General features: G+C 50.0%; 1 protein-coding gene and 1 long non-coding RNA gene across 2 annotated transcripts; both read right to left on the reverse strand.

The window, feature by feature from the left end:
• Window positions 1-33524: 33524 nt before the first annotated feature.
• On the reverse strand, window positions 33525-42270 carry LOC120758019 (uncharacterized). Its single transcript, XR_005702745.2, has 3 exons — window positions 42029-42270; window positions 39531-39596; window positions 33525-33836 (listed from the first exon to the last, which is right to left on the reverse strand). It is a non-coding gene; the product is annotated as an uncharacterized LOC120758019 (long non-coding RNA).
• Window positions 42271-58021: 15751 nt separating this feature from the next.
• Window positions 58022-195711, reverse strand: ZFHX3 (zinc finger homeobox 3). Its single transcript, XM_040075073.2, is given in 11 exon segments — window positions 58022-61299; window positions 63954-67250; window positions 67253-69394; window positions 69884-69986; window positions 77171-77371; window positions 77562-77695; window positions 86386-86493; window positions 111713-111944; window positions 134930-135426; window positions 137403-140146; window positions 195607-195711. Coding segments are annotated over 10 exon segments (10989 nt in total). The 5' UTR covers window positions 140101-140146; window positions 195607-195711; the 3' UTR covers window positions 58022-59722.
• Window positions 195712-288358: the final 92647 nt, after the last annotated feature.

Below are 288358 nucleotides of genomic sequence, written 5' to 3' on the forward strand. Positions count from 1 at the left end.
ATAAAATTTCAAAGTTGAGAAGGGAAGAACACTGGAACACTCCCTTTTAGCATGGTCAGTTATTTGGGTTTAAACAGTTCCAGAAACTCCACCCCTGATTTCTAAGGAAGGGGTCTGCAGCAAAGACCAGCAATATTTAAACATTTGCACTGTGCTGACAGAAAGACCTGAAAAACCTACAGCTGCTTCCCATACCACCTGGTCAGTCCTTGGACAGCATCATTGTGAAGGCACTTGTGCTATATGATGTCAGATAGTCATGTTTATTTTTTTTAATGAGAGAATTAGGAGGGACATTTGGACCTACTGCCTCATGACTGCCTGCAGAGGAATATTTCTGCATCTTGTTAAAAAGATCATGATTAAGTCAACATCTGATTTATCCCAGTCTCTTTTTTCCTGTATTCCCCTTCTCTCAGAGCGCTCGTACCTGCTGACGCCCCCGAACGCTCTGGGCTGGGGCTTAGAGAGCCGTGCCTGGCAGAGCCCCAGTGGTGCTGGGGACTGGAAAGGTGCATGTGCAAGGGGCTGCTTGGATGACAGAGCCTTGGATGCCCAGCATGACAGAAAAGGGTTTTGCAGGTCTTCCAACAGACAGTAATGCAATAAACACCCTCAAACTTGTCTGCTATAACAAAACAGTTTTATTACAGAAAAGCTTCCAAATTGAAAATGATCAATGTGCTTTTAGGAGCCTGTGGAGATAGATCACCTGTACTCACTGAAGGAAGAGAGGTGATTTTTAGAAGCTCCTGTTAGAATCTGCTCTCTCCTCCATTTTCAACCAAGGAAAAGCATAAGAAAGAGGGGCAGAAGGAAAACAATAGCTCAGGAATTCCACAGCTTCGTTCTCCTGACAGCATCTTACCAAAATTATGTTACTTTTTGCCATTCCATTGTTTATCCTTGTCACTGTGGGTTAGGGTTTTCCAGCTTTATTCATGAAATACTAAGCAAAAGAACAGGATTGTTTGTGTCTCACCATATAGGGATCTAAATAACGATCAAACATTGACAGAATTTGCATCCAATGCCACGGGCCACACAACCCCCATGCACTTGGGGTTAAACATACAGATCACAGACTCACAGCACTGTTTGGGCTGGAAGGGGCCTTCCAAGGTCCCACCCCTGCCATGAGCAGGAGCAAGGAAGGACCAAAGTTGGCCTTTTCCTGTAATTTTGCAGGAAGGTGTCTCTGAGCTCCCAGAAAACAGGTAATACAATATGAATAGTTACACTGAACACTTACAAGACAGATTGACCAGAGTGCTTTCAAAAGAACCCAGTGGTCCACAGAATTCAGGTTCCAGGCTGCTGATCTAACCTAGTGGCTATTTAAGACATTAAATCTTAAACACAGGAAATGAACTATTCCTTTTCCCTTGGCAGCAGCATCTTCACGTTCAAAGGCTGTTGTCATATCAACCTCCTCTACTGTTATCATAAAATTTGTACCTAGGAGCCAAAAGACAGGACAGACCAGAGCTGGAACGCTGCCTCTGTACTTTTGCTGACTCATCTGTTCAGAAGGGTGAGCAACTATTCTAGAAGCAATATCACATTAGCACCAAAAGCTTCCCAAAGTTGATTCCCAGCCTACGCTTACCTTCACAATAAAATGTAGAGAATCAAGCTGTTATCAAACACCACAAAAGACTGGGCCAAAATAGCACTTTCCCCTAGCACAGGATTCCCGGTGCTTCATTGTTCATTCATTCCTGTAGGAATAACCCATTCTGTTTGTATGAGTATGCTGGAATGGCTTGAGGGGTGAGATAGATTCCTAAAGTGTCCAACCCTGTGTGATTCATAGGCAGTGCTCTTGAGCAGGAACAGGTCTGGTGCTAATCCTTTCTGTTTTGTCTGCCACAAAAAGCAACATTTGACACGTCAGGAGTTTGCACTGAATTTCTGCAGCAGATGTGCAGCCACCTCCAGGTGGACATGAGCTGCACTCACCTGGAGAGCCCACTCACACCAGTGGGTGGTGAGGGGAACACGTCAGACATCAGCCTGCCTGTGACGTGAAACCCGCCCACCTCCACTGATCACTGTTTAATTCAAAGGCTGTTTTAAAGGATGTGATTTTAATGAGCACACAGCTCAGGCCAGGAATACTGTATTTCTTTCTCCTGAGTGATGAAGTGGCACTTGGACTCTTTGCATTGATTTCTAATCTGCTATTTCATACTCTGAGAGTGAGCCCTCAAACCACGTTCTCTCAGCTGCTCTTTGAGGGTAAGTAAGAGCAGCTGAGGCTGGTCAGGCCAAAAGGGAGGACCCAAATACCAGAGTTCCAAACGTTACTCAGCCCACAGCTCTTCAGCCTGGCCAACCAGAGTAATAATAATAAAAATATAACAAGAACAATAATAAGCATAGTAGTAGTGAGAGAATGTGGAGACTTTGATGCAAAAGAGCTCAAAGTGGAGCTCTGTTCCTTGGGGTGTTGGCAAGTTCCACCTTCCCAGGGTGGGCAAAATATTTGGAAGACAGAAGCACATGGATCTACCAATCAGAAAGGCAAAGGCACACACAGAGCCACCCTCAGATCCACTCCTGAGCACACCTGGATTTTGTCTCATTCCCTGCGTGCACCGGAGCCATGGCTGGGCAGGAGCCTGTTCTTGGTTCCTAAGAGCCTGACTCGCAGGAAAGCCCCCAGCACAGTCTCACTGCTTTCCCCAAACAGCACAGGGATTGCACTCCTTTCCCATTAAACCTGGGTTGTGTTTCTGACAAGAAACGTCTGTAATTAAAATGCCAAAAATCTTCTCTCCAGATGCAGAGGAGACCTTTATTATTTGTTACTATAACGCAAAGGCTTATATTTTTCATTGCAGTCACTTTTGTTTCAGAGGTCACGAAACACACCCTCCTCTCCTTCAACACCAGTGCTGGGGATTTAATTCCTGTGCATCCTGACAAACTGCATCCCACAGATGTCAGTGATACTGCCTGCAGGTCCCCTGACCAGGTCCCAGCCACCCTCATACCACCCACTGCTGTAATTTCTGTGGAGACAAAAATATTCTTTAGACTCATCGGCTGCTGTGAAGCCAGAGCTGTAAAAGTCAGATCTTTTCCTCCTTTAAATGTGACTGGCTATTTACTCCCTAACAATTCTGCTTCAGAGCTGATTTAGCATTTTTATTGGAATGTGAAAGCTCTTAAAAGAAGAAAAAAATCTAATCAGGCAGAAGAGATAGAAAACTTGCTGAATTTTTTCTCCCCCCTTTGCACCCCTTCAATCCTATCAAAAGCACATCTTCCATTCATTGCTTCCCCATGTCATTATGACAAGCGGCTACAAATCAATAGCAGCAGCAAAGGCAGCCCCGGCCCGCGCGCGCCCCGTGATAAAGATTCACTCTCAACCCCGATTTGCTAATAGCACATAATAGCAGCCATTGGCGCCCCGCATTAAATCATACATTTCACTCGGCGTTTATTATGGGATTTTTAAAACTCCTCACCAAATTGGATTTTCTCGACGGTCTCTAATTTCCACATTTATCATTTAACATTAAACTCCTCTGTGGGGAGGGGGTTGGGAGGTGGAGAAGGAAGAGAGGAGCCATGCAATTCTGTATTTCCTCTTTCTTTTTTATGAAAACCCATAAATAATCCCAGGTATAGGTACCATCAGCCCTGAAGTTTTATATATATAAAATCCCAGAATTTAGGATAGAATAGCTTCGGGACTTGGCTTATCCTTCATGCAGCCCTGATAAAGAAGAGCAAATTAAAGAGAATCAAAGAAGAGAAATTTAAGAAATTAAACAAATCCAATAAACAAAATTGTCAACAAAGTAAGTGGGTATGAAAAGCACTAGGGAAAATGACTGTGAATTTCCTCATTTGAAAGAGCTAGTAGCAAGGAAAGAGGGACCAGAAAAAAATTTTAAAACCCCAACAAAACATACACAAATAAAACCTTATTGTCTCTTTTCAGTTCATAGACAATTAATTTAGCAAATAAAGTGAAAACTTAACAACAGAGGAGCTTTGCAGAGGTAGAGAACAAGAATCCTGCGATCTGGGTGACCAGAGGACTGCATCAGAGGACAAGTGATCAGGGAACTCTCCCCAGTCCATCCCAGTATCAGACACTCGTTCAGAGAACACACTTGACTGTCCCTGCTCTTACACCAAGCAGAGCTGCTCAGCTCATGAGTATCAAGGCCCAGATCCTTCATCATCTTGAAAGAAGCATCCACATCCCAGGCTGTTGGAAGCACTCTCCATTCAGACATGAATTTGATTCTGGCATGAACAAAGCCCATGATTCCTGAAACAGGAGGTTTCATGTGATAAAGGCATGGTGAATTAAGCTTTCAGTGTTTGTGATTTCCAGCCATGAGACAGGAACTCAATCAGCCTCTGTTCAACATCCAATTCGTACAATCACCTCAATTCACAAACTACTACCAGGACTCTGCTTAAAAGTGCTGGGAGATTTCTGTTCTGGTATATTTTGGTTTCAGTAAAGAGCTCTTAGAGATAAAATTCCTCAGTTCAGCTGCTGCATCAACCACATCACAGGCCACACTCCAGCAGCTCTGGGGCTTTTGCAGCTGCATCAACATTGTTCTGAATCCAGCTGAATGCAGGGGCAGCAACTCTAATTATCCTCTCTTAAACTTACAGCAAAAATCGCAACATTCCAGATCCTCTTTTTCTGTTACCTGATCCCCCAAGCATTGGCAGCAGTAGCAAAGGCTGGCAGGTGTAAATATTCCTTGGAATCAGTCACCTCTCACAAAGCCAAAGACCATCCCAGCACGGTTTTTCCCTCCTTGCAATGGCTGGTAACTTCCAGGGAATACAATTGTTACAGTTATTGAACCTGAGTATTGGCCATGTCAATTTAATGAGTCACAGAATGAGCTCTGATGCCTTCACAGGAAGCAATGTGTGTCCCTCCTACCTACAGCCAGAACATGAACTTGGCCAATGCAAAACTGAGCCACCATTTACTTACTAGAGACATCTGTTCAAAATTAGAGCATCAGTAATCTAGGAACACAGCAGAGGGAAAGAATGTCATACTTTAGGGTAAGAGCCTTTTTTACTTTAATCATCCCACACAGTAGAGGACAAAGACTCCACAGACAAACATCTTGCTGCACAGCAAGTTTAAGGATGGGCTGGGGTCCCACTTCCTGTCTTTCCCTACTTTTTCTGTGGCATTGCCTGCTACCATTTCCTACTTCAGGCATGGAGGCAGTCCTAGGTGCTGGTGAATACACACTTTGCAATGCCTCCCACTGTTCCTGAATCCAAAACATCCTGTGGTTTATTGATCCACCTAACCACACGTTGCTACCAATCTTTGCATTCTTCCTTACTCATGCATCAGAGTGGAAAGTGTGTGACACACTTTCCAACTAACATGAAGGGTTTTCACACCATGTAGTCACAATTCCACGACAGCCACTCTTTCTCCTTCAGTTGCATCTGACAGAAAAATATCCAGTATTACCACAGTAATTCTGCAGTTCTTGAGCAGATCAAGTGTGGTGATGATAAATGTGGCCAGGTCCTGGCACAAGGTGCCCAGAGAATCTGTGGCTGCCCCATCCCTGGAATGTCCATGGCCAGGTTGGTCAGGACTTGGAGCAAGCTGGGATAGTGGAAGGTGTGCCTGCCCGAGGCAGAGGGGCTGACTAGGTCCTCTTTAAATGCCTCTTCCAACTTAACCCAGTCTGTGATTCTGTGACTTCAGAACATAGTTGCTTCTATTCTGCCCCAAAGAGATCTGCTTGTAGGGGGGTGAATGTCTGAGAAAGAAGAGTGACTTATCTGTGGATGCCATGTTTAAGCAGGGGTCAGCAAGGTCTGCAGGACACCCTGGAATGAAAATGAGTCAGAAAAGGCTTCTCAAGAGCAATGCCACCCGAACGTGGATTCCACCATGGTCAGGAAATCACATCCTGGGTTATCATGCTTGTGGTAAGAATATGGGATCTCATTTCTCTGTTATAATCACCCAGATTTGGATATCCACCTACAGGAGAAAATCAATCTCTGTATGTGAAAACAAAAGCGTGGATGTTCTCCCTTCTCGCTGAAAGGGGCTGCTGGTGCACCAGGTCTAAGATGATAATAATGAAAAAAAAGCCCAAGTGTTATGTCATTAATTAAACCCTTCAAAGCCCATACAGGCTGTTTCCCTCGGATACTGAACCAGCAGCTCAGTACCAGCAGTTTTTGTTCAGACTCCAGGCCTCAGAACTACAGGAAACATGTGCCTGTTGCATGAACACCTGGTTTTATTGGTTTACAACAGAAAAAAAAACCAAAACAAACCCAACAACAAACAAACAAACAAACAAACAAAACAAAAAAAACCCCAAACAAACAAAAAACAAACAAACCCACCACCACCACAACAAAAACTCAAACAAAAACAAAACAACAAAAACCACAAAACAAACAAACAAAGAAACAGCACCCCAGAACTCAAAGTATCAGAATTTGAATGGTCTGAAATCCAAAAGGCAAACGCCCAAAAGAGTGTATGGTCAGCAGAATTAGAGGATGACAAAAGCTCCATAAAATTTATTTTTGCCTGAGCAAATAAAAGGTTTCACTAAAACAAATCAAACAGGACTTGCACAACTGGCTTCTTGGCTAGCTTCTCCCAGCTTTCTGTCAGTGGGATGAGGCTCAGAGCCAGCTCGCCAGGACCGTCCCTTTCGGAACATATGGGCAAGATGACAGAACATGTCAGTTGTAATATGTTTCCATTTTTCTACCTTACTGAGTACACACTGAAAAATTTCTCCTTGCTTCTTACCAAGAGCCAAATTCTGACTCAAGCCCAGCACAGCCGGGCGCACACCTCCCAGCAGCACCGACGGGTTCCGCCCCAGGTTTGGCCCGGAGCTGGAGGCTGGAAGCTCACCAGCGCAGAGCTCCTTTTCACACGGGGAGCGCGGCACTGTGACACTTGGTGAATTCTGATCTCTTTCCATGAGTGGTCTCCAGCACTCAAGTTAAGTCTGTGAGCACTCAGCCACAGAGAGGATAAAGGGATGCTGAGGTCCTGCATGCTCTCCTGTGGGACCAGGGCAGGGTGGCACTCCAGCTGACACACCCGGGCTCCACCATGGCAGGATTTAGACACAGGGCACTCTCAGCGTCACGGCCTCAGTGTTATAATTTGTTTCTTTCATTCTGCCAGTGCTCAAACTTGTTGACCTTTCAATCATTGTTGTCCTCTCTATCCTCATCGTGGCTTTCAGGGAGGAAGGAAGGTTTATTACAGGGCAATTGGGAGCGTTCTTAGTAGAGTAATTTGTCCAAGGTAGTTCCTGCATCACTGTTCCCGATCAGAGAGCTAGGACTTGGTTTAAGTGGTTTTCCTACTCCTGGAATGCTGAAAGCCAAACAGAGGCACATTAGCAGAGCTATGAACAAACATCAGCAAACGGGCAGCAGCTGCACCTCTGTGTACAGCGGGCTGCAGCTGGGGCAAACCTCAGTGCTAAACAGTTATACTGAAATGTGAAAAGATAAAGCAGATTTTGTGTTTTCTGAGGACGGTAAGAAGGCAAATGAAGTAAGGAACAGTGCTAAGATGGGTGAGGGTCTGCCCAAGGGAGTTCTACAGCAGGGCAGGATTTTATATTGACCAACTTCCACCTTCCTAATATAAAGGATGACTTTTCAGCATTATCCAGTGCTGAAGTTCTGGCACTGGAAGGCAGAAGTTGCATCCTTCAAACCAAAGCTGCAGACAACCTCAACCAGCTTAAAACACGTTGCTTTAAATCCATCCAGACCTGCTTCTGGCCAGTGCAAAACACAGACTCTAGCTAGAGGAGTTTTGGGGTTTTTTTCTTTTTAATTGTGTGAAAATGTGCCAGGCACTAAAGCTGACCTGCATTTCCACATGATACATTGCAAACAAACAGGTATGAAAGGTCTCTTCCAAAAACGGTGTCAGTGTTAATGCTCTGCCCAGCAGGCAGCCACTCTCTCTGACACTGCAGGGAGCACTTCAGGCACCCCAAAGAACAGCAGGGCCTGTCCAACTCCTCCTGCAAGGTCCCAGGTATTGCCAGGGGTGCCCAGGACCTGCTCTCTCTGTAGTAACACAGAGAGAGAAATGGGGACTTGCACCTTTAAAGCTCTTCAGCATTAAATCAGTGATGCAGAGCAGCAATAATATCAAGTTGTTCTGCTGACATGAATCCTGGAGATACAGACCCAAACCAGCCAAGCTGATTAGAAGTGTGGGAGCTCCTTGCATGCTCCTCCAAAACAAAATTAAAAGTTTTATTCTGAGTAACAAGAGGGTTAGAGGGTCAGAAGAGTTTCCATTTCAAAAGGCAGCAGGATACAAGCTAGCAGGAAGAGGAAAGCAAATTGCTCAGATTTTGTGCTAGAAATATGGGGATATTTAAGCATCTGGGCTTCAATTTCTCACCAAAATTTTATCCCACCATTCCTAAGGAAAATAGAAAAAAATACAAAGACAAACCTTTTCAATATTGTGATGGCAATAACCCTGCTTAAACCTGCAGCAAGTACAGGTTCTTTCACCTTGCTTCAACTTTGGGCTTCTCCATCGAGTCTTGCAAAGAACCAGTAAAAATCCTTTTAACTTTCTCCATTTTAAAGTTTATTATTATTAAAACAAACAAACAAAAAAATTAAAAATTGTAGAGGGACCTCCAGCAAACAGCCTCTCATCCAGCATGGCTTTAAGGAGCTAAAAATGCAGTCTCCCATAAATATAGAAATACTGTCCAGTGTATGGCAGTCTGCAGTTCATCTTGCTCCACGGCTCTTTCTGTGGCCCAGTCTGGTTGCAGTCAGCTGCCTTCCTGCAGGCTCCATGGAAGATTACTTTTAGGAGATCTTCTATCTACATATTTTAAGTGAATCAATGTACAGTTTCTATGAAATGAATGCTGCAGGGATGACAAAAACTGTGTAGATTTTCTTGGCTAGAGCCTAGAGGAGCAGAGCTGTTGGATTTCACAGAAACTAGTCAATACCAAATAATAATAAAAAAAATCGTAAACATCAGTGAAAGCATCATGGAACATGACTTCATCTAAATCTGAGTGGTGGACAGATCATGCATTGTTGGCCTGATTTGGGATTTCCAGAAGTCACTTGGCTTTCCTCAGATCAGTGTGACCTTGTCTCCAGCTCTCTGAGGACACAGGAAATGGGAGATCTTTCCTCAAACGCTGCCAAAGCAACAGGCTGCTCCCCCATTCCTGGCTTTTCTGCTAACATAAAGGTAGCAGCAGAGAAGGGATTTACTCCATAGGTTCTCTGGATACACCCAGACAAATACAACAACTCTTTTCTGAATAAATCAAATTCCAGATATGTGTTTTATTATGGGAACAGAAAGAAATATTATTTTTATATTAAAAAATTCTAAGATGAAGCAGATTCCAAGCGGGGGAAAAGTCAAACTGAGTTGGAATCTTACATTCAAGCTTTTGTGTTCATTCCCTCTCCTGACCCCATATACCATGGAAAAGCCTTAGGAGCACAAGTTGAAGGATGCTCATGTGCTTTTTCAGTAAAAATAATTTTGTACATAATTAAGCCTTTTCTGCTTTATGAAGAAAAGCCTTTTTCTTCATAAGGAAAATATAGTCTTGATAATAGAAATTAGACCTGTCCATGAGAAAAAGGGGCAACTATTAAAATGGCTGTAGAAAATCCTGCATATCTTCAGATTAGGAACAATAGGACAATTCAACGTCAGACACTGCTGAATTTTCTAATCCGATAAAATCTTAAACAGTAGTTACATCATTCCAATTCATTCATTTAGGAGCAGGAAGGTGAAACCTGGGATATGTTTGCACAGAAAAAAGAGGTTTTATTTTTCTTTTTTATGACAACATTAAAGAATTGTCTTTGTTCCTAAAGTTCTCAATCTACATACACATTCAAAACTACAAATGAGTAATTCTATATACTTACATATATAATATTATATAGAAGGTGTCTTATTGCTTTCTATATTGTATATATTTAATGTACATTATTCTATTGCAGAGTCTTGTATTGAGTAATGTTTATATCACAGCATTATCTGATCCTGTGCTGTTTAGGATTAGCACTGCAAATATTCTAAAAGCCAGGCTGAAGTTGTCAGTGAGAGTTCAATGTCCTTACACTGAGTTTATAAACAAATGCTAATAAAACTGAACACATCAATGCAGCATTAATTGCTCATCTCACTCTGCACCGAATCACACACTCTTGTTCCTGCAGCCAGGAACAGTTCACTCCCTGGATTTGGATGTCTCAGGTTTAAATGCTCGTCTTTTTTTTGAGAAAACAATAGAATTTTAACTGGGCTTCAGAACTCCAGTTTTGGTCTGCACTATGATTAGACATTAGTGGTAGTGAGACCTTAAGCACTATATTAGTTAGTGCTTCCATGTGACTGGGAACATTCCGAACCTGGGGACACAGGGACATCGTGAGTTATGGGCCTCCTGCCCAAGCCTCCAAACAGACTTTTCCCCTCTCTTGCACGAAACCATCCCCATGTCTGGTCCAAGGGTTTGGGTGCTCTCTACAGAACCACCTCCTACTCCTGAGTCTAGCTCCTAGACATTTCTGCAATGTGGTTCAGAGCAGTTTTTACTGCTCTGTAAAACATCTCACATTCACAGTGACTGGGGGATGCTGACTCAGAGAAGACCAGTCGTGTTTGCCACAATGTAATCCCGTAGGGAGAATACTGCTTGGCCTAAATATTATTTTTATATATATTAAAAGTATTATTTTACATATGTTGCTAAATATCACTTCATGTAATTCTTTCTCAAAATGCAGAACACATAAATCTATGTGCTGTTCTTTAAAGAACTGGCCTCCTAAAGCAAAGTTCCATGTCAGTAACATCCATAAGCCTGTGACATTCTCCGTGTCCTTTTCCTGAGTCTCTCAGTCTACCAAACCCACATATTCTGCTGCTTCCTGGTGCCAGTGAGACCTGCCACACGCAGTGCCAGAGCACAGCTGAGCTCCGGTGTCAGCCTTTGTTCCTGATTTCTCGGAATTCCTCAGCCAAAGTGAGATGACCTAGGGTTTTTGTACATAATTTCACAGAGCCTTCCCCTATCTCCTGTTCTGTGGCCTGCAACGACTGCTTTTCACACACTTGCTTCCTCAGCCTGGCCCTTGGGAAAGAACAAGAGGTAAAATGTTTACAAGAGACAGACTGGTCATACAGTATCCTGCTGAGGGTTTGGTTGTGGCATTTCTGCTCCCAGTCTAACCAACATCAAAGATCTCTAGAAGTTTCCATTTTTAATAATCCCAAATCAGCTTGTTTTTCAGCCCAGCTAGTTGAGACCCCCCTCATCCAGAGGATGTCAGTAGGGCAACGTGCTGGTTTTCACCCAGAGAGCAGAGCCCGTGATAAATAACACCCAGAGCTCTGCGAGGATGAGTGTCCTCTACAGCTCACAGCCCACAGGCTTCATTATTGCATCGCCCATAATTCAATTCACCCTTCCTAAAAGGTCTCTTGCTGCACCCAGCCCCCACCTCTGAAAACACGTCCCACTAATAATTCCCGATTAATGCCGTCAATTACCAACTCTCCCCCAGCCCCTCTCCATCCCCTGATTGGGTTGGAATGAAAGGGAAGCAGCATCTAACCGGGGAAGAATAGAAGTAGGGTAAAATAGCAATAAAAAGTAATTACATAAAAATGCTAAACATATTACATCTGTTAGTTTGCTGAGCCCAGTGGGCTTGACAATTCCAGATTTTTGCCTTTGTCCGTGCTCAGACAGACAAGAATAAGAGAAACTGGGAAAGGATCTTTCAATAAGATTATTAAATCAGTGCATGAAAAATAAGTCGTCATTACATTGCAAAAGGGAGAGAGAAACTCGCTGAAATGTCTTTCTGCAGCTTTGCCTTTGTGATCTGCAAGGTGCTGTGCTCCTGCTTACACTCTGTTGCCCTGGCAACATACTCCTGTAAAATAAAGATTATTAAAGCGCATATGATTATTTGGCCGCACAGTGAATGAGGCAGCCGCTTCTGAAATTCCTTATCAGAGAAATTCAATTTTAGGCCAAATTGTGTTTTCACTGCCTCTCAGCTTCTCCCTCCCCCCCTGCAATACCAATAAAACCATCATCTCCCCAGCTGTACATGATATTTTGTCACTAACTCTTTCACGCCTTTCCTTTCCCATTCCAGGTTTTATTTTTACTCTGTCAAAGGAGAATGCTCTCCCCAATTTGTAGGCTTTTATACCTTACAGGGTTTTTTTTTTCTGGCATCTCCAGCCTTTTCTCCCCTGCAGCAGCCAGCAGCCTCCTTGCCCACTGTGGCAGCAGGAAGGGACTTTTCCCTCCAGCCCAGACCCGGGGCCGGGGCCACAACCCAGCTGGGAGCCCGGGAAGGTGAGGGATGAGCACGGAAGGGCCACAACACACAGCTACCCTTCACACCTTGTGGAACCTCATTTGCTGTAGAGCTTCCGTGGCCTCTGCTCGCAGCTCATCCCTGGGGAGCTGCTGCCCAGCCCACGGAGGTCCCGACCAGGTGTTTAAGGTGCCAGGTCTAAGGGTCACAGCTCCCCCCGGCCCCGCTGAGGTGCTCCCTGCCTGACAGACAGCCCCTGCCAGCGCTGCCAGCACGCCTGAGGCTCAGCGCTGCCTCCGCTGCTCCATGTCACCGCCACCGCCACAGCCCAGAGCGGCGGCCCCGGGCACGGACACCTGTCCCTGCCCCGGCGCCTCCGCAGCAGCGCTGCGCCCGCACAGGGGAGGCGCTCGGACACGGTCAGACAACGGCCCGGTGCTCGGACACGGTCGGACACGGTCGGACACGGCCGGACACCGGCCCGGCGCTTGGACACGGCCGGACACGGTCGGACACCGGCCCGGCGCTCGGACACGGCCGGACACGGTCGGACACCGGCCCGGCGCTCGGACACGGCCGGACACGGTCGGATACCGGCCCGGCGCTCGGACACGGCCGGACACGGCCGGACACGGTCGGACACCGGCCCGGCGCTCGGACACGGCCGGACACGGCCGGACACGGTCGGACACCGGCCGGACACGGCTGGACACGGTCGGACACCGCCCTCCCGGGCGCGTCCCGCCGGTCCCGGTGCGAGGGGACCCCGGGCGGGGCCGCCGCGGCGCACCAGGGGGCGCTGCCGCCCCGCCGCCGCGCGCCGCAGGGCGGTCCCGGAGCGCGCGGGGAGCTCGCGCCGGGCGGGGCGGCTGAGGGGCGGCGCGGGGGCGCCTCTGAGGGGACACCCGGTGTGCGGGGACAGCCCTGAGGGGACGCCTCCTGTGCGGGGAACACCTCCTGTGCGGGGAACACCTCCTGTGCGGGGCTCCCCCGCCGCGGGGCACCTACACGGGGGCACCTCCACGGCCAGAGCGGGGCCGGCTCCTCTCCCGGTCCGTCCCCGGCAGCGGCCCCCCTGCGCCGTCCGGCGGCCTTTAGTGGCTCTTCTTTCCCCACCTACGGTTTGATTAAAAAACAACGACCCAGTTTTGGCCGTCGGGCCCAGCTGGGAATTAAAAATAAAGCTGTGCATCGCCGGAGCACAGCCCGGGTCCGCCGCACGGCGTGCAGGGCGGTCCCAGGTACCCGCTTGCCCGACTCCTGCACGCTGGGGCTGAGGTCCGAGCTGAGATTAATGAGCCCCGTTCACCAGGCACAAGGGGTTGTGCTTCTCCAGGTAGCATTAAAATACTACAGAGTCCAGAAAGGAAACTAAATTGCGTCTTTTAATATTTAACTTGTAATTGTTCCTATTTTTCCTCAATATTTGATGACAGTGAACCAAAGCACTGACAGCCTTTGTGCAACTCTTCGAGGGCGACCGCAGTGCGGCGAGGAGGAGTGAAGATTTCTGAAGGCAGAATGGTGAAGATGAAAGCGAGCCTCAGAACTAACATGTGTGCTTTATTTTTTAAAGATGGAACAGAGAGGAGGCACAATTACCCCAGATTTAGAAGACCTTTGTTCAAGCCCTGACCTACTGAAGCTTCCCATACCTCAGCTTCTCCTCCCTATCTTAAAACCAGGTAATAGCTGTTGCCTACCTGGTGGATAATTGCAAGGATAAATATCTTGGAGGCTGGTTGGTGCAACAAAAAAAATGCCTAATATTGGCAACATGAGGTACCCCAGATCTGGCCTCCAGTTTGCTCATAGTCAGCAGAAGATAACTATGACTAATAACAGGAACAGAATTGGAAAGGGGACCAAAAGAGGATAAGGGATTGTAACAGAAATAAGTTCACCAAGGTAACATCTGGAAAATTTCCTTTTTATTGGGGTGGGGAGTGATCATCCACTATCCCCTTAATAAACACAGATACATTGCAGGAAAAACAAAATCAACAGAGCAACATTCAAATCTGAGAAGCAGCACCAGACACGTTTAGAAAATCCTCATAGCCAGCATCATTCTTGTACAAACCAGGGCAGCTTCCTGGGCTCATTAGAGAAGTCTAAGTGGTTCCTGAACTCTGTCCTCTGTGGTCAGTCCCCCTGTGTTATCTCTTATGACCATTGCCTGAACTGAAACATCATTTTGGTTACTGAGATCACTTTTGGAGAGTGGTAGAATCCTCGGTTTCCTCTACAAGAACAATCAGACTCAGTTACAATCAATGGTGATTTTGGACAGCCCCAAACGACTCAAGTTCTTGTCCTTTTAGAATGTAAAATACACAAAGGTCCCAGTTCCCAAGCATTAATGATTTAAAATAGCTCCTACAAATGGGCAAAAAAAAGCGCTTAAGAACAGTTACACTGATCAGAGCAAAGGTCCATGCATTTTTTTGGTGCTAGATTACATGTCTGAGAGCACTTCTGGCTCACCTGGAGCAAATCACATCAGCAGTCATAGTTTCTAGGAGCAAGAAAGTCTGCTACAGGTTGGGGAACCCATAGCATGGAAATAAGAGACTCTAAAGGATTTCGGGAAAAGGGACAAGTAGCTGATAATAAATACCCTGAGTGCCTTTGTTTCTGGTGGCTGTGTTTTTAAAAGGACACAGGAAAATTGGAGGCAGCGTAGAGTCATAAAAATTATTTGAGAACTGGAATAGCTGCCTGAGAATGAGACACTTAAGGAGCTCGATCTGTTTAGTTTATTAAAAAGATCAAGAGATGGTTTGATTACGATATATAAGTACCTTCAAAGGGAGAAAATACCAGGTCCTAGAGGGCTCTTTAATCCAGCCAAGAAAGGCATAACAAGAACCAATTGCTGGAAGCTGAAGCCAGACCAGCTTAAATTGGAAATCAGGCACAGTTTTATAGTGAGAATGATTAGACATTAAAAACCCTGCCCTATCAAAGGAAGGAGGATTTTTCATCTTTTAATATCTCCAAATCAAGACAGGATGCCTTTCAGTAAAGTAAGCTCGAGTTTAAAAAAAGGCTCAATGCAAGGGTAATTGAGCAATATTTAATGACTTATCATAGGCAAGGAAAGCTGTAACATCTTAATTTGGAATGACAGCTCAAAGTTTGGCAGCACATATCTTTGGCAAACAGGTATGCTGCCTGCACTGTGTGACGGAAACTGCTGAGACCTGACTGTGTTTTTTTGCCTCAGAGAAAGATCAGATGGCAGGTGCCAGTCAGAGATCCAGAAGTGTAAAAACTGACACCATTTTTCCATAGTCAGCACATTCCATGTCTTGCAAAGGCCTCCCCTGGGCAGAGCCATGGCTGTGGCACTGTGAATGAGTCTGCTGAAGCCCTGGGCCACGTATATGAAACCATAATAAAGACTATAAATTAATGTTCTGAATGATCAGACTGTAGCTGCAGCTACCAGCTACAGCTGAAGACGGGACACCAGCCCATGAGTGGAACCAGCTGCATTTATGCCCTTGTCTGGGGACAGATGTTTCGGGGCTTGGGGTTGCCTGACTGTCCAAATTAGGCCTGGATGCTCCATGGGAGCAGATGGTTACAGAGAACCAGGCTGGACCCAACAAAGAGGCACAGGAACCAGGCAGAGAAGGCAGGATAGATTATGTTATTTGACTACACAGCAGTTGTAGATTCACATAAGGCTAAAATACACCCCAGTGTACATGAGAAAGAGTTCAGCCACCTACTTGACAACACAAGGAAGCACACACTGACCCACCAGCATGGGAAATGAAAAAGCCCAGATTTTTATCATTACGTTTCATTACTTTGCACCATATTCCCTCTTCAAAGGTTATCATCAGTCTTTAGGATTCTCTTTGTGGAAGATCTTTGTGCCACATCCTCATCTTTCTCTGACCATCTAGATCAGTGGGCTCCAAACATTTTTTGACCGTGCATCTGATCAGTAAAAGAATTTTGAGTGTGCACGCCAGTGTATTTATCTATAAATTATCTCCACATACTGCTGTATTATATACTTTATAAAGCATACACAAAAAATTCTTCCTGTTCCCTAACAGGTAGTCTTGTACATCCCACCATGGAGACTACTGATCTAGATCCACAAGGCTTTGTCAAAGATGACCAACCTTCTAAATTCTTCTAAACAATTCTTTGCAAGTGCCTCAGATTCCCTGAAGGGAAAGTGACAAATTACTGAAGGCTAAGCCTTGGCAACATGGCACAAGGGAACCGCCAACTTTGGCATTCATAAGCCGACCAGCCATTACCATGCAGAAGGTTTCCAGGAGCTGAACAGTGCAGCCATGATCTCAAGTAAGAATCTAAATGAAACCTGCTGTCACAACAGGAGTGCTGACCCCAAAACCTGTGGTGACGCCAGCTGGGGAAAGAGGCTCCAGAAACTCTGAAGTTCTTTAGTGCTGAGCGTGATACAAGACATGGAGCAGTGCCAGAGAAACACTTGGTGCTGGATGCCAAACCAGCCATCTGCCGCAGCTCTGGCAGCGGCCAACTCCTGAGAGCAAGCTGCTGAAGGTGAAAACGAGTGGGACCTCTTCCAAGTCTATCACTTAGGCTTACCACCAGGTGAGAGCCAGAGTTCTCTGGCACAGTGTCAGGCAACCAGAATCAACACTCCCGAGTTTCTGAGGCAAGCCTTGGAGTCTGGGAGCCCTCTGGGCAGGTACCTGGGACACAGACAGTAGAGTGCCTCCAGTGGGCATGAGGGACACTCATGAGGTGAAGGAGCATGTTACTACGCTATAGTTTATGAAGACTCTTTGCCACAAGATTCCTATGGAACTTCAGCTGGGAGAAGCCAAGGCATGATGAAGGCACACTTGTTCAATGATTGCCCACCTGCATTCACGCACAAGAGCAGAACCTGCATCTCTGACATCAAGAGGGAACTTTGAAATACATCTGTGTTATCCCACAGTCTCACAAGTCTGCAATATTTGCTGGGCATGTGACAATTCCCGTTTCAGGACTGAAGTGTTCTACACCTTCTAATCCAATTTTGGTTGACTTAGTCAATGGACTTTTCATCATTTCCTTCATAGTCCCATCATGATGGTCTCATAAATCTTCCTAATACAGGATATTAGCTGATATCTGAGACACATTTTCCTTCTTGCATTATGATCACAATACATTTAATTTGCATTCTTTAGGCCCTGTCCAAGGCAATTCTTCTCCATAGTTTCTGTTTATGCTCTTCATATGCTTGCGGACAAGTACAACACTCTTCATTTATTTTGGCCAAGTTAAACACATCTAATTTTTTTCATATTTCTTCATAAACCATCACTTCCCACTCTTAAACACAGTTTTACAAAGAAAAGTCATTCTAGAAATGGTGCTGCCTGGGATCCATATTTACTAATCTACCAGCAATTGTTCCATCATTTTTTCAACTGCCTGTGCTTGGCACTAATTCAACCTTTTTTTTTTTTTTTTTTTTTTTTTTTAATCTGGGTCTTCTACTGAGCAGTATGGGGAAAATCTTAGGCTTGAAGTGTCAACCTTACATATTTTCACATCAGTCAGCTCCTTCTGAATCCATTTTTGCCATCTTGCATGCAGAAATTAATACAAAACTTATTGAGAAATTTACATCCAATTTGATGGAATCCTGCAACACTGTCATTGTCACTCTTCTCAAATACAATATAATCCTTGATCAAAAATTACTGATAAAAATCTACTTATTTTTGGCACCTACTCTATAGTAGATGTTTAAAAATACCTCTCCCTGTAAGTGCAAACCTCGTATTCTTTAACGTAATGCTGGTACCCTGATGCTTCCCAGGACATTCACACTCCTGTGGCTAAGTTGACATTAGGTCTGTCAAAGATTCACCAGCAGAATAAATCCAGTCTGCTTGATTCGAACTTACAGGAATAACACACCTTAAACAAAAAGTTATTTTACTTCTTTAGGTACCCAGAGTCATCTACACCTACTTAAAAGACCAGAACAAGCATCCAGGCAGCTCTGTCTTGGAGCAGGATGTGCCTCCTGACAGACATGCTTCCAAGCATAGGAACTTTTTAGTGAATATGCTTCACAGATCATGAACCAGAAAAATTCAGACAATATTTTACCATGTACTGAGCAATACTGACTCCTATCCCTTTTTTAAAAAGAGAAAAAGCAAAAGGTGTTCCTCACATGGACTTTGCAATCCCTCGCTATCTCAGCAGTGTATTATCTTCCAAATTAATTCTCTATATTTTGCAAAAAAATACTCATGAATTTCTTTTACATAAAGGACACATACATTCTATTTATAGTCCTCCTTTCCAAGTGTTCTATTAACATCCTGCATTGTGAAATGTTTCCATTGCTCACAGATAGCCTTGTGCTGCTGTGTTTTTCCCTTTGTCAAGGCCCATTTATGAAATCAGTTCAGGGCTCATCCTTTTTAGATTCCTGAGTAACTCTCCGTTTATAATGATTTCTTTATTCTCCCCGCCCCACATAAACCATAAGCCATTTCTTATTTCGTTTTAGAATTTACTCAGACTTTTTGATTACTCTCCCTCTCTTTACATCGTAAATAATCCTCAATATTCTGATTTTTGCCCTATTTCCTTTCATCATTTCAAGTAAAGCCACCTTTGTACCATGAAATCTTTGAGCTACATCAATCACCTCTTCTGTCTTGTATCTTCCTTTATCAGATGAATTAATTGTGATGTGCTTATGATATATTTAAATCCTTGCCTGTTTTTCTCTCTACTTGTATTTGTTTTCTTTTTAAATATTTCTTGCACCCATTTCTCTGACACTAGTTGCTTAGTTCCTTGAAATTTATCAGACTTTTTAACAGTCTGTTATTTCCTCTTATGTGCAACTTACACACTGTGAATTCAAGGATTTACCTCTTCAAAGCTGACACAGAGCTGCTCTTTCCATTCTCAGACCTCACTGAGCTCCAGACTGCAGCGCTGACAGGGAAATTCTTCCTTTTTTCATTCCCTTTCACACATTTCCCAGCCACGGAGATCAGTGATGTTCTACTTCCATGCTATTGTTCTGAGCAATTACTCCAAAGATCTTACTGGTACAGATTTGAAAGAGTGAGAAAAACAAGAAATACCCTTTAATTACCAAGGACAAAATGAGTGCCAGCACTTCGGCTGTGGATGAAAGGAATTGTTTATGTTCCACCTCAAGTTCCTAACCTAACATTGAAGTTTCTACTAAATTCTGAGGAACTCCAGGGGAGAAGAGTCTGCTCTGCTTTGGATCAACTTAAGCGTGGTTTGTCTGTCTCCACGAAGTGAAATGTGTGTCCTGTGCTTCCAGGGATTCCTCAGGAATGTGCTGTCATGCCTTATCAACACACAATACTTATCAAGTGTTGAGGCAAAAAGCCCAAAGGAACATGTGCAAACCGACTTCAGAAGAAATCATGAGGAAGACCCGAGGGAGTTTATAAAGACACGAGGAGTAAAATTTGGTTATTAGAAACATTCTTGTAATGCTGAACACATCCCAGTGACCAGCAAAACCCCCCATGCACTTGTAAATGGAAAAAGACCATAAAGGCAATATAGTGCAGGTTCTGAAGAGGTCTCTTCCAGAAGACTAAGCAAGTCAGCAAACACTGTTCACAGGTGAATTGGATACCTTCAGTTCAGTTTGTCAGAAATACAGTACCACAGCATGTCGGGATGGCAAGAGGGGGCAAGAGAAGGGTTTTGTAACATAAATGTGTTTGCAATACCACACTCCCTTGTACTTGTGTTCAGGGTCGTGTTTTTATTAACAAATGGCTCAGATATTTTGAGTCACAAACAGAAAAAATTGTTTATAAATAGATTAAAACAACAAAAAAAATTTGAAAATTTAAATAAATTACAAAACTAAAAATAAAAAGAAAGGTTGTAGTTATTTATTAGCCAAGTAACTGGCTCCCATCCTGCTTGCTGCCTGAATGTTGCTCAGGGAAGACGGCTGTAGGCTTTGGCAGGCTCCTAACCCATATAGGACCCTAAAAACCAATTAAGGACTCCTCACTCAAGAACGTTCTGACTGGTATTGTAAGAAGTTAAAAAAAATTAAACAGACAAACAAACAAACTCTACCAAACTGAAGCTGAGAAGATGATGCATGTAAACGAAGAGAAAAAGACACTCCAAGAAGTGGACTGTGCTATTTCTCACAGTAAAATCTGTGCATGGAGAGCAAAGCTATTATAAAAAAAGTTGCAGCTTATTGTTTATTGCCTCTGATATCCAGAGGAAATCTGCTTAGTCTGCAACCCAGAGGAGGATTTTCCCACCTTCCAGCTATGAAAATCTGAAACTAATTCTATGTTCTCTGGCCACTCATAATACAGCCTCTATAATCTAAACATTAACAACACTGCTGCTGCAGGTAATGAATAAGCTAGAAAAGAATCCACCCCACTCTTATCTAATGTTAATTTTCCAGGGAGAAAGGGAGAGAGACAGGCAAGGATGACAGAGTAATATTCTGAGGTCAAAGCAGGCAATTGCAATTCCATTTCATAAGGCCATTACTTTCTGAGCAGTGATTACCAAAGGAGCCTCACCAGGTTAAAAAAAAAAATGTCCATCTACCTTTCAGACCTTCCTAGTTCTGAACCTGACAAACAGATATTACCAACACCTTCACACTGGCTGGAGCCTTTTCCAGCTGCATCCATGAACAGATCATCACAGGCAGCCCAACACTTAAAAAGACCTTTGAAAATATTTCCTATTTGTGATCAGGCCTTTTTTTTTTTCCTAAATGTAATAGCAACCTCTGCTGTCCCACCAAAATCCAAAATTCAAATCACAAAAAAAACAAAAGCAAAATATATTGCCCTACTCTTCTCCCCAAGACCAGCACAAACTATTCTTAACATCAGGTCAATAGCAACACAAGGAGAACACGTTTCAATATTAATTTTTTAAGTTAGTCCAATTAAAGATAACACCTTCAGTCTCCCTTATGCTGCATTTTCCAAACATTTTGAAACATTCAGTACAAAATGCTGATCATGAAAGAAGCTGAAAGCTAGCTGCTGAGCTCTGCCAGGAGGAAAACCTTTGTCCCTAGGGAACTGGCCAGCAATCAGACACGTGATCCAGCAAGTTATACCAACCTCTGTCCTATTCCAAGGGCTTCCTTTAATCCAATTGTTTAGATACAGCTTGATATTATTATCCCAGATCTCATTACAACATTGCAGAGAGCAGTCTGTAAGTCCTGAATCGAGAATAAAGAACGGGCCGCAAAATTGTCAGTTCTAATCCTGGCTACATCAGAAAATCTCTGCTAAGAACAAGGCATCTTTGCTTGGAGTGAGGGGCAGACAAAGATGATGGGAAAAACAAGGCTGACGTACTATCACAAAACTACCAAAAAGTGAAAGTTCAAAGCTCATCTCCTCCCCTCCCCTCAACTTTTTAGTTATCATTTGGAAACACCTACACTTTCACAGGAAAGGCAGGGCAGGTGCCAAACCCTGGTCAGAGACCCACCTGTGCTAGGAAACAACTAACATGCCCTCCACCTCCAGTGGGATCTTAATTCTGTGTTGTCCCCAGATAATCAAATTACATTTCTCACTCTTGAAGCTCTGTCCAGAGCTATCTTCCATCTCTTCAGTTTGAGGAACCAGCTCAGTATTGTGTCTTCCTGAATAATTTGAGTTGGAGTCAAATTTGGCAGTGCAGCAGTGGATGACACCAAAATATGAGTGCAATAGTACCTGTACACACTGTTTCTTGAAACTAACATATCATAGGGTTATTTCTCACCATCTGACTCTCAGGGCACAGGAAGTGTGGCATAAAAATGTATTTATGATTTTTGCCTTTACAGCGGTTTAAATTCCACTAGATGTTATTAAAAAGTATTTAGTTTTCTTTTTGTAAAGCAACTGTCCTTTGTTGGTTCTTTCATTAGAATAAGCATAAACAACAGTTTCACATTCCTCATGTGCCACGACCTGCTCTCCCTGTGGCACTTAAACAGGCATGGGCACCTCTACTCATGCTCAGTGTTATTGGGTGGAGTATGTTGACAACTTCCAGTTCCACTCGGCAAAAACCTGATAGAAACTTGGAACTCTGAGGATGAGAAGAAAAGGGGATAAATATGCAAACACAAAATAAACAGCGGGTGTAATTGTTTGCAAGGCTGCTACTGCTTTGAACTGTCTTGATTTTGAGGGCTGCTGTTATGATAAGCCTTGGTTATAGTCTTCTGGAAAGTGAGAGCATGTTGTCATGACATCCAACACGGAAACTGATGTTGGCGCTTGGCATCCAAGCAGTTCCACCAACCTAGACTGGTGGCCAGTAATCCTCAATTGCTGAAACAGTGATCTAACTCCCAGCACCATAATCAATTATTTCCTCTTCCTCTTTAACATATCACTTTTTTTTGGTATTTGTTTAAATTCTAGGCAGCAAGAATGACAAATTTCGTAATCTTCTTCCTGAAGAGCCTAACATACTGAGCACTGCTAAATATTTGTCAAGATAAATGACAGAGCTGCTCTGAAGGAATCATGTATTCTAGAAATAAAAAAGATACATCTGTTGTCTCTTTTGTCAATGTGAAAGGTGAGTCACGTAAAACACGGGATAGCAAAATACTGAGGAATGACAGAAGACATGCCCATGTCAATTCAGGTGTAAGGTTATCCCATTTCCTTTCATTTCTGAGGATCTGACATGCCTCATTTTTCAGAAAGATGTGCAGGAGACCACAGTAAATGTTTTTAGATCTTGCTGGTCTGAAATCTAGGAAAAAAAAGATACCTCTTAACTTTGCACACAGGTATTGTTGGGTTTGACTCTGCCGGGGACTTAGACACAACCTGGAAGACTCGGAAGCCTGTCCGTGTCCATCAGAACATTCAAACTTTGCAGCCAAGTTCACAGAGGTGTTCCACAAGCACCCTTTGGCCAGTGAAAAGGCCACGACTTTCAGGTTGCACCCTCCTTGGGACTACACTCAAAAAGTGCTGCACAGGACCCCACAGGAGCTTAACAAAGTGATGGATCAGGAGAGCCAGAATGGGAAATTTTATGTCCCAGAAGCAGCATGAATATCTGGTTGGAGACTTTCATTAGCAGAGCTCAAGTAGGGACACCTCCCTCACCACTGAAATGGCGAGGATCCCATTAGCCGTCCCAGGTGGGAAGAAAGTACTTTTTTCTCCTCAATAAAAAAACAAAGACCATTGATTTTTCTGTTTGTAGAGGGCAGGTAAAACCAACTCAGATAGTCCTTCTCTAGTACTTGTTTGAGATACACTGTGTGGTTGGGTTTTTATAGCCGAAAAAATTGCATCTCAAGCTGTGAAGCAGAGAAGTCTCCAGGTCTCACCTGTGTCAGTGCAGTGGCTGCAGCAGGGGTGGATTCTGAGGGACAGAAACTTCTTTTCTGGAGGAGGAGGAGGGTGGGCACCTGACACAACTGGTGTTCAAGTCAAAGAAAGAGGCTGCAAGGCTTTAACACAATACCTGATTTACATTATTATTTACACTATTTTACATTTAAAGCACAAATAGGATTATTTCAGCTCTTTCTTGGATGCACATTGTAGCACACCAACTGACCACTTTATCCCTTTGCAAAGGGTGGCACAGACACTTCACAAATGTTTACTCCAGGATTAAATATTTTTGGTTCAGTTTGCATATGACTCACTAGTAGGCTCCCAGGTTTGCCTGCATTATTTGTTACATTTGTTGAAAAGTTCACATGTATATATACTAAATTCACTGAAAAAGCAAGGATCCTGGAAGGCTCCTGTTCAGTAAACAGGAGTGCCAATATCCTCCATGCTAACAGCCCTGACTGAAGTAGTTTACTTAAGAGGAGGAATTAACTCCAGGGCAGTTATTCTGTTGAATGTCAATAGACAGCAGCACTGAGAAAATGTTTTTTCCCCTTGTTTTTGCTGTTGGTTTGGGAAGAGGAATCTTTGAAAGCAGAAGACAGCAAAGAATAAAACCAAAGACACCAGTCATCAATGGATGAACTCTAATACTAATTATTAAAGATAATTCTAATAGTTGTCTCGCAAAATATAGACTTTTCACAGAAGAAACAGAACAGGAATATACACCTGAGACCCAGCATCCTCTCCCTTGCCTTGTGCAGGGCATACTCTTCATGCTGAGCAAATCTCCACTGATACGTTTTTCAGCCAGCATATTGTCCATCAGGAAAAGACATTGGTGGGGAGGTGGGAGAAGACCCTCAAGCATTTCTCCCCTCAAATTATCTCTGTCATTTCATTTTACAGACGTATCATGATGAAACTATTACCAGACATCTTACCAAAATGAAAGTGGTTAGTCTTGAGAGGGGCTGAGTTACACAGCCATGATTGTTACCATGGCCATCCCTGGTGATATTTGTCAGGTGCTCATTGTTAACACCCTCAGCACAGGGAAAAAAATCTGTAAAGGAGTGGAAAGTGCTCAGGGGTTCACTGGCAGCCATGAGGGAAGGCAGACAGGATCCCAGGGTGCATGGATACAAAAACAAATGTCCAAGTAGTAAAAATATTCTCAACTACTTCAGCTAAATATTTCAGTGTAACATTTACAGTGCTATCTACTAAGTTAGAGCCCCTGCGCAGAGTACTCTGTACTTTAATGTGTATTTCTATATTAACATTAATTTCCCATTGAGTTTTAAATTGAGCCAGAAAACACCAATTCTTTCCCATTACTACTTTGGTGAAGTGTTTTGAATCCCCTGCTGTACTATTTAGTTCCATCTGTTGATGTTTCTTTCCTTATCACTTCATCCCTCCAAGCTAGCCAGTATTCCTCCCTTGCCATCCCATGTTAATCAGTCAGTTATCACTGCTACCCAACATCTGTCCATGCTAGACAAGGGAAGAAATGAGCGGGGGAAGTACTGGGGCAGCTGGGGAACATGGAAAAAGCCTTCAAATAAAGAGAAGGTTGTTATAAAGAATGAAAAGCTTTCTTATTGTTCATAGAACACAAAAAAATGGAAGTAGGTATGAACTGTAGTAAGGGAGATTTACATTAAATTAAGGAAACCTCTTCTCTCAAATAGGAAATGTAATTAGGCACTGGAATATATTTCTGTAAGGATATCAATCGCCTCCAGAGATGGAGGAGCCATTTATGGTCCTTCCCAGATGTAAATCCAGAGATAAATCCTGGACATCCCTTTCCCTTACTTTTCATTCTTTAACATTATCTTGCAAGATAACCAGGTTTGATTTTTTTCATTTAACAAAAGTTGTAGTGTTACTAAACCTTTTGGTAAAAGAAATTGCTTGTCTGAGGGACGCTAGTGCTCCATAAAAGCTGACAGCGTGTCTGCAAGGGCTGCCAGCAACAGCGTGGGGAGAAGCAGCTTTGCCTGAGGGACTTGCAGAATAATCTCCTTGTGCCCTCCTAGTCTCCGGCCACTGGAGTCAGGAAGAATGACAAACTTCGTAAAACTGTTTTAAAGGAAACCATCAGAACCTAAGATTTACTTGTTAGTATAACTCTGAATCTTACCATATTCTTCAGCTGCATAAAATCCTAAAGGTTAATTTTAAATTGGGGGAGAAGAAGATTTCTTTTTATTAGCTTTGGTCTTGAGTTTTGAGTTGTGTCAAGTGCTTTTCTGCTTCTGGATATAACAAAGACCAAATAGGAATCTCTTATATTTGTATTTTTGTGCACTAACTATGTTTCAAGCAAGCTCCAGTTGCTTTGGCAGCTTACAGCACGATTTATCTATGCAGGGAATTCTCCTGTTCAATGGGACATAGAGAGGTTCTGCTGCAAATACTTTCAGAGGAATTGCAGGATAAGCAATGGAAATCAGTATCTGATCCGATCAGCACTGTGGTAGTTAAAACGGGGAGAGAAAAACAACATTGTTTTGCACTTTGAAACCTGTTTCTAATCAGCTGAGCTACTCCTATGGGGTCAAATAAAAATTATTAGCTTATTAAAAGCATCGTTTTGCTATTTAATAAGCAAAAATGATTGAAAATTCTGTTCCAGATCCTGATAATTTTAGTGTTTCTAGTTAAGCCTACAAAATTGCATTCATTATTAGTGTCTAGATTCATTAACAATTCAATTTATAGATATTAATGCTTATAATGCATGCTTCACTTGCCAAAACTTGAAGAGAAATTGTTTCAATTAGCTTTCATGGATCATGGGTCCTACCGGCTGGGTATTTTTAGACAAAAGATACAAACACATCCCCAAGCAATGCTAATGCACAGCTGGGATCTGTATGAAAGGTCAGCTAATGGTTTAAAAGGAAAACCAGTAAATTTTACATCGAAGTGGGGGACGGGAAGAAAATCAATCAAATATTTGCAGGTCACACCCCTCCCCTTAAAAACACCACAATTCCCTGGGCTGGATTTTTAGAAATAAGCCATAAGATATAAGCTAGTAACTGGGTTAAGGGATATTTGTCAGGCTGTGATGAAGCATGCCAGGTATGCATGGGCCCAAGGCAAACTGCTTCCTTCTCATTTTCATTCAAACTACATAATTAAAGTCAGCAACGATGCACCAGTGCAGCCATTTGAGAGAGTGGCCAAGGAGAGAACTGTGATCAACATTTTATCTTCTTTCTTTAGGTCTGTTACAGTCAGGGAGAAGAACCCAAAATCTACGCAAACAAATTAGTGCTACACCTGCCTGCTAAAACCGCACAAGGGGACAGAAGGGAACACGAGTGGCTGGCCAGGTGGCAGGGTCAGGGACAGCGTGCCCATGGCTGTGCCGGTGGGAGCAGGAGGGCTGGGGTAGCAAAGCCGTCCCCAGTGCCACCGTGCAGCAGGAGCGAGTCCTGCCAGGCTCTGGGCTGCTGGCACTGCACCGCCCTGTGACCCGAGGGGCCCCGAGCACAGCTGAGCGCGGAACGGACACACAGCCAGGATCGCTCGGGTCCACGGCCTGCCCCTCATCAAAGTATAAAAGGTGCTAGAAAATGCTGGCCTTTGATATTGCCAGTATTGGACTACCATTCCTGCTCCTCTGCTGAGCACTGGAAACACCAGTTGGAAAGTGCTGGGATTTAATGCAGCTCATACATGGACGGTACCCGGAGGTGTTTCTGAAGTCATTGCAAGTCCCCACAGACTGAGAGCCAGCTGGCTGTTTCTGCTTCCTGAGACCTGGCACAGGAATGTTAACGGAGTTGAGCCGAAGCCCACAGTCCATACCTGATCACAGCGCCCTGGCTTCTCTCCCATCTGCACATCTATCTCTGGGACTCAACGAAACTTGGTATTTCTGCAAGCACCTTCAGTTTGTGGCTCTACTTCCTGGGAACAAGACACGTGATATTCCAGGGACACTGAAGATGCTCACTATTTATCCAAGCAGCCTAACCAACCTTTCTTCTAAAAAGCTGGTCTTTGTTTCTGAAGTGTCTATACAAATCAGTCAAGTGATTTTTTTTGAGTTGGCTTATTTTCAGAGAGCAGAGGTCTGGAGGGTGCTGACCACAGAGGTGTCTCACAGGCATCTCACTGCTGGGCTTGAGCATATAATTTATTTGTAGGGCAGTAGTCAGGCTCCCCACTAAATTCTTTGCCAGTGATGTGAGAGCATGTGCTCAGCTGGAATTTCTCTGCAGAGAAAAGCAATTAAGAAAAAGATTTAGAGAAGTAACATCAGCCCTGATGTTGGCTGGTGCCCAGTCTGGAGAACAGCAGCATTAGCATGGACTCACTGCTACTTGAGGCAGCTTTGGGGCCAGCAAACTCAGAGGTACATCTTGCTAAATAAATACTTTTGGGGAGTTAGGCCTTAAGCCAGGGTAACCTTGTTAGAATTCAATGAAGGCAAAACCAAATGATCTATCTTCCAGTTTGACTTTTTTCCTAATTTGGTATCAGAGAAGAGATCAGTCCTCCATTCATGTTTATACTTTGGCAAAACAGACAGGATGACGAAGCCACATGGCCACTTACACCAAGCCTATTGCAGGCCTCAGAATTAATATAGAAAAGTCATCTAAATTAGTGTTTTTAATGACATGATGCATCCTCAACTGCACCAAGCAATAAGGAACATAAGCTCACAGACCTGCACTATCCATGATCCCAAATTCATTAATTTAAGACTACAGCTGGAACAGTACTTGAAAAGAGTAAAGTCAATTAATAAGAAGAACTGCCTCAGAAGCCTATCGGTAGTGCAGTGGCAGTTGGGAGCCTGACTGCCAGCAGCTGTGGTCAGCTGTTATGAGACCATAACACAGTACCACAATACTGGTCGAGACTGTCACTCACCTGGTTTCAAAATCTCAGAGCCCTGACTTCCTTTGCCATGGAGAACAGAAAAAACATATTCCAGTCACAAGAAAATGCTGTCCATTACCTCTCCCACTTCCCTCAAACATGCCTCCAGACCTTTCCTACCAGCCTCTGAACACCCTGGCTATTGCACTGACTGCACAGTCACAGAACAGCCCAGGATGGAAGGGATCTTGCTAGATCTTTCATGGGAAAAGGAGCCCAGATACATTAATTTCACACTGTTCAGAAGCATCTTGAAACCCTCCAGTAGTAGAAACTCCACCACATCCCTGGGGGTGTATTGGCTGTGCCTACTTCTAAGGACCCCCACATCTGAACCCTAATGATAGGCATATAATTGAAATCTGATACATTAGGACTAGCCCCCATATCTAGGGTGCTGAACATCAATGACACCACACTGAGTCCACCTGGAAATCAAGTAAATTGATAAATAGATTCAGAAAGGGAAAAGACTCTCTATTGAGGGGTTTTGTTTAAGTTCAGCATTTTTGCAGTTTTATAGGTTTTACAGTCATATAGCCAGATCAATGCTGAAAACACAGGGAAAAAAAGATTCCTCTAAGGTTGTTTTTTTTTTTTCCCCCCCTCCCACCACATGAGCAATTCAATAAAGTGAAGTTATTTTTGGCAAAGAGCACTTTTCACCACGAATTGCTTAAATGCTTTTCTTGAGCTGTTTCCTCTTGTCTTTTCTAAATTCAGTGATTGGTTTTACAACCATCAAACTTCTGCAGCTTTAACTCTAAAGTTACATATTCCTCCCCTCTTTAACAAACTCCACTTAGTTATCAATAACTAAGTTAATGTTTGCTTTTTATTTTTTGCAGAAGCTGCTTGCACTGGGCAGTGGTTAGAGGCAGGAGGTTGACATGGTGAGAGGATTATGGAAACAGAACAGTAGATATGGATTAGGCATAGAGTGAACTAAATAGTGACAGAAGGAAATGTTAATGGGCACAAGCCAACAAACACCTTCCTTAATTTTCTCTACCACCAATTAAGCTTGCCCTCTTCTTCCCAGAAGCCTTCAGCTTTCCAGCTGCCCATTGTGACATCCTTAAACTGATCCTTGGGTCACTGACCCATCTCAAGGGTCTGCAGCTCCCATGATGATGACAAGCTGGAGGAAGAATTGCAGTTGGGTGTGTTGCCACCACATGACAGCACCAAGGCAGGTTGCAATACATTGACTTGAGATGTCACGTGTTTGGCACAACACTCAGGCTGCTCCACCAGCTGGGAGCAGTCTCTGCAGGAGGCAGGTTCACTCCTCCTTGGGCTGATGGACAACAAGGCTCCAGACCATGAGAAAAAACAGGTGGTGAAAATGAACGGGAGAAGGATGATTCTGGAAAAGGTCCTGAGAGTGTCAGATACGCTGTTATGAGACATGAAAGTTACTGCGCTCAGAAGGTACCTGTAACTTTGTATCTGTCCCTCAAGAGAATTCCTGTGGTGAGCTCAGCAGGTCCCATGCCCATATTTTGTGCATTTTGGAAAACAGAGTGGGATGCTCCAAATATCCTCACAGAAAAGGTTGATTTTAGTTTGGGGGAAAGAAAAAAAAAAAAAAAAAGGATCGCAAGATTTCCATCTGGAAGTTTGCTGCTTGCTGGGGAAAAACAAACAAACAACCTCCAACAATAAAATACCCAAGTCCCTCCCACCCCCCTCAAATCCAAAACAAAAAAATCCAAGAAACAACCCCCCCCCCCCCCCAAAACTCAACCACCACCAACAACACCAAAAAACAAACAAAAAACCCACACAAAACAAAACAAAAAAAACCACACCAAAAAAACCCCACACCACCACAAAAAAAAGACAAAAAAGAGAGACAGTTATTTTGTGGCAGGGATCCTGCTTGGTTTAATGCCCCCTCTGCCCTCCTCTCACCAGCCCAGCGCTGGAGGCAGGCTCCGTGCTGGTATTTGAACTCAGCCAAAGGAAGCCACTTCCTCATTAAGACATACCCAAATATGGCAATAACATGGAGAGCCAAAAGTAGTAACAGATTTATTATTACCACTATGTGGAAATAAATTTTTTTCGCTGTTACTCAATCCAGTTAATTATCCATGCAAAGTAAAGTTATTCCTGGCAGTCACAGAGGCAGAGCTGACTTGGTAATGGCTGGGGATGGAATGGTTGTTATGCAGGAGGAGAAACTAAATAGTTCAGTAAATTAGTCCAAATAGATCCACACTGGGATTGGCCTTTAGAGATTCAAAATACTGAATTCAATGCTTTTAGGCATATTATACTTTTTATTTAATAGAGAAGTGTCTGATCTGGGACTGCATCATATCCCAAAGACTCTACAAAGAGGTAATTTTTCAGCATGCCCTGAGGGTAACAGGAAGAATTACAGAAAGCTTCAAACCATCCAGCTCCCACAAGCATCCTGGACTTTCACTAGAGCAACAATGCTCAGCCAGTAAGGAACACTTGTGGTTCCAGAATACTTGGAAGGGGGTTACAAAGTACATCACCAAGTGCTTCAGTGGTGCCTGATGTCGTTGAGCGGAGTAAAAATCTGAGAGTGCAGCACCATCTGTCAACAGCCTCTGCACAGCTCAGCCTGAAGCACCCTGTACCCTGGCTCCCAAGGCATTCTGGAGGCACTCTGCTTGCACTTGGAGCTTATTTGCCCTAAGAAGTGTCCCCATAGTCAAGTTTTACCTCATGGGGAAAAAAACAAACAATAAAAAACCAAACACAAAATGCCACATTTCCTTTGACAGTGGACAGAGGACAAAAACCATGAAACCATATAGTGGAAAAACCCCAAAACCTACAGAAAACAAGAGCTGAAAGTGAAGAAAACCACAGAATTTATTCAAAAAATTTATTTGAACTGTCCACAGGCACAATGATCATATAAACACTAAACAACAGAAACATAAATGAACACTATGGGAAAAGAGACTGCTGACATTTTTACTGCAGGAAGGACAGACCACCAAGAACAGCCTGACTCAAACACCCAGCGCTGGTTCCCACACCAGAGCTGTTTGTGTTGGCTCCAGCACCCAGTTCCAAGCAGAATAGTAAGAACATGCATTCTGCTGATGTTTGAATAACCTCTGCCAACAAATTGATCCCCCAGCAGCGAGGCTGTAGGAGATGGGTTGAGATAAATAAGTGAGAGAGCAAAAAAGTAAAACAAAAAGACACTTAGTACTCTTCTTCTAGCATCATTGTTCAGTGGGAGCTCTTTCTGTTTCCATTCTTTAAAATGGATTATTTTTCCCCCCTCCCTGTCCAGGAAAAGCACAACCCAAAAGGGCATTGCTGAACATATGTAATGTACACGCAAGGGAGACGTGACTGCCCCAGAAACAGAGATGCCACAGATGGTAACCCAGAGGACAGCCTAAATCAAGCAAATCTCTAAATAAGGTCTGGGAGGCCAATTCTGAAGAAGAGCCACATTAATCCCAAGTAGGCAATTCCAGCTGTTGTCTGGACCCCTGCCCAGCAGCCTCCTGCATTCACCTGGCCACCCTGCCAGCCCAGAAGCTGCTCACACAGGTGCCTGCACAGGGCACTTGCAACCAACAGCTCCAAAACAGTGCCATTGTCACTCCTCAAACTGCCCAGAGAAAACATGAATGGAATTGGTCACAAAAAATAATATTACATTTTTTCCTAGAAAATATAGCTCCCTTCTCCCAGAAGGAAGTCAATTCTGACCATTCTGTTCAGAGACCTTAATTCTTTTTCTTCTCACAGAGCGCTGGTTTGGTACATGAGCTCATCAGGATGTGTGCACACCATGCCAGAAACGCAAAGAAAACAGAGTGAATGATTAAAAATACAGTAAATTTATAATTGTTTTAAACTGCCATGCCCCAGAATAGCCTATTTCCTGAAGAGACTTCATTCTTTCACTATTTTCAGCTTTTTAAACACTCTTAATATTAAATGGAACTCTGTACCTTTATTTGTCATTTTCCATCTTGCACAAGTGAACCTTTCCCACAGCATCTTTTTAAGTTATAAATAAAACACCCAACTATTTTCTTTTTCCCACAGATGAGGATATTAAAACATTGACATTTTAATCTGTTTGATACAAGAATGAGTTGTGTCAGCACACTGCTTCCAGCTACAACAACAGAAAACCCAAGTTTAATTAAAGACAGAGTGGAAAAGCTGCATGGCGGTGTCTGAACCAGGGATGTACAGCAGATGCGTGCTTGCACCATTTTGGGCTCAGGTTCCTCTCTGGGCAAGTGCTGGTCACGCAAAATATGATTGAAAAGGAAGGAGAGGGAGGACAAAACCCAAACATTTTCTCAGATAGGAGATGCAAAAAGTGAGCCCACGTACCTGAGACTTACATGCATGACAGATTTTACCCAGAAAAGAGTAACAGCATGGCACAAACACAAGTGTGCAGCAGAGGCCACTCACAGCCACATCAGCCCTGCAGCTTTGGTGCTAGGACTGAAAAACCTGCACCTTCAAGAGTCACACCCACATGTCCTTAGCCTGTGCCTGTTCATAGTTCCCAAATAACCCCTTACAGCAGCACTGTGACTTCTCACAGGTGATAGCCCTCAGCAGCTCTTGGGCACTTCTGTTGCCAAATTAGGAAACTAATTTTTAGTGTTCAGTCTTAGAAGTGGTATAAAATGCATGCAGACTCGTTCTGCACATGATACCTGCCAGGAGCCATCAGCTAGGTGAGAATACTTCTTTCAAACTGAAAATGTGGTGACCTCACATTCTTCTTTCTCACTAGGAAGGCCCCAAACACTGAGCCAGTCTCTAGGGTTTCATTACATCACCAAACCAGAGGAGGGGTGTCTTATCATTTGTTTAATAATGAACATGTCAAAACCACTACAAACAGAAAGATCAAGGGAGTAAGATAAAGTATTTTCTACAGTAGAAGTGAGACTTAGAATTTCTAAGGAGTTCATTTTGTTAGCATTTCACATCCGATGTTCCTCTCCAAGTACCTAGAAGTCTCTTAGCAATGTGCTTCTTGATTCTCTTTAAATATGCCCATCCATAGCCTTGTCACTCGCTGGCTGGAGAACATTTCTGTGTTTGATCTTGCTCTCTCATCATTTCAGTTCCAAAGTAAAGGCTAGTTCAGGCTAGCTGATATCCCTAAGGCAGGAGACAAGGCAAAAGGAATAAAGCGAGTTGTGTAAATAGGAATAAAATGGAAAGTGGATATACAAAAAATAAATATAAGATAGAAGAAAAAGTACAGTAGCACTGTTACAAATTGCAGATCCCAAGTTTTGGAAGATACAGATGCATCAGACAGCACCACCTCTCTGATTCATACACATACCAAGCACCAACACAGGCTGTTGGAAACAAAAAATACCTCTTCATGGAGGACCTTTGAGAGCCTGGAGGTGATTTATACTCCTGCTTTCCTCAGCAGGTGGGCATACACCATGGTGTTTCCAAGTCCAGGCATGCCTGTAACAGTGTCACCTTCCCGGTTTTTCCTGTGCCATATTCTAAACTTGACACTTATGAGTGTAAATTATGAAGGAGTTTCCAAGAGTGCTTTCTCCATCTGCTTCCCAAAGGGGGAGGAAAAAAAAAAAAAAAAAATCAAGAAAGTCTACAAACCCAAGCAGAGCCTTCAAGAGTTCTTGCAGATGATCTGAGGCAGGATTTCACCAGGCAGCTGTAGCTCATTAGGATTGCTACAGAGCGTGAAAGCCACTTGCCAGTTGTGTCCTAGACTCTTCCCCATGTCAGTCTCCAGGAGGACAGCCCTGACAAAGCCTGTGGGGAGCACGCTGGGCTGGGCTCTGAGGGAATAGCCAGGCACACAGCTGGACATTCTGTGCTGAGTGCAAGGCCGAGATGCAGAGGCAGAGTGATCGCCCAGCTTTCACCCCCAGAGATCACGGCTTTCTCTGCATTACAAATGGAGACTCGGTCTTGGAAATAAAACCAAGCTGGCACATGCATGATAACCATTGCACCTCGCAGAAGCTATTTCCCCTTGAAGCTTGTTAATCTGCAGCTGCCAGCAAAATAAAATCATTCTAGGACCAGTCAAATAAAAAGGATCTCTCAGTATCCAGTAGTCAGGTTAATCAGAACTACTAGGATGCTGCTCCACAATAAATACAAGATTAAGGTAAGCAAAAAGGGAATTTGGAAAATACTAGTTTTGCTCCTTTCATTTGACTTCTGCACAAATAAACACAAAGATAAATTCTTTTAACCCCAGTACATAACTGGATGGGCTTGCCCCCCCAAGCACTGGGCTGGCAGATGGTGCAGCTGTGCATATAGAATCAGGGTTCAAATATGTCATCCCCTTCAGCTGGTTGCAACGTTCTAAGGCACTAATAGCTGTTCTTTTCTGCCTTCACTTTCCTCTTCCCTTTTGGTGCTTGTAGCAGCTCTGTGGCAGTTAGCACCAGTGCCAGTCCCAAGAGTGTCGTGCTCTGGTCACACATAGCACAGCATGGCACCTTCTCACGGAGCAGAAACACGCCAAGATCTGAGACCTTCACCACCACATACCACAACCTGTGAATGTCCAAATTCCGCCCCCAAGTACCCCAGCTCTGACATCCCATCTGCAGCAGTGCCTGGGAAAAGTTGCCAGAAATCCAGATTAACTAGAGATGATTTCTCCATTACTATCTGTTAATCAAAAAACATCCCCCCAAAAGCCTTCAGACCTTGGTACAGACTCTGAAGCAATGAAGAAGACTTCACAGAAAGCATTCTCTCTGCATCCCCAAGAATCAATAATCCACTTGTACAGTTCACTTGGATTCTATTTTTAAAACTGTTTTTACAGATTACTGAGGACAACAGTTTTCCTTCCTAACTTACAGCTTAGAGAAGAGCTTGCAAAAAGTAGTAAAAAACTATTATGAATATACAGCAAATAGCACAAACTAACCAAATTATATATTTATTAATTCCTTAGCATTCCAGAGAAGCAGCAGATAATATTTGACAGAGGACATGTACTGCAACAAGCGCAGTCTTGTGCTAAGAGCAGAGCTGGTCTTTCTGCAGTGTTTTGCTCTCATTGGGGTATGCTCTATGCCAAGGGCTGCCACCACAGCCACAGAGCCAGCTGTCACAGATGAGAAGCGTGAGTGTCCTCCTGGCATAGGAAAGTATTTTATGAAAACCTTCAAGAATCTGATGTCAAGATACTTTACATGACCCTGTAGACACTTCATTAAAAAGCCAAACTCTACAGCACAGAAACAAGTAGGATTGTTGCTCTTGTACAACTGCATTTCAAAGAGAATCCCTTTCAAGAGGGCAACAGGAAAAAAAAAGATATTTAATAGCAAATTTTATGAGAGAGGGATAAAAACCAGGTAGTTCAACAGTTCCTGAAATCCCAATGGTGGTCAATAAATCGACTTCTGCTTCACATTATATGAAGAGGCTGTACTTAGCAAATCACTGTGTAAGCTGCCTCAATAACAGCAATCCTGCTATCAAGTTTACTTGCAATGAGTCCAACAAAGAAATTAATTTCTTAGATGACAAGAAAAGGTTATCTAGAACTGAGAAAACACATGAGACAAAGATTTCCACTAATAAAACAAATATCAGACTCAGAGCTGAATTTGAAGCTATCTGTTTTTTCTTTGAAAGGTTTGAAATCCCTGTGGCCCAAACACCAGAGATACAAAGAAAACATCCTGCAACCTACCCTGCTAAAAACACGAGGAGTGCAGAACAAGCCACAGCTCTTTTCAGTACATGAGTTACTCACTCAGCTCCGTGCACACTCTTCCTCGAGCAAGGCCCAGAACAAGAAAATATACTGCAACTCAAGTTCCAGACTTAAAAACAAACCTCACTTCGAGCTACCCCAAAACTTCAATTCAATATAATTTCCAGAATTCAGAACATGCCTTTTTCACAAGTACTAAAGTGTTTCGCATGACTCCAGCAAGTAACAAAACACACCTTCCTGGCGTCATCTTACTGACTTTATTGATCTGCTTATACCCAAGACTTTCCACAGGTATCAATCACCTATCTTATTTTCCAGTTATCAAATTTTTTCATAAATATTTCCACAAAAGGGCACCATTTTTCTCTGTGCTACTCTTTATGCCTCTCATTGCAATACACACCCTTCTGTTATTGCTCTCATTTCATAATCCTCATACTTGTCTATGCACATCAAGTGAGCAAACTGATCTGATTTACCTTTGTCCACAGGAAGTCAGCCAAAAACATGAGACAACACAGAAGTTTGATTTTGAGGTGGATTCCCTGGCCCTGCTGCCCAAAGATCTGCTCCCACCAGTTTTTCAAGCAAGTCAATCCATCCAACATGCAGGAACTCTATGATCACATCACACAACTGGTATCTGTGCTAGATGGCTTGGTGACAGTACTGCGCTTGCAGAATCAATTTCTATAGATTTGGGGTTAGTTGTAAAAGTTTGTTGAATTTTTCTGTTTCACAGCTGCAAAGATTAACATCAAATTTTGATCAATTCGAAACCATAGCCATGTAACTCGCCTAAAATAATAACAGAAAGAGATTTAGACCATCAGCTTCTGTCCCACACCCATTTAACCCCAGCTGCCCAAATCAATGACAAGTCACAATCACCTCTAGCACTGCTGTTGTGGCTGGGGTTAAGCAGGGGAACTCTGGGAACCTCTAGAAAGGATTCCTGCAAGTCCCACAGGAAGACAGATGACTCTCCTAGGACAGTTATAACTAGAGTGAGTGGCTTGAAGTAGGTCAGATGAGAGAGTTAAGATCTAGCTTTCAACTTCCATGGTAATTAGAAGAAAGAGCTTTTCTGAGGAGCTGTTTGGACCATTAATGCTAATTTTTTGTATTCTTTGGAAAACAGTCTGTTTGAGAGGACAGAGAGAAACAGTAACAGGGGTGATGGGGTGGTGGTTTTGTTGAGGCGGTGTTGTGGGTTTTTTTTTTTTCAGATTTGGTGACATGAGTAGGTACAATCTTGTCTGTGTGACACTGATGGCAAAGCAACAGAATGGCCAATACAATACTCTGGCTAGAAAAAAAATGGAGAGAGTAACACTGCATTAGTGACATGAATTTTCAGAAAATATACTCTTGCACTAGCATGGGTTTTAATTAAATGCTTATTGCTAATTAATAGCACAGATATAGCAGGTTTTGTATGGCAGTTGACTTGATGCAAAATGACATTTGATTAAGAAAATCAAAATCAACATGACACATCAAGTGGGCTAGAGACTGATAGGCCTCAGAATGTAATTGCAGATAAGGCCAAATACTAAATAAATGTTTCCAGCTTATAGCAATTAAATATCAACACAAAAGAGAACAGTTTCCTTTATCCTACCCTCAAGAGCTTGACCCTATGTTATGCAGCAGTTTTGTCTATGCTCTGGAAAAAAAGCACAAGATGATTACCGAACAAATTTACAGATTAGAGCAATGAAAACAAGGATCAGTGGTAAAATGCAATTTAGTTTGCCAGACAAAGAAGAGTGGAGCAAAGATCACCATTTTTAATATAGCTAAATGTAAGAAAACATGCCTAAGCCCCACTTCCAGGCTGGCAGCCTCTCCTGAAAGCAGGTACTCTGAAAGGTCACTGTAGAAAAACATTTGTAGGGAGCTTCGAGGGAGATATTGTGGGTAAATAGGGCCATGGAGATAATTTTGCTTTCATATTTCCTCCAAAGCTAAATCTACATAAGTGAGGCTTCAGAAAACAGTTGATAGCAGCTGGTGACAAAAACTTACACAATTTAAAAAAAACAACAAACCAACCATTCCCCTAGAAAGCTGCCAAAAGTTTGATTGAAACAGAAGTAAGGAAGTATTTGGGCATCTCATGCCTTCATTGAAGGCCAAAATGGACAAAACTCAGGTGTCTGAGAGACTGTTAGGAAGGAAGTGAGACAGATGCCAGTTCTGCTCACAGTTCCCTGAACAACATCCTCATCTTACAAATATACAAGGATTCAAGCTCTCCTGCTTCTTCCTTTCATACCTTGTCTTTGCAGAATATGCAGAGCATTAATATTTATGAACTTGATGGGAGTTACTCACACACAGTGAAACTAAACATCTCGCTTTCTTTAGCAATTAAATCCCACTGCTACATGTCACAGCTTTTTTCACCTGAGGTATAGAAGTGCCAGGTGACGCTGTGACCTCACTCACCTGTTGCAAAACCTCTTAGCAGGCATTCTGCAACCCCCCCCCCCCCAGTGGGTGACAATCCCATGACAGGGCATGGCCCATACCAACTGCACCCAGAACATCTGCTGTTTTGGTCTGGCCATGAATATATAGAAAGGAGAGGAAGAAAAAGCCTAGAGAATAATTTATCCTGGATCTCTTGACATCAAAAGTCATCTCACCATTCTTGGCTGTTTCAGTTTATCACTCCGCCTTTATATAAAGTTGTATTTAGATGCAGCTAAACAGCTGAAAGCCTGAAACACAAAAGCTCAAGAAACATACATACGAAGCACACGAGGACACGTAAGGGCATGACAGCTGAGGAATTACAGCCCTACCTCCCAGTCCCCTGCCTGGGGTTCTCAGGTTCCCACCCGACAGCACCTGTCATCGATGTTGAACAGTGCAGCTGTGATTGTGGCCACGATCAAATCAGGTACAACACTTCTTCAGCAGCTGTGATTAATCAAGAGCTCTGACACAAGATCTTTTAACCACACTAAGGGGAGGTTTCTGCCACAAGAAGTGTTACACCACTAGACCACCTTAATCACCTCCAAGCCAAGTTTCTCCCAACAGAGCCCACCTGCCCATGAGCCAGGACCCAGCTGCAGTGGAGAGATTTGTAGTTTCCCTACCTGCCACCTGCCTCCTTCCAACATCAATGCACAGCTTCAAAGTCCAAAGGGACACTCAAAAGAAAGCTGGAGGGACAGAGAGGAATCAATGTCAAAACAAACAAATAGCTTTCAAGTGATTTGGGACTCTAAAAATGAGGGGTTGTATTTTTAGCCTGCATACAAGCAGCTCTAGGTGCTTTTCCTTTGTCCCCATGACAGTAGGTAAGTGAACACACCTGCCTCACCTCGCACCCTGCTGATGGTAAACATGAGGTCTTGCATTCGGGTTACAATGTGGAGTTACTTCAGAGCAGCCCTGTGCCAAAATAGCACATTTCTGAGGGATGCAAAGGTATTCAATAAAAAGCTTTTAAAGGCATATTTTTAAACTTGCAGCAGGAAAGCTTTTCTGTGTCAAGACAGTAATTCTTTTAACAGCATTGATCAAAATGTCATTCTTTTATGAGTGTACAATACCTTTTAATGGCATACAACAAACCATTAGGGTTCTACACCTCCGTGCAGCACAGAGCTTACTGGAAAATCAGCAACACTGGCCAAGAGATAGGCACTGCGTTTTATGCCTCTCATAAGGCAGAGCTTCTTCCATTCTCTGCTGCACCCAAATACCCGCAAATGAAGTGACCTCAAAAATTAAGTGAAACTTCTCACCAATTTCATCAGAGCTTTTTTCCCACATATTTTCCCCTAAGAATGCCTCTCATAAACACAACAAATATTCTGGCTTTCCAAAGTGGGATTTTATCACCAGGGTCTATTCTGGCTCTTTCTTTTCCTCACCAGTGATCACACTTACCCCAAGAAAGCACTGACTGAGGAATTGGAGGGGGTTGAATTGAACAAAATGGGGTTTATTTTTCAGAAATGGGATGAAGTGCCACCTGCCCTTTCCTAATACTGAAGTCTGGGGCAGAATCCATCTACAAGTCATCTGGTTCTTTTTAAGTGCTCCAACCCTTCAAAGGGTGAGAGCACTGGTGATTGCATTTGCTCCGCTTGAATGGAAGACCAGCACAGGCTTTCTGCATGCATTCAGCACTTTACAGCCTGATTTTAGTTACAAATACCAACAGGAAAGGGAATGATTTCCATCAACCCACCTTCAAGGCTTTTCCTGTCAAGGGCAAGAGAATATTTATGGGATTTAATCATCACTGTTAACTGAGCAATGGCAGCAGCAAGAGCTGCATTTCACTCCCTAAAATCTTTCTGGATAATAGCAAGATCTCAGCTGCTTCTGGAACTGTAAGGCCATCAAGTACAAACAAATGAAAAAAACCAATTCCTACAAAACACAAGGTAAAACTATAAATCAAAGTCAGGAAAACTGAGTAGAAAAAAAGGAGACAGAAAAAACTGAGGATCTAAAATCAAAATCTGGAGTGAAATGAACTTCAGTTAAGAAAAGTTTGAAATGCTGCTCATCTCTTACATGCTCAGAAGCAGCTTTGTGCATCTGACTCCTAGTTATGAGACGTTGCTATAAGTTTTCTCAGTCTCATCTAAAATTTAAAAATCAAAGTTATTTTTTTCTTTAAGACAAGTTTTATAAGCATACACAAATTCAACTCAAACAGGACAATTTATGCTCTAGAAGATGTCATTGTCTCAGTCAGAACACCACAAAGTCAATGATGTTTACATCTTCCCAGCATTCATTATTAAACATATGGTCAGACACAGAGAAGTCACCCTCCAAAAAGAAGGACACTGCCACATGATCCAGCTAATAACCCAGACCAAAACCTGATCAGAGTCAGAATTTCATAGTTATTAGGGAATGATTTCTCACTATCACATACCAGGAGAGTTCAGAGTTGCTTATTCATGGTTGTTGGAGTCAAGAGAGTGAATAAACATTCAAGCACGTGTTTAGGATTTTTTTTTTTTTTAATAAACAGGTGATTTTCTAGGTTACCCAAACTATATCAACTAAAACCCCTGCATTTTGCAATAGCAACCAATTTCTTGTTCACCTATGCTACATTCTGTGCAATTAACATTGCAGCAGCATAGAAGAGCTGTTCCTGTCTCCTCCCTCCTCCACCCCGTACAGCTTGATTCAATAAAAGCAACTCTCTATTCTTTTATCCCATTGGTGATGTGGAAATAAACTAAGGTCTTAAATTAAGGTCAAACAGGACCAACATAAGCAGGAACCCGACTCACTGAGAACTTCTGCACCTACCAGCTCAGTTGTTTCACTTTAAATCTCCACCCCTGGCGGCTTTTAATAACAGGTTTAGCACAGTTTAGCAGAAACTACAGAGATGCATTTGATCCCACTTTTCAACAAAGAATCAGACCAGATGCTGTTTCCTAATGACTCTGCAGCACAACCTGCCTGGAAAAAGTTTTGCACCCAGGGTTACAACGAGCGACCGCTGTGACCGTACCGAACGCGGCTTGCAGAGCTTTGTCTCTCAGCCCATCCCTCTTCCCTTTAGACAGTTCTGGGAACTGCTTGGCTGGATAGGATCCTCCCAGGTACTAACCTGGTCCGTAGTTTGGCAGGTGCCAGGTTTTTCCAGGACCCTGCAACGCAGAGTCTCGCCCATCATTTCTCCATCTTTCTGCAACGGAGGAGCCGGCGGGAGCAGCGCGGCCTGCCCCGGCTGGGAGAGGGCGGCCGGGAAAGGAGCCATGGCTGCCTCCCAGCCTCTCGGGAGAGAAGGGAGACCGGGCGGGAGCTCCGCCGCCAGCGACGGCCTGGGCTGGGCTGGGCTGCCCGGGGGCACGGCGGGGGCACAGCACCCGGAGGCCGCTCCGAGCCCCGCCAGCAACGGCAGCGCCGTTCGAACGGCCCGCCAGCCCCGCCCCGGCCCTGACTGACGGGACCCTCGTCCAACCGCGAGGCGGGCGAGGAAAAGCCCCGCCCCCACAGCGACCACTCTACGGTCGGCAAGCGCGGGGGCGGGGCCGCTGCGGACGCGGTAGGCCGCGGGGAGTCCACGGGACCCCGCAGGCGTTGATCAACGTAAGGGCTGCCCAATAGACACTTGGATTCCCGCCCCTGCGTGACGGCGATTGGGCACTGCGGGCGTTGCCATGGGGACGGGCGGGCGCCGCTGCGCGGGCCGGGCCCCGCAGGCCCCGCAGGCCCCGCTGCTCTGCACGGCGCCGGCCCGGCCAGCCTCCGGGACTGGACCCTGACTTATGTGTGGTATAAGCCCGTGAAGGGGTTGCTGCCTCTGAGCTACACACAGATCTGATTCGAGATAGCAGAAGTCTCAAAAACCAGGAGATGCTGGAGCTGGTTTGCTGTCCCCGGTAAGGGAAGCAGCCAGTTTGGGAAATGGATGGGTGGGTAAAAAAGGTGCTGTTAGCACAGGTGATGCATAAGTCAAGCTTTACATGACTCAGACATTTGTTTGTGAGACCGCATAGAAACCAAATTGCTATGGGCAAAAGAAGGGAAAAAAAAAAAAAGCACAGACAAACGATAAATCATACGAGCAAAGAACTGCCCAGCTGTTCCAATGCTTGGTGGAAAAGCAGGAAGGGAATCGCGCTCACTGAAACCCTAGAGATGTAAATAACAACCAGAGAGTTAAGGTTCCTCCCAGCCCTGGCTCCTTGCTGGCAGGGTGGCTGGAGCTCAGCTTGTCCCAGCCCTGCTCACAGTGACTGACCTGGGACACGGCGCGAGGCAAAGCTCCAGGCTGTGATCTCTGGAAGGAAAACATCGCTTGAAATTCACTTCCTCCCCCTGCGTGGAACTGGAGTGTGACCACAGAGCGAGAGAATGCTTGGAACTTTGGCTGCTGTTAGAAGAGGAATGAAGTAAACCAAATATTTTTGTAATAAAAATTTAATATCCTTTTTTTGGGCTTTGTAATCAAAGCAGCTTTCTAAGCTGTGTGCGCATGCACAGTAATCCTCCACTAATCCTGCTCGCCTCAGGCATATGAGATGCTACAGAAATAACAAGGCAGTGCATGCTACAGAAGAAACTTCTAATTTGTTTTTGTCTAGTTCAGCATAAGGCCAAGCCCCAGGTGCAATGGACCATCACATGAAAAATGTAACAGAGCTCAAATGTAAAATACTCCTGCAGCCATGTATATTGATCAAATACCAGATGGCATGAATGGGGTTACTCTGGGATGGTGTTGGGAATGGAAGTCAAGTTCCAGATTCTTTTTCCAAAACAAGATAGCATCTAAATTTGTGAAATCCAGGGAAACAGCAAGAAAGCCAGAGTTTCGTGGGGGTCAGAGCCCAGTGAACGTCACTGCTAGGCACATTACAACCATATTTCCTCAAAATTTTCACTACAACTCTTTCCCCAACACTCATAAATTTGTAACAATTTTTGAACCAGAAATGTTTGTATTTTAAAAAAGTACTTTTTTTTTTTTTCCTTAGTCTTTCTTCAGCTGAAATACACATAGGTCAAAAATTTGAAATTAGGAGCAGCAGCAATCCACACCAATTTGTGCTCTTATGTAATTTGGCTTTGATTTGCCACTCACGGGTTATGAAATTGGGACTTTTTACTGATCTTGCAGTTGGGGACATCTGCTGCTGGTAGGTGTAGCTGATGCCTCCATTGGAGTAGATCCTTTTCTTTCTGTCTCGAGGACAAAGGGATTCTTCTGGTCTGCAGGAATGCACATGGGTGTGCCCTGTTTCACTGTGCCGGTGTCAAACCCTGGTGTCCTAGCAGGGGTGTGAGGGATCTTCGAGAGGCCAACTCTGAGTTTATTTTATTGTGACTAATAGACTAAAAGACCCATCCTAGTTTGGAATCAAACCAGGGCCTGAAACTGAAGTTGCTTCCTAGTAAGTGACTTGCTCCAGTTAGTGAATTGAGGGAAGCATTCCCATCCCATCCTCCTAGACCCGCTGTCTTGGCAGTGTTCATAAAATATACCCCAACCAAGGAGAGGTGGCAGGATGCCAGAACAATGCATAAAACCTATCTTTCCTGGAGAGAGTCATCCAACAAGTTGTCAGCAGGAACCGCTCCTCCACCAGCCTGCCAGGGGAGGCCCCTGCAGTGGCACAGTGAGCTGCCAACAGTGTGAGACAGCAACACAAACCCGTGTGCCCCCAGCCACCAGTGACACCAGTGCTGGCCCTGCGCCAGGAGGTGCATGGCACATTGCCACTGTGTCCCCTCACTAGGCACAGCAATCCTGCACCTGCGGAGACCAGCTGCTCTGAGCTCAAGCAGGGCAGAGGCGGCACTGACAGGCCAGGAAAGGCACACCAACCCTACCCACCTCCACTCTGCCTGCCCAGGTGGGAGGCACAGACCCAGGGCTGTACCCCAAGCATGTGCTGGGAACCCTTCTTAAACTGATCCCTCCGACAGCAGCTCAAGCAGCAAAGCTACCCCTGCTCCTGAGCTGACAGAGCCTTTCCCACTGCAGCGTGGCTGAGCCCAGCAGCCAGGCACAGCAGGCACAGTGGCACCTGTAGCTGGGACACTGAGAATACTTGAGAGGTTGAACACTGGAGCTGGACTACTCCTTTGTGGACACTGCACAGACCTTCCCTGCCCCAGAGGTACTGGAGCTGGGCAGCCCCTTAAGAGGCTGCAGGTGGAGCCTGTTTGTAGCACCTGTGCTCAAAGCTGTGACAGCTTACAATCACACAATTGTTGGGGTTGGAAAAGTCCTGTAAGATCACAGTCCAGCCTTCAGCAAGCACAACTGCTGTGTTCACTGCTAAATAATTTCCCCTGGTGCCACATCCACATTTTTTGAAAACTCCCAGGGAAGGTGATTTTACAGCTTCCCTAGGCAGTGCCTGTGCCAGCCCTTTCCATGAAAAATTTTCCGTAATATCCAACCAAACCTCCTCTGGCTAAACTTGAGGCCATTTCCTCTCCTCCTGTCGCTTGTTACCTGGGAGAAGAGACTGACTTCACCAGGCTCCCCAACCGTCTGTCAGGTAGTTGTCGAGAGTGAGAAGGCCCCCCCCGTCCTGTGCTCCTGCATTTGGGGTGAGATTTAAAATATAATGTCAACTATTAAAATATTAATGTGATCCTTTCAATTTCCTTCTGCTTCGTGGGGAGCAACGGCATGTGGAAGAAGGTTTGCTGTGATTCCTCTGAGATGTGAGAGAGTAACTAATTACTGGAGAAGATGAGATACAGTCCTGTGATTCCCTGGAATATCTGTTAAGTCTCAGGACAGTTTGTATATAATGGAGCCACTCTTCTACAAAGAAAAGATAAACAGAGCAAAAGAAAGAGCTGAAGCAAACAGCAACCCTGGATAGTGACAGGTCGCAGAGTTAATCCAGAACCTGGTAAATAAGGCTGCAGACAACTAATTAGAGGAATAATGCCTGTAAATAATATTTTACAGTAGGATTAGTTCATCGGGAGGGTTCCCGGTGAACTCTAGGAAGTGTGGGGAGAAAGGTAAAGAAGACACTAGATTGTCTTCAGCTGTTTAAATTATTCCTGCAGATCCTATTACAGAAGAGAAAGGGAAATGGCTGCAGAGCAAATCATACCAGTTCTTATTTCCAGGGGTTCAACAGCCCTTATAAAAGAGAGAAAACGCCTGTGTGCTCTGGAAGCAATAAAAGGCACATTTGCCCCCCATTCATCACGGCGTTATCCTCGGGTGTGCGCAGACACTGCCGAGCCCGTGGGGGCGGGGGATTAGCACAGCCCCTGGCTCCGTAGCGTCTGCCCTGGTGCGCCCTGCGGCTGTTTTTGGGATCGCTCTGCCGCTGCACCAGCCTGGCGGGATGGATGGGGCCAGGCACGGACAGCGGCGTGCTCCGGCAGGGCGTCTCTGGTCCTGAACTCGGCACCGCAGAGACCCTGCCGGGGCACGAAGTTTGGCAAGTGCCAAAGTACAGCATCCCTCATCACCTCTGAAGGAGCAGCCGTGGCACGTCAGGTGGGTGGGTTCACTCGGGCATCAGAGCTGCCCTGTCTGAGCTGACACAGTAACGGAGAGGAGGAATCATGGAATATGCTGAGTTGAAAGGGACCAACTAGGGTCATCGCGTCAAACAGCTGTGTCCTGCACAGGACACGCCAAGAATCACACCGTTTGTCTGCGAGCATTGTCCGAACATTCCTTGAGCTCTGGCAGCCTTGGTGCTGTGACCGCTGCCCTAGGGAGCCTGTTCCAGCACCCAACCACCCTCTGGGGTGAAGAACCTTTATTTAATATTCAGCCTAAACCTCCCCTGACACAGCTCCAGCCATTTCTCGGGCCCTATCACTGGTGGCAAGAGAGCAGAGAACAGTGCCTGCACCTCTGTGTCACCTCACAAGGAAGTTGTAGCCTGCTGTGAGGTCTCCCCTCAGTCTCCCCTTCTCCAGGCTGAACAAACCAAGTGACCTCAGCTGTTCCTTGTGGGGCTTCCGCTCCAGACCTTTCATCATCCTGATGGCCCTGCCTTTGGACACTTACAGCTTTATCTTCTTATAGTCCTGTGCCCAAAAGTGCCCCCAGAAGGTGAGGCCACACCAGTGCAGAGCAGAGCGGGACAATTCCCTCCTTCACCTCGCCAGCAATGCTGGGCCTGACGGCGCCCAGGGTGTGAGTGGCCCTGCTGGTTGCCAGGGCGCTGCTGACTCGTATACAACCTGCCATCAGTCAGGACCCCAGGTTCTCCTCTGCAGCTGCTTTCCAGCCTCTCATTCCCCAGCCTGTCCATACATGCAGGGTCACCCTGTGCCATGTGCAAAAACTGGCATTTGTTTTTGTCAAACTTCGTGTGGTTGGTGATTGCCCATCTCTCCAATTCGTTGAGGTCTCTCTGCAGGGCCACTCAGACCTCAAGGGAGTCAACAGCTCCTCCCAATTTAGTGTCATCAGCAAGCTTATTTAGTGTACCTTCGAGTTCTGCATCCAGGCCGTTAATGCAGATGCTGAGGAGCACAGGGTGAAGGATGGAACCCTGCGGTACCCCACTAGTGACAGGTGCCAGCCTGATGTCACCCCATTCACTGTAACCCTTTGCGCCCAATCTGCCAGCCAGTTGCTCACCCATCATTTTAAATGGTTATCCAGCTGTGGGTGGGACAGCTGGTCCAGAAGAATCCTGGGAAGCGCAGCATAAAAAGCTTTGCTGAACTTCAGAAAGATTACAGCTTCCCTTGATCAACTAGGTGGCTTATCCTGTTATAGAGGGAAATCAGACTTGACAAGTAGGACCCTCCTGAAGCCATGCTGCCTGTAATCAGTGTCTGCACTGTCCTCTAGGTGTTTTTCAATATCTCCCAGAAAAATATTTTCCATGATTTTACTAGGCACTGAAGTGAGACTTAGAGGTCTGTAGATTCCAGGGTCCTTCTTTTTTGCCCTTCTTGAAAATCAGGACAATGTTCTCCATCTTCCAGTCAGCTGGGTCCTCTCCAGATTCCCAACACAGCTCAAAAATAATCGAGAGCTTTTGTGATGACATCAGTAGCTCTTTGAGGATTCTCAGATGAATCTCATCAGGCCCCATAGAATTGTAGGGATCCAACCTGAGCAGCAGATCCCTCACAATTTCAGGGTCAAGTGGGAGTTGATCAATCTCCCAGTCATGGTCCTCGAGCCCAGGGCACTGGGACCCCCTTGGTTTGTCATCCATATTGAAGACAGAAGCAAATAATGCGTTAAACACCTCTTCCTTGGCCGTGTCCCTGTTTGTCAGATGACCATCCTTATCCTAGAATGGGCGAATGTTATTTCTATGCTGCTTTTGTTGCCATTAATATAGCCAAAAAAGTAACTTTTAGTGTCCACCACATTTCTGACATCTTCAACTCTAGCTGAACTTTGGCTGCAAATTTTCTCCCTTAGTAGTGGGCAGCATCTGTCTTCTTCCTGTGTCATCTGACCTTGCTTCCATTGGGCATACACCTTCATTTTTCATCTTATTTCCAAGAGAAGATCCCTGTTCAGCCAAGTCAGCCAGATGCCTTGTCTGCGTGACTTATGACATTTAGGAAATGCCTGCTCCCGTGCCCTTAGGAGGCGATGTTTAAGAAGTAGGAGGAGGAAGTTAAGGTTTCACCCAAGTACTGATAGCTTCAGCAGTGTAGGTGAGTTTAGAGGCTATTCCCTGCTCCCTGTCACTGGTGTTTTTCCTGGCAGGGCTGAGCACTGCACTGCTCCTGGGCTGTGGTGGTGTGACGGCGCGGGCACTGTCAGGGACGTGGCATGCAGTTAATGGTGTGTTACTTGGGGCTGGAAACCTGCACGTGTTCTTAGGGGTTACCTGAGAGACCCCAGGCTGTGCCCTGGGAACAGGAACGAGCAGTGCCATCTCCTCAGCCTGTCTGGCTCCAGGGAGTGCTGAGACTGGCCTGTGACTACAGCCAGTGGTTGTCCCCATGTGGGACACGTGACAGTGCCCATGCCCTAGCTGTTGGCTAATACTGCTGCTGGGACACAGGAATGGGCAGTTACTGCATTTGAATCCTGAAATATCAGACACAATGTCAGTCATTGTGGATTCAGAGCTGCCTGCATTAGCCACAGTCCCTCTGCCCACCTGCAGGACATGGCAGTCTGGTGGAAAGCTGTGGCCATGGGCAGGGCTTTGGGCCATTGCTCTAAGTTCCATAAGTTCATATAAAAAGGCTCAGCTCTGTGGCCCCATTTCTTCAAGTCCCCACATTGCCAGCCGTGATCGTTGCATATTTCCAGGTGCTGCCAAGGCCTGTTAATTAGTTTATGGGGGTAATTTACAGCGCCTGGGAATTTTGTTATTTCTCAAGGTCGTGTCCTGTGTCTTGGGATGCTGATGCTCCCACCTCATTCCTGCTGTGATCTCCCCGGCCCTCAGCAGTTGAACTGTATGTCCAGTGCAATTGACAAAGTGATCCACCTTCACCTGCAGTGCTCACACACACCCACACCACTGCCTTTGGAAAATAATTACAGCACAGAGACCGATCCTGTTAGATTAAGACAAATTAAGAATCTAATATATAGGTTTGCTGTCAGGCTCCCAGGGTCAGGGGTCGATACAGTATATTGCGGGCAGGCTATAGGTTACCCCTGCCCCAATATTTTATCATAATAAGCCAAATGGGGACAAAACACCCAGCAGCAGCCCATAAATCTATTAGCAGTGAACTGTCAATGTCCCACATACCCGGGTAATTTGTTAATTCAGAGCTGGGGCTCTTTTTTCACTAGACCTTGTAAACTCCTTTTTGAAACATCAATAAACCATCTGCTTTGACTTGTTAATCAAACGACTTTATTCAGTCCAAAGCAATTTTTTCCTAATAAAAACAGAGTATTTATCTCCATGGCTATAAAAGAGGATTGTTTTCAACTGTTCACTTATAGTTAAGAAGCACATTTAGTTTGGATTGATTTCCAATGCTTCGGTCATATCTTGTCACTTCCCATTTCTTACACACAGCATCTCAGTTTAGCTCCCTAGCAGGGAAAACACAACCTGCCCCAGTCAGTGCTGGGAGTGGCACCAGGGGAGCGGTAACCAGCAGCAAAAAGGTCATGGAAATCAAACTTTAAAGAGCCAAACATATGCTTGTCAGCTCTTGGGCCGCTGCCACCTTTTCCAGTCTTTTCCTGCAGCTGCACCTGTCTGGTTCCCACCTCCTCCCGAGCCAGCCCAGGATTCCACCTGGGACGTCTTCCCCAGGTGCCCTGTTCCATTGCTGTAGGTTTTGCCAAGGCTCTTGAGCGAAATCTTGGTACAGTCCCCTCCATCTTCTTCACTGGTAGCAGCTGGTGGTGAGGGGTACCGTGGTGGGGGGGCCTGGGGCTGTGGTGGTCTCTCGATGCCTACTGCCGCCCCGAGCACAGGCTGCCTGGCGTGGCCATCGCCGTGGGCACGGTGGCCTATGCCGCGTTCCTTCCTGCTCTCCGAAGCACAGGGAAGGTGTGGGGGAGATCCATTAGGACACTATTCCTGAAGGATGCAATTCCACGGTGCAGCGCAGAGGGGGAGATGCTGGGCAGAGGACCTGGGGGATGCATTAGGGAAGGAGAGCGCGTGTTCAGCGTGGCTGGCTGTTTTTCTCCAGCCGTTTGTCATACCTGCAGCAAGAGAGGATGAGCTCAAGAAGCCGCGGCACTCCCCAGCACGGCGAGAGCCGCTCAGCAGCTGGGTGAGGGCCGGCGCCGGCCGAGCCCTGCAGGGGGACAGCGCTGTCCCGGAGCCCTCCCGGACCCCAGCACGACCGGCCGCAGAACTCCAGGAGCCTCGCTGTGTCCCCTCGCGTCCACCTTGGCCTGAGAGCGTGTTCCGCGGACCGCTGGCCGTGACAGGCGGGCTGGGGCTGGGATCCTTCCAGGGCACCCCAGGATCACCGAGGCGCGGCGGGCAGGAGCGGTCACACGCTCCCGTGGCACTGCAGCGGCGGGCAGCCGGGGCTGTGCCGGGACACGCTCATGGCTCAGGCACGTCGGGGAGGGCTCTTCCCGGCCCACCAAAGCACGTCAGACACACTCATGGCTCAGGCACGTCGGGGAGGGCTGTTCCCGGCCCACCAAAGCACGTCAGGCCAAGGCACAGTGTCCACCTGTGCAGAAACACTGTGGAGCACGGCCGGGCTCTCCCCTGCAGCAGCCAAGGGGAAAACCCTCTGCCGACCCAGTCTGATCCTAACCAGATTCTGCCCTTGTCAAACACCTGCTTTAGACTGAGGAATTGCAGATCTTCTGCCTGGAGCAGCCCTAGCAGACACCTTTCCCTACACACAAAGAGCGAGTCCTGCGGAGAGCGGAGCCACAGCTCGCCATGGGTGCAGACTCCTGGCACCCTGCACCCCGTCTCGGTGGTCCGTGGGTCCTGCTCCGCTCTGCAAGGACATCTCTGAGGCCACCGAGGCAGTCCGGACTGGCCTTTCCAAGGTGTTCTCACACGGTGCTGCCGCTGCCCCAGCTCCCGAGTGCCGCTTGCCACAGGGCCCTGCAGCCTGGGCTGCAAAAGGTGCCGATGAAAGGTGTCACGAAATGCCTGAGGGTCACTACTAGCACCCCGTGCTCTGATGCCAGCGGCAGGAGCCAGGGGGTCAGGCCGTACCCCAGCCCAGGTGTGGCTGGCTGCCTGTGCTCAGCTCACTGCATCCGTCCTGTGCTTCCACCAAGGCCCCACGCCCGCAGCCTGCTCTCACTGGGATGTGGAATCAGCAGCCCCCAGCCCCGTCCGAGCCCCCATGGGGGGGAAGGGGCAGAGAAACAAAGTCATTTATATAATGTATCTCCCCGCTGAGCTCCTAATGGCTGGCGCTTTTGTTCTGCAGTGGCTGCCTGGCTGTGATGGGCAGGAAGCCGCAGTCTCCCTTTGTTCCACGGCCTTATTCAGCAATTTAGATCCATCATAAAAATCAAATATGCATGTTGCAATCGCCTTGCGTAAAACAGCTTCAATTTTCGCCTTTCTTTAATTGAACTCCATGGGAGAAAGAGGCAGGGCTGGGGAGCAAGGGGCAGCAGGAGAAGCGCTTTGTGTTTTTGTTCAGCGGGCTGTGAAAATGGGTAGTAATGAAAATACAGAATTTTTATCTTTGCCTCATTATTAAAAAAAAAAAAAAAAAAGAAGAAAAAATAGGACAGAAATCCTTGATAAGGCCTCCCTGGTAGAGGACAGCCTGTGGGGGAGCAGCCTTCTTTTCCCTGTGTTGTGGGGATGACAGGCTCAGCAGGGCTGGGGGATAAGGGGTGGCCCTCAGCATCGTGGCAGGGACTGGTGATACAGCTGGCAGCTCCATGCTGCCATAACACACAAGGCTGAGCTGACACACCATGGCTCTGCTCCTTTTATCCTTCCAGAATGCCAAGGCGGTCTTCTGTTGCTGAGAGCAAATATGAATCCTTAAAGATTTTGCCAGCACCTCTCTGCAGTGCTCCTCCAGGGCCGATGGGCACAGGTCCCTGGCTGGGTGCTGAGCCCATCCTGGAGGATCGCTGCAGAGAAGTGCCGGAGTTGTTTTCTCTCCACTCACTGCACACCCTCCTCACAGCCCTACGGCATGAGAGGATGATTGTCAGGGACAGAGCCAGAACCTGGGCTTTGGAGCAAGCCAGCAGAAGAGTGTGGACACAGGTTTCCATCTTGCCTGCACCTCTCTGTGGGATGGGGAGTTCCTGGGATCAGCTTCCTGTGAGCAGAGCCCAGGGGGCTGCTTTGCCTTGTGCTGTTCCAGCAGGAAGGTCCTGAAGTGATACAGGGAACCTGCTGGTGTGTGCCAGGGATATTTCTGTGCTACAGTGAACCTGCCCTGGCACAGAAGACCTTTGCAGGTGTCCTCCCCGAAGCTGCTTGCCTGCCCAGAGCCAAGCCCCAGCCTCCACAAAGCCCGGCAAGAACGGAGCAAGACAATCCATGGTCCCAGTCCTGTGTTTGTCCCCCGGGCACTCCCTGACCATGGGCAGACAGGGGAACCCCTTGCAGCTCACTGGGATGTGGCAGGGCCGAGGGACACACGGCAGGGCTGGTCGTGTCCCCTGTCCCTCTCCCCGACTGTGCGCACTGATCATGGTGCTGCTGGAGCAGGATGGACACGATGTCACACAACGAACACTGAATTTCTGCTTAAAAAGGAACTGGCACTGCTCTGCCAAAACACTCAACATTTCCCACACACATCAACCTGACTGTGGGGGGGAAAAGAGGCTTTGCCTTCTCTCTGCGCACATGATAATTTCCTGACAATTCTGATTTGGCACTGACTTTCCTTGCCCTCCCAGTGTGTCCAGCTCTGTGCCTTGGCTGTGGTAGGGGCCGACCCCACTGGCCAGTGGCACGGGGAGGCTGGAAGTACTGGGACAGGAGGGCGTGGGCACTCTGCGCATGCACGTGTGTGCATGTGTGTGTGTTTGTTTGCATGTGCCTGCCTCTGTGTGTGCAGGTGTGTACCCAGCCCAGCCAGCAGCGGTTTGGCTGAGAACTCCCTCCCCCATGCTGAGAAAATACCCTTTTTTGCTGTGACAATTCAATATAATTGAAAGTTTGCTTAGGAAAGAGAGTCTTTTTAACAGAACATGCTCACAGCTGAATCGATATGAATTATACGGCACAGAAGATGCCTAGGGTATTAAAACATTAATTAAGTAACATCATGCTCCCATCTAACCAAGAGCACAATACCATTTATAGGTACCGCTGTCTGTTCTCTGGGGCACTGTGAAGTCTCTCCTCTATCACCGCAGAGGCTGTGGGAGACCTGGAGAGCCTTTGGCTGCGGCTCGTTCCCAGCTCAGGCAGGCGCCGTCCCTTGGGATGGGCCGGTGGGCACGGCCGGGTGTCCCCTGCCCTGTGTGGAAGGGGCCCCGTGACTGCACAGCGCTCTCTCCTTTCCGTGATGCCGCCGCTCCGCTGCCAGCTGTGCCCCGCTGGTGGGTTGGGCTAACAGCTGGGTCCTGCTGGGGACACGCCACCGCAGCCAGCCAAGCGGTGGTGACCTCGACTCGTGGAAGGTGCCAGCAGCTCAGTACCCACCTGCCCTGGGGAGCTGAGCAGCGGCTGTGCCCGTGCAGCAGAGGCTGGATTAGCTCACATCAGCCCAGGGACTAACGCACTGATTCCACAAAACACCAAAATAGAAAGTCATTGGAGTGAAATCAGTGTCTTCACCACATCCCCTCTGGCAGAGCGTTAATTAAAATGACTCTCTAGTGCTTTAGATCATCAGGTGTACCTTGTTAACGAGCTTGGAACAGAGAACCGGCTCCACACTGGAGTTTAAGTGCTCGTGGAGTTAACCCTTCACCACTGCTGGCAGTTCCCAGCACACCCGTCTGTGCTCGGGATGTCTGAGCAGCCTTCCAGTGTCATTCAGACAAGGTGTGAGCACGGGACCCTGCCTGGGCCAGCGGGGCCTGGTGACAGGAGCGGTGTCCCTGCAGCAGCCGCACTGTGCCGGGCACGAGTTCCCGGGGGTCTGCCGGGTCCCTCCAGCTGGAAATGTAGCTCCAAATCCTTCAGGTCCTGCTATGGTTGTATAAATATGATTTTTTTTTTTGCCTGTAAGAGTGCACTAGTGAGAGCTGAACCTCTTTGAGGTGAAGGCAATGAAAGGTCATTAAAAACCACTCCCAGCCTTCTCTTCCCAGAATCACAGCATGGAAAAACCTTTTTATTCCTGTCAGAGGTTTGCACAATTCCCTTGGATGGGCTGCTCTGTGCAGGATGCTGCGCAGAGGTTTTTAACTTGCAGCTTGTGCAGCTACTCGAGGCCATTTACACCTTCCTGAACGTAACGAGGCACTTCCTCAAGCGTGGCTGTTTTACAGTGGAATTCAACCCAAGAATAAATAGCAACATTATATAATAAACTTACAAAACGGCTGGTCTAGGAACAGGAGAGATGTTAATGCAGCACAGTGCAAACAGCAGCGGCAGGAGGGTCACACTGGCCACCCTGTCACTGCCTCAGTCCTGTCTGCCCGTTAAAAAGGCAGGACGGAGTTTTCCTATTAATAAAACCCCTGAGATAAATAAATAAAGCCAGCTGAGAAACAATCCAGATCCCTGTCTGTTTAGGCTCATGCCAGAAGAACAGCACCCAAAGCAGGGGCAGGACCGGGCAGCCTGGCCAGAAGCAAGTTCCAGAAGAGTCCTGAGGCGCAGCGTGTCCAGGTGCACTTGGCCTGGCCACGCTGGGCGCCCGTGGGGCAGGGCGTCACCTTCCCAAGGCTGCTCCTGCCGCAGGGGCTGGGGCAGATACACCTCAGCATCCCGAACCATGGGGACCTTGGTGATTCTGACACACCTCAGTTTGTAATTCAGGGCATGTGGAACCCAGGTCAGCCTGCAGAATGCTCCACACCCCTGGGAGCTGCCGGATTTCCTCCCTGCGCCCTCTGCTCCGCCGGAGACCACGGAGCTCGGTCCTTCTCCCGTGGAGGGAGAGGAAGCCCCTTGCTGTCCTGGCAACTGCACCAAGGACACTGCCCCACCTGCCGTGGTTCGTGTAAATTATTTATCACTGTAGTTATAAATTAGAGATGAGCTGTGGCCCCTGTGACTCCTTTTGGATGTGGTCCCCGTTAGTAAATTTCAAGCCTTTTCTCTGCAAGGAGCAATTTTTTGGCAAGAGAATTGTGTAGTGAACTCTCAGCAGTTCCTCTGGGTTCCCTCCCTGCTGCAGAGGGAGCGCAACGAGTGGCCACTTACCTACTTACTTGCATCTTCTTTCAATTTATCAGCAGAAACAGATGTGATTTCTTTAGTTCACAAGTTTCAGGATGGACCATCAAGGCATTGCACCTTCCCTTGAACCATTCACTACAGAACCATGCCCAGAATCCTTCTGCAGTCATTTCATAAAATTAAACGCACTTAATAATGTCCTTTTCACACACGAAGCATCCCGAAGCTGCAGTACGGACGGCGCCGCTCGGCTCACTGCCTGCACTGGAACGGGAGTTCACGGCCCCGGCGCGGCGCCGTGGCCGCGGTGGGACGGACGGGACGCGCGTGTGCCCTGCTGAGCCACGCCACGCCGTGCCACGAGGCACGCACCCACCCGACACGGACCCAGCACCGCACACGCGGGACATCGAGACTAGAGCTTTTGCTCATTTTTTTTTTTTAATGTATCACAATGAGCAGGAAACATACGTGATGAAATAGTTCCAAAGGAGTATATTCAATTACCATCTACAGTCAACTCAACTATGACAACAAAGTCTTTTGTGACAAGTTTTTTAAAGTTTTGAAAGTTCCACGTGGTTTGTTTCTGTCAGTCTCATGTGTTTTGGTACAGTTCGAGATCAGCATTGTTACAGTAACAAAAAAGCTAACAAGACTACAGTATAGAAAAACACCAAGAACATCATTTTTGGTTTCACTTGCTCTAGTTTTTGTACATTGCAAAGGCTGTTCATAACCCTCTTCACCTCATTTATGCTTTCTGTTCTACCCAAACTCGCCCCCCCCCAAATAAAAACAAAAAAATAGTCAAAGTTTTGTTTCACAGTGGGCAGTATCAGCGCCAACCAACCGACCAACCAACAACCAAGCGACGGACCGACGGACCGACCGACCAACCGACCCAACTTCTGCTTCTATTTAAAAGCTTTTATTTATTTTTTTTTATTTTTTTTTAAAGCAAAATATATTTTGGTGAGCGTGCTGGCTGTGTCCACCCACCTTGTCCCCTGCCAGCCCCAGGTGGCCCCGCACACCCCTGACGCTTCTCTTTATTCTCAATTGTAGGAAACTTTGGCCATCTTCACCACTTTAAAAAGCTTTTTATTAAAAATAAAACAGAAACCCGCTTAATGCTGAGTTTGAAGTGTTTTCCTCGTGCCCAGCCTGGCCCTGCTCTGCCACTTGCTGGGAAGGCTGGCGCTGCGGGCCCCGCACCCGGCCCCTGGCAGCCGGACTGCAACGGGAGGAGGAGGCAACCTCGCACTGAAATAGTCTCTAGAAACATTTAGAAAAAATACAAGGAAATGAATTTATAAAACCTTTTAGTGGGTAGGAAGGAGGAGGGGGAAGGAACAGAGAGAAATTGCACTATGACCAAGCAATATAATTAAAAAAAAAAACCAAAAAAAACCCAACAAAACAAGACATAAGAAAAGGATTTCCAAAAGAGACCTTACGAAATTGGACAGATAAAGCTTGTGTTAAACTGGGAACTGGCATCACAGAGAGAATCCAAAACAAAACAAAACAAAACAAATTTCTATATGATACAGACAGAGTAACATACAACAGTTAAATGGCAAAAAATATATATATATATATATTTCATAGAATTACAAACAAGATAAAATAATGGAAAAAAAAACCTGTACAACTTTAGAATTTAAAAAATGTTCATCTCAAACACAGGGAGAAATACAAGAACGTCTGTTAAAGAAAACAGTTTGTTAAAACAGCAAACGCTCCATGGGTATGTGGTTCTGTTTTTGACACCTTATGCTACAGCTGGGTCCCAGGAGGAACATCCGGTGGTTCGCGCTTTAGTATCAACTACTTAAAAAACAATTAAAAAAGGAATTTGCACTGTGCATTAGCCTAGTCAGAAATATGTACAACAGTTCAGGATCTAGTCTTTCATCAAACTAAAACCAAAACTCCATAAAAATATAAGTGTCCCGCTAGAAACCGAACCCGCGCTCGTCTCTCAGATGCTCCGGTCTCTCGCGGAGGCGGCGAGTGGCTTCGGCCCGGGGAGGAGCAGCCGGAGGCGGCGGGAGGAACCTGCGTTCACAGTCTTCGACGTTCCCTTTTGAAGCAGGAGGAGGAGGAGGACGGTGGGCAGAAGGCTCTCGTGCTTTTGGGCAGAGGAAACGTGGTTGAAAGAGGTTGTTTCTGTTGGCATTTGGTTATGGAAGGGAACAGCAAAGTATCTACGTCTCCAAAATCTACATTTTAGCAGCATCAAGTTTTCCTTTCAAAGTCTGGGCCAGTTGAGGTGCATGAGGGCTGGGGGGGCCGGGGGGCTCCGGGCCTCCCTGAGCCTGGCACCCGGTGCTGCCACGGAGAGATCTTGGAAAGAGAAACCTGCCTGGGGTGCACTGGGTGCTCGCTAAGAGTTGTCTCTCTGCTTGCAGAAGAAGCACAGATAACAACCTGGGTACGTTTTTTTATTCTTTATTTAAACTTAGACTTGTTTGTTTAAATCAGAAACAAATTCTCAAGTAAAAAGAATCCTTTTTGCTCATTCTGCACCAGTGGTGAAGGGTATGTCTTTGGATTTTATTTAAAGCATGAATTTTCTTTAGAGAAAAAAAATGTAACAAAACCTTTTTTTTTTTTTTTTTTTTTTTCCCCAAAAGAAGGAACAGAGTGCAGCCTAATTACACAAACAGAACCGATGCTCGGAGGTCAGGAACAGAGTCTTTGAAGCATTTACAAAATGGGTAAAGGAAGAGGGGAAGAAAAAGAGAAGAAAAAAAAGAGAAATGGAAAACAAGAATAAAATAAGTGCACAAGGGTAACAGACATAGGTAAATCGCATGTATATGCCTTAAAAAGTTTCAAACCCCCAACAAAAAATATTCTGCAAGGGATCCTACTGACCCCCAAAACCCTTTGAACTTCTTTCTTTAGTTTTTATAAAATAATTATGCAACCACCCTCTAAGAAATGAAGGTAGCGACCATAAGTGGAAGATTACAGGATGGGGACGGGGATAAAGGTACAAAGGGGAGAAAAGCTCAGGCGAGTCGATGGATCGCAATCTATCTGTCTAGGAATGAACAAGACAACATCAAATGAGAAGCCGTCAGCTGGACCATACAAAAGCTAAATGTACACAAAAGGGTTTTTTCTTTTAAATCTACCATACTGCTTCAGTTCATTTCCAATGCAACAATCTACTCAACACCAAAAATGGTCATATCTATCATAAATACAGAAAGTCAGTTGTTTTAAAACTTTTTTTTTTAAGCTCCAAGTCCTCAACACTCTTTGTGTGGGTTTTTTTTTTTTTTCTGAAAAGTGGGAGTGCTTAACTTTTCCCCTTGGAATTGGCTTCAGCAGAAAAGCTACCCTTAAAATCCCCGAAAAGCTAAAGCAGTTCACATTGTTTTTATCTTGAATACTTTCTGCCCATTTTAAATTAAAAAAAAAAAAAACCAAAACAAAACAACAACAAAAAAAAAACCAACCCAAAAAACCAAAAAACAACAACAACAAAAAATCCTTTTCTGGAACAAAACCAAACCAAAACAAAACCCCCAAAACAAACGAAAGAAATTATATATATATGTATATATATATATATATATAAAACAATGATTCTGAAAACAGAACAAAGTGTGAGCGATTGACCTGAGAATAAAAAGACATTACATTTCTTTTTTCTTTTAGCAAGCCATTGGTATCTGAATGCTAAGATAGCAAGAAATTTAAAACTGTCTCCAGGTGGGCTGCTTTCCCATACAGCGCTGCCGGGCTCTGCTGTGCTATCAACGGGGGATCAGACGGGGCAATGTACAGGGGTGCGAGCTCCGAGGCGCGAGGAGGCAGCACGGCCTTCGTCTCCCAGTCCAACAGTACCTTCCAGAGGACAAATGTAACAGATTTTTTTTTCTTTTCTTTTTTTTAAGTTTTATTTTATTAAAAGGAAAGGAAAAAAGAAATGTAAAACCCACCGGCATCGTTATATGGGAAAACAACCCACGCTTTTTCTTTTTTTCTTTTTTTTTTTTTCTTTTTTTCCGTTTTTTTTTGGTTAGAAGCTTTGGAATTGCAGTTAGTCTATTTTTGAAATTGGTTTGTTATTAACTTTTTTTTTATTATTTAAATTCATTTTCATTGTTCATCTTCAAAGCTTACAATCTGAAGGTGTCCATTCCTATGCTAGCTAGACCACTGTCCTTAGGGCAGCCGGGGTCCTGGGGCCCCTCCGCCGGGCTCGCCGGTCCATCTGACTTTTGGCTAAGATCCGTGTCAGACTCCTCCGAATAGTCGTCTGTTGGCATCGAGGGCTGAACCCCTGAGGTGCTGCATGAACTTGAGGTAACCGTTGAAGATGAGGAGAGAGGAGGGAAAGGCGGCGGCGGCGGCTGCCCAGGGGGGGCTCTCGGGGCTGCCGGGGGCCAGGGCTTTCTGGAGGCGTGGGGGGAAGCCGGGGGGGGCCGGGGGGGCGGGGGGCTGTCGTTTGAGTGAGCGGCCGACTGCGAGGTAGATGCGGTGCTGGGGTCGGGGGGGCAGGCAGAGTGAGGTAATAGACTGGGGTGCTCTTTGGCGTTTCTTGCTGCTCTTGTGATTGTTCGATGTTTGTGCGGGGCTGACTCGAGATGCTGACTGAGGGCTTCGTCCCCACACACCGTGCTCTCGCACGCCACGCACTGGTACGAGCCGCTGCCCTGGCCGCTGCCGGTGGGCACGTGAAGCACCATCTCATGCAGGTTCGCCACGGACTGGCCGAAGAAGCAGAGGGACTTCAGGTGGTCGCTGGCCGCCTCCTGGTCGCCGAAGCACGCCTGGCACTTGCGGCACACCAGCTTGTACTGCACCTTTGGGACAATGAAAGGGTCGCAGAGCGAGTCTGCGCCCTTGCCTTCCGCTTCGGGCTCTTCTTGGGGTTTGGGCAGGAGGGGGGACACCTCGCGGGGTGCGTTCTTCTGCTCTTCTTGCTTGGGGGGTTCTTTGGCAGGGTCTTTGTCCGGGGTGGCAGCCCCCGTGGGGACGGGGGTTTGGCTTCCTTTGGGCTGCTGCGGTTTCTGCTGCTGCTGCTGCTGCTGCTGTTGCTGCTGCTGCTGCTGCTGTCGCTGCTGCTGCTGCAATGCCTCCTGCAGACTCTGCTGGTATTGCTGGTACTGCTGCAGCAGTGAGCCAGGAGACAGCCCCAGCAGCGCCTGTGACAGTGCAGGGCTGTAGGGGAACAGCCCCTCCATGCCATACATGGGCTGCAGGTACCCGCTCTGCAGGGCGCCAGGGATCTGTGGGGCGTAGTAGGGGGAAAAGCCAGGGACGAAGTAAGGAAGGAACTGGCTGGTCAGCAAGGTGGTGGGGTCCGAATTCAGGGCGGCCTGCAGCGCCTGGAGCTGCGCAGGCTCCACTGCATACTCCATGGTGGGCAGCGGGGCCGCGAGGGTGCCTGCCGGTGCCTCCCCCTTTTCCTTCTTGGGCCCTGGCAGGGTGTCCCCCTTCCCCTTGGGTGCCTTCTCCTTCTCTTTTGCCTTCTCGTTCTCCTTCTCCTTGCGCTGTGCAGGGGGTGGCTGCTGCGGCTGCGGGGTGGTGGCTGGCGGCTGCTGCGGGGCCACGGCCGCCGTGGCTTGTGCTGGGGTGGGTGAGCTCAGTGCGGCCGGGGGCTGTTTATTTGGTAATCCAGAGGTGGGGAGGCCGGGTGAAGGGACGCTTGTGCTGGGCAGGCCCATCAGATTGGGTTTGGGAGAAGTTAAAGCTGCAAGAGGGAGAGAGAGGTGAAAAGTCACTTTGTGCTGGGCAGGCAAGAAAGCATGAGGAGGGTGACCCCCGTCCATCTCACAATCCGGAGCCTCCATCTCCTCTGTATGAGGGCAGCAACTGGCCTGAGCTGATGCGTTGCTGCAGCACAGGCCAGAGTGCCCATCCCTGCTGCCGCTCCCTCTGGAGAACGGCTCCTGTCCCACTCCACAGGCCCCGCAAGGTGCGGACGTGCCCCCGCAGCCCCCAGTGCCTGCAGCTGCCCTGGCCCAGTGCCACCGACCGTGTGGTGGGTGATGGGGGCACCCACCAGCACCCAGAGGAAGCCCAACACAGCTGATGTTTTCCTGACTCCTCTGAAATTCCCAAATGATTAACACTCATGTCAGCATCTGCTCTAATGGGTCCCTGGGCCAAAGGACTCCAGTAGCAGGATGGTGCTAGGCCAAAGGGTGAGAACGCTCAGCCCTGCTCATCTTGTAGAAATCTTCACAGATTGGGAAGCCAATGGCAACTGGAGACTGAACAGGCTAAACCTAATTTATTTTGCCCTTATTAGGCTGATGTTCATGAATCCACAAACCTTTGAAGCAACCCCTTCCTTCCTTCCCTCTAATGTTAGGGGCTCTGGATGCTCAGCTTCTTAGCAATTCCAGAGTTTATGTGGTGTTCAGACATCTCCCCTGGGCATAAGTATTGTGTTTTGGGTGGAATTAAAAGTGTAATGATGCTTCCTCATTAAGGAGATAAGTTAATGGTAGAATGTGAAGCTTTGTCCCTCTTCCCGAGTGCAGGAATGACAACACTGTCCCTGGTGCCAATTTCTGCTCTCACAGTGGCTGGGGGTGTGAGTGTGGCTCCTGGAGTCACCTCCATTAGTCAGAGCTGCTGCAGCTGGCAAATACACTCCTGAAGAGGAATGTTTTGCTTGGAAACTCCTGTGATGCCATCTGGGGGAAAAAACCCCAAAATAAAGCTCCAATGTCCTGCTGGCACAGCCCCTTACATCCCCCAGCTCCTGAGCAGGAATGCGGTGTAAAACCCAGGAGCAAAACCCGACCAGTGTGTGACAAACCTGAGTGCCAGCACTGCGGCAGGAACAGCCTGGGCAGGAGCAGTGGCGGAGCCTGGGACCAGCTGGGGATGCTTGGTGACTTTTGTCTCAGCTTGTACTGCCCAGGAGCCGCACGAGGGCCGCAAGGAGGGTGGCTGCAGCTGGGAGCGCTCAGCCAAGGCTGACCCAAACCCTTCTGAAACCTGTGTCTGCTCCTGATGGGGCGCTGGGACAAGAATGATTTGTGACGACGGGACAGGTACGGAATAAGGCTCCACACGGCGGCCCCAGAGATGTCAGATAAGGGTACGTTATAGGTGGACACCACTGAAATTGATGTTTCCCAGCTGAACATGCCCGAGAGGTTCAAGAGAAGGAGCAGGAGGTAATTCACAGCGTTCCTGGATGCACGGCCTTATCTGCACTGACAGGCCCGGAGCTGCCGTGGCCTGACCTTTGGAGCTTTATCTAAAGGCCACAAACAGACTGTTTGACTTTCTAAACAGTTCAGTCCTGTCTAGGCAGTCACTGACAGCATTTAAGATTCATCAGATGCAGTCCCATCTCCCCAGAACACATCCTGGGCTTTGGAGAAAAATAAAAGCAACAATATGGACTGAAATGCAAAGAAGTAATTTTAGTTTTTGTTATAAACTTGGGGCACTAAGCAAACCTGCGATAGGGTGATGACATGATTTGCCAAAGAGATGCTTCTGGCCGAGTGCTCTGAAACAAGATCTGTGGTGAGAAGGGCGACATGGAAAACCCTCGCATGTGCAGGGGCCCATCAGACACATAATGAAACAAAGCCTTTGGATCACGTTTTTTAGGTCACTGCTGGTCATTGAGCTGCATCTTCCACTGCCAGTGTCTGCTACATGGCTTAGACTTTCCACCTATCCATGAGGTACAAAAGAGAGGAGCATTCTCAAAAGATGAAGCCCAATATCTGAGATTAGGGCACCCACAGGATTAAGACAAATTTCATTTTTATGTAACATTGTTAAAAAAAAAATCTTACTAAAATACAAACTAGGTTTGTCCCACAACTACACTATTTTTTGTTGAGGAGGTGCTTTCAGGTCATATCCAGCCATTACTCAAAACTGATCCTCAGCTACATTAGGATTTGTCCCAGAGGTCACCTCAGGGACATGTAAAGATGCTCTGGGCATCCGTCACCAGTGCTGCCACGCGTACCACGCCTTTCCCTGGAAACAGTTTGGATTTTTGAACACTTGCGAGTGTACCACATAAAATGAATGTCAAAAGGAAAGGAATAATCAACAGTGTATTCAGCACATTAGTCCTTCTGTTCCACTGGATAAACCTTCTATGTTCCACTTCCTTGAAGGAGTTTCAGGATTTCTACACAGGGATACGCAGCATGTCTAGATGTTGCTCTAGTTCAGAATTTGCTATTAAACTTCCTGAGTTCAAGAATTAGATAAAATACCTACTGCTTTTTTTGCTGTGAAGTCAACACGCTGAACTAATGGGCCAGGAATCCTGTTACCAGCCAGTCCCGAGGAACAACTGCTTGTGCTAGCTATGCACCAAGTGAAGGTGTGCCTAAGCAGGGTAACACCCGTACCCACCTGTGTTGGATGGAGTGAAGCCAGGTAAGGATGGGCTGTTGAGGCCTGGGAGCAAGACTGGAGGGATGCCCTGTAGTGCTGGGTACGCAGCAGGAAGGTTCAGAGCTTGCAGGGACGTGTTGTCAAACATGCCCTGCTGCTGAGCTGCCAGACCAAGAACCTCGTTGGCTTTTTTGATTCGGTCCAGCTCCTGCTGAGCCATCAACTGACGTACAGTAGCTGGGTCAAAATACTCCTTTTCCTTATCCAACTGACTTCCAATGGTTTCTTTAACTTTGGAGATATGCTGTTGAGAGAAGATATGGTCACGTACAGACAGCCGAGCGCTGTACTTGATGCCACACAAAGTGCACTCTGTTTTGGGTCCCTCGTAACTTGTTTGGTTTATACCAAAATGCTTGGCCATGCTGAGTTTTGACTTCTTCTCTTTCGCCCTCGCATTCTGGAACCAGACCTGAACAACTCTCTTTGGCAGTCCAATGTCATTGCCCAGGACCTCACACTCCAGCATGGTTGGTGTCCTGTAGTCATTAAAGCATGACTTAAGGACCTTGAGCTGGAGATTAGTCATCTGAGTGCGAAAGCGTTTCTGCCCAGGCCGGTCGCCGCTTTCGCCAGACTTGCTGGCTGAACCACTCGCACCAGGGCTGGGCGAGCAGGGGTCTGCAAGGCTGGAGGTTTCACTATAGTCCACAGTACCTTCATTGTCGTACTCTTTGCTGTAGAAGCTGGGAGCTGGGCTGACCAGGCCAGAAGACAGACGATCTTCATATTCGGACATTGCTATCATGGCTGCTTTAGTCAGGCCTTCGCTGGGTCCCGACGTGGATTTGGTTTCGGTTGCAATCCCTGTTGCGCTATCGTTGTCTGCGTTCCCTTCGTCTCCTGTGGTAGTGTCTGTGATCGCGGTATTGACGGAAGAGCAGTCGTCGTTGTCCAGCTTTGTCTGGTCAAAGTTCAGATTGACTGAGGACATGGAGGGACTCTCAAAGTCTTCAACTCCTTCCACCTTAATGGAGGATGGGCTCAGCAGGGTTCTAGGTGACAGTTCCATACTCTTGTTCACTGGGGAGAGGGGAACGCTCTGTCCATCGCTGCTGGTTGGTGGCATGTGGGAAAAGCTGGCTCCATCAAAGATGTCTCCTTTCATCTGGAGTCCCCCGTCGCAGTCTAGAAGCATAGCGGACAGCGTCAGGTTGTACCCAGCTCGCTTGGCCTCGTGCCAGTGACGGGATCGGATATGAGCTTCCAGAGCCGTCTTTGCTTTAAAGAGAGCTCGGCAGAAGGGACACCGTCTGTGGGCTTGGGCAGGCCCCACGGCTCTGAACTGCCCCTTCCTCTCTCGTGCACGGGTGTTCTGGAACCAAACCTGTACCACACGCTTCTTCAAGCCCACTTCATGTGCAATGTGATCCAGCATCTTCCGTGTGGGGTTGGAGTCGAGCAAGTATTTCTGGTACAGGATTTCCAGCTGCTCAGGGGTAATGGTTGTCCTTAGACGCTTATCCCTTTGGGGTTCTTCTCCCCCAGTCCCACTGTCATTCTCTCCAGGGCTTGCACTGGCCTTTTCCTCCAGCTTTCTCTTCAGCGTGTTCATGGTGGATGTCGGAGTTGACGGCGAGGTGGCTGAGCTTGCTGGAATCTGTGGTAACGTTCCAGACAGCAGCTGGCTTGCCAGTAGCGGATTACTGGGATCAAAAAGCATGAATGGCATATCCAGTGTTCTGTCCAGGAATGGGGGGTGGATAAACTGGTTCTGTGCACTCAGGAAATGGAGCTGCTGATGCTCTTGCCAATGCTCGAAGGAAGGGAATGCCAGTTTGCACTGGTCACACTGGTATGGGATTAGCTGAGGAGGTAGGTTTGCCAGCTGCTGAGGGGTGGACGTGTGAATGGGTTTGAGGGAGAGGTGTGAGAGCTGAGATGGACTTGGACTTGACTGTGACAAGGAGCACTGAGGGGGCTGAGGAGGAGGTGGCTGTTGCAGCGAAGAGGGGGAGGATAACTGTGAAATCTTTTGGTGTGCTGAACTTGTCTTTTGTTCTCCTTGGTCCTGTTGCTGCTGAGGCTCTTGCTTTGGTTGCACTTGCTTCTCTTGAGTTTGGTTTTGCTGTGTACTTGGAGGTTCAGACTGCTTTGGTTTCTCATCTGTAGCTTCTACTTTAGAACTAAAGGTGGAGGAATCGTCTGCCTCTGCCGTGAGCTGCAGAAAAGCTGAGGAGGTCGCATTGGCTGAAGATGTAGGTGTGCTGTAAGCTTGTGAGGGCATCGGTGTGCTGCAGGAGGAACTGGTTGGAGTCAAGAGCTCTATTGCATCCATAGAGTCTTCGTTCTGGCTATCATCCTGGCCATCCTCATCCTCATCTTTGTAACAAAGCTTTTTCTGGTGTTTAATGAGATCAAAAATGCGCTGAAAGACCAGACTGCACTTTTTGCACTGGTAGTTCAAGTTGCTTGTTCTAATGTACCTGTCATTTGTGAGCTCCCGTCGCTCCCCATCTTTGCCTTCTCCCTGATTCTCATAGTTTTTCCTAGCTTTCTGACGGGCATTCTGAAACCACACCACTATAACACGCGTTGGGAGGTTCAGCAAGTTAGAAAGCTGCTCAAATTCATCATCCTTTGGGTAAGCATTGGCATCAAAGAAGTCTTGCAGGACTCTGAGCTGGTAGTCGGTGAAGCGCGTCCGAGAGGACCGCTTGCTTCCCCAGTACTCCTGCTTTTGAGGCTCTGGAGAAGGAGGCCTTGAGTCTATCTTCAGCTCTTCCAGACTGGTAATGGGAGGGTTGCTGAAGTTGTACGGGGAGTCCTTGTTGCGTTGGCGCTCCTTGAACAGGGTGTTTCTGAACCAGTGCTTGATCACCTTCTGGGGCAATCCAGATTTGTCTGCCATCTCCTTGATCTGTTCCTCACTTGGGGAATTGTTAATGTCAAAATACTGCCGAAGGACTCTGAGCTGGTCATCGGTGATCCGTGTGCGTGGCCTCTTGTTCTGCTGCTGCTGGAGAAGGCTGGGGTTGAGCTGATGCTGGTACAACTGGGCCAAGTCAGCGGGCAGGGGGTCTACAGGGCCCAGCTGAGGTGGCAGCTGTGCTGGTAACGTCTGCAGGGGCATGGTTTGCATCATGAGCGGTGAGAAGATGGGGAGCTCCATCGGCATGGAGAGCTGGGTGAGTGGCACGGATGGCTGGGCCGGTGCGATAGTGGGAGAGGTGATTGGTGGGGCAGAAGTAGGGATGGCAGGAGCAGCAGCCGGCTGAGGAGGAGCTGGAGGGAGCGGAGGGGGCGGCGGGGGGAGGCGGGGGGGGGCGGCTCTGGGGTCTGCGGCCGCAGCGGGTACAGTTTGTCGTAGTGCTCTCTGTATTGTTTGGCAAATCTCTCTAACTGCTTAAAGGGAAAGTAATGTTGGTGAACGTGCTCTTGGTGGCTCTTCAGGATGAGGATGTTTGAGAAGAGCTTGCCGCATGTATCGCACTCCAGCTTTTCCAAGTTCTCACCTTGCTCTGTCTTCCCACTTTTCTTCTGCCCCTTTTGCTTGTTCTCGTTGTACTGAATGACGAGCTCAAAGCCAAAGTTTTCCAGCAAGGCTTTGGTGGCGTTGCCCCTCGCGTCAGAAGCAATCCGTGGAGGCAGTATGGAGGGCTCTGAACTGCTGCCCGGCACAAAGTCCTTCTTCTCTTTGGGCTTTAAGTTATCAGGAGGAGACTCCTTCAGTGGTACGTTATTGTCTCCCCTCTCTGCACTCTCCCGTGGGGTTTCTTTATCTTTCTCCTTCACGACAGATTTATTCTTCTTCTCTGGGTGCTGGCTCTGCTGTAACAGGACGGAGTGGGGTTGTGACAGGGACAGCTGACCTTGCTGCTGCTGCAAGAGCTGTGAATGGCTCTGCTGAGGGAGCTGAACTTGTGCCTTCAGGTCCTCCAGCAAACTTGGACCCGTCCCAGTCAATGTCAGTGCACCACTGGTGACAGGCAAGGTGACTTCTGGATTGAGCTGGAACTCAGCACTGGGGATGTAGAATGGGAACAGAAGATGCTGCTGCTGCTGCAGCTGCAGAAGGGTCTCAGTGGTCATCGGAAAGTGCGGCAAAAGTGCTGGGTTGAAGAGCTGGGACTGCAGGAGAGCAGCCTGCTGCTGCAGCTCTTGCTGCAGGTGGGCCTGGACCTGTGCCTGTGCCAAGGTTTGAGCTTGTTGCTGCTGCTGCTGCTGCTGCTGCTGCTGCTGCTGCTGCCTGGATGCAATCATATCTGCCAGCTTCTTGCGGTTCACCTCTTTGGGCTCCGCAGGGGAGGAGATGTTAGTGCTTACAGCATTACCCAAGGGAGGAATTCCCACACTATCACTGGAGACCTGGTTGAGGAGGCTGGGAATGGGAGTGGTGCCTGAAGTGCTCGTGCTGGTGGTTGCAAAAGCATTGCTGTTGCTGGCACTCACAGGGCTCGGTGTGGACGAACCCAGGGAGAGGCTGCTGCTGCTGCTGCTGCTGTTGCTGGCTCCGTTGCTGCTGCCGCCAGCCGCCTCCAGCTTGGCCGCACGAGCCTTGGTCTGGTGCAGGACAGACCTCATGTGGATCTCCAGAGTCGAGCTCTGGCTGTAGGCCACGTTGCAGGTGTTACACTTGAAAGGTTTGTTGTCTGGGCTGCTGGTAGGCTCAGGTTGCCCAGTAGCAGACTCTTGGAGGGCTCGTTTCAGTTTATGCAGATGAGAAACGGAATTGTAATGTACCAGGAGAATGTTCTTCTGCGTGAAGGACTCCTTGCAGACTGTACACTTGTATGGGCGAGATGGATCTAGAAATTTCTCCATAGTGAAGTTAGGGCCCTTCCTGAAGGGTAAGGCCCTTTTTGGTTCTGAGCCAGAGTCCTCTTGCACTGACCCCGAATCGCTGCCTGTTGGGCTCTGCTTTTCTTCCAGATCACTCTCCTCTTCCTTATCTTCCTCGACTATTATTGTGTGGTCCTCGGCAAGTGAAGGGTCACCCATAGCAAGGAGGTCCCCGTTGACCAAAAGACCACCATACAGCTGCTGAATGTCAGCCTCACTCAGCTCCAGGTGGCTGGTTTCCAGGTGCTTCTTCAGGGCCTGGAAGGTTCGGAAGCTGCGCTGGCAGAGGCAGCACATGGTGGCTGCCCGGATGACATGGTACTGGGAATGGAGCTGCAGCTTCTCAATGGTTTTGAAGGCCAGGCTGCACTGGTTGCAGCGGTACTTGTAGACGTGGCGGTCGGAGACCGGCAGCTGAGGCCGCTTGGCATGGACATCGTTGAAGTGTGTCTGCAGGGCTGCTGAGCTCTTGAACACCTGGCTGCAGCCCTTCTTCCAGCACAGGAAGCCAGAGTCCTCCCGGGCAGCGCTCGGATCAGCTGGAGTGGGCTTGGGGTCCCCGCTGTGCTCTGCACTGTCCGATGGCAAAAGGGTCTTCCCCACATCCTCAGAGATCTCTGTGGAGACAGAGCAAACCCAAAAATTACACCAGCACACCACGGTAGATCAACACCCCTTTCAGTCCTGAGTAATCTGTGGTTTTTAATCTCCAACACAACAAGTATTTCTAACATTTCTCCTCTGTCTTCATTCATTTGTTCCAATACCAGCCCATTAACCTCATCATGGCCCATTGCATAAACCTACACAATTTACTTCCTTGCCCACTTTGAATATCTGGTAATTATTCACACACACATCCCTTAGTGCATTTATCACCTTCATTTCTCCCTTTCAAGCAAAAGCCATTCAGCCACCTCTGTCTTCACGGTTCCGTTTTGATGTCCTGCCTATTTTCAAAATAGAAGGCTCATCAGACTGAACACAGTATTTGAGTCTAGGTCCTATCAAAGAGAGGATTATCAGGAATGAAACTGGTGCCTGACCAGGAGATGGAGCTGGGGAAGCGGTGGGACCCAGAATCGATCTCTTTGACCTGCACTCACCGGACTGTTTCCCCAGCTCCTCTGCACCCGAGTTCCCATCCTTCTCTGGAGCAGCTGCTGGGAGGAACATGCTGCTGGGCATCATCACCTCAGGGGTTGTCACCTAGAGACAGGGGGAAAGGACACAGGGAGAGGAAAAAGACAGGAAAATATTTTAAACATCTCCAGTGGCAAAACCAGACATCAGTATTTTAAGTCAGAAGCGTCATTTTTCACAGCTCACTGAAGACTTCGTATTTATTAGACAAAGCTCAAATCAGTCAAAAGTGTTTCTACAGTTACATTCTGGACATAATTAGCAGTGCACACTTGAAGAATAATCTTATTATTAATATTTTTCCTTTATGTGGAATTCAGACTTTGATCACTGACAATGTTTTGTCATGGGCTGTGAAACTTCTTGTGCAACCAATTAGGTAGATAAGTTGAAAGGCCCACCTTAAGCTGCTGAAAACATAATAAGGCCCCTAATTAAATCATACCTAGTAAAGTACACTGTAATCTTGAACCAGGGAGCATTGCAGCACTGTTTTCAAAGTGTATCGATGCAGGGAAGGGAGGGGCATGAGAAAGAAAAGTACAAATAAGGAGAGAGGTGACAAAGGAAAGGATGAATAAGAAAGGACTAAAGAGAAAGCAAATTGTGAAATAAAAAGCTTTTGGTAACCCTTTCCTTGCTCTGACTGATGCATTCCCTTCGCTCCTCTTCAAGTATTTGGCTAGACCCTGCACCATCAAAACCAGCGCAGTGCTGGGACACCACTGCTTCTACAGAGCTGGAGAATCTGCATGGCTCAGCTGGAGAGACTCTTTGGAAGAGCCAAATGTGAAGAGCCCTTGGAAGAGCCAGAACTCATCCTGTTCTGGAAAACTGTTTCTTTGGATGTACCTGGTCACAAACCATCTCACCAGCAGCCTGCACATGGCTGGCATCAGATGCAGGACAATGAATGTCTGGAGACAATGCCTCACACTGCTGGAATGTTGCCTCAAAGCACTGGGACAGAGCCACGCCACTCTCAACATCCCTGTGTTTTCCAGCCCCGGGCTTCCAGTGCTGGTCAATGTCTGTGGCAAGTGAAGACTCCTCTACAGCCTTGAGTAGCTGCCCATGCCACCTTGCTGACAGCCAGGGAGCGTTCCCTCTTCACCAGGTGCTCCTGGCCATGCCTGTGCTGCTCCTGCTCCCAGCCTCCCACTGCTGGGAAGCTGAGGCACTACTAAACACTCCTATTCAGGTGTAAGGCAAAACAAGCCTCTCCGTCCTTCCGCTGGATATGGAGAGGGCATCTGAACCCCAGATTTCAGGAGAGAGAGAATGCGTGGCGGCTGCACACCATGTACCCGCCTTTCTGCACAGCCAAGGACCACAAGGCTCTGAGTGAACTGCAGGATACAGGAGCACACCTGAGGTGAAGCTGAACCTCATGGAAAATCTCAGGATGAAGTGGTGGCACAGAAGCAGCTGCAGAGCCATGACCTGAGCTGTGAGGGACACAGAGCTCCCTCCCCTTCCTGGGCCAGCCATTGCATGGCAGCGAGTGCCAGGCCCCATGGAGCGGTGGAGAAGGCAGCTGGCACATCCCAGGAGGGGAGCTGAGCGCACCAGACTCACTCCACCTTCTACGCAAAACAGAAGCGTCTGATGGCTGTGGGTGGTTGCTTGGTAGACGTGAAAGGTCACAGAGTAATTTCCAGTAGCTGGCTCAGAGGAGGGGGAAGAGCATGGATGCTGAGAAGGGGAGGCAAGAAGAAAACGTCCCTCTCAGCTCTAGCAGCAGGAAGAGCCTGCTTTCCTAGGATCTTCGGGAATTATGAAAAATAAATCATGAGAAATTAAAAAAAACCCCAACAGAGTAGAAAAAGAATAAAATTATCTAACACCTCAGCTGCACATCATTATAGAGCTGTGGCTTTTCATAGGCGTTACAGTACGGCAGCCGTCCCCACCACCACGCTCAGTACGACGGATCAGTAATTGTTTTCATACACTTTAATTAGAAAAACTCAGATGGCTATGAATAATAATGGAAAAGAGAGACTTTTGCACTTGAAAGGTTGAAGTCAATCAAGTGTGAATGACGGCAAAAAAGAAAAAAAAAAGACACCAATTCATCAGGCCTCTGTTGTCTCGCCGCGTCTTTAATCATAATTCCTGATTGGGATTCAAGAAGGCAGTAAGCAGCGGTTCTTTGTCTGCCTTCACCTTCCGTCAATTAACTCTCCCCGAAATATAATCATCAACCTCACATGCTCCTCTGCATCTTAATCTGGGGCTCCAAACCTGTAAGTCCTGCCCTATATGTGTTTAAGTAATTACCTTTATCTACCTGCATCTCCACAGCCACCATTCCTTCCCTTCCTTCCATCTTCCCTCCAGCACAGGGAAAAAAATAAGGAAAAAAAAAAAAGGCTGTGGTACGTTAAATTGCTACAGGCACAAAATTCCCAAAGGCAAACAGAAAAAAAGCTTGGAAAAAAAGTGCAGGGAACTAGAAATTCTGGGTATGGATGCAGGAGCTGTGGCAATGCAGCCATGGGCTGGCCTTAGGGAGCAAACCACTGGAAAGAAGGCACTGGTCAGCAACTGGACCCACTCTAGTCCTCTGGCTACATCCAGGCTGCTCCTGTCCCTTTCCTGCATCATGATCCAGGGCAGGACCCTCGGTCCTCTCATCCCCATGGACCAGCCCCGAGCAGGTGGCAAAGACACAATGAGTGCAAATGGGCTGCACCCAAATCACTTTGCACTGACACACAGTTCCAGGCTGCCTTTTTTGAAGGGTTTGTCCTTTTACACTGCAAAAACACCTGAGGACATCTCATTTCTCTGGACGTGCAGAATTCGCTTCGCACGCTGAGGCTGCTTTTCGTATAAACTGAGGGCGGGGGCACGATGGGGCAGGAGGGCGCAGTGACCACAGCTCCCAGGCAGGCGCGACAGGAGCGGTGCTCTGCCACACAGCATTTTGCACTGCAGGTGTATTTCATGGCAGTAACTGTTCCGGGGATCCAAAGGAGTGTGTTTATCTGGAGCACAGCCCGTGTTAGTGCGTGCGGCTGTCAAATGCCCTCCGCCTCCCTCTCACCTGCACAGGCGATACCTGCTGTGTCATCCGGGCATCCCTCCTCAGCTTGGCAACCCCTCCCCTTCCTCAGTTCCTGTCTCCCTGTTTCAACGGCTCCAAAACTGTTTTACAACAGCAACACATCAGTCAGCCTGAGCCATTACGAAAACAACCCTCCAGCTGTGAGTTCAACAAACGTGGTTTGTCACCCCCCTTCCCTTCTCTGTTCATACCTGTTCTTCTCTGTCCAACACCAAGCCCTGCCCCCTGTGTGGCTGCAGCGACCATCTCCTGTCCCACAGGTCACCAGCAAAGCTCACGGCAGCATGGCACCTCTGTCTCGGTGACCCCGGTGCACCCCTGTGCACCGTCTGAGCGCCATCCCTGCAGCTCCAACGGCTAAGATCCCTCTAAGTTCTCCTCCTGTTTCCACACAGAAGGGCCTTAGAGGATGGGAAGCTGAACAAGCCTCTCTGCCCCCAAGAACCCCACCTTTTGGGTGAAATTCAGACCCCTTCAGCAGAAAAAGATGTCTATATGATGATGAGATCCATGGAGAGGCAGTGCACCCCACTCCAGTGGCCACTTCTATGGACACAGTGGCCCAGTAAGGACTGTTACAGAGCACCTGAGGGCTGAAGGGCCAGGTCTCCTGCCTCCCTGCTCCACCAGTATCCACACACTCTGACACCGACAAACCTGTCACCCCTCTGCAGAGCAACCAGTGGGCCCACTCCTCACGGGTGACAACCTCCGGCAGCGACACGCACAGCTCCGGCCACCACTGGATCTACTGGATTTTTAGCAGCCAGCTGCAGAGCTGCTTGCGTGCAGGGCTGGAGGCTCAGAGCCCAACACCCATCAATGCAACACCTGCATATTGCTGACATATCCAAAAAATTACTCCTGGCTGCTGTGAGCAACCAGCTCCTCTCACGCTGCACCTGCCTGTGCTAACTGTCCATGGACCCCAAACGAGGAGAGGGTTCCCCTGAATATACCCCAAAATGCTGAAATCATGTAGCTCTGAAAAGAAAACCTCTAGAAGAGGTCTGAGGAGATACATCACTGTCCCCCTGTCTATGAAACCAGGGGAATTACAGACAGGAGAGAAGGTTCCCCACCAGACAAAGGAGGTAATTTCCATTACAAAGAGAGAGAGAGGGTGCTGGAGTGAAAAGCTTCATTAGACTCCGAGAGGCAAAGTGATGGCAGTATACCAAGGTCACTTCTAATTTAGACCATCTAATTGGCAAACATGGCTCCAAATGGCTATCATCTCACAGGGCTCAGAATTAATGAAGCCCGATTATTTTCATTACCTTCATCCGAGATGGAGAATGAGACACAGAGTGAGAGGGAAAGGGGGGAGAGGGAGGGGGCGAAAAGGAGGGAGAGAGAAAAATTGAGTGACAGCAGAAGGGAGAGAGCAATAAGAAAAGACAATGGGAAAGAGGGTAAAAATGTAAAGATAGCAGGAGGGGGAAGTGAGATGGTAGGGATGGGCAGGAATGACTCCTGGAGCAAGGCAGAAAAGAGAAAGATGGAAAGATGACTGGACCACTGGGAAGATGCCCTAAACTGAGTCAGAGAAAGCTGACAGCAGAGAGGATGAGACAGAAATGTACAGAAGGATAAGGCTGGCTGCGGGAGGAGGGAGAGCTCCCACTCCCGGGGGCTCCTGGGAAGCCGTCCTCTCTCCCCTCTCTCCCAGCTCCAGCCCATCAGTCCTGTCAATCGCCTGCACGGGCGAGCTGCTCTTCCCCTCAGTACGGGCCCGGCAGTCGGGCGGGCCCAGGCACAGGCCGTGACGGGAAGGAGGGCGCCTGGCCCCGCTCAGAGAGGCTGAGATGCAGAACCCGGCTACGTTCACCCACCAGCCCCACGTAAAGGGAGCCGCAGGAGACGGGGGACAGCGAGTGCCCCAGCCTGTGTCCCTGTGTGGCACCGGGGCAGGGCTCCTCAGGCAGCGCCGCCGCCCCCGTCCCTGCGCCGGGGCCAGGGGGAGGGCACGGGGGTCCCACGGGACAGCCAGCCCGGCTGCTCGCTGATGGGGAAAGGAGGGAGCACGACCAGGCAGCTCGGAGATGCTGAGCGCAAGCAGGAGCCGTTACCACGGCAACAGACATATGAGACACTGCAGGTTCCTGAACGGCGTCTGATAAGGTGTTATTAACTGGAGCCTCCTCCAACGCTGAGCGCAGAGACGCTGCGTCGAGAGGGACCTGGCTCTCAGTCACGGGGCTGCGATTCCCTCGCCGTGCCAGCGCCCGACGTGCGCCTCAAACCGAGATGGATCTTCACGAGAACGAGCAAAATTAGGAACCTCGATGCTGCCATGTTCTGCACAAGCCATACCGATGTCTCAAAATATTGCCACAGAATACACAAGAGACCCACCTTCTTCACCCCGTGCTGTGGGACCTGGAGCACGAGAGGCAACCCTCACCCCATACTGTCTCCAGGCGCCAGGGGGAAGAAAGGTGGGAAAACCAGGAACACAGGTGAGGATGAGCACCATGGCTGAGCCTGTCCCTGCTGATCCTTGCAGAATCTAGCACAGCAGGTGGGCTCGCCTTAGGGACTGTGCCTGACCTGCTCTGCAGAGTGTCCTGAGCTCCTCCCATTCCCTCATATCCTGGAGGACACAGATGTGCTTGAGGACAGACCAGCCCAGCACTCCTGCTCCAGACCACAGGTCCTGCCCAGGGACCCTGCCTGGCTCAGAACAAACCCCTCCACACCAGCACGACAGCTACCCCGAACAAACCGGTTACACCCACCAGCCTGGGGAAGGGGCTGGCTTCTGTTCCCTGCTCTTAGAAAGCCAAAACACCTGCCACCGATGTAGCTGAGAGGTGAACAAGGGCTGCTCAAACCCTCAGAAGGGATTTACACACTTGGGCAGCACCAGTGAAATGGTCACAGAGGCCGTGGTCTGTGGGACAGGACAGCTCCGTGACCCAGGTGCACAGGCAGGGCAGAGCTGCATCCTGAGAAGCCCTGAGGGGACAGGCAGCAAAGCAGGAAGCTAAGAACATAAAGGCACTTAGGGAGTGGGAACTGGAACAGGCTGCCCAGAGAGCCTCTGGAGTCTCCTTTCCTGGAGATACTCAAATGCTGTCTGGACACAGCCCTGAGCAACATGCTCGAGGGACCCTGCCTGAGCAGGGAGGTTGGACTGGAGCAGCTCCAGGGGTTCCTCCCAAGACCACTCGTGATTCCATGACTGTGACTCCTGTCTTTGAGAAGGAGTCACAAAAGGAATCACAGAATCACAGAATCATTAAAACTGGGAAAGACCCTTAGTCTTCCAAGTCCAGCCATCAATTCAACACCACCACCATATTAAACTGTGTCCTCAAATGTCGTATCCATATGATTTTTTAACAGCTCCAAGGATGGTGACTCCACAGCTTCCACAGGCAGCCTGTGCCAGGGCTTTTCAACCCTTTGAAAATGAAGAAATTTTCCCTAATATCCAACCTAAACTTCTCCCGGTGCAGTTTGCAGCTAGTCCTCTCATCCTGTCACTTGTTACATGGGAGAAGAGAACCACCCCACCCAGCTCCAACCTTCTTTCAGGGAGTTGTAGGGAGGAAGAGTGACAGAAAGAGAAGACAAAAAAACTGTAAGAGGACAGCTGGGCCATGCTGCGTGTGCTTGCTCAGAAGATGTCACAGGAGGGAGCTGGTGAAGAACGTAAGTGTTACAACAAACACCGTGTTATTCATCCCCAATGCCAAGAACTGCCAAAGAAGGGAGAAAACAAGCAGAAACAGGGTGCAAGGAAAAAAAACCACACACAGAGAAAGAACTGGCAGGAATCAAAATAAACACTTACTTTGTATACTTGATGAAAAGTTGTTAAATGATGCCACAACCTTGCGTCAAATATTATACAAAAGAAACATCAGGGGAAACATACCCCATCAGCTGCTGCATCTTCCAGAAGCTTTTGCACAAGCTGCCACCCCAAGCACTGACCTCATCAGGTCAAGGGCATTGTATTTATCCTGATTTCACGGGGAAATCACTCAACAGTTGAGCTTCACAGGGCTCAGGCAGGGGACACCACATACCAGGATGCAGCAAACCTTGACGGCAGGGCTCTGACAGGTGGAGGAGCTGACCACCACAGCAGCTCCTCACCTTTATGGGGATGGCAGTGGACGTGCCGGGATGGCAGCAGCCTCGCTTGCCTTACACAGCCACTTACCGTCATGATGAGTTTCTCGACACAGTCAGGTGACACGCTGTGCAGGTGGGTGAGGTGCAGCTGCAGGTGGATCTTGTTGTTCAGCATGTCCTGGCAGAGAGGGCAGCGGAGCATGGGCTGCACCGAGTGCTGGGTCATGGCGTGCACCCGCAGCCGGTTCACGTCCGTGTTGCTGTACTTGCAATATGGACACTGGTACATCTGCGGAGCAGACAAATCAATCACACAGCTCTTCCAGGGGCTATTTCCCTCTCTTACAGCCAGGCTTTAATAATTTGATGCCTTCTACCACCAGTTATCGCCTTTCATCCTCTTTCTCCCATTTTATTCTTTGCTTTTGGCACACTGGAAACACATTACCTGCACACAGAGACGGGATCTTCCGCCTTACCTGCTCTGATTTGGTCTCCTCTGAAGTTTTTGACCACTTAAAGGAGAGAGGCGACTCAGAGCTGCTGGGAAACGATATCCGCTTAGAGGATGCTGGAGGCTCTGTCAGCTCCTTCTCTGGCTGGCTGGCTGGTGCTGCAACAGAAAGCAATTAACATCAGGACACCCCAAAGATGCTGCCATTTACTGCTCGACAAACACCCTAAGGACTTGGAGGAGGATGAATCTGAGGACTGACCTATGTCCTGCAACGCAAATCTCACCGAAACCAGTTCCTTCTTGCTAATCTCCCACAGCAAGGGAACCGTGTCACTGGTGGCCAGAAGCAGAAAGACCCCAGCTGTTTCTAGGGGATGCTTACACCCTGCAAGTGCAGGAGACTCTGGGCCTGTCGCTGCACTGGACACACAAATGCCTGGCCAGATGGCGAAGGCCCATGTGTCACCTCCAGGAGCAGCTGGACTTCCTTGGTAAGGCAGAGGTCACACCCCTGGCTGAGCCGGGACGTTCTGCATACAGACACTCTGAAATGTGCTTGCCCTGGAGAGGGCCGGTGGCTGTGGCTGTCAGCCCAATCGATGGCACCCATGCTGGCAGCAGTGGTGCTGCTGGGGTGGCTCTGGACAGCTCAGCCCACGCCTCCAGAGGAATGCGCATACCTGGCGCTTCCTAGCGCATGGTCCCAGTTTTGGCAGGACCCAGCCAAGGGCACCCCAACACTCCCACAGTGATAAGGAGAGAAAAGGCCACTTTATTCCAGCCAACAGAGAAATGCAAATGAGCCCTAAAGTCAACAGCAAAACACTCCACGAGTTGTGGCACTGGGAGAAGCACATCCCTGACCTTTCTCCTCCCCCGAACCCTGGCTGCCTTCAGTACATAAATTTGTGGGACATCTATTATTTAAAAACTGTAAGGACAAGTATATTATACACAGCCCCCGTCTCCTCCTCCCCGAACACACATTCATAACGGTACTTTAATCTGTCTCGAATCGACTTCGAACCCATTTCGCCCTTAATGGGAGTTATTCATTTTCACTTGAAAGGTAATATCTGACAGCTGGATATTTAATATGATGGATCAGCTGCCGATTAACAAGGCGCTGTAGCATTCTCAGGCCAGTCCCCCATACTCTTCCCCCTTTCTTCAACTCAACTTGTGAACCCGCTGGTATCTGCTCCCTGTTTCAGGTAACACCATCAAGAGTCAGATCCCAGCAAACTGCTTCCTTTCCAAAGACCTTTCTGTACACTGGCATGAGCTGTATTTCCAAATGTACCATATATCACAGCGGAGAACACAATTCCCACTTCTAACTGCTTTCCCTGCCAGCCCCCATCTCTGCATTCAGCTGAATAGAGGCAATATAAATTCTGGAAGAGGGAAAACAAGTATTACAAACAGGTAACAGTACTGCCAAAGGGAGGCAGGGATTAGAGGATTTGATCTGGGACTTCTGAATTTCTCCTGGTAGGCTTGTCCATACTGAATGGGCTTGGAAGTGATCTTGTTCCCCACAGCACTGCTGGCTGCATGCCTGGTGCCTCATGCCTGGCTGGGCAGCAGCCTGCATGCGTGCATGTACAGTCCCAGCTGTACCTGAAACACAACCCCCAGGACTCTGCTGCGCTGCCAACTCTACAAAAACATCCAAACCAGGAGTGGGATGAGTTTGCAGTGTCAGTGCTGACTGACAGACACCATCACAGATCCTGCTCTGACCTTACAGAATGACGGGCTGCTCCGCTCAGCTCACGGCTTGAACCGAGACTCTCCCCAGGGTTCAGAACTGCAAACAGATTAAAGAAGTCTGCAGGGCCAGAGCTGACCTTCCTTGCTTCCTATGATAAATGTGCCTGGAGCATTAGGAACACGGCCCCACTCTGATGCTCCTCCACTGAGGAACGCAGTCCCTCCCAGAGGGTTTGGGGAGGAGAGAACACCACCAAGAGCCAGCAGTGTGGCAGGGGAAGGACCATACTGCCCTAAAATGCCCTGCCTGAGCCCTGTGTGACGTGAGCGGCCCTTGTCAGGAGCCTGATTGCTGCTGACACTGTCCAGCCCCTAGTGTGACCTCGGACACTGACCTGCCGGCCCCGATCAGGCTGCTGGGTGTTGGCATGAGCAGCTGCAGACCCCAGGTCTGCCAGGGTGGTCCAGCACAGCCATGCAAGTCCTGCTCTAGACCTGCACTGGGCGGGGACGACAGTGGCAGTCGTGACTTTGGGTCCCTTTAGACCTCTTTAGGTGGTGATTGTGGCTCCTGTGTGGTCCACACTGTACCCCTGAACCGGGCACTGACCACTGCCAGCTGCTCACCAGTGGAGTGTTTTTGGATGCAGTGACTGAATTCAGCCCAACCATCGGCTAGCCCAGACTGCTGAACATCAGCTCCAACCCTGGGAGTCACAACAGGGCATTTTCTCATCTCCTTTCTACTGTGAAGCAGCCTGCTTAGAATTAGTAACAGGTAATTAAAATGTACCATCTCCTAAGTGTCCAATTTCATTAAATCACTTGATCCAACCCCATAACCTTAATCCTTCAAAACTAGAATTATTGATGATTGTCCAGACCCAAGAATAACTGATTTGCTGCACACAGGATATTTATTTTAAGTAATAGTTTTTGAGTTGACAACTCAGCTGGGAATTTTAACACCAAGACTGAAGTTTATTGTTGATAAACAGTCAAATGCACAAAATGACACATTCAGTCCACATCACAGATGATCAGAGGAATTAAGAACTCTCTGCTACCAGGAGAAATGAGGACAGGGCTTGGTGCCTGCCTGCAGAGTTCCTGGCATAGCCTGGAACCTTCTGTCTGTGTACAGAGGACAGGACAGAATGTCCTGAGCTCAAAATGTCCACAAGGCCACGGCCTCTAAGGGCTGAGTGGCACTGGAACACACAGAGACAATACCTGTGCTGTGACCACAGCCAGCACCTTGCTTCCAGGTCCAGGCCTTGCAGGAGAGAAAACAGAATTTGGTTTAAAGTATGATGTATGCCTACATATCAGATAGTATTGTTATTACTTTGACTCTTTAAATGGATTTAGTTCAGATCCACTGACTTACAGGGACACCTGCGCTTCTCAACAACTGTCCCCTAAAAGCCAAGTGTGATGGGGAGGGCTGCCACAGCACTTCTGGAGATCTACTAATCTTCTCCATCTTCTCAGCAGCTGCTGCTTTTCAGAGGAGGAGGAGAGATCCTCCCTGGGCATATTCCAGCGGTGAGATGGGCACTTCCTTCCAACTGGGGGCTTTTCCATTGCTGGTTCCAGAGGCAAACCCAGCATGGATCCCCTAAACTGCTGCTCTCCATCCTGGTGGGAAGGAAGTCACCACCCACCTCCTACCCATCAGATTCTTTTAGCTAAAGTATCACTGACAGCCCCTTCATCTAAACTTCCATCTCCCAACCAAGCAACATAATGGAAAAGCCAATTAAATGATTATTAATTCATGCTGCTTTCCGTAAGCCAGAGGTTCTCATCTCCCTGCATTCCGTAAACCAGCTTGCCACTTGCCCTAGAAATTTACAGTGGGGTTTCTGCTATTGCCATTGATTTAAACACCACCAGCCTCCAAAAAACTCCCTGCCATGAAGTCCAGCCGCTGGCCTGGGAAAGTTCTCAGTAAGACCAGGGAACTGTGCTTTCACTGCCTGATGGAAAATGGCATTCTGTATTTGGTGGCGCCTCCTTCCTCAAATCACCTTGATGTGCTCTTGGAGCCATCACTCAGCACCACAAGTCCTCAGACCAGTGGGAGCTGCTACTGTGCTGCTGTGCCACACAGCCCTGTGCCATCAATGCCCAAGGCTTCTGCCCCCTGTGCTCCTACAGCACCTGCGTGTCTCCTGAAATCCAGGGCTACAACATCCGTTTCATGTTCTCCAGAAACTGCCGTGATGCAGGAATGGTCAGAGCCCACACTGCTGCCTCCTCAGTAACACAGCCAGCATTTCCTCCCCAAACACGGTCTGTTTAATTCCCCATTCCCTGAAGGAACTCCTGTCCCAACCACCTGCTGTAGCCACACTATCAGGCCTGTGCACTACCTGTTGCTCTGCAGCATTTCTCAGCTCTGTATTTGACAGTAACTCAACTGACAGGTAAATGCCCCACGCTCGGTGCACTCTGCATCCGTCCTGGCTGCTGCTTCACATCCCCAGAAATGGCCAAATAATTTGTTTTGCTAATGCTGTGTCATACCTTCCCACCTGCAGCGAGTACCCACAGCTGAATTACCATTAAATATTCATATCCAGAAGCTCCAGCTGCCACCAGACATCCCTGCCTTGCTCCATACGAACACGAAGACCCGGCAGATGCCTCCGCCAGGTGCCAAGCAGCACCGGGGGCTCCCGGAGGTGGCCCTTTGCTTGGCACCACAGACCTCTCCTGCAGCCCACTTCAGCTCCTGCAGCGCCTCCGATGCCGCCAGAGCCCAGCATGCCTGGAGCTCAGCCGGCTGCTGCATGGAGCCACCCGGCCCAGCCAGGTTTCCGGGCTGGAGCTGCCACCCAGCAGCCTTTTGTGCTTCATATATCCTTGGAAAAAGGCAGCTATAGGCAACCTCCCAGTCCTTCTCTCCCGTCCCCTCTCCCAGGCTGCCCTCGCTCAGGCGCCAGTGCTGAGTGGCTCCATCATGCCCCTCGTTCCCTTCTTCAGCCTCTCAGGCCCACAGAACATCCCAGCCATTAAGTGCTCCACAAACGCCAGATATTAAAAAAAAAGCAGCAAAAAGCAGCCGGGGGGAGGAGCAGGAATAGATTTCCGTCAGGATGTGCCTGACCTGTTTTTTTCAATTTCAGTAATTAGAAAGGCAGTCGGCCTGTAGGAATTATTCATAAACTGCAGGAGCTGTGCAGTATACATTTATGTTAAACATGTCAAATCCAATTGAAATCATGCCTGCCAGCACCATACTCCATAAACACACTTTTCTGCAACAATTTCCCAGCTCTCAGCAATCCAATCCATTAATACTTCCTTTAATAGCAATCTACCACGGATTCGAATCAGGGACGGTCCATTGCACTAATTGCTCTGTTAGGTGAGCATCATGGACTTAAAAAAAAAAAAAAAAAAAAAAAAAAAAAATCATTAACAAAAATAAAAGCCCTTCAGGCCAGTCCTCCAGAAAGACTTCATTTCAATCTATATTTTAAGCAGACTTTGTTTCTTGTTTTTGTGGAAAAACCCCTGATATTCTTTGTGTACCCAACCAACAATGCATTAAGGAAGCTTCTGGTTGCTGTGTTACTGCTGGTGATGGGCTTCTTCATCAGAGACGTGAACCAGCACCACCCCAAAACCGAGAGGCCTCGTACAGCAGTGAGCGGGGCTTCAGCTGACTATCCATCATCTACAACCTGCCTTAAAAATGGAGTTGGGATCAGCCATGATCCCTTCTCCCTGGCAGGTTTGCTTGTGGTAAATCTCACATTAGCCATGACGAGATAATGTCTAACACTGAGTCATTAGGCACACAGCATCTCCCAGCTCCGGTGTGGAGGCGCTGCCATCTTCCAGAAGGTTCCAGAAACCACAGAGATGTCTATAAAAATCAAGATCCAATGAGTCCTTCAATAGGATGGAGTTTTCCTCATGTACATTAAATTGAAAAGTATCACCTAAAAAAATGTTTCTGCTTCACGTTATTGCATTTTTAAATAAATACAATGAATGAATCAATACTTTTTTTTTTTTTGCAGTTGAGACATTTTGACAAGTTTACAATGAAAACAGGTTTTCCCCTTGGTGCTGACGCTAACCCCAGCACAGGTTGCACCGGGACTGTACCCACCGTGGTGCAGACCCTCACCCCTGGGCCAGGGCAGGGACATGGGCAAAGGAACTCAGTGCCTTGTTACAGATCTTGCAAACCTTTAAGAAAGTGGAAGAAATAAAAGCCCTGTGCGCAGTGAGGAAACCGACGCACAAAGGGGAGTAAATTGCTGAGGAACGTAACGATCAAATTGCAGGTGGCGAGCAGCAAAAAGGTCTGTCCCTGTCCCCTTTCACATGCCCCATCACCGGCATTCAGCCCGCATCTCTCCTGCCCCTATCTCCATCTTCACAGAGTCACCTGGCTCAGAGGCTTCTCTGAAGGTCAGCCAGTCCATCCAAAGCAGGATACACTGAGCCTGCCTCATTCCCGATGGCAGCTCCTCCAATCTTCTTGAAAGACCTCTGAGGACCCTTCCCAGAAAACCCACTCCAGCGTTTAAGCCACAGGCTGTACAGGAGGACTTAAAAAAATTTGTTACCTAACATCAATCTTTCTCCCTTCAGTTTAAGCCTTTTGTGTCTTGTCTGTATCCTCAACATGGAGAACAAATAATTTCATTCCTTTCAGAAGCATTTAATGAACAAGACTTATCTTGTCCTCCTCTTTGGTCTTCTTTTGGGTCAAATAAGCCTGTTCATTCCATTTTCTCCTCCTGACTGATGCTGCTCTGTTCTGGGTTGTTCCTGCTGTTTGGGCTTTCTGAAATTGCTGCCCAGCCTCCCCAACACCCCAGCTCAGGAATGGAGAGCTTTCCAGCACTAATGAAACCCGCCAATGGTACAATGCTGTCACCTACACCGCAGCGTCTGTGCTTCATTTCAGCCTGTCCTGAAAAGTGTCACCGAAAGCCTTCCCAAGGAGACACTGACTCCAAACAGGACCTACTTCACATGAAGGGAAATTGGGTCGTGTTGACATGATTTGTTCTTGACAAATCTGTGTCGACTGCTCCTCATCTCATTATCTTCCCATCAGCACTTACAAACAGTTGTTTGGTCAATTCCCGGGAAAATCTGGGGCAGAGATGGCAGGTGTACAGTTCCCCAGCCACTCCCTTGATCATGGACAAGCCCCCTGTCTGTCCCTCACTGCACCTCCCCTCTCTGCACAGCACACGACAGAGCAGCTGGCAGGTTTGACACACTCCAGGCACTGTCTCCCAGCACCCAGGTGCAGTACACCAGGTCAGGGACAACCTTCAGCATCACCAAGAGCTCTGCAGCCCATTCCTGGTAGCTGGGGAACGGGCTCTGCCCACGCTGCTGCTGACACGGGCCGTTGCTGCTCTGCTCAGTTAGGGAAAATGCAAAGAAGGCTTCATGTTCTTTAGCTTTATGACACTGGTCACGCCTTGCCCTCCTGCTCTGTGTCAGCAGCCTCCTCCTCCTCCAGGGAGAGCTTCCCAGTAATGCCCGCTCCCCTCCCTGCTCACGGCTCCACTTGTGTTGGGCTTTCGTGTCCCTGTACACCTCTCTCCTGGGACTGCCAGGTGTAACCTGACCAGTTCCTATTCCTCCCCATGCCTGATGTCCAGGAGGACCTGTCAACACCGTCATGTTCCTCGAGGGACAAGAGCAGAAACAAGACCAAGGTGTGGCGCCTGCTTTGCACACCAGCTGGACAGCAACCGCTGGGAACAATATCTTGCTTTAAAGTTCAGGGTGGTGGTGGTGATGTTACATGTTTGGAAGCAGCCTGAGCTCAGCACCAGCACATCACACACACCTTGGCTCGCACAAGGCTGGTCCCACGTTCCATGGGCTCACACACCTGCTCTGTGTCCTCCCCACATGGCTTCCCCATGGAGCTGTCCCATTTCTGATCTCTTCCTTGGTTCACAAACACTGGGTTAGGAATTCCCTACCAAGCTGATGAAATTAAGCCATCCAGATTCAGAGTTTCTGGACAGAAAAGGGGTCAAAAAGTAGGCTCCTCATTTTTCCTTATATATTTTGAAATATAATCTTTGCACACAGATTGGCCTTTTTAAGTACTTCAGGTTTGGGCAAAGAGCCCTGTTTACCCCTGAAGAGATTTAATCAATAAACAATACTTACATCTGTCTGTGATGCTTCACAAAATGGTTGTGCTCAAGATCACACAATCCCACACAGTGAACTGAGACTAAAAACCACCAACAGCCAAGCCAAATTGCGTTTCTGGGTTAAGAATCAGTTTGTGATGGGAAGGAACACACAGAGCAACCTCAGTGAGTGCAGCCCAGACTGAGAGCACAAACCTCACACAGCCCACAAGGCCCAGCTTGCTCCCTTCACCAGGCAGGACACATCTTCCATGGACTGAGATTGAGACGGGCTGAGATTGTAACTGTCGAGGTGAAATACCACACGCCATTTTGGGAAGATAACATAAGACAAAGTATCTTTGTCCAGGGCTTACCAAGTAGCAGCCATGAAGGCAGCAGGAGAAGCCTGCCTGGAAGAAGGGTCTCTGTGCAGACTGAGGCATTGCACCGACCAACGCTGAGCCTGCCAGCCAAACGGGACTTGGAGCCAGACCTACTGTGTCCTGGCCCAAGAAAAACGAATGCCACCTTCAGCAGCTCGGGTTCTGGACCCAGGCTGAAATGGCCAGCAAGGGCCAGATGAGGGTGGAAGAGGGATGGCCCTCTCCAGAGCGGGACAATCACAGCATCACCAAATGGAACGCTTAATCCAACCACGTGCTGGCTGCTGGCAGGAGGGCTCGTGCTCTGCTTCCTCCTCCTCTCCCAGCTGCTGATCCCCATCGCCCCTGGGTCCCAGAGCACCCCTGGCCCAGCGCCAGCCTGCGGCTTAGAGTGGGGACGCATGGCCCAGCACAACTCAACTATGGAGTACATCGAGAAGCTACACCCAAAGCCTTCACAGAGGATGACACTTACGTCACGCTGACACTGCCACATTGTGGTCGGCTAAAAAGGGTTTTGTGGACCACTGTTTTTTCCACCTCCCCTTCCTGGATGTAAAGAAAATGAGGGACCAAACACCACCCCTGCTAAATCACAGAATCATACCTGTCCATTTACTCTGGTCCTTGTCCCCTCCACTCTCTTGCTCCTTGGCAGGCTCCTCAACATCACCAGCTGTTTCATTGGGACCTTCCACATCTTCACTGGGTTCTTCTGAAACAAGAAAAGCAGAAAGTTGACACAGACATGGAAGGCAGAACAGAAGAACAGGCATCTGCCAACGACTAAGAACAACAGCTCAGGCTGTGCACAAGCGTTGGGTGGCAGGTATCGACATCACCCAGTGTTCTCCCAACACGCCTGCTTATTGGTCAAGACAGAAACTGTAAAGAACTGAGAGATGAAGATAAAATGAAGAATCTCACTTACTTCTACCACCTGGAACTACTGAGGTCCCCTAAGGCGTCACGTGCAGTGACATGGTTGTCTGCACAAGGCTCTACTCAGCCACATCAGGGAATTACAGAAGCAGCAGTGAGCAGAGCCTCCAGCACCTTCAGCCTCATCCTTCCTCCTCACTGCCATCTCAAGCTCTTTGGACCCAGTGTGCCGTACTGACCCCGGCCACCAAGATGCCAGAGTCCCCTGCACACTCAGGACATCCCTCCTGCCCAGGCCAAGGAGGAACGTGCCGGCAGTCTCGCCTTCACCCCAGTAAGGGGAAGGACCTGCAAACCCGGGCAGCACCGTGCAGGGGCAAAAGCATGGAGGAGACACTCGGTGAAGGGCTGAAAGCTTAGAACAAAACACAGAGCACCACGGTGCAGCCCCTAACAACAGCACGGGCACAGAGTGTGTCAGCCTGGTGTGGGGCAGCTCCAGTCCCAGGCACCTCGCCAGGCAGGACACTGGGAGTGAGAGCGCTGTGGCTGCCAGACCCCTTACACCAGGGTCTAACAGCCACATTATCATCCACTATTATGGGCTACCTGTAACTGACAGGGGTTACCCCACAACTGGGCTAAAAAGGGAACTTTTAGGCCATTACACCCATTTTTAGGCAGGATAGTTTAGAATTTTAACTCACATTATCTGGTCATGGTAAATCCCATGAACCCACGCTGTCCTGAGGTTTACCTGAACCACCTAAGGGGTTCAAGCACCAACCCCCACCCTCTCCCTAACAAAGACAGGGCTAGAAATTCAGATTAAAAATATATATTAGCAGCTTGCAGATACTCAGCAGTGCCCTTTGAGAGTATGACAGCCTAAATTGGGAGTGAGAGGGGAGACGGGTGGCAGCGCTGACAAAGGCATCCAACATGTAGAAAGACACATATCACTGGTGGAGGGGTGAGCTGGGCAGTCTGCCATGTGAGCCAAGTTTGCTGGGAGAAGGGCTGCGAAACCAGCAGCTGGGTTCACATTTCAGAAATTAAAATTCCAATCTTTTTTCCACTCTAGGGAAAAAACACAGCAAACCATCCCGACCCCAACCCCACCACCCCGGTGCCTTCAAGCCACTTCACACAGGGCAAGGGTGCCCCTTCAGCTGGGGCAGCTGCTGTGGAAGCAGATTTTAGCTGGTTTTATTAAAAATCTTTGGTAATGGGTTTCTGTATTTAATTTAAATCATCATTTTAACCGTTCTCCGCTGGCTCAGGTGCTCGGAGGCCCCCCTGAACAGCGTGAAGAGATGGCCCCCATTGCCCACAGCCCATCACCCACTGCCCCGGCCCCGAGCCCCCAGCCCAGAGCCCCCCAGCCTGGCTGAACAACAAAGGGCGCCCGGCGCAGCGGCACTCCCGGCTGCGACCCGGAGGTGTCAGCATCGGCATGGGAGGAAGAGGAAGGGCGAGCCAGGCTCAGCCGCTGTCTGGGCTCTAACCTGAGCATGTGGAAATAATACGTGTCTTCCAGTGTGCTGTCTGGTTCGAGGGGAATAAAATAGGACATTCATAAGCAGTTACACCATCTGTCTTTATACCATCATCATCATCAACAAGGGAAAAAATAGCTCTTTAAAATGGATGAAAGCCCAGGCTGACAGTAACCGGAAAAATGTGAGCTATGAATACCAATAATGGGAGAAAATGATTAAAAAACAAGGCTACAAACAGCAAGTCCCCAGCGCGGCTGGGGCTGCAGCTCCTTGCATCCATCCACCACCAGCTTGGACTGAGCCCCCACGTCTCTGCAATGAGCACTCCATAGTCCCGCACCAGGAACGCTCCCCTCCGAGGACACAAACTGCCCCTGGCTCAACACCCTCTGCTAGGCAGAGGGCAGGGAGCTGATCCAGCTGCAAATCCTCCTCCTGCTCCACCCTGAGCTGTCTTTTTTCTGAAAAGTGATTTTTCTAAAGCAGGATGGGAAGGGAGCAGTCAAAGACATCTACCCGAGGAGGCTCTGACCCAGCCTGGGTAGGTCCTCGTACCACCCCTGCTCCGCTCCTTGCTGCCAGGGCCTCTGGCACAGAGCTCCGGGAGGGGAAGCGCTAACTCCATCTGCCTTGTGATCCCCTTCCAGCAGCCTCCTCTGGAAGGCTGAGGCTGTTCTGCTCACCAGGCTCAGTCTGGCCCGTGGTGCAGCCGCCAGTGCTCCCCACCGTGCCCAGGGACGGTGGGCACAGCCACCCCACCCCTGAGCTGGCTCTGTGTGCCGCAACGCGCTCTGACCCGCTGAGAACCTGCCTCCAGTGCTCAACCCCACGTCTGACCCAGCTTCTACCGAGCAGACCTCAGCCCTGACAGTAAAAGCAGCAAAGCCCCGGCTCCTGAAAGGTCTGTGCCCACCACTCCCTCTGCGGTTGTTAAGCCACAGCTCCACGGTGCAGTGCAGGTCTGGAAAGCAAACACCTGTGTGAAGGCACCTGACCACCCGTCCCCTGGACTCCTTTGGGGCATCCCTCCCTGAGAACAAGGCCAGCAGCACATCTGGCAGGGAAGGGTCTGCTCCTCCCCTCAATCCGCTGTGCACCACAAGGAGCTTCCATTGCCACTGCAAGCTGGCGTCACGCTGCACACGACCGGAGCCCACCACTGTCCTCATGAAACAGCCCACAGGACCCACCTGCAGCAGTGTGCAGAACGCCCCAAGACCAGCTCCCGAGGCTGAACGAGCAGCGGTCACCAACACGCAGGGAACTTACTTCCAAACCACCCGACCCCTCCTCCCCAAAGCTGCACGTGCTGTTCAGAGGTGCAGGAGCGGCTGCTGTGGGATTTGTATGGGGGAATCTTGTCCCTGGGAAACCCAAACACCGCCCATTGTGCAATTGTTCCCATGCCAGAGCTCCATCCCTGAGTCCATGGTGCTTTATTAATAACTTTTAAAAGGAATTTTCCAACTGCCAGTGCTCAGGTCAAGACTGGCAGCAAGGAACTGCAGCCCCTGGAGCCAAAGGAGCTGCTCTTCTATCCCAATCCACCTGCCCCACACAAAATCCTAGGCACAATCTTTGCTTCCTTCATGAATAAATCATTTTAGAGAACAGTATTTCCTTTTAATTTAAAATTAAACCATTCACTAAGCGGGGGCGGGGGGGGGGCAGGGGGGGCTGGGGCGAGGCGGGGGAAGAGCAGGAGAAGAGTCTGGAAAATCACAAGTATCTGACTCCTGCAGAGGTCAGGGAACCTCTGACTCAGTCACACACCAAAATGTACCCGAACTGCAGCATGCAATTGCACAGGATCACACCACTGAGGTCTGTCCCTTCCCAGACCCAGGAAGTTTGAGAGCTGGAGAAGTCAGCAAACGATGGGATTCAGCTGAAGAGCCCAAGACCTCTCACCTCTTCCTCTCCCAGCCAGGCTTTCCTTAACAAACCCAGATCTCTTATCCGAAGGGATAAAGGGCATTTCTGGGGTGGCGGAAATGTAGGCATGGGAAAGAGCGTGCGCTGCCTCTCCACCCTCCGGCAGGCTTGAGAGCTGAGAAACATTAGCTGTCATGAACCACAATCAAATCAGGTTTGAAATATTTAGCAGTGGCTTGGAAAATGTGGCGGTGCAGCTCTGACAGGCGAGATGTGCAGACACCCATTTTCCATTATAATGGAAATATCAAGCCTGTTCTGAATATGTATAACCTAGAAAAATGTATTGATTTTTCATTCGGCATTAAAAAAATGAAATACCCTGCAGCTGTCAAAAGCCTTTTGTTAAAAGCTCATCTTTCCTGGAATGAGGTTTACCAGAAACAAGTTTTAATTGTACACAGGGTCTCTCCTTTGGAACAAAAAGAGTCTCCGAGGCTCCCCTTTTCAGGATAAGTAGCCAAAAAAGCCGACAGAGGGACGGGCCTGAGCGCTGGGTGCCGGCTGCAGGCTGTGCTGGCTGCTGCCCACCCCCTGAGCCACCCTGCAGCTGCTTTCAGCGGGTGCAAACCTGAGTCCCCCTGGGTGGAAAGGTTCGGGTTGGCACGGAGGAGGAGGGAGGTCCACAGTGGGTCGATGCCCTCCTGCATCCTGGAAGCCAAGGATGAGCTCAGCTGCCCCCGAGCTGTGCCAGGGTCACCGTGCAGGGCCGGGTGCAGCTGGCTCAGGGAGGGTCACCAAGAGGCACGGGGAGGGAAGCCCCAGCTCACACCATGCCCGTGGGCTCCGTGCACTCTGCTGTGGTAACAGAGCACAGAGAGAGCCCAGATGGGGGTCTGACCTCAGCTCCCACTCCGGGTGCACGTATGTGCTGCAATACCATCTGTGCCAGCTCCTAACAGGATTACTCTACATCAGCTTGTTCATTCCTACTGATTTCCTGAAAGGAAAAGCACAACTCCAAGCAGTGCAACGGCAGCACTAAGCAAGGTTACGAGAGGAATGCCATGGAACTCCAGCCTGGATGCAGAGCTGGTGGATGAGTCCCACCTGACAAAGGGCTGCAGGAAAACAAGATGATACTACGTGTACCTTGGTTTAATGACACTTATTTCCCAGACAGCTCCACTCCAGAGCATGGCCAGAGCATCTCTGCTGCTTTCACTGACAAACTGCTGGCTATAGTGTGCTCAGATGACACAGGCATCAGAGAGTCACAGAATTGTTTTGGCTTGGGAGGGACCTTCAAGACCTTCTTGTTCCAAACCCCTGACATAAGCAGGGAGACCTTCCATTATACCAGGCTGCTTCAAACCCCATCAAACCTGGCCTTGAACACACCCTGGGATGGAGCATGCACAACCAAGAACCCCTTCCCTGGGAGAGCCTCACCATTCTCCCACTCCCTGGGAACAAGGCTGTCCCATTTTTTTTTGCAAACTGGGCTATATTTTAAGCCAGTGAAACCCGACAGGGACTTACTCCCTTTAATTTCAGTAGGACTAGAAAGGTTGCCGTTATTTTCACACATGAAACATTAAAAAAAAAGGCAAATTCCTTGAGCATGTTTGTAGTGGAGCGTGATGTGATTGTGTTGTCATTTATGGGAAATAATCGCAAGCCCATCTCTCCCTTTCCCCCCATTTTCCAGTCCAAATAACCATGAAAAATTACACTTCAATGTCAGGAGGACAACAAAGGAGGGGCTTTCTCCTGCGGCTTGACGGCTTTTCAGCCTTCCCTTTCTTGGACAAAAACTACCTTCAATTCTGTTTCATTTTAAATGTGATCTAACAAATGCATCTTGACAAGTTCCTTTCTCTTTTTCTTTTAAACAGTATTTTGCACAGTTTAACCTAGCTCCAAACTGGAATCAGCTGGAAAGGAGATGCATGCAAAAACACAAACACAGATCAAACAGCAAAACAAAAGAGCCCATCTCCAGCTCCAGGTCTGCAGGGAGAGGACAGAGCAGTCTCCACACAGAGACCTGCAGGACAAGGGTCCAAAGACAAAGGGGACCCGTGGGAGGAAGAGGATGGAGGAGCTGGATGGCAGAGGTGACAAGGCAGGAGCACAGGAAAGGCACCTGGGGGATGGGCACCCAGCCTCACTTTGTGAGGGAAGGCAACCCTGGCCTTCTGCTAAAGATGCTTGGTGGAACTACTCCAGCAGACAGTGGCAGGTTTTGTAGAATCACAAAACCATTTGGGTTGAAATCATTGAGTTGCGCTGTTCCTCCAGCACCGTCAAGGCTTCCACTGACCCATGTTCCCATGTACCACATCCATATGGGTTTTAAATCCTGCCAGGGACAGGGACTCCAGCACTGCCCTGGGTATCCTGTGCCAAGGCTGGATAGCTCTTTCCAAGAAGGAATTTTCCCAAAATATGGCCTAAACCTCCCCTGGCACAACCTGAGGCCGTTTCCCCTTATCCCACCACTTGCTCCTTGGGAGAAGAGCACTGCAGGCCCTCAACAGACTGTGCCAGTAGAGCAAGAGGTGCTTTGTGCTCACTGGGAATACAGGCTCACTCCAGAAAAAAACATGGAGATCCACAAACAAAACCAGTGCTGATGCCAAGCTGAAGTTAATAGCCAACTTTAGCAACTTTGCAGCAAGGTACATCTTGAGAACACTGTAACTATAACAAAAATGAGCTATAATTAATTCATGCTTAGCCTTAGGGGCTGAATATGCACAGGAGAGCTCCCAACAACCTTAACCCATCATCCTCACAAACCACACTTAAATGAAACACAAAAATGTCTTCTTTCTGTTTAGGGTTTTTTTTTTTTTTTTTTTTTTGAATATACAACTCCTACTCAGTTCTCCCTCTCCATGGTATTGCTCCAAGGGAAAGTTAATTAACGTCTTGTTGACCCTCTTTCTCCCCCTCCCCAACTGTTTCGAGTTCTTTCAAGCTCAGCTAAAAAGTTGGGAAAGCCATAATTGCAGTGCCCTGGTTTACGGACAATTAAAATATCCCAGCAGCCCGCCACACCCAAGTTCCCAACACAGACATGGGGCAGGGGAGGGGAGCGGTGGGGCTGATCCAGGGCAGGGGAGCAGGGGACTTCAGAGCTAGGGGTTGAGCATGCCCAGGGGCCCTGAGAAGGACAGGGCAAATACACCCAGCAGGCTGGACTTGGGTACTACAGGGGCAATACCTGTGCAGGTTCACCAGGCAGAAAGAGCCAGGCCTGGCAGAGCTGCCGTACCAAAGTGTTTGGTGAGAACAGCCATGGTCTCACTTCACTGCAGAAGAACAGAAGCCGTGGCAGCGAGGCAGCCCCTCAAAGACAGAGCCCGACTTCCAAGTGCTGTCAGTCAAGAGCCTGCAGAGTCTTCATCCCCATGCCATCACCCCTCTGCCAGCACCCTCACCGCTCCCCGATACCAAACACCATCGGGGCCGGTGCAGAACAGGGAGCAGGTGACCCAAGTGAGCTCCTGCGTGCACAACAAACACCTGCTGAGGAGAACAGGGAGGGGAGACACCCCACGGCCCCGCAGCCATGGAGCTGTCCTTGAGGGCACGCTTGAGGGGTCCCACATCACCCTGCACGCCAGGGATGGCCACAGCCTGGCCTGGGTTGTTCCTCCCTGAGTTTGGGTTAGTGGCACTGGTAAAACGTCACTAATTGCTTTTCCCCTTGTACTAACGAGCTTTCAGCAGCAGTGACTTCAGCTTCCTGGAGCCAACAGCCCCTTTTTCTCCACTCTCTTGGCTTCGGGTAATTGAAAGCGACTGCAATTTCAGCACTGGCTCTCCAGCACTCAGCTGCACCGGGAGGTCAGGGAATGTCAAGTGAAGCCTTTCCACTCACCTCCCCACCACTGCACGCACTCATGGAGGCAGCCTGTCCACGGCCCAAGAACAGGCAAATTGCAGGGGCTGCGAGCAGCCAGGGGAAGCCAGCACAGCCCCTCTGCAGTGGGGACGGGGCTGCCCACTGCGGCCCTGCACCACAACGAGCTGCAGAGCCCTGCTCACCCTGGACTTGTTCGTTTTTTCTTTTTAATTTAAAACAGCAGATGGGGTTTTTTCAAGGAAATTATACCTTCATTCTTGTTTTTTTTTGCAGCATCACAAAACCCTTTCCCCTGTGATGCCCATGTCTCCTGACACACACCAGGGAAGGCTCTTCCACTTGTCATCAGATTTTAGGCAGCATGAGAACGGCTGCTCCAGCTCCCAAGTGAAACACAGAGGATCAAGACAAAGGGAAGAGCACAGAGCAGGTCCCAGTGAGGCACGGGAGGGTGCTGATGGTTCTCAAGCTGCCAGCCTGTGGCCAAGCAGGGAGGTAGCACCGGGCGGGCCGTGCCAGCAGACTGGGTGGACAGAACCTTTCAGCCCGGCTGCTTCCCACTAACAAGGGCACGTCAGGTGCTCTGGGGACTGGATCCACTCCTGGAACCTGGAGCAAGGCGCATGCACCGGTGGTGACTCCAGCAGAGGCCTGTGATAAGAATTTATTTCTCTCAATTACAGGCGCTTGTCCCCAGCCTCAGTTCATCAGCACAGCACAGCCGAGTCAATGAAAGCCCCGTAACACTCTAATCAGATGCACAGCGACTTCCTGGAGCTGCCGGCTGCTCCTAAAATAAGTGGCAACTTTGGGATGCGGGTTTCCAGTCCTGCCCTCTCTCTGCTCCCTGTGCTCTGTCTCTGGCCAGGTTCCCCTGCTGGGTTCGAGATGCTGCCTCGTGCTACACACGTGCGTGGAGGGGCAGGTAATGCAGTGCCTGTCCATATGCTCCATGCCCACAGGAATCCCTCTGTGCCAAAAGCTTCCAAGGATGAGCTACAGATTTTCAGATTAAGTTTCTGGGGTTTTATTTGAGTTTGATATAAAATATTTGTTCCCTTCAGCCCAAAACCATTCTGAAATAACCGGTGAATGTCCTGAGCAGACAGAGAAGGGTCTAAATACTGCCCTCACAGAGCAACTGTAAGATGAAAATGTCGGGGAAAAATCACTGCCAAGCTCCCTTCTGGTGTCCTCAGAAAAACAGCGCCTCTGCTTTTGGAAACCCTTACTGAAAGTGTCAGGCTGCACGTGGCAGGTGTGGAGGGAGGGCTGTGTGCCAGGACAGGGTGATGCCCCCTGCTCTCTGGCATGCCTCTGGGCCATGGCCACTAGATTTAAAATAAGCAAACAAACAGCCCATCCCCTCCTCCCCTGGCCAAAGGGAGCTACAGGAAAAGGCTGTGAGCTCCACGCTGTGCCCCCAGCCTGGCACAAACCATCCCTGTCCCAGCACCCCCACAGCCTCCCCCAAACTCCGGCAGCAGGAACCTCCGAGGCACGGGGACACTCTCCCTGCAGCCTGCTCCAGAGTATCGATTCAGCACACACTTGGTGCCTTCAAAGTTGTTTATGATCAATATGCAAATTGCCCATGGCATCGATCCCGTATTAATTTTCAATTAGGGAATCCACAAGGGGTCTCCCAGGGTCAATATCCAACAATCCAAGGTAACTCCACAGCGGAGCCTGTGGGACTGATGCTGCCCAGGGCCCGGGGCTGCTCCTGCACCTCCTGTCCTGGTCCCCATGGACAGTCCTGACGCCACGGTGCTTCTGGCACTTGGAGCAAGTGGATTTAGGCAGCAGCCTTCAACCTACACGCTGTGTCACCTGTGTTAACATCATTACTGCTACTGGTGGTGTGGGAAAGCCCAGTGCAGGGCTGTGCACAGCAGCATCTCGAGGGGTTCCAGCAGCTTCCCAGGGACAGAGCAAGAACCCAAATGCTGCCTTACACTGTCGAACACGAGTTACAGAAACTTGTGCATCTCCAAAAACATGTAAGAAGTGGGAAAGGTGCCCGTGTGTTACACAAAGGTTCCAAAAAGTGAAAGAAATAATTGAAAGTGCCTTGAAAAATCTAGAGAAGCACGCCCCTTCCCAGCAGTGTGACCTGTCCCACCAGCCACCCTCCCAGCTCCCTCGCTTTGGGAGGCCCAGAGTGAGCCAGCCCTTGTTCCAGGTCCCGTGGGCTCACTGGAGCGGGGATGTCCCCTCCAGAGCAGAGAGGTGACGATGTACACCGTACAGGGGAGGTGACGTCCCCGGGGCACCAGCCGGCCTGTGCCCACCCACAGCTCCACCACTCACTGTGCTAACCAGCACATTAGCTACCCAGGCTAATTGGTTTATGGATAACATTAATTACCATGTTGCTCATTAATGGATGAAATCTTTATTGGTTCCATTGATCAGCGGGACTTGTTAGCCGGCCTCCTAACCAATGGCGGATGTAACAAGCTCTCTTATTGGCATATCAATTAATGCAATCAATTTCTGGCCAGCGGCTGCCATTCGCTTCCCTGCTTGTTAGACTGGGGGAGACAGAGTCATGTCAAGTAAGCATTTATTTAAAGGGTTTCTAATTCCTCTTGAGCTGACTTCCCAGCAGGCTTTCTGCCACACAAGGGTTTTCTCCCTCTGGAGACCTTCCCCTTTCCTCCCCTGCAGAATCGGATCTATGACAGTCCCTGCAAACGGAATCATTTCTGTGAAAATATTTATCGAGTCTGGCGAGTAGGAGCAGCCACAGCCAGAGGTATGGGATTGACAAGTCAGACTGTGCAACTATCCTGATTTAACACGCTGGGGAGACTGGCAGGAGCACAAACCTGCTCCCCAAGGACAGGTGGGCTCACCAGCCACGCCACAGAGCCTTCCTGCGCATGGATTAATGCTAATCACAGGGTCAGTTCCCCAAATTAGCATAATTTTGTCAGGGAACAAGCAGCCCTGGATACTTCTGCCCTATCCCACCTCCCAGAGCAGAGCCAGACCCTGCTGTATGAGGCTGCACCCACATCCCAGGTGATGCTTGCAGCCAATTCCTCTGCCTCAGCCTGGAAAAGGAGAGCAGGATCACACTGCCCATGGGAGGAATTAGCAGGAAAACCCACGGAGAAATGCCACGGGCTTATGTGAGCCTGACAGCCTTGGCAGCCCAGGCCTGCTTTCCTGAGGAGGGTGGCACAGGGGATGGCCCGATGGAACAGCACAGAGCTGGTCATGGAATGATGAAGACTCAGAGATCTCAGCCATTTTCCCCGTGAGCAAGGAGGGGCTTGCAGGTAACTGGACAGGAGGCCAGTGATGTTCACAACAAGTAAGAGCCTCTGTTCTGATTACCTGATGTCTGCTCAGTTTTCTTCTGGGTATTGGCCAGAGAGTGCTCACAAAGAGCTCAAATCCCATCCTGCTGGGCCGAGGTTCCCCTGCTGGCAAGAGGCCCCATGAACCCACAGCAATTCTTCCTGGCCTGATCCCCACTCTGGATCTTCACCCAAGTGACTGTGTAGGAAGGATCTCCCCACCAAACACAATAATAAATCAAACTTTATCAGAGCAGAACTATAAATCTGTGAGGACTCCAATAATTTCTAGCCATGGGAATAACACCACAAAAGTACTTTTTAAACTAATTACTCAGATTCTGAAGTGCTGCCCTAATGAGCCTTCCTTCTGCCCAGAACTTGCTATGAGAAAAAAAAAAATCTACCTTCAGTACAGTAATTACTGCTTTCCCCTTCAAACTTCTAACTGGAGATCAATGCTGCATTTTAAGACTCATTGATTTACAATTAGCCTGGCTTTCCTGCTAAAGTGTTTTTAAAGCAGAGTTTACTTTTATTTTATTTTGAAATCTCAAGGATCTGGTTCTTAGATTTTACATCCTCATGAGAGGTGTGCTGGGAGCTCATAGGGAGGCAGGCACACATTGGAACAAGAAAAGAAACCAGGCTTTGTTAGGCTGAGATTAGAAATAAGAGACTGACATATTTAAGGGATAAACATGAAAAAGAAGAAAGAGGAAAAGAAACAAAGCTGGAGGAAAGGAAGAAAAAAATGGAACAATAAGAAATGTAATTGTAAAGAGACGTAAAAATAAACCGCCGGTTAAGGAAGGAGAGTCACTGCTGGGTGGCTTGGAGCTCTCTCTGCTCTGTTGTTCATCAGCATCCTCAGGAAACTCAGCAGCAGCTTTGTGCATCTCTGCAAAACAAAGCCCTGGTTAAAAGCAGTGCGTGGCGGGGCGGTGCTTGTGCAGCCCTGGCTGCTGTGCAACCTGTCCCGTGAGGAGAGCACGAGGAAGTGGAGCCATTAAGAATTCCATGCTGATTGCTTCAAACGTGTTTTCTCTATGCCATAAAGATAATAGCCTCACGGGTACATCTGCCGGCTCTCTCCTGCCTCCTCGCATCCCAGCATCATCTGTTTGGCATCCCCTGCCCTGGACTCCCAGCGCTGCAGCAGCTGCACACGGGGACCCAGAGAGCCTGGGGGGTCTCCACACCTTGGAGACATTTCAGACCCCAGGAGAGACAGCTCCGGCCTCCAGAGGCTCTGCCAAGCTCCGCTGCTCTAGAAGGCTAGGACCATTTCCAGAGCATCATAGCACTGTTTGGTTCTGACTCATTTTTGTGTCATTTCTGCAGGAAATGAGCTACATTGGACAACCAAGTTCAGCCTTTGCCTCCGTTGCCTCCCTTCAAACCCAACATTTGGAAGGTCTTCCAGGATTAGCATGAGTAGGGGCCCAACTGGAGACATCCACAGGAGCCGGGAGGCAAAGGGAACCACTGCCAAGGGTTTCCAGTTGTGGGGCCAACACAGCAGTGCAGCCTGTCCTCCACTTGTGCTCTCACATATTTTATTCTTTACTACTGTGGGGTCCCAGGTGCCAGTGGCAGATGATGATCCTGGAGTGATGAAAGCAAAGCAAGAAAATAGGGAAGCAACTCTCCTTTTTGTGTTGCATTTTAGAGAAAGCTGCTTAGCCCCATTTCAAAGACTAATATGAAAAAAGTGCAATTAAATCCTCGAAAAACTGACAGATCAGCAAAACAAAACCACCCGGAGGAGAGCACGATTGAGCCTCATTAAGGAAGAGTTCAGTCTGTTTTTAAAACCTTTCTTAACATTTAGCTGGTACCGCTCAGCAGCCGCCACTCCCAACGCGCCTGGTGCAATTAGTGTCAGAACTGAAAGGAAAAAATCAGCCTAGGAAACAGGAATTAAAGCACCAGATCCAGGCGAGAGAAAAAGGTTTGGCTGTAGTGAAAGCACCTGAATTTGGCCCCTCCTTGGGGTCTGTGGCAGCGCTCAGCCCCGCTCCGTGCGCGCACACACACACACACACACGTGCTGCTTACAGAGCACAGCGTGGGGACAAATCTGGGCTGTACAAGCCCTGTGCCCAGCCCCTCCCTGTCCCCAAACACTCTGCATGGCAGTCACATCCCTGGCGAGGGCAGGTTTATGACAGATGGACAGTAAATTACACTGACCTCAACAGCAATTACAGCCACTGCCTTGGACAATGAGGAAATGGAGACACGGGGACAAATCCTGCGCTGTCCTGGCCAGAGGCTGGGCAGGCGGGGCGTGCAGCACTGACTAACCCCACGCGCCGCCTCGCCGGCCCCACACAGGACCCGACACAGGCCAGAGCTATTCTTCTGCAGTGGGGGCGGGGATGAAACGCACGGGAGATAGAAAAGATGGCAGAGAGATGAAGCCATTTTATTAAATCAGGCAAATTCTAATTTATTCTGGGGAGATGGAGGAGAGAAAATGGATTCATTCTCAGCATGCACACTCCATATCATCTGATCCAATCCTCACTGCCTCGCCAGAGGGGGAGGGGGGCCTCGGCCGGCTGCAGTGCTCCCACAATCGGAGAAAAAGACTGAAATACAGGATGATTCTCCTTTCGGATTGTACACTAGTTGGGGGGAAAAGGCTTTTCCTGGGAGCACGAGGTGCCAAGCCCTGCTGTCAGCCATGCCTGGGTTTGGGTGTTTGCCCCTTGGGGATGTGGAACGGGCAGCACAAGGTCCAGGACCCACCACAGCACGTGCACCACGCAGGCAAAGGAGGCAGAGACACGTGGGAGGAACATCCCGCGGGATCCTGCACGCTGCCATTGCTGGTGTTCACCCCAGCACGCACCCTCACAGCTGGCAGGGTAACCACCATCATTCCTCATCAGTAAGAGGCGCTGGAACAGAAGTGCTGTGTCGGCAGCACTGAGGAGGTTGGTGGGAGCCCAGGTACCCGCGGGCTCAGGCACCAGTGCAGGGCACCACCAAAGCAGCACTGCTGAGCACCACCACAACACCACCAGTGCACGTGACCATGGGCACCTCAGGCTGCTCATGCTGCAGCCAGCACAGCGCTTCCACAGGTCTCAGCAGAACTCGGGAGCTGAGCTCCCCTGTGGCTCCAGCCAGTGCCTCAGGAGCCAAGGAGCCCACCAGATGCAGCCAGGCTGGGAGCCAGAGTGAGGGCATCCCTTGTGGTGGGACTGCTCAGGTTATCGGAAATGACACGCAGAACCCACGGGCTGCTGTGGGCTCTAGTGCAGCGGATGGTGGGTTGGGGCAGGTGGGGACACCCTGTGCAGAGAGGTTTCCAAGGGAAGTTGATTTCCAGGCTCTGTGTTTGCTGGGTAAGTGTGATGGGAACAGCTGCCTGACACGCAGAGCGAAGCCAAAGAAGTTCCTGCTCTAGAGAAGACGTGTCACTGAACAGCACTGCACAGTTTTGGAACAGGGACTGAGTGAAAACGCAGAGGTCTGGATAAAGAGCACTGAGGAAAGGCAACAGAGCTCCTGCTGCAGAGGAGGCCCTCTCTGGGCTCCATGGGCCAGCCATCCCACCAAAGGACAGACACCCGCGGCCCCTCGCTGCCCGCACAGGGACAAGGACACTTCGGGATGGACATGGACAATGCCAGCACACCCGGAGAGAGAGGAAGGTGACATGGAGCTGCACAAAGCCCCATGGGCACCAAGGTACCTCCCATTTCAGAATTAACTAGAGGAAAATGAGAACAACACATAATTAATTACCAGTGGCCAAATAAGTGCAGAAAAACAAACAAGACCTTGGGTGAATGAGAAGAATGCCAACCCTGGCCAGGGCAGAATGCCTTGGGCCTCATTATCCTGCGCAGAAATCATTCTAGTTATGCTTGCAATGATTAAATGAACTTTTTATACAACATCCTCCTGAAAATACTCCCCTGCAGGAGCCCCCCCTCCCTAAAACCATCAACACTTGTCCCAGCTCAGACTGAGGCCTTGGGGGAACAGCTTTGCAGGAGGGAAAAGGCCAAGAGCCTGGGGAGATGGGCCAAGGTGCAGCACCTGGAGCACAAATTCCTAACAGGAGAAATTCCTGTTTTGCATCCAACTCCAGCACGGGCAGTGAAGCTGATTTTATGACTTATTTATTTATTTTGTCTTTGATGAACAGAAGGTTAATATAAGAACAACTCCTTGGCAAACCTTTAAGGGTAATTCAAGCGACACTGATGTGAATCAATGTTCCCTTTGTGAACGCATTACTTGGCAGAAACTGGCTTTTTGTAACCCCCTTAAACCTAGCTGGCAAAACAAAAAGAGAAAAAAAAAAACGTCCTTCAAACAAAAGGATGAGGTGAAAATAAAGAGAGAGTCGACTGCACTTTATTCTCTTTCACAGAAGCAAATGGATTTGGTGCTTTTTATACATTAATCAATCAATATCACTGACTGTACATCAGCAGCGCAGCCAAGTTATGAATGACCTTTCTGGCAAAGAGGACACTTTTAATGCTCATAAGACTGCTCATAGCTTAGCAACTTTCCGAATTTATGCCTGCATGATTACCCCTCGGAGGCAGGCGCCCGTGAGCGCCGCACCAGATATGACAAGGTTAGTGCTCGCCGGTTTGTGCAGGGGGAAGGAGGAAGGGGCTGTGGCCCCGCACGGCACCGACAGACTCGCCTGGCACCGGGCCTGGCCTGGCCTGGGGAGCAGACCCCTGACCCTGCCACACCAACACAAAACCATCCGCGAGTGACCCTCCACACACACAGGACAACAGGAGGAGCCAGGGTGGAGGTGCTGTGGAAGGGAGAGGTGGCTGCGCAAGTGAAGTGGAACGGCTGGCGCTGAGCACGGCCGGCAAAGGCCAAATTAATCCCATTGTTTGGCCACAAAGGAGGCAGCAAAGGAGCAGTGGAGGCCAAGGAACGATCCCGAACACTCAGCCCTAATTCAACCTTCATCACCACGAAAGGGGGAGGAAAAGGCCAGAATGCTTCAGCTGAACTGGTAACCAAATGCAAGAGCCGTTCCCAGATAAGGTGCAGCAGTGTCTGCACACGGGGACACAGAGCTGGGAAATCACATTGGGCTGTGCCCCGAGTGCCCTAACCCTAACCCTGGGGCCATGCAGGGGCCATGCAGGGCCCCACAGACACCATCCCAGAGCAGCACTGAGATTTAGGGGTTTGGGGCCCCAGGCTGGGCTGGGGGGCACTGAGCGGGGATGTCTGGGGTGCACCGTGTGGAGAGGCCAGCACATCCCTGCAGGCCACTGGAAACCTACACCTGACAGGGGAGAAAACACATGTTAGAACAGAACCAAAAAACCCAAACCACTGCTTTTTATTTAATGAAGTGACCACACACGAATGAAAAGCCTGAAATGGGGTAGGAGGAAGTTCAGAGAAGGAGAGGGCTCAGGCTCTTTGAGCTGAAGGCGGCCTTCACAGGAGCATCCAAGTGAAGGTTCAGTAGAGTCAGACCAACACTGCTTCTCTCACTCACCACTCTTGGAAGGACTGACAAGGAAAAGGGGAAAAAATGCAAATTGGAAGCAAATACAGATAATAATTTCTCATACAGCTCCCAATTAACCTTTGGAACTTGTGGCCTCAAGAAATCAAAATATATGGCAAAGGCATCAAGATGTGCAACTTGGAAAAGCAAACGGAGTATTTGGAAGAAAGAGAAACTCTCTAGCTTAAGGGCATGAATTTTAGTAGGAACAAGGATGAGACCTCGATTTGGGTAGGTTATTATTTGTTTATGGGTCCCCAGATTTCTCTCTGAAGCAGTCAGAGCAGGCAGGACACTGGTGCTGACAGACACGTTATTAGCCAATCTCAGAGTTTTAGTGGAAAAATAAATGCACGTGGTAGCTTCTTCCCAGGCAGTTCTGAGGATGTTAATGTCATCACCAGAGGATCAATAGTCCTTGCAGAAGGGACAGCAGGCAAGTGCATTTCAGAAGTACAGGCAAACACAGGACCAGAGCAGGGACACAGCAGAGCGGTCCAACATGTACACCACAGCAGTGGGAACGCTGGAGCGGGCCAGGCCAGGGGTCACTGCCAGCCTGAGCCAGCTGCTGCAAAACCTTCCTTCACAAACCATCCCCCTGACAACGTATGGAATCTCATTTTGCCTATGGCTCACACAGAAAAAAAGAAATCCAATCCAGAACACAAGCCGTGTATCTCTTGCAATTAAATCCACAACCTAGAGATCAGAGGTGGAGGAGAGCACTTCCTATTCCCATAACGTCTCTGCTGGACAAAGGTCTCAAAGCACTTTTTCATTTTGAGCAGTGCATTGGGCTTGCAGTGCAAGGTTTGGGTAACAGAGGGGCTCCTCCTTCAGTCCTGCCAGGTAAAGACCATCAGACATGTGCTCCTGCAGCAGAATGAACTGTGAGAGAACCATGGCAGGGACAAGGCAGGAACAACCAGGAAAGGATATTCCCTGAAGAGGGGAAGGTGCAAGGACACTCTCCGACAGTGCTGAGCATGATCCTGCTGACTTGTATCAGCTTTTATAAACATTAATGGATCTTTCACATGGGACAATGAAGCCTGTAACTCCAAATGGGCATGTTCGGTGGCAGCAGGATTCAAATTCACCTTCCAAACAGGAAGGCACATCAGTGTGCTGCTCCAGGTCTCAGCCTGCTCCACTGCTTGCTTACAAACCAGTCAAATATCCCTGCTGCCTCTGAACACAAAGCCTGTGCCCAGCTGAACATGACTGACCTTTCCTTTCTGCCAGTATCCCCAGCAAGGGTGTCACTGGGCATGGCAGCAGGGAAAAGTACTCTGAGGTACCCTCAGAGCTCTGCTCAGAGCTTCAGACTCCGGGCTGAAGCTCCAGACCCTCTCAGTTCAGGTCAACAGTGGAACAAGAGAAGAGACTCCAAACTGATACACCAAGAACAGCACAGCAGCCAGGCAACTCTTCTGACACAGGAACCTGGGAATACAGGAGGAGGCATGTTCATCCCAAAGATATTTAATTTGAAGCCCAGTACCACAGCACGGGAGAAAACAGAAGAGCAGCGATGGCTGCAAGAGTCAGACCTGTGGGAAGGTGCTGGATATGAGCTGCTGCAACACTGTGAGAGAAACATCATCAATCAGGGCTAGAAGTGGAGGAACAGTTGCTGCAGCATGTGTCTACGGTTTTGGAGGGTTTTATTTTCCTGTCACCAGAAGATCAAAGGAGGGGTTTGGGTCAGACACAGCTGAGCAGGGGCGAGTCTGGGACAGAAGCAGCATGAGTACACTGATGTGACCTTCACCAAGAGACGAGTTTGCTGTCACTGTGAATCCCATGTCACTCACATGGACATCTAACCTGCTCCAGCACACCCTGGGACCATGCTGCAGTACCTGCAATGTCTTCAAAGCTTCACTGATTTACCCCTCACAGGGAGAGACCTTCAGTCTTTAACCTTCACCACTGCAACAACCACCTCCAAGTCCTCAGGAGAAGAGCTCCCTATTCTAAATCTGTGCAGGAGAAAGGGGAAAAGAGAAGCAGGGAAGAGAAGCAGAAGGTGCAGTGGGCACTATGCACTGGATATCGACAGCAGGGCTCCAGGGACAGAGTATCAAGAGACAGGGATGCCACTCATGAGTCCCAAGGGAAATGGAGCTCAGGGAGATGCCGAGCTCTGACAGCTGGGCTTCAGTCTGGCTCTGGAGTTTGCCTGAATACGGAGAAAAAAGCAGAGAAGAGGGACTGGGAGCCTCACAGTGTTGTACTGCAGCATATGGTGATACTTCCTCCTTTACTGTTCTTAAGTGGAAAGGGCTTTAAGATGCAGTCAAACAAGAAAATCTTTCTAGAACAAGTCAGCTGTCAGAGCTTCCTCTCTTTCTGCTTAATGAAAGCCACGAGCTCCCAGGACAAGTGGTGGCTGGAGTGGGATGGAGTTTCTGAGATTCCTGCCACGGCTGGGTGCTGCAGCCGCGTGCCTCCACAGCCTAGCCGCTTCCTTCCGCAGCGCCTCCGCTGCTGCTCCACTAACCAGATGTGAGGGTTTGGGGAGGCTTCTGTCACCGCCCCCCTCTCCAGGGGCACAGGAAAAAAGTCACAACCAACTTTAATAAAAACAAAATTAAAATGATTAAACCTTTCATATCCTTTCGAGATTATCTCTTCGCTGCCGGTTGGTCAAAGCAGAGCTAAGGCACAACTGCTTTTGACTTTAAACTCAAAATCAACTATCCCTCCAAAAAAAAAAACAAAAACAACCAACCACCAAAAAAATAACAGAGGAAATCTTTCTGTGCCAGATATTAAAGAGAACCAACTTTATCTCTGCATTCTGTGGAGAGCCAGACCTTAACAGCCTCATGGTGTCCCAAATGGAAAAGGACAGAGAGATGCTGCTGGGATGGGAATGGGGCTCTCCAAAATTTAGGTGGGAGAAAGGATGCAGGGAGGGAACAGATAGAAATTATGTTACAAGGCAATATGAGGAAAGAAAAGACCCCTTAAAGTTTCTCAAACTGGTGGATTCTCCTCAGACCTTCTGAAGGAGCCAGCTGAGTGCAGCCACCCTGATCCATGGCTGCCAGAAACATCTTTTCTGGATTTCAAGGACCATTAAAGTAGTGTGAAACAAAAGCAGAACCAAAAGCTGCCCCCTATCTCTCTGCTCGACCACAGAGGAGAGACACTGTCATCTGCCCCAGACTTGGGATGGCCCCCAGTGGAGAGACCTTGCCAGAAATACTGCAACTCTGTTAGGAACTTGCTGGAAAGGTCCTGAAGCCATTCAATCCGTTAAAAAATGAAAAAAATTCCAAGGTTCAGCAGAAAAACAAACGGGAAGACAACAAACTGTCCTCTAAATGAACACATGTGACACAAGATCTTGGAAAACAAGAGATAATCCTGCATGTGGGGGTAGTCGGTGGGGTTGGCAGGGAGATCAGAACTGCTGCAGCAAAGGGAACTGCAAGTTCAATCAGCCCAATATGCACATCGCCCAGGGCTGTTTGCCTCTGCTGCTAGGCCACATATGCTCTGCACCACGGGTGAATGTTTTCTCAAAACAGGACAATCCCTCGTCTCACTCCCTGTGTCTGAGGAGACGACAGGAAGGGATTTCCACCTGGGACAACAGGGCTGCCGCACACCCGCAGCTGCAGGACACGGCCCCAGGAGCGGGGTGCACCCCAGGGCCCCCGAGAACCCGCGGCTGCTCGCCCAGCTCTGACCGTGCACAAACTGACGCTCTGCCTGCATCTGCATGCAGCACTCTGGAAACAAAGCTGAGCAGGCTGCTGCCCTCGGGGGTTACAGATCACCTATTGGGAAAAGGCCGTATCAAGTTTTGGAGAGCGAGAGGTAAAAAGCCCAAAAGATGGATGAAGCTGGGCAGCACTTGGTGTTTGCACACAGGAGCTCAGGCTGTAACCTGGCTTGGCTGATTATTAAATGTGTCAATCAAGGAACAGCCTAGAAATTACTTCCCCGGCCCTCTGCAAGGGCCACACATTTCAGACATGTGACTGCAGCATCATCACCGGACCAGAGCTGCAGAGTGGTTTGATGCTGTAGCATGGACTCTGTGTGCTCTTTTCCTGCAGGCACCATACAGGTGATGTGCTTCGGTAAGTTTTTAATTGCTGTGTGAAGTCAAGTCCCATTGAAAACTGGAGAGAGATTACAAAACAAACTGGTGTTTTCTTTCCGAAACCCTCCATTACCTCCAGCAGAACCTGGTCCCCAGCATCATTAAGAACAACCTCACTCAGTCTTTAATGGAGACCAAGTAGAGAACATCAGATCCCACTGAATTTAAGTGGGGAGAAATGTAATTTGTGACTACTAACTTTCACTTCGAAAGTCTTAAAATTCTCCTGGAAGTAAAGTCTGCTGTCATGAAAAATCCACCCCAAAGGCACACCTCACACCCCTGCTGTAACAAACTCAATGAATAATTACTCCATGCTTCACGATGGTGAAGGAAAAATGCCTTGCATGGTTGCCCACTCTTCAAGGTGGGAAAATAACCCGATGGTTCCCTCCAGGAGGCTTTTGTGGAAGATTCCCACTCCTTTTCTCCACCCTTTGCTTCATTTTACAGATGGGCTGGTCACAATTCCCAATCCAGGAAACGGCCACCGAGGGAAGAGAAGAACTGCAGAGCCTGGACAGTAGAGGGGGAACCAGAGAGTAGTGCCTCAGTCTGGAGGAAGCAGGTGAGGTATCAGGGCATGCTGTGGGACTGCCAAATTTGGAACCGACTGGGCGGGCACCCAGCCTCCCTTCTGCTTGAGAGAAATTCTGCATTTGAGAGAAACCTCACACTGCAAAGCACACCCTGACCAAACAGGCTCCCGGGCACACAGGACCTGCTCCCGTCCCCCTGATGGTGATGCCTTCGACCCCGGGGCAGCCGCAGAACTGCCTGTGAGAGCGAGGAACACAGCGCTTGGCATCAGTCAGTGCACAGAGCTGCAGCGACCAAACCTGCAGGCAACAGGCAGAGTCAGGCTGAGGTGTGATGCTGTGTTTCTGAGGTTGGGAACTACTGTTTTTAAACCATGTGGGGTTTTCTCATCCAAATGCTGCTTTGGTTATGCTGTAGCTCTGTTTACACACTTGGTTTCATTAAAGATTCACGTCCCGATTTCAGTCTGCAGCTCCCAGCCCTTCAAAAGGTCAAACACTGAAACACAAGGGAGATGTAGACAAACAGTGCACCTCTGCCTGGGGCCGAGGGAGGGGGAAAAGCAGGGGCTCTGATGCACGCCCCCCTTCCAAGGAGCCAGCTTTCCAGGGGCTGTCAGAGCTTGGCAGTAACTCCCAAATAGCTGTAACCCAGCTGTCTGGAGCAGGGAGGCTGGCCAGTCCCTGCTGGGGGCTGGCAGAGGGGCAGAGGTGACCTCCCCGGCGCCCCGTCCTACCAGGACAAAGGGGCTGATCACAGCGTTTGGTGTCCAGCAAGGGCTGCCAGAGCATCGGCCCTGCTCCGCCTGCAATGGCCCCAACAAGAATCCTGTGCTGGGAGGAGATGATTGCCAAGGATTTGGCAGCAACGAGAAGGACTGCTGTGACAGCGTGGCCACCACAGGGACCGTCCTCTGCGGTGAAGTGGGGAGAGGCTGGCACAGGCAAGGAGCACCTGACAGACTCCTAAAGGATGTCTGTCCCACACAGGGGGAAGAGTGGGCAAAGGCCTTCTGCTCCTCCCACAGGAAGACACTACGGAAAGGGAGAGCAGAGATGGTGCTTGATGCCTTCTGGGATGAAAGAAACACTCCCAAAGTCAGAATGAAAATTCGATGCAGGTTGTTTCGCATTTGTTTCTGTCATTATCTAATGAGCTGTAAGTGCATTCACCCAACATCCTGAGAACATTTTGGTTTTTATTATGGTCACTCTTTCTTCACATTTTCTTCTCTAAACCTCCATCATTAAAAATCAATTAGCTTATAGGTAACATTACACAGATGCTGCTGCAGCATGGGGCTGCCATCTGCAGTGGCGGCAGCCCAGATACCACAGCAAGAGATGTCCAAAAATACCCTGAGAGGACAATACCCCCTTCCCTGAAGCTGTGTTTCTCTCTGATCAACAAACCAGCTGAACTTCCAGCCACCCCCCATCTCCTGCGTACTGAGCACACTTCTCAAAGCAAGCAGAAAAGTTCAATTGTCTTAATTATCCAGTTCAAGGAGGATTGGGTTTCCTGCCTGATGTCCATATAATTTCCCTGCCAACAACTTCATCATCCCTTTACTGGAAGTGGAGGGCAGATTCTAAAGCTGTTCCCCAAATGACAGCCAGTTTTGGGGAGAGCTGAGGGGCTGGCACAGGCAGGGACAAAGGTCCCCGTGTCTCTGGAGCAGCTGCTCAGGCTGCCTGTGCTTCTGCAGGGTGGGAGGGAGTGAGTTGCAACTAATGTGCAATCAAGAACCATCACAATTACAAATGTAAATGAACAGGCAATTGGCACTGACCTTTGCAGATTGTTAGAGGACTAATTAAGGTGTGATCAGAGCTCTCTTCCAACAGATTGAGATGCATCTACACAAGCAAATATCTACTCACCGTCTCCAGACAGCACTGCGTTCTCCTACATGCTTGCACACAGCAGCGAGTAGGTACACACAGAGTAGGTACACACAGAGTAGGTACACGCAGCATCCACCCCAGCACCTGTGCTCTGTGCACAGCCGTGGGATGGGGCAGGAGGGGAACAGGGCGACTCCACCGCGTCACACGAGGCCACAGGACAGAACAGACCACTGCACCTGGACTGCAGCAAAGCAGCAAAAAAGTCACTGCCCCTTTGTGCCCCGGCAGAGACGTGTCACAGACTGAGAGTGTCACGGACAAGCGTCTGTCAAGGTGTCTGAGCCTGATACCTAACACCACAGGGATGCCTTATCAAAAGGCAGCAGGGAAAAGTCCACCCAGTGGTCAGAAAACAACAATAAAAACCTTGATGGGGACTCAGGAAAACCCCGTTAGAGAGCAGGAGGAGACACAGGGCACAGACTCCCCCCGTCCCTGTGCCCCACAGCTGAGCGTCCCCACACTGGGGGGATGTAGCGGGATCAGAATGAGTGGGAGAGGGGAGCACCCCTTCTCCCCCTTGGGGTTACAGCACCTTCTCATCCAAACCTGACTCCCATCCCCGCAGGGGTGCCTGGCCCAGCACGCCAGTGAGGTGTCCCGCTTCCACCAGCCCAACAGTGGGCTCAAGGAGTGTTTGAAATTACTATCTCAGCTTAAAGTGACTTGCAAAACTGACCCAAGATACCTCCTTTGCCTTCTGCAGCCTTATTCTTGCTTGTATTCATAGGCTTTGAAATAAAATATGATCAAGAAATTGTGTCTTGTTTGCTGTCAGTTTTTGCTGGTGAACCAACAAGCTTGAAGGAAATTAAAATATTTGTAAATCTAGCTTTCCACTCAGTGACTTGTCGGGACTTTTGCTTCAAAAATATTACATTTTTTAAAATGGTCACCAAACCGTTTTCCCTCCCAGACATCAGCTCCTGCCCTCCCAGTACCTGCCATGTCCTAATCTGGGCAGCCGGATGGGAAAGATAAGGTTTGTACAGTAAAAGACAAGGCAAACAGAAAATTCTAGAGTAAACAATGTTTTCAAGGTTGTTCTGTCTGTCACAAAGGGCACGGATGGTTTCCCCTCTCTGCTCATTTTGCATTTAAGCAGCTCACGACCCACAGCCTTGCCCAATAAACCCTTTTGGGTTTGGAATGTTTTCCTACGGCCGAGCACGGCAGCGCGGCACAGGGGCTGCCGGAGCGGCTGTCCCCTGCGGTGGTGTGGCTGCCACCGCGCTCTCGCTGTCACCGTGACCTTTGGGAAGCCTGTTCCATGCTCTCGACTCCGCGGGGCCACCAAGGTCACAGATTGGGCACTTTTTTCCACAAGACTGAATTTAACTCTTAATGAAAAATCTCCTGTCTCACTCGTGGGTGTTTTGGGTTTATTGCAGAACCTCATTACTCACAGGCATAAAAGCAATGGGACCCAGATGTGAATTCAAGGGACATTTCTGAAAACCCCACATATTCTCTCTCAGCTGCTGCTGCTGCTGTCCCTTCTCAGCCCTTTCAGCCAAGATCACTTTCCTCCTCTCCATGTGTATTCACTGCAGAATGCCAGTTCCCCAGAATGGCTATTTGTAGGATTTACCCATTTTCACAGCAATCATAGAGAAAACTCCTGCTTGAAGCTATGAGGATTGTGAAGGCTTTTGCTGGCACACCCCATCTCCAGCACCATTGTGCCTTGACAGCACACAAACCAGGTGACCCAGGATGATTCCTCTCCTCCTCCCTCCAAAGGGGGCTTCAGGAGACCTGGGTTTTTCAGAACGTTCAAAGGTCTCAACCCTTTATGTGACTAAACAAAGCACCATCTCTGCTCCATCCAGCCTAACTGCTCCTTTTAGGCACACTAACTTCTGCTGGATTCACAACTCCAATCCCTTTCCTATGATCTGTGTGAGCAAATCTCTCATACAAGCCCCTCACTTTATTTACCTTATCAAGAGGAGACATGGAAAACAGACATGGAAAACTCGCATGTCCTGCCCACCCCTTCTGCCCAGCTCCTCCTCCCAATCCAGAGTGGCTGAAGTACCAGCAATCAGTGCCAAGCTGGCACAGCTTATGCTGGTGCTCAGGGCATCACTGGACGCACTGCAAAACATCTACTGGCGCATCGGTTTGTTGAGCTGATGTTGTGATAGTGTCTTTAGGTGCTCATACAATATTCCAGGGTTTAAGACACCAACCTGAACCAACAGGCACACTTCAACACCCCAAACCCCACCTCAGGCAGTTGGGATTCCCGTACTGCATTCCTGATACACCGTGTCAGCCCACAGCAGGGAAGAGAAACAGGAACGCCACCGAGGTTGTGACCCAACAGCACAGCGGCTCTGACGCTGCCCGCCCGCCCTTGCCCACGCCAAGGCAGCGGCACTCACCGGCCTCGGCAGCTGGACACTTGCGTATGGTGAAGATCTGTCCCAGGTCCTCCTCCTCCTCAGGAAGACCTTTCTGGAGGCGCTGTAGCTTCCGGAGGCTTTCACTGCGCTGGTGTTTCATGGAGCGCACGTGCTGGATGAGGTTCAGCTTGGCCTTGGTAGAGTAGTTACAGAGCACACAGTGGTAGTAGCAGCTTTCACCCTCGACTCCACTCTCATGGTGCTGCAGATGCTGTGGAGAACAAAGCAAAGGGATGTCAACGTCCTTTATCACTCCCAGTCTCCTGGGTTAATTGCCAAAAGCCACCTGGGAATTAGTTAAGAACCACATTTTGACACGGATCCAGTGAGGCAACGCCTGGTGTTCCCACCGTATCACACGCTCCCTGCTGAAGAGCATGAAAACCAAAACACATCGAAACGGGCACAAGGCACCCGTGGACACAGACAGCATCAGCGAGGGAAAGCACCAGACCCAGCAGTGACACCTGCTCACGATCCACTCAGGGCTCATTCCTACACACTCAAAGCTTGTCCTGGGAGGGGATCCAACTGCATAACGAAACTAAATTTGGTAAATTCTCATGGAAAACTAGGAAGAGTAAAACCAAAGCAACCCTAGGACACAACAAACCCATTAGATAGAGAGGTCCTGGACACAGAGCATGGAAGCAGAGTGCAGAGCCATCCTGTCCATCATCCAGCTCTCCCTTCCCTGGCATCCAGGTTTTACTCTCTTGGATTGGGAAGGAAGCAGCAGCCTGGCCTGTAAGATGGCTGTGACAGAGACCTCGGCTGAGCGTGCCACTGGCACCACCGTGAGAGGCCAGCACCTGCAAAAGCCCTGTCCCCTCCCGAGCTGTGTGGTCACAGCCAATACAGCTAATTCTGGATTATCAGACCACAATTATTTGGCAATATGTATCAACCCCCAGTACAGAGACACTTCCCCGTGCCTTTGGGGAGCAAGCAGCCATTTCCTGTCACGGATCCCACAGACACAGAAATTATTTCTTAGAAGCAGAGGGAAGAATTTACCCTGCACAGCCACGCTGGCTGCCACGGCACAGCTGCTGCCCCTGCCCCTTGGGCAGCAGGAGGCCAAGGGACCCTTCCCAATTCCACAGGACAGGTGTGCCACTGGCTGAGAAAAAATGAATACCAAGGTGAAACAACATAAGATCCCTCAGTGAAGGCCTCTGGTGTTTCCACCCCACACCAAGCAGTTCAGCTGTGCAGTACTCCCTGCCAGCTCCTCCCACCCAACCCCAAGACCTCCTTGAGTCTTTGTGTCATCTCATGCAACTCTCTCCTCACCACACACTTGGCCCAAGGCACAAGCACAGTGATTTGGACATGATCTTGAGGTTTGTCAATCAAAAATATTGCCTATGTGCAGCCAGGACCTTCTGGTAAAAAATTCTGATGCTTATTATCTCAGTTACAGCTGAGATAAGATTAAAGACACATATTACCCAGCGCTGTGTGCCTTGCTCACACGGAGGAAGGAGAGCCCTCTGAGTCTAGGAATGATTAAAAATAGGATATGAGCTGATGCTGAGGCTTCTGATTGGAAGAGCGAGGAAAGAGAATAAATGTATTCTAGATCTGGCTAATTAGACTAGCCTCTTTTGGGATCACGATGTATTTAATTAAATTCACTGTAATATTTGAAGAATCCACGGGGGCACTAATCCCACTGGTGCCCTCAAAAGATTTTTTGCTGTTTTCCCTTATAAGAACTTCTTCCTCATCTCATTTCTATTGTTTGCATGCGTTACCCTCTTCCTGAGCCAGAAAAAGACAAATGGCTTAAGGCATGAAAGGTCAGCGAGCCCGTCACGGGAGCGGCGTGCCCATCTCAGACGGGCCAGCCTGGCTCTGCCCTGACCCCTGCCACAACCCCCCCTGCTCCCGTCGTGCTGCAGGCCGGGCTCTGGCTCCAGGAGCCACAGCAGCCCCGTCCCCGCCAGGCGCGTGGCGGAGGCCCCGTCCCAAAACCCCGCGCTGAGCTGCCGAGCGCCCACGGGCTCAGCCGCAGCTTCTGCGCGCAGCCGGAGAAAACCCCCAGAGAGCAATTAGAGAAAAATCCGGTCACGGGGTCAAGGAAATATTAAGGACATGGCCTCTGTGGAACCAGAGGAACAGTCTGCGCTGCTCTCATTTAAAAGGGGGTTTTAGGAAAACATTTGTTTTAAACAGTTTAATAAATGTGTCTTATTTTGTACTCTTCTTTTGCTTCCTCTCACCTGCCTGTCGTGCTGGAGGAGTCACAGGCTGAGGGTGCCACCGTGCCCAGCCCGGGTATAGCATCATGTGCACCTGATTCACCCCATCCTCCAGCGGAGGAAACGAGCAGCCCAGAGAAAGAAGACACGAGGCCCGAGCCAGTCCAAGCTGTGAGCTGCTGGAGGCAATGAAATGTTGTCCAAGTACGTGTAGTTATTGCCCATCACACTGTTAAACTTCCCCCTTGTGAGAATTTATCTGTATCACAGGAAACAAATTCAAAATACTAAACCAGAACCTTGTTAGAAGACAAATCAACTTGAAAATCAAAAGAATATATTGTTCCAAGGAAAACCAACCAACTTCTGTCAGAAAACATCGATTTCTGTGAGTCTGAGGGGGTGTTTGCCCCCTCCCTCTCCACAATAGGAAACTTCCAACATCTGGTTCTTCACGCATGGCATGCAAAATATTGATCAGGGTGAGTCAAAGCTACACTTTAAATCAGAAACAGAGAGAGGAACGCTCTGATGGAAACCATACGGCTCACGAGCGCAGCTGCCCGGGGGACACGGGCGTTCCTGTACGTAACCCACTGCGGCTCCACACCGCAGGCTCCCAGCACCTCTTCCCACACGCAGCCTGTCGGCGGGCAGGGAGCTGTGTCCTCACAGCGCCCAGCACAGGAGGGTCCTGCCCAGGGGCCTCGTCCCCCTACTCTGCCCCAGCTCTGCCCCACCAGCGTCCCCCAGCCCTGCCCTGGCCCCGCGGTGTGGCCGGGGTCACCGGGCTGGTCCCACCACGCTGCCAGACCGACTGCCCAGCCGTCGCTGCCCCAGAACTACCTCCATCTGCCAAGCAGTAAATGCGCACAGGGTACGACTATGGAAATCTGATTTTTAAACAAAGTAAGGAATGACGCCACAGACAGTTCTTGTTTCCCTCCATCCTTCACATACCCCAAACTCTTGTTTATTTTACCAGCTCTCCTTTCCCTACGCTATGCTGCCTCGCCCACAGTACTCTACAATAATCATGGAATTGAACGTGACGCTGGATCACCCTGCCCAACTGCAGACAGCCCCTCTCAGCACATGCCACATACCACACAATGTCCCTTGGAGCTAAGACTCTAGCACCCAGGACTGAGACTTGGAGTTCCTGCTCTTACACAAGTAACGAACTCTCCTGAACACCTCTGTAGCTGTTCCTGCAGTTCAGGTTCACCATCTGATTTCTAAGCTTTTCCTCATCTTTTACATTTAAATAAATCTTTTAAATTTTAAAAGACATTAAACCACTATCTGCTCAAAATCTCTTCTGCACAGAGTTTATTCAGCCATGGTGCAATGAGCCTGATTCCGATGATGACAGGAGAGAACCCCCCCTGAAGCACTGCCAGGGGCACCAGGGGGCTCTCCAATGTTAAACAGCTGCTCTTCTGGGGGACATCTGACCTGTAACCTCAATCCACCGGGGAGATGCAACAACACTTTGAACTACCTCATGCTCTGGATTTTTATTATGCAACAGAAAAAGGCTCAGTTCCTACAGAGTCTTAACTGGCCCCAAGTTTACCCTTTGGAGGGCTCTGAATGCAGCTCAGGACAGGCCCACGCTCACAGCACTGGGAACCTCTCAAGTCCTTGGTTTGCACTGTGAGGGGGAACAGCCATCACCACCCCCAGGAGGTGTCCATGCTGCAAAAGCAGCACAACATGGGAGAAAACTCTCTCCGGACTCGAGGATGGCCCTTTCTTCTGCAGACTTTGACAGGACAACCAGCAGCAGAAACTCTGTCACTGCCCCAAGGACAGGCAAGGTGGTGGTCCCCAGCTGCCCCACGAGACCCCCCGCGCACGCCTGGGTCTCCCTGGGCAGCAGAAGCAGATGAGGTAACAGGATTGGGGGCCAGACCCCCAAGTGGGAGAATAAGCTCATAAAGGCTACACAGCAGCACACCGGCACGAACAAAAGCAACGATGTTCCTCCCTCTGGCTGTGAGCTGCGACAGGGCCGCCGGCTGCAGCCCTGCAGATCCTCAGCTGACAGCGCTCCAGGGCTGCGCAAAGCCTGTCGGGCACGGCCCCAGCGAGCTCCCCGCCCTCCTGCTTGCACAAACATCCTCTTCCTCACCGCTCTGACCATTCCATACGGCCAGGTGCTGCGTGGGTCACTGACAAACCGTCTGCAGAAACCTCCTGCACATCGCTTCTGAGCACTCTCACATCACAGGATACACTGCCAGGGAAACAAAGGCCACTCCACTACCCAGAGCTTCTTGAAAAAGAAGTTGTCAGACTTCAACATCTTTGGCAGAGATTTTCTCCACATGTAACACTTTTCCTACCACTGAACTCAGCACTCAGCTCCGTTAGGATGGGTAAAGCTGGCAGTGATTTCAAAGAATTCACAGATGCAGCTGGGGAAGAAGGAGCCAAAAATCTGCTGGAAGGTCACAAAAGCCACGGAAAGAAGCAGCATCACAGAGGAGGCACTGTGCTGGCTTTCCCCTACAAGCACTAATGTCTGAGCAGCCCCGGGGATCAGAACCAGCACACGGAATCAGGGGGTGCCTCAGCATTTACTGAGAGAGGCTGACCCAAGCTCAGGAGCTACTGGAACCAGCCCTGCCGGCAGATCTGCAGTGCAGGAGAATACCAGGGACTGACTCTTCCTCGGGGTGAGGTCAGACAGGGGTAATTAGTCACAGGCTTGGCAGGAAACACTTCAGGTGCCAGTGAGGACTGTACGCCCCAGGGGAGGGAGAGGAGGTGACCCTTACAGCGGAGCTGGAGGGGGGCTATGGGTCGCCACAGAAAGGGACCCGACCCCGCTGCAGACCTCAGAGGCCTTGTGAGCATCTCTTGGGCCCCGTGTGCCTCTGATGTGCTGCACGAGATAAATCACACAGCCCTGCAAGAGAAGAATCTGAATTTTTAATGAAAGTCATGTGGATGCAGCTGTCTGATCCCGGTCTGTTCCAAGTACTCCATAAAAGTCAGGGCTGGCCAATCCATCTTGCTCTCCTTTCACACCTGCAGCCCCAGCTGGAATTTCCTGGAGCCGGGGAGCGGCGGGCGGCCGCAGCGCGCAGTGGGACACGCCGGCTGCACACTGGGGAGAGCTGGAGTGCCAGCACTGCTCCCCCTTCCTCCTGGAAGTGGGGAAAATTGATTCTGCACTCGGCAGGTTCAAAAGCTGAACTTCTGCTCTTTCATATCCAACCAACATCCTGAATTGTTTACTGCTTCCAAAGGAGCAGTGTTACAAACCCTTCCCTCCTCCAGCCTCCTGCCTCCGTGCATCACCCCTCTGTGGTGCAGTGCCAGTGGTGGGGTTCAGGCTCAACTGCCCCTGAGTTTCTGCAGCTCAGCTTGTGGTAACTGCTCTCTGATCCTGATCTCTCTTATCCAGAGGCTGAAAATGCAGCACTCCCTCCTGCCACAGAGGCTAAGGTACCAATCCAAGTCCCCAAATCACATGGAAAGGCCTGAAGAACAGCCACAACTGCCCCCATTAACAGCCCATCCCTATACCCCACCCCATCAGTATTTTCTGAGCCCTCCAGCCCTGCCTGGCAATAAGCGAACCCAACAGATGCTCTCCTTGTTAGCCACGCGGCCGGTGCTAGCCATGCTGCAAGGTTTTGGGTTCCCCCACAAACCCCAAAGCAACCCAGCAAATGGGGTTTGCTCCACCAGCCCTCGAAGTCTCATTAAAAGCCAAATATTGCTCAGCCTAAGGATGGAGAGCTCAGCATGGATTTTACTGAACGTTAAATCAACCAGCAAGCATAGCCAGCAAACTCTGTGGCACTTTAACTTTAAATAATGCAATAATTATTGAATTTCCTTTTTATAACTGAAGTGCTGGAATGTAAACAATGGGGCTGTAATTGCAGGAAGGGGGGATCAATAGAGGCAATCGTTTTCAGCCATGTTAATTGTAAATACAATTGCTCCAAGATGTCAGCCTCGTTCTTCTCGCTCCCAGAATCATCCTAACGGATGACAGAGTCCAACTTTCCCATTACAGCTGTTCGTTCCTTTAAGAGGTTCTCAATCAGGTCTGATCAATCTGTCAAGATAATGCATAGAGTAAGTAAGACTCTTCCAAACACAAGCTCCCAATCAATAGCCCGGACCTGCTTAATGAGGAGGGGCTAAAGCCCAGGGGGAGGCACAGTCCCAGCTACTGCTTGGCTCCAGCAGCCAACTTCTTCACAGGGTCTCGGAGCAGCTCCTAACAAGGACATTGTTTATGCTGCCCGTGACGAGCAGCGTCCCTGCACGCCCACAGTCCCATGGGGTCCGTGGACACTGAACAACACAGGTTAACAGAAAGCAAGAGCCAAGAAAGGTTGAACTTGTAACCACATCCCTCACACCTTTTTAAGTGTGCAACAGACCTGCAGGTGTTAATTAATCCTTCCTTGGAAGAGAGTCCCAAAGATGCAAACCTGTATGGGGACGGCTGACAGCAAGAGCTTCACTAAGACTCCTCCCGTGGAAGGCTTCCTTCCCATGTCCTGAGGAAGGACAAAGTCCATGGGGGAGCCAGCACTGGCCCAGTAATGCTGGCCAACCCCTCCCAGCGCAGGGGAAACAGAGTGGGATGCTGGCTCCAGACATCTCGAGGGAGGGAGGAGATGCCAAGGGAGGTGAGGGGGCAGCCAGAGGTGCTGTTCTCAGCGGTAGGAGCTAACTCCAGTAGCACAGGTATGCCTTGCACACCTGTGTCACCGTACGCTTGCCGGGCAGCCCCGAGAGGGGCAAAGTGACAGGTCTGACCGTACTCGGGCACTCCTCTACAGCATGCAGCCTTCTCTTCTCCCACGCGGCGCTGCAAAGTCCTGCCAGCACAGGAAATCCACGCTTGGGCAACTGCAACTTCAACTGCAGAGAATCTTCCAGATCCCCAAAATCTCCCCCGGGAGACGCAGGCGCAAGCGCTGCTGTGCACGGAGATGCACACAGGAGCGTGAGTATCGATCCTGCTAATTATAGTGCTAAAACCAAAGCACCATGAGAGTACATTTCCTATCAGCTGGCCTGTAAAGTGCTGCCCTCAACCCTGCACGCTCCTGCCCGGCTGTGGCTCCACCACAGGACCCACGACAGCCCTGCAAGGGCACCTCTGCTGCCCACCCGTGCACCTCTGACCAACGGGAACCAACAAACCTCACACTAAGCGACCTCTCCTACGACCAGTCAGGACGTGAGGGATGCCACCCAGAGCCAGCCTCGCCCAGCAGCTCTTGTGGAGCAGCACAGAGCTTGGGAATGGCTGAACTCCCCTTGCAGCTAAACCAAAGCCTGCACTAGGGACAGTCTGATCCTCAGGAAAGCATACAGTTTTGTCACTTCATATTTCCACTGATGCTGTCATCCCTGGAGAAACACGGTGGAAAAGCTGCACTTTTGCCTGCAAAACACTGTATGGACAGCAACAGGATGGAGTGATTAAAAAAGAAAAAAAAGAGGTGCCAGAATGCAACAACAGCACCAAGGAAAAAGCTCGGGCTTCCAGCCCACTCCTTTCTCAGTGCTGGGATAGGCAGGAGCTGAGGAATTCATGGAGCCTCATCTTTTCCAGGGTTAGGAAAACAAATGGGGAAAAAACAACTGAAGACAGTAACCATAAGCAGGCCTCACAACGCCCCTGCCCAGACCTTTATAGCATATTTCGCACATTTACTTGAAAATAATCAGTTCAGTGTGAGTTGCTAAGCTGTAAACATTCAGGTGAACTAGAGCAGACTGGGAATATGGAAAAACACTGGATAAAAAGTAAATTATGTAATCAAAAGGTCTGGGGGGAACCTGGAAAGACAGCAGGATCGAAATCTGTTGTCCATATTGTAATTGTGTAGCTGCTGAGTGATTGAAGAGGGCTTTCTGTAACACAGAGCCAGGCTAGGACTCTCCACAGCGGTGATGTTTTGTTTCCTCTGGCAGCCGCGGGAATGATCCCTGTGTTACGCAGGGCTCTCCGAGGCAGCTCTGATGCCACACACTCCTGGGTCTCGTGTTGATAATGCAGCTCCCACTTAGCCACCCAAACCCCTCTCTATGTGTGCAGCCTGCTTTAAGGATTCAAATGAAAATGAATTTTCCCGCCCCCGGTTAAGTCTTTTGGAAAAGAACCAGCCGTGTCTGAAGGAAAGGCTTGAGGGCTGTCTGAGCCCTGTGCTCTGCCCCGCATGCCCAGGTCAAGGGGCACCCAGGTGTGCCAGTCCCTTTCCGCCCTGCCTCGGCTCCAGGTGCCCCAGGGACTGCCGTGCAGAACCCCAGCAGCGAGGTGAGGTCAGGACAGGGGGCACAGAGGGGACCCCCACGTGCAGCCAGGGACGGTCATAAAACCATGAAACCAGGTGGGACACTGAAGCAGCCACAGGAACCCAGCTCGAGCTCACGCAATTTAATAAAACACCACGGACCCAGATTAGCTCCCCTTGCCCGGGATTTATTGTTTCATCCATCTCCAGGGAAGTAGTGATGGACTGAAGCTTTCCTTGTTTTCATATTGCTTCTTTATAGCTTCTTACAGCACTGTACCACCTCAACTCCCAGCAGATAACCAAAACCAGTAACAACAATGCATAAGACAATTTTCCAATCCTCTCCTTAAATCGCAGAGTATCAGTATCAAAGACATGGAGGACACAATCTCCCCACACAGAAGCCAACAGACATCCACAGAAAAACAGAAGACCCAGCTCATCCTCTGCCCACAGTCCACAGTAAGGATTTTTCAAGATGAGGTGGTAAGGGAGAAAGGAAAACTAAAGGAGGGTGTGATGGACTAGTATGACAGAATGGAAGCAGAGAGAGGAAATACATAATACCCTTTGAGTCTTGAAGGTGAGCTGAAAACCAGCAGAGCCAGGGAAGCCCCCTGGCAGTGGAGCAGCCCTTCTCCAGAGTCTGGGCACTGGGCTGGGCACCAGAGCGTGACCTCTGAGGCACATCAGCCTGCCCTGAACACGGGGACATGAGCACCGGCTGAGCTCAGACCGCGCTGCCAAGGTACGTTCTTTAAGTGTCTGTGAAACGCAAACAGAACACAGAGCACCAAGGAAATGCCCATGAGAAAATAAATAATTCTTCATTCAGTGAAAGCTTTGGATTGTATTAGACAAAGCCTGGGGCAATGTAATGAAAGAGGAAGATAAAAAGAAATGGAATAATTACTCACAGAATGAGGCAAGGATCCTGCTGGAAAAATATGTATGGAACTACTTATAATTAAAAACCAAAATAATGTCTGCACACAAAGGGCTGAATTAAGGCAACCTGCTACTTTCAGTGTTCTAGAAGGTTGTGAGGGCTCCATGAACCCAGTGGACACTAATGTGTCCTAAGAACTGTGCGCAGAAATTCATGTGATTTCTCCTTGCCCCACGCTCCTGAGCAACTACTCTGTAAAGAAAGGCACCGAGCTCTTGGGGAGGAGAAGCCTTCCAAACATAGCCTCCTCCAAATTTAACTGGGAGACCTCTCTAGTCCTTGGGCATGTACTGGTTCTCAGCCCACCTGGTTTCCAGCAGGAAGGACACATCAGTGACCCACAGCAATCCACAGCAGCACAACTGTCTGCCTCGTGGATTCCGTACACAGCCTCCAAGCAGTTTGCAGCCTATGAACAGTTGGGATTGCTGCTCTGTATTTCCTGTGTGTATTTAAAATCTAATTCCACTGTAGTATAATTCTGCAGAGGGATCCGCAAGAGAATAGAATGGCTCTGAGCATTAGTTGCAGCTATTCCCTCCAAGACAGACTACAGCAACGGAGAACACGGAGAGTGCAGAAGCACACTGATGCAAACAGAGCAAACGTGAGATGATGAATGTCTCTGCTCTTTGGTGCTCTCTTTGTTCCTGTGTATCTGCATCCACTGGCATTTGCCTTCACAGGTACAGAGACCCCTGGGAAAATCCAGGCCCACTATTTACTGGTTTTAGCCATTCTGGCTCTGCAATCCCAGGAGGCAGTCTGCAGAGACACACACAGGGTAAATGACAAACTCTATGGAGGCAGCACTGATCAGCATTAGGAGGGTGTACTGACCACTGCAATTAAAAATAAAACAGAAGCAACAAAACCTTTTTTTGGGAGCAGCATCCACTCACAGCAGAAAAGTAAGAGGAAATAACATATTTCTAAACCTGTTTATGCAATTGCAAGTGTAACTCCAGTTACTCCAACTGCCCCAAAATTCTCATTTCTGTGACCACACGGGATTAATCTGTCTGCAAAAATTCCTGCTCGGGGTGGGGTTACCGTATGCTACCAGGAGGTCAGTCTGCAGGTTTCATGTCTGGATAATCCCCCTGTCCAGCCCAGAGTCAGACACTTTGATAGGCCTAGTTAGGCACCACAGTGCACACACTGGAAAATCCAAGTAAGTCAGAGCCAAGGAGGTGTGAAAATGATTAAAACAAAGTTCCTGCTTTGTGGGACCATGAGAAACACTCACAGGCAGCCAGAGGTGTCTGTAACACAGACCCCGTGACACGAAAACACCTGCAGGACTCTGAAGCCTTTAAACCTCTCCCACCTATGGTCACAGCATGCCTGAGAACCTGCACCGGGAGAGCAGGTCCCCTCTCTGTGGGACTTCCAGCATCTGGTCCCTTTCCAGCACTGCTGCCAGCGGTCAAAAGCCAAAGCCAGGCACTGTCCTTCTCCTGTGCCTGCTCCCATGGGTGTGTTCGGGCTCAGCAGCGGGTACCACAGCACGTGCACCCTGCAGGCACCCCAGGAGTACAGCTGTGGCCCCAACGTGGCACACCTGCACGTAACCCCAGAGGGACAGAACAGTTCCACAAATGTGGTACAGAAAGCTCCACAAACGTTGTGGGCAGAGTGAAGAAAATCAGAATTCTCAAACTGGGACACCCTCTGGCGTTGTGCTGGAGAGGAAGGAGGGGAGTCTCACCTGAAGGAAGGAGGGGTCACCTCAGGAGAGCTCCTTGCTCTTCTGCTCACCCTCCTTCTTCTAGCGCACCTGTGAAGACTGCAACACCTCTCGGGTCCAGTTTGCCAAGAACATAAAGGAAGGCTGATCCAAATGGCCAGGACCTGCTGAATCAGGAGTTTCTCTGCAGCACAGACCGGGGGCTGGATGGGGACAGGGATGTGAGCAGACCCAGCAGGAGCCAGACAAGGGGACAGACGCGGCTCCTGCAGCTGGCCAGAGAAGCTGAGCAGTGACGGGCAGCGGAGAAGCCCCACGCCGAGATGCGGGCAGCTCTCCCCCGCGGAGAGCAGGGAAGCAGGCACACCCGGAGGGAGCCAGGGAAGGCGGCGGGTCCCCGGGGCCGTGTGAGCCGCGGGCTCCATGGCAGCCGTGGCTGCGGGTGCCGTGCCAGGCACCAGAGCTGCCGCCAGACGAGCGCTGCTCTCCTTCCCCACCAAAACCCCCGAGGCCTCCCACGTGCGCGCTAACCACAGCCCTTTGAGAGGCTCGTGTATTTACAAACTAAGGCATGTTGAAATCAAAGGGGATACCATATGACATAATTCACATTAAAATGTCAACAGGCTGACAATTTATAGAGTCAATCCACCGGAGGTGGGGAGAACTAAGACGCGGTAATTGTTTAATTCCCGCTAAAACCAACAGCAGCTTCACCTTCAAAGCAGCACCGCACGCACGGCCTCTGGCTGCTGTCAGCCCTGGTGCCAGCCTGGCCCTCGGCCAGCACCGAGGCAGCGGCTTCAAGCCTTCGCTGGCACCCAGCAGGGGCTGGGGACACGGGATGCCACTCTGAGGAGCACAGCCCCAGCCCACACCATGGCAAATATTCACCGTCACCACAAGGACAACCAGATTTTCAGGAAGGCAGAGTCCCTCTGGTCAGGGCACCGGTGTCCATTTCCACACCTGGGCACAGCACACCTCCTCTGGAGGGGACGCAGCAGGTAAGCGCTCCGAGGGCACTGGCTCACCCAGTGCCTGGCACTGCATGGCCCTGACCCCGCAGGGACCCGAAAATACCACAGCAGTGGAACAACGAAAGCATGGAGTGTCCCAGCTGCAAACCCCCTCGGGGCACACTTGAACTTTCTACCCCGGGCAGACGGCAGCAGCTTTGCCCACATCAAATATGTTGTGTTGTTTTGTGATACTCCACACCGGCGCCCTCAGCCCGCTGACATCCCCTGCCCACGGACAGGCTGCTGCTCCTGTGTCTTGTAGCCTGCAATAAAGCATAAGGTAGGCAGCAGAGGGAAACCTGCACCACTGGGAGAAATTTTACCTGGATAAACCGCAGCCAATAAATTTTCTATAAATGCCAGCTAATGCTGTCCCTTGGAGAGCACTGGGCAGGGACTGCCGGGCTCCAGAGCCCTCAGCACAGCCTCACTGTCTGTACATAAACAGTAACACCTCATTCTCTCTTCTACCTCATTAACTGAAACGCATTAAAACAAGTGTGCACTGGGAGCAGCAAATGAGACTGTTAAACCAAGCTGATATAATCCTCATCAGCTGTGGGAAATGAGCACACATCCATTACACTGAATCAAGCCGCCAACTGCGACTCATCGAGGATGTTGAGACCCCAGGAAGATGCTCTTCCCCTGCAGCTGTACCAGGCAGCTCAACCACTGCCTCCAGCACTCTCTCATGGGGCATTTCCAGAGAGCTGGGGTTCCATTTCCATTCCAGCAGCTCCCCCTAAGCACACAGCTGGGGGCCCCAGACCCACGCCGCAGCCAAGGGCTGCATGAGTCCACTGTGTCCAGAAGGAATCTGCTCAGTGAGACGCAGGGAACCCTCTGACTCCTCTAGTCACACAAGGACATGGAACTGCTCCCTTCCTCTGCAGGGCCATCACGTCACGGCTGTGCCTTCACGAGCAAAGATTCACCTAAAATGTTGAAGAAATGTTCATTTTGCCTCCTCCCTGAGGAGGCAGAGCAGGGAGCCCTCCCGATGCTGAAGGAACCAGACAGACCACATTCACCTCAGACAGACAGACAGCACGTTGTGTCCTCCACCGCCTCGGGTCTGAACTGCTGACCTCACTAGAGCAGCTCAGGTTTCCAAACTCTCTTTTCCTGAAGCCAAACAGAGCCGATGAGGCAGGATGGGGTCCCCTCTGCCTCAACCCCAGCCCTGTGGTGGGAGGAGGTCCCCTGTGCCTCAGCCCTGTACTCGCAGCAAGAATGTAAACAACTCCTTCAATCCTCACAGCCGCTATTCCAGTTTTTAACTCAACAGAGCTATTACACGGCATTTCCCCCATACACAGCCCAGAGCAGGCTGCCTGGGACTTGCTCCTCCCTGTGGAACAGGACACCCTGGGGTCTCCCCGGCAGCTCCCAGCAGCCTGCGCAGGCATTTTGAACGGGGTCCATGAAGTCTGTTTAACCAGCATGATGTGTGCAACAGAATCACAAAGAAACAGGCATTTAAAGTGACATCTGTTGGATTAATTAGCTGTGTAATTAGCCTCCCCTCTGCGGAGACAGGCTTTGTTACTGCTGCCTGAAACTTCCCCAGGTGATTCTCTTTGTATCCATCCTTCCCTGAGCACACGGAGGAGCAGAGTGGGTGAGATGGGGCTGTACTGCCCGATGAGGGGCAGGAGACAGCCCCGAGGCCACGGGGCAGCTGAGGGGCAGTAACTCGGTCACAGAACCCCAAATGCTACACCTGTGTGGTGGAACCCAAACAGGAATGTCCATCAGCCTGAGCACATTCTGCAGGTCTGCTCAGAGATGAAAGCAGGGATACAAGCCAGGCATTTATATCCTTCCCAATTAAATCAGAACATCTCTGTCTCCTGCAACCAGCTCCCCACCTCCCTGGCCTGTGAGCCCAGAGCTGACACGGGGGGGGTCACAGCAGGCTCAAACAGCTGGGGGACACAGTGGCCACTGCGCTTCTACCCGAGCCAGGGCCAGCTCAGCAGAACAGAAAAATCCCGGGGTAATCTCTAGGACAAAGAGGAAACCCGGGAATAGCTGCACTGCTCTGATGGCCAGATGCAGGCAGCTCCCTGCTTTAAAGCAGAACAAGGGGGATGCTGTGGGGGGGACGGCGTGCTGGGCTCTGCCCCACAGCCCTGGGCTGCATGTAGGCGCACAGTACAGCCCTGCTCTCTGCCAAAGCTACCTGGAGCCAAGGATCTCCCAACAGCTGCAGCCAGCCTTACCAGAGCCCGTCCAACCGTACCCCAAGGCTCAACTTCCAGAAAACCTGTTGCACAAGTGCAACTTATTGCCTAATTTGACTTGCAGAACTTATTGCCCACGTCACTGCATAGGAGCAGGACTTTTACGACTGGCAAGAAGGGGAAAAAGCCCATTACGGTATTAAGTTATGTATCATGCATACATTATTTATTGAAATTTAATGAATTCCCTATGAGACAGCAAACACAGAACCTCCCATGCTGCTTCCATAGCAATTCTGGGGACTTTGTTACACCAGTTTCTTTAGGAATGGTTCAGTTAAAGCTGGAGAAGGACGACACAGCTTCCTGCAGCCCTGTGCACTGGCACAGCCAAACAGAAACCAGCAGTCCACGCCAGGTCACATAGAACAGGTTGGGGAAAGCACCTTGTGGGCCCATTCCTGGCCCTCAAACCTGCCCCTGCCAGAGATGGATGCTAATGAATGCCCATCCATTATTTAACGAGGTCGTCGCCAGTGAGCCTACAGCTGCAGAACTGGTGCTTGGCCAGGGCTGGTACCCAAGGCACTGAAAACCTGACCCTGCCCAACTAGGAAAGGAACTAAGAGCATTCTGAGGCCTTCGAGGCATATTCCTGTGTTGAGGAATCCTTTTGGTCCAGGCAGCTGGACTCAAAACACAGACTGAAATGCCAATCGAGCTCTGGGTTCCAGCCCAGGACAAGAGGCCATGAGCTGCCAACCTTTGGGATAACAAAGGCCACGAATGTGGGTGACACCAGCCAGGTGAATGGACACTGGGAGATGCAGGAGGAACTGGGAATTGCCAGCCTCTTAGATAACAAAGGAGATGGGAGTCCAGTAACACCAGCAAGGTGGATGGACAGGCAGCCTGGGGCAGGAGCTGAAGACCTGGGGACTTGTGCGTGGGTAGACCATGAGTATATAAAAGCCCAGGTGCTCTTTTGTTGGGGGTCCCTCCTCAGAGGCACCAGCTCCAACTGTTCCTCTGTTACTACACCAGGAATAAATGGCTTTATGGAGTGAGATGTCTGAGACTGTGCCATGGGAAACCTGCTCTGACTGGTGAGTGGAGGGTGTGCGGGACCCATCAGGTCACTGGAGCCACCACTGGAGGGGCTTCGGTCCCAGCAGCGAGAGTCTCTGGCCTCGGGAGAGACCGCTCACAAGTCTCTGGAACAGGCTGACTGGGAAGTTTCCTTAACCTCTGCAAAGAGAAACACGACTGCCCATCGGGAGCAGGGGATCCTCAGGGGGAACTACTCCAGCACAGCTCTTTAGCACAGACTTTCAGCCCTGCACCGCAGCACCACTTGCCTGCTTCAGCCTCACACCGAACGGTCTCTCAGCTCCTCTACCTCCTTGCTCCAGCATCCCCAAACCCTGACTTGTTCCAGACCTACCAGCAACTGCATCTGTTGGGTGTCTGCAGGATGTGGGGAAAAGACCCTGACAGACATGCTGTGATAAGATCCTGGCAGCCATACTGGGGTAAGAACCAGCTGGATAAGGCCACAACAAACAGGCCCATTCCCTGTTCTGCACAAGCATCTTCTCAGATCTCCTGACTGGAGCTTCCCATGGCAGAGCTAAAGCTGCAGGCAGGAGAGTAAGTGGATGCCTAACCCTCTGCTCACAGAGGCTGATCACCCAGAAGACAACGCCATTCTTCTGGACCTGGACCAGCATCTCTCCCTCCAGGCTCTCCTCTGCAGAGCAGCGACCCCCACACCTGCATGGGAGGGACAGTGCGTCACTGACACCTTATGCCACCAAGGCAAGCTCTGCCAGAGCCTGCCAGCTGCCCTGCACCAAAGCTGTGGTCAGAGCCACTCTGTCCTGTCCCTCAACAACCCAACAACGAGCATCACCTGACATGGCTTGGAAATTTAAATACTCATCCACACTTTCCAAAATTACCAGGATGAAAGAATGAACCACAAACACAGGCAGAAGTGGCATCATGCACGGGAAAGTGTCAGATGCACACCGACACTCCATCAGCATGGCGACACCTTGTTTTCAGATGATACCTGAGGTTGAGAACAGCTTTGCAAGACCCTCCTGGCCTGTGCTGAGCCCCTCTCCCTGCTGACCCACAGCTCTGGGTGAATTGGGAGAGCCAAGAACCACTCCTGCTGCTGCTCTGCCCACGGCTGCTACAGAAGCCAGGAAAAAATCGGCTTATATAGATTAGGATAAAGCTTGACAAGGTGTTTTTCTGTTAATTTTTTTTCCTTGTATTTGGTTTGTTTAGTTGGGTTTTGTAGCCCATTCACACAAATATTTTGAATTTCTAAACCCTGTCTGACAGAGGGGTTTTAGCTCCATGTTTTGGGGAGCTCTTGGATCCTACCGTGTGACCAGGGCTCCTGTTCCAGCTGCACTCTCACTCCTTTGTTATTTACGTTGCTTTTACAGGCTGGTTTCTTTACTAAGCTGCTGGCTGCACATGGCTCAGCACTTACTGGAAAACTTGAAAGAAAAACCTAAGTGACAGAGGCCCATAAATAAAACATAGAGCAAGCAATGCTGTGTGCTCTCAGCAGTTCTGATTCCAACCCTTTCAAAGAGCAGCGCAGAGAGAGGAAAAGCTCTGTGATCCTGTACTAACAGACTTTGGTATTCAATACCTAAAGGAAGGTAAAGACGTCTTTTAATGCCAGGGTGACACCACGGAGAAATCTGTCACTCAGAGGAACGGGCAACCCCCGTGAGGGAGGTGTCTCAAAGGGTTAAACTGATAGGGGAAGCTTTTTACATCAAAATACTTGTCAATCCCAACAGGACCAAAGGTAGTGGATCCTAAGGGTCCGTCCTTCTCACACTGGCAGTTCGTAAGGTCCTTTCATTACAAGTTTATCCAAAACTAGAGGATGCAGATTTGAATTGAAGGTTTTGGAGACCATCTTTAAAAACAACTTTGTAGGGAGACCTAAACGAGCATTTATTTCCCTTGCTGGGAAGCTGCCATTGGAATTTGTCTCAAACCTGATAGGAAATCAGCTCAAAGTCCCTCATATGCTGTACTTTAAATGGGCTTCAGGCACAATTTGTGTTGCTCAAGAGTGTAATTCAGAGCTCTGACGCTGCATCTGTATTCCAAGAGATAAACTTGCAAAAACAAAGCCAAAACACACTGAAGGCAGACAGCAAGTAAATCAAAGGTTAATAGAGCTTTAAATCTCCTAATGAGCATGACAGACTTTCTGTGAGCAACTTTACCCCCAGAACCTTAAAAGGCAGAGATGGGAGGAAGTTTGTGATAAAAATCAAAACCCAAACACGTCTCCTTTTGCCCACGACATCATCTGGGTATTTCAGAACTGCATCAGCCCAGCTCCTGGCAGCTCCAAATGGAGCTCTCCGGCAGGTCCCTGGGCTGGTCCCCAGAGCCTTCCTACGCTGAAGTCCAACAGGGAACATCTCCTGTCAGCCAAGTGATGGGATGAGAAGACTCTCAGCTTGACCCTACTGCAGAATTATGGCAAGACTAACTCACACCAATCCAAATGCAGCAGCATTTTATTAAACCAGCAATTTCCAGAGCACTGAAATTTATGAAATTCTCCTCCACCCTGAATTCCTGTGTCAAGCCAAGTCCGAAGCCAGTGGTCTTTACCCAAGTCATTCCAGCCATCTGCCATTCCTGCAACTCTTTCTGGTATCTTCTAGGGTTTGTTTTTTTTTTAAGCCTTCCTAAAACAACCTAAATTGAACGCAGTATTGAACCATCAGACAAAGTGAGGATTTACACAGTCCACATATTATCTCCTCGCCTTTCTGCATACCACTGATCACTGAGGCAATGCCTTCAGAAAGACTGGCAACAATCCCACATCTTGCTTGCAGGAAGAACAACTTTAACCTTTTTTTTTTTTTTTTTTTTAAAACATGTGGGGAAGCAGGAAGCCTAGCCCCCCTCCAGAAGGGCTGTCTGCCCCCCATCCCTCTAACACTGTAACACTAAATTCCATCATCAATCATTTCCTGTGAAATCACTTCATGTTGTGAAGCCCTTCTGTAAATCTCACAGGTTTACAGCTAAGTGGTCCACTCTTTTTACCTTATAGCTGATTTCTAAATTCGCTTTTAACTCCATTTTTGGATCACTTATAAATACAGAACCCCCCTGTATATTTCCAATAATTTTTCTCCATCCTGGAAAATTAGTTTTTATTTTACCTTCTGTTTCTCATCCTTCACCTCCCTACCCCTGCCCTGGCCTGGGCCAAGCCCTACTCTGAAACACGTTATCCTTCCAGTTTGTCCACGGAGAATCTTATCAAAGACCCTGGGAATCCCCTGTCCCTGCAGCCCAGCCCAGCCCAGCCCTGCCTGTAGCCTCCTTCAAACAACTGACAGTGCTTCAAGAACCTCTCTTCCAAAAGTCTGCTTTTCCCCTTCCTAATCCATGTGCCTCCTAGGACTTTTCTATTACAGTTTCTATCAATCTGCTGACTTAATGCTTTGCAGTTTCTGGCCCACACTACTGCCAGGAGCCTCTGCCCCGTCCTGTGGGGCTCCTCCAGCACTCCTCAGAGCAGAGTCCTGCTAAGTCAGACACTTTTCCCTCACGGCTCCTCCACGTGAGACCACCGTTCAGGATTTATCCTCCGTACAGAGCTACCTTTCAATTCTGCTCTTAAACACACGAGAAGAATTCTCTCCTCCTTCCCCTCCCTGTGACACAGGCCTTCCTCTCTTTCCCTGCCTCCATGTGTAATACTTTCCTATTTGATCACATTGGACTTTCTGTGGGCTTTGGCCACGTTCCCCCCGCTCTGTTTTCTCAGGGGCTGTTACATTTAAGACAAGCACCTAAGGTTCTTTTTGGTAACTCCTCTGTGACCCACACACATCACACCCTTTACTGTATCCAACAGTACCTCACCCATTTTCACATAATTTTAACTTCCAAGTTAGCTACTATTACAGAAGGTTCTCTTTTTGCCTGGTTCTATCACGGAAGGTCATTGAATTTGAATACATTATCATCATTCTATAACTACATCTCATAGAATATTCCCTGAATCCTCTGGGATTAAAACTTCTTGGGGATTCTCCAACAAGTTTCCCTGAGAATCCTGTGGCCAGCAAAGGAGACACAAGCTCCTGTGGGAGAGGCATGATGTGTGGAGCTGCAGCCTTCTGCTGGGTGTGCAGCTGCACATCCTCCTTCCTTTCCCTTCCTTTCCCTTCCTTTCCCTTCCTTTCCCTTCCTTTCCCTTCCTTTCCCTTCCTTTCCCTTCCCTTCCCTTCCCTTCCCTTCCCTTCCCTTCCCTTCCCTTCCCTTCCCTTCCCTTCCCACAGGTCAGCTTCGCTTCTGTCCGAGTCAGCACAGATCCACGGTGCCATCACCACTAACCACGAGCCCTGATATTAAAGAGTCCTTCTCCTGCACGCTCTGCAGCTCTAGCTAACAAAGGGCCTCTATGCATGGCACCATGAAACCCAAACCCCCTCCTTCAGACTCCCTACTCCCTAAAAAAGTGAACTCAGCACTTGGAAACACTGAAAAGGAAGACACTGAATGAACTCATTGAAGGCACTTGCTGGCAGTCTGGCCAGCAGTGTGTTTCTTCAGTAGTTCTTTGTTTAAACTTCTGAGCTGCACATTCTGAACTAGAAGTTGTCAGGAAGTTGTAGGAAATGTCCAAACCTGGCTCCTTCTCAAGCAGATTAATTCCTTCTGGAAACTCCACCTGTGCAGTAGCTGCTGGGAACTCGTGCCCAGCCTCTTCCAGATGTGTGGAACGCCGCTGCTCCACCCGGTGCCCAGCTCTGCGGCCACCAGGAGACAAGCCCTGGCTGATGCTCCAGGGAGCTGCACTTGTCTCTGCCTCTGCTCACAACCGCCCTGGCACCCAGCCCAGGCCACACCATGTCCCAGCTCCGGGAGCAAGGGTCTTCAATCCCACCATCTACCTGGAGCCACAGCATCCATCTCAAAAATGCAATGCCATGCACTGACAATGGCGCTCTTGCTCTCCAGGGAGTTCTTCAGGGTATAAACCCCTCAGTCACCCAAGGTGGTCAGCAGTCACAGAAGAGGCACAGGCACCACATTCCCCCAGCAAGTGCCAGATAAACAACAGGATTTCCACTTGAGTCACAGAATTTTAGGGGGACAGCAAGGAGTTGGGAGAACGGAACAACAAAGGAAAGGTTACGGGACCCTTCCAGCTTTTTGCCATTCCTCTCCCCTTACCCCCGACAGGGAAGAGGCCTGACAGCAGCTATTGCGATGCGCAGGACGAAGATGGCAGCAGAAGACCAGACCTCCTCCCCTGGCACCGGGAGTGCTGCAGGACAAGACTGAAAGATTCACCCGACTGCGGACTGACAGTGTCTCCAGATCACATTTTCTGGCAGCAAGTAACACTGGCAGAAGTGGCACTTGGGCATGCAAGCAGCCAATAACATGTGATTTAAGAAAAAAATGGCAAAAGCAGCAGAATAAGGAGGATTGTGTGTGATAAGCCCAGTGTGTGCTCTCACCCAGCAGCATCTGGAGAGGATTTTCTCCAGCAGGCAGGGAAGAACTCGATTACATCCAGTTAACTGTGCTCTAAACTGATTATGCATGTGCCAGGCTAATGGATTACATTAGCAAGAGGAAAAATAACATCCAATCAATCTCAATTTACTGCAGACCACACCAAGGCCTGAGAGAAGAGAAACCATTCTGTGAACTCCCCCCCGTGCTGCTGCATCCCTTCAGTTATCAGCAGAGACATGGCGTTACAGCTGTGCCAGGGACCAGAGAGCCCTGCTGCTCTTGTCTGATCCACGCCTGCTCCAGAGAGAGCCTTTTCTGTTAAATCAATCCCTCATTCCAGCTGTGCCGAAGCAAGACACCGTGAATCCAGCCTTCCACCAACCTCTGCTCCAACCTTAATCCTACCATACTTCAAGGACAAAATATGGAGCACTCCAAAGGAATCCATTACTCTGAAACATGTTATCCTCCAGCTGGGGTTTCACTGCTGTTGTGTCAGAAGCAACACAGGGCTGTAGCAGCACTGAGCCTGCCCAGGCCTCTCACAAACCTGAAAACTGACAATTCCTCTTTGCCTGCCCAAGGAAAACATCCTAGGAATCCTTATTACAAGAACCTATGCCAGTCCCCCAATGCTGGTGGGAGTTTTTTTCCTTTTCTTCTTTTTTCCCCCCCTCAGTGAGAGAATTCTAGAGCCCCAGCTGTTTTTCCCCCTGGAACCCACTGTAGATGAAGGGCCTGGATAGCGAAAAAACTTTTAAACCTTTGCAGTGTGTACTTAAAGGAACAATATTATGTGCAAAAAGTCATAATACAGCTTTCAAATAACTCCCTTGTACCCCAAACTGATCTCCACAGAGGAGATTCAGTTCTGTCATCTGGGTTCTTGAAGCCTCGTGGGGACTCTCCTGCCCCCAGTTTCCAAGCTGTGTCACTCCCTCAGGTCCCCTGCACATCAGAGAGTAGAGGTGTATGTGCAGACCTGGTCATTTCCAGAGCCAGACTCTGCTGGGTGAGGCTGGATCCCAGCTCAAGACGGAAGAATCGCTGTCGCAGCCATCCCGGCCTCAACAGCGAGCTCAGAAACACAACGCTGCTCTGAGCAGCTCCCCGCCAGTTCCAGGTAGGTACAACAACCACAGCTCAAGGTAAGATGCTCCTGGTTATCGCCTTCCTCCTGAATTTGTTGGAACTGTTAATTCCTAGGAAAAATCCACGAGTTTTGAAAATATGTCTACACTTTGTTGTGGGTGGGTACTATAGAGCTCAATGTCAGGTCTTAAATTCCCGTTACATAAAGAGAAGTTTTCAAAAAAATAATTGAAAGGTGCAAAGTACACTCTGCGTGTATATAAAGAAATCTCAGCATATTTGGGGGAAAGCAGGAAGAAAAGGATGACAACAGAAAGAATACAGAAAAACCTGTGAGGAATGAGCAGACAATGAGCAGGAGAACACGTGTGAATGGAGGGGATGCGGCTGCTGAGATTTATGGCAATTCGTACCTGATTGTTCATACTAAAGCTATTATGGGATGATTAGAGAAAAAGGTGAAGCTTTAAGTCCAGTGAAAATCAATAGAAACGTCTGGAGCAATTCTGCTGCACGAGTGAAAGGACTATTTACTGTATCCGGAGCTCCTCTTGGGTTACAGCCCACAGGGTTTGGGCCAGCAAGGGGAGGGGGCTGGGACGAGACGAATGAGACAGGAAAGAGAAGATGGTTATAATGGTTAGAAAGACAACGCAGAACGAGGGGGCGTGGGAGGAGAAGTAAAGACAACAAGCTGGGAGTGACAGCCCAAATACCGCCGTGGATGGAAACCGGCAATGCCTCCAAGGTGCAGGGCCACGCTCACGGCTCCTCTGCCAGCCTCCTCCTCCCTCGCCCCGCACCCAGCAGTGCTTTGCCTACAGCTCCCAGCGCTGACCGACACAGAGCACAGCAGCACTGCAGCGCCAGGACCAGCACACGGAGCACACCGAAAGCCTTCAAGCGACACAAAGTGACAAACAAACCACAGGCAAATGTCACCTTGCACAACTTTTCTAACAGTGATTGCTCAACTTCTGTGCAGAGTATCACAGCTGCTGTGCCACAAGGCACACAAGCCCCCTCAAAGCACTGTGATGTGAACATCTACTGGTCTGAAGCCTGGACAACCAGAGTCACTAACAGAACACAGGTTGAAGAGAGACCAGGTACCAATGGAGAGCTCTCAGCAGCTCATCTCCAAAGGGTCACAGTCCACTGTGGTTCAACAAAGATGTTCCTTGGAAAATGAAAGAAGATGAAGCAAAGCCAACCCTTACCTTATAGAGCTTGAGGCTGGCCTCGTGCCTCGAGTTCACGGTGTGAAGACGTAGCTTCTCCAGACTGTTGGTGTAGTAGTCACACGCGTTGCATTTCAGATGGACTGGGTTCCCAATGGCCACGCACTTGAGCCTCCATTCGTTGGCTTTGCCCCCCTCCTTGATGTGTGCCACCAGCTGGTATTTCTGCACGTGCTTGTCCGTCTTACAGTGCAGCTGGAAGTTGGCCTTGAGCTGCGTGTTGTAGCGGCACAGCTTGCACTGGTACGAGTCCCCCATCACCGCCTTCCACTCGTCCTCGGGGAGGCTTCGCTCCACGTTCATGTGGAGGCCCAGCATGTCCAAATTATCTGTAGTGAACTTGTTGCACACAGCGCACTGGAAGAGCTTCAGCGACGGGTCATTCGTCTGCGTGAAACTTTCACCCAGGTTCATGAGCTCCTCGGACACCAGCTGTCCACCACCCAGCCGCATGTCCAGCGGGATCTCGCCACCCACTGCACAAAGAAGAAAGGGGAAGAAGAGGTCAGAAAGGCTGAATTCTTGCCAGAAGATAAACACGGAACAGAACATAAGCTGCTCCCAAGTGCCACCTGCGTACAGCGCCACAAACACAGAGCGAGGCCACACGCAGCTGTGTCTCCCTTTGCCCACTCCTCTGTGTTGCTGGTCTGCACCAGAGCGGAAGAAGAAAGTTATTGCAGCCAGCACAGAAGGCTGGGAACCAACTGCTATCACCCTTGGTAGCCTCTTGCTGAAGGATCACCCAGCCCTCTGCCCGTCAAAGGCAGCAAGGAAATCCCCACAGACTTTGATAGGATGAAGAATTCCATAGCACCACGCTGAAAGTTTCTGTGGCTATTTCAGGAACAGCATTAACGCTTCATTCTGTTTTTTCTTGACTCCCTGGAGAAGCAAATGCTACCTCATGCAGTAGCTAAGCACAGTCCCCACCACATAAAACAAAGGTCACCAGTCACGAGCCCAGGTGCCGGCCGCATCGCAGGGAGGTCACCACACTGCTATCACAAGCTGGCAGCAGTGTGGAACATGGCAGGGACAGAAACAGCCTGAGAAGGGCCACTCCTGCACTGCTACACCTCATCTCTTGACCAAGAGTTCAAAACGGTGAAGAACCTTCTAAAGACAGTTTTGACAAGGTAAAGATAACAACTTCAAACCCAATAAAGAGGGTGTGAGAGCACGTCAAGGAGAGCCAGGAGGACCCTGTGTTTGCCAGGCTGACTCTTCAAACCAGAGCTCAACTCTGCTCACTCACAGCTGCTGAGCACAACAGGCTCCTACTCACACCAGAGCATCTGAGAGATGCAGACAGAGAAAATCTGAACAAGCACAGAGACAAACCAGGAGCTCTGTGCCACTCTGCTCTCCTTTTCCCATTTTTAAGACGTTTATTCTCTTTCTACAGCTTTTTGGTTATTTTACCTTGATTTGATATCACAGCTCAGCTTAACAATTCTATTGAAAGGAACCAGGCGAACAATTCCTCACTTAATCAAAAAGAGGTGTTATTTCCTTAACTTTTCATTTCCTGTGTTGCAACTTATTTGCTGATAAGCAAATGGCCTTTAAGACACTCTCTCCTGAACTCACCACGCAGGAAAAACCCAAAAGCAGAGACTCTTCTGAATTATTAGTGTTCTCCTCAGTTTTGGACCAAAGTGTAAGAACAGGAAAGATCTGCTTCACTTCTCACAAAGCTCACGGCGTGTATATCCAAGTCAAAAGGGCCAAACTGGTGTCAAGTGCTTATTAACACAGGCAGGGCCTCCCTCTGCAACCCTCAGAGTGAGATCTGCAACCACCAAGTGCACAGTTCACAAACTATTTTCCAGGCAGCTCTTGGACATCCAAAGCCCTGTCATTCACTTTAGGAGCTTCAGTTAAAACACTCCCAATTTATTACAACTGCCCCGTGCTTCTGTAAGGAGGGGCTCTGAGCTTCAAAAGCCTCCAATCCCATCTGTCACTGACAGCAGAGGAACACCAGCCCTTCCACCCCTCTCGAACCTGCTTACCTTGTCTTCTCAAGGCAACACAATATGGAACAAACCAACTGCGAACAAATACACCTGCCTTTAGCAGTGCCAGCAGGTGACTGCACCCTCTCTCAAAGCTATGCACCAAACTACTCCCACTCCTCACCAAACCCAGGAGAAGTTCTCAGGAAACATTGTAGTTAGGATGCTTTCCAGAATGAGGAAGAACTTTCAGCGCCACGGCATCCATAACTTGTGTCTGCTGTTCCATTAACTCCCTATGAAAACTCTTGGAAAATGTACTAGAAAGCCACAAGACGAGGAAAAACTGCTCTGGGTGAACAGAGATGAGAAATCTGCACTGTGCAGCCTCCATCCTCCAGCATCATACAGAGGCAGCTCATGGGGCCACGGTGCCAGACCCCTTGGCTGGCTCTCTCACGTGAACACGGTGGAAACCCCTTCAGCCTCACCTAGAGATGGAGCCATCGTTGCCATGGGGTTGGTGGGATCGAGCTGGAACCCCCCCATCATGAACTGTGCATCTGAGGAAGTGCTGTCCATCTTCAGGTTGGGAAGGTTCATGTTCTGCGCCAGGTAATACTGGTAGAGCTCGGCCTCGGCGGGGGACGGCAGGCTGCCGAGGCCTAGGTGCCGGTTATGTTGGATTTGGGACATGTTTTGCTGAAGCAGCATCATATTGTGCATGTGCTTCTCACTGGTCATGTGAATCCGAAGGTTTCTCGCTACGTTGGTCTCGTAGTCGCACACCTCGCACCGCCACGTAGGTTTGGTTTTTGGTTTGGTGGGGGAGGGAGCCCCACAGGTGCTACCGATGTTGGCGGCGGCGGCTGCCGCAGCAGCAGCTGCCGCCGCCGCCGCCCCCGCGGTGTGGCTGAAGACTTGCTCTCCCCCTCCGTTCTGCAGGTTCTGCATGTTGTTGAGATGCTTGTCGGACTGCATATGAATACTGAGGTTGCCTTTGGTAGTTGTGGAGTAGTTACAGACCTCGCAGCGGAAGGGTTTGTAACCACAGGTGTAGCTCTCGCCCCGCGCCAGCCGCGGGTGCGGCTGCCCGCTCTTGCAGTAGACGCAGGAGCCACCCGGCTCAGGATGTTTCTCCTTCATGTGCGCCTCAAGCGTCTGCTGGTACTTGTAGTGCCAATTGCACTTGGGACACTTGAGCGTCTTACATGAGTTGCGAGAATGCATCATAGTCATGTGGCCACCCAGTGACCGCGAGGAGCCCAGGACCGTGTCGCACTTTGGGCACTCCACGCCGCTCCCCGAGGGGCACTCCCCACCCCCAAGTTCACAGAGGGGGCCAGCATGCTGGTGATGGGAGATGTAGCTCCCGTCCTCGCCCTCTGCACTCTCATTTGGTTCTGGCGCTGTGGCATTGTCTTTATTGGCACTTTCATCGATGAAGTCCAGCCTCCTGCTGCCCTCGGCCACACTGGCTCCGCCGCCCTCATTGTTAAAGCTTAAGTGATTCCTCCTGTTTGCACCATCAAAGACAAAGGAAGAAGCAGAATTAGAACTAGTAGAAGCCGTGCCCCGTGACAGGGTCTGGAGCACGTTAGGCATTAAGGGAGAGTTAGAAATGCTTTGGTTTGAGAGAGCAAGGTCCTTTTTGCTGCTGCCACTGCCTGCCACAGCCCCAACATCCTCCTGGGGCCGGTCCTCCAGTTCGTCCTCCAACTCGTTTGGAAATAGTCCTTTGCAACCCTCATCATCCTCATCTTCTTCCTCTTCCTCCTCTTCCTCTTCCTCCTCCTCCTCTTCCACATCCTCCTCCTCCTCCTCTTCCACCTCCTCGGCTGGCTCCACCTTTTCCGAGAGGCTGTCCTGGTCGTCCCCCTCTTGCTTCTCCCCCCCTGCCACCCCAGGGTCCTTCCCCTCCGAGGATTTGGTGGGACTGGAAGCCAGCGGGCCTAGGGGGACTGAGGTAATGGGAGTCTTCAGAGCCGAGCTGGTCAGCCCACCCAGGTTGAGGAGTGCACTGGGGGCCAGGACACCCGCTGCTGCCGGCGGCTCAGCTCCACTGGCCGCCCCGGCCTGGAGGGCCTGCTCACCTTCCATGCAAATGCCACTGAATTTACCATAAAAACTGTGTCCAGGGCCTATGAGGTTAGCTGCGGAAACGAGAGGGTGCTGAAAGGTTTTGTTTTTTGGTTCCAGAAAGCTGACAAGGGGTTCCTTGTCTTTGCCTATCCCTTGGATGATAGCGGAGATGTTCTTATTGCTAAGAATTTTCCGCTCCTCCTCACTCAGAGTCATTCGGTGGTCGTGCACGGCATGGGTCACGAACGAGCGGACATACCCAAAGGAGAGCTTGCACAAGAAACACATCAGGATGGGCTTCCTCTTCCCATAGAGCACAAAGCCATCGAATTTGGACAGGTCCACATTGTTGGGAACATCTTTGGATACGCAGGAGCTTTTGGCAGAACCGTCGCTGTTCAGGTAATCCTTGTTGCTTTTGTGTCGCACATCAAAGACGCGGAAGCTGTGCAGGACGGGGCTGATGCCCGCCAGGGCTGAGGTATTCGGGAAGGCCTGGTCTGAGCCCTCAAACCACTTCCCGAAGGATGAGGCTATGTGGAAAGTGTTGATGATCTGTGGGTAGACGGGAGCGGCAGCAGAGGGCTCTCCCTGCTTGGGCAGAGAGTTCGGGAGCAGCGAGGGGAGAGTCCCGCTGCCGCCGGTGCCCCCGCTTTGCACCAGCTGGCTGAGGCTCTCCACGATGTAGGCTGAGCCGTCGGGCTGGTAGACGATCTCGCCGGCCAGGTTCTCCACGTCGCTCTCCTCCTCGCCGTCCTCGCTGCTCTCGCTCCCGCTCTCCCCCCGCAGCGGCGGGGGCGGGCGGGCGCCGGCACAGCGGTGCTCCATGTAGCTCTGCAGGCCGGCGAAGGAGGCCGTGCACTGCCCGCAGCTCACCTCCTTGCCCGCGGGCTCGGCGCCGGGACCCGCCGCGCTGCTCTCGGGGACGCGCTCGGGGAAGGGCACCCTCAGGCTGTCCAGGGGGCCGCAGCTCTCCGCCGCGGGCTGCTCCATGCTGCCGGCCGGGTCAGGGAGGTGGGCGCTGTTGAGATCAGTCCATTGCTGGTGCTGAGGAATGCCGCACCCATTGTCCTTCCCAGGGATGACGGGCGAGTCACAGCCTTCCATGGCAGGGCCGGCACGGAGCGCTCATTGCACCCGGTACGGCTCCGACCTGCGGATGGGGAGAGAAGGAGAGGCAGGTGAGTCGGGGTGCTCCCGTAAAGACCCCGCGCCACAAGGGCTGCTGACCCCGCTTCTCAGCACCGAAGCGGTGCGCCAAGACGGGCTCCAGGGACAGGGAGCCCAGCCTTGGGGAAGGTACTGCTGGGAAGGAGCAATGGAAACACGTTGGCAGCAGCAACACAGGAGGCAAACTGAAAGGGCCTGGAAGGTGGCAAAAACCCCCTTAACATCTTTCCTAAAGGGAGCCAGCAGGAAGATTGTAGGACCTGCACTGCCACCCCCAAGGCCTTGGGTCATCAGAAAACAAAACATCATGGGAAAGATTGTGACAGAAACAAGATAGGACAACAAAACAGTTCTGTGGCTTTACAACTTGGTAGAACTCATATTCTCTGGCTCCCCCTGAGGCAGATGCCATTTTTCTGGGTGTTACCCTTCTGCTAATGGCTCGGGAAGCCCTGACCCAGAGCTACCACACGTGCACCTCAATGGGACACGGACCACGTGAGCAACTTGCAGCGATTTTGGCCTAACAGTGCTCAGTGTGCACAGGAGACATAACTGCTCTGCTCTGGACAGAGTTTAAACAGAGAGATGTCAGGAGAGGAACCAAACAGGAAATTCCAGATCTGACAAGGGTGCATCCTGGGGACTGGAAAGTGGTCAGCCCACCATGCTCAGCCTCTGCGCACAGACTGCCTCCTCTCACCCCGGAGACAAACAGCGGGTGCAGGTCCTGGGAAGAGGAGCACACCCTTCCCACTACTTCCATTCCACCAAATCGACGTGACTGGAGGATTCCCACCAACTGCCAGGCGGTCAGCGGGCCTGGGCTGCTGACCATGGCTGACATCCAGGACCCCTTGTCATCGTGACCCTTTTGCTCCATCTGGCCAACAGCTCCAATACTGCAATCCTAATGGAGCGCTCTTCAGCTCATACAGAAAGTGTGAAGAGAACTGGAAACCTGCCAGAGAAGGCATGACCAGTCACAAAGCCAGTGATGTGCCACAGCAGCACTGTGTGAACTACCTGAATTAGTTCAAGCAAAAGAAAACTGAGTGACAATCAGCATTTTTTTCAGGTTTCACAATCTCCCAGTTTATTTTCCTTTACTACACAAAGCCATCCACACTTCTGCTGACTTCTCTAATGTGTTTGTACCTTCTCTTTACGTTTGACTTCTGGTGAAGCTCCAAGGAAGAGGATTTACATCTACCACTGAAGGCAAAGTCATACTCTGAAAGCCCATGCGCTAGGATGCTTGCAGAAGGACACGCAGGTGCAACAGGGAGACACCACCCAATGTGATCACACACAACATTCCTCCACAGCACCTCCACTCCCACCTGCTCTGGATTTGATGCCACAGGCAGCTGCCTCTGCAGTTGCACTGGGAAGGAACAGGGATTTGCTCTGCAGTAACAGTAATCTGGTGCACTGAGCAGAACAAGAAGGAAAAGCAGAATCCCGCTGCCAAAAGGCTCTGGGTTCTTAGCCAGCCAGCTTTGTTCCCCTAGCCTAAAATATGCTCCAGCCATGTAATGGCTCCTACTGCACCAGCTCCCTCCCTGGACCCCCGATCCCATATCCTTCTGTGCTGAGGCTGCACATTCACCTTCCCACAACACGCCTACTCTCTGCCTTTTCACTGCTACTTCTGCACTGGCAACTGCAATCCAGATCAAACCAAAACAGATTCATTCGGGGGAAATGAGGAAAAAGAACCTCCATAAGCCTGATACTTGTGCCAAGTGAAGTTTTAGGAATATCTACGCCGACCTCAAAGCACAACATGCTGAATGACAACACGCTACCAATTCTTTCAGACGTGGAGCACTGTGCGGGCCAGCACAGCCAGCTCCCGGGACACACAGCCAGGTGAGACACAGCCAAGGTCACAGCTTCTGCCATCATAGAGCTCCTGACTGGCAGGCAATGCCTGACTGACAGCCAGGCCGGAAGGGTTAGCAGGGCTGGAGGGGCGGGAGGGTTAACAGCCTGATTGGAAAATCAATGTAATAAATGCTTGGTAAGTTACAGGAACATGCGGGAAGAGGAGGCCGCGATTGATAAAGGACTGCAGCTTTGATGCTGCACTGGGGACTTGTTTATTGACAGGAAAGCCAATCTCTCTCCCGGCCTGGCCCGGCCAGGCAGACCCGCACGCTCCAATTAATTGGTGGGCTTTTCTGCCTTGGCTTGCTTTAACAGCTCTCTCCCACTCACTCCAAGTTAACCAGCTCAAGATGTGCTATGCCAAAGGAATCTTCTCTCCTCTCCCTTTCCTCAACACAGAGGAGCCCTTACAGGGCATGGAAAAAATCCAGAGCCAAAACGGCCAGCCCAAGCCCCGGACACAGGCTGAGCCCCTGCACAAGCCCAAGGTCTTCTGATGGTTCAGTCACCATCAGAGCTGTTCCTGAAGGGAGCACGAGGCATGAAAATATTTGTTTCTGCTCACACAGAAGCTGCGGGTATCATCTCTTTAAACTGAAAACAGCAATTGCCTTGCTAAAGCAAACCAGGCTCTAAACAGGAGCAGTTATTAGTCCACTATTGGGCCCGGCACCCAGCACCCCAGACCGCCCCTAGGCCACCTGTGGGGACAGACACAGTGTGTGAGAGCTCAGATGGACAGACAGTGGTGTGCTCCACACCTCCCATTCGCTCCCCCTGCCGCCCTCTCTGCTGTTTATCAGCCAGTCAATAAGAAAAGGTAGTTCTTACTTAAGGAGGCAGAAGTCAACTCGTCAGGTCGATCAGCACTCTGTCTGTAAACATGGTTTCCCGTAAAATCAATGAACTCCAGTTACAGAGAGAACAGCCTGAGTGCCAGCGACTCTGCGCTCTCACACTGCCCCAGCGGCAAAGAAGGGCTCTCCTGGTCCCTCCTGCAGCCTCACATCCCACCACGGCCGTGCCCACCTTGCCTCTGGCCCACGGCCCGTCCCAGCCCCTGCCCCTTCCTCACAGCACCAGCACATCTTGCAGTCCCCTGGAGCTGACGTGGCACCACGGCGGCCCAGAACGGAGCTACGCCTGGATGGCAGATGCAGGTGACAGCACAACACCGCGTGCCCCGCGCTCCTGCCACCAGGCCCGGCAGCTGGCAGCCACGCCGCGCAAAACACGCGTGGAGTCAACCCCTGCGTCCCCCGTCACCTCCGGCCAGCCCTCAGCCCCGTCCTCAAAGGGACAGACATTCCATCTTCCAGCAATGCTTCCACCAAGGACTGGCTGGTCCTACAGCAACGCCTGGCAACCGCTGGCAAGCTGGGGCTCCTGGGCACCCCCAGCCCGCGGCACCAGGCTGCCTCCTCCCCTGGGGACACTGGCAGCGGCGCGGGCAGCAGGGATGGAGCGGGAGGGAGGGGGGGGCTCCTGCTGTTGCCCAGGCTTCCCGAGAATTAAATATGAACAGCCGTGCTGTGTAATTTTAAATTGTTAATTAGCACAGGGTTAATTAGGCGGCCCTTTCACAAGAGGCTGTTTGGCAGTAAACCAAGACTAGAAGCAATGAGGAAGGAGGAAAACAAAAGGAGAGAGCGACAGTGAGAAACTGTTCCCTCAGCTAATGACCCACATGGCACCATGGAAAAAAGGGCGCTGAGGACAGGGGGAAGACAGAAGCAGGTACATTACACCTAGAGCCATTACCCGGCCCACGGTCCCTGCAGGCTGCCCTCCCTCTGCCCAGCTGCGAGGCACAGGGAGGGCTCAGGCCCTCAGTCAGCTCCAGGGTGCCAGCGGCTCAGGAAAGCCAAAAAGGACAGAGGTGGGGGAGCACAAGGACGGCACGGGACTGACGGTGCGCTCAGACGCTCTGCCCACACCCTGCTCGCATGCTCAGCCTGGCCTTCTGCAGCACCCTCACAAGGACAACGCCGGGCAAGTGTGGCATGCTGGTCAGCCAAGAAGCTCCTGTCTCAGCAGTGGCACTCTTGATGACACTTGTTCCAGCCTGAAAACTAGGGATGGACACACCAAAGGTGAGCGAGCAGCCTACTCAGCTTCACAGCTGCAGAAACACAGAATCACTTGGGAAGGCCCTCGGAGATCCCTGGGAACAGGTATGCTGAAAGCTCCCAAGAGCAGGAGCCCAGGCAAGGGGTGCAAGGCAGTCACCGTGACCCTCTGAAGCAGCAACACAATGGATCTGGAGCATCAAAACTTTCTGTCTTGCCTCGCCTACACAGCACTCGGGTAACACTTAGGAAATTGCAAATGGAAAGACATGATAAAAATAATTGCCTAGGATCAAGAATTCCAAAATTAAGGAAGAACAGAACGTATGTTGCCAAAGCAACTTTAATTTTGCTCCTTTATGCATATGAATTATGATACTTCCTGCAATTAGGTGAGCACACGATGCCTCGCTTGGCAAGCAGGATGGTCACAGAAGAGGGTAAAACAAGGTGGCAGGAGCACGTTGTCGCTTTATGTGATTTCTACAGCAGCTGCTATCACACAAATATGTGAAGAGTTACTTCCTAGAATAGAAAAATCTTTTCAAATTTCCTCAGCAACACCGGCTGGAGATTCTTGTGGCAACACCAAAAGTTTCAATTCCCAGTTCTGTAAAATGCTTCTACCTTTTAAGTTAAACAGAAGACACGGATCCCAGCTCTATCACATTCATTAAGGTGCCAGAAAGCAGCAAGATACCTGCCAGCCTAAGGAAGTGCTGAAAACTCTGCAACAAGACTTGAAATATTAAGATAAAACGGTACTTACGTGCCAAAACCTGAGCATAATGGGGAACATGGATGCACAGTGTGAAGAACGATTTCTAGCTGGGGTTTTTCCGCCAGCATTTTACAACACAGTGCCTAGGGATTCCTCCTATGCAATTCCTAACCAAAAAAACCCAGCCTGAAAATACTGATATTGATTTGCCAAGTTCATCATTTTAATGAAGCAATTACAAACTAATTTTTCCTTTTCGCACAGCAAGTCATATTTTGCACCTCTCCAAGCGAGACCAAGCTGTGTCTTAGCACACACCCATATCACAGTGGAGTTGTTTCGCTGGCAAACAGGGTCTGATGAGCAAGGTACCAGGCTTGCCAAATCCTGAACACTTCACATCTCTCTTCCTCTTTTGCAGTGAGGTTTTACCAACTGAAAGCCCAAGTTCAGTTCTGACTTCTTCCAGCGTTCTGCTCTGTGCCAGACTGTTTCCATCTGGACACATGGCCACATTCAACGCCTCTGCAGCAGGAGCAGAATTAACAAGCCAGCCCTGCCTGCTGGTGCAGGACACAGCCAAACAACATTGACCACGGGCTCCAAAGACTCTTGGGGCTGCAAGTCCTCACAAACTGGTTGGTTATCCCCACAAAGCCAAGAATTCTTAGAGGTGAATAATCATTTGGGTTGGAAAAGACCCTTAAGATCACCAAATGTAACCATTAACACAGCACTGCCAAGGCCACTACTGACCCATGGCCCCAGATACCACACCTACACGGCTTTTAAATCCCTCCCTGGGACGGCGAGTACACCACTGCCCTAGGCAGCCTGTGTTAATGCCTGAACCTCTTCCCAGTGAAAAAATCTTCCCTCTGTGGAAGTCCCTATGAGCTTTCCCCTCTGAGGGATTCTAGCCCATGGATCGTGAAGGGGCCAAGGTCCCAGAAGGGGATGATGTGGCACACAGTGGCCTCCTGAAAGAGAAGATCCATCAGGCACCTGCAAGGACAGGAGTGCCCTCCCATGCAGGAAGGCAGCTGCGTGGAGGGGTGCTCCTGGCACAGCCACGGTGCCAGGCTGACACGGGCTCACATCCACGGGCACAGCTGGCCCCTCAGATCTTCCCAGCATCATTAGCATAAACAGCTTCTCAAGCAGCAGGAAGCAAAGGAAACACTGAACAAAACAGGGCTGAAAGCTGCAGGGCTCAAGCATTTGGCATGAAACGGAGAGAAAGGGGCTCCTTGAAAAGGTGAAACTTCCGTATTATCCACATTTTTTCCCTCTGCCCTTCACACCAGCTAAAATTGAGCCAATTGGAGTAACACAAATCAGGCAGCTTTGCAGAAGGCATTTTGTTATGAACTATTATTCCAAGTTTGCTGATCCCTTTGAGCCAGCTACTGCACTACACACAAAAATACTTATCTAATCTTCAGCACACTGCCATTGAGAGTGAAGCGATCCCACGGAGGGCCAGAAGGCCTTCTGAGAGCAGCTGGCGACAAGAGCGCTGATGCCTTCAGGAGATTCTCAGCACTAAGAATATTTTGCAGCAGAGGTAAACTGGCTTCAGTCACGTTTCTCTCTACACAGCAAACTGAAGCACTTGCTTAGCTCATACATGACAAGGCATTCACACGCTCCCAGGGCACAGGGCTTGCTCTTAGGTTCTGCAGGATCCTCTCCTCTTGAGTAGGACACCACAGAAGTTCCAGGTTTTGTCTCAAAATGTCACATGTCTCACGATTCTGCTGTTCTGCAACTCACCCCTTTGCTCCAAACCCCCAATCTTGTTAAATGGTGTTCTCAGCCTATGCTGCTGCATAACTAACTACATTTGCATCTGGTCTGCATTTTCAGTGCACTGTTGTTGATCCAGCTCCAAAACTGATCAAAAAGCTGCTGAGGACAAATTGCCTCACCCTGTCACACAGTCCCCCACGTTCCCCCAGGTTCCCCCAGTGCCTCAGGAAGCAGGCCATGCTTGTGCTCCCCCCCGGCCACGCTGCAGCTTGTCCTGTCTCCCCAGTGCCTGGCCAGTGGCTTGTGCCAGTTCCAGCTACCACACCTCTTTCTGGGCCCCGTCTCCCTCCAAGGAGGGAAGAAACATCCACAAAACCTTGTACTGGGCAACGCCTGCCCTCACCGAGCCCCTGGTGATGCTTGTGAATGGAGAAGCCCTGAAATGCTCCGAGTTTGCCACACTGCTTTGGGATCAGACACAGGCAACCCCCAGCAGCCCAGCCGGAAGAGCTGCTGCTCCGCTGCCAGGCTGGGCTCCGCACTCGCAGGGACTCACCCACAAACCCTGCCAAGGCTCCTTCCTCCTACGGGCTTACCCAAACAACATGTGCGCTCCAGACTGGTGTCAAGGGCCAAGCCAAGGCTAAGAGTTAGACTCATCAGTCATGCAGAGCTCCTCTGCCAGGGCTCGGATCCAGTCCTTGTTAGGAAGCAGACTCACTGCGACATTCTGGGCTCAGTTGCTCTTTCCCACCCTTTGGGAAAGCCGATGCTTTGGATCGGGAGAGCAGGCTCAGAGGTATTAGCTCATTCTGTAACCATTCCACTGGCTGCTCAGACCATCACCATGGCTGGTACGTCAGCTCAGAACTACACACTGGGGTTGCAGTCCCATCACAAAGGTCACCAGGGTATCTGCTCACACCAGCCATCGATGTTTCAGTATAAACACCAGCTACAGCCATATCACTGGAAGATAATCTAAAAAATGGGTAAGGAAACTTGCTGGTATCACTGGGAAACCACCCCATTTAGGGTGACCTTTGGGCTAACTTTTAGCAGATCCAAGTGGTCCCGTGCTCCTGTCAACAGCATCCACATTTGCTGCTTCCAAAACTACACCCTGCTCCAGACTTCACATACAGCCTAAGCATGTTCCTTATCTGGCCAAAAGAACCCCTTCGGATTGCAGCAACCATCAGGAGTCAACACCCACAGACCACCTGACAGCTCAAAGTCTCAAGTTCACGCTGTCCATGTGCACAGCGCGCAGTCCCTCCATCAGCCGCTACATCCCCGGTGCACCTCAGAACCACCTCAACTGGAGAGGGCTGGCGCAGATCCAGGGGTGCCAAAGGATGAATGGGGGTGCCAAAGGATGTGCCCGACGCACCCGCCGGCACTCCCGGGAGTGCCCGGGGAGCACCGCACGGCAGCACACTGCCAGGGACCCAGGCGCCTTCGGAGGGGAGGAAGTTGCCAAGCGCACGTCTCCAGACCTCCAGGACTGAAAGTGTTACTCGGCTGCCTGGCCTCTTGCTAATTGTGGGTTTTATTTTTATTTCCTATTACCCTCTTGCACGCCTGATGAGATTATCTTACCGGAACTGACACAGCTGGAGGCTGCAGCCATACATGGAGCCTCTCAGGAGGCAATGCAATTTTATTTTCATTGATCAGGAATCAGCAGGGCAGTAAATGATGGGAAATTCCATTAGGAGAAATACTGGGCCACAAGACCCAACTATCTAGGTACAACCAAATCCCAGAAAGTCTCATCCTTCCTCAAAGCCCCATCGGGATGCGGAGAGCAAATCATCTTTCTTCCTCCCAAAATGGAGTCAGCTACTAACCTGATATTCCTAATTGCCGCCTGCACTGCCAGAAGCGGAGGCAATGCTGTCAGAGCACCCCCAAGGGCTCACTTAGCCCAGACAGTGCCTTTGGTAGAGCCAGCAGCACTCGACTGCCCCAGCTCAGCCCGCAGCCGCTGCAGGGCCACGGCTGTTTCCCAGCAAGTGCCCATTCCACAGTTTGTTCTCACAGGCCAGGCAGGTGTCAGTGGTGCCGGCACGCCAGGGCCTCAGCCAGTCCCAGCAGAGGCAGGCAAAGCCAAGGGGATGTCCAGTGCATGGTGCCATTTGCAGCCCGAGGCCCCAGTAAAGCATCACAGTGGCACTGCAGAGAGCAGCCCTCCTTCTCCACGGGCCACTGTCTCGGGACATGCCGCAGTCTGGGAGCACGCAGGGATCTCAGGGAACCCTCCTTCCAACAGAGCACCACACAACACTGCTTCAAGCCCAAACTCCTCCGAGCGCAAACTGGGAACAAGATGTCAAGCCTTTTATTTTAAACCCCGCCATACAGAGGATATGCACTCAATCCCTCGCTCCTGGATCAAAACCCCACCGTCAGGCTCCGACTGAAGGCTGGCTTTGCCCCATGCTGCTGTCCCTTGCTGCACACACCTGGGTGACAGGTGAGCCCGAGGCCCCCGGCAGGACGGCCGGAGCTGCCGGCAGCGCACGGGTTAACGGGAGCTGACCGTGGCACAGTTGTTAAGGTGATCAATACCAGCCAGATACTAAAGCAGCATAAGCCACATTATTGACTGCCAAGCAGATGATAAAACTGTTTATTATGGTAATTGTGGGGTGCCTCCAAGGTGTTCCTAGCGCTCTCTTGAGCTTTTTACCAAAATAAGAACTGCCAGAGCATCACCTGTGTGCAGCCCCCCTCGGCCCAGTGAGACCCTTCACACGCACCGTGCTCACACGCTGACCCCAAGCCACCTCCACAGCCCAGCCACCCCGGGCTGGAGAGGGTCACATCACCAGACACAGGCCCTGATCTGTTTACCTCACACACGGCCGTATCAGGGCTTACTCCCACAGCCACTGAACACTTCCTGCTGCAGCATCCATTCCAGGGAAAACAGTGCTCAAACAACAACACCTGGAACTTCAGTTCTGGGTCCTCCTCCGGATCAGCTGAAAATCAAGCTCCATTTCCCACTCCAAAACATTTCCTTCAGTATTTCAATTCCTTTTACCTCTACTCTGGACTTTGTACAGTTTCCCACATCCTTTTAACAAGATTTAACAGAATTTATCCCTTCAGGACCCAGATTCTTGGGCAATGCATTAGGAATTCTTTTTGAGAAGACTGAACTCTGGATACACTCAGCGTGGAAGATCCAGCAGGCATGTGTGTGTGTGCAGCCCGTACCTCAGAACAGGTGACACACTGCAGCTTGTCACCTGCCACTGCGTGTCTGCAGGGCCAGCAGCCGATCTGCCAGCACACAGAAAGGCAACATTTTGATTCTGAAGCAGTTTCAAATATCAGAATAGTTTCTCTCGGATTAAACTCAGTAACACGTCTGCCCCAGCCTCTGGAAGTGATGCCAAACTGCCCGATGGGATATGCTCTGGCAAAAGCCTCTACTGCTCCTCCATCCTCAGGAAGAGAACAGAGGCTGTAACACACTCGGGGCTCCACTGCCACCACAGCCCAGTGACAGCTGAAAATGAGTTTAACAAGGGCTGAGGCTCCAGGGTTCTGTCAGCAGCTCCATGGGCAGTAATTAAGGGGTATGGGTCCCATTACCTCCCAGTAAGGACAAGGCTCTGACAGCTCCATCTCACTGTTAACCCCAAGGACCACTGCTATGGGCTGCAGGCAGCACTCGGTGCCACCTCCACTGCCCTGGCTGGCTGCTCCTGTGCAACTGAATCTTCTCTAACTAATCACTGGCAACATCTGCAAAATAAATTTTACACCAGCAGCCTCACTGTGAACTGGCCTCAGCCTAGACAAGACCACAGAAAGTGCTTCTGGTTAATGCTCTGGCCCCTCCGCCTTCTCCTAAAATGTGTTCTCTTGTCAGGACCAGAATAACCCACCCCGCTGTCTCTCCCTCATCCTCCTATTCCTTGGTGTCTCTCACTCCTCTAAAAGATGTCACTTCTCCCACAAGCATGGTCAGCCAAAACTCTCCTGCCAAGTTTTTCAGGGTGAAAGGAAAAACTTTTATGCCTCCACAACCGCTTGATCTTTCCATGCTGAACCAACTCCTCCCTTCCCAGCTGCTCTTTCCCCTGCACATCTGCACTGCAGGACATGTTGAGGATGGTGTCACACCTGTCCAGCTCACTTGCAGAGCAACGAGAAGGGTAGTGATGGAACTGGCAGGAGAACCGAACCCAGCACTCAAGGAGCAAGCACGTCATGCCACACAGCTGCTGCCTCACAGGCTGGAGACTTGGACACGAGCTTCTAAAATTTGTCCCCTCTCAGCCCAAACATTGGTGATGGGCTGTAGAGCCCTGTGAAACTTATTCCAGAGGTCTTGGAGAGCTGGGGCTGCTTCTTCAAATGCTCATCAGTATATCAGCTATAAACAAGATTAAAACAACCCCTTCTTTTTAAAATCTAGACAAGGGAGAAGATCTCCCTCCCTGTCACCCTTCCCATGAGCCATCTTCCATCAGGGTTTTTCCCCTTCTGCTCCAGAATGACAGTCTAGAAAACAATTCAGTGCCTTAAACAATTGTGTTCTACTCCTCCATACAAGTCCTGCCCTTACTCCCTCACCTCTGCAGGGGGAGGTGGTGCTGGGCGCAGGGCTGGGTGACGTCCCTGCTTTATCCAGAGCCATCCCTGGTTCTCAATGCGGCAGGAGCCACCTGGGACCTGGCACCCTTCCACAGCGCCCATGGACCTGCAGCTCTGAAGACACAACTCACTCTCCTCCTGCAGAGAAGGCAGGGACAGCAGACTGGGGCCCCAGTAGCACTTACTTTTTTTGAAAACATCTGTTTTCATTATCAGTGTTACTTTTAATTAGCACTTTACAGCAGCCCTGAGCCCTCCCAGCTGGAGGAGAGCTCTGCTCCTAAATGAACAATTAGAAGGTGCACTAAGGGAATTTTTTTCTCATCTTCAGAACCCAGTTTTTCAGCAGAGCTCAAAGACAAACCATCTGGTTAAAGGAGCTCCCTTGAAGAGGTCTCTTCAGGCAGAGCTCAAAGCCTGCAGGTCAGCTGGGGATCCCTACGGTGTGAACGGCCACGGAACTCAGGAACCTGAAACACTGAACTGATTACTAATGTCAGGGTCTTAACACCTCTACCCTCATGGCTCACTGAACGGCCTCCTCTTCCTCACCCGGCCACAGTAATTGCCCTGCAGAAAATCAAAGACTTTAATGCCCATCTCACTCGTGCAAGGCCCCTGCTCAAGAGTTCAGGCCGAGCACAAGCTGAAAGACAGAGCCTTATTAAATGCATAAGGAAATGGGTCCCCACAAAGCATAATTACTAGAAACATGGACTCCTGATCAAGTGCTTCTCTGAAACCCAGCAGTGAAAAACATCCACATAAAAGCCCCCAGAGACAGCCTCGGCCATTCCAAAGAAAGCAGAAGGACAGAGAGGTGAAGTGTCAGGATGAAAGGGCCGTCCCAGGGCCACTGCTGCCATCCCGGCAGCTCGCGAGTACAGCACCCACAGACTCCAGCCTTTAATTAGGAACAAGCCATGAAGCTCCAAAACTCTTTGGTCAACGCTGATGAAAACCTCATCTCCTGCACCCCTCGCTGTTGCCTCAGCGCTGCCACTGCACTGCTCCCGATGCCACGAGACCCAGCCGTCCTTGGGGAGCCCCCAGCCCCAGCACACTCTGCCCCAGCAGGGCAGAACACTGAAAGGTGACCCAGAAGCTTCCCCCTCAGCATCCCCAGATCCTTGCATCCCACAGAGACCCACTGCAGCCGCCCAGCAGTGCTGCATTTTCCACCTGCCAAGTCCGGACTTGGAACACGAGCCTTGTGTTCAAGAGAGCATTCCAGAACCATTCTAGAACCTGTAAGGTTGGATGAATGACATGGCTTATAGTAACACCAATATTATAATTTCCACTCCAGTTTGGAATCCTTTAAGTCACCCAGGTTCCCCTACACCCCATCACATTTTCCTTCCTTCTCACCCTTTACAGCCAGCACTGAGCTAAACTCCATGGCAGTGAATTTCATACAAATGTCAAATAAATGTTAATTATTTAACCTCTGATCACACCTCCTGCCACGGAAAGTTTACTTAAGCTACTCAGGGGGACATGGCTTGCAGTGAGCAGCCCGTGGTACTGGACAGGAGCACCAGCAGCAGAGGATCCCGTGGCTTGCCCCAGGGCAGCCGAACCCGCGTCCAGCAGCACCGCGTCCTGTACAAGCCCGCAGCCCGTGCCCTCCCACCCACACCCTGGGCATCCGTGCTTGGAACAGCACTCCTGTTCAGCACCTGCAATCCAGCAGGGACTGTGAGCCCCTGCTCAGCCCTCCAACAGCTCTCTCCTTAGCGGGGGAAGCAAATGCCTCCAGTGCCCAATGGGCCCAGATACCGATCAGACCACAACACAACACAGGGGGAAAACGACACAAAACAATTAATTCTTGGCTCCTTGTTTTAGCTCTGGGCAAGGGAAGGTGCACAATAGAGCGAGAGGAGACTGGAACAGGCAGAGGCTGGGATGTGCTCCAAGAGCCCCAGGGGCGACAGCGCTGGCTCCCAACCCCACAAACACAGGGCTGCTCTCCAACAGGTGAGGGCCCCGGCAGGCTCCTGGGCAGAGGGAACAGGGAAAGCCTCTACAGCAAGATTTAGTCTGACTTTTCCATGCCAAACCCCTTAGAGAGAGAACAGGGCTGAGCCGTATCTGATAAATCCATCTCCTGCGACCAGGTCTGCATGTGGGCAGGAAAGGAAGAAACTGATTCAACAACTCAACTGATGTGCACACTGGAGTCGGCAATGGAAGGTGCAAGAACAAAATGACAGGAGAAACTGTCCACTTCTACATCACAGCCCATTTGAAAAGGAGGCTTGAAATTCAGCCTTCATTTCCAAAGGCAGCTTCTTTCTTCCTCTTCACCCAAGCTCCAAACAGAACGAGCAACACTCCTGCCTAAATCACACTCAACTGCTGGCCATGCCCGTGTGCTCCAGGGACAACACAGAGTGACTACGTACGTACGGTGACCACGGCCAGCACTCCTGACAGCAGCAGAAGTCAGAGAGGTCACCTTTACCAAATGGGAAAAAATAAAAATCTCTCAGTTATAAAATAGTCTGGAACAATGTGAAGCTTTTCCAAGACTTGCAACTTCATTACTGCAGGCCAATGAAGATGCATTTACTCTCTAACAGTTTCCTCAGGAAAACCGAGGACTCACTGGTCCAACTTAACCACGCTCTGCCCATGCTGAGAGCAGAATTAGTACTGTAACAGAATGTACATGCTTGATTTAATTTAAAAAAAAATAAAAAGGGGCAATATATAGGGCAACAGGAACTGAGGTTTAAGAGAAAATTCAGTATGGTAAATACCAAGTGACTTAAAAAGAGCTCAAAGAGAAATTAAATGGGAAAATTGTTCCTTATTTTTCTTTCAAATTCAAACCCCCAAATGCAAAGTGATTTTTCTTTCAAAAGCAAAACCCCAATTGGGAAAAACTTAATTATGAAGGCCTTCTTCAAAGGTTTGTGGCAGAGGATACATGAAAAGATGGGGGAAAAGAAAGAGTTTGAGCTGCAGAAAGACACCGCTCTGCATCGCGACAACCCACGTGCAGCCCGTGCCCACACAGGGCTGTGGGGCTGATGCTTCACCCCACCACCCAGCCTGCACCTCAGAACCATGTCTGTCTGGGGCTCCTTCCTCTCCCTTGCTGCCCTGTGCCCAGCCACAAAGAATGAACTCATTTGCACAACAAGTGTCTAACAGACAAACTCCTTCCCCGCACATCCCTCCCCCAGGGCCAGGAGCAGCAGCAGGCTCCCTGCCACACCATGGCATGCGCTGACAAGGTTGTAATTACCTGGGTAAGCAGGACAAGGAGATATCTCTGGGCCTAAAGGAATCATTACTCATCCAGCCCAGCCTCTAGAGCATCAAAAGCTGAGCGACTGACTCTCCATCAGCTGATCCAAGAGGATCAGCCTGGAAGGGAGGCTGAGAAGTAGCCCTGTACACTCTGTTTATCAATAAAAATACTAAGTAGAGGATTTATAAGCCATAGGTTTCTACAGGCATGTCCCTCAGCTTTCTGAGCTCCAGGGTTCTCCTCAGGGTCCCTACCCTCATCCTCAACTGAATTCAGGTCCTTCCTTCTCAGTGACAGTGAGCCAAACTGTAGCAGGAGGAGTTGGAGCCCAGCCAGCTGTCATGTGAGCTCCAAGCTCCATGGGGACATAAAATCAGCCATCAGACCTTTGAAAACCTGCCCAGCCCATGACAGCAGTGTCTGGTGGACTACACAGCCACAAATGATGCCAGACCCCTTTTCCAGGCTCCCTAAAATCCTCCCCTCTGTGTGCATCCACACACCATCTCAGAGCTCAGCCTGACCTGCTCCTTGCCCCCAGCTCTTCAAGGGATGTGATAAGCTGAAGACATTTTATAAAATAACATTTCCTTAACTCTGCTGCCTAACCTATTTCCTGATGTGAGCCACCCATTGACACAGATGATCCTATGAATGACTCTGCATCCTACTTAAAACATCTCTTGGAGCCACAGTAAATGCCAGCATTAAAGATACAGTTGTGATCACACTATCAACTGAACTAAAATTTTAACACACCACAGAAAATGGAAACAAGATGGAAGAGGAAAACTAACCCTATGTGACTACTTTTTTTCCAAGGGACCCAGGTCTGGAAAACACATCAGCTTTTGTTGTGCACAGATGCACATTCTCTGTAAGATACATGGGACCTCTGAACAGCCAGGTATGGGGGTGAAGCACCAGCCCCTCTGCCCCGACTCACCCCACACAGGGGCACCTGCCGTCAGAGACAGCAGAGCTGCAGGAAGGTCCCTGGGTTTGCAGAGTGAGAAGCAAGGAGCCCCACTGGCAGAGCTCTGGCTGCCCCTGGCAGTGGTCATGTGAGACAGAGGCTCCCAAAGCGGAGCTGCAAACCAGTTCCCTTTTCTAAAGCAGGGAAGATGATCTCAGCAGCAGCCACTGCCTGGCACAAGAACTGTGAGGATGAAGGCCACAGCAGGCAGTCCCACCCTGCCTGAAAGCCAACGTGAAGACTCCGACTTCCCCGAGGACATAAGGGAATTTCCAGGGTGTGACCGCACAGCAGCAGTTAGAGCCCAACACTCTGCTCTGCCGAAGCCGCACGTGGAGGAGGCCCTGAAGATCCAACCAAATGGATTGAGAAGATGAGAAATGGAATGAGAAATGGAATGAGAAATGGAATGAGAAATGGAATGAGAAATGGAATGAGAAGATCCCCTGGGTCTCCCAGCCGCATCTTCAGGCAGTGAAATGGTTCAGCTGGCTGTGCTAGTCATGAAATGAGATGAGCTTTCTGGTATCAGCCTGAGTCAGAGGACAACCCTTGGGGCAGTCCTGAGTCTAAGATCCTCTGATGAGGAAGAAGCTGATGCATTGTGGACTGTCAGATCACCGGTGCTGGGGTCCAAGATGACAGTGACTGATTTTCTTTTTAATCATAAGCTGCAGTTGCCAGAATGACCCGTCACAGCCACGGCTCAGCCTGCAGATCAAGCAGCGCTGGGAGCTCCTGCAGAAACGAGAGCCGATGCCCGTCAGGAGCCGGTGCCCGTCAGGAGCTGGCACACGGGCGCTGCCAGGCATGCAGGGAGGCAGCCAGCTCCACAGGCCAGCCACAGGCAAGCTGCTCGAGAACCACCTCAGAAGGGCGCACGGCAGAAGGCACCAGAACACACGATGGGACGAACAACCCTGACCCCGCGCACAGGAAATCACAGACGGGTAACTCAACAAAGTTCTCGTCAAGCGGTAGTAAAATGAAACAAAGGTAAAAGGAAGAGGAGCACAAGCTGTCAGGGCAGAGCCAGCACTGCTGGCTGTGCCGAGGAGCTCCCCACCCGCCCCCAGTGCTCCTGCGCTGCACAACACAGCTGGTGCTGAACGTGCCAAAACAAACCTGTGGTGTAATGCTGGGTCGCTGGTCCCGACCTACTGTTGCCTCCCAGAACAGGACTGGGACAGCCCTGCAGAGGAATGCCTGCACTCTTTCAAAGGTTTCAGTTTCCATTATTCATAATATGAATTTACTTTTTGCTTAAAGACTCAAATTCAAGTATAGAGAAAAAGCAAATCATCACCTTCCCTCTGAACCCTGAGGCACAGCAGCACGGCACTGTCCTCTCCCCACCTTACACCTGGCTGTCATTTCAGTGGCACTGCGAGCACTGTGAAGTAGCCACAGATGACTTCATGTTCACATGTTTTCTCAGATCTATCACACAAGAATGAGCCTTTCCAAACTAGAACCACACAGGTCCAGAATGCCCCCACCTCCCTTGAGGGAGACTGACTGGAAACGGGGAGCGCAGCAGGACAAGGACACACCTGCTGCTGTCCAAAGCAGAGAGATATGAAGGAGCCACCCCAAAAGCAGCAGCACCCAGAGCCAGGGAGATGTGCTCAGACAACTGAAACCCACTAGCACACACAGAACAGCCCCAGCCCCAGGGGACCGTTCACCTCCGCCTTCAAGATACCTTCCCCGCCTCAGCATTTTCTCTTAACATTTCATGATTTGAGCTACAAACAGCAGCTGTCATGGAATCACAGACTGGGCTGGAAGGGTCCTTAGAGCTTAGCTCATTCCACCCTCTGCCACAGGCAGGGACACCTTCCTGCAGACCAGCTTGCTTCATGCCCTGTCCAACCCAGCCTTGGACACTTCCAGGGATGGGGCAGGCACAGATTCTCTGGGCACCCTGTGCCAGTGCCTCATATCTAATCTAAATCTACACAATCTAAAACAATTAAGAATACCCACGTACATTTTCAGCAGGCTCAACAGCAGATATTCATAACCATCCATCAGCTCAGAACTATGCTGGGTACAGAGAGCAAATACCTGTGCTCAAACAGGACTGGGGAGACACTGCTGTGGGGTTTATTTCTGTCCTGACAAAGAGAACTGGAAGTACTGTGAAGGCAAGAATAATAAAAGAGAGAGCAATAAATGAAGACCAGGATCAAACATAAAGTGCATTTATCAAACACAAACTGTGAAAACTAACCCTGTGTCTCCCTTTACCAAAAGATCTATTGCCCCTTCTTCCACACTGCACCGGGGAACTGTGCTGGAGAGGATGGGCAACTATGCTATGATCTAAAAAAGGCAGAAAACTAGGCCAAGAGCAGCTGACACCAAAATGATGGAAAGAAAATACTGCCCTGGATAAAGGTTTCCCCTCTTGAAAGGCCTTGGGGGCCTTTGCACTAACACGTCTGCTGGCCCTGCTGCAACGGGCAGAGACCACGGCTCCTTGATGAAATTAAATCGAGAAGCACATCCAACACACTGGAAGGCCAGAATGTTACACAGGAAAAAGCTAGGATATGAAGTCTAGAACAAAAAGAAAGCAACTACATCCAAGGTTATGACAAGAAAACTCTGAGTTTCTGCAGTCAATTCAGGGTTTACCAACTGGGAATTACACAGGAGGAGACAGACTAATGCACTGGTCAGGATGAACCAAAGGATGCAGCTGGACAAGTAGCAAACACAATCTCCAGGATGTTGCTCAGATTGTTTGTGGAGACAAGGAAGCAATAAAGGGCACATTAATAGCACTGCAAGGTCTCAGCTGGAATGACATGTATGACTGTGACCACGTTAGAGAACACCTGAGCTGGGAGCAGAGCGGGAGCCGCAGGTAGAGCAAGCGCTGGGGCAGAGCAAACACAACACAAACCGAAGGCTTCCAGCCCCCAGCCCTGCAGTGTCAGGCAGCTGGCACTGGCACTGGTGTGTGCTGCCCCACGGCGCCCACACGCTCATCTGCCCTGCATGGGTAACACGGGAGCACTTCTCCATCTCCTCCAAGCTGAGCTTCTGGGACACAAACTCAGCAGCCCTCACACAAACCTCGGGCCTCACTAATGCCAGTGCAGGAGAGGCTTATTGGTTTGTAAGTTAACTCTCCTACTTTTCCCTATTTATTTCTTATGGAGGAAGATAAGAACAGGCCACAGTGACTGTGCCATGTATTATGCAAGTGTTTGTCAGTTAATATTTGTGTTCCAGCAAGGCAAGGACCAGATAAGTGATGCCTTGGAGCTGCCCTCCCTTGCTGGAAATGCGCCGAGGAGCTGCTGGGGTTCTCGGAGCAGGTCACGACCCAGCTGTGACACGCGCAGAACTCTGCTGGGCTGCCCCAGCCTCACCTACCTGCATACCTGCTCACTGCCCACACTGGTACCTGCCACCACATGCTCCTCCACAGCTGCAGAGCAGCATGTGTGAGCACAAAGCTTTCTAAATTTAGCCCTGCTTCTTCCTGATCCAATCTCTCCTTCCACAGCGCAGGAATAATGGTGGCAATCTCTTCTGGCAGCAAGCAGAACTAAAAAGATTAATCTGCTACATCTCTGTAAAAGTACTCCAATAATTAAGAGGAGCAACTGCTGAACAAGATTAGCAATAGACTAGAACAAAACAGAATAAGCAATAGGGACCTCTACAAAAGCACGTGCCGAGGTGTCACACCTGCCATCCCAGCCATCCAGCAACCCAAGAGAAACGCCTGCTTCTTCACCCTCCACGGAGCTTCAACAGGCCCTGGATGCAGACACGTCCTACTCCTTCTGCTCCCCTCCATCATGTGCCACGGCAGCCCTGGTTACACTCTCACCAAACCTATGTTTGTATTGTTTTTCACCACAGTTTCTGGAGTGTCTGAAGGAAGCCAGTGCTGCCCAAACATGGAGCGACTGGGTCCGGGTGGGCTCCCAGCCACACCATGTCCCAGCTCTGGTTACAGCCACCACACACAGCGCTGAGTTCTGGGACAGGCACCTGCTGCTCCTTCTGGCTCTGGAGTGCCAAGGGGAACACCTGGCTTGGGACGAGAGCCTGGCACGGCATGGGGACAGGCGCACCGTGCCCAGGGTGTCCTGGCACGGAAGGCCCATTCCCAGCCTCGGCAGGCTGACACCTGCCCGGCTGCCAGCCAGGCCACCCCATCCACCCTGCGCTGGGCCACAGGCCACCTGAGCACAGCCTGCTCCAGCAGGAGTCTGGAGACACCGTGACACTCCCTGCTCTCCTCAGAGACTGCACGACAGCCCAACGCCGACTGCCTTAGGCTTGCTCCCTCCTCTCCCCACACCCCGCAGAGCCCTGACACTGCACACTGGCTACAACCCCCTGCCAGCACGAAGCAACGCAGATACCTGAAATGCCATCTGCAACACGGCCTAAATTCTACCTCTGCAAAAGGAAGAGTCACTCCAAGCACCTCCCTCATGCAGCACACTTTCTTTGTATCCTTTCAGATTCAGGACACAGGTTTTCTAAAGCTCCCAGGAGGTTTAGGGACACAGAGGGACTGCAAAGGGAGCTGTGACCAAAAAGCAACACCACAGCTAACAGAGAATGTGTAAACTTGTTTGCCAGGCAATGCAGCAAAACAGGAAGAGCTGCACTTAAAACCAGTAGGAGTTTTACTGCCCTAGCACTGGAGCTGACAAGACCGTCCACTTGGGTCTACTGCTCCTCAAGCCTCCCGCAGTGCCCCAGCACCAGCCCCTGATGCGCCTTGCTGGGCACATCACCAGGACATAGCTTGCCCATGTTCTGCTCCCCACCTCCAGCCATCTCGTTCCAGCACTCCAGCTCTCTTCCCATCCCGTCCTCACTCCTTCATGGCTTAGTTCCCATTTTAGGTAGTTCAGCCTCAAAGAAATATCCTGGATGTTATTCCTCTTGAAAGTATTTGGCAGCAGATGATCTTAAGTTTTTCTTAAAAGGTGTGTGTGTATGCCAGAAAGGCCATCAGGCTCAGCTGTGCTTGTCCCAGGAAAACAGACAGGACAGAAGGAATCCAGCTGCTCCAGTCCATGGGCCCCAGGCGCTTCGGGCACCCACATTTCCGCTTCTTCACTGAATATGTGAATAAAGCTAATCCCACGTGAGGCCAGCTCTCTGGAGCGCAGGTTTCCCACCTCTCCACGGAGCTGGTCCCCACCTGCCTGTCCCATTGGAGCTCCAGGGTCGGGTGCGCTGGAGCAGCCCCAGCACCGTCTCACCTGCAGCTCCAGGGCCCAGGGAAGGCACAGGTGTGAGGGCGAGCCCAGCAGTGGCTTAGCAGGAGCTGCACCTCTGGGAATGGATTCGGTGTCAAGTGTCAGCACGTAAATTGCTATTGGCTTCTCAATAAGCAGCAGCAGTGAGCTAAGTGTTTCCCTGTGTCGTGCAGGCTCCCTCTGACTCAATACAGCAGTATTGACAGCACAATCACAGGGTAATCCAGGCCCCACTAATATCTCAGCACCTCCTCATTGAAAATACGCTTTCGACTTGGACGCCAGCCCATTAGCACGGGCTCCACCACCAGTGTCCCCCCAGCCCACGAGGACATGCAGCAGCGCGGCCTCCTGACAATTCCTGGGGCACAGCCTAGGGCGCCACAGAAAAGGGCTCTTTGCCACGAGAAATCACCAATGGAAAAAGGATGAAAGCTAATCAGAAAGTCTTTATGGCTCAAGTCTCTGTAGGTTCTGGAAAAAATTGGTATTTCCTTGCTAGACAAGAGAAGTTCATTCGGGGAATTAAACTCTGTTCTTGCCCCTGACCCTCCGCCTGTCATCCGTCCTCTCTATCTTATCTCTAAACCTTGACCACACATTCCTCCAGGCAGCAGTTTATCCTTTCATTCATGGGAAACAAGAGACCTGCACAACACAAAACCCTACACCGTACTCCCTACTGCAGGGCATGGATGCCCTGGAAGATCCTTAGTACTCCTCTGGCATTTGGAGAGGAGGGAGGATTGATCGTTTGCAGGTATCTCGTGTTACCAACCACTCGAAGACAAGATCAGAAAGCGAAAACTGTTTAAAAAGCTGTTGGGGACTGGTGTGTCCCTGGGTCTGGATCACCTGGGTGTGCTCCTTGCGGAGCTGGCCGGGGTCACCCCACCCGGCTGAGGCACGCGGCTCCACGCTGCCCACGTTCACAGGCTGCATTCATGCGGACAGCCGGTGCCTCACCACACGCAAACCGGACTGCAGAACGGCCGATCCACTCATTTAGCTTTAATCTATTTTGGTAACAGTAACAGCAGACCCACGAGGACAGACACCTCGAGGAGGGCGGCACAGACCTCGCCCAAAGCCTCCTGCAGCCCCACACAACTTTCTGAAGACCGTCCACACAACGATTCCACTGCCACTGCTGCCATAGAAAAACGGTGAATTGAGGGACCAAACCAAGAAACTAAGGATGTCTTTTAGAAACACATCCCAACATGCCAGGCACAGTGCCAGATCTTTAATCAACACAACTCTATCATGCCCCAGCACTGACACGTAGCAATTTTCCACCTCACCAGGGCCGTAACGGCACCAGTTACTGGAGAGCAGCAGCTAAACTGAGATGGGAAGCACTTCCAAGAGCAGGGCATGCTGCGACCCCGTTCCCAGGCGGCCCAGCGCCGTGATCTCCCACCAGACAAGGCATGCTGCAGAGAGCTCAGCACAAGCGCTTGAGAGAGAACCCCTCTGGCACGGCCATGCCAATGTGCCGTTGTTGGAATCCCGCAGGCAGGGTCAGGAGCCTTCTGGGGAGACAGGGAAGATGATCTGGTCTGGAGGCAGATGAGGAGCAGACCCCTAGTTAGGAAGAGGTTAACACTGCTCCTGCCTGCAATCTGATAAATGGTCTGCAGAAAGCAGGTTCTCTCACTTTGAGATATGATGTCACTAACCTTTATTGATCCACAATCAGAGAACTTTGCTTATCTCTCTCCTGTGATATGCCCTCCTGTACTCAACTAGTGTTTAATACACTGCTGGGCATCCGGCACTCGCTACAGCTCCCACCAGACCTCTGCCGGCCCAGCGGGGACAATGTCTGACAGGCTGTGTCTGCTGGGGACCAGCTAGCTCGAGAGGTGAAGGCAGGCGTGCGCCCCTGCCCCCACCACCTCCACCAGGAGCCCCTGCTCCAGAGAGTATTGTCCACCTGTACTGGAACACCTGGTGAGAAAAGGGGGCCAACGGTGGACAGTGATCTGACGTGGTCTTATAGCCTGCTCTACGGTCACCACTCCGTACCCCAGGTGAGCATGTGCCCTCTGCAGTAACTCCTGTGGGAGGGTCTATCTTAACACAACTTTTACTATTTTACAGAAACAACACTTTACTTTTAGCCTCAACTTCCTTTCTAATAGCTGAGGTGAAACACAAAGTTAGGTGACTAATACAGGAACTACCAATGAGCCACGTGCTCCGACGTGGCAGCAAAGTGCCATAAACTGCATTCCCCAAATCCAGCGGGGTTCGTTTCCAATACACCAGCAATGCCTGAAAACAGCTGAACAGCCAGGTAACAAAATCTGTATCTTAAACAATTACATCAGTCACGTGTAGAGACGACTGGTGAGGAGGTTCACACGGTGTTTTTCTGCTAGGTAACACACAGAGGAGCTGCCTGTGAGCTTGCCTCACACCATCACCACCACAGCAATACTCGCAGAGCAGGGCAGTCCTCACTCAACTCTGAAACCAGAAGCTCACAGGCTCAACCAAACTGCAGGTACCAGAGACGTGGAGTAAAACACCTCAAGGTTTGCTTTGAAGGTTACGTGGGAACTGGTCTTGTAAAGCTTTGGAAAAGAAAGAGTAGTAAGTTTTCCAACACACATATAAAATAGCTGTGACCTATTTTACTCACTGTCCAGCCGTAAAACCCACTTTCTTGTATCACCGTAGGCCAAGTTTTAGGGTAGGAGTTAATTTTTTCCCCTCTGTTAACTACGGGTGATGAAGCATAGACACAAGGTCCCTAATCGCCAAAGCAGGATCCTAAGGAGAAGCACCATGGTCTCAGCAACATTCCCCCTGGCACAGCGAGAGCCCCCTTTGAGTCTGTGCTTCTGTGACTATAAACACACTGCTCTGCAGACATGTCAGAGGAGAAAATTAAGAAGAATTTGTCCACTTTGCAAAGGTCAAATTACTACATGTTACTGTTCTGATCCAGTCTAGTGATTCTTACAGTTTCAGACATGCACCAAACTTTCTTTTTTTAATTAAAGGTCTATTGAAACATGTGCTTCTTAAAATAGCAAATTACAGCCTTCTCCAATTCGTGGAAATAAATTAGGGAACACTGTCCAAACGCCAGCCTTGGCAGAGAGCAGAAAAATCCCAAACTTAGATTTCCTGCAAGTCAAGAGACTTTGAATTAGAGGTTTTAGACTGTAAGCCGTTAATATTCCTGCTCAGTCATTAAGTTCACACACAGAACACTAAATATTTCAGGGTGCAAAGGAGAAACACATGGGCCAGTGGCCAAGTCACCTCTGCCTCTGACAGCTGGAGAGAAATCATCACTGACCCACCAGAGCGAGCTCTGGCTGATCCCAATCCAAAAGGCAAACCTGGGCAGGCACGGAGGTGCTGCTAATGGATGGGTTTCACCCAGATGTTGTGGTCCCCTGTGAGTGCAGTGCAGTATTTATGACAGAAGTATTTATGACAGATGCCCTGCTCCACAGAGAGCTGTGGGCAGCAGCTCCAGCCCTGGACAGCAGAAATGGGTGGAAAAACAAACTGAACCCGCAATCCCTTACATTCTCCTTCTTAAAGGAGTGAGGAATTATCTGCCATCCACAGAGTTTCACAAACCCTTTATCCAGCCTTGGACTGTGGGACTCTTAGCTGCGCCCAGGAGGGAGCAGAAAGCCCCAGGGAAACCCTGAAAACTTTTCTGGAGACAGCAGAAAAGCCTCGTTCCAACCTGCCTTTGCCTTGGGCATCAGCATCGCCGGGCATGAACGGGAGTCAAGTATCTCAATACAGTAAGGACTGAGTCACCTTCTAACAGCACCTTTTCTGAGGATCTGGTCCACACAGGATTTCCCTCAGCTCTCCCACTGCCTCAGCTCTTCTAACCAGGGGAGGGAACCTGCACAGCTGCTCCCCTTCAGCTGCCCATCGCTGCCAGCACTGTACCAGGAGCTACCAGAAATCTAAAGACATCATTTGGGCTATTCGGCCGCTGAGATGTTTCCTCCACGAAAAAGCTTTCAGTGTAAATATATCCTGCAGCAGCTCAGCATCTCCACTCCATTACAGATCACGAGACTCAGCGATTCCCTGCCAGAACAGCAGACTTGGAATAGTTACAATTTTTAATGTACAGTCTATACGATAACTTCACAACATCAGGGAAAATGCAGCTCAATGCAGCCAGCAAGGAAGTGGCCAGATAAAGCACTTCATTGCTGGAGGATGCAGCTTTTAGATATAAGCACGTTCCAGGGCAGTCTGGAAGAGCTGTCTCAGACCAGTCCCAGCTACAAATTCCTACAAAGTATTTCTTGAAAGTGGATGTGGCCCATAGCAGGCACTGCTGGATGCCAGGCAGAAGAGACATCACTGCTCAGAGTGCTCTGCACAAGCTTAGGATAAAAAATTGTAACACTATAGGCCCATCTTCTACCTGGCAGCAGTTTACACGACAAGGACCTTCATTTCACTGGATTTAATGAAAGGAATGTTTTTTCACATCCCTTCACCACAGTACTGCTGTCACCACCTCCAAGGCCTTGGTCCTCTGCTCCAGCTACAGACTGCTCTGGATGTGAATTCCCAGAAACATCCCTACTGCCAGCCCTGTAAATCCAGACATGTGCACAGTTTTCTCCCAGTAAAAGTGTAAACTGGACCCCACGGGCCAACAGAAACCCCCAAGCTGAGCACCCCCTCTTCTCACAGGGACCCCCAACCTTCCATCCCACTACACCCAGGAGGCCTGGGCTGGGACCCAAGGGGCAGAGTAGAAAGGAGAGGGTGGCTGCTGCTTCTCTTTATTTAAAAGGTGCTGCTGGAGGTAGAAACACATGAAAGTCCATGTAGGACAAGGGAAGGAATTATCCCTCCCATTGATTTTCGCTCTGGGGTATTAGAAAGAACACAGCATTTATCTGGAGATTTCTTCCCAAAGCTAGCTATGGACTTTCAAACGTAAATGAGACTTGAAAGGGGCTTATCTGGCAAGAATCCACTGAAACTTCACAGGGGAGGAGGTGTGTGGGGGGAATGGGGGGGCTCTCTGATCCACGGCCTCTGGGACAGCTGAAAGGCCCAGCCCAGCAGCCAAGGGGCAGAGCCCCGGGCAGGCAGCAGGGAAGGAGCCGCAGGGCAGCGGGGCTCCCTGCATCCTTGTCTTCCAGCAAGCATCCCTTCTTCAGAGTCCCTTCTGCAGGACCACAACCCAGCGGCATCGGGACCACTCCACGGCGGGGCAGGCAGAGGGCTGGGGCAGCTCCCTGGCCGGACACAGCCGAAGGACAGGGGCTCAGTGCCCCTCGCAACTGTCTCCATCCCCTGGCAGCCAGGGAGGGCTGTGCCCAGGAGCTGCGGGAGGCTCAGCCCTGACCCGAGGAATCCCCTCTGCAGCACTCCCAAAAGATACCCAGCCCAGTGCCAGCCCCAAACCCCTGCCCCGCTCAGGCACCGGCTGCCACGCCACGGCCCCACTCGCCAGGAAAAACCTCGGCAGCCTCATCTCCCCTCGCTGTCTTTCCCAGGTAGCTGGGAGGGTGTAATTGGTGAGGCAGGAGATTAGAAATATCGGCAGCCTCTAAGTAAGACTTTAATTTACTGGCAGATCAATAGCGCTGGGGTTATATTGGCAAAGTGTCTACAACTCTATTGACTCACGCAATTCCTCTTATCAATTTATCAGAAATCTGGAAGCCAGAAGATATTGTTTGAAGAAAAAAGGCAGCAGGAGTTTGAACACTTAGCATGGGCTGCCCAATCAGGCACTCAGCACTAAGCGTTTTACAGCAGATGTATCAGCCGCAAAGGAGGCCAATATGATATGATTAAGAGCTAACTTGCTCCCTCACATGCCACACAGCCTTTTTAAGCTGCTTCTCACCTCAGACCTTTGCACTGAGACAGTCACTGCAACAGGCAGAATCCCACCAGCCCAAACAGAACAAGAAAAACTCCTACTTCACTCTGCAAGAGTCTAAACTCAACCCCTCCTGCCTGGACCCTGCCCAGGCTCACTGGGGCTTCCTGTAAAGTCTCAGCATTACGGAGTTAAAAGCCCACTACAGCATCAGGAATCTGCTCAGAAGGATTGCAGAAAAACCACCATTTCTGAACTTCCTCAGAAAAATTCAGCATGGCAGCCAGACAGGTCTGCAGTGCCACATCCCTTTGCCTTGCAGGGTGTGAAATGGAAAAGCAAGAGTAGGGAGAAAACACATCTCCCAGGTCTAAAAATGCAACGATGACAAACACTGCCAGGTATGAGAAGTGTTTCTTTGCCTCCGAGGGGCGTTGGAACAGGAAACCAAAATAAAACACTCCAAATCCCCTCTCTTTCATTAGTCCTAGGCGACTAGAAAGCATGCAGCAATTTGGGCTCCAGGACCAGGAAATGACTCTTGACCAGTTCCCTCCTGGGAACTTCCCTTGATAGGATGGGGAGCTCCACACTAATGGGTACATCCCCCCTTGCAGCTGGATGCAACGCTGCACAAGTCACCACTGCACCCCAGCTTCACTGCTCCGGCCTCAAAGGAGCACCAAGGCTCCGAGTATGAGTAAGGTGGTGACAAGAACCAACCCAGGGCCAAAGGGTCTCTGGTTTCCAGGTGGATCTCGCCAGTCCCTGGCCTCAGGCTGGAGGCCACAGCCCTGCCTTCCAGGGGGAAAACAAAGGCTAAACAGAAGTTCTGATGCAATAACTGTAAAAAAGCCTTGGCTGGAGGGCAGAAAGAGGGAGGGTGGGACAAGCACAACTGCCTGGGCTCCTGACTGTGGATGGGATGGCTGGGAGCACAGCCTGGGCACCACCACGGCCCCCTGGAGCAGCTCCTGCCCAGGGTCTCCTGGCTGCCCATCCCACCTGCCCCGGAGCACAGCTGGTGACCCCTCCAACCTGCAGCTTGGGCAGCTCTGGCAGACCCAAACACCTGCAGGGCCCACAGAAAATCAGATGGAATGGAAGATTAAAACGAGTAAAATCCCGAGCCCAAACAAGGACACAAAGATACCATTCTCGGGAGGGGAAGAAATGCCTGCCTTCCCCTCTGTCAAAGCAAAAAACCAACACCCAGCTGGAGCTGAAGGCCAGCAATTCCCACTCCATGGCTGCCATGTCATGGTCACCAGAGCCACCCTTGGAGCCTCTCATCTGGTGAGAATCACCCATCCCATGGCATTTAAGGTGCTCAACCCCAACATTAGAAAGCAAACACTTGGCATCTCCAGGACACATGGAGCTGGCTTGGCTCTGCTCCTCCACAGAGCATCTACCAGAGCCAGGGAGCAAACGTTCATCTGGACACCCAGAGCATCCGGCTACAGGGACCACCTCAGCTCCTCAACACACCTTTGTCCAGAGGCCCACGGGGGTCTGCAGCCAACTCACGCAGCTGGGTCTGAACTCCCCTAAGGACAGCCGGCACCCCGGCACACACAGCAGGAGAGGGAGGGCGGCTGCAGCAGCTCAGACCACCGAAATGGGGAGAATAAAGACCTTTTGCTTAAGCTCCAGGAAGCAAAGAGAAAAAACACTAATTAACTCAGCAGCAAGTTGTTAGTATTTGCATACAAATGCAGCCACAAATCACGACAAACAAGGCAGGACAAGGCAGGCCCATTAGTACACAGGGCTCCAGCCTGGCTCCTGTGGGTCATGGCAGGCAGGCTGCCAGCTGCTCCCGGGGGGCACAGGCAACGGGCCCTTATCTCCACCAACACTCCTACAACCAGCAGCCACAGAAGCCACAGGGATAAGGTTTCTTTTCACCTAAAACAAAGGAATGGGATGTATTCTTTCAATCCCAGTCAAGAGTAAAGTAGAAATGGAAGCTCTTCACCCAGGATGAGGGCAGAGCAGGCTTCCCACCACGATGGCTGTGAAGGGACGGACAGTCCCACACCACCAAGAACAAATCACACCTGATGTAGCAAAATTATGTGCCCAAAAGCCTGAAAAAAATGACCTGAGCAGAACAAAATCCAGCTACTGTAGCAGTTCAATGAGTTCAGCCCTCCCAAAGCCACTGCAGCGGCAGGCTTTAGCACACATTTCACCGGATGGTGCCTCCTCGCTCTGGAGGTTTCTCCTCCCGGCCCGGCAGAGGCTGCAGGTGTGCTTGGCAGCAAGCCTCCGAGCTCGGGCCCTCCCTGCACCGGCCAGCACCCCGATGGACTCAGAGCTCCCTGCCTCTGCACACTCTGCATCTGCCTAATGAGTCACTTATTACTGCTGAGGGTTCAGTATTACACAAAATTTACTATTTTTCCTCTTCCAAAAAGACAAAACCTGCAATTCCACTGTTTGGGGTTTTTCCACTGTTTGGCGTCGTGCTTAATTGTGTGTTCCTTCCCTCCAGTCCCCTGAGCTGGGAACTCAGGATTAAAAGCAAACTCCAGCAACTACCAGTTCACATCAAGGCTTAACAAAAAGAAAAAAAAAATCTGATTTCTAATTCTAAATAGGAAGCTCTCACTGGCAAGATCCCAAGAACGCTTCCACAGTGACTTTTATTAAATGCAAGTTTCTCATCGCTGCAGCTCGGAGCACAGACCATCAGCTCAGGCAGAGAGCAGAGCAGCACGGCGCGGCCGTGCCACGGGGCACAGGGGGAAGGCGCAGCCTCAGAGCAGGAAAGCACCAGCTCGGTGTCTGCAGGCAGCCAGCAGCCGGGGCTGCAGCATGACACATCCAAACACGAGCCAGGGCTGAAGCGGCAGGCAGGATCAGCGCAGGAGCTGCCCACCACAACCCCCGACTGAACCTGACCTCAACTGGAACAGCACTACAGCAGAAGCACTCTAGACTAGATTTTTTACTCCTAAATGCAAAGTTTCAGGAAAGACGTTATTGAAGAAATCACAGCAGCTCTAACAGCTATTCCCACGCTCAGGTCCTGCAGCATCCGATTCAGAAACCATCCTTCTGGCTTTTGAGTGTGTGTTTGCAGGAGAAATCACTTCTGTTTGTCCTCACCTGGGAGCCAGTTAAGAGCATATTTTCCCTCTGGGGTATGATATTTTGCTTTACTAATGACTTTATAGAGAACAAACCATTAAGAAATCATCAGTCTGTGGAAACAATCAGAATCAGGAGGTTTTGCACAGGAATCACTCTGTAACAACCAGGAAAAGGGACCACTATACAAAGATGTTCTCAAGAGAGCCCCCACTGTGCTGGTGCTTGGATGTGGATGGGCAGCCAGAGCTCAGCGTAGGGTCTGAACACACCTGACGTACAAGCACACAGAGAACATTACACACACACAGCTGAGACCCAGCAGCACATCCAGACCCAGCACAGCCTGCACCAGGGCAGGGCACAGCGTGTGCCCAGCCACCCTTCCCTCTGCCAGTGGCCACGCAGCCTCTGCCACCATTTACATCCCAGAACCCCGCAAAGTAAGAAAGACACAAAAGAGACTCCTTGGACGTGAGATTAGGCAGTTGCTTAAATAAAACTAGAATCAATTTCAAAAGCTGCAGCAAATATTTGGTTTGGAACTGCAAAGAGCACTGGACAGTGGAGGAGAGAGCTACCCTGGGAGGAGAGTGAGCTACCTGAGGCAGGTGTGGACCCCCCTGAGAAGAGGATCCAGATCCTCCAGGAAAACACTGGGCAGTGCTGCTGCAGAGGAACAGGGGGTGAAAGGGGAGCAAACAGATTGTTTGTTTATTTAAGCAGGTGAAACTACAAACAGAAGCCATCCAGGCTGCCAGCTGCAGGTGCTGGCTTTGCAGGGAACACAGGGAACGCACCGGGGCATGAAGCCCGCGGAGCCCTGGAGCAGGGCCAGAGCAGCACACGGCAGAGCCCAGGGACGAGGCCCTGGCTGCCAGCAGCCCCAGCTGCTCACCCACAGCACAGCCCAGCAATTTCCACACAGCTCGCCATGCCAGAGCTCCCAAAAGGACAAGGATGCCCAGAAGGAGCCAGGGCACTGTGGGGACCAGCTCGTCCTTCCATGGCAGAGGGAGCTCATCCTTGAGCTAAGCCTAAGCCTCAGCCACCGCTCAGTTTCCTTAGGTGAAAGGGCTGCAAAGCGATCCTCTGAGTTCAACCATGCTGTACTCCTGAAAGGGCAAAACAGTAATAAGATAAAGATGATTAAAAGCAGTGCCTTCCTCCCAAGCACCCTACACCAAATGCACACTTGGGTCCCAGCCCCAAACCGGGACCAAGCTCTTGGCTGGGGCTGCAGCAGAACGAGCGCTCCTCTGGGAATGGTCCTTGGTCCTGCCTGCCCGTCCCCCTCTGCCCCAGCAAAGCCATTTCAACCTGTATCGCAGAATTATTTCAAATTAAAGGGAAGCTGGCAAAAAAACAACCAAAAATAAAAATATTTTGAGGAAGCTTTTTTCCCCCCCATCCTTTAGCAGTTTTTCTAACCCAGGTCCCTTCCTTAAACTACTTCCCTGTGCCACTGCCCCAAAGCTCTGCGTCAGCAAAAGGAAAAAGCATCCAGGGCAAGGCTGGCCTCGGCAGCAGCACCAGTGTCACACACAGACAGGACACCAGCCCCTGCAGCCTCTCCAGGTCCTGCCTCCTGCCTCAGCACCACCGAGCCCTCCCTGCGATTTACTTGCCAGGAGTCCCCACACACAGGTAAACAAGAGGAATTCCGCGCAGGCGCGTGAACACAGCAGTGTGAACCTGCTCCTGTGAACAGGACATTCCTGTTTCGGTTTGAAATCAAGTTGCTTTGGTACAGCTCATAACTGTTTCCAATTCAATTAAGCCAAACTAAAATAAACCCTCCTTGAACTGAAAATAATGTCCACGGGGCATTCTAATGTGCAAGTAAATCCTTTGAAAAAATAATAATAAATCAATGCAAACTTTTCTAAGCAGGAAGAGTGCTGGTAAGCAGAGGGTATTTCTTCTGAAAACCTCTGAAACAGTCAGAGTGAGGAGCCAAGAGCAGTTTTCACCAGACACTTCTCAGAGCCCAACTGCACTGTTTACCCAAGACAGTTTAGAGGGTATCAGCAGCGTGAAATGCAGCCAGCTTCAAAGTCACAGTCTCGAGTCCTAAACATGCCACAGCAACCTCATTTTAGGCAAACACAGGCTCTATTTTTGTTAAGTGTTTCTCTTCCTCTGCTGTGCAAGAGGCTCATACAAGGAAGAAGGAACTTTAAAATATAAAACCAACCAAACAAAAAAACTTTCACACTCAAGAAACCGTGAGAACATTAAAGAACAACACCTCTGTCCTTTCTCCCACAGCACTCACTGTAGCTATTTCTACCAACAGAAGCTTTTTTCTAACATTTTCTTCCCCTTTTGTGAACGATCCGCATCCTAAGACTCTCAGTCCTTTTATTTCCAGGCACCAGGGAGCCAGGAGCCATCTCTGGGGCTCAGAACTGCCCTAGCCTCCTCACAGTGACCTGGACCACGGGGCTGACTTCAGGTTCCCCATCCCCTCTGTGCGGGTCCTGCACAGCCAAGGGCATCATTCGGAACTGCCCCGTAATGCCATCAATGCAGACAGCTGAGGCTTAACAAAAGTAAATTCAAACAGCAGCTGAGAGTTCACCCAGCCCTGCTCCATAGTCCAGCAAGGCCTTCAACAAGACACAGACACAGCTTTTAACATCCCAAATGTCTGCACATAGGGGAAAACTGTGACCAAAATACTCCACCCCTCCACCTCCTAGCACACTATGCTTCAATGGCAGCTGGAGATTTTTTGGTTTCTCCACATTTTTTTCTTTTAAAATGCAAAAGACCCACTGAGCAGCACCAAGAGTAAAATACCCATGCCTGTGCCCGACACCTCTCCACTAATTTCTCCAGAGGACAGCCAGTGCTTCTTGAGGAATCTCATCAAATGCATCTCACTGACCATGGCTACTTCATGGGCTTCATGCCCAGAAGCAAGAAGGGGCTAAGAAAAAGATTGCTGAGGGGGATAAAAGCCAGAGTCCTGACATCCAGTTCCTGCCTAAAGTAAGCAGACATCCACACAGCCAGTGCCTCCGTGGACTCAGGGAAGGAAACCTCCAGTCCCAAGAGAACATCCCATCACTCCAGAGACACAAAGAGATGCTCAGACGAGGAACATGGCTAGAGAAGTGGCCGGCTGGACACCTCCAGTTGCACTGCCAAGAGCCAGAGGACCCTTCAGGGGAGCTCTGGCAACCAGGTCTGCAGCCCTAGGCACAGCTGGGAGATTTCAAGAGAAGAGAAGTCAGTCGTGCTGCTCCTTTTGTGAAGCTGACCCCAGCCACTGCTGTGCAGAGCAGAGCTCAACCCTCCTCCTCCTCCTCTAGCATGGGCTCCAAGCAATCCCCCGGGCACTTCCAGGGCCTGGCTCTGCTGTTCACACATCTGCGGTTTCAGGGGAAAACGCTGCAAGCCTGCCATGAAGGCAGCTTTTCACGCAGGGCTGCGCTGGCACCAGACCCACCACCTGGGTCATTTCCAGGATCTCATGCAAACCTCCGGGACCTCCACATCGCCCAAAATAAAGAGGAAACAGTGGAGAGGCTGGTTAAAATAAAGCAAGCAAGGAAAAAAAAAAAATCTGTGGCAGCTCCTTCAGACAGGCACTGCTATTTGCCAAGTAACTGGTTTCTGAAACAGCAGAGGGGCATGTGGTGCTGACCACCGGGGCCGGGCAGCCCAGGCCAGCACGCAGCTCAGGACGCGCTCCGCGGCCAGCAAAGGGCACGGGCCGGCAGCAGCGTCCTGCTCTGCCCTGTGCCGGCCATGAGGTACCGCCACAAACCCCAGCCTGCCGGCCCTCCTCCAGCACCGGCCTGCTGCGGGGCGGCGTGTGCTCCTTGTGCACCACCCGGACTCCCTGACCAGCACCAGCACGCTCCACCACGCTGCCACAGCAGCTCAGAACGTGCACCTGCCTACACCTTCACACGGGCCTTGACTCGGACTTGGACGCTCCAGGACTACAAACCCTCGCCAACATGAGCAGTCCTCCACCCCAGGGCTCTGTGTCCCAGAAAGCAACAACACCGGGAGGGATGAGATGGTGTCACGAAACAAGGACCAACCAGCTCCATTTCTCCAGTACCACAGCGCAGGTCTCCAGCATGACACCTTGCTGGGAGGAGCTGAGGTGCCCTGGACAATCCCTCTGCTCCACGGCTGCCCCCAGCACAGCAGGTACACCCGTTTAAAATTTAAGGATCCAACAATGCTCCGGGGATTTAAAACACTTTATGAATTTTCATGATTAACCCCCACTTACAGTCCCTGCCCGTGAACTACGCATCATCCCATTTCATCCTCCAGCTGAGGCAAACACTTGGTGTCTTGCCCAAAGTCAGCGTCAGAGCTGAAATGGATCTTTTGACTTCCAAACAAGCTCACGGTGTTAAGCTGCTTTTAACTGTCTCTATGGAAGATGAAAAACAGCAAGAAGAAAGGAACTGGGGAAGGAAGCATGTAAGACTAAAAGAGACAAAATTAACAGGAGAAAATTAAAGAGGAGAAATTTAGGCTCTGCCATCCGAAGTAGCTGTGTAGGAGCACGTGTCTGGGTGCTGCAGACCCAGCTTCCAGAAGAAAGGCCAGAGCAGTCATTCCTCAAAGCCAGCTGCAAAGGCACTGACTGCAGCACCCTGGGGACACGGTGAGCACTGCCAGCCCCTGAGTGCCACCGGGCGCCTTCACCTCCAGTGCCTGGGCCCAGCACTGTCCTGGGCACCCGCTGCCCCCAGCAGCCCTGGGCAGGGACGCCCTGCTCCCAGCCCTGCTCCTCCATGTAGCTGAGGATGAATGACAGCGGGCCCACACCGTGCTGGCGGCCGGGGCGCCTCATTCCGACACCAACAAAGCAGAAGGTTAATTTGAACCTCACAGCCCTGCTGCTGCGCGCTTGTGCCTCCTCCTCGCCCTCCCTCCCCGCTCTCCTTTCTGTGCAAAGCCTGACATCTACAGTTCTGTCTGGCACAGTCAGGGGCTGCGGTGGGAACCGCGCAAGGACACGGGGACGTGGCGGCCGGCTGCCCTCCGCTCCCTGGCCTTCGCGCACCCACACGGCACAAAGCAACCTCAGCCCGGTCGGGGGACAGCACCAGGAGCAGAGACCACCCGGCGGTGCCACTCCAGCGTCCACCAGCACGCTGCCACAGCTCAGCCGAGACCAGCTCCTGCGCTGGCACTGACAGACGGCACTGTCCAACGCTGCACACGCCGGGAACCGCAGCCCGGCAGCATCGCCTCCGCAGCCGTCCTGCAGGAACCTCCTGCACCCCAGCACGCCAGAGTCCCTGCTCTGCTTTCCAGGCATCCGAGGGGCTGGGCACCAGCCTCTGCAACACCAGAGGCACAGCTGAAATGCACAAGCTGCCGTGCACAGCCTGAATCCAGAATACCTTCACACTGCAGGAGCAGGGCCAGTCTGCAGGCTCTGCAGCTCTCAAACCTGTGCCTCAGACACCAAGTAGGTCCGTGCACTTCCCCTGCTCAGTCTCCTGAACTGACCTTCAGGCCTGCTGACATGCTTTCTCACAGCATGGAACCTCAGTGAACACACCCTGGGGAAGAAGGCCCGGATTCTGCATCATCTCAAACAACACGCACCTGATGGCAGCTCAGCGAGCTGTGCCTCCGCACCCCCCTCGCCTCCCCCTTCTTCACTCAACTCCATTATAGCAAGAAGACCAAAACCCTCTGAGCCCACCGACAGACGTCACAGTCACTCAGGAAACCCAGCGCCCGACCCAGCGGGATCGAGCGCATCATTGCCACGTTACCATCAGCAATTCCGTTTGCACCCTGAACTCCATGCCTAGCGTCGGTCTCTCTGCACAGGGCAGCCGGTGGCAGCACAGAAGGAGGGTTAAACCTCCTGCTGCCCAACTAAGCCAACCAGCCATTTCGGAACCAGGCTGTCACCAGCCAGGAAAGCGTGGCTGGGAGCCCGAGGTGAGGCCAGGGCAGGACACAGGGTACGCTGCTGTTGGGACCTGAGAGTTTGGGTACAGCTCCCACCTTTCCCTGGGCAGGGACCCGATGCTTCAGCAGGCACGCTTGGGCCATGAAAATAAGCCCTAGGAGCTAACGCGTTACAGGCCCTGCAGGATCCGCTTTTCTCAGATATTGGGGCAGGTGGAGGATGGGAAAAAACCTTTTACCAGAGCTGCCAGGCACATTGTCTGCTCCAGCATCACTGCCAAGCCAAGGAACCCGCACAGCTCGGCCCTCACTGGATTTAATACCTGAATGCCTGGTTACCAAAGGGCCAGCATCCCCACGTTCAACGCTAACACGCACCACACAGTTCAGAACACTGTGAAATGTTTGTTTTCCGGGCGGAAAAGAGAAAAATGCTGCTGGTCCTCTTTTGCCTTTTCATAGCGAGAGGCATGTTTGGCACTTGTGACATAATGAAATTACAATCAACAGCCAAGTCTCTCTCCCAGCAGCAAACTCAAGGGCAAAGCCAGGTGGCCGCAGCCTGCCAGCAGCACCCGCTATCACGCCACTGTCCCTCCACCTCAGCAGCGCCTGGAACATGGTGGCAGCCACCACCAGCGGCGGCCTATGTTGAACTCCCTTCCTGACATCCCCAGCCAAAAAATAATTTCGTGTGGGGACAAACTTGGAGTGCGCTCGCAGCCACCTCTGACACATACACACAGTACACACCTGGCGCTCGTACCCGCGCACAGCCAGCGTTGCTGTGGCGACGAGCACCCACCTCTCGCACCGACAGATGGACACGTCTGTCCAGAACAGCCACCAAGGAAGCGCTGGAAGCTCTGGCTTCCTGCCGGCGCGAGACCTCAGCGAGACCCGGAGCATCTCTGAGGGGAACGAGGAACGCAGGGGTGGCCAGGGCTGGTGGGATCCCCAACCCAGCAGCAGGACCGCTGCCGGCAACAAGGGAAACCCGACTCATCCACCCTGTTCTGTTGTTTGTTTTTTGGTCTTTTTTTTTTTTTTAAACTAGCTGGAATTTATCTATTTCTCCAATCCCTGCCTACACACAAACCCAACCTCGGGAGCAAACAAAAATGCCTGAATCGCAGATCAGAGACAAAGCAGAAGGCGAGCGGGCGGCCTGCTCCCGCTGCCCTCACCTCACCCCTCGGCGCGAGGCGGTTATATTTAGGTACCGCCACGGTCTGCGGTGCCGCGGCCCCCTCGGGCACGGCGCAGAATGCAGATTTTCCAGACAACAGACCACAACAGCTCCGTCAAAACCATTAGAGGCTGCGGCGCCCAGGCCTGCGCACAGATGTTTTGATTCCCACTCTCCTGCCACGACAGCCCTCGACAACCCCGCTGCCGCCGCCATGCGCCGGACACCCAGCCTGAATTCTGGCTGTCGAGGAGGGAGGGAGGAGAGAAGGGCAGCCCCGCACACCAGAGAGGGGCTCCTCTCTCATCTCCCCCGGGATGGACAGCCTCCCCCAGGGCTCCCAGACGGCGTGGGGGATGACCCACCCTTAGGGAACAGGAGCAGCGCAGCGGGGACAGCCCCCACAGGCACCTGCTGCGGCCCCAGGGGCCTCTCCCAGGCCGAAGCCCCCACAGTCATCAGCTGCAGGAGCCCGCAAGCGGCACAGGGGTCCGGCACGTGCCGGGCTGGAGGGACCCGTCACGACCCGGCTTTGTTCACAGCCCGCTTCTCCTGCCAGCTGGACGCACCCGCTGGTACACGGCCCCCAAAGCCACACAAAGGCCAAACCTCGGCCGTGCTCTGATGAAGGGATGCCGGAGCTGTGAAACGCTCGGCCTCTCCCAAGCCTGTCCCTCCGGGATCGATCTCCGCGGCGCAAACACACCTCTGGCCCCGGCAGGGCCGGCGCACGCCGCCACCAGCACCCAAGGAAGATGGTTGCCGAAAACTCTCCACCGCAGACGAGAAAGCAACACCGGCAGGGAGACGCTCCCACGAGGGATCAAGCCCCCGCGGAACAACACACAGCGCGTCAATAAAGTTGATGCAAAAGCCCACTAGTCCTTCTTCTGCTTCTCCGCGCAACATTTTTTTTATTATTATTACTGGTATTTCTGTTATTTTGGAAAGCGGAAGGAGGTGTTAACAGGGAAGCTGACGCAGCCAGCTGCGCGTCCATCAGTTTGGGATTCAGCGATCCCCGCTGAAGCCGTTCAAGCACTGGCCAGGCCCAAAGCAAATCTGCCGCTCCTGGCCTCTGGCACGACACCGACAGCAACCGGGGCGGGGGTCAACGCAGAGCGATGAAAGAGGGACACACGCCTCCGCTTTTGTCAGAGCAGCCACCACCGGGCCCCGGCACGCCAGCGACCACGACAAGGCCAGGCGATGGTGCCGGGCACACGGGGCCGCCCGCACCGCCTCGGCCTGCCAAGCGGCACCTTGGCTCGGTCCTGTGGGAACAAAAGGCAGCGGCAGGGTGGGAGGGAGGGTCCGGAGGCTCTGCAGCAAAGGACCGGTGCTGCTGCGGCCGGCACCGCTGCGCGGGAGAGGGGCTGGAGCCAACTTCCTGCTGCCCTCTGTTCCCAGAATGACCGCGTTAAAAAGAAAAGAGGAGGAGAAAAAAAATACAAATACAGCAAAGCAACTTCTGGGGCCAGACGCAGAATTTCACTCCCCTCTAATGTGCCTTTTCTTTGCTTTTGTTCCAGTCGAAGGCAGCCTGCGGAGCGGGGCAGGAGGCAGCTCAGGCAGCCGCACAGGGGAAAGCCCTCGACCGGCGGCAGAGCAGAAGCCTGGCGAGCCTTGGGCCTGGCCGCAGGGCCGGCGCTTCACGGCGGTGGGGATCCCAGCATGATCCTGCTGTCGGGGGCCTGGGATACCCCTCCGCCCCCCTCCCGGCTGCTCCTCGGCTCCCGCTGCTGCGGCAGCCGAAAAGCCACGCTCCGTCTTCGCTCAGCGCCGGACCAGACTGCGCTCCCCTAATGAGGGAGCATTACAATCAGCTTGTAATGCTGAATTTTTAATGCTGCCGAGGGCTCTGTTACATAATAAAGGGGGGAACGGGAGCAGAGGGCGGCCGGTGGGGCGGCCTGATCCCCCCGGCCATGCAGGCGGCGGCCCCGGCCCACCGGCCGCCCCTCGCACCCCCTGACCCGCCGCTTACCGCCAGCGCTGCAGCACGGGGCGCACACGACGCCCATCGGAGCTCCTGCCCTGCCGGGAGGGTTGCACAAACTTTCCTCAAGTGCGTGGAGGGGTGATGCCAAAACGCTGGCTCCGCACTCTGCCGCGGCTCGGCCGGGAAATGATTTAAAAGCAAAGTTCACGAGCATGTTAACGGCATGCTCTCGTATGTCCCCGCACACACGGGCTGCGCTGCGCCGCTCGGTAATACCCTAAGACTGTAAATCTATAACCACTGCAATGATTTAGTGATTAAAAACATGATAACATATTGTGTAACTGCAAACCACAGAATCCCTGCCAACTCTCCTCCGAGATACAGGAACAAAAATACAGAAAATGTGTTGCTCGCAGCGGTCTTCCTAAACTCGATGGAAAGATTTTAATAATAATAATGCAAAAACCCCAAAAAAAACAAACCCCCAAAACAAAAACCCAACCCAGACATCAGAAAAGGCTGGATATAAAGCAAGGCAAGAAAAAAAAAATATTTAAAAGACGTAATTTTAAATACGGATCTTGCTCTAACAAATTACAATCTAAACATGCCTCGCTTTTTTCTCTTTTTAAGTTTGTCGTAACTGGAATAACTGGTCTTGTGTGATGTCTTGCATATTCAAAGTGCTTTGTAATAGGATACGGAGACCAAACCTTATTTGCCTAAACTCAATGGGTTTTATTTTTTACCCTCTCTCCCCCCCCCATTTCTTTTCCTTTTATTTTCCCTCCTCCCCCCCCTTTCTCCCCTAACAAGGGGAGGGTGTGGGGGGAGGCAAAAGGAAGCGAGGGCTTTAAGCTGTAAGGAAAATACCTGAAAGGGGAAGCTGCAATCCGTAATACAGCAAGGAAAGCCAAATATTATACATATATTTTTAAAGGCAGCTATGGGAGTTTTGGCCTCTAAGCAGCCAACTTGACCCCATTTTCTCTATTCTCTTATTTCCTCCGTTGCAGAATTCCTGCACCTTCAGTTGTATTCGAACTCAATGTGACCCTAAGGAGGGAGTCACCGAGTCTCCAGAAAATTGCTCCATATTAAACAGGAGCAAGAAGAGGAGAAAGACAGACAGCCGGCGCAGAGGGGACACGGCTGCGTGAGAGTCCAGGACATACCGAGAGCAGCCCCAAGCATAGCGGGAGAAAGAAACAGACCTTGCTCGGAACCAATTTTTGTTTGTTTCTTTTCTTTTTTTTTTTTTTTTTAAAAGGTGGGGGGGGGCGGGGGACGCGAGAGAAACTGGGGGGGGAAAAAAAAAAAAAAAGACAAAGACACAAACGCAACCCAAATTATAAATAATTCACAGTCCGAATCCCGCGTGTGCGTGGCACCCACGCACGCCGTGCACAGCCAGGGCACACACACGCAGACACACGCTGCCCTCGGAGGGTGCGTGCGGCAGCGGGAACCCGAGCGCGGCGGGTCCCGGCGGGGACCGACAGCGACCCGCGTTTCGCGCAGCGCGATAAGCGCCGGGCGATGCAGCCCCGAGTCATTAACCCCGGCCCCGAGCGGGCTCGGCCTGCGGTGCCGCCCGCCCCCGCCGCGCTCCCGCACCGAGCCGCCCGCGGGGAACAAGAATCGCCGTTACTGTGCGCGGCCAGGCCGTGCGGGCCGCGGGGGCGCGGGGCTCCGCGGGGCCGGGCCCGCCGCCGCCGGGGCAGTTTTCGGCACTTTCTTCGCCCCTTTGTTTTCCGGCGCGTCCCCGGCGCGGAGCGGCGGCGGCCCGGCGGGGTCCCGGGGGGCGCGGGCTCCGCGCGAGGCCGGGCCCCCGCCGCCGGCCCCGCCGCGCACAAAGCGGCCGGGCGGGCGCCGCGCTCGCTGCGCGCCCCGCGGCCATGGCCGGCGGGCGGGGCGGGGGGGGGGTCCGCGGGCGCGTAGCGGCCCCCGCGGCGCCGGCACCTGCGCGTCCCCGGCGGCGGCGGCGGGGCTCCGGGACGGCGAGCGGCACAAAGTTTGCTGGGGGATCCGGGGCGGTGGGTGGGAGCGGACGGGAGGGGGGGGGGGGGCCGGACCAGCCCCATGCAAAGCAGCCCGGGCGCCCCGAGCAGGAGGAGCCCGAGCGGGGGACAGGGCAGAAAAGTTGCCACTTACGCGGTCGCTTGCTCCGGCGGCGGCGGCGCTTTTAATCCCGGGCGGCGGCGCGGGGGCTACAGATCCCATGCAGGCTGCGGCGGCTGCGGCGGCAGGAGCGCGGGGCTCCGCGGAGGGGCCCGGGGCAGCAGCAGCGGGAGCCGGGGGCAGCAGCCGGAGCCGAGCGGGAGCCGCCGCCGCCGCCGCCGCTGCCCAGCAGCAGCATCGTTGTCGGGGAGTTTGCAGCCCCCCGGAGAGAGGGGGCCGCGGGCGGCGGCAGCAGCAGCGGCGGCGGCGGGTCGGGGCGGAGCGGCGGGCGCGGAGCGGAGCGGGCGGCGGGCGCGGAGCGGGCGGCGGGGCTGGCGGTCGCCGGAGCAGGAAGCGCCCGGACTCAGATCTGATGATTGGGAAGAAAAAAAACTCTTTGGATCTTTATTCTGCTAATTAGTTTCCTGCAAAAAATGGCTGATTAGTGCAGTGCGCATGTGCCTCATTACCCAGGCACGACGGGAAGGGCTAATTAGCCACCTTCTGGATCAATAAGATTCAGCCCAGGCGGCGGGGGAGGGAGCGAGCGCGCAGGAGCGGGCGGGGGGAGCGCGGCGGCGGCGGCGCCGCACCGAAACTTGGGGCAAGCGGCCGGCCCCCAGCCCGCGGCGGGGGGGCCCGGCCCGGCCCCGCTCCGCGCCCCGCCGCGCTGCCCCGCTCCGCGCCCTGCCCGCGCAGCGCCGGGCAGGGCAGGGGGCGCGGGGCCGGCCGGCGGCTCCGCACCGCTCCGCGGCGGCGGGACCTCCGCGGGGCCACCTGCCCCCGCGCCCCGGGCGGGGCCGCGCCGCCCCGCGCGGGGCAGAGCCGGGGCGGGCCGACCCCCGCCGCCGCCGAAGTTTCCCCGGGAGTCGCCGGGAAAGTTGCGTCCGGCGGCGAGCGCAACTTTGCGCGCCGGCCCCGCTGCCCGCGGCATCCCCGCGGCGCGGCCCGGCCCCGTTCAAACTTGGCGGCCGCCGCTCCGAGCGGGCCGGCGGATCAATGCGGCCGCGGCCGGCCGCGCTGGGAGCCGGGCTACAGGTTTCACCAGCCATCGCTGGCAACAGCTTTGTCATTTTCTAAAAATAAGAAGCTAAAAGTTATTGTAGAAGAAGGGGCTTTTTTTGTCCCCCGCACAATGTGCCTTTTGTGAGTTTAATGCCATTCTGGGGCTCTCTATAGCCCCGGACAATGGGGAACTCCAGGAGGCGGCTGTGCCTCTGCCTTTTTTCTTTCTTGCTTTCTCTTTTCTTCCCCCCACCCCCTCCTCTTTTTTTCCCTCTTTTTCTTTTTTTCTTTTCTTTTCTCCTTTTTTTTTTTTTTTTTTTTTTTTTTTTTTTTTTAGGAGAGGATGCAACATTCCTCCAGTCCCACCAGAACCTCTGCTTTGATTAAATAAATATTTCTCTAGCCTAACGGTAATGTTTTTCACTTTCTGCTTGGGTCCGTGTCCGATTATTATTTAAAATTTCTACTTTCAGGAGCTTGTCCCTCCCCATTCCAGCCCTAGTGAGAAATGTAGATGATCGCTGGGAACATGGGATTTGAATTTTAGGAGGAGGTGAACCAGTAAAGAGCCTCTATGCAGGCTTCAGGAATATGTTTTTTTTTTTTTTCATCTTTCTATACGAGGCTATTTTTACTATTAGCAGAAATGAATCTGAATTAAATCATGTCTTGAAAATCTAAAGAAGCTCCTTTTTTTTCTCCTCTTTTTTTTTTTTTTTTTTGCCTTTTTTAAAACCTTTTTTTCCCCCCTTTCTTTTCTGTGTGTTTTTTGCCTTTTTTTTTTTTTTTTTTAAATTTTCATAATAACTCAAATAATTATCTTCCTGGTTTGTTTCATAGCTCTGAACAAGGAATGCAGTTGCGGTCAGTTTTTCCATTTGGGAGAACGTTAATGTACATGTATTTTATACTGCAAGGTAATAAACTGCATGTTTGTTAGTACTTATTATAATGAAATGTCTTGAGCTTTCCCTGTTTCTTACCGTGGGGGTTGACATTTGGAATTTTGACAAGTCCCTTTAAGTGGGAAGGGGGTGAAGGAAGAGCACGGGGGAACAGGAATTTGACTGTACTGTTGATGCATTGCTGGAAGTGTCTTGTGTTTGGGAGAAAGTCGCAGGTTTTAAGGCTCGGGGTTCGATAGGTGCCACGGCTCTGTGGATGTTGTACCTGCAGCCCTGGTGTGCCCAGTGACCCAGGCGTGCTGGATGTGTGTCCTGGCGGTCAGATTGACTCCAGAGGGGGATCAGTTTGCATTTAAAGGCTGCCCTTAAAAATCTGTCAGTCCCTGCTTGATTACATGTCTGTCTGGTTTTATGCAGTAATTGTTAATGTACTCATCTTTAAGAAAAAACAAAACCAGAAAAGAAAACCAAAAGCTCCCCACCAAAATAAAAACAACTCCCCCTCCACAAACTCTTAAAAAAAAAAAAAAAAAAAAGGGGGCAAAAAAAAAAAAAAAAAAAAAAAAGAACACAAACAAACCAAGCCCCCCAAAACAGCGCTGTGGGAATCAGAATTTTTTGGGGCTGCTTGGTGCGCTGCCTGGGAAGGTGCATGTAATTTGTAGCTGTTGTTCTTGCTGAACATGAACCAAACGTGGGTTGAGGAAGAAGATGAGGAATAAAGTAACCCTTGTCTTTAGCACTTGGGATAACTTGGAGAAGTGCCTCTTTTTCCCTGAGGCTGTGGATCTGGTGGCCCAGGCTGCGGGTGCAGCCTGTGGCCACACTTTTTGCAGAGCAAAGCAAAAGGAAACGCGTGGGGAAGTTGGGGAGCAAACGAGCGCCTGGATGCTCCAGAAATAGGCACCTCCACAGGGACGTGTGCGGGCTGCAGCCGTGGATGTTGTCCCCGCGCTCGCATCGTGAGTTCGCGCTGTGTGCCGCTGTCCTCTAATTTCCCATGACAACATATGGATCCCATAAAGGCAAACATGCCGAAGTGCATCTGTCTGGGTAGTTAACACAAACCAAACATCCCCTGCTCGGAGATCCCGCTGCTCCTCTGGCCGTGCTGCGCGGAGCCCTCCTGCGACAGCCCCTCGGAGCTCCGTCTTTCTTCTCCGTCACGCTCCCGGGACGAGCCCGAGTGCCCCGGGAGGAGGAGGGCGGCGGGCGCCGGGTCAGAGGAGCGGAGGGGTTAAGCGGGGAGAGGGGCGTGCGCCCTGCGGCCCCCCACCCTCCTGGGAGCTGCTCCAGCCCGAGCAGGCGCTGCCCCGGGGTCAAGTCCTAGGACATCTTTCCCTCCCCTCCTGGCAAGGCAGGAGCTCAGGCTGGGAAGGGAAACAGCAGATGAGCAGAGGGCAGAGATTTGCCCCTCATCCTGGACGCAGACGTCGGGAGGCTGGGGAATGGGAGAGTTCCCAGTTTTCCAGGTTGCAAAGAGAGGTGATGAGGGGAGGCTGTGTGTGAAAAGAAGGGAAGGAACAAGTGACGGCTGCGGGACCAGCGGATAAACCACTGCGCAAACACCGAAACACAGCCAAGGAATTAAGGGATAATTCGCACAGAAATCGTTAGGTATGATTACATGTATGTGCACGTGTGTGTCATCTAAAAATTCTACTTCCCGTAAGATTTCTTTGTTCTAGGCAAAAAAAAACAAGCTGGTTGCTAAAATATAAAAAGGGGCTTCCCTTACTTTAATTAGAAATTTTGATACAGCCTCATCTGCAATTGTGTGGGTGCCTCTTGTTTCTGTATGTGTATCTGCATATGCATAGATGGGATTTTGGGTTCAAATAGCTTTTAATGTGCTTAGCAGAAAGAAGCTCTTAGTATCAGATCTGCAGGGAAAATAAGACTGATTTTTCCCATAGGAAACTTGCTAAAGACACAGCTGAATTATTAGATTAACCCATTTTTTTGTCTCATGGCATATCTGATGTATTTGCGCAAAGATTTGTATCATTTCATTTCTGTGTTATTTTGAACAGACGGAACGAATAGCGGCACTTTAAAGGGAAGTTATTATTTGTAGAAATGTATACAAATTAAGAGGAACAACTTTGAAGCAAAACGTTTTTCCAAGGCAGTGAATATGGCTTTCTGGACAGAACTCTCAGCAAGAATGGTTTTTATCTTTTAACATGTGAAATGGGGATGAGCAGCTCTGGTCCCCTGGGTTCTGCAGGGAGATCAGGTCCTCCCCTGGAGACATGACCTGACTGCCAGGGGCTCAGGAGGCAGGAGTGGGCCAGATTTGCATAGGGCTGTGGTGACAGCACTGTGCTCGGCCGAATTCTTAGGGATCCATGAGCATATCCCTTTGCTCGCCGCCCAGCACGGGGGGACTGGGCCAAGGCTCTGCAGTGCCAGAGGCTGATGGGGCACAAGGGGCTGATGTATGGGGAGAGCTAAAAAAGAGTTCCAGGCTATCTTTTAAAATCCAGGCTTTCAAAATTATTGTTGGGAGGGGGGAGATCCAGTTTAGAAAAAGTCTCCATGATATCATCCACTTCCATAGCTGTGTGCTTCTTGGAAATGTGTCTGAAGAATCAGAACAAAGCATGGAAGGCCAGAGTCCTTGAAGGAGCTCCAAATGATAAAGTCTGCCATTCATTTTAAACACTGCGTGCATTGTGGAAACACAGGTCAATTTGAAGGCATTTGTCAGATTTCCAGTTCCCTCCGCTCCTTTGCAATGGAAATTTGCAATCAAATCCCTGTGCTGGAGTTAGGGTGTCTGCCTTGGTCAGTTTGTATGACTCTATGCGCAAAGCACTGGCCAGGTAAGCTAGCTTTTCCTTTGGAAAGTTTGTCTGTGTGGAGTTGAGCAGGAGAAGGGGGGAAGGCTGCGGGGAATCGAGCTGGAGCAGATGCGTTGGTTCTGGGTTTGGCAGGGGGAAAGGGCAGGCAGCCGCCGCGATGGATTGCACGGGGCTTGCTGAGCCGCAGAACCGAGTTGATACCATTTAGAGACGCCCAGCAAGAAGCATGGAAAGGGATATTCCAGCAGCAGCACAGTCATTGTTGGGATGCAAAAATGCAGCACGGCTGGAGAGCCACACTGCTGAGCAATTTCAGCCAGATAGCAGGGATTTCTTCTGGAGTCATGTTTGACTCCTCAGTTACTGGGGGGGCTGCTGCCCTTATTCCTGAGACATGGGGATGCTGGAGGGGAGAGACTATTGCTCTAGAAGAAATGCTGCAGGATTTGGGGCGGTTTGGGCTGGGGGAGATGTTCAAAGGAACACTTATTCTTTTGTTCCCAATATATTTCAGGGTTTTACCTGATTATTAAAACACACTGTGCTCTAGGCAGTGGCAGTGACAGGACCTCTGTGGGCTATTCTGGCTGTCCCCAAACCTGGCAAGGCTGCTGCAGTCAGGCTGAGTAAACACCCCTCAGTCAGACAGCAGGTTTGTAACATGCATTTGCTTGTTTTGCAGGCTGTAACACGAGTGGATGTGTTTGCTATGGAAATAAACACTTGGAATACATCTATATGTTTCTTGGCTTTTTGAGAGAAATGAAGAAAAAAGTCTTGGCATTTAATTATGAGGCACTAACCTGATAAATATTGAACATCATTTCTTTGTGAGCGGCTCCATGTGCTCAGAGTACTCTATGGATGTATTCCACAATTGCACTTATTTAATGCCTGTATCGCCTCGTGCCTATTGTATTTATGTTGTCATCAATGTCAGATTTTAATTAAACAATTAAATCACTGTCACAGTAATTTCCCTAGAAAACTATTTTAAATGAAAAATCCCACAATAAATGTTTGGGAACCATCTTAAAGGGAAAAAAAGACGGAAATAAGTTACAAAATAAAATTACAGTTCCCCCAGAATTAAGGAAAAAAACCTCATTTTCCGCCTTGAGAAGAATTCTGGACTACAGGGTGGTTTCCACAGAATTCAGAGTGTGTCAGCAGGGAGACCGAGACACCTTGGCTTGTCTGGGGGCTGGTGTGGGTGTGTCGGGCGCAGCGGTGGCGCAGGGACCCCGGCCCAGGGCTGGTACTTCCTGTGCTCCCCCCTCTGCTGGGGCCAGGAGCAGTGACAGCAACGCCACCCTCTCATCTCCGTGCCAGCCAGGTACCAAATGCTCCTTTAGAAAATAGTCCATCAGCCTTCTTCCCTCCGACTTTTTTCAGAATTAAGCTGGAGATTTGCAGGAAAGCCTGCATTGAATTATTCACCAAGTTAAGCACCAGCACCAGCTGCACTTACTATATAGTAACCACGTCCTCCACCCCTGTGTTGTAAGCAGATCTGACATAGCATCTTTGCTGCAGTTAATCAAACAGTTCATCCTTATCTCTTTGTAAATATCTGCTCTTATTCCTCTAAAACCTGTACTTTGCACAGAAAAATCACAAACACGAGATGCAAAATTCATCGGACAAGATATCTGCAGGAATCAGGCTCGCAGCCGCACGCCACGATATTACCTGTATTTAACATAAGCACATCTGACATTTGCGGCGCGTATGGAAGCCGGGGGCCCGGGCGGCGGTGGCAGCCCCGTCCCCAGCGCCACCCGGCCGGCAGAGCTTCCAGCGGTGCCCCGGGAGGGCAGCAGCGCGGGCTGGGGCTCGCTGTGCCCCCGGCTCCCCCAGCACCCAGCCCCGGGGGATGGCTCCCACCCCGGCACCCTTCCTGCCGCGGGAATCCTGGACAGTGTTCCTTTTAGCTCCGCACTACGTTTTTATTGGAATGCAGCTCTGCAGATTGGGTTATGGCTGGGCTGCGTGTGGTTTCTGTCAGCCCTGAAGTGTTTTACAGCTGGAGATGATTTGGGGGGGGAGGGGGCACATGCAGCCTGTCCACAGCCAGGTCTGATGTTCGTCTGCTGCTGCCTCTCTCATTTTTTTGCTCTGTCTCTCCATCAAAAGGTGAGGTTGGCACTGGAGGGAGCGATGACGACAATGGCAACACCAGGTCCATCCCTGCCTGCTCCTCGTTTGAATTTGGTTCTCCCAAAAGCAATTTGCCAGCATTTCCCTTTTCCTCCTGTGGCCAAGCAAACCCAGGTACCCGGTGTGCTGCGCCTGGGCGGGGCAGCCCGAGGCCTGTCCTGCAGGCCCTGCCCTGGGGCGACTCCTGCCCCTGCCAGCTCCTCCTGTGAGTCCAAGCCCCTAACCTAAATTCAACCAGCAAACCCCAAAGCACTACCTCCATCAGTCCACAACCCCCTGGCCGGGCAGATCCCTCGCCTGGACCCATCCAGGGCCGCCCGCACTGTGCCCAGAGGCTCTGCCACCTGAAGGGCCTTGGCAGAGCACATGCAACCAGAAACACGTATTTTTATATATGGGAAAGGGGAAAATGGAAGAGGTTGCACAGAACCCTCCTCCAAGCAGGAGAGGCTGTGCTGGAGGAAAGTATTGCTCATAATGACACTTAAGCCCAGACACTTGAATGCTAAAGGTTAAACTTACATTCTTCAAGAAAGGGCTCCTTGCCAGCTTGAACTGTGTTGTGTGTTCACTATTGCCTCCTCCTCCTCTTCATCCACTGTCAATCCACTTTTGGTATGTGTTGAAATAACTGAGGTTTTGGGATGGATTTTTTTCCTCCCCTAATGTCTGTTCTCTGTACCAGTTCTCAGCCCTATGTCTGTCACAGAGCTAAAAAAAAAAAATAAAAGTCAGTTTAAGGCCTGTACAAAAGTGGAGCGTCTTTTTCTTAGCTGCAAACTACTGTAGTTCCAATTCATCAAAGACCAGCCTCAGCATATGTTCTGTCCTCCAGTGATACACAGTTCACATAGAACGCCAGCCTCCACCTCCTGTCTTCAGCTGAATAACCAGAACCTACATCCTGACAATCAGACTAAAACTGGAATTAAAATACACATTGAAAGACTGATATATACAGTAACAATAGGGTGGCAAAATCATTTTGGGGACAATCCCCACCAGGGCTGGAGACGAAACTGATGGCAATGCTTCCAAATGCTCAAGCCAAGGAAGAAGAAACAGGAAAATGCCCACCCAGGAGTAGCACTTCAAGATGAGCTTCAGCATAATATGAAGAAACAGACATGCAGTTTGGATGATGTATTTAAACCTTACTGATCAAAGAGCACCTTCTCCCTATACTTTCATGCTTCTCCCCAGAGATATTTCCCATAAAAAAAAGAATGGAAATAATATTACATTGTGCATGCCTTCTAAAGCAGCCCCTTTACACAGCCTCATGCAGGCTTTTCGGAGAGAATCAGTCAGGTGGAAGCACAGAACACGGATCCCTACATCTCAGCAGCAGCAGCAGGTAGAGGAGACCCAGACAGAAGGCTGGATCAAAGGCTTTGAGGAGGAGCATGGAAAAGAGCCAGAGTGAGCTTCAGAAGTCAAATGCAATTTTTACTTGGGTTCAGAGATGATAAAAGGCCAGCGATGTTCATTTTCCTGCTTCCTGCAGCACGGGAACGGGGGGCTGCAGGGCTCCGCAGCTCGCTGCAGTGTATTTCTTGGCACAGCCCTAATTGTATCTCCCGGTCCCAGTGGAAGTTCACGCTTTTTAATATCTCTTATTGCTTCTGCAATTGCTGCCACCAGTCAGCAATCACAAACAGGAAGCCGTGAGTCAGCAGAGCCATAACCCGTGGGCTGACAGCGGCCAGAGAGAGGGACGCTCCTGGAAAACACGGCAAGGGCCGAGCCGGCCAGGCCCCGCGGGAATGGTGACTGGACAGGCCCAGGGAGCTCTGCGGAGCCTCGGTTCCTAATTCAGCCCTTCAGCTTACCCCAAAACCCGGCACAAAGGCCGTGCTGCCCTGGGCCTGAGCGCCTTCGGAGAGGTTTCCCAAAGCCGGTCCCCAGTGCTCAGGGCAGTCATGGCAGGGTGAGAGCACACAAGGACACGGGGCCCAGTTGCCTCTCTGTGCTCCAAAAAGCAGATTTTTTTACCCCGTTAGGGAGAGGGAGGGCAGAGGAGGCAGCAGTGACCCCTCAGCTGGGATACATCGGCGTGACCCCGTTTTCACACCAGCGGCGCCCAGGGCTTGGCCACACCATGGCTCACGTAGCGCCGGGAAGCAATGATCTATTCCCAGCCTGGTTTCGTCTGTTTTCTAACTGTATTTAGCAGCGGGCTTACTCCAGACTGAGCCTGCGTGAGTAAGTGTGTATGTAAGGGTTGAGGATTGGCTGCAGCAGGCAGAGGGTTTGCTGAAAGGCTTGTTAAGGAAGCACTACTGACCATGCAATCCAATTACATAATGCTTCAAAAAATAACCGTGCTGGGAGTTGGGTCTGGGTAGCGCATCTTGGCAGCAGAAAGAGGTATCAAATGTTCATCTTCCAAACCAAAGGCTGACAGTGTATTTGTGCCACAATGTGACACTGCACCTCGGCTGTAAACTGCTCTAAAGAGGAAACTTGCTTCCAGGGGAAATGCCTGCTGTTCCCTTTCAAGGCAGTGCTGCACCCTGCAGACCGACGTTATTTGAGTCCTTGTAAAATTACCACTAATCTCTGCACTCAGGATGCCTCATGTTTTATGGGCACTCGTATGACGGCAGCTTTGTTTTCTGGGGGGAAAGCAGAGCGCTGAGCAGGGAGAAGCAGGCACCTGGCCGTCAGCAGTGGCTCTGGGGGTTCTCCTCAGGTCCCTGCCTTACAGTTCCTCTCTTGCCACTCTGGACAGGACAGGCATACAGATGATGATGGATAATGTCTGGAAAAAATACCCCCTCCTGCCTGAGAAAGTTCCAGATCCAGATCCAGTCCCACTCCAGGCAGAGCCTGCGTGGAGCTGTGCATCCCTTCTGCCGGGATGGATGCTGGCCGAGGGGACTGAAGGCTCAAGCTCCAGGATGGCTCCATCCACACACTGTTTTGGATGACGGGGATTCAGAGACCCCGTCTCCGAACAGCACCGGTAGCTTCTATCCTAGTTGCCAACTGAACTGCTGGGCTGCTCCGAAGGCGTCGCAGAGAAGGCGCATTTCTGGTGAATGAGGCAACAGCAAACCAAGGATATTCTTAGCCGCCGCGCAGCTGCCGGTACCTGAGCTGTAGGGCTCGGCTGCCGGGGATGCTGCCTGAGCCGCGGCGGCTCCGGCCCCTGTCCCCGCCCGGGCAGCGGGGGCTCCCTGGGCCGGATCGCACCCGCGGCCGCCGGGCGCTGCCCACGCCGGGAGCCCCGGGGCAGCGGCGCGGGCGCGAAGGGGTTACGGGCGGCTCGTCCGGCCCGGCCCGCCCCGCCGCCTTCCCCGGCGGTTCCCGGCTGTTCCCGGCTGTTCCCGGCTGTTTACCTGGCAGCGCCGGCCCCAGGCCGCGCTGACATCACCGCCGCGCCCCCTCCCTCCGCCCGCGTCCCTCCCTCCGGCCGCCCGGGCCCGCGGGGCCGCGCCCGCCTGCAGCCGTGCCCCGCTCGGCCCCGCCGCCGCCCCCGGGCCCGGCACACGGTGCCCGCCGCTGCCCACCCACCTGGCTGCCACGTCGCAGCCGCGGGCTGGCCCGGGGCCGCCGTGCTGCCGCTGCTCCCCGCCGGCAGCCTCGCCCCGGGCTGCCCCGGGCCCGGCACACCGGCCGCTCCGGCAGGGCCCCGGGCCGCCGCGGGCCACGGCCGGCGGCGCAGGTGCTCGCCCCTGCGGGGGCTGCTTGCTCCGGCCCGCGGCGGAGCTGCTCTGTGGATGCTTTCTTGGTGCATTCGGGCAGGGAGCCAAAGTATGCAGCTTAAAGGAAATGTTTAATAAAGACACGGGAGCCTCAAACTGTTTATTTTTCCTTGCAGAAAGGTGGAGAGACGATGTCCCTGGAAACGCCGCCGAGCCAGGCGCGGGCCGGGGGCCGAGCCGGGGCTGACACTGCCTCTCACCTCTCCCTCCCCTGACAGCCCCGGCCGCGGGGTCATAAACCGTGGGGGGAAAAGGCAGCCTATTAGTTACTCTATTAAGTCTCCATTAGTTAGGTGTGAACTCATTACTCTAATATACCTGGAGGTGGGATCCCACTTGCAGGACATTAGCGCCGCAATAAGCACGTTTACCACCCGAGCCGGACCGAGCGAGGGAGAGGATGGAGCCGAGGCGAGGAGCCTCTCGACACCTGGAGCAGCACCGCCGCAGAAAGCGCTTCTTGCCACGCCTGCCCCGGGGCACTGCAACCTCTCCCATGCACGCTTCCTCCCTGTCCCCTGTCCCCGCGGTCGTTCCCCTGTGAGCAGTCCCTACAGCACCCCTCGAGACCTCCCCTTCCTGCAGTAGCGACCGGGCAGCCACGGAAACACTCTGCTCATCTGCTCACCTGGTGAGTGCCTGCACCACGGGAAGCTGCTCTCCCAGCCTGTTGTAGAATCAATCATTTAGGTTGGAGAAGTTCCCCAGCACTGCCAAGGACACCAGTAACCCGTCCCCAGGTGCCCCAGGTGTATCCACACAGCTTTTAAATCCCCTCCAGGGGTGATGACTCCACCACTGACCTGGGCAGCCAGAGCAAAGGCTGGACAGCACTGTCAGTGGAGAATTTTTTCCTAATCACTTCATCATGGAATATCCTGAGCTGGGAGGAACCTACAAGGAATATTATCGAGTGCAATTACAGGCCCTGCACAGGACAGAGCCAAGAATCCCACCACGTGTCTGAGAGCTTTGTCCAGCACCTCCTGAATGTCCAGTCTCAACCTCCCCTTGGCCTTTTCACGTGCTGGTGCTTTGTGACAGGAGCAGTTCTGCTATCTGCAGCTGAGCACCCTGTGAGGAACTCAGGCAAACTAAATAACGAGCTTATAGGAAATCAATTAATTAATAACAGACAGGATGCAGGAGCAGGGCTTAAAGGGGTTTGCTGAGTTAGCACAATGAAAAATTTGATTGTGTGTAGGAATCTGTAGAACTTTTTCTCCACCTTTTCAGTCAGCTTGAACACGCCAACACGAGCTACCCGAGCCCCTCGCAGACAGGAACTGTTTGTCCTGCAGAACACAAAGACTCTGCACCGTCTCCTCCCCATCCTTACTCACACTTCAAGGCTGCACAAAAGCACAGTCCATGCAGAACTCTTCCCAAAGCTAATTTTTAAGCCCATTTGTTCCTAAATAGTGCTAAACTCTACACAATCCCTGAAAAAGGCTGTCCAAAAGCACACAAGTTGGATTTTAAAAATTATTTCAGGAGGAAGCATGGTCTTGTTTCTAAGATCCTTGGCCAAAAAGAGTACAAAATTAATGGTATTAGGTGCCTAAAAATACTCTTGAGGATCTGGGAGTTGGAACAAGGGCTGGGATTCTATTCCTAGCTCTGCCACAGACTCACTGTCTGCAATGAAGGACCAGCTCAGACGGGACACGGGGTATGGTGGGAGTGCCCAGAAATGCACTTCAGAGCTCACCCCCCTCCACTTTTTGCCCTATTTTCCCAGCCTGTACAATGGGTGCGAAAGTGACTCTGACGGAGCAGAGCACATGAGATGGGATGCTGGGGTGATTCCTCCTGGTGTGTTTCCAGAGCACCATGAAACCATGTCCTTTCACAGTGCCCCACTGATCAAGCTCACCTGCCCTTTTATTCCTTCCCTGTTTCTTTGGAATTAAGTCTTAAAATTCAAAACATCAGCAGGTACAAATAATTATGATTAAAAAAGAAACTGCCTGCCCGAAAAGTGCTTTCCCCCTCCCAGCAAACACAGCACTTCCTTGCACTGTATTCCTGGCCAGTGGCAATTTGTCTATTGTAAGGATGCTCAAGTCCAGTGCCCTGCAAAATTAAATCTGCCCAGTATTAAATCTGTCTCTTTATTGCCCTGAACAGGAGAGACAGGCATCCTTAAGATGCAACACTTGTTTTTAGCCCTGGAAAATCCTGAAATATTCACCTTTTAATATGTTATAACTAGTAAAATTGTTTCATCATGTAAAAATCATTTTATGGATCTCTCTCACCCTCTTTTACTGTTACCCTGTTAACTAAGGTACCTGTTTATACATGGAATCCTATACAAAAATGGAGTAAAATTATTGTTAAAAGTTTCTAAAATTTGAACAAGTTACTAGTGGCAGGATGCCCAATGGAAAAACAACAGTCCATCAGCAAAGCCTGAGCTGAACTCACTGGTGGCCCCTCTAATTACAAAATAGGAACAAAAAAGGAATAAAAAAAGAATGCTACATTGACAGAATCTCAAATCCCTGTGTGTCTTAGCTATGAAACCACTTTCAGCACAGTAATTTAAACTGCTAGACGGAAGATTCAAAATAGCATATTTCAGTGATAAATGGTAAAGTTTATGCCCCAAAGTTGCTTTTACACCAGCATGAGGCACTGAGATGGGCCAGAATCCTCCAGACTGAGTCCTGTACGGATCCCAGACCCTGCCAGGTTCTGCCATCAGTGAGAGTATTCCAAGAGAAATGAAAACCCAGGCAGTGAAAACCTCTGCTCATCCCACAAAAGGGGGAAAGAGACTGACGTTTCTATGGGTGATTCTGTCTGATGAAATCAAGTATTTAAATGACTTCTATTTACACAGGATTTTGAGAAATAATGCTAATTTGCAGAATTGGCATCTGGGGTATGAGTATACATACCCTGGGAGAGCACTTACGGAGCCTTTGTGAAGCTAAGTAATAAACGCTTTGTCTTCACCACACTATTTATGGGTTGCTTGGGGGCATCCTGCTCTCCTCCTGCCCCTACCTGGGCATAAAATTATTGCCCAACTAGGTTTTAATCAGAGCAACAGTAAATCTGAATGACCACACATGCACAGCCATTCCTGCTCCCTGATGTCCAGCATTAATTATAAAGTGAGACTGTTTACACAGTACATACCACTTTCCTGACTTCTTTCTTGTTTATGTCTGAACCTTTATGGACATAAAACTTTGGAATTTGCTTTTGGAATAAAACTGCAATTTGAGTGGCAATAACTGTGTTGGAAAACAACTCAGCTCTTGCTCCCCGGGTGCCGTGGTCACGGCAGGTTTGCGCTAGAGCCTCTCCCACTGGAGCGTGTTGGTTCGGGTCATCTCCTTGCTGTCCCAGCTGGATGGCTCCTCAGAAACTGCAGCTAGAGACAGCTCACAGCAAACACTCCAGCTTTCCCTCCCAAGTCCCTTCCTTCACTTGCCCCCCCGGCTCCCCTGTGCATGCCCCACAACCCGGTCTGGGGTTTGTGGTGCTTCCCCCGTGCCAGGCTGGGCTTCAGGTCCTCACCCCTCCCCTCCCAGTGCACTGACCTGGCAGCCTCTTTGCCCTACAGACAGAATCCTGTCCCATGCTCTAATACACCAAAAGGGAATTTTTTCTTGCACACTAAGTCCTTGCAAACAAGAGATGTCCATCGTACGCCACACACAAGTGAGGATACCCATAGTAAAGTTACTCATGCTTCACAAGCACTAAATTATTCCTTGTCACACTGGCCTGGCTGCTCTTTTTGTCAGGCTGTCACACAATAAATTAATATGTTGGCTGTTTGGGGCTGAGAACTCTTCTATTTGTTCAGTAAAACAGGTACTGCACACCCCGGGCACCATACAAAAATAATAAATTACCATAGCACACAGGCAAGGTATTACTTGTCTCCCTCCTTGCCTTTACTTTATCCCCTTCATCCTCTGCCTTTCCTCTGATCAATTCATCTTCCATTTACTTTCTATTTCTGTCTGGAGGTTTCACTCTAATACACACTGCTCCGATATTCCAACCATGCCACCTGCTCCAGAAGTACAACTACAGAGACTCCACTGATGTCAAGAAGGGGAAATCAACAAAAGTTCGAGAGGAGAAGAAATAACATATATACTGCATCCTGCAAGAGTATTAGGAAAAAGAAATCGAGCCTCTACCTGGTGCTGTCTCCGATGCTGACTTGGATGCCTCCTGATTCTGCCGGGCTCCCTGTACTCTTCACATCCAGCACAGAAATGTGGAGACTCCGTAGCCAGAGGAACTCAACAGCCTTCTCTGTGTAGGCAGGTTGGGAAGCGTTTCACCCAATCTCCCTTGTAGGTTAAAATGTCTTTTAATTCTGGTGGGCTGTGTTGAGATGGGAATGAATAAACTCTCTCTTCATTTTAGCGTCCAGCTCATGGAAGCTGCGCAGGCTGGATGTTAAGTCTGTCCAAATTCCTTTCCTCTTTGGCAAGGTTATCCTACCTACAAAAATAAGAATTAAAATTAAGGTTTTGTTTGGCTTCTTACAAGTTCAGATCCTGCCCCACGTTTTCCAGGACACAGTTCCAACCCAAGTTTTAGCCCACAGGCTCCCCAAGAGCACCCTCAAAGTCATGGGAAGTCATCAAGTTATTGCAATACTAAATGCATTATGTTTCCAAAGCATCACATAACCTTAACTAATAGAAAACCCAACAGAATTTACTGTTTGTTCTTAAAAAAAAAAAAAAATAAGCAAGAAGCAAAATTTAAATATTTATTGAAAAGCTAAATATCATAGCCTCGCGCAGTTACTGGCAGGAGATGCTGTGCAAATAAAACCCCGACAGGCTGCAGCTTCCCACATCCCTGAGCTGGCCCCGCACGCCCTGGCCGCGGCTCCGGGCGCTCCCCGGGCAGGAGCCACTGTTGGTGGCACACCTGGGGCTCAGGTACTTGTGGGGCCCACTGCTGCCTCCTCTCCTCCTCTCCTCCTCCTCTCCTCTCCTCTCCTCTCCTCTCCTCTCCTCTCCTCTCCTCTCCTCTCCTCTCCTCTCCTCTCCTCTCCTCTCCTCTCCTCTCCTCTCCTCAGTGAGCAGAGCAGCACGGGGGAATGCCCAGCAGGTGACGGTGCTCAGGCTGGGGCAGCCGGGGGTGGTGGGCAGCTCCAGGTGTGCCAGCTGTGCCAGGTGTGCCAGGTGTGCCAGGTGTGCCAGGCGTGGCAGGGACAGCCCGGCCCAGCCCCTGCTGACTCTGCAGGTGGGCTGGGCTGGGCTGGCTGAGGGGAATGTCTGCTGCTTCTGGCATCTCATTCCCACCCCTCCTATCCCACGTGGCCGTGCATTAGTGATGGGCACTGCTGGCAGATGGCAAAGTTCGAGCCGGGCTAATTAAACATACCGAGCTAATAACCTTCCATTTTGGGACTGGTATAATTCATAATTTAATGTATTGCTGCTGAGACATTAACCTTTCAATGACTGGCACGGTGCCCACAGCAGCCTGAGTGCTGACCATCTTTCAGGAAAATGAGTATTATTGTTAAAACAGGTATAAATCATTCATGGCTTCAGCTTTTGTGTCAAGCTGCACATGAAAATAAGTAGTAGGTTGGGTGATTTATTTACCTTTTGGTGGTTATTCTTATGATTTCATGATCATATTCTCTGATTCATAAACACTGGCCAATTGCCATTCTGTTCTCATTTTACCATTTCAATATTGCGGTGATTATTCTGATTTCCATCTTTAACAAGTTCAAGACTGGTGCAGAGTTGCTTGATCCAGGCACAAACATAATCTCATTTCAAGGAGGAAAAACTTATTTTAAGCTAATTCCACAGTATTCAATGCAATTATTAAAGCTACCAACCTGTTACAGTTTATCATTTTGCTAAAAGAAGTGTTTCTTTGGAAACTGGTGCATAAACACACAGATTAAAAAAAAAAAATAAATTAAAATTCTCATTTAGAGGCAGCTGGGAGGAAGCTCACACGTTACTAAAGAGTTTAGTAAAGATCATGTCCTATCTCTTCCGATCAAATGGTGAACAAAAATGGCCAATGCTCAGTCAAAAAGCTATCTGTCTTTGAAGGCACATTAAAGATGAGTCTAAAAAAAAAAAATCCTAAGTGGATGATGAAGAACTAATCCATTTGCAAAATTGCTGGTTTTGAAGAAAGAAGTTAACTAAGAAATCATCAAGAAGCTGTTTGTGAACATGCCTGTCGCTTTTAGTGCTTAGGATAAGGCCAAGACCAGGACATTTTGGAGGCATAAGAGAACAAGGAGCAATATCAGCATCACCGGCTTTAGGCTTCTCCTCAGGACTTTATATGGTCACTCTCAGGACTATATGAACAGTGCCACAAGATAAAGCATTTGAACCTGTTGATGGGGACAACACTCAGACCCCCTTGGAACAGGAATTATCTGAGAGGCTGAGGTTCCTCTGGGTACCTTTTGCATACTGGAAACATACAGTGTTAGCCCCAAGAACATGTATTTTATGCATTGATAACGATGCAGGAGACAACCCTTCACTATTAAGTGCCCACCTGCCTCCGTTAATCCACATCTGTGTCACCGGTGGCCCAGGGCCGAGCTGGTACACGCTCCCTCTGTGTTCTGAGATGTGTCATTGAACCAGATGCACCTGGATCAAAGCCTGGCAGCTCCTTTTTCCACGGACACTACAGTGTCCCTGCATTTCACTCCCTCTGCTGGCTCCAGTTATACCTCAAATGAAGGTTTTGAGACCTGAAACTTCTTTAAAGTTGGGACATCTAAAATTAACCTGGATCCTCAGGCTCCAGGGCCTGCCCTGCTGTCCTTAGAGATGGCTGGCAGGGATGCAGCCGTTCCTCCTCCCAGCCACAGCTGTCCCAGGCTCGGGACAGGAGCATGGCACTGCCAGCCCTCCCCGTGCTAAATCCGGGTGGGAAGCGTGCAGCTCCACTCCACGCTCGCTGCTCCCAGCCCTGGAAGAGGGCAGGAGCTCAGCTCACCGGGCTGTACCTCGGGGTAATCCACCACTGCCCCGTGCCCCGCTGAGCCTCCCGCCTGCTGCCACTGCCCGCTGCCTGGGGTGCCTTCCCGAGGGAACCAGAGCCTGGCCTGCACACGTCTGGCATCTCCGGAGGAAAAATCAGGGAAGTGACCTTCTGAGGAACGCCCCTCCTAAGGCTGAAGGGCCGGGTGTCTCCCAGCTGTGGACTGTGCTGGTGCTGGCACAGCCCCTTGGGAAGCCAGGTGCCCCCTGGCTCTGGCCGGTGGAGCTTGAGCCCTCTTGGCCAACACTCCCCGAGTCAGCCGTGCTACGCAGATGGGCTCTTATGCAATTTTTTGCTTCCCAGTAGCCACGTGACTTTCTAAGGCAGGAATTATTCAATGTGCAGTTCCTGTCTGAAGTGGCCCATCCAAAGTATTCAAAACAAGTTCTGAGCAAACCCGCATCTCGAGGGTTGGTGTTGCCTTTAGGCAGATACTGTTGTTATTTCACAAGAGGGAAAACTGAGGTAACTCTTTTTCTCTAAAGGGGGGCAGATGCTGCACGTGTACAGGCCCTGAACACCCTTGGTGCTTGTCTAAGGCTGAGAAGAAGCACTGAAAACACCTAGATGTGACAGAGAGGCTGCAAATTTGGGCATGAATCCCCCTAAACCATTGTGCTTTTTGCCACGCACACATTTACTTGCCATGGAAATGGACCTTGTACCTCATTGTTCAAATACTTTCCTGCAGTTATTCTGTATTTCAGGTTTTTGGTATTTCAGGTTTTTGGTATTTCCCCCACGTTCAACGTGCCAGGTGGCAAACCCCAAACTGGAGCAGAAGTCACTTGCTACATTGTGGTTATATGAGAGTTAAAGTTCAGATTTCTAATTGCTCTCTCGAGGCCTTATTACTTGTTGATTAGGGTCTTTTGGGAACTGCATCAAACCTATAATAATAAACACTCATTTCACTGGACGTTTGTAGCTGCCGTGGCAGCCCCGCAGCCCTTCTGTAATGGCACACATACAAAGCAAGCAGGAAAGGGCTCTCTTAACTCCTTCAGAGGCTTCCCAGGCTGGTCAGGTCTGAGCCATGGGCGTTTCCCTGCCAGACTGGAGCTGGGGCTGCATCTCTGGCAGCGGCCGTGTCTGCACGTGCCCCTCTGCCCTCTGCCAGCCCACAGAGCAGCGCTGTCAGTGGCGTCTGGGCAGGAGCCTGGCAGGAGCACATCTGTGCAGGGACAGCTCCTGGGGCTCCTTCGAAACAGTGGCTAGTTCCCTAACTGCTGGTAGATTTGGGGACAGCAGGAAGTAAGGACTGCCAGCACACTGCTGGTGGCTGGTCAATGTCTAGTCCATTATCTCCTGTTCTGTTATGGCATCTGACCAGAACCGATGGCCTGAAGGTGCCATCCTGAGACCCCGGGGATGTATGCTTCAGCAAGAGCCTCTGCTGTGTGAGGCTGCTGCTGGAGGAGGGCGTGTTTGCTGTATGAGCAGTTCCTCTGCGGCGCCCTTGGCACCACCAACCTCCTCCTCCCACAGGTACTCCTGGCCCGACCAGCCCATGGAACCTGTGGGCCGATGCCCAGTGCCAGCCCAGGTCGGGGGTGCTGCGTCCTGCTGGAGCACACGGGGCACATGGGGACACAGCCCCCGATCCCCGGCTGGGACAGGGGAGGGTCCCCCTGAGGGGAGGGTCCCCCTGAGGTGAGCAGTGGTGGGACAGCAGCAGATGCTGTGTGTCACATGTTCCTAACTGCAAAACCTGAGTTCTCCTAACTCGAGCACTCCAAGGTGTCATTCCCAGACCAGGCGCTGTGGAAGTGCTCGTATGTATCGTTTTACGGGCCGGATGTCCGAAGGGATGGGACGGGGAGCGCAGCGTGGTCACGGATTGTCCGGGCAGGACAGAAGTTGCTGCAAGTCCGCTCTTGGCGAGTCTCCAGAGAAGGGCAATGGGTCTCCTTGAAAGCCCCTGAACGAATGAGCGTGAAGTAAAGGTAGGTGTTGATCTCAAGTGGCTGCTCAGAGAGCCGGTCCCTGCCGGGAGGGGCGGATCGATGGGAGCCGGGGCAGCCGTGCATGAGCTGTTACACAGTGCAGGTATTGATCAGGGCTAACGGCTGCCGATAGAACGCCGGTGCGCTGACAGGCCGAGAAGAGGCAAGGAGGAAACAGCCTTCGCTGGTGGCAGACGTACAGAAGAAAGCCGATAAAAAGTCAATTCCACTTAAGTGAATGGCTGCTAACTAAATATTTTTGGGGCCAGAGCCTTCCCAGATAGCAGCTGGAATGTCTCTGCTCCAGAACTGAGACATCAAGTGAGCGTGGCATCGACGGCTGTGATAAGAGAGGCGGTGATGGCCGGCGAGCAGGAGAACCTGATGAGCCAGCCCTGCCTGCCTGCCCTGCACAGCCACACACCGGGGAACAGACATACCCAGAACCGCTTTGCCCAGGCCCAGTACTAAGATTGTGGACAGCGTTTCAGGCCAACTTTTTAGTGGACTGGATCAGTGCTTAAGGCACCGAATATAAAGTAATTCTCAGCAGTTTGATTAATAGTGTCATAGTCACAGCTTCAGTTCAGGTTCAACCTTTTTAACGTTTTATTATTTTACAGTGTAATAAATCAGGGCAGCAGGAAAAGACAGATGCAGGAATGTCCCTGTCTCTCGTCTGCTTGTGCAGACAATGGGTCACGGGATAACGGCTTCCAGGGCTGAGGCAGCTGATAGAAAATCTCTGAGAGAGGAGTCTGTACCAGAGCCAGCGGTGCTCTGAGGAAGGAAGAGGCAGCTGGAAGCCAGTCAGCATGTCCTGTGGAGCTGGAGCACTGACCAAGGAAGGAGCAGGCTGGGGCTCCCAGGGGGCTCACTGGGATGAGACGTCTCCTTGCTGACTGCGAGAGGAAAGGCAGCTGTGCCACAGCACCGACTGTCCCTGGGCAGAGTGGGCTGCAGCCCTTCCTCAGGGAGCAAATGAGCCCCTTCCCACCCTTCCAGCACCAGTGGTGACCAAGTCAAGCTCCACCCTGGTCCTTACTGGGCTTGCTGGTGCGGGGATGGACACAGCTCCAGGGCTGCCATGGGGGGCTGCAGCAGGGGGGAAAGGAAAGCTGAGCCGTGCAGGGCCACTGCAGGCTGCAGAGAGGAGAAAACACAAGCTCTGCAGCTCAGCTGGTGGACAACGATATAGATGACAGAGATGAAAGAAAGAACGGAGATGTTTTTATGAGATCAAAAGAGTACGAGAAGTACACGTAGAGGTTCATCTCTGACGGAGCTGATGGAGAGCTGTGGGAACATGAACCTAAAACATGAACCTAAAAGGGCTGGAGGTGGTGAACAAACCTGACTTGCTAGGAAGGAGGGATGGAGGAAGAACAAGGGATCTGAAGGGATAAAAAAGACAAATCAAATACTAAGAAAACTCCTAAGGTGTCTTTTTTATGGACTGGAATGTGTGTGTAGCAGCAAAAAGAAGTGGTTGTGACAATCAAAGGAAGCAACGACAGAGCCTTGGAAAAGAGGTTTTGTCATTAGAATGGAGAGTGGAGAATGATCCAATCATTCAGCAATTGTGAAGGCTACAGGAAAAACTGGGTCAGAGTAAGAAAAACTTCATGGAAAAGTAACAAAAAATTAATAAATGTACTTTGCTTCTCGTATCACCTTGTTTGTTTTGTTCAATACAAACCTTAGGACAGCACAGAGAGATGCAAATAAATTCATGTGTAACGTGGCAAGAACAAGTGAGACTAATGCTTGAAATTTCTGCCCTGTATTTATAGGCTGCTGCTTATATTGCAGAGCAAAGCAAGTTGTATATTGAACAAACACTGCACTGTTCTCCATCTTCCTTTAACAGGAGTTAATTTTACCTTTTAATTTTCATTAGTTTCATGCAGGAGCCTGGCAGTCCCAAGGCAGAGGCACCACGACTTACAGGTTATTTGTCATCACAACTTCAGGACTGTTAAAAGAGGAGTAAGTTACAACCCAGGGACCGTGTGACTAAAATATTGTCAGCAGCTGGACTCGGCACACAGTTATTGGTATTTGCAGGTGCTGATGTGCAGGTGTTTATGAAACAAGGTCCTCGGTGCTGTCAGTGCCTCCTGACACTGATGCCCAGGTTCGTTGTCACGTGGGGGCTGCAGCCTGGACTGCCCGGGCCATTGACATGGACAGACACACTGACATCCACAAATCCTACAGCTGGTATGGACCTGCTTTTAAAGAGAATGCTTTGAAACCTTGTGTTTACTTCTAGACTAATTTAAATAAAGGTTAACTGTGAGATTGAAGCCACTTTCTGACAGTGAACCTTCAACTACACAGCAAAGGCATTGGCACAGGAAGAAAACTCCTCCAGGCCCTGAGTACCATTGCTGGACAGTCAGTGGGATGGTTAAAGGAAGAAATCAGTTCAATATTCCAGTATCTTTTCTGCTAAATTCTGTGCAATTCCAAACTAGACTGAAATCCAGCCTGTTTCACTCTGCTTTCCTACCAGGCTACCTCCGTGCATTCTGGAATGTTTTAAAGCTGACACGGTACAGGAAAAACTAATGAAATCTATTAGACTTCCAGTACAAAAGAGAAGAGATTTCTAAGAAATATTGCACAAAAAGTGCAGATTAAAAAAATGGAAGCAGCAGAGAACAGCAACTATGTGCCACAAAAAGATAAACACAAAAAGCTCTGCTCTCTTATAAGACACCCACAGTCTCCATCTGTCATCCCAACCCTTCCTCTCCCAACTGTTCTTAAATTAAATGAATGCTTCTAATGGGCGATTTTCTCATGAAAGCATATGAGAATTCATCCAAAGACAAATTAAAACAATGCTGTGGAATCAAGCAATTCACCTCTCTCACAGGCTGCCTGGCTTCAATGGTTGCATTTAGAATAGAAAAAAACAACAATAAAACACCCAAAGAAAGAAAAGCCAGCAGTAGAACAAACCTGGCACTGACCATAGCCAATGCAAACACAGGTCACTCTCTGCAATCATTCTCACAGTCCTACAGCTGAGACGAAAGGTTATTTTCCTCTGTATAAGAGACTCCTGTACACATCAGATTTGCTGGTTCTGTCCTTGGTGGGTCCTGCAGTCCAAACATCTCCCAAGGAATCAGCACTGTTAAAACTATATATCATGTTTTTCTTCATGTGAATAAGCCTAGCTTGGGCTACTGTGTCTAAAGTGATTCTAAAATGTATTTTCCTACTCATCACGTGCCATTTGAGTTGCTTTTAGCATCCTACACAGCATCCTATCCAGGCTGGACATGAATAACGTGTTCAGATTTTCCATTCTCACTTTGGTTTCTCGTCCCCTGAATTTTGAGGTTACTGCTTAGTAACAGAATTCTGTTTTTGGGGTGAATGCATTTAATTTCTGTCACTTGAAGCCTTGATGGACGTATTAGCAAAACTGCAATGAAACGTCTCTATTAACTCAGGTCTGAAGGAGGACACTTGAAAAGGATGTTAAATTCAGACCCCATCATCAGCTGCCAGTGCTTCCTTCATGACAGTCTCTGCTGCCTCTGTTTCACTGTTTGCTCTTTGCATTCACCCCAGGCAGTATGATACCAAACAGTTTGGGTAGTTTAGTTTTCTTAGCTGAGAGTCCCACCAAATTTAGATCTAGCAGCAGAAAGGAGCTAAAAGGAGACGAGGACCCCAAGGAAGTTCCCAGAGCTGGAATAGGCTGAGGGACAGGTGCTGAAGCACCTGGGATGGGGACGTGTGGCGGGGCACTGCTCCCCCATGGCTGTGGCATCCATGTGTAAGCAGGTCCTGGGCCAGGGCCGTGCTCAGGAGTGTCCATGCTGCCACGGCAGGGACACTGCAACACTGGCTGGACAAACCAGGGGCTCTGGCATCGGGCCCCTCTGGTCTGGACTGTTCTGGTGCTGCAGGTGCGCCACTCCTCTCTCTGGGTCTCGGCACCAGATCACAGGGCACACACTGCCAGTCCCCTTGGATTTCCTTCTCCGTTTGCTTTAATCTTTCGTGCTCCGTCCCTGCTCTCTCGCTGTCTTTGCATGATTCCTGCCCTCACCCTCTTCATTACCAAAGTCACTGGGGCTGCTGGAGCTCACAGCAGAAGGTAACTGACCCTCCCCAGACCCCCCGCTCTCTGTGATTCCTGCATGTGCTCTTTCACAGTTTCTCTTCCTGAAGTCCCTCACTGTTGTACTTAACCGCCGTGAGTGACAGAAATCCAATGCTGACCACTTCATTATGTACCGACCTTGTCCCCTGGCCTCCTGCCCCTCCATCTCTCTTGGGCAGTTTGCCCTGTGTCGTGAGTCCTTGTTAAAGGTCAGGACCCCAAACCATCAGCACTGGTCGTGTTGTTTTACTGTATCACCAGAGAAATCAGGGCTGTCGGATCTCATTAGAGCCCCGTTTACGGGCGGAGCGCGGCTCCCGGCGCGGGATGAGCCGCTACCTTTGAAACGCAATCTTCCCCAGATCAAACCAGCAGCACACAGGGATTATATTCCAGCAGTCAATCTCTCATAATCGCCCCCACCCTTATTGGCATGGCTACTGCAGGCCCTGCATGAGAAAGGAAATCCTCTTAAACAAATACTCTCTGCAGGAGCAAGACTCTGCTCCCAGCGAAGGGGCGCAGGACGTGGCCACGGGGAGGGCAGGGCAGGTGGCCACGCGGGCTGGCCTGGAGCAGCCTGGCTCTTCCTGCGGCAGCAAACCAGAGGCACACCAGAGCTGATGAGAAGTGTGAACTGATCCTCTCAACGTGCCCCCAAACGAGCCGGGAGCTGTCACCACCGCGGCAGTGGGGAAGTGACGCCGCTTCCTGCGTGTGACACCGCAAATCGGCGGCAGCGCTGGAAGGTTAATTATTCACAGCCTTAGAAAAACGTCTTTAAATTGTAACTCTTATCAGCGTCTTCTCTGACACGAGTATTAAGACTGGAGAGACCCTTTCCCTCACGGATTACACCACAGTTTTCAGTCACAGCCATGACAGTGCACTAAGGGATTTCCAGAGGATGTTGTCAGGTGGGTTGGGTGGTAAATAACATCATGCTCCACATGTGAATGGAGCTTTTAAAAGGAAGTTTCACTGTGGCTGTTTCAGTGTGGCCGTGTGGTGAATTGATAATTTCCCCAGTGCACAATGCAGAAAATGATGCAAACCCATTACATGAATTCTGAAGACAAAGAGAAATCTCAGCTGCCTAAATGAGAATAAATCAAAAAGTAAACACAGAGGCTAACAAGAACCATCAGAATAACCTTGACAACCAAATCCCATCTAGGACAAATCTCTGTACAACATGGCAGGACAGAGGAGGCAGCACGTTAAACTCGCAAAATGCAGACATTTCACTTAAACGAGATTTTTGTAACAATTGCCTTTTGGGCTACATGAGCTCTGAGTCGTTCAGGGTGACACCTCAAGATTTTTCTAGAAGCATTTGGAGTACTTCAGCATTCCTTGCCTGAAAAATTCTACCTTATCAGACGATGATGTTCCTCTTCCTCAGGGTAAGTCGAGCTGATGTGCACAGGGAGGTGCTGCTAAAGCCAGCAGCTCATGGATGGAAAGGGAGCGACTGTGCGAGGAAAGAGGGGCTAAAGGAACCATAAGGGCAACCAAGCCTGGAGGCAAGGTTTGGATGAGGTTTTATACCACCTTCTTGGGGGTTTTGTTATTAAATTTAATGCCTAGAAAGAGGATAAAGTTAGATGTTGTACAGTGAGAGGATTATCTTTGTATGGCAGTCCGGGAAAGGCACAGCTCACATGCAGTCCACAGCAGAATTTTGAAAAATCCTTCTTCAAAAAAAGTATAAGAAGAGGAAAAACTATGAAATCCTCAACTAGATGGAAAAAAAGAGAAGATCTTAGCAAGTCTAACAGACAGCCCTAAAACCAAAGCATGCAGACTTGATATAACTTATTAGCGTGGCAGGAGAAGGCAGTATCTGCACGGGAACAGTGAAGTTATACAAGAGGAGGATTTACCAGCAGCTCAGAAGCCTGAGAATATGGTCCAGATTAAAAGGAACTCGACACCTGCTTTGCCCAGTTCTGAGCCAGGCAGGTGCAGCTGCATTTTTAAGAAAGTGTGTAAAAGAGGACTCTGACACACACCAGAGGTGTGATAGGGAAGAGCCTTAACCAAAACCAGCGACACTTTACTCCAGATTCTCAGGCGACTAGGAATGAGAGGATAAGGTTACCACACGTGCTAAAAAGCCAGATCTGCTTTCTTCTAGGTCACTAATTCTGATATTTTTGCATCCATTTGGGTCAGCAGGGTCATAAAATATGACCTTTCCATTTTGCAAAGTTTCTTCTAAATCATTCTCTAAGAGCTCCTTTAATGTGTTCTCACCCAGAGCAGTGGGACCGGCTCAGCTGGGCTCCTTTTCCATTCCATGCACAGTTACAGACATTTACTGCAGGGGCCTGTGATGTTCAGTAGGGGAAAAAGAGCTAAATTAGGCTAAAGCGTATTTTAATTTAATACCGTTTTTGCTAATACTGAAAATAGACATATGTGACATTGTTTAACATTTCAGTATTTGCTTAATTAGCAGTTCCCTTTGAGAACAAGCCACTCTTGGTGAGGTGAGTGGTTCCCTGAGGGGCTCCAGAGGGGGTTTCTGCCCAACCTGGGTGGCTCCCAAAGCTCCCTCTCTGTGTGGCCACACTGAATTCGCTGCTTGGCTTCAGCACTGGAACTATCTGTCACGTCCAAAGCAGAAACAGAGTTTGAAAGGCAAACATGATCTGTGATCAATATCCTAACAAATCCAATGGAAGCCCCAGCTCCCAAAGGGTTAATCCAGAGAAGAAAAGGCATCCGCATGTTTAGTGAGCTAATGTGTTTATTGACTGGGAGGCCTTCAAGTCTTCAACAGGGAAAAGCTCTGATAAGTGACTGGAAGTTCGAGTTAGACAACCCGGTTTGGGTGGAACTCGGGTGGAACAGGGTCACCTTTTCCAGCTGATCGGCTTTTTAGACTTCTGGGGGATCATCCCTGGGGTGTCCTCTGGCAGGGGTCTGCACCTGCCCGGAGTGAAGCCCACTGTGGAACAGGATGTTCCCACAACAGGGAGTGTCCAGGCTGGCTGGTGTGCACGCAGCACAGGCACCTTGTCCCAGAGAAAAGCGATGGGCCAGCGGCCCTCTGGCGTCTCGCAGCGCCATGCAGGGTCTGAGCCTGGACCTGGAGCGTGCTGTAATTCTCCGCCCAAATCCTGCACCCAGCTCCTGGACGGACCCTCCTGACTTCCACTGGGGCATTCCAAAATGTGCAACACCTCCGTGCTAAGAGCTCGACCCTGCCCAGTGCCTCCCCTGCCCAACCTGCCGCTGACTCCTTGCTTCCACAGCGGCGTGTCCAGCGCTGCCCAGCCCTGCCCAGGGAGCTGCGCTGGCCCACCCGAACCCCTGGTGTGCAGCCAGGGTCAGGGTCGGTGTCTGCCTGCCGACAGACTGTGAGCCAACACCACCCTCAAACCGCCGGAGGGAAGAGACAAAGCTGATCTCAGCTGGAGAGCTGGCTCGAGGGCCCCACGGAGCTGGGCTTTCCCCAGGAATGAACCCCCAGGATGAATCCCCAGCCTGCAGGCTCAGCCCCCTGCACCAGTCAGGTGCTGTTGGCTGGTGCCAGCTCTGGGCTGCCCGTCCCAGCCTGAGCAGAAACCCCTGGAGAGCCGGCAGTGGTTCAGGTACCGTGGTGGTGGCTACAAAGGTGTCACCAGGGGATACTCCTGATGGATTTCTCTTGTACTGGGAAAAGACTGTAAGCAAACCATATACATTCCATTTCCACATTAGTTAAGAGATTATAAGAAGATAAATCCAATGTCCTGTCATCGACAGGGACCAGTGACAGTCCTGCAGGCAGGAGTATGGAATCAGTGGGCACACAGTGCTGCTATCACCAACAGCTTCAGATTAAAGGACTTTCTGAACTACAAGATGTCCCACATTTCAGCAGCCCTCAGTGGATTTTTCTCCCAGGAAGCTGTTCAGTTGTTCCTGCACACAGAGATCGTCAAGAGATGCCAGTGTCCCAAGTGTCTTCTCAGGAAACAAATACACTGGAATATGGTTCCCTCTAGGTCTGGCAATCTGGTTGGGAATATCTGAAGAGGTGGCTGAGGAGCAGCACCACCACGGCCTCAGAGAGAACGGGCAAAATGAATTCTGGCACTGCTCCCAACGAAAGGCCTGAATTAGAAATTTAGGGTGGGTGCTGCCCATGACACAGATCCCGCAGGAATATTGTCCTCCTGCAGAATCCCAGCCTGAGGGCAGGGTGGGGACGCAGCCTGGGCAGTGAGATCTGCAGGCAGAGACGCTGCGCCGGCCGAGGCTGGAGCTCAGGATCCACAATCTTCCCGGGTCGGGATGTTTGACTGACCGGGCCATCAAAAGAAGCCACGGTGGCTCCTGCTCTCAGGCTTCTCCTCACCTTCATTTGCATATTCAAGGATCGCCGATGTCTGGCTGTCAGAGATGGTGACAGTTGGGGGGGTTTTTTAGCTTTATCAAGGGGGATTATTTTTAACCCAAATTATTTTGCATTGTAAATGTTTAAATCCACATCAAATCCAGATTAATGCATAAAATAGTCCAAGAGGGTATTTACTGGGGGAAAAAAAATAACAATAAACCAAATTATTATGGCTAGCTTCCATCCGAAGTGCCTTAAAAAGGGGAAAGTCTGAAATTTTGGCTAAAATATCGCTTCAAGGAGAAGATTGAAATAAACCTCTCTGCAAAACGGCACAAGTTTACATACAAACTGGAACCCTCGGTACTTTTTCACAACATGACTGGAATTAATAATGCAGATAAATCCTAAATAAATCAGGATTAGTGTTAACTACGTCTTGAGGTTTAATACGCTGTAGGAAAATGAAAGGGGGCCGGCGGGGGAGGAAGGAGCTTTGCCTTAGAGCTGCGCGGAGCAGAGCCCGAGGAGGCCGGCAGAGCTGGGCAATCAAAGGTCTCTAATCGCCGCTCCGGGATGTGTTCAAAGGATGCGGGCCGGCCACGGGCTGCCTCAGGTCACCGGGGAAATGCGCTCCTGGGCCGGGGGGAGGGGTGTCTCGGATTTTTGGACAGCCCGGCCGTTTGGATCTGGTTTCAGGAGGTCAGCCGGATTGCAGTATTTTACCGTCTTATCAGCAAAAAGATTAAATTTCCCTTCGCGGTTAAAGAGCTCAGCTCCGCTCTGAAGGAAAATATAAATAAAACTGCCAACACAATCGCCCAAGAAAAAAACCTGTGGCGGCCCGTCGGGGCTGGGGAGAGGCTTCCCCGAGGCCGGGGTGTCCCCACCCGTGTGTCCCCACCCGTGTCCCACTCGTGTCCCCCCAGCCATGTCCCCAGCCTTGAGTCCCCAGCCGTGTGTCCCCAGCCGTGTCCCCGCTGCTCCCGGGGCTATTGGGACCGTCTCGTCCTGTCCTCTGCTCCTCCCTGCGGCGGCTGATGAACCCTTCCCTCTCTGAGACTGAAGAAAAGGGGTTAAAATATTTGCATTTGTTTTCAAAATCCCAGAGGAGTAGGGAAATGCTTCTTGAGTTCACTTTGTTTCCTGGGAATTCACAGCCTCTCTGCACTGGTTCTGTCCTTGCACCCCTGTGTAGGGACACCCGCTCAGGGCTGCCCGGCCTCTCCCAGGTGTGCAACTGGGCTGGAAACTCAGAAATTTGCAGCATTCTAAGAAATCTCATCTCCCATCTGTTTCCTGTTCCTCTTTCAGCACTTCCCCAGTGCTTACACCAGCTCTGGGGCTTGGATGAGCTGAGGGCCAGGTTCTCACCGGCCTTGTGCCACAGCTCATCACCAACACCTGTGCCAGGGACAATAAATCCATCACAACAACAATCCCACGTGCCCATATGTATGTGTCCCAAACCCAAACACAATCCCGCCTCTTTGCCTAAAGCAGCCAGTTTGCTAGGCTTTAATGATAACCTGTTGTTTTCATGTGGAACATTTACCTATGATTAAACATTGACCAGTAAGCAAACAGAAGAGGTTTTCAATAATTTTTCAATATTTAAGAGCTGGAAATGACCCTGTTTTACATCACACAAAGCCAAGTGCCAGCAGTCCGTAGTGCTGGAGCTGATGTTAGCTGTTGGGGTTCTGAAAACAGCACCTCCTGTAAGAGTGAGTCTGTGTCTCTGGTCTCTACAAGAACAGCCCTGTAGGTCTGTGTCCTAGGTGAGAGACCTGAAATGACCCTGGTGACACCCCCTGGCAGGTCCCTCTGTGTGAGTCAGCACTCTCTCCTCAGTGCCATTGGAAACCTCAAAAAAATAAAGAAAATAAACCCCAAGTCTGCCCTTTTTTTAAGGGAACGCCAGTGTAGGTCTGAGGAGATAAAGATGAGATGCACAGGCGTAAGAAGTCCTGAGCTACCTCTGACTGCTCCAGCTCTCACAGAGATGGCACTGACATCACACAGGGAATCAGAGCACGGTGCCCACCCAGGGGTCCTGCTCTCCCAGCACAGCCGCAGTGGGCACGAGCCCCCCACAAACTCCCAGTGACCTTCGGGCCGGCTCAGATGCACCAAACACAAACAATGCAGGCCAGCAGCTGCAGCACCTGCGGGCCCCAAGGCAGGACAGGGCCTGGGCCGGGCTCACAGGGGCTCAGGCTGCTCATCAGTGGAGACACGTGGTGCCACCTGTGTAACGCTCAGACCCTGCAGACCCTGCAGATCCACACTGCGCCAACCCGTCCATGCAGCCAAAATCCCTTCTTTGGGCTGACATCAGCATTTCAGCCAACACCCACCGGCACAGGGCTGTGCTGGAGCGACAAACCAACTCCCTCCTTGCCCGGTTCCAACAAAACACATCAGAGCAGCGGGGCCTGGGGCAGGGCCCTGGCACTGCCGCCTCTGAGCCAGGCACATGGCTCCTGTCCACCCCTGCCCTGTGCCCTCGGAGCTGCTGTGTCCAGCCCGGGCCACCAGCAAATCCTCCACAGGCTCAGGAACGTTTCTGCAGCCTGCCTGCTGCAGAGAAGTGTTTCTGGAGGTGTGACCAGGATTCTCAATGTAAATGGCCAGAAACCATTGGGTATTCCTAGAGCACAGAAGCTGTTTTTATACTGTCATGTTTAAATGTTTGGGTTTCACTTTCAGCCATTTCCAGTAGAAGAAAAAGGAGAAAAGAGTCCCAAAGGGAGAGGGTGGAAGGTCACTGAGAAATGGATGTGACTCGTGCTGTGTCCAGTGCCATAATGGGGCCAAGTAAAATTGGCCCCTCATCCTACTGAGCAAATCCTGAATGGATTAAATGCACAAAGACACAAGACTGGTTATATTCCTTTAAAAACCCACAGAGTTCCACTCCCATGTGTTTGAAAGGAGTAAATCTCCCAACCCTAAAGACACCTGTGTGGAACAGAACAAATAACCTGAAAACTCCCTGTGAAAACCAGCCAAAATCTAAGGACGATTCATTTGGTGTCCCAAAAGCTGCAAATTTCTCTTCACAAGGAAGTTTATATATCTCTTCTAAAAGAGGATATGAAAGCAGCTATAAAAAACAGGAATCAAAGTACAACAAATTAAACAAGGAAACATCTGTGATGATCAGTATGAGCCAAAGCTGATGGGTGTGAACAACTTATAAGAAGAGCCAGCTGTGTCAAGCACTACCCACAGAACCCACATAAACAATAAACCTGAGAGTTCTGAAGTTCACCTTTGATACGATAAATTCAAATAATTGATTATTATGTGCAATAATTAACCGTTACTAAACAGAGAAGGGAAAAATGTCAATAACTGTGGAGTAAAACATTCCTGGTGCACATTTGTAATCAAAGTGGTTGATGTAAATATGTAATCAAGTTCATGTAACAATAAAGGTGTAGGTTAAGTAGCATCTGTTAAATATAAAGGTTTTTAAATCACCAACTCTGAACACTTGTATCTAGTAACTTTAAAAGAATCGTTTGGAAACTCTTCAAATGCTTCTGGCTAATCCTTAGTATGTCTGAGAAATGGGAAAGTCTCTGCAAGGCTTGGGAGGAACTTTGGTTGCAGGTCATTTAGAAGTACACAGGATTAACCTGAGTGTGCAGTAGAAGGTAACACTGGCCATGTGCCAGCAAAGAGATGAAGGATGGAGACACTACATGGTGATGGTATTGCACTGGAAGTATCTACTGGTTTTAATTTTCTCAGCAGCTTTCACTGTGGACTCTTAGATCACCAAATCTCACTTATGGCAATGTTGTAAACGTGAGACAAGCCCCAGTTTCCCAGAGGAGAGCTAGGAGTAAAGCTTACAGCCCTCCATTCAGAACAGGAAAATCAAACACTTCACGGGATGGTCTTTGCCTACGGTACGTGAAGCAAGTGGAGGTCTGACAGAAAATGTCCAGCAAGGCCAGGCCAAGAGCAATGGCTCACTGGGATCTTGCCTAACTGAGAGCCGGAGCCCTGCAGGAGCCTCGCGAGGGGCTCATCCGCTTGGTGCTGCCCATGGGGTGACGGCCAAGAACCTCGTTACCTCCCACGAATGAAGGACTGCAGTGCTCCCCTGCGGGTGTCCCGCATCCCCCCGGGTGCTTGTCTGAGGCACACGGCTCCGAGCCGCCAGGTAACACCGACTGCCTGAAAATCAGGGCCCCTCGCAGCATTTAATGCTGGACACAAAACTGTGAATAGCTCTGGTCTGCTGACCTAAAGGTCGGTTTCTAAACAAAGAGGTACAAGATGTTACATCAGATGGCAGAATTCAGGAACTGAAATGACAGCAAAGCTGCCAACATACAGAGAATTGGGAAAATAAATAAGTATCCAATAAATTCATGTACAAATAACAACTGACTCTACAGCCACCTTTCATAGGAGAGGAAGGACATGTAAAGGACCATGGAAAGTTTGTTTTCCTATGGCATTTACAACGCAATATTTAATTAGAAATGATCCTTTCCTGTGCACACTGGTCATGAGGATGTGATCTTCCTCTTCCTCATTTCCTTACCTCTGTGTTTTTTCTATCATCAGTTTTATTTGGCCTTAAACTAGACAGTATTATTTATGGAATAAATGTCAAGTTTTCTCATGAGCTTAGTGGCAAGCACCATGACAACCATGTGCTGGTGTAGATGCTATTGACATTAAAGTAGGATGTAGTAGTAGTAATCACAATAATAATAATGATGATGAGGTCAAGGCCCTCAAGTGAGGTCTCCATTGCTGCAAACCATAAGTTACAAATGCACACCAATGTTACACCACTGCAAGGCACAGTGTCCTTCCAGTGTTGGACAATTAAAACCAATCATGTGTGGTCAGTCCCAGGAAAAAATACACTGACAATCACAAACAATCTATTATTATCCAATATATCCCTGACATGTCCCTGTATGCAGTCATGTAAATATCCTTGTATTTTATAGGGAGTGCATGGAGAAAGCCAGGGCAACACTCGGTGTTCCCTTCTTCCTAAAGTGGTTAAACCAATGCTCATGTTCTTGCTACTGGCTGATTAATCTGAGCGATTTTAATAAAAGAAACACCACCAAATAAAATATAGAGTAAAGAATCCTCTCCCTCCGCCTCACATCATGTGGCTGCATCCTCCATATGGCCAGAAGGAAAAGCCATCTCCCATTTGCCCACCAAACCACATATTTAATCCATGTGCTTATGTCAAACTTAATTACAGCACATTTGGCATAAAATAACAATCCACATCCTTGGAGAGGGGAACTTAAGTAGTTAATATGTGTGATTGAATGAAAGTGCTTTGCTGAATGTTTATGAGAAACCCAAGACAGCCAAATGTGGTGATAGTTTAACCATTTAAACAGCAGCTCTCCCGCCCTGCCCTGGAGCCCCTGGTGCCCGTGTGGCACCTGCCCAGCCAGCAGAAGTGCCCTGCACACACACCTGGCCAAGCCTCACCCAGCAAATTCGCCGGCCCCTAATAACCCACGTGTTGCTCTGAGAGACAATTTTCCTGCAAATCTTCCTGCCCTTTTCTCTCACTCTGTGCCTTAAAAAGATGTTGGTGCTTCTTTCTTATTTTCATGCCAGTTTGTAGAACTCACAGGTCTCCAAAATGCAAATTTCCTTTCTCCGTATCCTCTGGAACCTCTAAAGAAGCAGCCCTAAAACCTGGGGAGTGGTTCTGGATTCATGCTCAGTCAGAGATTTCCTGGGGAGATAAGGACAGAATAAAGAAGGACAGAATGCAGAGGTGCTTCAGGCCCCCCAGGGTGAATCAGCTGGTGCGGCTCTCCAGGAAAGCTGGCTTTGGGATCACTCTGAGACAGAGCCAGGGAACTCCTGCCCCTTGGACACCCTAGAGCCTGGGGAATGCTGCTCATGGGGACCTGTGGGGCACGGGACAAGGAGCCCATGATGCTGGGAGATGGAGCCCACGGAGACTCAGAGCACGGCCCAGGAGCACTGGGCAGGTGGGAGGGGATCAGAGGGACTGCCTGGAAACAGGCTGTGCAGCAAAGGCACAAGGAGATGGAGGCAGGTCCTGCCAGGGTGTGCAGTCAGGGGTGACACACAGACAGATCTTCAATGAAATCAGTCAAAAACTGGTACAGGGGCCCAGAGAGGCTGCTGAGGTTTTAATGCCTGACTGGAGAGGGCCCTCGGTGGCTTGATTTCTACTGGCCTCACTATCAGGGGGGGTTTGGACAAGGTGACCCCCAAAGGTCCCTTCTCACTCAAATTACACCCCAATAACCGGGAAGGACAGAAACAGGGGGTCCCTGCAGTCAGCGCCCGAGATCACAGAGCGCGAGTAAAGTTCCCGTGTGAGAAGCGGTGTCTGTGCACAGAGGAGGGGAAGAATGAAAAGTGTTCAGCAGTGACCTTGCTACAAGGAGCAGGAACAAAGAGGAAACAGCTGAATGTGGTGCGGGGGTGACGAGCCCTGGTAATGGCCTGCTCCTGCTCCCAGACAATGCGCATGGAAAATCTCCCATTAACTTCGGTGACACGGCACCAGGCTCTAAAAGAGCAGGCACTAAAGTGGATGACAGTGTCAGAAAAGAGAGGAGGAAAGAAGGAAAAATTTAAGTTTCGCTTTCATCATGCTGAGTATGAGTTCACGGCTGAAATTCTGTTATTCCCTCTTTCAAAAATGAACATAAATATTTTGCACCAAACACAGAGGAGTGGCTGGAACTAACTGACTCGGTGTGTTTAAAACAATGGTGTGGCTTTCTTCTTGCCTTAGATTAATTCCTGATGATTTATCAGTGTGAGTCCTTTGCCCTGCCCTGGATATATAAAAACAGTGGTATCAGCCTAAAAACCATCACATTGCGTGCAAAATCCTACAGAACGCCTGCTGTACACTGATGTAACTGAGTGTGTAAACACACCGGCTTTTACATCATCACCACTACCCTGCCTCTGGCAGCACAAAATAAAGTTAGTTTGCACACTGACTGAGAATATTTATATGTAGAAGATACATATACAGAGGGCAAACAGGTGATGGAGCCTTTGATAAGTAAATGTATATAATACAAGCACGTATTCCTGTGTCTAGAAAAAAGCACGTGTTGAAGAAACTACCGTTTCTAAAAACCTGTGTTTTTAGTCAGGGTGGCCAAAACACTGCCCAGACTAACACATAAATTCTATTTTCTGGTATGGGGAAGGTTATGAGAAGATATTAGTGAGATTCATCAAACACCTTTGGGACAGAGCTGCTGTGTAGCCTGGAGTTGCTGCTCACTGCTGCCACTTGTTCTGTTTGCTGCGGCATTTTGGGGGGTTTGCGCCTCATGAAGAAGTAGCGGCCTTTTGTTTGGATCCAGGGGACGGAGTCCCTCCTGCCAACACAAATCGAATATCCGCGAGCTGGGATCCAGCAGTGCCTGAGCCCTCTGAAGCGAGAGCAGCCCTCGCCCCCAGCGCCGTCCCACACCCCGGAACCCGCAGCGCTCCAAGGCACTGGATCCAGGCACAAGCAAACTCTCTCCCAGGTGTGGTCCCCACCCCACAGAAGCCAGTGGCTGCCCTGGGCCCTGCAGGACGTGCGTTGTGTCCGTATGCACCACCGCTGCTGATGGCAGCACCCAGCCCGCTCAGTGCCGTCCCGCCGTCTGCCAAGCGCGGTGCCCTCTGCCCCTGGGGCTGGACTGAGTTCCCCTTCCCACGTCTGCTTGACAGCCCTGTCTGCTCGGAGGGACCCAGGATTCCAGGCAGAGCTTTCCCATGCCATCGTCCCTCAGAATAGCTCTGCTCCCTGTATTTTTAGCAAGGCTCAAATGGGCCGATATGTTTGATTTTCCACTGTTTCCACCCAGCCCGGGTCCTGCCCGTGGCAGTCTCCTGTGTTTCTGCCGTCGTGTCTGGCCGGTGCTGCACGGCCAGGACACGGGCAGAGGAGCTGCGAGATGGTAGCTCGGGCAGCAAGAGCTGCTTTGCATACTTGGAGTTGTACAAAGCTGATTTTCCGAGAGAGAGAGAAAGACGGAGAAAGGGGTTTCTGTAAGTAGCGGAGACAATGAGAACAAGGCAGGCACTATGCCAAGCACGGGAGGACTGCCAAAACACATATCATTAGCTTGGGCCAGCTATAAGCAAGGAAATGAGAAACATATGTTGGAGAGCAAGGTTAGGAGCGAGGGACTATGGGTCAGTGACAGTCGTCCGAAAACTTTTCCCTTGTTCTTCAGCTGTGGCCCGCCGGTGTCAGATGTCACTCTGACAGCCTTCATTTCTCATGACGGCCAGGCTTATTTTGGCCTGCTTGTTTTCTGTTGTGTTTCTTTCTTTCCCTCCCCTAATGGGAGTTATTGAGAGGAAGAAGAGAACAGACAAGAAAGGCTTTGCCATTTTTTTTCCCACAGTTATGGGAAAATAACCTTGTTTGCTGTGATGTTCTCTGAAATCCTCACCCTTTATAAAATAACGGTGTCTCAGGATTGGGACTCTGCCTAGCCCTGGTGAAAAGAAAAGGGTGGGTAGTGTATTCTTAAGCAGTTCTTGATGTTCTTTCTTAAATATAATTAGATGCACCTCATTACCTCAAACTAAAGGCCTTTTGTACTTCTTCAGGGCTGTGCTTCCTGAAAGCCAAAGCACGCCACGGCTTGCAGCACCCACTCGTATTTTATAACATGGAGTGTATTTTTAACATTTTTACCCTTTATCCAGGCTGTTTGCAGATTATTTCATTTTTCCACACAGGCTACACCCCGATGATACGTTCCTCACTGACATTTAAGGCAGAGTTTGAAGTTCCCGTTCCCTGTCCCAGCATCATGATGTCTGTTTTCCCTTTGATGGAGCTTACACTAGAGAGTGTCTCAGAGAGAACTGCTGCTTCCCTCTCTAGGCTGAAATGTTCCCAGACAGAGAAGATCCTAACAGGAATCTCAGACAGCACCCAAGAGACTTCTGTTTGACTCCTGTTCCAGCAGACTGACCCCGATGGGCCCCTCTGCTCCACCAGCGCCGTGCTGGGGCTGAGCACCTTGTAAAACCTCAGAGGGGCTCGGGCTGGAAATGTACAGGAGGTTCATTTGCTTTGGGGCTTGGAACTGCGTACAGAGAGGAAAGAAAGGCAAGGATGCAAGGAGAAATTCATCCACCAAAAGCCAGATGCCATTCCTCATGGAGGGATGACCCTTGCCCTGACGGGACATGCAGGATCATGGGTGGACACGGTGGGGTTGGGTCCTCACTGCACAATGGCATCTTTTATGCCTGGAAGTTTGCAAGAAATAATTTAATCCTAATGTCTTTAATTGTTTTCCAAGCACTAAAGCCTGCTCTGGGAGCCAGGCTCTCCTGACAGTCGCTGTGGGAAGATGGAGTATCAGGTTTGGAGGGAAGCAGGTGAGGTCCAAGAAGAGGTTTGAAAGGAAAAGGGAGAGGAAGCAAAGGTCACCCAGGGACTCACTGCAGGCAGAGACCAAGGCTGGATGAGCAGTGGTGAGGACACGCCTGGGCTGGGGATGGCTCTGAGCTCTTGCTCCAGCCAGGGCTGCGGAGTGACAGACCTGTCATTCCCAAGCACTTTAACTCCCCATCTTTGAGGAAGAGCTGGCACAGCACACAGCCACTGACACTTGTTTTCTCTCAGGCACTAAGTTAAAATGCTTGGAAATAATATTTCTCCCTGCCTGTTCCAGGACAGCAACAATGGCAACAATCCTTACAGATCCTTCCTGCCCATCTCTGCTCTGAAACACACCTGCAGCAGAATGCTGAAGAATTTGCTGTATTAACATACTCTGTAAATTTGGTATCTTTAATTTTTAATATGCCATTAAAACGATTTGCTGGCAAATTTATATTCTTTTTATAACCACAGGGAGGAAGCTGTGCTGGCTGTCACCTTTCAAACACCTGTGCTTTTCACACGGCCCTGACTTGTAATACAAGATGATCCAAGATGAAATGCAAGGTTTAAACTGAAATTGATAACCCAGGGTGCTTCAACTCAGAGTGCCCAACCACCTTCACCAGCACAGAGCCTGGTCCCTCCCAGTCATCATGGCCCAGAAGAAATCACTCATTTACAATTACATGCAACGTTCTAGGGGTCTAGGAGCAATACAGACCATAATTGTGATGCCCAAGATTACAGGGAAGATGTGTATCCTCATGTGGCTGCCAGACATGACTCAATGGCCCCTGTGTTCTGGAAAAGCTTCCTCAGGGATCCAGGTGTTCCTGAGGTGTTGGCTCCTGGGTCAAAGGTCAGTGGAAATGTTGCTTGTCCCACGGCTGTAGAGATGCAATCCCTTGCGCATGGGAGCTCACTGACCTGTCACTCCAAAGGGCCACCAAGAGCCAGAGGATGGAAAACCAGCCAGGAACCAGCCGGGGAAGGGAGGTACAATCCTAGAGAACTCCTGTCTGTCTTCAAGTGTCCGAATTACAATTATGTCAGTGCAAGACAATACCTCAAAAATGATACGGCTTGATTAAAGCTATAGACTCCAGGTAGAAAACATCTGAGCAGAACCAGGAGTGTGGACTACGGAGACCAAGAGAAAGTGTGTAGCATTAATTACAGCTAACTTCTGGTTTTCCTCTGCTTTGAGGAAGGGTTACACAGAATTCCAGCAGCCTCAGGAAGTGGAGATAGATGCATAAGGACTTTCGTGTTTCTTTGGACTTGTCCACAGAGCTGGAGCCATCCAAAGAAGATAATTTCTTTTGACTTGTATTTTATAGGTTGTTTTTACAGTCACATGCAGTTATTTCTGTAATTAATATGAAGGGGGTGGTAATATGTAAGGTACCTTATCAGTATTTTTATCTATCTAATTAGCCTCCCCCAGGCAGACTTGAAGTCACAGTAAAGATGTTTTACTTTGTGCTTGCCCTCAGCAGAAAAAGTTTCTTCCTATTGTCCATCTCAGACAACACAGAAGCAGAGAGAGACAGGAGGGGGTTTGTGTTAAGTCTGTTTGCACCGAGCAGAAACTCGACTGGACAAGTCCTTGGCAACTTGATCTATTTGCAATTGCCTTGAGCAGAGGCCTGGCCCAGATGATCCCCAGAGAGCTCTTCCAGCCTAAATTATCCTATGATTCCCTGGTTTTTCTTTTGTGCCTAGATAGCACATGTTCCTCAGCAGATCAGACCCGGGAAGGGCTCGGTGAGAGCTCGTGCTCAGGGATGTGAATCACTGCAGAGCTGCACGCGTGCACAGACCTCAGCACCCGCTTGGATGGCTTTTCTTGGACCACACACTGAACCCACTGTGAGTAAGATTGTAAGGCTTTTCGTCCAAATTTATCAAATTTATTATAAGGGCATGGAAACTCGAAAAAACCCAAATCGTTCCTAGCACAGTGATTTTTTTATTTGGGTTCAGAGGTCATCACACTTCAAAAATATTTTCATCTAAACACTTTATTTTGCCCCTGTTCTAAGCCTGAGAATTCGGACCAAGCTGGTAACTCCAAGGACATATGGATACTTTTGAAAGTGGAAACTATTTTTGTGCATATAAGTAATTCTGTGGGAGTGAATGTATTTGCAGCTTCCAGGCCAGGCAGGATGACCTTTCCAGAACTTGTAAAATCCAATCAAATAAAAATAGATTCAGACTTCCTTAAAATGAAACTGCTCGAAAAAGAAGCCCATGGGCTGAAATGCTGGAAGAAAACAGAATGGGAGCTCGCAAATATACTTAAAAATGAAATTTAAAACTTAGAATGACAGTATTTGTACCTCTGCCCCTCTCTGTTTCTTCACTCCCTGCCATTCCTATCTCATTCTTATCAGAGCTCTGTCAGCCCCTAAACTGACATTTTCCCATCCTGATCATTCCCAGGATAGAAGAGATGGAATTTTTTTCAGTAGGCTGATGCAAACAGCAGATCATCCTACAGAGAAACGTCAAGGACAGTTCGGAGTCCTAATCCCTGACCCGCCTGCCCCTTCCTAACGTGCTATTGACATTGAACTCAGAAAGCTGCAATGCTGAGATGAGATAATGAATTCTGTTTGCTCTGAGTGTGCAAGAGGAACAGGGGGGATAGGGAGGAGGAAGGGCTCTGGCTGTAAGGGCTCTGCTGTGGGTCCAGTCCAGCTCAAATCTCCTCATGCTCGAACCTGGGTAAGGAAAGTAACTGCAGCGATAACCACGGGTTTCCCCTTGTGCACTTTATTGCTCCATGGGCACATCCTGGGAAGGTGGGAATTCCTCAGCAGCCACGACTCCAAAGTCGTCTCTGCTTCTTCCTAGATCAAGTGTACGGTGCTGCAGCTCGAAATGATGTCCTTTATACTTTTAAACAATTACTTGTTAGTTTGGGAAATTTTAGAAGACAGTACTTATTGTACTTATGATTCCAAGAGTGACTGCTGCCCTGGAACCACTCACACCAAACTCCGTTACTCCGAAGTGGGAATTGATTAAGTTTTGCTATTGTAATCCCAGGAACACACGACTTTGAACATTGCCATGCACAGCTTTAGCAGGTTGAGTCAGAAAACATGTAAATCCTAATGGAAGTCACAAGGCTTGTAATTTTTAAATAGCATTTGCTGCTTGTTCTTATAGTGTAAATTGATATTTTCACAAAGTTTTCAATTAAGGACTCGTTAATCACAACCTGAGGATAATGAGCCCAGTTTCAGAAAGCTTATCTGGTTCGTTACTTTGTATTTTTAGCACTAAATATTCACCTATACTGTAGTTATCCTAAGATGCTAAGAGAAAACAACACAATTACTTCTCCTGAAATATGAAAAAAATCATATTTCTAAATCAGTGTTTAAATTCTGAGAATGCTGTCAAGATACAGCTCTTCCTGAGAAAAATAATGACTGTTGTGGAATGACTCATAAAGAAGAGTGAACGGTGGCACCAAATGATGTCACCTTGTGTGAATTTGTCTACTTCCTTCCAAAGCACACAGGCTATCGAGTAGGAAAAAATCACACTAAAGGCACTAGTTCTTCCTGCATATTTAAGTTCTTTTGATGAGAAGTATTACTGGAATGGAAAAGGAAATCAGGAAAAAAAAAAAAAAGAGAGTTGGAGAAACCAAACTACTTTTGGCTGTACTTCTAGAAAAATTACTTCACCAGTTTTTAAAAATTATTACTGACCTGTATCAAGTAAGATAAGTAAGCATTAATACAAGTAAGTATCAATCGTGAGAATTTTTAGCTACTTGTACTAATTTGCACTGTAGGAAGCCGTAGGTATCATCTCACCTTACTCTGTGCCTCATTAATACAGAGTCAGCAACTGGGTATGACATGGCAGTTCTTACAAAGGCAACAGGACTTGACTCCAAGTTAAAATTAGTTATAGAAGTTTAAATTTTTGCTTCTACTAACTCTGCCTGTGTAGGAGTCCAGATCAGGTAAGCATCAACTTCCTGTACAGAGGGATTGACTATAATTATCTGTAAGTCTACAAATGCACAAACCATCTGAAAACTTGACACAAATTTCGAGATGCAGAATTTTATCTGTTCTGCAACGGACCCTCCACAATGAGGAAAACTCAAAGTTAGGCTGACAAGTGGTTTGAAATGATTATTTGTCCACTTTTGTCACTGGTGGCTTTGGCTGTCTATTCTTGGCAAAACCGAGCAAATGAAACCAAACTCCAGCTGCTGGAACAGAGCTTTCCCTCTCATCTCTTCCCAGCCACACTAATCAACATAATTCACGGTAAGAAGGAAGGAAAATGAGCATCCTCGCATGGATATTTCATCAAGATTCTGGAGAGCTTCATAAAGCAGCCTCTTTAAGAAACCATAAAATGAAACAAGACATATTTCTAGGGTTGTCAGCAGGTAGATCCACTGGTTTTGTGGTAAGTAATCTCTTTGGGAGGAAGTCTTTGCTCTGATGTCTGCGTTGGATGTTCTGTGGCTCCCCACAGCCGCCCCGGTGCAGGTCTGTTCACTGGAAGAGGAGGCGGTGATGATATTGCTTCTAACAACCAGACTGAAGTATAGCCCCAGGCCATCTTCCAAAGCCCCCTCCAAACAGCCTCTAATTAATTTTAATCCTGCCACTCCAATGAGTCCCAAGAGTGCAGCAACCAAAACAAAAAAATCCTTCATCAAGTCATTCAGAGGAGCTCTGACGGCATCACGTCACGATTTTAGGGCTTCAAGCAGAAAGCGCTACAGAAAGCTTTTAAACGCCATTTTCCTTTGGTTTCTTTATTTTCTGTCCTCAAAACCATGAAGAGCCTGTTTCTGATGAGAACGCGGTTCTCATGTCTCTCCAGATCACTCCATAGGTGGGTGGCAGGGCTCAGGGAGAGCCACCACCATCTCCAGGGGAGTGGCTCTGCCCCGCCTGGGCTGAGCCGTGCCCACGGCTGCTCCTGTGGCACTCCCCAGAAAAGCTCTGTGCAAACGTGGGTACTGGTTCCAGCATCACTGGACACTCGACGCTGGAACCAGTGCCTCTGCAGCCGCTGTCGGCGTCAGCACCCACGAACCAGCTGCCTGGAGCAGGAGGAGCAGCAGGCTCCCTAAGCTGCTAGTTCTGTCATATCGTTTGGTTTGAAAATAGAAACGTTCCCTCTGTTTTTGTCTAGCTGATCTATTGCTCAAACAGCCTCGTGAATATGAAATTTTGGGGATGCTCTCAAACTGAGCAGTGAAAGTGCTTTGCAAAGTGCGACTCTCTGCATTGAAATTTCCACCAAGTTTTATTATTATTATTGTTAGATTTTACTAGAAGAAACACTCAGAGAAAACAAGTTTCTAAATTGGTACAGAAGACCTCCCAAATGGAATTTTATATTTGCATGTGTGTAAGAATATTAGTAATGGTAGATGGGTATAAATAGAATAGAGGTGCTCATGGAGAGGGAAGCTGAGGAAGACAAGAATGAGCAATTACACTGTAATACAAATAGATGGTGAATATTTCCTTATGAATCACCTTAGCAAAGAATGTTCTTTATCCTTTTGGTTTATTCCATTTAAAATGTGCATGAAGGAATTAAGTTTTAAGAGTTTCTTGGGAAAAGGACTCTAGCTGGAGATGTCTGAGGAGACAGAGACACTTAAAAAGGGCTGTTAATGACAGATCAGAGAAAGACATGTGAAAAGAAGGGATTAGAAATGCAGACATCCCCTTCCTCATGGTATAGGTTATAAATTGGGAGCCACACTATTTTTTCCCCATGTTTCCACAGTTCTGATGCATTATATAGAGCAGACACACGTATTTCCCCCCGTTGCTCAATGCATGGCTCCCTTTATTTACTTTATACAACTCAAACGCTGCTCTGATGTCCAAGTTATTAAATTCCTTGTAAGCTTTTCCTCAAATCCCTTGTGATCCAAGGTGCTATTATTACCTCTATTGCACCGACTGCAGAGCTGAGATCTATAGTGATTAAAGGAAATGTATCTTCTAACTGCGGATGTCTAATTAAGAGAGGTCTACAAACTGTTTTCTCAGATCACTCCTTATGTGTCCAAAATGGTCTTCAGCAACAGTTGAGTACAAATTCAGACCCTGCATCTCAAATGAACCATGAAGAAACTGAAGAATACCCAATTAGTAACAGTCTGTGAAAAGTTAGGTTGAAGTGAATTAACCAGCATCACAAAGGAGAAAAGGTGGCAAAGGAAGGGAAAACAATCAGTTTTCCAAGGCAGCATTCAATCATCTTAACCATTAAATAATCCTTTCTTCTCCTTTTCTTAGGCTGATTTGCTACTTCCAACTTCAGAAGCAGACAAAAGAGGGGTCCAGCAGCCAGCAACGTCCTGCACCTCTACCCCTGGTCCTTCCTCCTCCTCCCTTGAGCTGGCCCCAGCAGGGGTCACTCAGAGCCCAGGAACCACGGGCTGCCCAGCGCCACTCTGGCTTGGATGGGCAACCTCTGGATCATGCTATCAGCGCCATGGTGTGCCACCAGCATTGGCCGTTCCGCTGGTCGCTGCGTGCCCCGTGTCACCGCTGTGCCCAGCACACGCCTGGCCGTGCACGGAGCCTGGCTGGGTCACGCCAGCTCCCTCCTCCTCCCCTGGAGGCAGATGGTCCGCCCGAGGCTCCTCCTGCTCCCGTCAGCTCTGATCCCGGGGAAGGGCAGTGCTGCCACAGGCAGACGTGGATGATCCTGCCTTGTCCCCCGTGCTGGTGACAAGCCTGTCTCTCCCCAGCCAAGTGCCCGATGAGAACAGACCCTGTGGAGCCCGTGTTACGTGGACACTGGAGGGAAGCGCCAAACCCAACGCTATTTTGTAGCTTCCATCATGGAGCAAAGATGCCAGACAGGAACCACCAAACCCACAGAAATTGTCTAGAGCACTGCGCACCCTTCCACAAGCACCTCAGTGTGGTACAGCAGGCAACAGCTCTGACCTGAAACCCAGGGACAACCTCAACGTCTGGCTGAAGTGTGCCCACCATGAATGGAGTCTCCTGGACACTTGTTTGATCTAATCCCATCCTCCTGCACACTTGTTTGATCTAATCCCATCCTCCTGCACACCTGAGAAATGCAGGACTTGAAACACTGGAACATTCTTTGAAGGTTACCGTGTGGGTAAACCAAAGAAAAATCCCGAATGCAAAATCCATCCTCTGCCAAATGTCATAGTTGAAATCTGGGCTGGAGATTTCTGGGGAAAAATTTGGTAGAATTCCTTTATATAAACAAACTATTGTATCTCTAACTATTTTTTTTATTATTATTATTATTTAAAGGTATCAACAATTCGATTAGTGGGGGGGGGGGGGGGGGGGGGGGGGGGGGAAGACACAGACCATCAAAATGGCACAGCAAATATAGAGAATTTCCAGTTGAAGTGGTTTATGCCAGACCAAGGTAAAAGCAGCATTCCAGAATGGGAAGTGTAACTCCCAGGTGCTGGTGGTGTGGAACACCAGCACGGAATGTCTCAGGTTATGTTGCCAGGACAGGAATACTGGTCAGACCTCACTGGCATTCACAGTGGCAGCAGAAGGCTTGTCAGGGTGATGGGAAAAGGCAGGGAAGCTGTGCATCCCAACTGGAGTCCCCAGTCCCAGGGGAGGAAAGGCCTTTCAGGGAGTGTCCTGGAAACACGGGGGAGTCAGCACCGCACGCTGTGTCCGACAGCGCGGGGAGGCCGAAGAGCTGCACCCCTCCTTGGCTTGGAAACATTTCCTCTGAGTTTGGTAGTGAATGCTCTGTGGAACCTCCTAGATTTACACCGATGGGATGCTCACATGTAAAGAAACGCTTCTGCTTCCAAGGGCTACCTATTCTGCTCCATTCAATTCCTGGAGATCCCCTCAGTATTTCCACGCTCCCTCCTTGCAAACAGCCCTGCAGTATGTGGAATGCTGAGTGTCCATGCTGAACACAGTGATTCACTGCACTGTGTTAATAATGGACAAGAAAAGAGGCTTTTGAGTTCTGTAACCCATAACAACTTTGAAAGGAACAAAGGGCCCTCTCCAGAGTCACTGGAGTTAATGGGCTCTTTTCACTCAAACCCAACCTGGGTTTGCCCGATACCTAAACTGGGAGCTGCCGCCATCCCACTCGAGACAACTCTGGCTGCAGCGACAGCAGCTGTTCATTTCCTGTTACCCCCTAATGAAACAAAATCGTGGAAGGTTAAAGAAAGGCACAGATGGTCTGTGGAGGTGATTGGAACCAATGACTTGGAACCAGCACCCTGCCAAGCATCCGCACTGCCCAGCGCAGCCAGCAGCACACCCGGACTCCCTGTAGGATTTTTCAATCCCGCGCCTGCTTACCCAGCAAGCATTAATCCTGATCAAGGAGATCATTTGTGCACATTAAGGGAACCATTTTCTCTCCTCCTTTCCCAAGGACTGTATTTCTCTGGCTGACTCTGGCAGAGGCTCCTCCAGAAATCAACACAGAATCCACTTTTCCAAGCAACAGACAGAAAACACGTGCAAAAACATCCAGAGAAAATCTGTGCAGAACCATTATCCAACCTGGCTTTTTGGTCCCCTGGGATCAAAGAGCAGTTCAGTATCTCTTAAATCTCATTCCTTTCACAGATCTACAGAGAGGATAATAGGCTGATTAGCCTGAAAGGCTGAAGTGGGGGGACTTTCCCTTCACACAAAATGCTGGTTTATCTTTTAGAAGATATATTTAATTTAGTGGTATTTCAGTCATTCATTTTGTTTAAATACATTTTAACCATCTTACATATCCAAGTGGGAAAAAACTCATCAACTTTTAAGAATTCATTTGAGAAAAGTTCATAGTTTATGGATTCAAGCAGAAGACTCTCCTGGCAACACCCAGCTTGGGAAAATTTGTTTCAATTCAATATTTTTCTTCTCCTTTTGGAGTCAACTACTCTTTTTGAACCTGATTTTCTAAGGACTTAGTCAGGAAGCAAGATTGCCCATCGGGCCATTCCTGCCTCATGCCCACCTTCGCTGATTCCAGGCAGAATGAAAGCAGAGGAAAAGCCTTAGAGACATTCCATGTGACTGTGGATGTTGTTGGAGTGAGCAGTGTTCCCAGGGAGAGGAGCCCAGGTGGCCAGCACAGCTCTTGGCCGCACCAACCCCACCACATGGTCCCAACATTCCAGAGACATGGAAGGAGCTGGGGGTATTGCCACGGAAGGGACACAGCGAGTTGAGGGCGTGGCCCCCATGGAAAACCAAGCCTTGTGGATTCAGCTGCCTACAGAGCAATCCATATTACTGTAGAAAATTGCATTTCAGAAATGCGCTGTCGCCAGCTAAGGACCTTCCCAGATAAAATTCAAGGCTGACATAAACCCATGCTCAGTCCCCTTGAGCACCCTGGGAAGGCACCATGGAGTGCTGGTTTTCCAGGGAAAATGTTCTGCTGTTGTTTCCCAGCTTGCCCGTACAAGATAACTGGATGGGTAGATGTGAGGATTACTGGGAATTAGAAAGAGGCTTAAAGAACACTTGGCATGAGCTGACATTAGCGCAGAGCCCACGAAGGCAGAGGAGCCACGTGCAGCTTCACGGGAGGAGCGAGCGCCCGCCCAGCTCCCTGCCAGCGCCGGGAGGGGGACGCAGGATCCGGGAGGAAGCGCACCCGCACCTCCGCACTGCTCTTTTGTATTTCAATTTTCTTTGGCCAGTGGGGATGATTTTATAGCATCACAGCAGAACATTATCTTTTATACTTTGACAAAATGAAACTGAGTCCTTGGGATTTTTTCACCCACTGCTCTCTTGGCTACTTCACTGCAGTACTATTTCATTACTTATTGATTTTTCAACGTGCTGTCTGCATCGCTGTAATTTACACAAGTTCTGATAGCCCTCAGCGATTCTTAACACCTCAGGGTGAGATCATGGAGTTCACTTGAGATACCAAAGGTAGGCAACAAGTTCGTCAGAAAAGATGACAAATTGACAAACTTGATAGTCGAGGAGGAAATTTGAGCAGCTGCAGGTGTATCATATCAAGATGTTTTTCTTAGCCAAATTGAATTAGAGCAAATTTGTACCCCCAAAATTAGTCTCACATACAGCTAATAAGGGACTGTGAAGTGTATGGCTAAACCCCAAGAAGTTAATAATGCATGTCCCTCACAGGGCAGCTGAACTAATGCTATTTTGGTTGTAACTGGAGATAGCCACTGGTGTGCGGACCGGCAGGCGGTGAGAGAAGGCAGCCTCGTCGTGAGCAGGGACAGGGAGCTGAAAGAGCTTCTCTTACACTGAGGCCAGTAAATGCTGCTCCTTCAAGGCCTTCTCCACAGCTCTGCCATTCTGAGCAGCTCAGAGCAGTCGCAGGTGCCAGGGCTGCGTTCACCCTGCCCAGGCCAGCCTGATGTCCCTGACACGATGTCACATCCTAAGGTCCCTCCAGCTCCTCAGAGCTCCCACACAGGGATGCTTCTGCAGGAAAACCATCAGTGCCCAGTAAAATAAGCTCAAATCCTGCTTTGAGTTTCTCATGATACTGTTCAGAGAGTCAAAGTACAAATTTGGGTCACTTGCTGTGAGAATCTGGCTATCCTATGGTTACAGATTTCTGTTACACCTGTACTTGTGTGGTGAAATCCCTTTACCCCCCAGTAAAGGGGCACCATCTCACTTGAGCTTCCCTAGGGACAGCGAGCAGCAGACTGCTGGGAGACCAGCCCCAAACAGGCAAACCTGAGCAGAGACTGAAACAACACAGACTTTAAGACTGTATCCTAAGCATGCAATCAGATTTAAGAGGAAATATTTCTGCTGTCACTGTTTTCCAAATCAAAAAAACTATACTGAGAGGGTCTTTTCTTCTAAAAGTAAGACAAAAAATAAGGCAGGATGCTCCCACAAGGCTGAGTTTTCACAGCCAGTGAACTGAGCACTGGACAACCAGAAACAAGATGGCCAGTAAAATTAAAGAAATGAATTGTCAGTGAAGCTCTGTTAGCTCTTCCATAGCATCTTCCATCTTATTTCCCACTGCAGACCTGGATTAATTGGGCTACTCAATAAGGGGAGCAGCCAGAGCACAGCTCGGTGCTCCTGCCTGGCTGGGACTTAGAAATCAAGTGGTTTAGAAAGTACAAAACTGCACCTGAATTTTCATGCATTCAGAAGGGTTATAACGCTTATGTACTGCCCTCGTTTTTGTTGCCATGAAGTGATCTTGGCCTTTTCTTGCCTTTCCTCTCGGCAGCGCGATGCGCTCCGGTCCCAAGTTGGGGCTGAGCACGGCTGCGCAGACCCCAAGAGATTTTCCAGAGCAGCATTTTCTCATGAGATTTGTCAGCCATGAGATGCTTTGTGGGAATGTGTTGGTTTAAGTCCATCTTGTGAGAAGCCCCAGCAGTTTTCTGACAGAAACCTCTGCACCCTTTCCCATTCCTGCAGAGTCTCAGCAGTTCCCACCCCGCAACAATGTCCTACACCCTGTACAGACAGCACACATCTCAGGTACTGATACTGAGAGAGTCCATCAAATCAGTTCATTACGAAGGGAAAGACAAATGCATCCAAAATTGATGAAATATTCCAGACAATAAAATTTTTAGAAGTACTGTGTGTTCATTTTAATAGTTTATGAATTTGAAGTGGCTGATCTCTCCCTATTTTTACTATCATAAACCATTCAGACAACAACTGTTACACGTATTTTCCTAACACTGTTCTAACTTCAGCTCATTTCACAGTTTTATGTCATATTCCTCAACTATCATATTTCAAAATTTACAGTCTTGCACTGAAGGTCACATTTGGCCACGTCTAAGTCCTCTAAGATCTGTGATTCTGAAACGCTAAGCTGATGTTGGTTTAATTGATTCTGTGGAAGCAGCAATGCCTGTAACTCCTGAGAATTAGGGCTTTCCACGAACTGGCAAACTTTCAGTGGGTAAAATAAATATCCTCATATCCATGTGATAGAGGGTATATGCACAGCACGCAGTTATATCAACACACCTCTCTAATGATGCACTTTAGATTAAATACTGTGTCCAGAAGAGCCAAAGGATCACAGTTTGTGGAGCACAAACCCAAACAAATGCCAGTAACATGTCCCAGCCGTTCCCTTTCTTGGGTGCAGCTGCACCGAAGTCTGAAGATTCCAGCAGGAGGGTTAAAGGAGCTGGGCTGACCCCCGCTGCACCAACAAGCACCCAAAGAAGCCCACCTGCCAGCACGGGGTCCCTGGGGTGCCCCCAGCCTCCCCCATCCCAGGCCATGCCCTTACATGATCCCACAGAGCGCTGGACACACCTGCTACGGGATATCTGAGCCTGGCCTGTACACTTCTCAGGACAGATGCAATAAAACTAATTTATTGCCCCTTTCCCCCAACAGGATTATAGAAACATAAACAAAGAAATGTTGAGTTCTTCAAGGAAAGGCCCCTTGAACTCAGGGATGTGACTGGGAGATTTAAGACCACTCTTCTCAAAATACAGCTTGGAGTACAATTTTCCTCATCCTATTTCTGCAGAGTTCTGGAGGAAGTACAGCAGTTTGGGTTGAAGGACTGTTTCCCTTTGAGACACCAAAGTTGCAGCTGCAGGACTGGGGCTCCCTGCCAGCATCCCCCAGGGCTGTAGGAAGCTCAGGGGCTGCCCATGAGCAAGGGCTTGCTAAGCTCAGACCATGCTGCAGATGGATATGAAACCATTGACAGGAACCTCAGAGAGTGCTACAGAGCAAATCAGCAACACTGGATGGTGACAGCACACACACGAGGGAGGAAGATCAACACTGTCAGAACCTCGGTACACCCCCATCTCCCCTCAGCCCCACTGCCTGTGCTCGCTCTGCAGGATGAGGTCCTGCTCCCAGCTCCTCCTTACCCCATTCCTTGACCCTCTCTGCAGGATGGGGTTCTGCTCCCAGCTCCTCCTTACCCCATTCCTTTATTCTCTCTGCAGGATGGGGTTCTGCTCCCAGCTCCTCCTTACCCCATTCCTTGACCCTCTCTGCAGGATGGGGTTCTGCTCCCAGCTCCTCCTTACCCCATTCCTTGACCCTCTCTGCAGGATGGGGTCCTGCTCCCAGCTCCTCCTTACCCCATTCCTTTACTCTCTCTGCAGAATGGGGTTCTGCTCCCAGCCCCCAGCCAAGTCCCAAGCTGGGAGCAGGCGGGCAGTGCCAGCTGTGCCCCGGCAGTGTGGCCGTGCCAAGGATCAGCACAGGGATGCTCCCAGTGCTCCTTCCCCTGGGCTGGTGCTGCTGGCACCAGGATGGCAGCGGAGCACCCAGAGCGGTGCCCTGCCAGGAGCTTTCCTCTGAGTTTTGCTGATAATAACATTACGGTTTTCCCTGCGCTGGCAGTCGGATGAGAGGAGCCTGCAGCCTTTGGAAGGATCGATCCGATCGATCCCAGAGGCTCCGTGTCATTTCCAGGGGATTTGCTAAAGAAGCTACTTATGTCCCTTTTTCATTTTCACCAACTCATTACCAGCTGCTGCTGCTCCCTGCACTTCAGCAGCACCTGCAGGAATGAATCCCAGCGCCGCCGGCCCCGGCCCTGCTGCAGAGGGCTCTCCCACGATGGGCGCGGGGACGGAGCCCAACGCTGAGGGCGGGTGACGCGCCCGGGGTGCTCCCCACCTCTCCCTCTGTGCAGGCACGCACAGACGCTCGCCTTTCTCCTTTCCTTTTTTAAAGGGCAGCCCAGCAGCAGACTCAGCAACTGATCCCCCGGCTTAACTTTTAAATTAAGACCATTGTAAATTTGGGAACTTGAGAAGAGATGGAGAGGACACCCATAATCCTTTGCAAATGTCAAGTGGCTCTCGATATTGGTTACTTTTCAAAGGTAGCTAGGCTACAGCGTGCGCAGTAATGAAAAACCCTGCCAGGCCCACTCCATAGGGCTTCAGTCAATATACATAATATTATTGGGCTTTGAAAGGATTAAAGATTGTTTCTTTTGCTTCCTTCTAATAGGGAGATCTCTCGCGCTTAAAACTCGGCGCACCTTCTCCCGCGGGGAGGAGGCTGCAGGCCCCGGGACGCTCCAGCGCCGCTGCCGTGCCCGGCCTGGCACCCGGCACCACGGCTTGATTCACCCGCTCCCATCACCCCTTCCTGACGTGGGCACCTCATCGCTCTCCCACCTCCAAGAGGAATCTACAGATTTTTAAAATAAAAGTTAAACAACACCAAAAGTCTTTAGTTACCAACAGGGCCAGAGGGCAGACTTGAAAGGATTGAAACATCTGGAAAAATAGCATTTTTCACTACATCCTACTCAAAAAAGTTCACAGATCTGTGTTTTGACTGCAAGAACTCAGTTCCTCACAAACACCCATTAAGCACGAGGAATCTGAACAATTAGCACTGATTTGAAGCTCCCAGCGCTCCTCGGAGCCGTCACGGCAGCTCTAGCAGAGGCGGATGAGGCCCCAAAGCAACGCAACTCCTGCTCCGGGTCCCCTCGCTGAGTCTGGGGCTTCTGAAGCACCATCTGCAAAAGGCACACACAAACTGTGATCTGAGGGGTCTCAGACAGAGCACCTTATGGCTGAAATACCATCAAACCCCTATGTTTTATCTTTTCACATCTGTGTTTTCTTGTCCTGATGTTTAATTAACGTTACTCCATTGAATACGGGGAATTTTTCTTCTCACCAACCTTGTAAACACCATTATAGCAGGATTCCCTCCAACTCTCCTTTTATGAAGCCAAATGTGCAATGCTGGCAGGGCTCTGCTCTGAGTTACACTCAAGAGAAAGGCAGCGTTTGAGACCCCTGAGTAGGAGAGAGCAGGATTTAGCATCCTGGATGCCAGCAGGGCCCTGCAGTCCCTCAGCTCCCTCTGCTCTGGAGTGAAGCCCCTGTAACTTCACAGCAAAGAGTCAGGACACTGATCCCTCCCCACTGGATCTTTGCTGAAGTCACTAATTTTGAAAAAAGTAGATGAAAAAGGTAGTTTTCCCATTACTATCCATATGATATTATGATCTTCAACAGGTGAGATGGAGACCAGAACCTGCAAAGTTCCCACTTCAGCAGAAGACAGGAAATAGGGGAAGAGGAATTAAAGGAAATGTTAGAAGATTTTTAACAGTATTTTAAAAACCTCAATCAGGAAGAATATTAACTGAAACTTTAACAAAAGCAGGTTTCAAGCTTCCCTGCTTTAGGGCTGATTCAACTTTGGTTGAATTCAAGAGAAATGGTGTTGCTGTGCAAGAGAATAAAGCCTTTGATTTCAGATTGATTTAGAAAGGAAAAATATTCCACCTTAAACCAGCAATAAATAACAGGGAGCATTTACAGACTGGATGACACATTAGTTTGTGTGCTGAAAATAATTTTCCTGAGTTGAGGTGACAGCTCCTGAGGTCCAGCTGGCCTGACAGGCTGGTCAGGGGTCCTGAGCAGGCTGCCACTGGCCACTTGCTTACAGTGACCATAGAACTCCATCTTAAGAAGGATTTTAGTAATTCTGTGTGTCACCAGAATTAATCTTACAAAAATGGGCAGGTTTGCTTTATTACAATATAAATTTCTTTTAGAAATTCTGGATGAAAGAATTAGTAAGATATAAGGATCCAAACAAATTCCTAATCATTTACTTTAACTTTCCAGAGCACCAAATACCCTAAATTGAGTAACAAAAAGGTTCCAGTGCCTCTGGTTTGTCTGATTCTTGTGGGGACAAGCACAAAGACAGCAATGATAGAACACTTCAGCTACTGATACCCCTTATGAGATACTGAGAGATTCCAGAAACTCCCCTATCATCCTGTAAGTATTTTCTAAATGTCACAAAAATTCCCCTCTGTATTCAAAGGGTCTGTAAAACTCTACAGAGATCTGCAGATAAGGAATCCCATGTGAATTGAGGGAGAAAGGAGAAAGAGAACCAAGAGAACCAAGTAAAGGCCCAGTGCAGAGGCTAGAAACACAGACAGTACACCAAGATAATGGGGGAAAAGGGAATAAGAACTGAAAAGGAATCTATGTAATGACCAGACAATCCTTGCTCAAATAAACTCTTTTTACAGGCATCACACTGTCACTTTCATCTTCTGTGATCACAGAAATCCCAGTGTGTGCAGTGTTGTGCAGTGCCTCTTGTCTGGTGAGGGAGAGAAATGAGACCCACGCCTGCACTGCCTGCAGGTGTTGTACCCACCTCTGCCAGCAAAGAGGTCTCCAACCTGTTTTTAAAGGCTGCCGCACAAATAGCCCAAGTCCATTAAAACAAGGGAATGAAAAAAACCCAAAGAAAACAACATCAAAAGATTCTAGCCTGGCAGGGTGATGAATCAGAGGTTAAATACCCAACACATGTCCCGGTGTCACTCGGGGGTTCAGTTTTCCTTTTCATGGTAATTTTAAGTTGAATTTTTAGGCCAACAGTTGTATTTCTTGAAAAATCTATACCATTCTCCTAGCAGTTTCCCTGAAATAACTCATGGATCTTCACCAACTAAATTCCAATTTAAAAGATTTGTCAGTAAGAAAATCCCAATCTCAATAAAAGGTAAATGCAGCTGGAGCTCTCTGAGCCAGGCTGATGGCAATAAAGGAGCAGGGAGTTTCCATTAGCTCGACTAAGTTAACAGATCCCAGGTAATCCTTCCTATTACCACCAAACACCTGCATACAGATGGCACATTGTAAGTGAGGATGGATTTTTAATTTCTGGAAATGTAAAATCCTGGGCACACCTTGTGCTGGGAAGGCAATGGAGGAGGGAGGGATGGGGCAAGACCTTTGCTGAGAAGAGGCTCCCCGCTGCAAAAGTCCACGGGATGCTGTAGAACGGTAAAGTCATTCATCACATGTATTTAAAGTTGAATTTGCTGATATTTTATGGTATTGGATTTTATTTCTATTAACATTTTATGCTGAAATTACAGAATGATTCGTGAGTACTGAATTTTTGATTGCTTTTATACTTGCTGGGACACTATTAACGTTGATTTACGTTAATAGCACTGTAAGAAGATATTAACAATGAAATTTCCAAAAGCACTTAGCATCCCATAATTGGAGTTAAATGACAAAAAAAATGAGGGGATAATAAAGTAGAGAGAGAGAGACAGAATTTTTGACAATACTCCCTCTAAACTGTATTTTTCAGGAAGAATCAGAGCAGGACAATTTTATAAAAGGATAAAGTCACCCATCAGGAAGAGAACACTTGTACTGACTGAGAACGTGAGGGTGAACGGAGCTGCAGGTGCAGCACGACTTCCCATGGAGGGACCCCAGGGAAAACACGGAGTCCCACCAGCACACAGCCAGGGCTGGCAGCTCCCGTGCCCGAAACCCAGGCAATGGCAGCGGGTGCAGAGGGACCTCAAGGGGGACAGAGATGAGCTGGCTTCCATCTGCTGAGGATGAGCATGAGGTTTTCCAAGGGAAGGACAGAAACGGGACTCTGGTGAAGGTGCACAGGATCAGCCAGGATCCCAGAGCTGACTGCACACCTTCCTACGACTTCCTCTGATTGCAAATCCACTAAACCAAACTTCATTTACTTCTTTAAAGCAGAATTTCCACAAATTCTACTTTGACATCACTTGCATACTGTTTTTAAAGCGCTCTTTCCATTAAAAAACCATCAAAGTGCTTTTTTGTTAAAAAGTGCTTCACTGATCTCAACACCAGAAGTTAAACAGCTCAGTCAGGGAACACACAGGGCAATGTGACAAATCGTATGAAAACTTGGAACAAAAAAATAAACTTGAAACAAAAATGTTAAACCAGACAACATAAAGGAACAAAACACCTTGATTGGCTTTGAGTAGCTCTGGGAAACAATACCAAAAATGTTTGTAGGGAGATGTTTTATCAGTTTTGTTTAAATGACATTTTAGTGGGGGTCAGAAGGGAGATTTTCAAGCAGTTTTAATCAAGAAAATAACTACAAAAATATTATGTTGCAAGAAGATTGTTTTGTCATTTCACTCAGACCAGGAGGGAAGCTCATGTCAGACTTTTGTTAAAAACAAATAATTTCAGTGGCATTTTATGGCCCACTAGAACATGGAAGAAAATCATTGTAGAAGTCGAATTACAGAGTAGTGAATGAAAACTCCTGGCTGTACACAGGAAAACAAATGTGCAGCAAAAAGAAGTCTCACCAAAGCAGTGACACATCAGGTGTGGGATGCAAAAATGAACAAAGCAAAGGAAATCTTCGACTGGACCAAACCCTCAGCTCTGTCTGAGATCCTCAGCCTTGACTGATCAGAGGAAATGCTGGCATCTCACTGGTGATCCCAAGCCCAAATACAGACATGAAGCTGCTGCTACAGCTTTTAATACATATACATATACATACACATACACATACACACATACATACACACACGCACACACATATATAAAAGGGTAAATGAGCAACCTGGTCTAGTGGAAAGTGTTCCTGCCCATGTCAGGGGTTGGAACTGGATGAACTTTTAAGATCCCTTCCAACCCGAACCATGCTGGGTGTGTGTGATAAATACTAATGTACAAACCTCAGCCGAGCGGGGATCTGTGAGATGGGCAAGTGGCTCATGTCCTGTCTCCTCCCACATCAACCCACCTCAAGGCTGGAGTTGTCCAGCTGCAGGTTGTCGCAGAGATCAGCTTGGGGAATGAGTTCTTTTGTGTGACCACAAACAATGATTGCGCTGGTCAGGAAACGCAGGATTTATTATCATATAAAAGCAAAAAGATCTCTTGTTTTGAAAGATCAGCCAATATTTCCCTTCGATGGGAGAATGACTGTTCCACAGGCAGGGCTGTATTTTGGACACTGCCACCTTCACTGAGTTAAAAACAAACAAACAAACCCCAACCCAACCCCTTTTATCAGCAGGAACCACATTTGCTTACACAGAAGATGTCAGCAGCCCCGAGTAAATAGATCAAATGGAGCTGACATGCTACTAAATTTAATATGCAATCCTCCTGTCTTTAAAATTTCCATCGACCCACGCATTTCAAAGGTAAGTTTGTGGATTTCTTAAGTAATTATATTTCAATAACAGGCGAGAGAGAAATGTCTGGAAACTTAACAAAACCACTGACTGCTACATAAATTAAAAACTGATTGATGGATGGAGAACTTAGATGAATCGTTAAATTGGCACATGATTGGGAAAACAGACCCAAGGCTTGTGTAGGGCCCAGCTCAGCAGACTGTGACAGACAGTACCCAAAGGAGCAGGCACGCAGACAAAGCAAGGGGTGAGTGGTTGGTACCCAAAGGCAGAGTCAGGTACTGGATGGGCACCAGTGTGGAGGAGAAGCGCAGAGCTGCAGAGCAGGCACTGGCACGCAGGTGTACGAGGACACAACTGTCCCCAGCCCTGTCACCCTCCTGGGTGTTCTCCCACAACCTGTCTCAAGCTGCTCCCCAGCGCTGCAGCAAATCCCACCTCTGTGGGGCTGACAGCACAGCCAGAGGGGAGCAGGGCTGGCACAAGGCAGCCAGGAAATGGGTATTTCTGGAGCAGAAGTATCAGAGAAAAGTGGGTTGTATGAAGAGGAGAGAGAAGGTGGCCGTGCCCCTGAGAGCAACACTGATCCCTACAATGCCAAATCCTCCCGAGGGCCCAGCGCCGCGCTCGCCTCTCCAAGCTGCGCCACTAGCCAGCGCCTGCAACATCTCAAGTGGGAAAATGTAATTTTATTAAGGCTCTTGGAGCTTCACTCTCAGCATCTGCACTGCAGCAGAGCATACAAAGGGAGGTTATGAAGAATTTCTCATTATGGCCACAGGCACAGACTCATAACATCCCCTGGCCAACCTTGGTTATTAAAGCTCCTGCTCTGCCCACCTGCCCCCAGCCCCTCGCCCACACGTGCCCTCGCCCTGGGCCACCCTGCGCATCGTCCCTCAGTCCTCACGGACAGGAAACTCCTCTTTGTCTTCCCTAACTCTTATTACATGGGCACCTTCATTTGCAAACCCGCTCTTGGAGGCCCAGAGCTGTAATTAATCCACGTCACAGGAAAGCTGTAGTGTCGGGAGAATTTATGACTGGCTCTGAGCTGCCGTGATGAGCAGGGGCACCTCAGCCCCTTGTGATATAAATGCCTCTGCTAATTGGATTGCAGGAGCTAATCAGGAGCTGGAGAGAGAATGAAGGCGCTCAGCCTCCTCGCTGCTGGCGTGGGCTGATAAAGCTGGCAGCCACGGGAATTGCATCTGCGGGAATTGCATCCTGGCCCGAGATGGCTATCACAGGGTGCCCAGGGCCACCGGCGTGCGGCGGCTGCACGGAGAGCACGAGAGCTGTGCACACACACCCGAGAGCTGTGCACGCTCGAGGGCAGTGCACACACACCCGAGAGCTGTGCGCACTCGAGGGCAGTGCACACCCCAGGGCAGTGCTCACACCCGAGAGCTGTGCACGCTCGAGGGCAGTGCACACACACCCGAGAGCTGTGCACGCTCGAGGGCAGTGCACACCCCAGGGCAGTGCTCACACCCGAGAGCTGTGCACGCTCGAGGGCAGTGCACACACACCCGAGAGCTGTGCACGCTCGAGGGCAGTGCACACCCCAGGGCAGTGCTCACACCCGAGAGCTGTGCACACACACCCGAGAGCTGTGCACACCCAAGGGCAGTGCACACACACCCGAAGGCAGGGCTCCCACCCGAGGGCAGTGCACACCTGAGGGCAGTGCACACACATCCGAGAGCAGTGCACACACCCGAGGGCAGTGCTCACACCCGAGGGCAGTGCTCACACCCGAGAGCAGTGCGCACGCTCCCGAGGGCACTGCACACTCCCAAGGGCAGTGCGGGTGGGCCCATGAGCACAGGGTGGAGCTGGCTGCTCCTGTCCAGAAGCTGTCCCCAGAATTCCCCGCTGGCTGCTCTGGCCAGCAGCACCTCGGGCAGCCCTGGGCCAGGGTAGGACCATGGCATTGCACAGCTGCCTCCTCTGGCCGGTGTTGCACACACCCCACGGCCCCCCTCTGCAGCCCTTGGGGTCTCCATTGCTGACCTCAAGCATTAGAAAGGGACTGAGTACTCAATGATCCCAATGGGGTGTCTGTTGACACCTCCAGGATGTGCCTTTCCCCAGAAAGACAGAAACCAGAGAGATGAGGTGGAAGAGACACGACCAGGACACTCCTGCTGTAGGAGTGAGGTTGACTTGACCATGCCAGGAACAACCCGGGCCAATGTCACTGGCTACTCATGTGCTCCACACACCACACGGGCAGGTGGGATGTGGCTCCTGAGGATGAGCTCAGGACGCTCTTAAGATGGTCTGACTCCAGCCTTCATAGAGTATCTTAAAGCTCTGTGATCATCCCCAGCTTCTGACCAGGGCAGACCCGTTCACAGGGAGATGGGAAGAGTCCTGGACCGAGAGGTCTGACCTGGCTCTCCACCCATGCAAACCAAACACACACAAGTCCCCACCGGAGAACAGGGGGTTTTTTCAAATACAAGGCTCTTCTACATTCAAACAGCTTTTCTGTCTTCCCCATGCCCTTCTTACTGCCCTTTATTTTCATCTCTGCTTCCCTTTCTTACAAATACATGGATTAGAAAGTAAATCCTGAAAATGATGACTAAACCCAGCCATCCCTCCTTACGGAAACACTTTCCCACCTTCTTAAACCTTTTTGGAGGCACGAGGGAAAATAACCCTTGTATTTATGCAAATTTGAAAGTGGCGTGTGATGATGGAAACAAAACAGTGCTGGAGCGCAGCCAAGGCATGGCACCGACGGGGCCTCTCAGCTGCTCGCCTCCCGATTCTTCGGGGGAAGCAGCTGTAGAGAAATGAAAATACAGAAGCCCCCGCACGCACCCGCCACCGCCCGCGCGCATTCCAGCACCCGTCACCTCGGAGGCGGCAGGATGCGGGCTCTGGCCAGGCACTGCCTGCAGCCCGGAGCACCCTGTCGTCCCCCACAAGCCTCCCTGTCCCGCTGTTCCAGATTCCCCTTTCAGGAATTTACAAACATTTTCCGCAGATCAATATCTGTATTGATTATTCATTGTGAGCGAGTCCTGTGTCTTTGGTGATCCAACCTGGCAGAGTGAGCAGCCAAAGGCTGCAGCAGATACGGGGGGGAAAGAAAAGGAGAAAAAAGCCCTACGGAAGGCGAGAGAGACCCAGATCTGGCTGGGTTTGCTGCTGCCGGCAACGGAGACAGATGGAGAGGAAGGAAGGAAGAAAATGGGAATGGCATGAAAAGGAATGAAGAGACGAGAGAGCCGAGGAGAAAAAGAGAGAGCAGGAAAAACAAAGTCACCGCTGGAGAATTGGTGCCGGGGCATGCCGGCAGCCTGGAGAGATTCCAGCCTTGTGCTCGCCCTTCTGCACAGGGATGCGATGGACTTATTGCTTCGGGAGTGAAAAGTGACTCACGGTTTTGGTATCTGCTACGTAAGAGCTTTGGGGGGATTCCTTGGCTGGCTGACAGAAAGGGAAGAAAGCAGCAGCAGTGAGGTAAAACGCGATCCCTTCCTCCTGCCTTCCTGGGAATACGCGTCGCCCGGGCTGGCTGGAGCAGCTCGCTGCTCGCTTATGATATGCAAAAGGAGAATAATTAAAAGCGCCAGCATCACTTGCAAAGTGAGTAAACACAAAGCCTTTCAAAACATGCTCTTCAGCTAATGAGAAGCTGTAATTTCTTATACTTAAAGGCAAAAAAGACCCTGATGAGGCTCGGTGGAGTGTGCGCGCGCGCCTGCGTGTGTGTGCATGTGTTTGTAGATATGAGAGAATCAGTTAATTGTTGATGATGTTTAGAAAAGGGATTATGAGAAAAGACACTGAAATGATGACAGGGAACATCTTGGATCAGAGCCAGAGAAATAAAATAATCAAGGACAATCAAGCCTGCAGCTCCGGAGAAAGCGCCGACTGTTCTGCCAGGGACTTGGAAGGAATTTCCCCGCGCTGCCGAGCTGCAGCTGGAATACGTGCTTGGCACCAGGAGAGAGAACTGCAAGGAGCAGCTTGCTTGGAGCATGAGACAACAGAAGAGAGAACTATGGAGCTCTGCTACAATTCAGAGGTTAAACAGCTTTGTCTGCTTATGTGTCAGGTGGAGACTTGGTTTTGTCCACATCTGACCTGCCCTGAAAATGCAACTTCTGAAATCCCCTGACTAAAGCCGGAGCTGAGGATTCTCCAGACGCCTCTCCAGAACTACTGTGACGTTATGAAAACAAAGGAAAGGGAGCTTGAGGAATTAAGTTCTTCTGTGGCTGCAGGACCTGATGGACCTGACCATGGAAACTGTCTCTGGAATCGATTCCTTCCTTAATTCTGGAAATCAGAACCCCCTTGCTCCAGCTGGGGATTGCAGCTCACAAGCACACAGGAAAGGTGGCAGTCATCAGGAATACCAGGAGCAAGCTTTCCTTCCAACCTGGGCATCTAGCTGCTGTCCTGAACGGATGGATTTTAATAAATGTTGGCTTTCTCTTGGGCTGAGGTTGGGGTGGGGAGAGAGAATAAAGGGAAACTTAAACCATCCTGTGACTGCTGTGTTGTCAGTGAGCTACAGAAATGCCTTCCCTTTGTTTTGGATGCTAAACTCCGTCTGACTTCATTGTTGCTGGATTTTGGCACGTTATGCTCTGGGCTTCTCCAGCAGCAGAAACACATGGTCTATTAAAGTGGGAATCTTTGGGGACGCGGAGGCAGAGGAACGAGCCAATCATACGTGGCTTTTGCGCATTGCCCGTTTTCCAGCTTTGCGGCGAGCTTTCCGGACGGTGCGGATGGTAGGTACGCGTGTGCCCAGGAGGGCGGAGGGCAGCGGGGGCGCGGAGGGGCCGCGGGGGCGCCGGGACGTGCCACGGCCGCGGGGCTGCCCGGCTGCCACCCCTTCCCCTGCCCGTGCCCCTGCCCGGCTGCCGAGCCTGCTCCGCCCTGAGCGGAATGTTAAGCGGCAGGGCACATTACCATATCAAGCGGCGCTGCCCGGGCGGTGGCAGCCCCGCAGCCGCGGCCACGCAGGGCACAGCCTGTCAGACGCGCAACCCGCTCCTTTGTCAGAGCCCTTTCTAGATTTGTGTTTGGCTTTTGTTTCCCAATCAGACCCTAGAAATTCATTAACAGCGATGAAAGGCGGGGATGCAAAAGCCCGTAATGAAAATAAATGAGCTATTTAAGCGGTGCTGGGGCTGAAAGGAGGGGGTTCGTGGCGCCGGGACTGGAGGAGAAGGGAAATCCTGCCACCTGGAAAATGCCTGGACATGCGTGTCCTTCCCCGTGCCAAGGCTCCAAGGAGACGGTTACTACAAAGCCGGTGGTGTGTGTAAAGATGTTGTAGCATTGTCTTTACAGCGCCTCAAACAAACCCCAGCGACCGGTCAGGAGGAGAGGTCGGTGCTCATTGTCCCTGCTCCGGCTGCCGGTACTGCCGGAACTCCTCTCTGCTACCCCATGGGCTTTAATTAGAAACAACTTTCGGTGTCCGCAAAGATTTAAAATCTCTTGACTTTTAAAACCACTCGAGCTCGTTCACACGGGCCCTCTGCTGTGGCCCAGCAGCGTCCTTCAGCCAGCAGCCCTGACGGAAGGTGCGGTGGCCACAGGGGACGGCGGGGACCAGGCGCCACCGCTGTCCCGGACCTGGACACCCGGCTCTTCTGGTGTCTTCCTCTCCTGTGCTATTTCTTAGATTATTTCACAAATGTTACTGTCCCCTAAAGTGTTCACATGGTTGTGAGAATAAAAAGATTTCATCTGAGCACAGCCTTTTTATCAGAATTGATCTAATAAGAGAAAAACGGAAATAATCTATGCTGTATGACTTGTATTTGTAAATGGTGTGTGTGGGCTTTAAATATCACAGAAGCACAAGTTACATATTTGTCAACAGGATTTTTAAGCAAATCTGAATGTCCTCAGCCCCAGAGCTCCATACCCTGTCTGAGTGTGCCCCACTGTGGGACCAGACATGCAGCCAGGGACACCCTTCCCTGCATCCCTGGAAATGTGTCACTGGCACAGTTCTCTGAGCTCCAAGAGTCTGTAATTTCTGCCTCTGGGAAGCAAAAATGTTATCAGGGAAGAGGGAAATGGGCTCCAGCCCCTCAATGACTCTGTACCCAGCTCTTACACTGAGGGCCCAGGGCTCTGTGTCCACTGAGGTATCCCACTAATTCCAGCTGGTTTCACCAGCTATGAACCAAAGACAGACTACACAAAGATTTTATCTCTTGGAGAAATCAGAAGAAAATCTCCCAACACCTGCCACATGTCCACATTTTTCAGTGAGGAAAACAACAAACTCTTGTCTGAGGAAACCTCTCCAATTTGTACCTGGTAAAGATGTGCTGGATAATCTCACTCTACTGGACTTTAATCTATCTCCACAATTAGATAAACAAACTAAATCCCATAACATCCTTCAAAATTTATCCTAAACTACCACCAGTTCTTATAATTAAACTTTTAATTGTAAACACAGCAAATAATGGTGAAATCACAGAATTACAGAGCGATTTGGGATGGAAGGGTCCTCACAGCCCACCCAGTGCCACCCCTGCCATGGCAGGGACACCTCCCGCTGTCCCAGGCTGTGCCCAGCTCCAATGTCCAACCCGGCCTTGGGCACTGTCAGGGATCCAGGGGCAGCCACAGCTGCTCTGGGCACCCTGTGCCAGGGCCAAATGTTTGCTCTTTGCTCAGGTTCCTATGGACCATGGCTGGACTGCTGATGGGTTTTGGAGCCACTGAAATAAAACCTCATCTTCACAGCAGCTTCTGAAAGAGCCTTGTGCTAGTCAAAAAGCATTTTGGAAAATTCCATGAGAACTGGCTCTCTTGCCAGCATGTCACCCAGGTGATGAGCTGCAAATACGTTCCCAGGCATTTTTCTTGATATTGAAATAAAATAGAGGAAAGTTACTAAAAATATGTTATATTCTTATATCAGAAGATCAAGAGGTGCATTAAAAGACAATAACAAATACCCTCTTGGACCCTGAAATACAGCCTTGGTCCCATGTTGTCCCCCTCCTCTGCACTTAGGGAAGAGCAATTAGTCACGAAACAGGTAATTACAATAATACTCCGTAATTAAATCTATGAAACTCTATCAGATGTTGAACCAGGAACTTTTCCTCACCAGGTTGAAATCAAAGCCTTCAGAGTTTAATGCCCAAGGCTATTCTAGGTCCAAAAGAACCATTCTGACTAGCATGGAGAGGAGAGTTCCTTTTTATAGGGGAAGTGAACAGTGTGTTCTACTGACACAGAACCAAAATTGCTCTCATTCCCTTCTCACTCTCATACCAAAATCAAGAATAAGGTGGGATTCCAGCACTGCCATTCCTCCACAAAATCTCTGGATTCAGTTTGTAACACCTGAAGAACACCAAGGCCTGGAACATTTCCTAACTAAGTGGTAAGAGCGAATGCTTCCCTCAGGATCCTCTGAGATACTGAGAGCACAGAGCAAATGAGAGTTTGCCTATCACACGATTTCCCAAGGTCTCCATTACATTTATAAGTCTGATGATTCTCAAGAACTTGAAGTGTGCACTCATGTTGTAAACAAAATACTTCAGATAAAAATGTAGGAAGAAAAGAGGTAAGAAACCTTGTTTAAAGGATAAAAATCCCCCAAGAACTAAATATACAGGAAAAAAGAAATCCAACTCCAAATTTACATTTTTCAGTTTTCCATCAAGACAGAGAACTCTGATGAATATTTTTTGAAGCCTGTCATTAATCTTTCCATTGCTATCGGTATCACACAAGGTTAGTTTGGTAATACCAAGTATCCCAGAGATTATGAATTACCTTATAATGACTAAATGTATATAAATATATTAAAAGCAGTGACTCTTCACAGTGACTCACTGAAGTCTATTTACACAAAAAAAAAAAAAAAAAAATTAATGAAATTACTACACTTGGACCACAGGTATGTTTCCAGTGCCAAATGTCATGGTGGGGATAGTGGTAGGAAGGAAAGGGATGTTTGTCCCATGTTCAGGAAGGTGTGTTTTCTCCCAGAACATCATTTACCATGGTTTTGGGAAACTCATATTTACGAATTGTAAGAGACCATCCAAATATGATTTATGTTCACCAATTCACAGGGACAATGACCCGGATCAGGAGTCTCATCCTCTCCTCATCCTTGCTTATGGCTGTTTGATTAGGACAGACATTCAAAGGACAGTTTTCCTGCTAAGAAGATTAAGCCAAGGGCACTAATCACTTGGCCTGTTCTCTAATGACAGAAACTAACAGTTAAGGTCAACATAAATAATTAAATAACAGAGCCCTGATGGTTCTTCACCAGCCCAGACAGAGCAGCAGTCCAGCAAGGCTTTGTAGACTCATAGGAAAAACACAATCTATGGACAGCCCTGCTCAAAAAACACATTGTCATTGAAAGTAAGAGGAGCCAGCACTGCTGGCCAGCGAGTGAGGTGCTCGGACAGGTGGCATTTAAACAAAGCCACAGTGCCGTGAGGAGGAGGAGCGAGCAAACCCTGCAGCTCAGGGAGCACAAAGAGCCCTCAACTCTGCCTGAGAACAGCTCTGTTACATGTAATCACATCTCTCCTAATCCAGGTGATTTACATTACACATCCCAGGAGGGCGACCAACACAAAAATCACTTCCACAAGGCTTATGAAAATTAGGTCTTCCTACCTCACTGTGGAAACGTGGAGATGTCACAGGATCTGATGTTGATGAACGGAGCAGGGGAGATGGTTCCTATTCAGACCAGAAAAAGTCAGTACAAACTCTCCAGATCAAAGCCTGCAAATAAAAGAATGGAAAGTATATAAAATGTTTTGAACAATTTGGAATAATGCACCGAAAGAAACAGAACTTTGGGTACAGCTTGGAGCCGTTAATATTTTTTGTGTTGAGTTCCAACTCAGTCAACATTCCCAGCCGTTCCATCTCTGTCACTCAGGGCTGACCCGTAGCACCTTTTGACAGATACACTTTGCCTCCTACAAACCAGACAGCTGCACCTCCCAGCCTCCTGGCTTCACTGGGAAAAGACTCTCTCAAGGACATTTAGGCGGCTTTGCCCACAGAAACCCCAGTGGCCATCTGTACCACAGACTGGCCCAGCCATCAGCAGAGCCAGAAGCTCTGTGGTCTCCTGTGCTCTAACCAGTGCAGCTGGTCGTGGCCGCTCACCTACCCAGCAGGGGAGCAGAGACATCAGAGAGGAAAACAAACACAGGGGAGTCAGGGAAAACAGCCTGATTCATGAAAAGTCTTCTGCTTCCCAAGGGAAACCCTCCTCCTGGGTGCACAGCTTGGCACCTGGGTGGACCGCTGACCAGGAGGTGTCATGCACTTGATGCCAGGAGGTTTTTGGGACAGGAACTTTCCCATCCCCGTGGTGGTTCTCACTGCAGTCACGCATCTGTGGCTGTCAGGAATTTATAACTAGAAATCACAGAGCTCTCATGATACTCTGTTTGCTGTTGCCCAGTTTGTTGCTCCTCTGTCTGTGCTCTACACCTGAAGCTGTGGCTGCCCCCGGATCCCTGGCAGTGCCCAGGGCCAGGCTGGATGGGGCTTGGAGCAGCCTGGCACAGTGGGAGGTGTCCCTGCCATGGCACAGGGTGGGATGCAGTGAACTGAGGCCCTTCCAACCCAAACCATCTCAGGATTCCACGAACACTGTGGGACACAAGCGTGTGGGAGACACACCAGGGGAAAGGCTAAGCCACCACGCATTCAAAGCTTGGTTTAAACCAACGGGAAAAGGAAGTTATCTGAAATAAAAAAGGTACTTTCAGGAAAATGGAAGTTGTTTCCAAACAATAAAAATAGAAAAGGATATAAACCCAGCACACTAAGTGCAAACCCATGATAAGGCAAGGCAAAACAGGGTCTGGAGAACAATCATAGAGTTCGTAGAGCTAATAAAAGCTTCTCCAACACAAAAGCAGGAAGCCTGTCTGTCACCCAGAGCTGCTGATAGATAGATGGGCAAGGAGTAAAGGAGGGAATTAAGAAAGATAAGGGCACAGCAGCAAAATTAAATTAATTCCTTGCACTGCCATTCGCTATGCAGGGGTCAGCAGGGTTCATATGCCAGAGCAACAAATCACCAGAGGCCGACAGTGCCTCCTCAAGGAGCCCAAATATGAAATTGCTGAACTTTCTTCCTTTGCATCTGAGGATTGGAAGGTGAAACATTTTCACAAAAGGCTTTAGGAGTGACTCTGGGAATGACAGAGCACAGCCTGATTTCCAGAGCAGGCAAAAGGGTAGAAAACTGAGGGACAGATCAGAATCAGCAGCAATGAATAAACACACTCCTGGGGCAGAGCCTGAAAGACAAGAGCAGAGTTTATATGGACAGATCCAAGGCATCTGAGGAACCAGCCCTGCTAATACAGGCGATTTGGGCTGATACAGTGGAATCTGATTTTCTTAAAGCTTTTCTAGAACATCCCTCACTAAAGGTTCTTAAAGAAACTAAACTGTCATGGAGTAAGAGGGATTAATCTTCCTGTGAATTCCTGATAAAAAGACAGGAAAGAAAGGACACAAACACAACATTAGCAAGGGATGGAGGAGAAATTCTGCGCTGCTTCAGCTTAGTCATGAATACCTTGCAAGAGGAGAAGGCAAAGCGACACGCAGGTAGTGAGGGCAACGTGCAGGGTTTTTCAGAAGAGTCAAGTTTAAGAGAGAAGAGTTCCTGCCAAACCACCCAGAGTTCAGACTGGAGCCACAGTGCCAGTGCAAATCTGTGTAACGGGCCATACAACGGGATCCATTACTTGGACTTTGGCAGGTGTTGTGAGCCTGGATTCCCCCAGTCTGAGAGGTGGCACTGGAGATGGGACAGCCCTCCTGTGGCTACCACCAGGCTAGTGCCTGGTGAATACCTGATTCCATCCTCTGACTGACTGATGAAAGAAGGAAAGCTTTGCCATGGCCGTGAGAAATCTCCCTGCAAACACCTCCCACCTCGGAGGATCATCTTCCAAAATCCAATTGCAAACGGGATGGAATCCCTTTCATTGTTCTGGGATGGATGCAGGCGGGCAGGGGCTGCTGGAGCTGCCCTCGCTCCCCCAGGAATGTGCCTGCGAATGGCTCACTGCGCTGCCCCCCGTGTCACCCTGGGGGCACAGGCCACGGCCCCGGGGTGGGGCGGATGGAGAGGAATGGCTCTGAAGCTGTCACTAAAGGACTGCTTTCTGGAAAGGGCGCTGTGCTGCAAGGAAGCTTCCTGTCCCTCTGCCTGGCCTTGCCACCTCCTGTCCTGCACTCTGAGTGACACGGAAATCCCTCCTGCCCGGCTGAAGCTGGCCGTGATCTTACCCAGCATGGCAGGGATCGTACCCAGCATGGCAGGGAGCTTACCCAGCATGGCAGGGAGCTTACCCAGCATGGCAGGGAGCTTTGCTGGCATGGCAGGGATCGTACCCAGCATGGCAGGGAGCTTTGCCGGCATGGCAGGGAGCTTACCCAGCATGGCAGGGAGCTTTGCCAGCATGGCAGGGAGCTTTGCCGGCATGGCAGGGAGCTTACCCAGCATGGCAGGGAGCTTTGCCAGCATGGCAGGGAGCTTTGCTGGCATGGCAGGGAGCTTTCCTGGCAGCAGCTGCCTTGATTCTGCAGCAGCTGAGTTCCTGTACGGCAAAGAAAGAGCATCCGACAAAGCCCCCAGTAAATTAAACCCGACTCTTTGGGCAGCCCGGAGACGAGGGGGGGTTCCCGACGCCTGCCCAGGGCGGGCAGCACCTGCCCCTCGCGGGGCCAGGGGCTCGGGGCTCCCTTTGTCCCACCACGTGCCCACATACTGAGGCCACTTGTTCCCGTCTGATCGCAATTAGCACCGTGCCAAATTCCTCGTGCCCCGCGCTAATTCGAGAGGATGGGCATGTCACACCCTGCCAAGAATTACAGCCACTGCCAGCCGGGGCAGCCCGACCCTTTGTTTCAGAAGTGTGGGCTCATGGACTCTCTTCCTTTGTCAGAAATACCCGTGGAGGCGCTGGAGGAGGCAGAAGCTGCAGGCTCACCCGTAAGGATGCTGTGCGTATGACTGAGGGGCTCTGCCACGCTCCCTGCTCTGTCACACCAACCCGCAAGTTTAGAAAAATCAGCGGTGCCCAGGAGCTGAAAGCCCAGGGCCGCATGGCTGCTGCAGAGCTGTGGAACGCAGCACGGAACGGAGCACGGAGCGCGGAGCAGGGAACACGGAGCACGGAGCGCGGAGCAGGGAACACGGAGCGCGGAGCAGGGAACACGGAGCACGGAGCGCGGAGCAGGGAACACGGAGCACGGAGCAGGGAACACGGAGCACGGAGCAGGGAACACGGAGCACGGAGCAGGGAACATGGAGCACGGAGCAGGGAGCACGGAGCACGGAGCAGGGAACATGGAGCACGGAGCACGGAGCAGGGAACATGGAGCGCGGAGCAGGGAACACGGAGCGCGGAGCAGGGAACACGGAGCGCGGAGCAGGGAGCACGGAGCAGGGAACATGGAGCACGGAGCACGGAGCAGGGAACATGGAGCGCGGAGCAGGGAACATGGAGCGCGGAGCAGGGAACACAGAGCACGGAGCAGGGAACATGGAGCGTGGAGCAGGGAACACGGAGCACGGAGCACGGAGCAGGGAACATGGAGCGCGGAGCAGGGAACACGGAGCACGGAGCAGGGAACATGGAGCGCGGAGCAGGGAACATGGAGCGCGGAGCAGGGAACACGGAGCACGGAGCAGGGAACATGGAGCGCGGAGCAGGGAACACGGAGCACGGAGCAGGGAACATGGAGCGCGGAGCAGGGAACATGGAGCACGGAGCGCGGAGCAGGGAACACGGAGCGCGGAGCAGGGAACATGGAGCGCGGAGCAGGGAACATGGAGCGCGGAGCAGGGAACACAGAGCACGGAGCAGGGAACACGGAGCACGGAGCAGGGAACATGGAGCGCGGAGCAGGGAACATGGAGCGCGGAGCAGGGAACACGGAGCACGGAGCACGGAGCAGGGAACATGGAGCGCGGAGCAGGGAACACGGAGCACGGAGCAGGGAACATGGAGCGCGGAGCAGGGAACATGGAGCGCGGAGCAGGGAACACGGAGCACGGAGCAGGGAACATGGAGCGCGGAGCAGGGAACATGGAGCACGGAGCGCGGAGCAGGGAACACGGAGCGCGGAGCAGGGAGCACGGAGCGCGGAGCAGGGAACACAGAGCACGGAGCAGGGAACACAGAGCACGGAGCAGGGAACATGGAGCACGGAGCAGGGAACACGGAGCACGGAGCAGGGAACACGGAGCACAGACCACGAACATGGAGCACGGAACACGGAGCACAGACCACGAACACGGAGCACGGAACGCGGAACACAGACCGTGATGATGGCCAGAACAGCCACAAATTCCGCCTGCTGAGCTGGTGATGTCCCGAACGTTCCCGGGTGGTGATTCCCTCCTGCCTGGTGTCTGCCAGAAGAGTCACAGAATCCTCTGGGTCGGCTAAGCTCATTGAGTCCTCCCCTGAGCTCACTGAGCTCTGCCATTCCCCAGCACTGCCACGGCCACCACTGCCCCATGTCCCCAAGCGCCACATCCTCATGGTTTTTAAATCCCTCCAGGGATGGGGACTCCACCACTGCCCTGGGCACCTGTGCCAGGGCTGGACAGCCCTTTCCAGGAAGGAATTCTCCCAGAAAGGAATTTCTCCCTTACACAGACTCAGCAGTCTGGCTTTTGAAGGACACTGCTCTCCTGAACCCAGCCTGTCTTTAGCAGCCACAGCTGTAGTAACCCGTACGTACAAGCCGTTGTAAAACCTCAATAATTCCAACCAATTCCAAGGAGGATGTTGTGAATTACCGAATTTGTCAGGTTAGCAGCATGAGAGCAAACGTTCACACAGAACAATGCTTCACAAAACGCAATTTAACTTATTTTCTTAATTGTGGGCTGATTCTTATTTATGCTAATTCATAACAGATTATGAACCCTATTATGTAATTGGAAAAATGACCATAAAACTTTCACAATGCTAGAGAGGTTTTTGGTTATTTGGTTTTTTACACTCCATTGCTTACGAGGGCTGGCACACACATGGCTGGGCTTGTGTCCCCGTGTCCCCCCGACACAGACCTGCCATCGATTGCAGAGCACAGCCCAGCTCCACGCAGCAAATGAAGCCATTTGTCGAGCACTGGGGTTGCTCTGTGAGGGACTGAGAAAGGGACACAGATCCTCCCTGGAGAGGCTGAGGCACATCAGGATGTGCCCAGGTATTGCCCCAACCCTGGAAGTGTCCAAGGCCAGGCTGGATGGGGCTTGGAGCACCCTGGGATAGTGGAAGATCCCTGCCCATGGCCGGGGTTGGAACGGGATGAGCTCTGAGGTCCCTTCCAGCCCAAACCATTGTGGGATCGTACAAGGAGGAACTGCTCTGCTCTGGGACTGACTGGGGCCTCTCTGGGTCACATCCTGCTCGGCCTCCTGGCCTGGGAACAGGATGGACTGACAGGGACCGAAGCCAGAGGGGAAAGCCACACGGCCAGTATCTCAGGGAGGAAATCCCCCAGCAGAGAGCTGTGGCAGGACATGGAACTGTTACATTTTAAATCCTGGCAGTAAGTTTTTTTTACCCAGAGTGTGCATCTGAGGGGCCTGAGCCGGAGCGAGAACTGGCTGTTGGAGCTGTAATTGGTTTTTGACGATTGTATCTTTTCCTGTGTTACTGCTGTACATGGCTGGGGTTTGTACAATACTGCAAATCAATAAAAATGCATGAAAAAACGTTCTGCCACCCCCCTTAAAAGTTAAAAAATCTCATTAGTATTCTGGCACTGCTGTTTTAAATCAGTCAGTCTTTGTTTTCCATCCCAAGCCCGAGACTCGCTGGGGATTCCCCCAGGACCCCTCTGAGGAGCCAGTGCCGTGCTCTGGCCAGGAGCGCCCCTGCCCCTGGACACACCCGGGGATGTGGCACAGGGCACAGGGCAGCGTCACCTCTGTCACCGCAGACACTCTGGCTCGTATGGAGGAGCTGGAGCCAGGAGGGTGATGGATTCTCCCCAGTTATGGGGAAGCCTGTGGCAGGAGGAGCCAGTGCTCCTCGCGCTGCTCTGGTCCCTCTGCGTGGTTCCTCAGGACCAACATCAGCAAATGCACTCCCAAAGTCACACCGTGTCACCGAAATCTCTGGGGTTCTGTTTCCTGACATACACAACAAACCATAAAAACACAGAAGTTTCTGGTTGGAAAGGGATCTCACAGCCCATCCCATTCCACCCCTGCCCTGGGCAGGGACAACTTCCACTGTTCCATGCTGCTCCAAGCCCTGTCCAGCCTGGCCTTGGGCACTGCCAGGGATCCAGGGGCAACCACAGCTGCTCTGGGCACCTGTGCCAGGGCTGCCCACCCTCGCAGGGAACAATTTCTTCCCAGTATCCCATCCATCCCTGCCCTCTGGCAGTGGAAGCCATTCCCTGTTCCTGTCCCTCCAGCCCTTGTCCAAAGTCCCTTTCCAGATCTCTTAAGCTCCTTCAGGCACTGGAAGGGGCTCTAATGTCTCTCCAGAGCCTTCTCTTCTCCAGGTGAACCTAAAGAGAATAGAAGTAGGAAAAAACCCCACAAGAACCTATTCACTCTCACTCCAGATTAGGACTGGGACAGGGATGAGGACAGGGGAGCTCCTTGAAGAGATGAAGGAGTTGGGGCAGTGTAACTGGCAGGAGCCCCACTGCTGCTGCCAACCCAGGCGGTGCTGACGGTGCCGAGGGAACGGCACAGCTGACAAGGGGCAGGAGAGGCACAGACACCCCAGCACGGGCTCATACTGACCCCAGGTACAGCCTCATCCCTTCTGGATACAGGGATATGAATCCACTGCTTTGCTTCGGCTCAGTGACTGACCATCAAACCCAGACCCTGAAAGGAGTGCTTCATGTTAAATGGAAACATTTATATTCCTAAAGAAAAACAAAAAAAATTTGAGTTTGATAAGAATACTTTGTTTTACACAAGCAAAACTTTTCATTTTGACTGTGGGGTTTTTAAAAATGTTGTTCTGAAAGAAAGCCTTGCTAACAAAACGTAGTGATTTTAATTTTTTCTGATTTTTCTAAAGCATCTTCACTTTTATTCAATCTCTTCCATTTAACATAGCTTTGCAAACCTTTAAAGCCTGTTTTTCTGAAAATAAATTACTTTCTTCTAAGTCTGTGTGTCCGCAGGAGCCTTTGCTCCGCAATGAACACACACACGTCTCTGAGTTCAGTATTTTGTCACATCAGCCTGGCCCCAGTCTGGAATTCCTCAGGAATTAAAGCCTTACATAAACACTGCATTTAACTCCATTACAATATAATAATGATTTTTAAACAACGTTGTAATAGGTTCTATAATTTTTTTTTAAGTGCATATTACTGTACTGTCATGGTTTCCTTCGCCCCCTAACAGCCCAGTCAAAGCAACAGATACAAAGGTAAACACAACTGGGAAGGTACTGAGCACTACGTGGCCCCTTTCCCAGGTTTAGAACTTGCTTTTCCCAGCTGCCAGCTGCTCCACAGACAGCCCATACTAAATGTGGGACAATTTGTGTATTCTTAAACTAAAATATTTTTCAGTTAAAGCAAGCATAAATTATTTATTCATTTGTATTTGCATTTAAATACTTGAAAAATGTCCAAATTAACTGCTTTGAAAATTGTTCCAAAATTTTCCCCTAGGTTGTGACCTTGTGGCCAAGTCTAATCTCAAAGCAAATTGAAACACTGAACACATCCAGCAGCTCTGGATGTGCTTTGCCCAGGGAATCAGTGCAACCAAGCGCTGGGTTTGCGGCCCACACAGGGCTTTTCCACCACGTTACCCAAGCCCAGGGCTGATGACCCAAGATTTTGTTGGGAAGGTTTTATTCATCTAACTCGGTGGCTTCCTTGAAGCTCCTGTTTGCAGCCATACCCAGCTCGGTCCTCCTTTGAAAATCCTTCCCAACGTTTGTGGTCGTGGTGGAAAGCGCCGAGATTCAGAAACCAGAATTCCAAGGAAAATAGGAACTACATCAGTTTAATACTCCATACATATTTGCGTCAAATCTGCGCTTTAGGGAGCTCAGCTGATAGCCACGACAGGGTTTTATCTCCCATCCTCTCTAGCCCTGCGTGCACCCACGGCCGGGCGGCGCCGCACGCCCCGCGCTCACATCCCATCCCAGCCTGGCCACCGAGCTCCAAAGCCAAACGCCATCAGGGAGCATAGCTGCAGGCTTGTCCTGCCTTTGTCACGAATCTGGTTTCTGCAAAGAGCAGAATTACAGCAGATTAATTCCTTACACCGTCCCTCACAAGGAGAACTGCTGAGAGGGAAGGGAGGAAGCCCAGGCACTGCTCTAAGATCTCAGCCAGCTGCAGAATGTCATGAATCAGCAAGAGAGGTGGTTTCCTGACAGCATGTCCTGATTCCAGTGCCCCCAGACGAGGGGAGCTCCTGTGCTCAGGATTATTCTCCTTTCATGAACAGAATGAAGAAAACAGAAATAAAAGAGAATTCTTACGTGTGCAAAAGAGGACAATAGTCAAGAGTTTGTCTGTCAAGCCTTTGGTGGATCAGACATGTACCTAAAGAAGTATCCAAGAGGTTTGTTTTATTTAATATTTCAAATTAATAATAAAATCCATTCTAAATCAAGAGAGCAGGATGGACCTGGGTTTGGAGCTCCTAACCTAGAAACCAACTTGGGCCCCTCACCTGAGCACAGCAGGTTTGGGCTTCCAGGAAGAGGAGACTACCAAGCTTCCACTGCTTCTTCAGCCCCTTCTCACTGCAGGTTCTCTGGGTCAGAGCCCTCTGAGAGCCACGAGCTCATCTCCAATCCCATCTCCCGGCTTAGGGGCAGCCTGTGCTCAAACGCAGAAAATGCAAAGCTCTTGTCAGGGAATGGCTCGTGTTGGGGGGCCAGAGGGGAGCAGCAGCCCTGCCCTGCCGTGCACACATCAGTGACAAGTTCCTCCCTTCCTCCTTCCTCGAGCAGCACTGAGCAGCCCTGGGTCCCTGCCAGTGTCCCCTCCCCAGGTGATTTCCTGCTCTCTTTTTAACACTCCCCGGCTCCTGGACGCACGATCCCAGCTCCTGCACGGCCTGGCCGTGCCCTCAGAGCCCGGGAGCGCCGTCCCGGCGCAAACACGGGCACCAGAGCCGAGGCGATGCTCCGGCAGCACGGAGCCGTCTCCTGTAAATAACCCCGGCTTTGCACATGGATTATTTAGGCTTTCTGATGAAACTGCAGAAATGCCACTGCGGCGGCCGTGCGCCCAATCAGGCGGCGGCTCCGTGACCCCGGCCTCTCCCGGCTCCGAGCTTCAAGGGGAAAAACCCTCCTTGTCTCTCGTTAGCCCTTTTTTTTATGATCTAGGATTCTGTTAATAATGACTCCGTGTTACATAAAACAGTTACATTAATGTCACCGAGTCCCAAAAGTACTGAATCGAGCTGACTCCTTCAGAAAGGAAGAAAGTAATAGATACGAGCCTTAATAAGAGCACGGATCCGAAGGATGGGAAGGGCTCCACCAAATCGCTTTCTCCTTCCTATTTGAAATGGGGGATTTAAAGGGCCATGCGGCTGGAGAAGATCAGAGTCGTGGCACGGTAACTGTGAACATGCCATCAAAGGGAGCAAATCAAACGTGATTTTAGGTGGTGTTGCAAAGGCACGCTCAGCCTGCTCCACCTGCCCGCTCCGCTCCCAGTTGCTAATGGGGAAAGGAGATGGAGAGGCTCGGCAGCCCCACAACCTGGCGCTCACCTTTCATCTCCGGAATGAAAGTGCTGCCTCAGACCCGCAGCTTTGGAGAAATAAGTTGCCTGGACTCAGTTTAGAGGAAAAAGTGGCCAAGTCTTTGACCTATGCACACGGCTGAGACTATTTCTACTCCTCTACAGCTAGAGCAGACGTTACAATTAAAAGCAACACCCAGTGACCATTAGTGCTTGAAATATATTAAAACAGAACAAAACCTCTAATCAGAGGGATTAAAACACTTAAGTGGCAAAACTAGTCATGTCTGAAAGCTAGAAAAAGGAAACAGTTCTGACCAAGCCATCTGCAATGGAACATGATGCAGAAGAGGTGTGATCAGAATCAAACTTTGGTGGGTGGCAAAGTCCCTGAGAATCGTGCCCAGGGAACATGAAAATTGATTAATAAATTTGTAAGCAGTTGCAAGTAGTTTAAGGGAAGAAATATGATATGAAAACCAAAGTTATGTTTGCTGAATCTTGCTTAGCTGGGCATCCACCAGCCAGAGACAGGGCAGGTGTTTGGATTGCCACTGTGGTGAATTTGTGAAAAGGTAAGAACCTAAGGCCAAGATGAGACTATAAACAGACACAGTGTATTTTGTAGAGTGGCACCAACACATAAGGCTGGACTTGGAAAAATGAAAGCACAAGGAGGAAACATGAGGCCTGATGGGGCCCCGGGGTGGTGCTTCAGAAAGATGGAATCAAAGCAGGAAAGTGCCACCAGCCACAGAGAATGCAATATCCAGAACAACACAGGATTTACCTCGTGTAGATATGTAACAAACAGGGGAAAACCTAAATTAATGGTAGAGATCCGAGTGCCAGACTCCGGCACGCTCCTGACTCGCGGCCCGCTGAGCTGGGAACCCCCCGGAGCGGAAGGATGACCACGGACAGCGGCTGTGCCCAAAGCAGTCAGTGACCACCAGGCAAAGCCAGCAACACACAGCCCACGGCAGTGGGGAGTATGAGACAGGCGAAAGCAGGAAGCAGAAGGTTATTCCTTAGGAAACCTGCACGCTCCACCAGCACATCTCCTGTTCTGGTTTGCACCAGGACCTCCTCTCCCAGCAGAGCCTGGGAGCAGCTCGAGACCAGCACTCAAGTGCCATTCACACTCATCTGTTCAAACAAATCCAAATTCAACTCCCCTGACAGAGATCCTCCCGGGGATTAGGTCTATTAAAATTTGTATTTTGCAATTACTTCAGTTTGCTTTGCTTCTTTTCAAGGTTTTATGCTAAATTACATGGATGGAGGGTCAAGCTTTGTTTAAAAGATCTGGTTTTTCTGGGTTGTGCCACTGTTGGAACAAATTTTAAATCATGTGATACAATCACCATTTTGATTGATAGGGTCACTTTTAACCAGCCTGTCTGTGTTTAACAGAGCAAAATCTGGCTTGATCTACTAATTTTTAATTTAACATAAATAAAGAACATGACAGATCAGCCACTTTTCCCAATGCCCTGCTATAAAATGCTCACACTGGAATGAGGTTTGTGTTTATGCAGCTCACCATGACGAACAGCAGGCACCACCACTTTTGGGGAGAAGAAGCTACACCTCTGTGCGTCCATTCCAAATTCACAGAGTGGCTGTACCAGTTCTGATCTCAGAGTGGTGTGAGAATTAATTTGTGAACAACCAAAAGTATAATCTAAGTGCTAGGTGCAATTATTTCAAGCACTAACTATCTCATGACAATGGCAGATAGGAGTTAGACAGCAATGAGACTAAAACTGTGGTTATTTCATTATTGCATAGACAATGCCAGCCCTCAAAGCATGCCAGGCATTTTCCAGATCAGAGGAAAGTGTGATCCCTGCTCTGAGAGCGCCTAATCTAAAAAGTCAAAGATGAAAAGAGGGAAAGGAACTCTGGATACAAAGGAATCTATGTAGTGACAGGTCCCAGCTTGTTATTTTAATTAAAAATATGCTAAATCCTCCTTTTTGCCTCTTTCAGCCCTCTCATCCTGGCTCTAAGCTTCAATTTCAGTGTCCACACAACCTCCTTAATCATCCACTGCTCTCTCCACATAAAGGAGCTCTTTGGAGCCGTGTCAGTCTGGGAATAGGGTACGTGGCGGCTGGGCACGATGACAGATCCCAGAAACTGGAAATCCAACAGATCCAGCCCAAATGTGCTTCTGGAGAGCCATGCGTATCCTGCCAACAGGGGCCTGGAATTCAGAGGTTTCTTGTGACTTACAGGGAGTAAAATGAAGTAAAGTCCCCAGCAGTGGCTCCCTTGCACCTGCATCTGGGCACACCGTGCAAAGGGCAGCCAATGCCCTAAACCTGCCCCAGAGGACCATCAAATCCCTGAGCCCAACACATAAAAACCTACTTTATCAATGACTACAGAGTGAGCCAGCGGTGTCCTGCTAGTTTAAATCTTGTCCAAGAGTTTTACCGGGGCTCACAGGTCCCGCTGCCACCCTCCTGCTGGCACATCTCAAACTCGATGCAAACGTCCCCTGGCCCCACTGCCTGTGCCCCGCTCCCTGGCTGCCCCTGGAGCCCACTGCATATTCCTTCAGATGTCTAACAAGCGTGGAACACAACCGAGGTTTAGAGAGAGGCAGAAATCAATACGGCAGCTTCCAGCAGGCACACTGAGGGATTAGCTGTCCCACGGAACAGCACCGGCGGCTCAGTGGGAGAGTCATGACTCCGAATAGTGCACGAGGTTTATGAGGCTGGGGAGCGGCCTCTGGCTCGGTAACCTCCAGCTGGCAGGAGGAAAGCACCCTCACCACCCTGCTGCAGCGCCAGCAGAAGGGACAGGGCAGCAGTGGCCCCAGAGGTCACCCTGAGCACTGCCCGGCCGTCGGTGTCTCCCACACCTCCACTGCAGCTGCGTGACGAGTTTTGGCTCTGGAGCCTGAAAGGGAACAACCCAGAAAGGTTCTGGACTCCGCTTCCTGGCAGCATGCAGGGTCCCCGACGGGTTCGGGCAGTACAGGCCTCTCCAGGGCAGTGTCCCTGCACAGGGACAGGCAGCAGTGCCCGCAGTGTCCCCGCACGGGGACAGGCAGTGTCCCCGCAGTGTCCCTGCGCAGGGACAGGCAGCAGTGCCCGCAGTGTCCCTGCACAGGGACAGGCAGTGTCCCCGCAGTGTCCCCGCACAGGGACAGGCAGCAGTGCCCGCAGTGTCCCTGCACAGGGACAGGCAGTGTCCCCGCAGTGTCCCCGCACAGGGACAGGCAGTGTCCCCGCAGTGTCCCCGCACAGGGACAGGCAGTGTCCCCGCAGTGTCCCTGCACAGGGACAGGCAGCAGTGCCCGCAGTGTCCCTGCACAGGGACAGGCAGTGTCCCCGCAGTGTCCCCGCACAGGGACAGGCAGTGTCCCCGCAGTGTCCCCGCACAGGGACAGGCAGTGTCCCCGCAGTGTCCCCGCACAGGGACAGGCAGTGTCCCCGCAGTGTCCCTGCACAGGGACAGGCAGCAGTGCCCGCAGTGTCCCTGCACAGGGACAGGCAGTGTCCCCGCAGTGTCCCTGCACAGGGACAGGCAGTGTCCCCGCAGTGTCCCTGCACAGGGACAGGCAGTGTCCCCGCAGTGTCCCTGCACAGGGACAGGCAGTGTCCCCGCAGTGTCCCCGCGCAGGGACAGGCAGCAGTGCCCGCAGTGTCCCTGCACAGGGACAGGCAGCAGTGCCCGCAGTGTCCCTGCACAGGGACAGGCAGCAGTGCCCGCAGTGTCCCCGCACGGGGACAGGCAGTGTCCCCGCAGTGTCCCTGCACAGGGACAGGCAGTGTCCCCGCAGTGTCCCCGCACGGGGACAGGCAATGTGCCCGCAGTGTCCCCGCACGGGGACAGGCAGCAGTGCCCGCAGTGTCCCCGCACGGGACAGGCAGCAGTGCCCGCAGTGTCCCTGCACAGGGACAGGCAGCAGTGCCCGCAGTGTCCCTGCACAGGGACAGGCAGTGTCCCCGCAGTGTCCCCGCACGGGGACAGGCAGCAGTGCCCGCAGTGTCCCCGCACGGGGACAGGCAGCAGTGCCCGCAGTGTCCCCGCACGGGGACAGGCAGTGTCCCCGCAGTGACCCCTGCACAGGGACAGGCAGTGTCCCCGCAGTGTCCCCGCACGGGGACAGGCAGCAGTGCCCGCAGTGTCCCCGCACGGGGACAGGCAGTGTCCCCACAGTGTCCCCGCACGGGGACAGGCAGCAGTGCCCGCAGTGTCCCCGCAAGGGGACAGGCAGTGTCCCCGCAGTGTCCCTGCACAGGGACAGGCAGTGTCCCCGCAGTGTCCCTGCACAGGGACAGGCAGTGTCCCCGCAGTGTCCCCGCACGGGGACAGGCAGCAGTGCCCGCAGTGTCCCCGCACGGGGACAGGCAGTGTCCCCGCAGTGTCCCCGCACAGGGACAGGCAGCAGTGCCCGCAGTGTCCCCGCACAGGGACAGGCAGCAGTGCCCGCAGTGTCCCCGCACGGGGACAGGCAGTGTCCCCGCAGTGTCCCTGCACAGGGACAGGCAGCAGTGCCCGCAGTGTCCCCGCACGGGGACAGGCAGTGTCCCCGCAGTGTCCCCGCGCAGGGACAGGCAGCAGTGCCCGCAGTGTCCCCGCACGGGGACAGGCAGCAGTGCCCGCAGTGTCCCCGCACAGGGACAGGCAGCAGTGCCCGCAGTGTCCCTGCACAGGGACAGGCAGCAGTGCCCGCAGTGTCCCCGCACGGGGACAGGCAGCAGTGCCCGCAGTGTCCCCAGCGCTGGCGGCCCCGCCCGGAGCGCTCCCCGCTCCCGCAGCGCTCTGACCCCGGCGCGCAGAGCGCCGTAAATCTGCCGCACCTGATGGGAGATGGGCTTTTTAGGATCTCTCCGGGTGCTTTGAGGTAGCACTTCCATGAACTCCGTGCCACAATAAATAACGCTACCTGCAATATGTCTTAGGGAACGTGGCAGCAGCCGCTGTCCTGCCATGAATTTTTATTCTTTTGCCGTCTGGAAGATAGATTCCAGATACAGCATTTCCCCGCACTTAGTGTCAAATCTCTTTACCCCTTTGCCCCGACAGAATGACAGGGACCACAAATAAAATAAAAGAATAAAAAAGAAGCTTAGGAAAAATGGCCTGAGAGCAGAGGGAGAGCACTAAACTCCCCTCCCTCTGCGGCTGAGCAGCTTCAGATCTGACAGCAGTGACTAAGGCAGGGGCAGTTGGAATGGGAAAAGGCAATTTTTGTATGCTGCCAGTGAGGTTTCTGCAGGAGGATTCCACAGAAAGGAGAGCAGAGATGAAATTTCTCTGCAACAGTGGAGAATACAGTGGGTTTGTGTGCTGGCCCAAACTGCTGTGCCGGGGATGGGGAAATTAAGTACCTACCCAATAAAGGGATTTTTAAAGATAAAACCTTTTTAAATATTAAAAAAAGGGTCATTATAAAGAAAAATGGTCTAAATATTTGCAATACCGTGACCCGTAGATCTGATACCAAGGCTAGAGTGCAAAGCAGGAATGTTGTAACAATCACCAAAAAGAGTAGCCAGGAAAATGCATGGAGCTGGCATGAAGCGCTGCCAGGTCCATTGGGATTGCTGAGACGCAGCGTGCAGGACAGAGCAGGGCTGGACAGGGCAGAGCAGGGCTGGACAGGGCAGAGCAGGGATGGACGGAGCAGAGCAGGGCTGGACAGGGCAGAGCAGGGCGGGACGGGACAGAGCAGGGCTGGACAGGGCAGAGCAGGGATGGACAGGGCAGAGCAGGGCTGGACGGAGCAGAGCAGGGCTGGACGGGACAGAGCAGGGCTGGACAGGGCAGAGCAGGGCTGGACAGGGCAGAGCAGGGCTGGACGGGACAGAGCAGGGCTGGACAGGGCAGAGCAGGGCTGGACAGGGCAGAGCAGGGCTGGACAGGGCAGAGCAGGGCTGGACAGGGCAGAGCAGGGCTGGACAGGGCAGAGCAAGGCTGGACAGGGCAGAGCAGGGCTGGACAGGGCAGAGCAGGGATGGACAGGGCAGAGCAGGGATGGACAGGGCAGAGCAGGGATGGACAGGGCAGAGCAGGGCTGGACGGGACAGAGCAGGGCTGGACAGGGCAGAGCAGGGCTGGACAGGGCAGAGCAGGGATGGACAGGGCAGAGCAGGGATGGACAGGGCAGAGCAGGGCTGGACAGGGCAGAGCAGGGATGGACAGGGCAGAGCAGGGCTGGACAGGGCAGAGCAGGGCTGGACGGGACAGAGCAGGGCTGGACAGGGCAGAGCAGGGCTGGACAGGGCAGAGCAAGGCTGGACAGGGCAGAGCAGGGCTGGACAGGACAGAGCAGGGCTGGACAGGGCAGAGCAGGGCTGGACAGGGCAGAGCAGGGCTGGACGGGGCAGAGCAGGGCTGGACAGGGCAGAGCAGGGCTGGACGGGGCAGAGCCCCACGCAGCAGTTGGACACGCACAGAGCGGGGCCACCGGAGTTGTGCTGCCCGCAGGGGAACCTCAGCGGGGCCAAGAGGAACCCCAGGATCCAGGAGAGGCCAAAGCCCAGTTCTGCTCCCGGGCAGGAGCAAGCCCAGGCACAGCACACGCAGGGGCTCCTACGCTGGAGGACACTGGGCTGCCCACGGGGCAGAAGCACCCCGGGATGTGCTGGGAGGACACGGCCGCTCCGGGGGCTGATCCCACCTGGCTCCTCTGCTCAGCACTGCTGAGGCTGTGTCTGGAGCACTGCGCCCAGCTCAGACACGGACGTTCAGGCTGGACACGACAACATCCAGGGTGCCCTCCAGCCTCAGCAAGTCCTAGCCCAGGACCAGGCTTTGCTTTCTGGGTGCCACATACAAGCAACTGAGCAAACCACCATGGGACTCACTTGAAAAAATCCCAAATGTAGGCAGGTAAAATATTATTAAGTTGTACAATTCCATTGGGACTATGAGAAATATCTGCTCAAACAACTGCATAACAGCTGGAAAAACTCTAGAAAAGGTAAACAGCTCCCACTAGCCAGGAGCTAATAGTGCACAAGGCTTTTTTCCTCTCAGTTTCCCTCTTCCAGTTCAGTGTCTTATAGAAAGCAAACATCATGGCTCTTTTCCACTTTGAATATCTGGGCTGCAGTGCAATCTTGTCTGAATTTGAAGACGTTATTTTACTTTCTTCCTTTACTCTGATGAAATTACCACGTTTCATGTCCCTGACATGTAAAAGATGTCAGGGTCAGCACTCCAGTACCCTTCCACTAACACACACATCCAGTCAGAACACACAATAGCAAAGACTTCATTGTTCTGCCATCGAGTCACCAGGGTCCAGTCTTCAGGTGAAGCCAGAATCCAGGGATACCCTACAGAATATCCCCTTCAGCAGGTGTGAGCCCAGTTCACATCAAAAATGATGACCCACTGGTTGGAACACAGCCACACAGCTGCCTTAACATCTATCCTCTTCCTATTTCCACTTCTGAAACTGAACTTTAAACACTGGAACTAGGACTTTGCAGAACATGTATTTTACTGAGCAACAGCTGCACAAAACCAGCCCCCTGAAGATGTCAAATGACACTTACGCCACACAGCAGAGTTAAAGTGAGGAGATTTACAAGGTCATTGACAAATGCAAGTATTGATTGAGTATTAAAGTGTCTTGTGATTAATACAGCCTTCGAAGTAATTAGTGCAGAAGATCTCTTCTATCTCCCCATGTTTAAATAATGTATCTATGAACATGCAGACCCCCTGTCAATCACTCTGGCTGAGGCCAAACATCATCTCACCTTATAACTCATTTGGAAACTGGGCTTCCCGCCTGGTCAGTCTTTCAAAACCAGCAACTCTTCCCTAATTGCCTGTGGTGACCTATATTTAGAGCCTTGCAGTTCACTGGGGGGATAGAGAGGGAGGAGGGAGCAAGGAAAAGTGCTATAGCACCTTATTCCTACAACGGCACAAAAACCCAGGAGAAATTCAGAGGCATCGAATGGAAATGACCTCAGAGGAAAGGCTCTGAATCCATGAGGGCCTCCACACTCTGGATTTAAACTCTCCAAGCTGCTCTTGGTTAATCCTGGCAGCAACTTGTGCAGAGGGAGAAAGCCCAGCCGGTGCCGAGGACTCTCAAACTGCAGCTGGCAGTCCTGGTGTCCCTGTCTCAGCTCTTGGTGCCCACCAGAACAGCCTAAATCCCACCTGAACTGAGGTCACCAACAGAAGACCAGGCTGCCAGCCGTTCCTACAGCTACATCTGAGTTTTCCTAGAGGAAGCCAGCGCTCATCGCTCCCCTGGATCCAGGATGGAAACACTCTTCTTGAAATGCCACTTTAGGAAAAGATCAGCTTGACACCTTGTGGGGTTTTTGGAGCCCACCAAGCACCAGGTACTTATCTAATGCCTTCTTAATCCCTTTTCTACCAGCCTCTAAGCAACTGCAATCCCTTGGTTTCCCTGAAGCACGCTTCAAGGTTGTTAAACATTTACTGCTTATTGGGTAAATGAGGCTCCAGGAAACAATTTCCTTCCAACTAGCCCCTTTCTGAGTTGCTGTTTGATTCCAGGTTGGAAAAAGCCAAGAGCTGAACTGTGACCCCACCAGCATCTTGCTCTTGTGCTTTCTACTAACAGAGACCAAGGACAGGTGTAGAAGATACAAATACTCTGGCATTCTGCTAACACTGCACACTCGTCCTTCCTGACCAGTGCCAGTGGGTGCAGAGCTGCAGCCATTCCTGGTTTTCAGGACAGCGGGGAACCCAGCATAAGTGGGTGTCTGGAGAAGACACAGCCCTCGCCTTCCATGGCCCACTGCACTTTCTGAGGTTAAAACATGCAACAAATGGGAGTTAATCACCCTCAGACCTGACCAAATCAGAGCAACTCCTCAACTAATTCAGAGGGAGCAAAAAGAAGGAAAACAATCCTTCTTCTTTGGAAGATGGTGAAAGAAATCCAAACCTCTGACTACACAGAATCCCAGAGTTGTTTGGGTTGGAGGGACCTCAAATCCCACCCAGTGCCACCCCTGCCCTGGGCAGGGACACCTTCCACCATCCCAGGCCCCTCCAAGCCCTGTCCAGCCTGGCCTTAGGCACTGCCAGGGACCCAGGGGCAGCCACAGCTGCTCTGGGCACCCTGTGCCAGGGCCTGCCACCCTCCCAGGGAACAGTTCCTGCCCAATCTCCCATCCAGCCCTGCCCTCTGGCAGTGGAAGCCATTAAAGCTGGGGCCTTTTGGCCTTCTCTTTAGATGAAACACTAGAAATATTCTTCTGCCTTTAGTGTTAATCTCACTTTCTTTTTTTCTCACACCTGCTACTGTCCCGTAACTCATGAGCCCCTCTTCCTTCTCCTCTTTCAAGTTTATTTATTATGACTATTTAACCAGCTATTGGTTCAACACACTCTGCTCAAATATTCGTCATTTGGTTCTCTGGGTAAATCGTATTTAATCAGCACAGCACAGAAAACAGTGTAATTATAGATGCCGGATGCCATTACACTCGTAAGAAATTAAACCTCATCTTAAGCTGTCCAGTGGTGCCCTGAGGAAAATAGGCCGTGTGGTAGGAAGGTGACCCAGAGGTTAGTGCCAGATGTGCTTTTAGCTCCTCCAGACTCAAGATATACAGAGGGTGGGGAGGCACAGAGGGAGAAGGAGAGAAGCCTCTATGGACAAAAATCCAGAACTTCTCACGAGAAAGTCAGTTAAATGCATCTTTGGGTTTTTTTGAGAATATGGCAGTTCCACTTTATGCTAATTACAGCACCTCTAACAAGTTTTGGGTTTTTTTAAGGTAAATAACTCTATTTTAGTAATACTAATGGAAAATGCCTTTACTGATCGATAAAGTCCAAAAAGTTATTACAGCAACAACGATGCAAGAAGCTGCTCAGAGGAAGCAGCGGGACAGACTCCAGCTGGCACAGAACCACGTAAAGCTGAACACTGGTGTCGGATACAGCAGCACAGGTTACCCAGGCTGTGGCAGGAAATGCCAGAGGGGCCTTTCCCCTGCAGGTCTGTGCCCATCACCTGCCATCGGCACACGGTGCCCAGAGAGCCCCAGAGGGGGAGGGGAGCTCCTGTCTTATTTTTTTGTTTGCTAATAATACATCTGAGGTTCAGATAAGTAACTAAGAGGAAGGAGAGCTCCTTCTAGTCCATCCTGCTGCTGACAATTAAGAAACCTCAAAGTAATTTTTGAAAATGTCAGCGTCTCATTTAGCAAAGGGATAAATAATGAATGAAGCATAATCACTGTCCTGTGCTGGTGGTACAGCTTCGCGGTGTCATTAGTAAACTAACGGTATAATATCTTCGTGTCACAGTTTAATTATATCTTGTAATTAGTTTCAGCAATGGATTGCACAGAGTCAGGCCCCCTGAGCTAAACAAAAGGTAATAGAACTTTCAGAGTCCTTGCATAAATCAATTATGAAAGTGTCCTGTGTTATTTGAGGCTTGTTTGCTGTAATTTTATGCACAAAGAAGAGATGATCCCTGCTGCCTACCGAGGGCGATTCACCTCACCAAGTGCCTGCCTAAACGAGTGTGAGTGCTGAGGGGCAGAGGCTGCTGCCAGGGCCAGTTCTGTGTGCAAATGAGCCCGGGCTGCCTGTGGGCACCAATAACACAGGAGCGCCGCGAGCAGGGAAAATAGGAGGAAATTCTTCACTGTGAGAACAGTGAGGCCCTGGCACAGGCTGCCCAGAGGCTGCCCCATCCCTGCAAGTGTCCAAAGGCAAGTTGGGCGAGGCTTGGAGCAGCCTGGGATAGTGGAAGGTGTCCCTGCCCATGGCAGGGGTGGAATGGGATGAAGTTTAAGGTCTCTTCCCACCCCAGCCACTCTGGAATTTGATGACATGCCCACTCATGGATGGCACCATGGTCCTCCTGCTGCACAGCTGTCCTGTGTCCAAAGCTGCACATTGTTGTGTTTTGGTTCACTATCCCAAGCACCATCCAAGCAGCACCTCCACCTGCCTGCCCCTGTTCTTCACCAAGAGCAAAGCCACCCTGTGTGTTCAGACCTGATCTCCGCTTTGCATCAGCACATCGAGACAGATTAGATATTAAAATATTTTTCCCTGAAAGAGTGGTCAGGCATTGGAATAAGTTACCCAGGGAGGGGTTGGAGTCACCCTCCCTGCAAGTATTCAAGAGCTGTCTGGATGTGGCACTTGGGATGTGGTTTCGGGGTGGTTGTGGTGGTGTTGGGGTGATGGTTGGACCTGATGAGATCTTAAAGGTCTCTTCCAACCCTGATGATTTGGTGAAGACTAGGCACCAGCAGCAGCTCCTGGCGCCATGACTGTCTTCAACCATATCTGGGGTGGTTGTTTCTCATTCCTGATTACTCATCTGCTGCCACGGGAGAGAATCACACAGGGGAACCGTGCTGGAAACGGATCCAGGCGGGCTGAAGGGTCCCTTGCCATTGCCCACTTGTACTTGCAGTGGATCAGAATCTGCTGCCATCCCACATGCTGCTACTGCTTAAGCTCTGGAAATTCTACAGGAGACACCCTTTTCCTAAGAGCTCTTTATGCCACACCAGGACTGTGGATAGAAATATCCATACCTAAGAAGGGGCTGGGAATGATCCCCACCAGCCCAGACTCTATGTTCTCATGTAGTTTCAGGGGAAAAATAAAAAAAAAAAAGTTCAATTACTGGAATTTAATGCTTAAAATAACGTTTCACAGTTCAGGTTTAAGCTGTTATTTTATTTGCATATTTGTTCCTCAGTCTTCTGAAGAGCCCTACGTATTCCGTGACCATTCCTGTGTGTAGGGATGCACACACGAGGCTCTCACTGCTCTCGTGTCTGAGTGCCTGAATCATTTATCTTTTCATGTTGCTCCTCTGCCCCCACTGCTTGGTGTTGGAAGCTGCCTATGTGACGTGGGATAGAGAAGGTGGAAAAAAAAAAACCCTAAATAAAATGAAGCCTCTCAGTGTGTCTAATTTTGGCCTACTGATATCTCCAAAAGCAAAAAAGGCTCACGACAGCAGCAAAGGCTGTCCGGGGGTCACCCAGTCCAGGGCTGGGTGTCTGGGACCCCACTGCGGGCAGCAGAGGGGAGTGTGGAGAGGAGTCTGAAAGGTGCCAAGATGTGTAATTGTCTCAGTCCTGATCAAGCTGCACAACACACCGGGGTCCTGCTTCAAAGCCCTCCTCAAGTCTGCCTTGAAAGCGAATCCTGTGGCACGCTGGCCTTGCTGTTTATACAACAACTTCCAGGTTTAAATGAAAAGCTGCCTCCCAAAGCAGCCTGAATCCTCCCATTGTGAGCCCTTCAAGCAGATTTAACAATAGGAAAAGCAGCGAGTAGGAAAAAAAAAAAAAAAAAAAAAAAAAAGGGAAAAAAAAAAAAAGGGGGAAAAAAAAAGTCCAGTCCTGCGAGCTGCGCTGCAATCCAGCCGGTTGCCATGGTGACATGATGACTTGTTCACATGGCAACATACCTTCGGTCCACTATTAAAATGATGAGAGCAAACTGGGCTGCACTGAGCACAGCATCCTGCGTGCTGGAGCAGCCGCTCGGCGCGAGCTGCGACGGGCGCGGGAGGAGGGACCTGGGAACAAAGGTGGAGAGGGCACTTCTGGGGGGCAGGGGAAATCAAGGGGGAAAAACAGAGTTCCAGAAGTGCATCAGAGATGAGTAACAGCCGCAGAGACGATAAGCTAAATTTTGCTTGGATACTAAATCTGCCTTTAGAAGCCAAAGTGCATTTTTCATACGTGAGTGGCATCGTCCAGAGGGCACTGAACTTCTTTAGGATGTCACCTCGAGGAGCCGTGGCAAAAAAATGAATTGGGAAAGGAGGGGAATCACTGGAGACCCCATCAACACAAAACCAATTCAAAGATAAAACTCAAGAAATAGCTGCTGCAGCAGCGAACTGCAATCATGTACTTTGTAATTTACATTAAAATCCCAAACAACTAGCGAGTGGGAAATTGTGCAACATCTATTTAGTCACAATGAATACCCAAGGTTATCAAAAAGATATCCCTGTTGCCATGTTATTGGTGTGTTTTCTGCAATTCTTTTAATTTTAACAGATTTATACTCTTTCCTGATAGCACAGAAAATTGTGATACTGCCGGGGAGCTCGTCATCCTCATTTAGATGAAGGACAGGCTGAATCTCTTTGGTTTATGAAGCATGTGCATCATACAACAGACATGAGGAAGTCTCTTAAGATATGAAACATGGGGGAAAACACCCTTAATCCAGATTCTGTTTTAATTTAATTTGAAGAATGAGGATGCAGTGAGGCTCCCATGGGTGGGTAGGTGGCTTTGGAGGCTATGCTGTCAGTCCCCAGCACGGAGGGCACCGAGGTCCCAGATTTTGGCAGATGTGAGAGCAAAGGAGGATTCACTTCATCTCTGCCACTGATGAAACAACAGCATTGTCCCACTCCCCAAAACACAGTGCTCAATCATGACCTCGTAAGGATGCTAAGCTGCATGTGGAAGGAAAGAAAGGCAACCTTCTGGTGTCCAGCAAGCCATCACAATGGCCACAGTCACCTTCCCCCCCGAGGACCAAAACAGCTACAAAGTGCCTGAAATCATTAAGCAGATGAAAATGCCTGAGGTGGGCCTGGGCTAAACCTCACAGTTTCCCAACGACAAGGCATCAAAGGCCAATCCCTTACCATTCATTTGCTGTTTCCTTTTTCTCTGCACGCACCGGTACCCGTGAAGCTCGTCTGTGGCTGGGAAGCACAGAGCATCCTACACCCTTCCCTACCCATCCACGGGCAGCCAGGCAGCAGGCAGGATGGCAGCAGCTGGACAGGGCACATTGGCACAAAAAGCCTTTGGAGAGCAGCTGCACCTCTGCACAGCCACAGCTCCACCTTCGGTCTGTAGGAGCTTTTCAAACAACAAAGGGGTTCTGTCGATTTAAGGTAAATATCACATTCTGTGTGAGTCAGTGTGGCAGTGCTGGCAGGAACACAGAGGTAACGGGCTGCTCTGTAAGCACTCGGGGAATCCAGCTTCATATATTGGAAGGTCCCATTTTTATTGATAACACTTTAGTTGATAAACTCAACAGTTCAAATGAACTTGCAATCTTTCAGTGTGACTCAATGCTTTAATGTCCAGTACAGGAAGTTGTAGAGCAGAAATTAAGACTATAATTGACCAGAAAAATCTAAAAGCAACAAACAGGCTTCACAGTTCCACTTTGTAAAGACTGATACCAAGCTGGAGGAAACATACCCTCAGTATTTATTTCAATTCGTCAAATTCACAGACTTTCAAAGTGGGCACAGGAGGTCTTTTGCAGTGCTTTTCTCTCTCATCTCTTACTGCTCCCCCCTGGCATATTCAGAAATGTTTTGCTACTATTGACATCCCACTGGCACTACATACAGCTGCCCAATCCCTCCTTAAAACAGCTGCTTCTACAAATCGCAATAATCTTCTAAAAAAGAATAACAATTCCTCTAAAGAGCAGAGAAATGGAATCAAGTTCACCTATTCCTAAACTTTTGAAGATAAACCTAATTTTAGAAATGAGATTTATCTGAGTAATATATCAGGAAGAAATTTCAGCCATTTGCAGGAACTTCATTAAGGAAACAGGAACCCGCAGGTTCACCAGAGAGCCAACAGGTGTTTAAACAATTCCTACTACCTACGCTCTCATGTCGACTTTATTTTCAAGTTTCACTCAATGATGGAGTTGTTCCTCAGCTCCTTGTGTGCTTAGCCATTTAATTAAAGCAATCCATATTGAATTCATGTCCAGATGCCTTGACCAGCAGAGCCAGATCCTCATTGGCATGCCAGCTGCTCAAAGAAGAGCACAGCCCCTCGCATACTAATCAGAGGGGAAGGCAGTGATTCATCAGCCCGCGGTACTGCTTCAGCATCTACAAGCACTTATGACATGTAATTGCTGGTGCATAAGCAAGCCAGGCCACATTAAAAAGCCCACAGATAGTCAGAGATAAAAATTAATGACTTTTGCTTTGTGTAATCCTGCCTGTGTTGGGGGGAGGGGAGGGAGACTGGGATTAATGGACAAATGTAAGGAGGCACAAAGGAACAAAGAGTTTCTTGGCCTTGTTTACATATCGAACAATAATAATAAAAGAAAAGTGACAAGTTATGGGAAAGGCAAGTGTGAATTTTCGGCACGAGTGAGTTGGAAGACTGCTTGCAGTTCATTACGGATGCAGAATTTCCATACTCATTATTCTGAAACAAACCTCCTCGGAAGGCCCTTCTGGGACCAATGGCAGCAGTTTTTATTATTCATCTTTGGCTGGTATTGAGGATGTCATTAGGAGAGCTGCACGGCACGCGGGCGGAGAGGGGATCGCTGTCTGGGGAGGAATAGCTTATCCTTCCCGAGGCCGAGCAGAAACCCAGCCGGGGTCACAGTGGGCCACGGCTGTAAAATCAGTGAAGGACAGGGAGGTAAATCAAGGACAGCAGACAAAGACATGATGTAATGCACCCACAACACAAGCTTCTGCAGATCAAATGCTCATCAAAATATTCATGCATCAGCACCGTTGTTTGAGTCTCCCTCTCCTCTTTCTTCCCCAATGATGGATACAACCTCTTTGGAACATTTTTGAAAGAAAATGTTATTTTTCTGCCTTATTTTTTCTATACATTTGCTTTCTGAAGCCTTGATGAGATGTGAATCTGAAGTTACCTGAGCTGGCTTCCCACTCGGAGGGAACAACAGTGATGTGTGCGACCTCACACATAATCAGACACGGTCCCACCCAAAGCCCACCTCCAACAAATGTGACCTCAGCAGCTTCCAGGGCTCTACTGAGCTCAGTAGAAACCTGCCCAGGTACAGCTGCAGAGATCTGGGAGCAGAGTTCCTTGGCATGAAAATTTCCACTCGCATGAGCAGCTGCACATTCTCCAGGCCAATACCTCCAGTTCACTCCTAAATGCTGGCTCCAATCTGGGCTCTGATTTCCAGGCCACTTCAGCCATGGTCCTCATCCAAGAAAGCCAATTTACTACCTGTCGAATTGAAGTTTCTTCTCTGCACCTGGGAAGAGTTATTTTAGGAACTATGGTGTTACCCTAATTGCATGTATCTCAGCACCATGGAAAACTGCCATTGCCATGACAATAGTGCTAAAAAAAAAGGATGAAAAAAAGTATTCCCTAGTCAAGTGTGTTTATCATTTTAATAAGCAAATAAACCTTTCCCACAGACGTCAGCTATGACCACTGCTCAACCTGGAGGTGACAACACAGGGCTCTGGCACCCAACGTGGACACGGCGGGATGGGCGTCACACAAGGGCCGTGCTTTATACAGCACAAATTCATTCACCTTCCATTTGACCCCATCTCCCAGCTGGTAACATTTGTAAAGCCAGTCTGCAGGACTCCTGTGCCTTCCCAATCTCGCACAGCCCTGAGGAGCGGAGGGCAGAGCAGCAGGTCTCAGGAAAACAGAAAATCATTGCTATCGGCAGGCGGCTGAGCAGCCACTCAGAGCCATCACTTGTGTTTAAGCTCTGCTGCGTCCAGCCTTCCCCTCTGCACACCTCAGTCTTTCAGTAGCAGGTTTACCACCTCATTTCATCTGCTTTGCAGAAATATTTACCGGGTGCAGGTGAGGAAGCAGAAGCTGCAGCTGCATCCACATCACCATAGGATTTATTTACAACTGGGGCTTTGTGGTGCAGCCAGATAAAAGAGGATTAAATTACGCTCCGTAGATTAAGAGTCTGAACACTATAAAACTCCTAAGCCTTTGTATGCTAAGCAAGAACTTTGACTCCCATGGGAGCCACAACCAAGATTCTGCATACACAGAGAAGACTCGGTTTGTTGGGGGTTTTTTTGTTATCTCAGTGTATCTTTCCCAAACAAAGACATTATCAAACTGATTTGGAAACACTTTGTCAGTACCAAATTCCAACTGGATCATGTCCAGTGCATTTTCAGTGTTCTCTCCAATTATACAGTGTCCAAATACCCATGCCATGGGTCCCTGCCCACCAAAGACCACTCTTAAGGATCTTTGCTTACTGACAAAATGCACTAACACAACACCCCAACCCAAAATGCACACAAAAAGTTCTCTTTCAAACTAGTTATTTCTTCCTCAGCCTTATTCTCCATTTTCTCCTCCATACTTTTGGAGAAAAGCAAGAAAACATTTGTTTGATGTCCTTATACAATATCTTCTGCATTAGAAGACAGAATAAGCTGATAACCTTCTCTAGCAGAAGATGTTTGAGTTTAATCACTGTAAGAGTCCACTAACAGCTGTTCCTGGAGTTAAAAACACAAAGCGGAGGCTACCCACATAAAACTGTTCAGGACTGCTGGGATTTTCTGTATACGCTATGGGTGGGGCATTTTAAAGTGTCCTGTGTTATCACCCATTATTTTCTTTACTCAGAGTCCTGAGGCCCTGGCACAGGGTGCCCAGAGCAGCTGTGGCTGCCCCTGGATCCCTGGCAGTGCCCAAGGCCAGGTTGGACATTGGGGCTTGGGACAGTGGGAGGTGTCCCTACCATGGCAGGGGTGGCACTGGGTGAGCTTTCATGTCCCTTCAAACCCAGAGCAGACTGGGATTCTGTGAAGAGCCTGTTGCTGGAGAAGGGCTGGAAGAAGGGACTCCCTGGTTGAGGCCAGCCCACAGGGCACTATCAGACAGTAACGGCCTGACAGGAGCTGGGGAGGGGATGTTAACAGTAATCACAGGTAACTGGCTCAGACAGACAGGAAGAGAGGGGTAAAAATCCTGAAGCGGCTATCTTTAAAGAGAACAAGCAGATCTGAGTAATCCAATTTAGGGGAGATAAGAGTCTGCTGGTAGCAGTGTCCTTTAGCTGGACAAACGCCTTCGCTCAAGTGTCAACCCCAATCCTGGGGAGGTCACGCGCGGGCCCCGCAGCCTAATGGACTCCTCAATTGCCTGAGTGGATTTCCCAACAACCACGCTGGCCCAACAGAATTGATTTTCAGGCAGTGCACGGGTCCCTAACGCAATTACCCTGCAGCCAGGCCGCCCAGGCCGCCGGGCAGCGCCGGGAGGTGCCGCGCTCGGCCGCGCCGGCACAGCTCCGCTCCTAATTGTTTAAACAGCTCTGGAATTCCTTTCGCTCTTTCTCAACAGAGAATAATTATACCCCTGCTTAAAGAGGTCTGGAGGGACCTCAGAAGAAACTTTCCCTTCCAGCTTTGTGTGTTAATGAAAAAAATCAAGTCTTAGCTCTCTAATAGGCGAATTCAATTTATGACAAGCAAATACAATCATCTCGACACCAGCGCTGCAACAACGCCTGCCCCGCCGCTGCTGCACATGGGCTCCTACGGATCTTCTGACTCAGGAGAGCCAAATTCCTCCCTGATACAGTAATATCAGATTTGTGCACCAACTGGATGGAGCAAAATCAGATTTACAATGTTTCCTCTAATCTGTTTTTTTCCTCAGGGAAGATTTGGACTTACTCTGAGTGCCAGGAGGTGACCCTGGAAGGTCTGGGGTTCTGAGAGCTGTACAAAAAGCCCCAGACCCCAGAAGTTACATGCCCAGGACTACCCAGTGCTGCCCTGACAATGCAGTACACCACTGGAGGGGGACTGAGAACCACCACACCGGGTCCAGCTGAAAGCCAGGGTCCTGTCTCCAGCCACGGCCACAGAACGTGGGCACACGGGCACCTGCTCAGGGACTCCCCAGCTGGCATTTCATCCAGCTCCCGTGTTCAGTACCCACCAATGAACCTCTTCTCCACAAATCTCATCTATCTTGAACTCACTTATTCTTCTGCCCTCCACAATAACCTGTGCAATAAATTCCATGTGTTAATTCTGTGCTCTAAGAAAAGGTACCAAACTTGTCTTTGGTTTAACTTTGTCTGTTTGGTGAATACCCCACTTGCTGCTTCTGATTGTTCCCCAACCATCTTTCCTGTGCCACTCACAGCTTACAAGCTGCTATGGCATTTCTCCATCCCATTTATTACCATGGATTATGAATTCCAAATTTTAAGTTCCTCTGCTGGTAGAAGATGCTCCATTTCCATAAACAGTCTGACTTCCTGATAACCCAGCTGTCCATCTGGACACTCCCAGGAAAGGCCCAGTATCCTGATCATCCTTCCGAGGCTACAGCACTTACGAACACAGAGCTCCCCCCATATCTCCACTCTGGAGCACCAAAGGATGTTCTATCCCTCAGCTTTTCAAAAAGCCAGGATTTAATCCATGGCAATAAAAACTTCTTGGCAAACTAAAGCTGCAGCCATACGAAGCTGCCTGACTGATTTTGTATTGAGGGAAGTAGCGCAGGCGCAACCAGCCCAAAGCTGTGCCTGAGCAGCCAGGATCTTTCCTTGACGAAACATCTACCTGGATGATGGATTCACTGCAACCCAGTCCTGTGCTGGCTCCATCCATGTTTCCTCCAGCCAGTGGGACGCTGCTCCAACCACACTGCGCTCTCCTGCTGCTGTTGCACAAAGCCATCTGTCAGGTTCTCAGCCTGATTTCCCTTTTCCTGTCTTCCACCAAAGTAGGAGCAAACGGGGCCAGATTCCAGCTGTATTTTTCATCCTCCAATTAGCAGGCTCCAATTCATCACTCTGAGTATCTCCTGGCATCAGTGCTGAGATTCCCTCCTCACGCCTGGTAAATCGGTCTTCATTTAAAACCCTCTCTCTTAGCCCTAAATGGAAATCAATTCTGCAAGTTTAGCAAATAGTTAATTACTCCACAAAGAGGATTGATTGGCCTTTGATCACCAGAAAGCTCTGTAGTGCTATTAGTCTCTTTCATCTGTGATTAAACCACAGAGAAAAAGAAACAAAAACTAAATTAGGCTTCTCCTGTTATCCTACAAATATTTAATGACGGGATAATCTCCTAAAGGTGTGATCAGGGGATATACATTCTGCCAGGAAATGTCTCCAGCTCAACCTTGAACCCAAAATCTTTCCCTGCAAACAGCCTGGCAATGAACTTTACAGAGGCGTGGAGCTGAGCTCAAAGGGATGCTTTGTAGTACACCCTCTTCTTGGTCTTTTCTTCTTTCCTCTTCTTATGTACGTTTTAATGCAGATAAAGATTTTCCCAACGGAGCCCTGACATGAATAATAACAATAATAATAACAATAATAAAGGCTTCCTTTAAATTCGGTTTTGGCTCTGCTGACTTTCTCAGCAGGACAAGCCTGTGTCCCGTTGATTTGCAGCATTGTGCAGAGCTGTTTCCCCAAATGATGGGATCCTCCCACTTCAGACAAATTTCAAGTATCGCAGTCCCCCACTGCTAACCCATTCTAGAATCCAGTCCCAGGGAAGCACAAAGCCACCGAGCTGCACCACAACAGACACTGTGATGGGAAGGTCATGGGATGGAGAATAAGGATCCGGCCGCATTTCTAACGTCCCAGGCAAATTTAAGGTCTGTGAATCTTCCTCTCGTGACACTAATTCAAAGTTCATTAGGGGTGGTGGGCACGGGCTGTGCCCCTCACAGCCACAGACACACCAGATGCATCCCAAACCTCCCCAGAGCCCTGGGCATCCAGGTCAGGGCTGGGCTGTATCGACACCTACCTGGGAATTGTTTCTTCTCCATCATCACCAGAATTTTAGGAGAACCATGGAAACACCCCTGCTCTTCTCCAGCAAATTTTTCTCAGCTGCAAATGCTACTACTGCTCCCAGCACACATTCCCAGATGCACCAATGAGGGGTGAACCCAGCACCAGGCATGGAGAGTGCCCCAGATTTCTGCAGCCTTTGTCCCCCTGGCTGGAGAAGGTAACTCCTATGGCACTTGGCCACTGGTCCTCTGGGGAAGCTGGCCCCAAAAGTCAATGATGCCTCCACAGCCAACGGTACCAACGGCAAATTTGAAAGGATCATTTCTGCCATCGGCATGGAAGGCAAAGACCCTGTTCTGCAGGCCAACAGGGAAGCACAGGACACAGCCACATATCCAGGAGAAGGTCAGATCTCAGGAGGTGTACCTTGCCAGGTGACCCAATTAAGGCATGAGATGGGAAGGGGAGGGATGGAGCTGGCAATGCCAAACTCCAAGAAGTTTCACAACTCAGAAAGTTATCATAACTTTTTTTAGCACTAAAATGTCATAATATTCCTCATGCAAGAGAAAAGAAGAGCCTCCTGACATGTTTTCAACTCTCGAATGGCGAAGAGTCCTTGAGGGGCCATGCCACGCATCAGGCAACAGCAGGCGTTAATTAGCCCAGATTTCCTACGGAATTGTTGTGCGCGGGTGTGCGGGTGCGCGTGTGTTTTTCCTTCCCTGGGTGTCTCATTTGCAGAATGTTCAATCATCCCTCTCTCCTGACTCGCAGCCGCGTGTGCTCCTGTGCGTCTGCCTAGTGCTGACACCTGTCACACAGTGCCACCACAAATTGGACGTGTCAGCCCCGGCGCGTTGGTGCCAAGGTGTGAATTAGATGGAGGCTCTCACCGCTGCTCTCCTGACCTCTCCGCTCCATTACCAGGACATCCCAAGCCTCAGGGTATCAAAAACCAAAACACGAGGAAAAGAACCCTACACACCCATTGCAACCATCAGTGGCACCTTCCCCTCCAAAGGAGAGGAAGATTTCAATAACCGGAATTTGTAAACACACTGATTTCATTTGCAGAGCGGCTAGAAACAGGCTTTGCTTTTTTGTTTGTGCCATACCAGGAGGCTCTAGAGGCCAGAAAGAAAAGGGAAAGTGAATAGTTAGTGGAGCTTTCAGATGAAAGGACTCCCAAGTCACTCTGCACAAAGGAAAACAAGCGTTTCTGTCGTGCCTGTCGATGTGGATGTGGTCACCAGCAAACTGCGCCAACAGCCCCCAAACAATGCTCGTGGCTGAGATCACCCCAATTCCCAGCCCTTACCTTGCACGGAGCTCGGGGGGGGTGGTGGGTGTTGTTCTGTTTTTTAAAACAATGGCTCCCAGAACAAAAGGCTGATTTGTGCAGCAGGCAGAGCTGGGGACCACCTAGAGCACGGGGCTGCAGCCCCATATGGTGCCACACAATAACAAATAAGAACAACAATAAGGAAAGCTGCACCCACTTTGCTCTGTACGGTGTTCTCAAAGTTACACAGTACGAAGCAATTATCCCAAAGTGGCAATTTTATTTGAAAATAACATTTAAATTAAAATGGGCATTTCAGGGCCTCCTGCTGAAGAGTGACATGGGCTGTTCAGGGGCCCACTGTCACTTTGTCAGCTGTCACATGCTGCCTCCTGCTAAATGGGCGCAGTTTGCCTTTACCCTTTATCCAGACTCTTAAAAATGCTGCATGCATTTTATGAAGACCAACTAAGTGGGATTGCATCTCTGACAGCTGTTCCAGCTTGGACACAGTAAAAGCGCTTTGCATACATCTATCTTTCCTGCTAACAATTTGGATAGATAACAAAGCTCAGGGAGAGGGGTGTGCCAGGGGAGAGTGCTGAGGAACAAAGAGCTGCCACGCCCCGGTCACCTGCGAACACCCAGCCCAGGGTAAAGCCAATCAAGGGGATGTTTTGTGGGAACTCAGCTTTGGTTCAATAACTTTTAGGTCTCCTACCTCCTCACAGCAGGTAGCTGTACATCCTGCAAACCCACCACAGCCAAGTGTCCCTGTGGAGCTGGGCAAAGAGGCAATCTTGTCCTGACTGGGTCACCAAGAGCTAAGGACAGCAATGCAAAGCTGACAGCACAGGAGCGACTCAGGATTCTCTGGATTCCTTTACACTTGGTAAATTCTGAACTGCTTCTTAAAATTTGGCAATTTTCCTTGTTCTCCTCCTCTTTTTACCAACACATTCAACTATTAAAACTTGCCATGTCACAAACACTGTCCTACCAGTACACTGCTGGGCTGAACCTTTATGCTGTGAGGTGTGCACACTCTCAGCACAGCCTTCTCTCCAGGACTGTGTTCCCCAAACCCAAAGCACAGTTCAAGTCTCAGATATGCTCCAGTGCTGCTATGGACACAGCCACACGTTGCTCAGCACATGCAGACACATCCAACAGCAGCCCCAGATTGTCCCTCTGTATCAGAATCCCAGAGTCCCTGTGGCTGGAATAGCCCTCCCAGAGCAGAGTCCAGCCTGTGAGCCATCCACACCTCATCACCAGACCAGAGCATGCTTGGGTATTATATCTGCAATCCTGCTGGTCCTCCTGTCTAGGAGGAGGTAATCGCTCAAACTAAGCCAGCTCTTCTGAGAGCCCCTTCTCTCCAGGAACGTAACCCACGAGAGAAAGAAAACCCTTCTGATGGAAGTGCCAGTTCCTATTGGCATGGTGGAAGCAAGGCATCTGTCCAAAATAAGGTCAACACTGTCTGAATTGATTCTCTAGGATCACTAGATACTCCTACTGATGATTCTGTAGTTATAGAGTTAAATGACTAAATATATGAATATAGAAACATTTTTGAAACAAAACCTTCTTCATAGAAAAGCTCCTATACAATGGAGCTGAAGCAACCGGTGGTCATCATGGCTCCTTTTGTTTCTGGGCTCAAGAGGAAAGTTTCCTACCAGGAAGGTCAGTGTCTTGGGTCAGTATTCCCCAGTAAGAAGGCCAGACTTGGGTCAAAAGTTTTCCAGTTCCATGAGACTCTCTGTGCCTCAGTTTCCTCCCACAACAAGATGATGTTTTCATGCTGGATTACATTACAAAGATTTTCAGAGATGAGATTTTTGCATCTATGGTAATGAGGGCCCCTTAGAGTAGGTGGAACATGTGCAGGAGACTCAGTGATGGGAAGCAAATTCTAATTTCTTCCTGCTTTTATTGCTGATTAAAGTGAAGAAATGTCTGTACTTTGCTCCATTCTGTGTTATGAGATCTCACATAATCACTGACAATAGTTTAAGGTATTATCTGATCTATGGAAATGCATGTATTTAAAAAGAGGTAAAAGTCTTAAACCCAACATATTAAACATGAAAGGGGTGTCTGGTTTACTTGTTCAAAGTAAGGGATTTGCTCCCAGGAGTGACACATCTATTACTAATTAAACAATTAATTTATTATGCAGCACTTGCAGAAAACAACATATTTGAAGTCTGAAAACATCTGCTAAAGAATGGAAAATAATTTGGATACAAATAATTATCTTCAGAATTTTTCTTTACACTGGAAGATGCTAAACACAATTCAAGTGTTGTTTTCTCTGAGCTAAATAACAGTCATGGTGTCACCAGCAATGCTGAGGCAAAGCAGAGCAGGAACAGGGAGGCATTTTCCTAACCATGCCCATTTCTGGGTCATTTTAGAGCATGTGCAGAGACAGATAGTTCCTTACAGCATCAAACTGCCAGGGTGCTGTCAGGATCACCACAGCACCAGGGCTTCCCTGTCCAAGGCCCATGTGGAGCCCCTTGGCATATAGAGGAGATGGATGTTCTCAACCACAAATACAGATGCAGTTGCCTCTCGGTGAGGATTCAAAAGTCTATCCCTTTATCCAAAGGTATAATTCAAGATCTTGGCCATCACATCAAGAACCCCATTCAGCTGGAGCAGAGGTCCTAATCTGCTGCAGAGCCTTTTTCACTCCCAGCTTTCTCAAATACCTTGACACTGAAGGAACTGTCTCAGCCATCAGCTTTCACTTCAGCTCTTCTCTGCCATCATTCTCAGATTTTTGTCTCTTGTTGACTTTCTTTCTCTCTAACACCCCTAAAAATCTTTTACTCAACAACTTTATTGCTTAGATACTTGCCTAGACACTCATTGCTTGGTTACATACAGAATGGAAACCTCCTTTCTCCAGTCTTAACAGCTTCTTCTTCCTCCGAGAATCAGGGCAAAAAAAATCTTCCAAGTTTAGCACAGTGGCATTGCAACCACCTACACGTGCTTCCTTTTTAGTGCATATATATTATCTCCCTCCTTTATAGCCCCTTATGATCCATTCTTTACCACGTCCCCTTGGGTATCCAGTACCTAATTCCATCCCTGTACTCTTCTTTCCATCAGCCTCCATCACAATTCTTTTCTGTATTCATGTTTTCTCCTGTGCTGCTCTTTTAACTGGGCCTTCTCTAAGATCCATAAACAAACCCAGTATTTTTGAATTGTTTATTAAAGCTCTCCTTGTCTGTGTTGGCTGCAGTGATGCCAGCTGTGTCTGGAGCCCACAGATGATCACACCATCCCATATCCCCACAGTTTTTGTGTCACCTCTTGATTTCAGCAACACTTGTCACCCATCTCAGACAAGAAAACCTCTTAGGCAGAGATTGGTTTCATCCCAACAAATTTATCGAAACTACTTTCCGTCTGAACCACAGCCTCTTTCTCCTACAGCACATCTGGACGGAGGAACAGCAAATCCACGAGGGCTGGAGAGGCCACCAAGAGGACATGGGGATGGTAGGGCACACAGCTGTGCCAGATGTCCAGAAACACTCCAGAGCTGGCAGTGCTGGGGGCCACGGGGCCTCTGAGAAGGGTGGGGGGTGTGGGCACCTGCCTGGTCTCACACAGCTCCATCCACACTGCAGAGCTGCTTCAGCGCACTTCTCACAGGAGGAGCCTCCACACTTCTGAATGTGGTTAGAGAAAAGACTGGAAAATGGGATCCTCATGTTCATTATGAGAAAAGTAGTGCTTGAAATAAAGTCCCAAATATGTTTTGTAGTTGCCTTAGATATCACCATTATTAGTGGCCTTAAGAGGTGCAAGAAATTTCTATAACTAAAAATGTAACAAAGGACCAGAGTACTTGGGGAGAACAGTAGAAAAATCAGGCTGCTTTTTTTTTTTTTTTTTTTTTAAGTAGATTTTAAAGGTATACAGTTCTTGTGATTTAAATTTACCACCAAACCTCCCAGCTTCTCCCCCAGTGTACCAATTCAGGGCTACTTAGAAGGGAAAAAAAGAGAGAAAAAGGAAAATCATTAAACAACCCCCCAAAAAGAGGGCTCAATGAGGTCTCATTTCGTCGTAATGAGCTCCAATTTAACATGATCATTATTTCTGACATTAAAGGCCTGTGAATAGTGTCACATGCCCAGAAGCTATTTTTTTTTACCCTCTAATGCCAGAAATAACAAGCTGCAGTTAAGGGACAGTGAATCAGGGTCTGTAAAATTACATTAAAATAGGAATTTCACTACTGATAGAATGACTCTTATCTAGGCAGCCCGTTCTGAAGGAGGTTTCTGGAGCGCGTGGCTGCTGGAGATGGGGCTGGTACCCGCCGGCCCTCGCACGGCGCCCGTGCCTGCACCCAGGAGAAGGAACCAGCACAAGGCACAGAGACAGACCGAGCTCACTCCAGTCAGGGAACAACTGCCCTGCCAGGAGTCTCTTCCAGCAGCACGAGCTGAGCCTTCCCCACGCAGGGCAGCGGTGGGGGCATCGAGAAAGCCCTCGCAGAGACACCCCATGGCCAGAGACACCCCACAGGCAGAGACACCCCACGGGCAGAGACAGACACCCCACGGGCAGTGGAGAGAGCGAGCGACGAGCCAGCAGGGCAGCCCAAAGGAGCCTCTCCTCAAAGGAACAGACACTGGCTCAGGAAACACCGTTTGCCTGAGTGCAGGAATAAATTCTTTCACACAGGGCACGAGGGGATGAGAGACGCCGGTGGCACAGAAGCACTTGGAGCACGTGCCACAAGGCTGGAGGCACATTTCCCTCCAACACATGATACCTCGACAAAACCCTGCACGGCTCAGAGCCCTTTTCTTTTAGCTTTTTGTTCTAAGGAAGTTACCGGTTCGCTGCAGGTCACCTCCCATTTCTGCCATCAAAAGCTGTCCAGGGTGATTTCCCAGCCTCACAAAGGTGCAGGGGGTTGATCAGTGAGCTGAGGTGTGGAGAGAAGCTGGAATATCAGAGGTGGCCAGTGCGAGGCAAAGGCAAGCTCAGCTACAGACTTTGGGGAGATTTGATCAATTTTACTTCCTTATATTAAATATGCATGATGCCAAATTTCCATGAAGTACAGATCCAACATCAGGGCATGGCTCCAGAACTGGACAAAGACTCCAGATGGTCCCCGCTGTCACCTCACACTCCATGTGAAATAGTCAGTTTTACAAGAAGACAGAGACACACAAGCACCCTCAGAAAACACACCTGCCTGCACAGCACACACATCCAGCTACGACCAGTGGTGTTATTCCCATTTCATGGTACATGAAAGCTTCACTGATGTGAACTGGGGACGAACAGATGATTTGGGGGGTATTTTTGTCTGAAACACATGCAGGTAAGGTCATTTCCATCCAAAGGAAGCAAAGAAATTCTCCAAAGAATGAATGACCCCAGCACATGCCTGTGGACACTGACTGGCTTTGCACAAGTCAACAGCAGGTCTGGATCTGAAGAATGAACTGTGCAGCTGGGAACAGGCAATTCAGCACCTGCAAGGCAGAGACAGAGAGAGAAGGGGCAGAAAGAAATGCACGGGGATGTGTACCTGTGAAACGTGAGTAAGGGCAAGGCTGGAGGAGCTCTCAGGAAAAAAGGCCCCATTTTGCATCTTCATTGGTAATTAGTTTGTTTGTGTGGAGCAAGCAGTCGGGAAAGGCATCGGAAAAAAGTGATGGAGTGAAACAGCATGGGCTGCGCTTCCCTGCCTGCCGAGGGGACAGCTTGTGAGCAACTGAGGGAGGTCCCCGAGGGGTTCATTAAGTGACTGGCCCTTCACAGTCCCCTGCCAGAGCTGACCTGGAAACATTAACATGAGGCCAGAGTTACAGCACGGGGCAGGGGAGGGCAGCGAGCGCGGGCTGCACACGGCGCAGCACGCGGGCTGCACACGCGTCTGTCCCAGGGACAGCACCGGGGTGCCTGCACCCCTGCACTGGGGCAGCCAAACCTGTCCCTGCTGCTGCAGCAGAGCTGCCCTGGCACCTGGGAACCGCCACAGGACCGGGGGACAGCAGTGTCACCGCAGGGATGACACAACAGCACCTGCCAGAAGAGATGACAAATACTGACCAGGAAATGAGGCAGCTGCTGGGACCAAGATCAGCCAGTAGAGGAGAAATAGGGAAAACCAAAAGAAAGCTTAGGGAATTACCCCATTCGTCATTTAAAATTTGAGGATTGAAAAAATGTGGAATATGGAGTTTAGAAATAGAGCTGAAAGGTGTCGTATCACCCATCTAACAGAGCTATCCCAAAGGAACACTTGCTCCAGTCTGCATCAAGGGCCCAAGCTGGCAGAGATCAGCACTTGCACTGGCCAGTGGGAGAGGTGAGAGTGGGAAGCGAGCGTCAGGGAGATCCAACATACCTGCCCCAAACCCCAGTCACGTTACTCCTGAGAAGAGGACAAACACGTCCCCAGAGCATTCCATTTAACCTGCACTAACAGAATAATTCTGACTTATGACCAAGTCACCTCTCCAAAATCATGTTCACACCACCCTTACAAACGTGACCACCTCAGTCCTTCTAAAACATGAGTCTTGTCTCCTCCTTCCTGTGCCTCCACTGGAATATAATCACAGGATTTTAAACCCTACCAATCAGCCAAAAAGTATTTTAAAAGGCTTAACAGAAACTTAAAAGACAAAAGTAAAAATAAGCCAAAACAACTTACCTAAGAGGGAAGGAAGACAATGATTTTCTTGTTACAAAACAGAACAGAGTCAACCACCGAAAAAAGTGAACCAAGGCACAAACACGGCACGAAAGAAATGTGTCTGTCCTTCTCCAAGAGCACTTACCATGTTTGCTAACAACATCACAGTCATATGGGCAGATTCTGACTGCACAGGGTCTTCCACACGTATTTAGGTTTTTTGAGGGATGAAAACCCCCAACAACCAAAGAAAACCTTCCCATGCATTAGATTTGTCCACAAGGCCATAGATGAAAGGCTGCCCAGCCTGGAGCTCTGCCAGATGACAATGACCCTGGCTCACAGGTGTGGCTGCAAATGCCAAGGGGCCGGCAACAACCGCCTGGGGACTCTGGGAGCAAAACATTCCCATGGGGCAGAGCCGTCTGCTCTGCTCTCACACAAGAGTCCTCTAAGTTAACTGTCTGCCAGGTCTAATATTATTTTACTGCATTAACTTGCTTTTCCATTGCAGAAATCAAATCCCAGCAAACTCTGCTTCAGGAAAAGGCTCTGAACAAACAGCTTTTCTGTTCCTGTGACCTGTCTCCCTCTCTGAGCTCTGTGAGCACCATCACCAGCTGCTCCTCACCACCTGACAACGTACTGGAAGACAGATCAGGAGAAGTAGGACTTGGTAATCATATATTAGTATTTTTTAAAATAAAAACTGACTCCAAGTTTTTTAGTCAATTAAACGCATCCGGCACATCATGTATGTGATGTAATGACAGCTTGAGACTCGAAATGCTTTTGATGCATTATTAACCATAAAAAAGGCATTAAATACCGAGCTCGAATGCCATAGGGATGCATATTTCAATAGAAATTATTTTTCAATATATGCTTAAAGTTTATTTTGGTAAACAGATGACTGCAGGCTGTCAGAACTACAGACAGATTTATGTTTAGTTGGAGTCTTTTGGAAATGAAGGGAAATAGCTGGACTTGTTGAGCACATGGAAGGGATATAATTCTTTCTGCCAGCTCAGAGGAGAGTGAGCGTAGCTTGGAAGCTGCCCCAGCTGGGAATATTCATTTTAGAGTGACGGTTGGGAATTTTGCCAGGTAAATACAATCTTGGGGGGAAAAAAAGAAAAGGAGAAACATGACATTTTACTACCTGATTGAGAAGTGTCACATTCATTTTCTGTATCTGCAAACAGAACTCACAGTTTGATGTACCAAAATGGAAACTAATCCTGGTGCTCCAACATCAAATAATCCCTGGCAGAAACTTGGGTTTTCATCCAGTGTTTTATTACCAACCAAAAAGCCACTCTTGCCATGTATTAAAACAAGCAAACCCCAAACCCTAGCACGCTGTGCACCCCTCACTCCCTCAGGGGAAGCCTGGCAGCACCCTTCTGCTCTGGCTCGTGCATACCCTGAACCCCGGTGTGCAGATCCACAGCCGTGAAAGAAAGCTGAACCCAGAGGAGGAGCCCATGCAGACCCTCCACTGCCACAGTCACTCTTCCCTCACTGCTGAGCGAGCTCTGCAGAGTAAATGTCCAGCCTGTATGATTTGCTACCTTCCACTTTAGGAGAAATCTAAAATTTCAGCATATCAGCGTTGCAAATTTCTTGTTGCCATTCACATTACTTTGCCATCTTCCCTATATAAATGCATATGCTATCATAACCAAGTTTGGTTTGGTATTGGGGCTCAGACCTGAAAAAGTAATGCCCAATGCCTGCTGATTTTGCAGGGACATTATGGAAGTGAAGTCTGCAGGATCAACCCCTTCACATTTAGATCTTCAGACATTTGTACACTGTTATCAAGCTGCCTTGTACTTCTCTCTCTGCCAGGCTACACAGAGTCAGCTCCTTTAATCTTTCCTCAGAGATCAGTCCCTCAGCCCCTTAATCCTTTTTGTTGCTCTTCTCTAATCTCCTCGTGCTTTGTCGATACCTCTCAGCCTCGGAGCCCAAACAGAACGCGACGCTCCACACGTGGGGAGCCCCCTGTCAACAGAGAAGCTTCTAGAACACGTTCTTAGACTGGAAAGCAATTTTCTCCGTACACACTGACTTGGTTGCTTTGTCACCATAGTACAAGTGAGTATTTCTCACCACACCCCAAGAAGATGCCACTGCTTTCATTTCTCAGCAGTAGAACTGGAAGAATATGGGCAGCCCCTCCAAAGCAGGGACTTTTTTAATGCAAGACCTGAATTTGACGTATTCAGGTGCAAGGGGTCCCTGAGCTGTCCTGTGATGGAGCCAGAGCTGCCCAGCCCTGCAGCACCCACTCCCCACATGCAAACCCCTGAGCACCCAAAGCACTGTCAGAGCCATCAGAAAGGGAGCCCTGAGTAAATCCCAGTACTTCCCTTAGGCCTGCAAGGCCTCTCTCCAGTGCACACGGTCAAAGAGCAGCTCTGGGCTGGGAGGCGGGAAACTGCTGGGGGTTTTTCCCTGCTCACACACAGCCCCCTTGTCAGATCTGGAATGCAGCTTCACCATTTCACTGCCAAAGAATGCAAAAAAAACCCAAAAAGAAAACATGGGCTAAGTTGCCTTTAATCTCTAATTCCTGTACAAGAAGGGATCGCACGTGGTAAAGGATAAAGGCAGCTCCCAAGTCAGCGGGTTATGCAGACTGCGCCAGACCTTCGCTTTCAGAGAGACACAGCCTGGGGAATTACACAAATGGCCTTCCATTGCCCTCTTCGGTTCTTTTTATGGCAAAATGCTTTGCTTTTATCAATTCCTCCCCCTTCTCCAAGTCCCAGAGGCTCAGGCCAAACAAAAGGCAGATGCGCAAAGTGCACCCTTCTCCCCTGAATGGAGCGGGAGCCTCGCTCCGCAGGGGAGCCACGGCCGCTGGGAAATGCTCTCAGAAAGTAAAAGCCAGTAAGAGCGGCCGATCTTTCTGCCTGGGTGAAGGAATTTGGCCTCAGCCAAAAAAAAAAAAAAGGGGGGGGTGGGGGGGAGGCTGCTCTTTTCAAGCCCCCGTAGGCACCGCAGCACTGAACTGTGTCAGGCTGGAACAGACAGGAGGAACACGAGTCTATTGTTGCAGATACCATCAAAAATAGGAGCAGAGAGAAAATGATCCCAAAGAAGAGTCTTGCAGGGAGAGGGCCCTGAACAAGCCATGAAAACCCGAGGATCTCAGGGGTTCAGAGCAGGACCCTGAAGGCCAGGGAGCACCCACGGTGTCCCAGCAATGGCAGCAGAGTGACTCCTCCACTCCCAGAGAAGGGGCAGAGCCCATCCCAGAGACCCCAGGGCAGGGTCATGAGCACTAGACCAGCATCAGGTGTTGTTCTTTTAGAGTCAAACAAAATCTAGCTGTTGTAAATGAAATTAAGATTGATTTCAGGAGTGTCCACTTTAGACTACTAATGCTCTTACTCATGTGATTTTTGATGGCAGACAATGAAGAATCTGTAATTGGCAGAGAAAGACATACAAACTGATGAGGAATCACCAACATTTTCCTGCCACCTTTCAATCTTAATATGTCACTGACTCACACTCAAAGACCTGAATAAAGATTAAATCTGTAATCATTTACTCAAAATCAGATGCTTGCACAGTAGGACTGAAGTACTACCTACATGCTGATTCAGCTTGAAACGACTAAACCCACAGCGCTGGCTCTGGGTAACAAGTGATGAGTTGTGTTTGCTGCCAGGAGGAATGTTTAGCCACTGGATTAAATCTGTACACAAACCCCGAAGCCTCACTGGTACAAGTTCATATTCAACACATCAATCTGTTGAGTAGACTCAGTCTAAATGGGAAATCTCCTCCACTGTCACTAT

The sequence above is a fragment of the Hirundo rustica genome, chromosome 11 (assembly GCF_015227805.2).
Source record: "Hirundo rustica isolate bHirRus1 chromosome 11, bHirRus1.pri.v3, whole genome shotgun sequence".
Classification (NCBI taxonomy): Eukaryota; Metazoa; Chordata; class Aves; order Passeriformes; family Hirundinidae; genus Hirundo; species Hirundo rustica.